General features: G+C 41.1%; 9 protein-coding genes across 16 annotated transcripts; 4 read left to right on the top strand and 5 right to left on the bottom strand.

Moving 5' to 3' along the window:
- Nucleotides 1-21,880: 21,880 nt before the first annotated feature.
- DAPK2 (death associated protein kinase 2) lies at nucleotides 21,881-53,997 on the bottom strand. The gene is made up of 10 exons (XM_058033382.1): nucleotides 53,955-53,997; nucleotides 47,686-47,782; nucleotides 35,814-36,035; nucleotides 32,319-32,457; nucleotides 30,771-30,900; nucleotides 29,602-29,650; nucleotides 28,890-28,916; nucleotides 25,778-25,930; nucleotides 24,335-24,380; nucleotides 21,881-23,429 (listed from the first exon to the last, which is right to left on the bottom strand). The coding sequence occupies exons 2-10, from the start codon at nucleotides 47,745-47,747 to the stop codon at nucleotides 22,794-22,796; spliced, it is 1,464 nt and encodes a 487-aa protein (XP_057889365.1). The 5' UTR covers nucleotides 47,748-47,782; nucleotides 53,955-53,997; the 3' UTR covers nucleotides 21,881-22,793.
- A 3,669-nt stretch (nucleotides 53,998-57,666) lies between these two features.
- Nucleotides 57,667-89,068, bottom strand: TBC1D2B (TBC1 domain family member 2B). 3 transcript variants are annotated; one of them, XM_058033579.1, is made up of 14 exons: nucleotides 88,744-89,068; nucleotides 81,686-81,824; nucleotides 76,819-76,984; nucleotides 73,464-73,621; nucleotides 72,244-72,470; nucleotides 70,512-70,904; nucleotides 69,108-69,218; nucleotides 68,000-68,193; nucleotides 66,615-67,109; nucleotides 65,400-65,517; nucleotides 64,553-64,738; nucleotides 64,080-64,201; nucleotides 61,356-61,591; nucleotides 57,667-60,977 (listed from the first exon to the last, which is right to left on the bottom strand). In XM_058033579.1, the coding sequence occupies exons 1-13, from the start codon at nucleotides 89,065-89,067 to the stop codon at nucleotides 61,396-61,398; spliced, it is 2,829 nt and encodes a 942-aa protein (XP_057889562.1). In that variant the 5' UTR covers nucleotide 89,068; the 3' UTR covers nucleotides 57,667-60,977; nucleotides 61,356-61,395. The 3 variants fall into 3 exon arrangements, with proteins under 3 accessions (XP_057889562.1, XP_057889561.1, XP_057889563.1); XM_058033578.1 differs by having other exon boundaries at nucleotides 57,667-61,591; XM_058033580.1 differs by having other exon boundaries at nucleotides 57,667-61,591; nucleotides 72,244-72,419.
- Nucleotides 89,069-103,265: 14,197 nt separating this feature from the next.
- On the bottom strand, nucleotides 103,266-138,288 carry CIB2 (calcium and integrin binding family member 2). Of its 4 annotated transcripts, XM_058033835.1 has the most exons (8): nucleotides 138,071-138,288; nucleotides 136,843-136,862; nucleotides 132,897-133,048; nucleotides 123,310-123,344; nucleotides 115,668-115,779; nucleotides 108,343-108,490; nucleotides 108,059-108,254; nucleotides 103,266-104,411 (listed from the first exon to the last, which is right to left on the bottom strand). In XM_058033835.1, the coding sequence occupies exons 3-8, from the start codon at nucleotides 132,945-132,947 to the stop codon at nucleotides 104,390-104,392; spliced, it is 564 nt and encodes a 187-aa protein (XP_057889818.1). In that variant the 5' UTR covers nucleotides 132,948-133,048; nucleotides 136,843-136,862; nucleotides 138,071-138,288; the 3' UTR covers nucleotides 103,266-104,389. The 4 variants fall into 4 exon arrangements, with proteins under 4 accessions (XP_057889818.1, XP_057889820.1, XP_057889817.1 ...); XM_058033837.1 differs by lacking the exon at nucleotides 132,897-133,048; XM_058033834.1 differs by lacking the exons at nucleotides 136,843-136,862; nucleotides 138,071-138,288 and having other exon boundaries at nucleotides 132,897-133,269.
- A 371-nt stretch (nucleotides 138,289-138,659) lies between these two features.
- On the top strand, nucleotides 138,660-151,459 carry IDH3A (isocitrate dehydrogenase (NAD(+)) 3 catalytic subunit alpha). Its single transcript, XM_058033830.1, has 11 exons — nucleotides 138,660-138,737; nucleotides 140,856-140,918; nucleotides 142,598-142,681; nucleotides 143,808-143,922; nucleotides 144,464-144,651; nucleotides 145,552-145,685; nucleotides 146,247-146,349; nucleotides 146,433-146,497; nucleotides 148,611-148,695; nucleotides 149,185-149,337; nucleotides 151,221-151,459. The coding sequence occupies exons 1-11, from the start codon at nucleotides 138,711-138,713 to the stop codon at nucleotides 151,302-151,304; spliced, it is 1,101 nt and encodes a 366-aa protein (XP_057889813.1). The 5' UTR covers nucleotides 138,660-138,710; the 3' UTR covers nucleotides 151,305-151,459.
- Nucleotides 151,460-151,659: 200 nt separating this feature from the next.
- Nucleotides 151,660-186,739, bottom strand: ACSBG1 (acyl-CoA synthetase bubblegum family member 1). Of its 3 annotated transcripts, none has more exons than XM_058033825.1 (14): nucleotides 186,574-186,739; nucleotides 177,702-177,784; nucleotides 169,091-169,308; nucleotides 168,465-168,553; nucleotides 167,519-167,639; nucleotides 165,658-165,738; nucleotides 163,068-163,217; nucleotides 160,527-160,703; nucleotides 159,866-160,047; nucleotides 159,021-159,254; nucleotides 158,259-158,476; nucleotides 156,352-156,491; nucleotides 155,104-155,350; nucleotides 151,660-154,024 (listed from the first exon to the last, which is right to left on the bottom strand). In XM_058033825.1, the coding sequence occupies exons 1-14, from the start codon at nucleotides 186,651-186,653 to the stop codon at nucleotides 153,948-153,950; spliced, it is 2,097 nt and encodes a 698-aa protein (XP_057889808.1). In that variant the 5' UTR covers nucleotides 186,654-186,739; the 3' UTR covers nucleotides 151,660-153,947. The 3 variants fall into 3 exon arrangements, with proteins under 3 accessions (XP_057889808.1, XP_057889809.1, XP_057889810.1); XM_058033826.1 differs by having other exon boundaries at nucleotides 159,021-159,251; XM_058033827.1 differs by lacking the exon at nucleotides 177,702-177,784 and having other exon boundaries at nucleotides 186,574-186,653.
- Nucleotides 186,740-193,651: 6,912 nt separating this feature from the next.
- On the top strand, nucleotides 193,652-199,800 carry DNAJA4 (DnaJ heat shock protein family (Hsp40) member A4). Its single transcript, XM_058033828.1, has 8 exons — nucleotides 193,652-193,757; nucleotides 193,838-193,978; nucleotides 195,635-195,815; nucleotides 196,703-196,807; nucleotides 197,543-197,770; nucleotides 197,859-198,089; nucleotides 198,599-198,699; nucleotides 198,781-199,800. Exons 2-8 carry the CDS (start codon nucleotides 193,847-193,849, stop codon nucleotides 198,997-198,999), a joined length of 1,197 nt encoding a protein of 398 aa, XP_057889811.1. The 5' UTR covers nucleotides 193,652-193,757; nucleotides 193,838-193,846; the 3' UTR covers nucleotides 199,000-199,800.
- Nucleotides 199,801-200,233: 433 nt separating this feature from the next.
- Nucleotides 200,234-207,330, bottom strand: SKIC8 (SKI8 subunit of superkiller complex). Its single transcript, XM_058033832.1, has 10 exons — nucleotides 207,243-207,330; nucleotides 207,099-207,126; nucleotides 206,648-206,753; nucleotides 205,710-205,882; nucleotides 204,521-204,669; nucleotides 204,112-204,205; nucleotides 203,261-203,354; nucleotides 202,559-202,651; nucleotides 201,874-201,952; nucleotides 200,234-200,504 (listed from the first exon to the last, which is right to left on the bottom strand). Exons 1-10 carry the CDS (start codon nucleotides 207,252-207,254, stop codon nucleotides 200,415-200,417), a joined length of 918 nt encoding a protein of 305 aa, XP_057889815.1. The 5' UTR covers nucleotides 207,255-207,330; the 3' UTR covers nucleotides 200,234-200,414.
- Nucleotides 207,331-230,407: 23,077 nt separating this feature from the next.
- CRABP1 (cellular retinoic acid binding protein 1) lies at nucleotides 230,408-243,631 on the top strand. Its single transcript, XM_058033838.1, has 4 exons — nucleotides 230,408-230,540; nucleotides 230,963-231,141; nucleotides 233,827-233,940; nucleotides 243,300-243,631. Exons 1-4 carry the CDS (start codon nucleotides 230,471-230,473, stop codon nucleotides 243,348-243,350), a joined length of 414 nt encoding a protein of 137 aa, XP_057889821.1. The 5' UTR covers nucleotides 230,408-230,470; the 3' UTR covers nucleotides 243,351-243,631.
- Nucleotides 243,632-263,766: 20,135 nt separating this feature from the next.
- Nucleotides 263,767-284,304, top strand: IREB2 (iron responsive element binding protein 2). Its single transcript, XM_058033824.1, has 22 exons — nucleotides 263,767-263,843; nucleotides 264,443-264,532; nucleotides 267,505-267,670; nucleotides 268,784-268,921; nucleotides 270,956-271,168; nucleotides 272,745-272,814; nucleotides 273,840-274,023; nucleotides 274,591-274,730; nucleotides 275,103-275,274; nucleotides 276,350-276,450; nucleotides 276,886-277,002; nucleotides 278,137-278,296; nucleotides 279,107-279,242; nucleotides 279,806-279,890; nucleotides 280,487-280,643; nucleotides 280,909-281,033; nucleotides 281,347-281,451; nucleotides 281,710-281,852; nucleotides 282,291-282,438; nucleotides 282,528-282,650; nucleotides 283,171-283,356; nucleotides 283,893-284,304. The coding sequence occupies exons 1-22, from the start codon at nucleotides 263,825-263,827 to the stop codon at nucleotides 284,001-284,003; spliced, it is 2,889 nt and encodes a 962-aa protein (XP_057889807.1). The 5' UTR covers nucleotides 263,767-263,824; the 3' UTR covers nucleotides 284,004-284,304.
- Nucleotides 284,305-288,358: the final 4,054 nt, after the last annotated feature.

The raw sequence follows: 288,358 nt of genomic DNA, 5'->3' as shown, positions 1-288,358 counted from the left end.
AGTAACCACATTTAACTCTTCATCCTCTTCTGATCCAAACATTTCACCAGGGCTATGAGCAATTCCACTCTCACTATTTTTGTAAGACCTTTTTTTATAATGCAGTGCCAGACAAGACCCAATGTCCAGCATGAGGCTGTGCTATTTAACTAGGGCTTCTTCTTAACTATTTTTCCACAATGCAGGATAATTTTAGATCATTACAGAAAATGGGAATTTATATATTAAATACCTCAATTAACTGTGTTTTGATTTTACTGACTTCTCTTTTTCCAGCAGACTTTGCTAACATTGGCATGCCTTGCTGTTGTCATGGCAATGAAAGGAGTCTGTATGGTTTGGGATGTGACTCAGAAAAAAATTTATACAGAAATGGGCCAACAATTACAACAAAGGACATTGAATGTTCCTGTGCCACCAGTTAATAAATGGTCAATGGAAAAAAAAGAAAGATCCCAAATCTGAACAAATGATACTGAACAAAACTCGATTGGATAGAAGACACCAAATTATTACTTGTGACTCTCTCTTGCATTTAGGTCTCCATGTGTAGCTTTATCATCCCCAAGAGTAATTAAAAATCACAGTGATCTGCCTGGGCAGTTATTAACCATAACAGAACCCAGATTTGCCCAAAGTTACATTCTGAGTGTTTAGAAATATGAGGAGTCTTGTATTGTGGACTTACCCAATAAAAAGTTTGGAAGGCATCATCTCTGTGCGGGCTCATTCAAAGGCAAGGCTCCTCTCATGGCTCACAATTCACATGAGGCAAAAGGGAGGCGAGTTTGCCAATTAAAAGATGAGGAGAGGAGCTTGTGGCAGTCACTGAGGAGGTGTGGACAGAGCAGTTGCAAGCACTAAAAAACATGACTAAAGCAACCTACACCAATCTATGAAATGCATGGAGAAATTCTTTCTAGCCAGACATTCACCTATGTGTTCTCTGTGTTACTGGTGACAGCACTGGCTCTTTTCCCATGGATCCAAGGATGTGAGGGGAGCTGTTATTAGATCATTTGCCTGGGCACAGATGCCAAATATGAAGGCACTGAAATAAATGCATCTGTGCCAGCCCTTCATTTCATCTTCTGACTCATGTTCTGGAGTGACAGTTCCTCTGCCTGGCACTTCCTGTTCATATCAAGCTGAGCCATACTAAGTGCTATTTATTCAGAAGCAATCTAAAGCCACATCCACACGGCCAGCTGGCTCCTACCCCAGCACAAATCATCAGTGCCACATAATCAGCAGTTTCAGGGCTCAGGATTGCAGGTAGTCATGTCACTTCTTTTCTTCTACTCTTGGTTCAACTGTGAAATGCAGGGTAGGAACCAGTCTGAAGTAACCTCAAATGTAAGATCTACTTCAATCCATGGCCATCTCTCTCTTTCTTTAGCTAGCTGGCAACTTTTTCAAACTGTTTTGCTCAGCCCAGCTTTGTATCAAGGTTCCACACCTCAGAAATGCCCTTGGCCAAGCCATGACAGGAAACATTCCAGTGAACCACTGGGGAAAAGGCATGGGAATCAAGGGGGGTTTGCACTGGAAGACAATGAATGATAATATACTGGGGAAATTAAAAGGATTATGTGTGAGCAACTAAGTAACAACTGAATTCATACACAGGACTAATTCCAACCTAATCTATGCATGGCTATGAGACATTTTGAGCACATGTGGCAAGCAGGTTACTAGGACTTCAAGAGGATTAGTAATTCTCATCACCTCAATTTGGTAGCATGCAGTGCACAGCTACAGTGCAGCTTAAATATTGTGTCACAATAATACCTATATGCACAAAAATAATGGAGAGTACTAATCAACAAAAGAGAATGGCCAATGGTTAATGTACCATTCATAGGACTGCCATTCCTAGCTGCATTCTTATGGGTTGTTCACAGTTCCTTTGGGGTCTCACAAGTGAATTTTGGTGCTCTGCTTTAAAACCTCTGTTGCACAACCCTGCAGTGTGTCTCCACTTCCCAAGCTTTCAGCAATGCAGTCAGGAAAAGAAAAGTGCCTGTCACACTCGCTTTCCCCTCCCACACACTGTACTCTTTCCTACTCAGTGAGCAAGACCTTTGAATGGAAGCAGGGAAAAAAGGCAGCACAGGGCTCTAAAACCCCTCTGGACCCCTCTGTGCTTCCTACTGGAGATTCCCCGTCCCTCTGCATTTCGAGTGGAGAGGTGACCCAGCTTCCATGGCCCTGGAGCCACAGGAGCACACAGAGCAGCTGCTCTTGGCAGGACACAGGGGATGGATCCAAGCTCTGCCAAATCCAGCATGCAAGAGCTGTGTGCATCCCCAGCAGCCTCAGAGCCCTCCCAAAAGGGAGCACCACAGGGCTGCCCCAGTTAATATCCACAGAGACTTGCATAACATCAAACTGGGCTCAGCAGCACAGGAACACCTGAGCTGTTTCCAGCAAGCACCATTCTGGTTTCTTCAATGGAACCCAAGACAGGTGAAAAGTTTACAAAAGAAAGACTAAAGTTTGTGCAATTCACAAGCACAACATTGATCTACTCCCCATTTCCATAACCAGAAAAAATCCTTTATTTAGAGGGCTTCAGTACAGCAAAAAGCTTCAGTTTTTTCACTGAGGCCATCTGACCCCGACTAAATCCCCTTCCTTTTTATTTCTCTCTGAAGTAAGTTATACATCTAAGCACTGGCACAGACCTGCTCTCAAATTACTCTGATCTTTCTGCACAAATGCAAAAATATTATTATCCTTTCCCACAATTTTCCATGCAATATCCTATACATCATTTCTTTCATCAAGAATTTAATTTCAAAAGTCAGAATAAATAATAATCTCATAAAAGGTAAATATTAAACCTAGGAAAAGCAATTTTTTTATAATTGGGAGTTAGGTTTTCTTTGCAGAATACAAATGCATAAAAAAGATAAGAGCTGTCCTCAAAATTAGTAACATTGCAGACCATGATTACACACAGTACTCAGGTGATTGTGCCACATGAAACCTGAAGGAATGATACTGAAAAACCTTTCATCTGTACAGCATATTCAAATGCACTGTTTGCATTTTTAGAAAGAATTTCTTTTTCCACATTATCTAGATCATTCCTCAGAATAAACCAGATAAAATTAAAACAACAGATTTTCAAAAAAAATCTTTTTAGGGAAAAAAACTCCAAACTTACAACTCTATTTTTGCCCCAGAATTCCTCTTTCTGAACTTGAGCTACAAAAGCAATTGATTTTTCTCTGAGTTTATCCTTCTTTTCAATTCTGACACCTATGTGTCGTCCTTGCTCATTCCATTCCACCACTTTTCCCTCCCTTTTCCTAGCAGTTATTTGTCTGGTCCTCTCACTGCTGGGGTTTTTTACTGACTTTTCTTTGGCTTCTGTCAGTTCATTAACATTTTCTAGTCTTTAACTCAAAGTGAATATTCCAGCTGTTGTCTGAAAGCTGTACAATGAGGAATTATCCTTGTGCTTTCATGAATCAATGACTACTCTGTAAGGCTAAAAGCAGTTTTTCTCTTCCCATTGTTTCCACATCTCCTCTCATCCCATTTGTTCTTGCATTCAATTTTTTTTTCCAGCAAACACCACAAGACAAACAATACCCTCTCACACCTTTCACTTTGAGAGTCACAATATTTTTCAAAAAGAATCCTCTTTCCCTTAGATGAGAGGGGGAAAATGTACAAATAGGATAGAGTTACCTCATCCCAATATGTCTGGCACAGGCTGTGTTTCATTCAGCACGTTACCTGATATTCTCCTTTCACAAGGAAACACCTGCTCAGAGTGCTCTGTGTAGAAGGGACTGGTGAAGTTCCAAACTCCTCCTTGCTGTCCCACACAGCTCCTGGGGCTGCTCCCACCACAGCACCTGGGCAAGGAGCACACCCACTCACCAGGGAGACTCGGAAGCATAAAGGTCACTTCCCAAATGAATGCTGGAAAAAAAAATCTTTCACTTGGAGTACTATCATCATCTTCATTTCAGAGAGGTCAAAACTAAGCCTAGACAGATGGAGCAACTTTTCCAATTGCAGGGTTTAACCCAAAAGCCCAGGGCTCCTTGCACAGGTATTCTGGATTTGTATGTGCCATGAAGTCCTGGATTTGACAGACACAATCACAGAGCATCCAACAGACATTTCCTCTCTGACATAGCTAATTCAGCCCTAAATCACCCAGAAAAGAGATGAGCTAAAACATTTCTATCATGAAACACTAATAAACACTTCAGCTAATTCCATAATGAGAATTATGAAAGCATGTAAGAGCCAATAAAAATGATTCAAAGAAAAAAAAACAAAATAAGGAAGTAAGAAAAGATCAAGGCAAATACTCAACAGACAATTCATTTAAAACCCCATCCTACACCTACTTTTGAATTTTCTCCAAATGCACTATATCAGGCTCTGCGTAGTGTTAAATACATTTAATTACAGAATCACATGGAAAATAACATTTAAGACCTTTCACTCCTCTTCTCAAGAGTGAAACCAAACTACTACCCAACACACCTTAGCAGTTTTCTCTTTTTTGTTTAAAAAAGGCCTGGAATTCCCCTAACAGAAAAAGAAAAACACAAAATAACCCCAAGTTTTGCTTTGAAATGGAAAGCAGTTCCATTATATAGAAATTAATGAAATAGAATATATAGAAATGAATTCTATAGATGAATAGAAAGCTCTGCCCTTGGCACAAAAAGGGCTGCAAAGAGCATCCTGTTTATCCAAGCTGGTGTCCTAAAGAACAGCCCATCAATACATCCTCTGACTAATTTGCATATTTAGGATGGGATGTAAGTTATCTCTATCTGAACTTCATGGATCATTTTTTGAATTAGCTTAGAAATTCTTTCTGTCAGTTTTCTGCTTCCAGCTGAAGCATTCCCCAAGTTCCTACTCTCTGCTGTCACATACAGAGTTTGCCATAGCAATGTACAATTAGATGCCTGCTGTGCCAGCCTTGGAGCAAGGAGAGGCTTGGGGATCCTTTTTGGTCCTGCTCTCACATCTGCATTTCAGTGAGGGGATCCAGTGCTGAATATGGGTGCTAAGAATGAAGTCAAAGCTGTGGAATTAAACCTACTGCTAAGAAGGGTGCCAGAATGGCTAATTTCAGCATGGTGACATGGGAATGAAAATAGGCATCTCTTCTGTTGCTGTGGGGTGTGACAGAACCACAACTCCCTTTCCCACCTCTCCCAGCTTCTCCTCAGGGTCATTTCCCTGCTGCCCTCATTCACTACCCTTTCTCCCCTTTTTAAGAACATTTTCCATTTTGTCTCTCTCATCAACACGTGACCCAGCCCCCTGCACTGCAAGGCCAGCCAGTCTGCAAACACACTTTATTCTAGTTGGCCTGTGCTCAGCACACACAACATGAGCAGAGCAGCAGTGCCACCTCACACTGCCAGGGGATGTGTGCCCTTAGCCTGGCACGGAGCAGCTCCAGGGGAACACTGTGACCTGGTACTTGGGAAGGCAACGTGCCCCACATCAGTGCTCATGCACTTTGCCAGGCTGATGCTGGAGCTATTTATCTACAACAGAGAAGCTGGGGAAGGCACAGGAGTGAGACAGTTTGGTATTTTATTTTGTCTGCAATATTTTCAGTGCTGGGATTCTAAGTGGCCCACCATCATTCACAAGCTTTCTGTTGGATGTATAGCCATATGCAACAGAGAACAAGCTATTTTAATACCTGGAAATGCCACTCCAAGAAACGTCCTTAGCTCTTCTTCCATGTAACGGTGTCTTAAGAAACATACCCCAAAGGAACTAAAACCAAAACCAATGTCATCCTTTCAATGCAGCAGTTGAATAAAACAATACAAATTAATATTATTGTTCATGTGCTGCTGGAAGAACGATGTTTAAAGTTCACAACTGAAGACAAAACAAAAAAAAAAAAAAAGCAGTCATTTACTTTGGCCACAGTTTAGAAGCAATGCAACAGTCATGACCCAGATAAACCAAAAGCAGCAAGGCAGTTGAAGCAACATGGACAACACTTTCTATTACATTGCACATTTCATGTTAGGGTGTCCTCCTTGAATTAAAAGCTGAAATGCTACTGTGAAAACAAGGAATCAACACCACAGGAAGGTAATGCAGAAGTACCATTCACAGCAGCAGCAGGAAAGTAATTTGGGACCTATGGATTGAGAATGCTGAGAGGAAACCCCTGCTCAGGATTTGAAAGAGAAGGTAGCCTGAAGAAATGTTTCTGGGTCTTGCCTCCAGATTTCAAAGGACAAAGTATGAAGCAGAAAACTTTTATAAATACACTGGTACAATCAGTGAAAGAAGAGTGATGGCTTACACCAGGCCTTTGCAAAAGCAGGAGTGTAGCCCTGGTGGCCTGGGCAAACAGGAAGCTCCCTGACACAACACCCATCAGCCCAGGCTACTCTCCCTGCTGGTCATCCATTACTGGCAGCTCTTGGGCAGGAACCTGCGAGGACCTGCAGGGATGCTCTCCAGCACCCCTGCACACCCCAGCCCTCAGGGTTCCTTATGATCCCATGCCCTACCAGGGAATTACGGGGATGAACCTGTCCCAGGGCTGGGCACTGCAGAGGAGATTAGGCTGTCAGGCACATGGAGCAGGAAGACAATTAGGCAGAACAATAGTGAAATAACAGGGAGGGCAGGTATCTGCCTGTCCATCTTTCCACACACTGATGTGAATTTTCAAACCACAGTTCATTCCAGCCCAGGCTGCTCTAACATGCCCCAGGATCCACAGCCATGCCTAAACTGAGGCAGGACAGAGAGAAAGTCTACAGCAATGAAAAGAGCACAGACATGGGCTCTTCCTTTGAAGCAGGACCCTGAGAAGGATTTTCAGGTTTTGCAAAGACAGGAATGCTTAGATCTAAATAGAGAGACAGTGCAGCATAGGTCAGAGCTCCTTCAGAAGAGCATTTGGTAGACATGTGCGACCCTGTCCTTCTGAGAGCTCAGGGTCAGACTTTTATTTCAATTCTAGATGTTCTCCTCTATCTGAAAATAATGTATTTTACAGCATGAGAAATCAGGCTGTGCTGCACAACAGTTTGACACAGGAATGTGACACAGGAGGAGGAGTGCAGGCCAGTACAGCACAGAAACAAAGGAGAGCCATTGGATCCCAGCAGAGCAGCAGGGCACAGCTCAGGCACGCTGAAAGCAATTAGTGCCAGGGAAAGGGGCCAGCCTGGCAGGCCAGAGCCGTCCTGCTCACAGCCACGGGGCATCTGCACTGCAGCCTGGCACAGGGCCAGCCACGGGCACCTCCTCACACACAGAGTCACTCCTCATTCTGGGACGCTGCAACAGAGAACAAAAGAACACACCCAGCAAATGCCCAGCAACTTCTCACTGTAGTGAGTCAGCATTTCTGTACCTTAACTATGAGATGCTTAACTCCCCTTAAGTTACAGTTCACTAAGAAGTTGAGAAGGTTTTAAGCTTATATTTAAAAATAAGCTTGAATCTAGACTTTTCATAAACATGCTCAATTTTTGTGAGCAAGAACCCATGTGACAAGACAAGTCAAGTGAATCAGTGTCTTGCTAAGCCTTAGAGGATATTTCACACCATTCTGAAAGCTGCCCACGACTCGACAGTGCTCAGACACCATGTACAAACATGGGAAGGGATTTAAATAGAGTACTGTAACAAATTTGCTAGTTTCTTTTATGTGTTAATTAGCTATGCCATTTGAAGACCACACACATTTTTATTACAATGTAGGTCATTTCTGCTGATCTTTAGCATTTGGGTCAGAAGAGATCTTGGCTGACGTTTTAGAGCTCTACACAACTTTCTCTGAAGTCACTGCCCTCAAAATCACTGTCCTGTATTTACATTTTTACTGAACAACAATCAAAAGTAAACAGTGTGTCACTTCCAAAGTACTTAAGACTTAACATGTGCTGGGGTGAACACCACCAGTCTGGCATGAACGGCACTGCCTGAGAACAGCTTCACTAACACAGAATTTCAACAGAGCACAGGAAAGCTGCAGTACTCAATAGAAAGAGAAATTGGAGAGAAAATCTTTACTTCATGCAATTAGAATGATACCAGGACATGAACATGACCTTTCTTTGGGCTGGCAACAGCTGTACATAGCTGTTAAGTACAGGAAAAGTTTACTGTAGATAAACATTATGAAAGCTTGATTAAAAGCAGCTGCATAAAATTGATTTGAAAAGTACATAAGATTTTATAACTTTCCATTTTTTTTAATTTAGTGGTTCCAGATTTTTTATTTTTTAACAAAATATCTGTATTATCTTTTGCTCCCTGTTTCTCTAGGGAGTTGTTAAGCAAAGCTGCTACAAGTACAAAAAAGCATAAGAGGCTGGGCAGGGTAAGGGAGACCTGTGTGAAGGAGCATTTAAACATTCTCAGCTTTCCTTTGCTACCAAATAAAATGTCTTAACTTGATAACAAATGAACATTAGTGTTGATTTAATACAGAAAGTAGCTTTTCAATTGATTCTTAAACTCCCATGACCATGTTGGAAGTTCATTTTGCTCAATTTCCCTAGTTTCCACTTCTTCTGAGACAAAGCAATATATTCTGACAGATAGTTGTAGATTTATTTTTTTTTGACTTAAACTAAGCAAGTCACACAGGTTGGTTCCCAAGCACATTTTTCTCGATTTTATTAATTATTTTTCTTAATTACTGCACATCACCTTGCAGGTTTAAGTTTAATTAGTTTCAAAGCAGACTGAGATAGACACTGGTCCTAACCAAAGCCAAGAGAACTAACATTTCAGCTACCTCCTAATAATACCTACTAGACAATGGTTTAATTGAACTCCCTAACAATTTTTTTTATTTTGTCAACTGCTTTTACAGCCTTAAATTCAGGTGCAGAGATTCAATACCCAAAACACCTTGCAGAAGCCACTCTCAGGTCCTGGCACAAGTGCAATGCACAGCACCACAAGCATTGCAGCATTGCCATGTGAGGTGCATTTACCTGAATCACAACCATCTGTGCTGCTCACAAGCAGAGGAGGAAAGTGGAATCAGACTGATTCAGTCATTTAAGGGCATGCATTCTACCAGCTTGCCAGGAAAGCCCCACTGAGCTCATTTGATGCTCTAGCAGGAGATATGAACAAAGATACTAGAACACCTGTTCTGAAAGGTGCCTTTTGGTCCCACAAAACACAACCTTTTCTGGAAGAAAATTAGTTTGCTGCAGTCTTAGAAGAGGGACTTTCACTGATTCTTCCACTAAGGAGTGGAAAATAATCTAATTCTTGTCACAAATGAAAAGTTCTCTGGGTGCAGAGTCAGGAACACAGGCCAAACCATGTGGGGACTGCTTGAAAAGTCTCCTTTAGGCCTTTGGTCACCCTTCTGGGGTCCAAAGGATTCCCCCCACCAGCCCTGTAACCTGGTGGGACTGGGAATCCCACACTCCTGTCAATACCATTTGGAGTGAACAGAGTTTTTATCACTCAGGGTGTTGCTCCCAGGCTACATTTTATGTAAGTGATGACAGAAGGAGAAGGAAATGCTACATCCACCACAGCCTCAGAAGAGTATTTATTTATCTACCACTTGCAGATAAATAACACCTTGCAGATAAGCAGTACCATGTCAGCAGCCTCCCCTTAACCATCCTGTATACTGGGTATCTGTTCAGGGGGCAAAAAAGGTGTCTCCCTAATAGTGACCACTCAAACAAAAAGTGTCAGGCCAGTTCAGCCACGTGCTCTGGGTCACTCACCAGAGATACACAGAGCAGCTCCTGGACAGCAGCAGCAACCCCCAGAATTCAGCCCTCTGATTTTTCAGCACTTTTCCAAGAAGCTCTAATGCTCACAAAAACACTAATAGGGACAGGTGAGTCCTCTTCCTTGCCGAAATTCACATCCTTGGCTGCTGATCTGTGTCTCCAAAATAACACTGCTCTGCCAGAAGTTCCTGCAGATCATGCAGTTTATTAAAGATCAGGCATCCCCTTTCATATGAGCAGTAACAAAAGGAGAGCCAAACACTTCAGAACAGCAGCTAGTGAGTATTTTAATTAATTTCAATTACAGAAATTGCTTGAAGCTAAGGCATGCAAACTGCTAGTGCAGGTTTTGTCATGAAGACCCCGTCCCAAAAGACACTCAAAGTCATGTCCCAGACTTGCAGGCAGCATTGCCATTTTTCTCCCATTCAGGTATTGCTGTGCTTTTATTTTGGTTTAAGACAGAAGAAATTTTTATTGCCCTCTTCTGTTAATAAGAGTTTTGTAGCAGCAGATCCTTTCAGTGGTGTGAGACCCTGCTTGGTCTGCCTTTAAACTAGAGATGAGTTACTTGCACAGACAGTTCCAAAGACACATGGACTTGGTATGACATCCTGTGGTGAAAAAGCCTCTATTTCCCCACATGTAACTGTTACTGATCATGTACCTGAACTTAGCAAAAATGAAACCCCATCTGAAAATTCCATCAAGTTTTACTTTACTCAGTGGAGCCAAAGCCATTAAACAGAATAAAAGTTCATCATCATCAATTGGGAAAATTCTCAGTACCATTTCTAACAGTCCCTAGCCTGTTGATTTTCAAAACAAACAGAATGAACATCTGCAATCCTTCCAGTGACTTTTAAAAGAAATAAACAGTCAGTGCTCCTTGAAATGAAAAATCTGAGTGGAAGTACAGTTTGGGGTGAGGCAAAGAAGGCAAGAAATCTGCATCAAAACCAGTAAGAAAGGAACTCACAAACTCTTCCAAACATACTCCCTTGTTTTTAGAAAGGTGTACTAGCACATTTATCTTCATTCTGCTCTCTGGAGATTTTGTTCAGAGGTCTTTCCCTTACAGGTACTCTCACTCAAGATCACTGCTGTTTCTGAAGTGATTGAAACCCCACCTCCCCTACCTCCCCTGTCACATCTGCCCCAAACCATCCTTTCCTAGATGGAATATATGCATCGAACTTACGTTTTCTGCCTCCTCAGCCCTTATGATGCAAATAGCAAACTTTTCATTTTCATGAAAACTGCATCATTTTTTCCACAGTATTTTATGAAAAGCGAAAGCTGGCAGACTTTCCTTATGCACATATGGATCTCACTGATAAGGCTATCTCAAGCCCTTTGCCTGTGCTATGGTATGCAGGCTGTGCCACCTCAGGTGCACCCCACCCATGTGTGGCAGGCTGCAAGAACTCTTCCACTAAAAACAGCAACTCTGACATGTGCCAATGTTTAAAACCCTTGGTGTGACTCTACAATTATTAATTAGCATACCCAACAAACTGCCTGCCCTCTGAGGCACATTCAATCCCTACAAAAAAGACACTGAAGGGCAGGGACCTACTACACCAGCTTAAAATAAACAACTGCAGGTGCTTTTCCCCACCATTAAAAAAATTTAAAAAGCTTTTCAGCACCTCATCAGAGCCCTCAAATCATTCTACACATAACAGAAAACATTTCCATAATTACTAATGGGCCCTAGATAACTCACAGAATAAAAAAGGCATACCTGAAACTCCTCTTCCGAGGCTTCTTTCCTTCAGTGCTGTACTGGACTGTGGGAGAGTGTCTGCCTCTGGGGGCAGCCCTGACTTGTCACCTGGAACCGGCACCAAGCTCCTCCTGCACGGATGGCCAAGTCCTTCCACACAGCTACCAGAGGTGCTGCAGCTTCTCTCTGGCTCCCTCTGTGCCAGGGAGGCTGCTCAGAGCACAGGGAGCGAGCATTTGTCACTACCCTGGCGTTGAGGGCTCTCGGCTGAGAAGGGGCGAGACCTCTGGTAGCCACAAGGCACACAAGGACAATTTCTGTATTTTAGCTCAAATGCCTTGAGCACACACCGTTGTGTGTGACTAAATGGCCTCAGCTTTCAAAGCAAAACAATGGGAGGACACCGTCGGCTCTGAGCACTGAGACCCAGGAAATCACTTCTGGAATGGAGCTGCTACAGCTAACTATGGAAAGAAACTACAGGAAGGAAACAAGCGGTGGTTCAACCTCACTGTGTGCAACTGAGACATTTCTGTGCCCAGAAAATACAGCTGTCCCTCCTGAAAGCAGCACTACCCAGCTTCCTCTAATAGCAGTCTTCAAAATTCTATATTTACCAACTACAGCAAAAACTGAGGTCCCTGCAGCTCCACATATATGACTATTTTTACCTCTCCATCAGTAGCACCAGGATACACTCCTCAAAAAAATCATAAATTGTCTTACATGCTCTAGAAAGCCCAAAAGTAGAGATCTAAATAATTTTATACTAAATAATTTTATAATTTGCTCTGCTAACTGATCAGCCATCTCATAAGCATGGTTCCATTTACAGTGGCATTCCAGTCTCAGTATAGACTCTGCATTAATAACTTTGTACATTTTACTTTTTCCAGCGTTATGCATGCCAAATGGAATAGCTCTATGAATTTGGTCCTTAGGATTAAAAAAACCCCAAAAACTCTAAATGTAGGTCAGTATTTGCGTAAGAGCACGACCTTGGGCCACAAGTCTGTTAACCAGTTAACCACAGGTCTGTCAGCTTGTGACCCCTGGCATGACAGACCATGTTTGGTGACTGAGCTGCCCCCACCAGCTGGCTTTGGATCTACTTCAGCTACACAGCCTCCTGCTTTGTGCCATTCCAGGTGTCCTACAGAGTCCTGCAGAACTTCTTCCTGGCAGAATAACCAAACTTCAGGAAAGGATCTGGAATCTCTGATTTGCTCATAGGAGCACAAATCCAGGCACAGACACACACTGTGCAGGGAACACTGCATATTTCAGCACTGGCTTGCAGAGCACTCCTGTGCCAGATCAGAAAAGCCATTCTGCCTGCTTTGATCCAGGTGCAGGGAAACAGAGCACTCCAAATGACAGAGCAGCATCACATATTCCCAACTTTTCATCATCATGAGCTTTGAGTCATTCACATTTCAAAATCAGACTTCTCTTGTTGCAGACTTCTGAGGACTTAACTTTATATGCTACAGGTTTTAAAGGCCCAGCATGAACCAAGACAAGATTAAAGGCTCAGCACCAAGACCAAATCTCCATCTTTATGTTGCTTTCTCTTGAATTACATAACTAAGACCAAACCAAAATGTAGCATTTCCCGTCCTTTGCTAGCTGAATGAGAGGCTGTAAGCTAAAAATTAGAAAGGCTTTTCCACACTTCAAAACAGTAAATCTAATTAAATTCAAATTTAATACCTATACATTACAGCATATTTTTCATATATAGAGTAAAAATATTTAAAAGGTAACTGAATTTCCTAAGAGCTTCTTTTTTACCAAATATTTGTTATATTAAGACAGTTCACATGCACACAAGACACTTCATACAATTATATTTAACAAAGCATTGTACATAGCTCAAAAGGTTCATCCTTGGGAAAATATTTTAGGAAATACTGATGTGGCACCATTTTTCTTAGGTTTTCTGTTGAGTGGATACATCCCACCCTAAAAAGGCTGTGACTGAGCACAGTTCCAAGTAGAACAGGAAAATGTCACACCTCTGAGATGTGGCCACAAGTTGTAGCAAACTGCTATAAAAAGCTAATGCTCAGTGATAGTCTCTGTACGTACCCCTCAAAAATAACAGCAAATACACCAGCAATGACACTGTGAGGAGACTCCTGAACAGGCTCTGGCACAAGGAGTTGCAGGTAGAACCCAGATCCATGCTGAGACTTCTGGATCACCCACGTTTCTGATATGGGGTGCACTGTGTACAGGGCATGGCCACAGATCCCTGTGCACACACCAGCCCCAGACCCACAGCCAGATCAGCCATTCCTTCCCATCTCCTCAGACAGCCAAAGCCCATTCTCCACTCCATCAGGGCTCCCCAAGACTTCTCCTTAATCCACCCTTCCCTCTGCAAAGTTACTCACTGTGACAAGGACCATGACTTCTTGTCCATTTGAAACCTTCACGTTCTCAACTCATCAAGAGCTCTGCCTCAGGGCCAAACTTCTGCCCCTGAGCCTCAGAACACAGCAAGGAGGCCACAGTCCGGCCATCCTGCACAAGCTTCCAACCCTTTGTGCCCCAGCTGGATGGAGTTTGCTGCAATATCACTTCATCAGGCTCATGATCACTTACAGGTAATGGTTCCCTGCCAGCCCTGCCTAGTAACAAGGTGTACCTGACCCTCTTTAACTCCTCTCACTGAAATTTGCATGCTGAAAGTCATGTATTAGCTACCATCTGAGCACTAAAGTTGTTGAAGTTTGAAGTTTATGTGAAGTCAGAGTAGACATTTATGTGAGCAATACAGAATGTCAGCCAGTTACAGTGATCGTATAGAAACGAGAGAGGGAAAAGAAATGCCTCTGAGTTCTTTGATTCTCAACTGAACATTGTTAAATATATTCCCTGCACATACAAGTTCCTTGACTTACATACAAGTATAATAGGAACAACAGCTCTTATTACAAGAAAATAGGAGGAAGTGAAAGTAAATGGAGTAAGAGAGCACAGACCAAAGGCGAGGGCAGCAAGAGCAGAGCTGCCGGGCTCAGCAGTCGCTGGGCTTACCTCGCTGTCCAGGGTGCGGGACCCGCTTCGAGCTGTGGAGCCTCGCTCCTGAGGGGGAAGCGCGGTCTGTCGAGCCCATCAAGCCCTCTCGGACCAAAAGGCGAGCCGGTGCCACGGCGGCGGCTCCTCCGCAGCCCCACAGCGGCCCTCCCGCCACCTGCACCCCGATGAGCCCCTCACGCCCAGCGGGCCGTGGCTGCGGGGCAGGGGCGGCACAAACCCGCCCGGAGCCGCCGGCCCCGGCCCGCTCCCTCCCGCTGCCCTGAGGCGCTGCCGCTTCCCGCCCTCCTGGGCTCCGCAGCTGCGGCCGAGGGGCCTCGCCTCAGGCCCTGGTCTCGGGAAACACAGACACACACCCGTCCAGCTTTCCAATATTTTATTAGCAAATTACAAATATCTCTGCTATTTTTGACAGTCTGTACTATTTCCAGGCACAAACAAAAAAATATTAAAAATCAGTGTGTTTCTCCTAATAAAAAATATATGTAGATTAAAAAACATCACTACTAAAATAAGAATAAAACTAGCCAAATAGCCATACTTTAATAAAAATACTCGTGGGCTTTTGTGTTTTTTGGTTTTTTTTTTTTACTGTGCTTTTTCTTTTTTTTCCCAGACATCACTTCATTTCCAGGTTCTCTAATGCAAAACAGAATAATACATAGAAAATAGATTTTTTTTTTTTCTCCCAGCAAAGCAGAAAATTCTTTCAATGTTCCCTTTCCTTCCATGTAGTTCTTTTTTTTTTTTTTTTTTTTTTTTTTTGGCCCTTTACTGAAAGGAACCTGTATGTTGTTGCTCAAAACGCCCTGGTGGTGAATATCAGAAGCAGCCCTGCATGGAGCAGATGTCCTGCCAGGGCTGGAAGCAGCACAATTACACTGTGCCTCCCTGAGCAGGCTGAGATTCACCCCATGGACACACAGAGAACACCACAGCTGGGAAAACACCATAAAGCTCCCTAATGCATCACCAACATTAGTCCCGAGTACAAGAGATTCTACACTCGCAGCATGCTCCTACCTGGAACAGTCAGGGAAGGGTTTGTATGGACACCAGTGCTGTGTGCTGTGGTTTCTGTGCAATGAAGTTGCTTGGGAGCCGTGTGCAGGGACTGAGGGCCAGAGAGAAAGGCCTGGCCTTAGCTCACCTGGGCACAAAAATCACTGAAGACTGTTCAGTGAGCTGTCTGCAATGTCTTTGTTAAAACACCACCTTACATCTTTATAAAGGTAGAATTAATAAGCCAGAGCTTCCTAGAGCCTTGCACTTTGTCTGCCTTTCTGCTGAGTCCCATCTTTCTCAATAGTTGCTAGGATTCTACATGAGAATAACCCCATCTCCATGAAAGCACAATCCTGATCCAACAACCTAACACCTATTTTAACCAGGGCTTAATTTTCAGAAGTGTAATTTACATACACATCCCACAATCTCAAATTTGAAAACCAGAGGTGTTTTCAAAGTCCAAAAATTCAGAAAAATACCACTGGCTTGGAGTCTGTTTGGTTTTCCACATCCTTGGGAAAGCAGAAAGCAAAATTTGGTAGGTAAGCTGGGAGGCTTTTTATCCAAATAGATATTTTTAGTGTTCTGTTTATGAAAGATTCCCTCCAGACACTGCCATGGTTTAACCCCCATTGGCAACTAGACCCCACAGAGCCCCTTGCTCACCTTTCCTTGGCCCTGGTGGGGAGGAGAATTGGAAAGCAAACCTCAAGGTTTACTCTGAGATAAGAACAGTTTTGTAGCTGAACTAAAGAAAAATATTATAATAATAATGAATAATAATGGAAAAGAAAAGAGAGGAATAAACCCCAGGAAAGCCAAGTGATGCACAACACAACTGCTCACCCACAGACCAATGCCCAGCCCATCCCTGAGCAGTGACCTGGCTCCCAGCCAACTCACCCCAGTTCACATGCAGAGCATGACATTCCATGGGCTGGAATATCCCTCTGACCATTTTGGGACAGCTGTTCTTGGCTATGGTCCCTCCCAGCTTTTTGTGCACCTCCTCACCAGCAGAGCATGGAAAACTGAAAAGTCCAGACTCATGGTAACCACTACTTAGCAACAACTAAAACATCAGCATATTATCATCAACATTATTCTCATTCTGAATCTAAAACACAGCACTGTACCAGCTACTAAGGAGAAAATTAACTCTATTCCAGCTGAAATTAGGATACACTGAAACTTCAGGTTTCCCTGTTACTGCTCCCTCTTAATACATACATTACTGTGACACTTTTTGAGGATTCTGTCTCAAGAATTACACAGAAAGTTCAGAAATATACCTTTAAATTGAATATGAAGAGGAGCCCATGCCCTGCACCTCATCCTTTGACCAGCTCATGTCACAGGCTATGGCAGCACAAGATATAAAATAAATAGAAATTAAATAAAAATGTATAGAAATCAGTATAAAAATGCAGTGCCATATTTGCAGAAAGATTTACTCTCCAGCTTCCACAATTCATATATCCACATTCTCTTTCCTTTCCTCCAACTTTCCCAGTCCAGGATCAGCTCCACATCCCTCTCATACTCACTCCTCTCCACTGCTTTTTTCCTCCCACTCGCTCCTTCATTTTATGTTTCTTCCATCAAATCCTACATTCTGCCTCTCCTCCAAAGCTTCTCCTACATTTCCTTCCTTTCACAGAAGTAATTTCTTATCAACTGCATTTTAGTCTCCAACTCAGCAAGGATACAAAGTTACAAATATAAGTAGCATATTTTTATTTCTTTCTTAGAAACTGGAAGCCATCAAAATTAACCTGATACTAGTTTTCAACACCTTCTGCTCTAAAACCTCAGCCTAGAGGTGACAAGTGTAAAGCTAAACTAAATCAGTTTCCTCATCCATCTATAGTTGTTTGTAATAGACTTGCTTTCTGATTTTTAATTCATTAAATCACAAAATAAATAGGAACTTCTAACAGCAAATACATTCAAATGAAAAAAATTCCTAATGTCTATACACATTTTTGGTACCAATTGAACAATACTGGCTTAGAAACTAATATATTTTAAATGATGCAACTTGCCTATGCAAAGATATTACACCAATATCAAAGTGCTTATTTCCTCAATTTTGGATACAACTCCCTGAATAAAATACAGATGTCTGCAGTCTGAGTTACATGTAAACAGCACCTATACAAATAGGTGTTAAAGAGTCTCCAATTTGCTGAAAAGAAATGATATTGACAGCAATAACAAGTCTAATAAAGACTATTTCTTTGCATGTTTTAGGTTTATAAATGTCCTTTTTTTTGGTGAGGCATCCTGTCATCATTCTGTGAAAATGTTGTATTCGGGTGCATGTAAATCACTACAGAATTTTTTTCTTTTTCATCCAAAAATTGCATTGTCCTACTTCAGTGCCACAGTCAGTTGCACTCACACTAACAATGAGAGTTGTGCTAATCCTCAGGCAGAGACCATGGCCAGAGCACAGTTCTTGTTGCATTTCAGAACTAGTTACTGCCAGGTTCACAAAATGAAGGTTATGATATGTAATGACACTGTGATCTTCTTTTCAGTGGCAGCAATAACAGAGTACTGCATACAGCTAACAAAACCTGTCAGATACCTGCCATCAAATATTTATGCTATTAACAATTATAAAAATTGAATTTAAAGAAAACCCTTACAACTCACTAGCAATTCCCTGACTGAAATAATAATGCCCACAGTCTTAACCACTGTGTGGAATGTGAATTACTCTGCAGTAAAGATTGTCAGTAGAAACCCCACACCCTGAGTGCAGTTGACATCATTATCACTGAAGTATCACTGAAACACTCAACATATAAAAGCACTCCAACTGGTGCTTGTGCTGTAGCATTTCCCTGGGAATCTTGATTCCCAATTTTACAAAATGCTTAGTAGGCATTTAAGACCATTGTCCAGTTGTTGGGGTATTTTATAGAAGCAAGAAGCATCATACCAAGGACTCAGACAAGAAGTCCAAGTCTGCTGCCAGGGCTGCTTGCTTCAGCAAGGATGAAAGTTTCCTCTCTCCTGTCCATGGAATTCTCATCCCATTATGATATGCTGCTTCTCCTCTGAGGAGGGGCTTTCCTTTGTGAAAGATCCTCACTGTCACTTTCACAATTTCTCTGAAATAGAAAGGCCAAAAAGACTCATATAAATCAGATACCATGCTCTTAAACATGCTGTTCCAGTATTATCAGTATCATCTACTGAGAAGAGGAGAGCTAATAGAGCCCATAAATTTTCACTTCAGAGGGTCACAGGCAGTGCCAGGGTCCTCCACCCTCCATCACAGAGGTGGGCACAAAGCAGTTGTGCCCCTCCCCTGCAATTGCTTGGCTCTCAGTCACACCCCATGGTCACTGCCTGTGATCCAGACATCATCTGCAGGCTCCTCCTTTACACAATAATGTGCTTAGCCCCTAGAAGGTCCATCATTTCCCTGGCTCTCCCTGCACAAGATTCCTGTCACAGTAACAGAACATACAGCAGCATTAAAGACACAAATGATGCCACGGTCCCCTCTGGTTTCCCACTCCAAGCCACTGCTGTCTTGTTGGGCTGTGCATCCATGAAGGACAGCAAAAATAACTGCACAGTAAGACCAGCTCTTCTCTTCTTCCTGTGTGAGGAATGCACCTACCAAACTCTCCTCTTGTGTCAGGACCTTATTCACCAGCGAGCGCGATAAGCGATTGCACAGTGAAACGACGCGGTACGAGAGCTGTGCAGAGAGGGAGGGAAATCAATGTGATCACACATAGCCAGTGCAGACATATCCAAACACATTTCATTCATTTACTGCCTATTACAATTTTACTTTCAAGCTCTATCTTGCCCTCTGATCCCACCAGGCTTGGGAAGCCACATGTGAGAAGGATTAAAGGCTTGTTGCCGTACCTTCCATCGCCTTCTAGCATATTGCCTTTTGAAGTTTTCCAGGTTAACAACAGATGATTTCCGAACCAAAGCCTGCTGCTTGTCCATGGGCTGGAAGATAAAAGAGCAATTTTATTCTTCAGCTCCCTTTGGTGCATAAAATATGCAAGATACCTCATGTGAACTGGAGCTAGCTGAAAGAAAGCTGGGGAAGCTACAGATTCATACAGGTTTTTTCATACAAAAAGAATTAAATCTAACCCACTCTGGGCCTAGACAGGACCCTTTTGATCACAAATAAAATCCTAAAACTACTGGGTGCTAAGCCTATGCTTTCACTTTGTAAAGTTGCTAAGGTGCTTCTCATGCACACCTGCCCCATCTCCCTTTTCTCTAGATGACATCACCGTAATAAAATGGAACAAAGGTAGCTGTCATGTAGTATTAGTGATAAGGATACATGCTATCTGAGAAAACTGCAGCTTTGCCCTTTAAGCATAGCCAGAGTATGACAGCACAAGGCATTGACACCCAGGCAATAATTGCAATATCCGACGATTGAAAAATAGGAATAAAGAGGAATATAGATCAGAATTCAGACATGTGCCTAGTGCTTTGGATGTCAAGCTGGTGTTAAGGAACAGATGTTCCACAAATCCTGACACAATGAAGGACATTTCAATCCCTAAAGTACCTCAAAATTTGCATAAACCTTAAAACCAAATCTGAGAAATTGCAAGAAAGAAATGGTTCAAAACCAGATCAGACAAGAGTGAAAAGAGAAAGGCCAGGAATCAGCCCTTCGAAGAGTATGGAGTGAGAACCATTCCAGCTGCTCTGATCTGCATATGTAGGAGGTGGATAACACAGAAATATTTGTACTGAACTGGACTGGAATGCAGCCAAGCCATGCACCTGAAACAGCAAGAGTACCAAAGGAGAATCGAAAACACATCAGTGAGGATTTAAACATCTTTTTCAGCAAAATAATTTAAAACGTTTGAGACAACAAATTCACTCTTCTTACCAAATGCTGTAAGTTTAGCATTTTTGCAGGTATCTCAGCAGCACTTCAAGGAGCCAAGCTATCGGCTGGGTCCCCTTCTCATTTAGATGTACACACCATTTGCATTCAACAGAACTGGGACAATTAAGCTTTAAATATAATTTCCTCACGCTGCAAACAGCCAGCTTGGTGCAACAAGCGAGCAGAAATCAATTTGAAGTGGAAAAAACGTCACTGGCTAAATGTCAGCTGTACAATCATTATGAAAAATTTCCCAGTGCCCTTTCAGAACCACCACTGACTCTAAACAACTCACTTTACTGCAGAGTGCTAATAACCACCTCTTCATTTTAGGTACCCTGCAACTCAGTGACCTTGTCATTCTCTCAAATCATCAGGATCTCTTCTCAAAAGCAGAGTGTGAGTAGCCTCAAGGACAGAGTCACAACAACACTGCCCTCACCCAAACATGCTCAGGAACAAGGTGGCCTCATTTAATGCTCCTTCTCATCATGCCAGTGCATTTGTTCATAAAGAAAATCAATATCAACAAAGAATATGAGATCATGGCTGAGGGGAGGCAGACTGTCTTTCTTGAGAGTGTTTTCTGCAAATTCTAACTCCCACTAGGCTTTAAGTTACATTTTAGGAATTAAGTCTCTCTCCTCCTGACAATAAAATCCTGTGTTCCAGTTCTCCTGGACAGTTTTTAGAATGGGTTTTCCAGCTCAAAGAAACCTGCAGAAGCATTCTGAAACAATAAAAATGGACACATGCAAAATGCTCAATCCTATTTGTCACAGTAGAGCCCAATTGTCCCCAGCCATCAATGCCAGCTTGCCAGGGTCACATCTTGGCTATCTACACTATAGAAGCTTTTGAAAATTTCACATATTGTGCCAAGAACAATGACACAGAGAGCACATCCAGTCTCCATCCTCCTTCCAGATGGGAGCAACAATATCCCAAGTGAATAACTATTTTCACAATTCTGAATTTGCATCAGCCTCTGCACATCTTTGTGAGGACACAGCAGTAAATGGGTCCACTGTACTCTGCAAAAAATTAGATGAGAGTATGCTTTTATCTTTTTATCTCAAATTAGGAAACATTATTCTTAATCATGTTAGGAAGAACAACAATTCAGTTTATTTAGGTCATTAACTTCTCTGCAAAAGGAGGAGGGGCAGTGAAAGATATACTCTAATACATAGATGTAAATATTCACTCTAGCTGGACTAGAGCTATTATCTCACTGATTCTTGTAGTTGCACAACAGTCACCATGCAGCAAATGCCCACAGAAATTTGGTGTCTTTTTCAGTCACTAACCATCAGGGAACAACTGCATCCTGCATAAATAACTATTTATTGTGTTCAAAAATGAGATTGGTACATCTTTGCATATTACTACAGTATAATCAAATGACTTCTTTGAAATACAAGACAGTAGGGCATGATTCAAGGCTGGGTTTTCTTTTACTTTATAAAACCTAAGGAAAACAAATCTTTATAGCAAGAACACTTGCCTCAATGCCACACCATAGATTTAGTTGTAGCTTTGTAATATTCTTCACTGTAGAAAACAAACCAGATGCCTATATTATCACTTAGTCTAAAATTGACATTTGCACGGCAAAATTGCACAGTCATTTGATCATTATAAGTCCCCAATGGTGTCTTTTGAATAAAATTTCTTTGGTACAGGACAGGAAACTCAGCTGTCGATTAATCCTTCAGTTTAAAATTCACCTTACTTTTGATGGTAAAAGAGTTCACCCTGCACAATTGGCCTAAACACTAATCCTAAAATTCTTCATTGACATAATTTCACAGCAAATTTCCACAGTATTAGCTAAATTGCTACACCATTTGCTTTAATTTACAGATTTAACCTTTACAAATATTTGTATCATAAGGTGTATAGAACTGTCTGCAGCAGGGCTATCCAACTGTTTCCTTCAGCCAACCAAAGATGCTATAAGAGGATTTTTTTATCAGTTTCCAGGCACTCAGTTTCTAGTAAGTACAGACTGACTTATTCTTTATTCCACATTAATTACCTAGTAATCTTTAGGAACTGTAATACATTATGCAGAGTAAAATATAGGCAATACCAAAGGTTTTGGTGTTAGATGTGTCCATACCACCGTGATAATCTTGTTCCTGCAAGTTCAGACACTGAACACAAGAAAAAAACAAAACTTCAACACTACAAACCACTGGGAGATTATGGCCTTGGTCAGCAGCTTGTGCAATACATCAGAACTTCTACTTCAAGTCTAGGTCACGTTTTTGTGTAGAATCTATGCACCAGAACCTTTCTAAACTGATGTACATTGAAACAAGCAACAAACCCTACACTTAGCCTGATCTCAGTGTTACTGATGGGATTCTGTCACATCAAGATTCAACCCTGCAAGGAATTCTTCACAGCAAGATCTATTTAACAGCTCCATTAGTGATTCATTAATATCTCTGCTGAAAACAGAGTGAAAGTTTCCATTCACACAGGCTTCATTTTCCAGTTGAAAACTGCTCATTAAATCCTGTATCCACTTGATTTCCTCAGAAAGTTCCTGCCTGAGGGATTCGTAGTGGCTCTGCAGCTCAGCATATTTCCCACACACGCCGGTGAGACTGGCACTGACAGCCTCAGTGTCCTCGTGCAAGTGCCTTTTCAGGGACTCCACCTTCCGGTACTCGTACTTCAGCTGGGACAGCGCGTGCCTCACGCTTTCGCTCTCTTCTTTGTACCAAGCTTCCTTCTCATTATAAATGGAGAGCAGAGCATCCATGTCCTCCTGCAAGGAGTCGTGGGATGCAGCCAGGGTGCTGAAACCCTGCTCTACATGGGAAATGTCCTCCACAATGCGGGCAAAGCGCTCAAAGTTGATGTAGGTGTTGTTGGGGGGCATGCTCGAGTGGCACTTTATGGTGTACTCCCTCAGGCGCTTCGTCTTCAGCTGCGCGTTCCCCACCTTCTTGTTTTCCTGGACTTTGGTTTCATCTTTCAGCTGGTGAGTCGTCAGACAGAGGAACCAATATTACTGAACATTTACAAGACTGCAGCGATTCAAAAACTCTACACAAAGGATGCAGGGACAAAGGGCTTCCACAATGCTGGGAGATTCTTTGCTAACAAAGATTTTCCTTCGTGCATTTGATTAAAAGAAACAAACATCAAACACATAAGCCCAGACCTGAATGTGACAAATGCTTTCATTCCAATGTGATGAGTGCAAACAACATGGCTGCAATTTATTTTCATGCTAATTTTTAGCAATTAACAGTGTCAAAGCTATCAATATTTGTAGGAGAAAAACCAACAACTCTAATACCACTCCAACTAATGTTTTGTGCAATGCAAAGCAAAAACTGAATTTCAAAAATCCTCATTAGTCATGCTGAGACTAAATGTATTTTCAGTAAGAGACTTATCCACATAAGCAAGCAATGTTTATGATGAAAAAATACATACCAACACACAAATGTAAGCAAACCAGAACACAGGGTACACAGCAGTTCTCTCTCCAGAGAAATCGTATTTTCTATATTGATTGCAGTCAACTCTCAATTCCAGAAAACACGAAAACCAACACACAGTATGTGCCCATGCAAACAGAGAGGAATGGAAAAATGCAAACCCTAGTCCAATATGGGTACTGTAATGTGCAATAAACATCAGATCTTTGTTACTCTCTTTTTGAATGTTATCATAATAAAGGAAGTAATTTGCAGAAATCCAAGGATTTGGTCAGACCCAAGTAATTTTCTCCTTGTACATCTCTTTGAGTCACCCAGCATCAATCACAAAGTACTTAGAGGGCAGTTTTCCATTTAACACATCAGTTAGAGTGAGAATATGATCTCTGGTTTGCTCATGGAAAAAAACAAGATCTTTTTCTTTATTCAGTCTTACCGTTATCCATGGATGAGATAGAGCTTCCTGAATCGTGAGCCGCTTCCTAAAAAACAACAACACAAAAAAATCCCAAAGATTTGAATGATAAATACTTGGTACAGAAGTCCATTGACCCAAACTCTTCCTGGGCTTCCTATGAAGCCTTTATCAGGATCATTCCAGGAAAAGCCCTCAATTTCAAGTTTATGTTTCTCCCTGAGGCACACTGCTTGTGTGCAGTTTAGTTACTGTTCTAAACTTCAGCAGGTAACTGTCCTTACTCCACACAACTTTAATTCTTATTTCATCAAAATCTACTTGTACTTTTGTGCACCCTTCCATAAAAAGTTATACAACATTCCTTTGTTTTGTTCATCCAAGGTGCTTAGAAAATACATTCTTGCTATACACCTTTGATACATCTGTGTCTGAATCAACAGTAATTATACCAAAGCTGTCCTCTGGAACACAGTATTACAGCACTGCAGGAGCTGTTGCTTCCTGAAAGCAACATTTCTGAGAGGAATACAGCAAACCTAATCAAAGTGGATCAAACCTAACTTCCTTCTGCATTGTAGCAGTTTGGTGAAGAGCATGTTAAGAGCACTGAGAATCAAAGACAGAAACACAGCATTGCACAGGCACCATGTCTGCACAGGAGACAAATACCAACAGCACTGACTTCTCCTTGGAGCTGCTAGACCTGTGCAAAACTCTCATCAAACACTACTCTACCCCACACTGAGGCCTGATGATTTGCAGAAATCTTCATTGAACAGCTCCTTCTCTCTCATAGCTATTTTCTCCCCTAATGAAGCCATTAGAAAGAATCACAATGGTCTGACTTTCCTCCAGGACAAAGACAGTTACAGGGAAGGAGCTGCTACCTTGGTGTGCACTTTATTAAAAGCAAGTAAAACAAAACAAAACAAAAACAAAAACAAACAAACAAACACAAACCCAAAAATGGTGGTTCCTGTAACCTGGGAAGAAAGATCTCCATAGCTGTCACACAAACCCTAGGTGACTGCCACAGATACAGAGACTTAGACCAACTCCATATCAGCACATGTACTGATTTTTCTGGCATTGCACCACTGGGGGCATATTCTGGGATGGTATCACCTCCTTGGTAGAGTAGTTCATAAGGAACTGAAACAGTGGAGTGGTGGTTACCCTGAACTCAAGATTGTGCACATCATTTTCAGCCCTTCAGCTATACCCCATTGTGCCAGCTTGACTCAGGTGAGAATTCAGTCCTGAACATGGCATTTAGCTGAGGAGATTTGGTTCCTCTCCTCAGGGTTTCTGGATGCAGTGATTAACAAGGGTCACAGCAGCATCCACCTGTCTTGCTCTTGACTGGCAATACACACTGCAAGAAAAGCTTTTTCACTTGTCAAGCCACATTTCACCAGGTTTATTTTAGAGATAAATGGGTCTCTCTGAATATTTGCTTACCGTGTATCTTTCACCAGTAGTTTCTGAATAAAGTCTTTTGCCAGGTCACTAGTATTGCTGAAAAATTCCTCATCAAAATCGTAATTCACAGCTGTGATGTTGGCAAGTGTTTCTTGTTTAGTTTCTCCAAGGAAAGGTGATGCACCACTAAGCCTGGATAAGCCAGAAAGAGGAATCAGTTGGTAAAATAAACAGTGGAAGTCCCCTAATGAAATTACAGTGACTGTGGAATATACTCTTAGGACATTTGTGGCTCTTTTGTTGAAGCACCTCTGCCATGTAGGAAAAACTTTTGCAAGTCAGCATCTCTTTGTGTTGGAGAAGGAGCCTGGAGATGCTGACTTGCAAAAGTCTGGTTTATGGGAAATGGTATTTATACCAAGGAGATTGATCTCACCCCTTTTCTTATCATCTTCTGGACTATTATTGTGCTTATCTATTATGTCCAGCTTTGATAACAGTTTCAGGATGCAGCAGGCTCAAAACAGGACTGCAGCAAACTCCAGGGAACTAAACTGAGGTTTTGAATACTAAACCATTTGCTTACAAGATCCCACTCTCAACAAACCTTGTCTGTATTGCCACCACCAGGTTGGCTGGGAATACTGGGGAATAATGGGACAAATGCTTTCAGTTAGATGGGACCACCCAAGCTTTCAGCCCAATTCCCAGCTACCATATGTGATCTTATCCACAGAATAAACACTCAAGTGCATAAACTGCTTCCTCCCCCCTCTACAATCACACAACACCACCAAAGCATCTGAAACAGGCAGGAGAGCATGAGTGAGGTCCTCCAGTTGTCTTTGATGCACTAAATTTCATCTCATAAACCACAGTCAGTCTCAATTCTTCAGGGGTTTTACATACTTTCTCTTAAGCCTTGGTTCCTTTCCTGCTGGCTACAAGTAGGCACCTGTCCACAGACCATGAGCTTTGCTCCAAAACTGCAACTTGGAAACCTGCCCTAGGGCCTTGGCTTCTCTTCCCCTTCCCCAAATTATGCCATGAAGCAGCTGTAATTCCACCTTCTGACCCTTTATTGGAAGCCAAAATCAACAGTCTGCTATTCTCTGATTTTTTCTTTTTTTCTCTTTGGGGCTCAGTTTTGAAATCTGTGTAATGGGAGGATTCTCAAATCCTAATATCCAGTGCAACTGGCCTTTGTCATATCCTGACTCAGTGCCTGTAAATATGTTCCAGCAGACCTCAGTAATAAAGGCTTTGCCTTATAACCCACTGAATCACTGCAGAGTTACTGAATCACTGCAGAATTACTGAATTGAGGACTTAGATGCATTTTGAACTCTACACCTGATGATGGCATCCATTTGATTGCTGCCACGTTTGCTAAAGTAGGTGGCATCATAGACACACCCCAATTATTCAGAACACTTCTGAGCAAAAGGCTTTAAAATTAGGAGGCAATATGATTTGAAGGCATGCAAATTTCTCATCCACAGCCTATCCTGCAAGCTGATCCCTCCCACTGTAAAAAGTGTGCTCTTTTTTCCTGATCATTTGTGTGGAGACATTTTTCTACCTTAATGACCACAACAATCCTTAGTAGCCAAGCAGGTAAAACAGCTCTCCTGTGTTGGATGCAGTACAGGAACCACTCCCTTACTCTGTTCCCTCAGTATAACAGGAAGATCTGAGGAGCAGCTGGCTCTGTGCATCACTAATCACAGGCTAAGTATTCCCATCTGCTGCTTGACCTCAACTCTTAAGTTTTCCTCTCATCAAATAGGAACACCATTTTACAAAATCATTAAGTTTAATGTCCTGGCAAGTACAGGTGTGTCAGTGCAGACCAGAGTGCTGACAAAAAGCAAGGGTCTGGACAGTATTTTAAATCCCTTTACCTGAGCTTGGGCTCAACCAATACCCCAAACTTTTCTTTGCACTGCAGAAAAGAAGGGAATTTGTTGCACTGAATCTGATTCCTCAGATCCTATCTCTCTTCTACAGCTTTTGGGGTCTAACCCTGATGCATAGACCAAGATTTATTTTCCACACTGAAAAGACAATCCTTCTCTTTCAAGCCTCTGTACTTGTCCTGATGCCTGAAATGTGTAGAGCAAATCCATCTCATACAGGAGTCCACCTTCTTGAAGACTTATTCCTCTGAGTATCACAAGGATCAGCCAAAGCCATGGGTGCAAATTCCCAGCAAGCAGTGTCAGCTCCCTGCTCCCCAGGAGTCACAGGATTTCCATGGAAGTAGTTGGGATCAAGGATCACTGTCCACTGCTGCAATTCTCATGTCAAAGGAGAGGAAAAGCAAGGAGTGCTGTTCCTCTGTTATATGCATTCATTTTCACACAAGTAGTTTCCCAAGTTATCAAGCTCCATCTTAAAACTCTCAACTACTTGTCCTCAGATGCCCACAGAAACTCATTTCTTTGAGAGCTTGAGCACCTCATAATTCCCTCTTTTTACTTATTCACAAGTGACACACTTTTCTTCTAAAGAGAATCTGTATCTAAAAAGTATTCTGTGAACTATTTTTCCTTTATGCCTACTGACTATGATGGTCTCTCCAACCAACCTTTGCTTTACTAGCTTTAACAAACCCTTTTTTTTCTCCTATAAGTTGAATTATCAGTTTCCAGGGTCAACTTCTCTGCTCCTCTTTCAGCTTAAATTCACCTTTTTGAAATGAGTGACCTTACTTATGCATAATAATCTAGACTGCTACCTTTACAAGCAAATAAAAACTTCACTGTTTCCTCCTGAAATAATCCAACTTGTAAATGGGACTGTTACACTTTCTGTTTCTATGCTCTCAGGCTGGTAACTGACAGTCATTCCAGGAGCTATTCATCCTCTTGGCTTTTCCATCCTCTATCATTTGGAACTGATGAGATCCCATAAAATGCAGAAAAGCCTAGTGATGCTGGGGACATTTGTTTTCCTTCTGCTCAGAATGCCCCATATCCTTTACTCCTTATTTTAAATGGAAAAGGCTGTGGGATAACCCCCGTCTTTTAGACAAAGCCCTGCCCACCACACATGTGCAGGTCCCTAAATGGCTGAAGGGAAGAGCTGTTCTGTACCAGTGCCACAGAGCTTTAGGAACACTTCTACAGGAGGGATTTGCTGTACTCACAGTATGTAGGTGATGACTCCTATGCTCCTAAAAAACAAAGGACATTAATTGCAGGGGTTCTACATGACCAGTACTCTTCCTAATGTGCAGAATACACAACAGTCAATAGTAGCTGCAATAGAGGCAGGAGAGCCATTGTGACTTTAGATAACTGCTAACATCTCTCACAAAACAGGGTTTTGAGGAAAAAAATAAATTTTTCATATAACATCAAGTAATGTGGATATTGGAAGTCTGTGTATTTCTACTCAGTGGGTACTTACTACAGTGCACACATGAAACACAGAGGAGCAGAAACAGGATGTTTGACTTGGGGTGACCTCTTTTGCCTGCCTTCCCATTACATTAGTACACAGGTCTCCTCTGCATGAAGGGCTCTTACAAATAAAGCTGTCACAAGCTCTGCAGGAACATGTTTCCTTCTCAGAGTGCTCCTCTGCATGGACAGTGGCAAACAGTTAACTCTGAAACTGCCACCACTCCAGCTTTTCAATGTAACTTTGCAGAAATTAAATGTTTATCTTTTAATTTAAAATAATGTATAAAAATAGAATGACAGAACAAAGACTCATTAACTGTATTTAAGTTATTGTTTGCTTGGTTTTTTTTTTTTAATTTGTTGTGGTGCAATGGATTCTATTAAGAGCAAAATAGGAAAAAGTAATTGTACAGTAACCAGGAAAAGAAAGCACAAACACATTATAAAACTTACCACATGTCTGCAGCTAGCCCAAGGGGTTCATAGTTTACGATTTCTGGAGCTGTAAGAAACATTTAATCAAACAGCAGCAACTTAGGGAACAAATTTTTACCAGGCTAGAGTAGCAGGCCAAGAATTACCAAGAGGGAGAAGGGGAAGAGGGAAAAGTTGGTTAGGGAATACATTGTTTATAATTTTACAGCCCAAATACAACTGTTCAGAAGAGATTACGTAGCTTAATTTGGAGCATAATGCAACTCAAGAATAAGGGTAAAACAGACATTATATAGTAATTATCCTGCAAATTACAACAAATAACAAATTATTTCACCTCCCAAGAATGCTGCTGCCCCTAAGCATGAGCTTTTGTTTTGTTTTTTAACTGGTGCCATTATAGCAACTTCATAAATGCCAGTCAGAAAGAGCCCTTGAGCAAGAGATTGAAATAACTTGCCAGACTACACTGCTGTCCATGTCAAACTCTATTATCTTTATAAGAAACATTTCCTCATTGGAAAACATCCCCATATAAGACTGCATGCAAGAGAAAAGAGCAAGGGTGAAATAAGTTGAAAAAAAATAATCTGTAACAGCTGTGTTTAACTGGAATATTAATTACAATTCTCTACCCAGCCCCCAAACAAACCCCAAAATAGAAACTAGTAGAAAGGAGCATAACTTAAGTAGAAAGGAGAATAACTTAAAATCCAGGCAAGTCACATCAGAATTATGGCCAGGGAGGAACAAAAAGAGAACCACATGGAAAAATGTAAGGGGACATGAGGATACTCAGCAGGTGTACAGAGTGAGGTGGTTTTATTTACAAAGCAATGACAGACACCCATGTAACTGTGTACTCATGTACCACAATACAGAGATCTACTTATCCCAGGCAACAAGTAAAAAGATTATAATTTGAATATGCAGAGCTTCACAATCCCAATCCTGAATTTACATCTCTAAATATTTATTTGGCAGCAGCCTAATCTCACAAGAGTAATACTTCTGGTTTACAGAAAGCACCCTTGCTTATTCCAGAAAAATAATGTAAACCTCTAGATTTAAGTAGCCTTGACAGAAATAAGATCAAAACTACTTCTATTCCTCAATTTTTAACTTTGACAAGATGTCTCAACTTCCTCTGAAATTTGCAAAGTAAGACAAAGGAACACGTCACTCACCTACAAATTCTGGAGTTCCAAATATATTTTTAAATTCAACTCCATCTTCTATTTTGTGAGCCAGGCCAAAGTCGATGAGTTTGATGTGTGGAATAGGGATATTCTTGTCTAGAAGCATAATGTTTTCAGGCTAAAAATGACAAAAGATAGACCTATGTTATTAAAATATTCATTTCTTGGAAAGTAACAGAGCTTTCAAGTGCTTTTATTCCTTTGCATATACATCATCATAGAACAAGAAAAACACCCCTGTGCTTAACCATTTACAGTTCTTTAGATTGAGGTAGCAGGCAGCTGAAGCAGTGCAGGTGTCTGCAGACAAAATGCTACTGCCCAGCCCTGAGTGACAGCTGCACAGCACAATATTTTGCTGACAGCAATTTTACTGATCTGTTCTTGGAATTTACACTTCACAATATTTGCCCAGTTGACCCTATACTGTATTGTAAGCCAATGGAAAATGTTTTGGTAAATGCTGAACCTATTCAGGGAAGGAAAAAACAATTTCCCTATGAGATTAAATTCACAGCTGCAACAAAGCCAAGAAAAGATTCCGGATTTACCAGCTGAACAGTCCAGAAGATGCAAACAGTTGGGGTCAGAGGTCCTAGATCATACCAAGCTATTAAAAGAACATGTGGCATTCTCACAGCATTGTAAGAAAAAGCTGAAGCTTGAACTGTGAAATCAAAACTAACATGTTTAACCACAGACTCTACTTTTTTACCAGATCCAACATATTTCATAAAGTCCTTTCTTCAACTAAATTTCTCATCCTTAGCTACTCCCTAGCATGGCCCGAATTCACAGGTTTCAGAGTAACTGTGGGTTCAATTTATCTCCCATGATGAGCTTCAATGCATTCATCTCTCATAACTTAATCATAACTTCAAGGGCAGGAGCAAGAGAGTCTGATTCCCTGCTGGCAGCTGCCTGGCTTTTCCAGAGCAGAATCTAACGTGGAAGTTGCTCCTGCTAACACATTCTCTCAGTCAGAGCTGCACTGGGAAACAGAGCACATGAATAATTTATTCTCACAGTCATTGGACCAACCATGTGTTAGCCTCAGGGTAACAAGCCTGGCTTCTTTCATGGATCCAGGGCATATATGTTCATCACAGACACATAAGGTAAGCTTCTTTAGAACAGACAGATACAGAAAAGGTCACTGTCACTACCTCATGGAGGACTGTTTTATCCCTTAGGTGGTATAAACCATTAGAGCTCCACTGCAGGCAACAGAGCCCTGTCAAATGATGAGATAATGATGAACTATCCTCTATCTGATCAGATCACTGCTTAAAAATGCTTCTCTAATTTAACACTTGCTAAACTCCACACCCAGTCCTTTAAAACCCAGGAGATTTATTAAGTGAATATATAATATGTCATTTGATAGTCACTGTCAGTTTAATGATTCTTTACTTATGCTTTCTGATTTCTACCTTGCAATTCTTGCAACATCCTCAGTTACCACCTGACCTTACCCATATAAAATACCAAAATTAGCAGCTACAGATCAGCCAAAGACTAAATCAACATCTTTACCTTTAGATCAAAGTGAGCAATTTTCTTAGAGTGAAGGTAATTCACACCATCCAAAATCTGCTTGATGAACCTGGTTGCTTCCTCTTCACTCAAAGACTCCTTCTGTGCCAGGAAGTCAAAAAGTTCTCCTCCAGAAACCCTGCAAAACACACCAGAAAACATCCTGCTATCTCCTGCACTGTAATCCATAACATAAATGCAAGCAAAGAAAAGTAAAGCAGCAAAGAACCTCAATACAGTCAGAAAAAGTCTGCTCATGCAGACAACCACGAGTTTTGTGTTCTGGTCCAGGTGTGCCCAAACCTCCTTTTGGCTTCAGCTCTCTTCCCTGTAAATTAAGGACAGGCTTTTCCACTGATGCTGCAAGGATCACAAAGGTCTGGAGTTACATTGTTTGCTGAATCCCCAGACATGCACCTATTCAAAAGGTCAACTTAACCACTACAACTGTGATTTTTTAACATTTTGTATGAACAAGTCGTAAGAGTCAATAACTGCTGAAGAATTAATTTTCTTAGCAGTTCCCATGAGAACCTGAGATAGTAAAATGTGCCAACAGAAACTTTTCTTTACAGAACAGCCATTACCCTGTTCTACTACAGATTCTTGCCTGACATAACTAACAGGAAAGGATTTCTTTGGTGCTGAATTTTTTAAGAAGAAAGCAGATTGCAACAGGCTGGAAGGTACCAAAACCAGTTTTCCCAAATCATGGAAGTGCTTTAAGTTACTATGAGTTTTCACATCAAAACTGAAATTCATTCCACCCTTATTAGTATATAAGTTTTATTTTCATTTCTGTGCCTTCTACAGAGAGTTCCAGCACTATGTTTCTGTTTATCTGAAACAAGATCACCTAAATATTGAATTAGGCATTGTTTGCAGCTATTATTCATATTTATGTTTACATTTACTGTTGCCAGTTCACATTGTCATTAATATTACAGTTTTATTCTCTTCAGATTCAGTTTTGGGGGCACCCACAAACAGTTGTTACTCTTGGGTGCTGCTGCACCACCACCTGTGCTCAGAGTGCAAGCCAAGGGCCTGAGAGACTCTACAGTCATTTTGGAAAACAAGCTCTTGGCCTGTCAAAGCACTGGCAGGTCAAAATGCTTTGAGTTCCTCAGGTGCTGGAGTCACAGACAAGTCAGATCACAACTGGTGCTCCAGAGGTTTTTAGGGAATCACTGCTCTGACCCCAGGCTCCCACACAACACTGCTGGTGACAACATAGTGATTCCCTACTCTGCCTCTTCCAGAGGAAGCCACTGTCAACAGCTGCACAACCTGCAAGGACAAGTCACTGCAAGCAAGAGCAGCATGTCCAAAGCCACAAAGACATTTGGTTTGTGTCTTAGCTTCCTCTGCTGCTCCTGCTGGTGACAAGGTGCCTTGTTGCTCCAGAGACTTACACTGGGCATAGTGACTTGCCCATTGATTACCAGATTTTTTTTTCTCACCTCTCACATGATCAGAAACTTCTCTAATCCATGTGAGGCAGGACTCTTCACCTTGGCAGAAGTTACCTCCCTTCACCTGGGCAGAAGTCACTTGATGCTTTAATTGCTACAACTAAATACCTGGCAAACAAAATAAGCTCATATGACCCGGAAATATGTTGCAACTACTGTCTTTAGCTGCCACCTTCTCCTTTCTATTAATCTCAGTTTTTCAACTTGTGAGACTGTTACTTCATCTCTTGATTTTCCTTTCTAGGTGACACCTGCCAAGGGTCTCAGCACTACCATCAGCCTTTCTGGACAGGTTTTGTTGTAGAGAACACTGGGGAGGAGAGAACCTGTAGAGGAGACACTGGTTTATCAATCCAACCTGCCTTCAGGCTGCTTCTGCTTGGGCAAAGCAGGCTCCAGGCAGGGCCCAGGACACAGAGAACAGCAGCCCCACAGAAAGCTGGGGCAAGTCCCTGGACAATGTGCAGAAGGAAAGAGAAGCCCTGTGCCTGCCAAACTGCATTTCACAGCAATGGACCTGGCACTCCTCTTGAACAGGAGAACCAGCACCTGCAGAACTGACCTCTCTGAAAAGAGGAGATGGTTTTGCCAGCACTGTGAGTATGGGAGAGGGTCAACATTTCAGACAAATCCTCTTTCAAACACCAGGGCAGCTTCTTCAATTACCCAGCAATACTGGGGCCATTCCTTTGAAGCTGAAGTTCACTGTAGGTTACCATATGTGCTTGGCCAGGTGCTGCTACACTTACTTTGATAAACAGCAGGGAATATGAGACTCTGAGAGCAGGGTGTCAGAGGGGAAGAGATTTTCTGTTTACAGAGAGAATTTAATTATCTTTATTAGCAATTATCATCATCCTCAATTTGTATACAGCAGCTGAATGCAGAAGCCTTTATCAGGTCAAATTTCTGTTGCATGCAGATTTTTACAAACTGCAATATGTTACAGTCTGACAAAAGAACACACAAAATATGTCAGGCCACATGAGGACAGGGAAAAGCAGAAGGTAATGAAACAGGAGGTTGCTTTAGCTCAAGGTAGTCACCAGTGAGAAAGAGCAAGCTCCTTCCCTGTCTTTCAGAGCTTGGCTGCAGAGACCAACATTTGGCCAGACATACACTTCAAAGTTAACATGTGCTCATCATCACTCATATGCCATCTTCCAGCAGTCACACTAATCTCCAGGAATGCTCCCTGACCTAAATGTTGGCTCCCCTAGAGAGCTCCCTCAGAGATAAAAGCCTTATTGCCTGGATTCCATACACAAGGTCCTGGTGTCCTAGGGAATATATGGTCTACCTAACTTCAAGCATGGTGACTGTATTTCCTGCCCCATAGACAATGAAAAATTGCATCATTTTACATGTAGGGGTGAGGAGGTCCACTTGTCAGCAGGACCTAAATGACAGTGGTTTTCTCCCCTCCTATGGTGGCACAAGAGTAAACAGATTTTCATCATTCCCATCCTGCTGCTATTCATCCTCAACAGTCAATGCCAAGGGGTTAAAAAACCTTCTTCCCTTGCCTTCCTCCCCTTTTCTCCTCTAGCTGATCTAAATGAGGAAAATATGGAAGAAGTGAGAATGGCTGAGAATTTTGGAAAAGGCTTGATGGCCTCACATGTATTGAAAGAGATGAAAGCAGGAAGAAAAATAAAATGAGCATTCAGCGGTCACTTGCACTTCCTCCAAGGTTTGTGTCAGGGCAGCCCTAGGCAGACATGAGGTAATCTAATTCCTCCCTTAGTAAACTGTTTGCAAGTTGACAAGATTCCCTGGCCCAGTATCAAATGACCTCAGCTGATGTTCGGGTGCACCTGTATCCCCAGGGCACAGGGATGAGCTGGGGAAGCTGTTTACCACCAACCTCACTCAGTGCTCCTGCCGAGATTTGTGAAGCCTGAGAACGCAACAGGAGAACACAACAGCTCCATTTATCAGAGCCCCTGTGCTCTGGCAGCCCCTGCAGTGCTCTCAGGTTTCTATTCACCTCAGCCACGTGTGCAGGGCCCTTACTCACAGCTCCAGGATGAGGACCACGTCTGTCTTGTTCTCAAAGATGTCGTGCAGCTTGACGATGTTGGCGTGCAGGATCTGCTGCAGAATGCTGACCTCGCGCTCGATCTCCTCGCGGCTCACCCCGCGCCGGCTGGCCCGGCTCTGGCGCTTCTTGATGAACTTGGCAGCAAATTCCAGCCCTGTGCTTCTCTCTCGACACTTCTTCACTATAGCAAACTGGCCACTGCCAGGACAAGGAGACAACAGAAATGCTCTTAAGGCTTTTACATGACAGCTTCCCACATAAGCCAGCCCCATACAAAGGCTGATCCTGTAAGCCCCAAGCAGCACTGCTGAGCACCACTGAGCTTGTTCTTGGTACGAGAGTGAGGACTGTCAGGACTCTGCAGTCAAAGGCAGTACAGCATAACAACGTAACATCCTACTGTGTCTGAAATTGAGCAAAACCAAACAATGACTGACAAAAAGAGTTTAAACCTCTAAAAACAGTTCATGTTTAAATGAGTAAGATATGCCTCAAAAGGTTCAAGTTACCACTACTTCACTTAAGACCCTCAAGTCTGCAACACACCACTGGGTCTTCTGAAAGAACACACACATACACACACTAAAATATTTGTCTTTAAGAATAGTCCCTAGAGAAGAACTCAAATGAATCATAACTCTTTGGAAATGCAAAACTGGCCTCCAGTAACCAATCTCCAAATTAAAAAAAAAAAAAAAAGTTTATTTGTATTTATGCATTCACTTGATAATTTGATTGTAAATATAACTAGAGTAAGTGCAGGTTTCTCACTGCACCTCAAGGACAAAGAATTTCCCACTGTACCAAATAGTACAGTGGCTGCATTAAGGTTAAAAGGCATGTTCTTGCAATTTGCTAGTAAAACTTTCCTCACTGTGGCTCCTAATGCACTCCAAGTGCAAAATTCCTGCCTTATCTCCTAGGAATTGGTAGATCTCCAGTCCCAGAATACACATTTAGTATTACATACTTCCTTGTAGGACATTATATCCAAAATTGGAAGGAAAAGGCTCATCTTTCAGGTACCATAACCTTTAGCTACTGTGATTTTATCAGATAGGACCTCTTTATAAGAATCATAAACAAACTCATTAAGTGCATCCTCCCATGACTACACTGTATAAGCACTGAGCTGTTGTTTTCAATATTATTATATCATTCACTGGCTTGGTAAATGAGGAATCCAAGTACAGTTGGTATTTAAATTATGCAGCATACACAGCAATTATATTCAGCACCTCATTAGATGCTGTACTTAGTGCTTCATCAACACAGACATCTGAATGGAGTCTGTCTTAAAAATACAAAGGAGTAGAAATTCAAAATTAAGGCTGTCACTTGGTGCTCAATTGCTCTCAAAGGCTCCCCCCCTATGGCAGATGCAGCCTCTCATTTCAGAGTTCAAACAAATGCCAGGCAGCCTGACATACTTCTTTTAGTCTTTCATTTTCATAATACATCCTGAACCCTTCCCAGGAGGGAGGCAGGAACAGATGGGACAAGAGTACTTATCCCTTTGGGAATAATCATTCACAAATGGAATTGAGACTGTGGCCGTTTGTCACATGCTTTAATTCATTCATATTTCTCCTGCTTTTATCATTACCTGCAAACCCTAGAGAAATTCCCACTACAAAATTCCCAAACTTGCCTTAAACATTCTACTAAAAGAGTTTGCTTTGTAGTGCTGAGAGCTGCTTGTGTAAAACATCATGATTTTCATGTTTTTCATGTTTGCTGGATCATATTTTGCAAGACATGCATCTTGCATGGTTCAGACTTTCTGAAGAAACATGGTATCAATGTTCCTGTGCTTGTTTCCTTGAATTCTCTCTAGGGACAAATTTTGTCAAAGTTCAGGAGAAAATATTTTTTTATGAGTGCTGATTATGGGAACAAACACAATCACTTCTGCATTTAGAAATTCCAGTGATACTGTGGATTTTGTACATTTCTGTTGATGCAAAAGCTTACAAAAGTCATAATGACACAGCATAGGAATTTCTGTCTTCTCCTTTGACATAAATAATTGTCCCAGACTATAACTATTGCAGTACCAATTCTCTTGTAATCTACTATTGCTCCCCTGCATGTGTGGTCACCAACACACACTGTTGCTGCTCCTGTCCCAGCATTCATGCCACTTCCCATATCCCTTTAAAAAAGGCTTTTGCAGACAACTCTTCAGTGGGAGAGTTTGGGACTGAGGAGAAGAAGGTACAAGTGACAGGGAAGGACACCAATGCTCAATTTCTTATCCTGTGACATTTAAGACAGTTACAATGCAATTACTAATGAAGAGCTCCTGCAGGTCCATTCAGCTATGAAACAAGAGGATGCCTCACAGGCATTTTACAGTCACAGTCAGACATTTTGGATTCCTTGTCAGCTACAGAGATTGTAAGGCCAGGAGCAAGACGGCAGTGGTTTTGTGCCCTCTCATGCATCTGCCTTCAGACTATAAGAATCAAACTCTGTCAGCTTCCAAAACTTTTGACCTAGGCTAGGAAAAAAACAGAAGAAAGGAAAGTATGTCCTCCTGACACGTAAGTTGACAGAACTGAGAAATTAAGCCATTTAGATAATTTCACATGTGGCATTTGTACCTGATTTTAAACTTGAAACTGAATTTCACAGCTCAGATATCCAAATTTCAGCCAAAAGACCTTGCCAGAATTCATGGGTTTTAGTACAGTGCTGAAACAAAGATGACTTGGATCATGAACAGAAGTATTTCCAACACATGCAGGATAAGCTCAGGGGCTGACACTTCTGGATGGAGCCTACCTGGACCTCAGTAAAGCCTTTGGCACTGTCCCCCACAGCATTCTCGGAGAAACTGGATGCGCCTGGCTTTGACACCGGTCTTTGAAATCTTTTCCAAACTTAATGACACTACTATTTCTAATTTCTAAAATGTTTTTTTTCCAAGAAGTTACATTTGTTCCCTTCCAGAAATATTGTGGACAGCTGTGCAACAGCCTTGTCACACACTAAGCATCCTTAATTGTGGAAACAGCTGAAGAGTATGAACAATAGCAGCTGCATCGTGTCAGTTATAATATAATTAGGTACAACATCAAATCTGTCCATCAGTAACGATGGAATTTATCCCAGCAATGAAGACAACCCATCATCTGCATTGCTACTATCATGTAGGAGGTTTGTCACTGAATAAGAGCACAAAGACAATATTACTGGGTGGTTTTGGAGTCTATTTTCAGAAGCATGCTTTAAAAGAGCACAAGTTCAGCTCATTTAATCATGATGCACTTCAGGAGAGGATGTGGGAAGAGCGAAGCTGGACAATCCAGAATAACAGGACAACTTCTTGCTCTTTGTCAAAGTTTCCTTCTAATACTGGTTCTGGAGGGTAATGCCCTGGGGCAGAATGTCATCTGAGAGCAAGAGCAGTGCAGATGCCAGTCTGAAATGCCCCAGTGCCCAGCAGAGCTGCTGCCCCACAGCTTTAGAATAAAGAGAGCCGTTAAGCAACTGCTTGCACAAGTACAGGTTTATTCCAGTCTTCCTCTGATGTTCCTGGAACACTGCATGGCTCAGGAGCTCTTCTCAAAACACTGCAAATATGTAAGAAAAGTACTGAGATGACAGTACAAGTTACCTGACTCCAGTCAGGCTTTCTGAGGCCTGAGTGGGGAGAAGTCAGGAAGCTGATTCTGTCTATCATTTCAGAATAGCAAACCATTTCTTCCCCAAATACCAAATGTGTTCCCTTTCTTTGTGTTCAGTCTATTTCTTTATGTCTTGTTCATATTCAACCTAATTTCATTAAAGAATTCTAAAAGATATGATGACGATGCCTTAGTTGTTAAAATTTGAAATTCCCATAAAAGACATGATATATGAGAACACATTGACAGATGCACTTTAGACTGAAATATGTTTTCAACAAGTTCATCGAAAAGTAAATGAATCTGGGCAAAGGACAGTGCTCTGGCATTCTGCCAGTCAAGAGGTGACACAACTCCCTACATGAGCCAGGGCAATTTACTTAGGAACAGATTTGCAAGGGATTTTAGGCAGCCTCCCGCTGACTTTAACAGTAATTAGGTTTCTACACACTTGATGGAAAGTAACACCTTTGTCCTTCTGTACCTAATTTCCCCAAGTCTGTAAAATACAGGTAATACTACTGGAAAATGAAATAACATTATATGGGGTAAGGATACAAATTCATTTCATGTCACTAGGTATCACTAGAAGTGCAATTATAATAATTCATATTTTATTCACTAGGTGTTCCTGCACAAGAATACATGACCTGAAAAGAGGCTAAAATAAAAGTGAACAGCACCTAGACCAGTTTTTAACTGCTTAAATTCACAGGCAGTACTGTGACTGCATAAGAGTTTAAAGGTACTAAAAATACCTTATGAAATCATCCTGTGTACATGCATGAGTCAATAGACATAAACATAACCACAATAATAGCACTTAGCCAACCTGAACACAGGGCTTCTCTGCCTTCAAGGCTGGTGTGTTCAGTTCAGCAGAGAATAATTCATTCTCATTTACATCCATTGTTATAATGTCAACAGTTTTGTTCATCATGCCTTTTTGCCACTATTAAATTTGACTGGTTTTAACTGGTCATCTCAAGCTTAGAAAAAGTCTGCACCTTATTACATTTCCATCTTTTTCATTCCTATTTACTTTTCTTGGAAAAATATATGAGTAATTTTATCCATTTATGGTTGGGTTTTTTGCTAACTTTCAAAGCAAAGCCCTGGAGAATTCTTGCTGAATTCGAGGAAAACATATTTTTCACTCTTTTTTTTTTCTAAGTGATCAGAGCAATTGCTCAACCATAGTTTTATTAAACTAAATACTCTCCCCCCTCTTTGCTTACACTTCAGAGATGACTTCTGCTATTTGCAACTGCACTGAGTGCTCTTCCCAGCAGAGAGGACAGGAGTCTGCTTGGAACAACAGTGAGAATCTATTTTTATGCTTTCTGTTCATTTATGAAACACAGATCAACCAAAGACCATGCTAAGTTCACAAAATATATGCATAAAAGCACATATATATATGGAGGGGTTTTGCAGGAATTCTGTAATCACAGCTATAAAGATGTAAAAGCCTTCTGTAAATGACAATAATTTGCAGTGCATTTTATTTTTTATAGACTTTTTGTTTTAGACTAAACCAGGATTTTGGTACAGCAAAATTTAATCTACACAGTAAATAAATAGGAAGTCAAATAGCACAGCATTTATAAAGAAATTAGAGTAGGATAGTTGAAACAGTAAATCAGAAATTCTACGGCAAGGTCACCAAAGGGAAAGTATCTCACTGCTTCCGTGAGGCTTTATGGAATAAAACTAAAAAAACCCCAAAACCTTCTTCTGTTAAATACTCTGATGGCATCTCTTGTAACTTCAAAAATAGTTTTAAAAATAAGCTGTCACAAATGTCACCACTGTTTAAGCTGATAAAACTGAGTTTTGGTTTTCTTGTTTGTTTTTCTTCCCCCCCCAACAAAATGCAAAGGAAGTGATTACCTCTCCTAAAGCAACTACACAGAACTTAAACTACCAGATGCCAGACTATAACAGAATGATTCAAAACCTTTTTAAATAGGGCATTTCACAGGAATTTCACCAGACTACTAAAAAGTAGTAGAAAGAAAAAAAAAATCAGCTGCAGCTTTTAAACACAGTGTGAGTTTTTGCTCACAACTCACCTTTTACTGATTGTGTAATGTTCTAGAGCAAAGTGACTTTGGGGGATAAATTTCAATATTCCTGAAGGGAAGTGCTGAGCACCTTTGGACATATTCTGTCTTTGATAAAGTCACTGACACCTTTCATCTCCATCTCTCTGAACTCACACAAGGGTAACCTACACACCCTGACCCAAAGGTGATCTCTGTGTCCAGGGCCAGAAAAGAGTCAGAAAAGAAGAATATTGACACTTAACAGAAGGGTCTGGTTTACTAGAATAAGTAGAGAGCAGCTCATTTGAAATTCAAAGAGAGTTTGATAAATCTAATGTTTCTGAACAGTGCTAGGAATTATTACAAGCTTTCAGTACAATAGCACAATTAATACCTTAGCCATGAGTCACAAGAAATTGTGCTACCTCCTGAATCGTCAACAGCATCTCCTGAAACTGCTCAATGCTTTTGGAAACTTCCCAATCCTGCAGTGCCCATCCATGTGGCCCTTATCAGCTCCTCCTGAGACTGGAGATGCAGAGTCAGCAGTGAGAGAGATGAGCCCAGCAGCTCTGACAGGTTCCCAACAGCCTGGCAAGCTCTCTGTGTAATCTGAAGCTCAAGAATAAAATGCATATGATGAAAAATCCTCCCTGCTTATCAGCCTTAGCTTTTGGATTGAGTATCAGTGCTCAGAGTGGCAATGAGCAGAGTGCAGAGAGCCAGGGAAGGTCAGAGCTGACTCATGCTCAGCAGGAATAGCTGATCTGATAAGCTGTCCCTCTCACCATGTGGAACAACAGCAGGACAGACGTAATGTGTGTAAGAAAGGTTAGCACATTGCACCTGGGTGAGTAAAGGTCCAAACACACCCAGATATGGACTGAGAGTAACAGGCCCAGGAGCACATGAATTGTAAGAAAGAGGGGAGAAGTATTACAGTCAAATAGTTAAATGACTTTTCTCCTTCCCCACGTATCAAACAGATGGAAACTATGCTGACATTTCATTCAAGACTTTAGGAAATTATCTGTAAGGCCAAAACTGCAAAGAGTTGCTGAAATTCCCATTTCACTGCTCAGCTATTACAACAGGTCTTCACTCTGGTTCAAACTGGTGTAGAGTGATAACAAGGATTAACAGATGTCACCTGAGACCTTGACCATCAGACCTGTGAGCTCTATTCTGCATCAATGTTAACAATTTGCCCAGTGCAGTTAGAATTAGAGTTCCACTATGTTTATTTCATGTGCATTTTTACTCATAAGTAATATTTTTCATTTTTAAAGTATGGAATTAATACTATACACAGTATATTTTCTCAGCTGTTGAAATTTCCATCTGCTTTCTATTCCATGCAAAATGGAAAAAATAGTTTTATTTTTACAGAAATGGCAAAACAAAGATTGGGATTAATATTTAATGTCTTTTTCTGGAAATAATATTCTGCTTATTATTCAGTGGTGAAATAAATTACAAAATTTGAGCTTTGTGAGAACTACCACATCATCAGGTCATCATCTCTAATTATACTCTCAAAGCCAGACATGGACTGAGGAGATCCACCTTGATGATGGAAATGATCTCAGTGTATGCTGATGATAAGGAATGCATGACTTTGTTACAAATTAGGCCAAGGCCAACTCTTCTCTCTTACTGTAGATAGAGCAACTTTGTTATTAGGAAAAACCCAAAACCTTTCATTTTCTCTGCACTTTCTGTAACAAATGTTTTCTTTTGGAAACAGTTAAGGTAGCATTGAAAACTAATACTGAAACCTGCTAGAAGGACTAAAAAGAAAAAAAATCAAGAACAGTGACTGCATCAGACAGCTGATAACAATCACAGTGATTGTGACCAAGTTCCAGATGCCAAAACTGTTTCAGCAGAAGATTCACATACATGAAACATGACTTACAGGATCTGTAACAAGAAACATTACAGAAGTGCTGGCTAGTCCTCAGGAACTAAATTAACATTTTGCATCAAACACAAAGGCCTGCTTTGTGTGTGTTGTAAGAGAAAATAATCCAGAGTTATTCTTCAAAATTTAAAGAACTAATTTAAAGTGCAAACTAATCAAAGAACAGAGTTAAAGTTCATGTCTGAGAAAGCACAGTACTGAGCAATTTCTACAGTTAGAAAAAACCATTCCTGGTATGAAGATACTGTGTGGTGTGAGTGAAGGGTAACTTTACCAACTGCAACCACAGCTCTGTTTAGCAGGGAGAGTCCAGCTAGCTGGGGGCCAGGACTTTTCATTGCAGATTTCCAGGTTCCTGCCCTGCAAAGAGCACCTGGGTTATCTCTGCTTTTTGTTTTCACTGCATAAATAAATACTTAGTTACACTGTCAGAACAGTGACTCGTGCCAGACTCCAAGGTCCTATTACCACTGGTAAAATGCTGCATTTGCTGTCCTTAAAACTTCACCCAGAAAATGGGGTATCTCCTCTCTCAGAGAGCACAGTTAATCCTCCCCACACAAGCACAGAGGAAGCAGGCACTTGTAGCTGGAGATGGGGAACTACAGGAGACATAACAAGCCACTGATGAAAGATGGAGCTTGGCTTTAAACATGAAACCACAGCCCAGGTCAGTAGGGGCTGAGAAACTGGAGGCTCAGTTATGTCCAAACTGATCAACAGAAATCACAGTGGGTATTTTCTGCATGAAGGCATTGACTGGCCCAGGAGATGAGGAATGAGCATAGCTGCCAGTTACTGATACAGGCAAGAAACTGCAGTGACAGGGGGTTAGGCTGGCCCACACTGTGGAGGAAGGCAGAGCCCCTTCCCTCCAGTGAAAGGACAACAGTGAAGGAAAGGGGGAGACTTCCATGCTCAGAAGTATCACTCCAAGGTTTGTTTGTTTTCCTCTGTTAAGTGTGAGTCCTTGCAGGCTGCAGAGCTGAGCTGCAGGAGCAGGACACTGGCCCAGGACAGCAGTGCCAGGCCCACACAGCCCTGAAGGAGCACACTTTCTCAATGGGCACGGGTAAAAACACTTTGGGAAAAGCTCCATGACACTTCCTACCCTCAGCCCCAACTTGGCATGTAACAGTGACACTGCCCAGAAGGCACAAATGTCAACTGCTCTCACAGCCTCACTGGCACCACATTTAGGTAATAGATTAATGACTCTATGATACATCCCTTTATAAATCACACTGTGCGTCTCAAATTCCAGTACCTACCAGCACCATCAGTGTTTGACAGTACAGCTGGAAAGGGCTCCTGGATGTTTGTACAACACTTTATCTGTTGTAAAAAGCCACAACTACCCAGCCAAAACAGAACAACTGAAACATTACATCAAAGGCTTTCCAGTGAGCTTTACTGCTGCCACTTTCCTGGAAACCATAGCCCTAGCTCAGCAGGGCAGTTCTTCTTTCTCTGGGCCTACCGTGCCCTTGATTTGAGACTTTCCATTCTTGGTTGTCTCCAGCTGTCACCTCCCTTGCCACAAGAAGCAGCAGTTATTTGACCTGCTGCATATTCCCAGGAAGACAAGTTAGTCTTCACTTCTTCACATTTTTCAAGGAGTATTTCCACTGATTTGTCATGCTTTTAACATCCCTGCAAATGGATTAGGCCAGGATCCTCCTCAAAACAGTACAAATTGTTAAAGTCTTTAACAATTTCTTTATCATGTTGAAATTTGCTAAATTCACTTTAGAGTCCTCTTTTTAAACTTCCTTTCAGCTATGGTTAGAGAACCTCAGTGCCCACAGAGCTGAAAGTGACTGATACTATCTTGAGGGAAGCAACACAATTATACATGTATATTTGAAGTATTGCACACATTGAGCACAGGCCATGCTAAGCTTCCCAAATGGAGCTGCTATAACAAACAAGGCCATCAGCAAGTTGTCTCTAAGGCCACATGCCTGATAGATTGCTCCCTGTGTGTACCTTTGGAGAAGTTGAGCAACAGAGGTTGGTATAAGATTAATATTTGAATGACTGAGGGAATGTTGGAGCTAAGCAGCTGGTCAGAGCACACAGCTGCAGCCATGGAAAACCTGCTCCCTTCTCTGCAAACTGCCTTCTCTCACCCCCCTGCCTTGGCCCAGCACTGACAGCTCTCTCTGAGCTGCTTCCAGCCCCACAGGGACCCCGAGGATGACCTGGCTGGGCAGTGCCTGCCCACATTCTCTGTGTGCAGGGGAGCTTTGCTGTGGTCACCCTCAATGCTGCACAATGACAGGAAGGGCCTCCTTTCATCACCAGAGCAGAGCTCAGGCTTTGCAGTCTGTGGTGGATCAACCTTTCCTGAGTGCTGTGCAAAGACTTTCAGATAAACAGGGGCTGGCTCTGTCAGTGAGATACTCTGTTTTATCTGATGGCTGAATCCCTGCTAGAACAAGCACTAGGCCCATGTTAACAACTAGTTCTGTTCTCAAGAAGTGACAAACTCAGTGAGGAGGACAAGAACAGGACAGACTCTTCACAGATGTTGCTTGAAAACATTTTTGTGACTTCTGCCACCAGAATGACAATAAATGAATCCTCTACCTGTGAGTAACTAACAGCTTGTTGCAAACTGAACTAATAGAAGGCATCTACAGGTTCTAAGGGCATCAGTCAGCATTGGAAAAGATCAGTCACTGCAATCTGTCCAGCATGTTAACTTCCTTCTAGCAAAGCAAAATACCATTTGTCACTGGCCCTCAAAACCTGAAAGTGAAAATACACTGACAAAGACAGTGTGACATTGTACATGCAGCCTGAAGAGGAGGAGGGCTGCTGTGACCACACAAACCCTGACCAGCCTCTCTGGCTGATTGAAGAAGCAATGGCAAGCCTTCACCAGATTGTTTCAGCTACACTTCTCCATTGAAAATCCCCAATATCCATCAGCTTGGTGAATTATGTTCACCATCTCAAAAGATTCCCAAAACTAATTCAGAAATCAAAATAAAAATAAATTACTCAGTCTCCAGTTTCTCATTTTAGTAGTTTGACTGTTTAACCTAGGACCTCATTGATAAAAACCACACCTCTTACACCCTCCATTCAGCACACACTGAACTTCTTTATTGCTCACTGTTGTGAGGTTTTCACTGTCAGACTGACACTCTCAGTACTAAGCAGTTAAAAGCAAAGTAAGTAAAAAGTAAGCAGTTAAAAGTAAGCAGTTCCAGGAAACTTAATAGTTATGGCCTTCCTGAGAAGGAAGGGAATGGAAAACAAATTAACAAACAAACCTCAACCCCTCTCCCATTAAAAGGAGTCTTCTCACTAACTCTAAAAATTAAATAGCTGAGAGTGAAAAAAAAATTCCAAACATCATCAGCTGAGGTGTTTTAATGGAGCTCATGACTGGCCCTTGAGAAAGGGTGATGGCACATACACAGTCATGTATGGAAACCAACTGCCACACATTGGGAAAGAAGCCAACCTGTGCACAGCCCTAATTTAGCTATTTGCATATTAAAACAAAAACCATTAGAGGGTTGGACACTGAATGGGAAGCAGCCATCCTCACCCAGAGCACTGGATGTTGCTGAGAGACTGAGTACCCAGTACCCTGGGTATCCAGTTCACAACCCCAGCAATGTTTCATGGTTAAACATGGTTACAGTTGGTAATTACACCTGTAATTAATACCTGCAGATAAGCCTTTATACATTAAAGAATATCTACCAGCATTAACCAGTCCAACTGAAGATCTGAGAGGTAAAAAGCCTTTCAGGAATACGTGATCCTTTCTTTGTAGGCACATATGAGCAAGTGATGTCAGTGCTTGGAGTCAGCTGAAAACAACAGTGCTATGGGGAGTGCTGCTCAAAACAACAGGACAAGTGGAATTGCTGTGTCTGTGGCAGCACCACAGGCTCCTGTTCCCAGCTGGCTCTGAGAATGGGCATGTGAACTCAAATCTAAAGCACGGACACAGGAGACACCTATCTACAAAAGACAATGCAAACATACCTTTTGTTGTCCTAGTTGCAAGAAAAGAAACAGAAAAAACAGTTAGCACATTTAATCTAAAGAAAAAACCCAAAAAAAACTACAAAAATCCTATCCAAAGTGCAGTCTTTGTCAAGGTGTGTGTTGCTATTGCAGTATATTGTAACTGATCCAGGCTATCACAGGCAGAAGGAAGCAGCAAATATCCCCAGTGTCAGCTTTTAGAATCACTGGTGTCATCAGTGTGACCTTACCTTCCCAGCTCTTCCCCAATTTCATAAATGTCCTCCACCTTCTGTTGCTTGAAGAAAGCCATACTTGGTCTCTCATTGATACTCAAGGATGATGCAACTAGAATATGAATGAAGAATGACATTCATTACATCCTGCAAGAGGCTGAGTCTCAGTAACAAACATTTGTGGTACAGGCACTTTGAATCCATTGCAGCTCATTCATGACCAAAGTTACCACTGATCAGTCAAAATAACTAACTCAGCCAAATAGTGAGGGCTCAAATCTGGAAAGAGATGAGCACCTTAAGTGAAGGAGATTCTTGGCCACCACTGATGTACCCAAGAACACAACTAACTGGAGGGACGGAACATACCAAGAAACACAAACGTGATAAAAGGAAAATGAATTAATTATTTACAAAGTTCTGGACAATAAAGCCTCCACACTACACCAAAGAGAGTGAGCACAAAAAGTAGCATTACAGATTCCCTCAGCCAGATCCTCAGCCAGGGAGACCAGGAGGCAGAGCTGCCTTTTCCTCAGGTCAGGCAGTGCTCCTGAAGCACACAGGCAGGACAGCACACAGACATTTGAACCTCTGCTGGAAAAAAAGTGCCCATTCCCTCTCCAGAGCTTTCAGCACATCTTCCATCATGCACAGTAGGTGTTTCAAATGAGAAGAACACCAGCAGCATCTGCTACAGGTGTCACTCTGTGTAACTGTGCAGTTTGTGTCCTGAACACAATCTTTTAAACTGATATCTCTGTGACAAGCTCCACACTGGTGCACTGGAGCATCTGTGCATTACACTGGGCTGCTTCTGGAAGAGGAGCAGATGAGAACTCACAGAATTCCTTGGGATACACCTCCACAGCAATGGATGTTATGGGAACAGCATAGATTTGAACAGAGTAATTGGCCAGTCAGGTCATGAACAATTTGCTATTTCCTGTGGAGATGAACATTGGCACTATGCCCAACTACTAAATATCTACTGTTTAGATCAGAACATGTAAAATAGCTGTAAGGCTTCTAGTAGCACAATAAAATCTAATTGCATTGAGACACATAGTTATTCTCACACATCTCTACACTCAACAGTGTATCTTGTCAATGTAATGGGTTTTGTTTGCTTTATGAATCCCAGATGCTGCTTCCTTCAGATGTACTGGGGACTTCCAAGTTCCTTATCTCTATACAGCTGCTGCAGATTTTTAAATTGCAGTCATTGGCAACTGACTGGTGCATATTGTGAAGCATATTTCACAAGCAAATAAAGCTCCATTTTGATCCTTTAGAAATAAGTTCAATTCAGTGTTGCAAGATTCAGCAGACCTATAAAACAGAACTAAGTATCAAAGAGCAATTGCAATATTCCTGACAAACAGAAAGGCATACAAATTGAAGATTTTTCTCAAAAAAAGCAGGTATTGTGAGCAGAAAATACATTGTAAAAATCTAACAATTCCTCAATACACACCCAAGCTGTCATCATTCACTCACCTCAGAAAAAATGATTGGTTGCTTTGTTTGCCCCAGCCCTTTTTACAAAGCACTGGCTTCTAATACATGGGTGGCATGTTGAGTATCAATTCCTTTCCAAACATGCTCTTTCTGTTACTTCAAAGGAACAGAAAGTCTCCTAGTGCTTCTACATAAATATATATTTTATTTGATGTTAGCAAAACCTACACATTAGGAGAAGAATTCTTTGATTGCTCTATGTCAAGCAGAAGGGCCACTACATCAATCCTGACAGGCACAGATGCTGTCAGATGATGAGGAGTATCTCAGTTACACATCAGAACTGCAACCTGTGCTCTCTGCAGGTGTGTGTGTGCACACCTCTGGGGTGACACAGCTGACTGCAGCTGGCCCATGGCCCAAGCACACCCATTCCTGCCATTCCTGCCATCCCATGGCACACTCACAGGTGCCCCTGCAGAGGAGAGGGAGATGCATGGTATTCCTCACAGGCTCTCCAGGACAGCACTGCTGGAGGCCTGCACTGCACAGGGAACAGCTCCAGGGCTCTGAGGCTGCTGCATTCCTATTAAAACACCTGCTCAAACCCCAGTTTCAAAGCTCTTTAAAGGAGACAAATGCACCTCCCTTGCCCTCCTGTGTAACAGTGTTTCAGCAATGATCTCTCTTTTTGGGCTACCCAAGGCAAGCAAGAGACACCACACAGGATGTGACACTGAAGCCCAGGGTAACCACCACATTAGTAAAATACATTGTAGAAACCAACACTTGCATTGGTGAGCATGATGCACTGCAATGTGTGTTATTATTTTTCCATATTCTACCCTGGTTTTGTTGATATTTTCATCATTTTTCAAGGTGAAGCCAGGTGAACTGTTCCGTTAACTCTGTTGCTCAATAATTTCCTTCCTAAAATCATGCTCATGCTTGGGATAAAAATGTCTATTTTACTTTCCAACTCAAATTTCACTTTGTAAGCAAATTACAAAGTGATTTACGCAAAGTGAAAAATACTTGATGTATTCTTCAAGTAACCTTTCATCATCTCACCAAAAGATCATCAACCACTATTGCTCAGATCATGAAACTACAGGCAATAAATCCTTCAGTCATATTTACAAGAATGAAGACATCTCTGAGCTATTTGATTCTTACTAAGTTTATATATTATTGCTTGCTATTGTTCAAAGCAGAATTTTTTAAGTGTTGGCTGCGTTCAACCTTTACAGAGTTCAAAAAAGCAAGCAAAGGACAAAGCCAAGCCTTGCTGAAAACCCAAACCTTTCGCTCACCCTGAATTGCAAAGTTACATTCTGAGCACACGAGTGCAGGAAAATGCCCAGGTAAAAAGAGATGCTGCTGAGACTTGCCCAAAGACTGTAAATCCCTCAAGCTGACTACTCCCTTCGTCAGAATCCAAGGTGCATGCTTATAAACAACATAAAACCAAATACACCTAAGAAGTCATTGTTTTAAGAAAGAGTTCATTGCCATTCAGAAGAGCAAGTTAAACAGATTGCTTTGAGAGGGGGGAACCCCCCCAAAGTGCCTCTGTGAGCACAATCACTTCATGTTTGATTGACAAGTTCACTCATTTCTCAGCATGCTCCAAAGAACACAGCTGATTCTGTGGGTGAGCAGAATCCATGCAAAAATAACCAGGAAATTCTCATCCCTTCTGCTGATCTCTTACACCCATTTCTGCAGAGATCAAAGCCCTAGAGATAAATCTCCCACAAAGAACCCATTCAAGCCCAGAGTCCTGTTTCTGAAGGCTGAAGACAAACCTGTTGCACAATGTTCAGACCCCCAGTGGCACCTCTGATTGCTGGTGTTTCCCATGTCCATCACTTCATGTTATCCTGTCCTGCCTTCCACAGATTTCCCTCCCTGGCTCCCACCCAACAGTCACACTCAGCAAATGCCCAAAATAGATCATGCACTTGATGATCCAAAGCAACTGTCATTAGCACAGCACTAGAGGGTAAGCCAAGGAAATATAACCTTCACACACTCAAAATTCATCTGAAATAGAAGTGCCACTCACAAGCATGAATGTTACCCTTCTCTCACCTTAGGAAACGAAGGTGATTTCACTTTCAAAGATTTCTTACACTCTAAGGTTTTTGTTGGACACCATTACAAATACAGAGCACAAGTACATCCAAGCAGGAATGAGAGCCTTATTTATTTTTTTTTAGTCAGGTGGTGCTTTTTCTATGGTGGCCAGTGAAGGCAGATGGACAGACATTCCATTAGAGATGGACAGACATTCTTCTTGGACTCAAGACAAAAAAGTTGTTCAGGATCTGAGGAAAAAGCAACAGCCAACTTTTTTTCCTGCTACACACCTTATGCTAACACTTAGGGGCATGTGCCCAAACAATACCACAACCCAGTGAGTCAGGGCCATTCCCATCACTGAGCTGCACCAGAATTCATTAAACCCAGGGTGATGAAGGCATCTGCTTCAGTGAGTTCTGAATCAGACAGAGCTTAATTGCTCCAAGGCAACCTCAGCAGAGGAGATGAGCTTCTGTGTCATTTCACAGAACATGCCACATCTATTCCCTAACCATCCCACACCGGGCCCACCTCTCCTCTCCTCATCTCTTTGCTCTGGGATTCCTCACAGTTCCTCTCAAGAGGAGCAGAAGAAAGCAATTTCTAGTTTTCTTCTCTAATGAAGTTTTCCCTGCACAAGTTAAGTTATTAGCCCATCATTACCAAATTATGTGACAACCAGTGACTGGTCTATACACACCAAACCCACGTTAAATGTCCACCCATCAGTAAACAAGAGCAGAATACAGAAATCAGAGGTGAGAACAAAACTGCTGGAGCACTTCTCTTGCCAACAGCCTGGCTTTTTTTTACCTAGGGTTTCTTCTGTCCTAAGGAAACCAGTTTCAAGTGACTGAGGTAACAGCTGAATAATCTGACTTTCTCAAGTACACCTGACATGAGCTGAATCATTAAACCCTTTGCCAAACTCAGAAGCATTCCCCTGACATGCTTTTATATTACAAAACATTAGTTACACTAAACCAAAAGCCCAAACCCGTTAGAACAGACCAAAGTAAAAACCTCTCATATGAACTGTTTTATAATACTGAAAAATGACCAAAACCAAATTAGAATCAAAACCAGACTGTTTTAAATTAATGATCTGGGAAATGAAGGGAAAAAAAACAAACAGAAAAGAAGAAAAAAACCCCCACCAAAATAAAACCAAAAAACCAAACCCATTAAACAAATTGAAGTTATATTGTCTTCTAGTTTTGTTGTTTTATGCTAAAAGTAAAGAGATTTTTATAAGCGTTACAGTATTTTCTTCTTTCACTTTCATTCCTTTTTCCATCTTTCTTTCTCTTTTATCCCACAAAAGACTAAGCAATTCCAACAGAAAAAAAAAAACCCAAACAACCCAAGAGGGTTTTACCTTCTACTTCCAATTAAGCGTAGCACAGTTAAAAGTTCTATCAGTTCCAGCAAACCCTTATTTTCATTGAAACACTTTCCTGTCAGAAAACAAAAGTAGCCTAAAAATCCTTCTGCCAGGAAATTAAGGCAACTATTACTCCTGTGTGTCTATAAAGAACAAAAAACACACCGACCACCTGAGCATTCAATCCCAGTTATATGGAATCACTGCTCCTGCCACTAACTCGCAAGGGCTCCCTTTCTGACCCCCCAGATTTACCCTGCAGTAATTACATGTGCGGCGAATGACCCAAGGCTATTTCCAAGGCTCCCCTTCAAGCACATGTACAAACCACCTTGGCTCTGCAGCTGATTCCAGCTGCCAGCCAGGGGCAGGGATCCCAAAGCCCGGCGTGCCTGGGCGATGAGCGGGGTGGGAGCGCAGCCTGGACGGGCGCTCAGGGCGCAGGGGAAGCCCGCAAGGCCAGGCACGCTGGCTTGGCACGGGCAGAGCCTGTCCCCGTCCCTGAGGCGCCTTCCAGGATTACTGCTGCACATCATTCACAGCACTGCCCCAAAGTCAAGGGAAAGCTCCCTCTGCGATCTGTGTTTCTTGCACAAAGAAAGGCACGGGAAAGTCTGAAACCAGCTGATGTTTCACAAAAGGGCCTGAGATGAGCTTTTACCTCACGCATTAAGCAAGTGAGCACTGTGACTTTGGTCCTTTTGCAGCTGGTGACTGATCAGTCAAAGCAGGAGCAATTGCCACAAATTTTCACCCTCTAACTCACATCTTCCTTCTGGACTGTCCCCTACACGCATGCAGGCCAGCCAAACCAGGCCCCTCCACCGTGCTGTGCTGCTTCAGGACCCCCGGCTCACTGGCCAGAGGAACAGGTGTAGAGAAACACAAGTGAAGCTGCTTGAGAGAAAAGGCAGGAAGAAACTTGCGGATAAACGATGAAAGTTGAGCACAGCATTCGCTGAATGTCCCCGATGGCCTCGGACGGCAGCCCCGCCAGACCGAGCGGCTTGTAACACCAACAGGGGCACTGGTGGAACCTGCAGGGGACAGCTGCTCGTGGCGGGGATGCAGCGGGGAGCTGCCTTTGCCCCGGCTGGCGGCTGCGGGCACACACAGAGCCAGCGCAGACGCCCTGAGGAGGCCGAGGGTCCGCACGCCCCCAGCCCCGCGGGAGGGACCCGCCGGCGGCCCCGGAGCTGCCCGGCCAGAGGGGCTGCACAGCCGCGACCCCTCACAGGCGGGACACGGAGCGGGAGCGCCCTGAGGGCGGCTCAGCCTAAGGGACAGACCCAGAGGAAGACGGAGAAGGGAACCTGCGGAGGCGCCGTCAGCTGAGGGGGCAGCTCCCACTTACCGCGTCCGTCGGGCTCCCGGAGCGCGCAGGGTCGGGCCGTGCCGTGCCGGGTGGAGGAGCCGCAGGGCCCCGCCCGCCGCGGGCCCTGAGGGACGGGCTCGGCTCCGCGCCCCGCCCAGGGCAGCCCCGTGAGGAGAGGGCGGGCGGGGACGGGCCGGGCTGGCTGCAGGGGCAGCGGGACCATCGCTCCGGCCGCAGCGATGCTGTCTGAGGGCAGTGTGGGGTAATGCAGCCTGCGGGGCACCCAGCACCACCCCGACCGTGCCACACCTGCACCGCCCCTGATGGGATGCAGACACCTCAAGCTGGGCCGGTCCAAAGCCTTCCAGTCCAACGCAGCTCACCCAGGCTCACCGGGGAACATCTCAGATGTAGAATCCCATTTCCTTGCTTTAGTACATACAGGATATGTGAAAGCAGTACTAAGAAAATAAGGCTGAGGAGGCAAATCCAATGGAGAGGCACTTAAGTTGTATAAGCCTTCTTTCTGTATTCTCCACAAGCTGAAACACAAGCCTAGATTTGGTTCCTGCATGGTCTGAAACTCACCATTACCCAGTGAAATTGCCCGTTGTTTCAAGAGACTGCTGTGACAAAGAACAGCACAGGCTCTCAGCTCAAGCTGCATTACTGTAACAAACCTCTGCCATCCTGCTGCCCAGGCTGCCCTAGTGCTAGTGTTGCCTTCCAACAATGACATCCTTCATCTGTGAACTCTACTATCATAAAGACATCCCCAAAAACTGTAAAACTAGATTTTCTTCGGCCTTATTTGACACACAGTTAACACTCTTAGGTCTCCTTACATTTCTTCTGGGCAAGTTATTATCCATCATTTGCCAATGAATAAAAAAGTGGGATTGTTCACATGTTCAAAATAAATTACAAGCACCAGATTGCCTTCTCTTCCAATCCTCTGTGTGATTAAGGTAACACAATGGTAATGTCAAATTATCACACATAAATAAGCAGGATGTTTTCCTTTGCAGTACGGTGTGAAGATAGCTAAATTTAAGAGTGATTTATCCTAGGCAAGTACCTAAAGGCAGTGGTTTTCCTTTTCACAGTTAAAAAGAAACTTGGCTTGTCCCAAGTCAAGAGGATGAACTGTGCCCCTGATTGCCTGCCCTGGGAGTGGTGTTCACAGCCCACACGTTCCACCCAGCTCTTCCAACTCCAAAAGGAAAGTGGCTGCATCTGATACTACACAGGGTGGAACAGGAAATGGGAGCAATAGTAAATGTTTCAAAGGGCAGTGGAAGCATTCAGAACTCTCTCAACGTGAAATAAAGATATTTAATTTCTCATCTTTAGTTCTACAACAGGATATGATCACGTGGAAGTCACAGCAATCATACTACAAAATTCTCAGAGCAAAAGGGCACTGGGAAAGCCACCACTTTTGTTTGCTCCTAGTTGCAAGGAAGGGAACAAAACACCCTGAGAGGCTACAGCTGCTTTTCAAATTGCAACAAGCTCTCCCTAGACCAAGAATAACCTCACTTAGAATAAAAGTTTCCAAGAGCAGTGAAGGTAGATTGAATCCCACCCCTGCTGCCATGTCCATAGGGTTTGTAAGCCCAAATACAAATTCTGCCTAAGAAGGATGTTGCACTTTCATGCTTCTGTTATCCACCCTTAAAACATTAACTCAAGACTTCTTTGTACCATCTTTGGATGAAGGTTAAAGCCTTTATGTGCATACAGGGAAAGAAAGACAACTCAAACCTGAGCAGTGTTTCAAGCAGAGAGCACCAGCAAACACTGCAGCCACACATTTGCCAGCCTCCTTTAGAAGTGACAAAGTAGGAAACCCACATCTTATGGGTTCCAAACATGTTCCAAGGGGGGAGTTCTAGGATTAAAAACCAGAAGAACACCACCTGCACTTTTTAAAACAGGCAAATAGCAAAATTCCACAGTTTAATCACCAATCACAGTGCCTGAAGACATCACTGATTCCATTCATGAGCTCAAACCTGACATCTTAGGGGCAACTCACTGCACAACTTAGCTGGTTTGTACATACCAAAGGGACATTGCATTTGAGAAAGGCAGATTGCAGCTGCTGAAGACCAGGGGAATCTTAGTTGGCCAAAGTCATCGTCATTTACCAGTCATATTCTAATACTGAATGTCATAATTACTGGAGAGATATATTTTTAATAACTGTGTTTTTAAAAATCACATTCAGTATATAGTCCTGAGTTTTGCTTTCTAGTCTCATGGTCTGAAAAGCTGGCACTGCAGGTGGGCATCCTTGAACTGAAGACAAATGTGGCTTTTACAGCTGATAATCATAGTGAAAACACTACTCTGCTAACTTCTGATGGAACCTTTTACCTTGTTATCCAGGGGGGAAGTTTCCAAAGCAGAGCACACCCTTCCTTTGCATTATCTGAGGCAACATACTTCATGTGTGGGAATTCTTAAAGCTTCAGTACTACATCGATTCTGCTTTCTGTTGAGGTCAAGGAGCTGCAGATAAGAAAGCTATGTTTAGCACTTCTGAAAATCCCAGAGAAGGAACACCTGATACCTTGTAATACCAGCAGATTCAGAGTGTTCTCTGTGTCCCTAAGGCAGCCAGAGCAGTGAGACTCTGCAGGTATTTGGTCTCAGTTCAGAGTAGGCCAGCTGTGTTTATACTGAGTTATGCATTTTTTAGGAACCAGGTTTTTAACATTCATCAGCCACACTCACATCCTTACTGCAATCCCACTGAAAGCAGATGCTTCAAATCTAGTTCTAAGGAGCAAATGGGAGTCTCAGCTGTTCTTTGCAGGCCCCAGCAGCTGCTCAGGGCAACACAACCTACTCAAGCTAAACATGCCAAGTATCCATGGGAGGACATTGCTCCCCAAGCACTCTGTTCCCAGAATTTTCTGTTTATTTCTCTGGCTTAAAATTTTCAGCCTACAGCACACAAGGTCTTTAGGCCATAGCTGTGCTCTGCCTCAATTGCTGATCTCTATTCTGTTTTGCAATCCCTTTGAACAGATTTCCAGCTGTGCCAATATCTACTCCTATAACAGCTTGCCATTCTGTAGCAGAGCCAGAGGACAAGAACTGTGCACTATTCACCTCTGATACCAAAGACAGGCTTGGAAATGCAATTACAGTCATGTCCCAACTCTTCTTCCTTCCTCCCTTACACTTAGCTATGAAGTAACATGAAGTAGCTGAGGTATTCCCTCTTTAAGGGACTCAAGCAATTCCAAAGTGCAAAATCCATATCTGAAAGACAGATATTGAGACTTGATTTCCAAATTAATGGAGTACTTGGTGAAATTTTCAAAACAGCTGAAATTATTTATTTGACTACAAAAGACTGTGTCAGAACATCAGTACCAAGCCTCCTAAAAAAGCTTTTGGGGTGCCATGAGATATTATACAAATGTTTCCCAGAAAGTGTGTCAATTCAGAAAATTCCTGTGAACACTTATGCAAATTTTGTCTCCCCTCCTCTCTTCTCCCAAGAAATGAAGGACACCAATGACAAGTTTACCAGTTAGCATCACCTGCATGCAACATGTCTATGGTTCACATCTTCATGCTTCAAAGCCCAATTTAAATGTATGTTCCTTTATAGAGATTCTCTCACACCTCATTATCAGACAAAAATGCAAGCTCTATCACTGGTTTATTCTGATGACACCTGCAGATATTTCCATCTGTATAGGAAAAAAAGAAGAAGAACCAGAGCAATCTATAAAGTAATAAACAATTTATTTTTTCTTTACATCAATCTTCTTGAAGATAACATCACTTATGTTTGTGATTCAAATTTCTTGTACCGCATATTGCTGATGTTTAACATGGCACTTAAGGGAACAGTCACTTAAACAGCTACACAATTCCATTAAATTAATCAATTTGCCATTTCTCAGTTACGTGTCTGAACATCCAACTCTGTCATATTTAAGACCATTCATTCATTTCTGATGTTTTATAACTAAGAAAAGAAATCTTTCCCTTTCTGCTGAAATATCTTACCATCTTTACAAACATTGAAAGGAAGGGGAGACTCTCTCACAGAAGACACCAAAAGGGCAACAGAAAAATCCTTTTTATTGATTACATAGCAGGTAAAAAGAAGACCACCAAACAATGGGATAATACTGAATGATAACACTACCTGTAAACATGTACAGGTCAAGCTGAAACACTGTGCAGTTCCAATAACTAGAGGTGTAGTGCACCAATTTTTTGCCTATTTGACAGAAGATGATAGACCCTTTTAAAAATAATGAAAAGTTTCCCCAGGAAGCCATGCACACATGAATAGAGATGAAGGAATATTCTGCACAATGCAACTCAGTGGTTTGGGTTACATCACATATTCTGGGAACCACACATGAGGAACTCTTTGCACATTATGTGCAAGGCCTTGAAGTTAAAATATTTTTTGGCAGTTCTTATGTGCATGAACAGGTCACTTGCCTGCTGTCTGGCTGGCATGAATGGTAAACCTCATGCACCACCTCAGAAGTTCACACACAAGCACAAACTCTTGGGCTCTGTGCAGTTCAGCTTTGGCAGGCCACTGAGGCACGGTATTTTGGCCTGGTTTCATCAGGTTTAAATATTGCCTGTGTATCCTGCATGTGCCTAATGAGTTACTACTCTCCAAGGGAACCAGATTTAAGCACCACTAGAAAACTAAGTCACACAATGACATTTGCAAGAGCAAGCAAGGCAAGCTCCCCTGATGTTAGTTCCTGCTATATATCTCATTTTGGTTCGGCAGAGACTTCTAGTGGCCAGAGGTGAGAAGCCTCTGCAATTTTTTGACCTTTTAGCTCATCACTAAATCAGTAACAAGGCTTAACAAAATGAAGCCAACAGCTTGCTGGGGACTTGAGCATAACAGCATCGACTCATTTCTTACCTGCAAGCTGACAGAATACCCAGAGACAACACAATTTCCACAGGATTCCTGACATTCAGGGGTAACAGTCACTCCATGGCAGAAGAAACAGAGCTACTTAGCTTTACTGTACAACTGGAAACAACTTAATGGAATGAAACACAGCAACACATGTACACACTGAACCATCAGCACAACTCTAACAGAAATGGTCCTGTCATATTGCAGGTCATGTTTTGTCAGTGAAAGAACTTCCTGAACCGTTGCCTCAAGCTTAGCCTTATCTTCACAACCCAAACTCTCCAATGGAATAGTCTGAAAACATCTCCTCAAGTCATAGGACTAGTTCATAGTGAAGACTCAAAGCCAAAGAAAAATGGATTGTAGGAATAGGGTAAGTACATGTATCTAAATTCTTTACCTTAATATTTCACTTGTGGTCACTGAAAGGAAGATCTTCACCTTAAAAAAAATTCATTTAGCATTTGACAACATCATTAAAACAAACATACAAACAAAAAGCCTGCATTACATATTGATTTAGAGACCAGCTCTTTCAAAACCAAGACAGCATAACTAGAAAATTAGAAAACCTGGTCCCATTTTTGTATTCAAATACTGATTGTAAGTAGAAAAAGAATACAGTACATGCAATAATATCAAAACCCTGCCCTCCAGTACATAACCAAAAGTAACTAGGGAATTAGAAAAAAATCCCTAGCTACTGCCTACCACAGACAACATAGGGGACATCTCAGAAGACTAGTAACATACAAATCCAGATGATCACATCATCTGTTCCTTATTGGCAAGGATTTGCTGGCTAGGTAAAAAATTATGTGTCATACAGGAAGCATAGATTTTTATATCAAAAGTAGTCCTCTAAGTTACAATTTCACCTCTGATTAAATAGTTCCCTTCCATATAAACTAACTTATAATATGATTACTTGGAGAAGGCTACAACTACTTATCTAAAATAAATTTTTTTTAAAAGTGCTGTGAAACAGAAGCAGGATTTCTCTCTGCCCCCACTTAAGTTGACTAAAACAGTTACATGATTATACCAAATAAAGTACTACTACTTCTAGAAAAACAAACTAAAGGACAAATACAAGCTTGATGCACTTCACTCTTCCCAATTATTAGTTTTCTTTTTTGCAAATAAATCACTTCCCCAGAGTTTGGTGATTTGCTGCCTAGTATTTGAATCCTAGTTTTATCATGACACACTGTAGTCAATACAACATTCTGAAAATCCAACAGTTCAAGAAAAAACATTGCAAAAGTCCAGAGAATACCCAGCAAGAAAGAAACCCTCCTTCTCCAGAGAACCACTTATGAATACTGCTATAGTCACCAAAGGAGAGAAAATGGTCCCAAGTAACATTTCCACAGCAGAATCACTATAGCTCAACAGCCCAGGTGTTGCTTCTTTCAGCTGTCTTGCAGGAAGTGCATCCAACACACAGTAAAGCTGAGTACATTAGGAGAATATTGCATTTTTCTGTTGAAAAAGGATCTTCAGTTCCCATGTGCATGTTGTGATCTTTAGGTTTCTTTTGACTGATTGATAAATATTTTATGAACCCAGTCACTACCACTATTGTACAATAGCTCTACAATCACTCAGAAAGAATGCTGTGTTTCTTCTTAAAGAGCAAGAAGCATTAAAAGAAAAGGGGGAAAGAAACCAACAAAAAAAACCTCATAGAAACAAAAAGCCATAACAAAACAACCCTCCAACAAATATGCAAAAAATTAGCTCCTAAAGCATGGCACTCCTGTGACAAGCTCCATTCTTCCATAATATCTGGAGATTGGTTGTGGCCTTTTTAAACCATTGAAATCAAAACAGTGAATACAAATAAAATTGATTAAAGAGAGTTTGATCTGTAAACCCCTTTCCATTAATGAGAATCTTTATCAACACAGCTGCTCTGAAAAGTAGAAATGATGTTTGCTACCACTGTTTCAGTACACACTCGACAGGCAGTGACAGAAATAGGTACTTCTTTTACCTTTACTTTAGAGTACAAATATTCAAGGGTTCTGTTTGGTGATCCATTGCATGACACTTCAGGGAAAGACAAAGGAATCTTCATCCCATGGTTTTCTGGTTAGCTACCTCAAGAAAGGCTGGATGGAGTCAACCTGAATCCAAGAAATATGGATGTCCTCTCACATTGAGCCTGTACTATGAAAAACATGATTACACCAAAAAACCCCTAAACTCAGAATGACAATGAATGTAACAGAGCATGGACCTTTCTTATTGTTTCACATCCAGGCATTAATGGTGCACTGTGGGTAAACAACTGTCAATTCAGCTGATTGACTAAACTGAGACAGATATTAAGTGCTCTACAACTGATTCCAGGAACATAAATGTAAACAGAAGTGTTTGGCCTCCATACTAAGTGGTATTTCTGAAAGTGCTGGGATTTGGAAATCTGTCCCGCATATTTCCAAAAGCAAGGAGTTTACATTCTGTTTCACAGGATTAATAAAGTGTTTTGGAGGTGAACTCACTTTGGTCATGATCCCAAAGGACAGTTTATATTAAGCAGTTTCAGCTATCCTCCTCATCATCACTAATAAGGTCTCTCTTTTCTGCACAGGTCTCTCTCTCTCGCAGGAAGTCCTCGCGGATGGCTTCCAGCTCCGTGAGCTCCAGGCGCACCTTGTCCAGGTGATAGGCCCTGCGGTTCCTGATCTGGCGTAAGGGAAAAGGGTTCAGGTCTCCAAAAGCAATAGCAGTCAGTTTCCTGCAAGATTACACAACAGTAGAAGACAATCATTCATATTTGGTGGGGTTTTAAACTTCATCCATATCAACTTTTATCATACGTGACATATCTCCAGTCTCTTTCACACTCAATAGGTCTCAGATGTTATCAATATTTCAAGAAATTTCTATAAAGCATTCAGCCTTAAGGTTATTTCAAGAGATAGAATGTAATCAAACACTCAGGAGTTCTCCAAGCCACATGCAAACTCTGCTACAAAGATCACAGCCTTGAAATGCCGAGCAGAAGACATAAGCTTGGGTCATCAGAGCTTCCCTGGCTACACTTGGATACTCGTTACATCCAGCTACCCACACAGATTGGATCATTTCCTCCACAGAACCCACAGCAGCTCCTTCAATCCCAAACCACTCAGCTCTCCAGCTAACCAAGATAACCTGACAATCAGGAGACCAGATGAAGCCAGGGACAACACACACAAGAATGAGGATAATACAGAACATGGACAAGCCAAGGCTTCCAACACAGTGAGAATGCTCTGGGGGTTCTGCTGGCTGGAGCACAGAGATCTTTGGACCAGTGTCAAGTCAAACTTGTCAGGGCACAATGCAAAGCACCACAGAGGATCCAGCCCCCTTCCAGAGTCACACTGCACCATACCATCCTGCAGCCCCAGCAAACCCAGCAACTGCTCAGTCTAATCAGTCCAAAGAGACTGCATCCAACTACATCATTAATGCTGATCTACACCCAAACCCATCTTTGTTTTCTAAGGAAAAAAGGGGAACTGGAGTATTTAATTTATTCTACTTGAATTATCAGAAATAAATACTAAGAAAATGTCTTTGGACAGTTTATTTAATGGTAGGTTTGTATTTTTGAGTGACCAAGGAATGATTTCCTGCTATTTCTACACAGAAGATATTCCAGCAGCTTCTCTACCTGTGCACAACATGCCATGGCTCTGCACAAAAACCAGCTATGACATCCTGTAACTAGAATATAATTATGCACGTGTCTGTAGAGATCTTTCTCTTACTACAGTGTTTGAACTTAGAAACTCTGTGCAGAATGATTTTAACCATTCAGAACATCCATGAATTCTATACAAATAAATATTTTTGAATTTTTCCTCTACAACAGGATCATTTTTTGTCCATAACAAGAAAGGCCTCATTCTATGTGCTCCTGTACTGCTCAAATGTTGATGATGTAAAACTTGTACAAACATGGCAGAATAAGAAAACAGGCAGTTTGAATTCTGTCTTGTCAGTCCTAACAGGCAAATCCATATTCCCCAGGTGGCACTGCACTGCTTCCACTCTTAAAACCCCAAAAGGCAGAGCCTTACAGATCAGCACAGAGCATATTTGTATTCCAAACATCTTTGATGTACTGAATTCTGTCCTTCTGTCCTCGCTTGAACTCCCCATCCCTCAACGATCCCTAATTAGTTCATTTTGTTAACACCAAACTCAGCAATTTTAGAAATCTTTAAAATAGGTTATTTCAGCACCAGAAAGTTTAGACAGGAGAATCAAGACGTCATTTACGCAAGTGGAAAAAGAATGGAAAGCCAAAACTTCAACTCTGATTAAATATCAAAATTTTGTTTGGATTAGGTAAGAACAAAAAAATTTTTTTTTTCTCTCTCTGCGTCAATCCCAGCAATCTCTTTCAAGCACAAACTTATTTAGCTTTAACTTCTCTCCAGGCAAAACTCAAATACAAGAAGTAAAAATAATAGTGCTCTTGCAGCAGGAGTCAAAGTGTAAGCCTCAATTTTTGTGAAATTCATCACATTAAAAAAAAGTCTCAGATTTCAATATACAGTTTTTCTCTAAATTGAAAATTAGTGAGCTTCAAAAGATGTGCAAAACATTTTCAGACATTAAACCAATCCCAATATGACTTCTTTTTAAGATTAACGTGCTGCTCTACAGTCTTGAAACCAGGAATCTAAAAACACTAGACCCTAATTTATAAACTCTAAGTCCTATGCAAGGATTGAAGACAAGAAAAGTATCTTATTTGTATTTATTCTCTGCTTCCAAGTATATCTTAAAACCAGTTGGAACTATGTGGCAAGAGCCTGTCCATTAACCATATGTAAGAGATTTAAGCTGTGGGGGACAGGGCTCACATCTTTCATGCTTGAGCCAGGATGTATTTTTATTTATCATAAAACATTTTAGTAACACGTTACATCTGCAATGTAGAGGGAAACTTCATCTGTGGTTGAAATTCTGACCTGTTGCTACCATGATATAACACCTAAACGAGGCAATTTCCTCCACAAGCAAAAATTACTGTTTAAGCCTACATCACTTCTGATTTGTCTCTGCTAGATAAAAGTGCTCATGACAAATCCTAGCAGTTGGTTGCATCTCTAGTTGCTTTATATAAGAATCAGGATCTGGATGAAAACTACACCAAAGCCACAAGACAGACATCTCCCATGGACCACTACAAGTCCCTCAGAGGCACCCCAGTGTGAGTTACCCACCTGGCATCAAGGATGGTGCGTGTGAAATAGCGAAGGTACTTGAAAATAGACATTGAATCTTGCAGCTTTAAGATTTCCTCTTCTTTGTACTTGAACAGTGCCAGGGCAAATCGGAATATTACCTGATAAGAGTACATACAATATTTGGTACTTTGTAAGTACAGAATACACTGAGTCTCATGACCATCTTTATAAACCCCCAACAAGAGTTCCTCATGCACAGGAGGAACAGGCTGCACTTAAGCCCTTCAGTCACATCTCTCTCTATCTCCTTTCCCTGCCCCAGCCCCTATTTCCAAAAGCTGGAAAATGTTTTGAATGGTTTTGCATAGTTCCTCCCTTGTTTTTTTCCAAGATGTCATTTTAACTAACAGGAGTTTTGCAAAGCAACCCTCATTTAGCCCTGCACTCAGTAACACCACAGTGCTTTGTTATCAGGTAACAAATGAACAAACTCAGCCCAGTAAGTTCACCTTTGGTCCCTCATAGAGGAAGGAGTCCCAGATTTTGAAAAGGATGTCACTAACCACGCTGTCAACAAAAACCACAAGAAACCAGTTGAAAGTGATGAGAGTATAATCAACTTTATATTGTTCAAAATGAGAGTGTAGTCGTGGAAGCTTCTCACTCAATAAATCCTTAAATACTCGCTGATCAACCTAAAGAGATGACAAATAAGAGTGTTACTGTTCCAATTGTACAGCACTCATTCAGAACAAGGCCGTTACAAATCTGTAAGTGCAAGTTTTTCCAGAGCTAACCAGGAAACCCAGGACTGTCTACCTCACACTTCCAAGCTAGATCCACTCAAAGCACAGACAGCTACCCCACTGCAGATTGCCCTTGTCTGCTTCTCAACCCAGCCCCAGTCTCACAAGGCTCCTCCCACACAGGTGGGGTGTTCCTAGTACTAGTCACCAGTGCTGCAGGAGCACAGGAGCAGAGAGAATGCTGGGCAAACACTTGGCTGGAGAAGGCAGCCTGGACCTGGAAGCAGGAATGCTACAGTGGCTACTGCCCACAGCACTGCAAATGCATTCTCACCCTGCCCTCCCCCAGAGCACTGCACCACCATTCCCCCAAATGTGAGGAAAGGAACGATAACACAGCTCAGGGTTGTGAAGCTATCAATGAGAAGGGGAGTTAAGGACTCCAAGGAGGACACTGAACAACTATTTCCCTGAGTCCTTATCCAAACAAGGGTCCTTGTGTTTGGAACCCACCCTGGTGAACTCCATTCCCATCCCCTTCCAAAGAGGCCTATCAGACAGCTGCAGAGGAAAGCTGCTGACTGGCTGCAGTTTACAGCAGAGCACATACCTGGGATCCCAGCAGTGTCTTGGTATAATAATCACGAGGCATGAAAACTTCCACTATTGTTACCAGACACCAAAAAGCATCTTCCTGTTCCAAGTACAGAAGTGCAATTGCTACCAACCTGAAAACAGGGTTTATTTGGAGGAGAAGGTTATTAAAGATACAAACTATAGTAAGAACCATTACAGTATTTTTTCTGTTCAGCAGAGATAAATGTATTAACAGCAGAGCACTGAACAGCAAAACCTGATGAAGTTTAAGACGGGGCAAAGCCATGCCTTCTCAGCCACATCAAGGATTTGTATTCAGCTAAATAAGAAAACGGAAAAATGCAAAAATTTGATCTAAGAATTTCTTGAAGTGTTGGTGTTGCCAATTTTAAGAGCCCTCTAAACACAGAGTCTAGTTTAGAAAGGAGATATTTATCCTAAGGGTGTTAGGTGGAGGTTTCCACATTACTACAACTGCTACCACCACTGCCTCACCACCTCTATTACACGACTCACTGCTTCTATTCTACTACTTCTTCAGTGCTCTTTCAAAAGACAAAGCTGCTCTAAGTTCAAAAGCTTATGCTAGTACATAAAATAGTGCACAAGTGGACATCTATAATACTACATCATGGGGATGAGACAGGGTGTTAGACCAACACACCTGCTTCAAGTAGCACCTTCGTTTACTACACATCTCCAAGTAGCAAAGTTATTCTGGCAAAGGCAACTGCACTGAATCAGAATTTTTCTTAGCATTGTAACACAAGAATCACCTTTAAATTCTGCAATTCTGATTGAAGACATCGGTGGAAAATGCTGAAATGTGTTGTTTTCACAATATGAAAAAAGCTTTCAAGCATTTTTTTTCTGCTTGCTTTAGAAGAAGAAAAATCTAACAAATTCTCACACAAAAAAGCAACACAATCCCCTACAAAGGACATGAAGTCAGTGTAAAACTACATTTGAGTAGCTCATTTCTAAGCTCAATTAGCTCTAAGAGCTAATTCAGTTTTGATGCCAAGTTGATTTTACAAAATTTATTATGCAGGTCAACTGCTTTTTTCATTGGTTTAAAAAATGTGATAGTTATTTGTTTATTTTAAATTATGGGCATATAATCCATAAGGCAAACTGTTGTTCAAAACCACGTTGCTATACATGAGATATGAAAGGTTCATTAAGTGTTTCACTGCATAGTTATTAAGCAAGATAAGCAAAACCTTACCTGTTGAGCCCTTGGCAGTATCCTATATCAGGATTTCTCCAGGAAAATGCCAGCAGCACATTTCGCAGCTTCTGGATCCCTTCAGACGTGGGGGAGGAGTAATGTTTGTTGTTTGGCAAAGTCCTCAACAGATCCAACTCAATCTGTTTGGATGCGGGATTTGGTTTTTCCAGAGCTTTTTGAAGCAAGATTTGGAAGTAGCCAGGTACTGCACTGTCCTTGAACTTTTTAACATGGAGATTGACACACCATTTCCACATCTTGGAGCGGTGCTCATGTGGGATTCCAGAGCGAATGAGGTTCTTCAGTTCCACACAGCGCATCATCTCTCTATTCATTGTGCTAGCAAGATAGTTCTCCCATTTCACTCCTGTGGAGATCTCTCGATTTTCACTGAGTGAAAGTGATCTCAAGTCCAGAGCTCGTGATTTTGCTACTAGTTTCTCCTCATCATCATCCTCTGGGATAGTCTGAAAACCATATATATCATATTCACTGTAATGGAGAGGAAGAAAAAAGGTTTTAAAAATATGTTCAGTAGCCCAGAAGCTCTCAAGTTCCCACCACAAAGTTATTTCAAAGCCACTCTCCATAGCTCTCAAGTTCTTCATATTAAACATTTTTCTGAAGTATATTCTTTATTTAACAATTACTTGTACAATTCCATATACAAAAGACTTGGTGCCCATGTTCCTGTATATATTGCTACACAAATTAAGCAATTTATTTAACAACATGGTTGAGTTGGAATGTACCCATCTCCTCAGCAGCTCACGTTCAGCAGCTGTAGGGCAATATTTTTGTCTAAGTTTGATATTGCATCTCAAATAATGAATTGCCAGTGAAACTTCCCAGTGGGACCATTTCTGACTCCCTGGCAGAGACTGTCACTGCCAAAGCCCCGACAGTCCCTGCTCAGCTCCTGCTCACCCCACACTCACAGCCAGGCCAGCTTTCCTCACAGCTTCCACCCCTCAGCAGAGTCTCAGGCTCCATAGAACACTATATTCAAGGCACACAGACACAGCCTGGGCTGTGCCACGGTGCCAATCCCAGGGCTTTAACCCTTGCCAGTCCAAGTCTTCACAGCCCTCCTCCTCCTCCCGAGTCCTCACTGTGTCTCCCAGTGTCCCTTACCTGGTGCCACCAGGCTTGTGGCTCCATCTTCCAGATTAGACCACCCACACCTCAATCTGCATCTCGACCTGCACCAGATCCTCCCCAAGACAATGTTTTTATACAGCTAAAAGGATTTCAAGACTATTCCATGATTAATGAAGAGAAATGCAATAAATAACCCAAACCTGCAAATACATTATCACTGTGTTTTCCAGTGTTATAACAGAGCCCACTGGCCAAGACACACACACATTTAATTTAACTACCTGACCAGGTGGGGTTTGAAAAATGCTTGTTCTGGTTGTTCATTAGGTTCTGCTTTCAAGGCATCTTCCAGTAACTGTGTGATAACCTCACTAGCAGGACTTTGATCCTCAGAGCAAACAGGAGTTTTCATTTCTTGAAGCAAGATCAAGTATTTACTTTCAATCTGGCAGAGTTTGGCTTCTAAGCTGGTATACTGCAGAAAACAATACATGATACAAATCTTCAGACACTTTGTACTACACCTCTTTTAAAACCTGCCTCAATGCTATTCTCTTGGTTTATGCTGCTTAGAAACATCTAAGTCAAGAACAGCCAGTTTAACTTTCCCATTTTTGTAACATAGGGCAGCATAGTAAACCAGATATTTTCCACCACACCTATTTTTGCATATGGAAATTCTGAGCAAACCTTAATTATCACTGCATTGTATGAAATACTTTAAAGGAACAAATTGGTTGCATTTTAGCAGCTTTAGTCTGTGCATGTTTGAACAAGGACAACTCAAGTGGCATAAGAGTTAGGTAATAGCATGTAAGAACTATAAGCACACACCTCTATGCCAAAAATACATTTAAGCCTGGCCACGGAGTGCATGGCTTCCAAACAACTAAAAGCAAAGCCTACTGAACCAGCTACAGGTATCTAACCTTAGTTACAGATGAGTGCATCTTCCCTAACCCAAGCACTGGAAATCTTTATTATTTACCTGCAACATCTCTACACTCACATTCATGCAGACAGAAATGACATTCACCATACCACAGTCATCCTTCGTGCTCAGGAGAAAGCTTGATAGTAACCTACCACATCCTGTCACTGACCTTTAAAAAAAATCACTACAGCCTTTATTCTGAGAAAACAATGTTTTCAGACATGTACATGCCTTTGTTCATAAGTTATCAAAATGATCCACTGGGTCACACAATTTTAAAAACAATTACTTCCTTCAAGAGCCCATTCAGAAATATTGGTCTGTAAGGACTGAAAGGCTTTTTTTTTTTTTAAGCTATCATATTTAATACATTTAAATGGCTCCATTTCCTGGGGAGATTTATGGATAAAGTATGGAAAACTGCTTTAGACATTGCCAAGTGAGAACATGCTGACCTTTGCCTGCCATTCTCTCTCTCTTGCTTCTGCATTTCTTCGTAGAGTAGAAAGTTCTAAAATCTCCTTATTTAAAAATTTATTCTGGGTCTTATAACCCTGAAGATTGTCCTGTTGATAAAAAAAACAAAGTGGATTATGCTTGTCAGATAAAGATCACCTTAGAGCATAGAAACAGCAGCTACTAATAGGATTTTAATTAAAAATATCAGGCACAAATCAAATATTATTTTCGGACTTCATGAAAACAAAACGCGCATGCCAAATATGAGCACAGGGTGGTGCTGTGCCCCACCTGCTTCCCTCCCAGTGCTCCACTGCCTGCAGAAGGCAGCTGGCTGCTGTCAGGGGACAGGCAGGGAGAGCAGGCACACGCAGGCTGAGCCCATCCCAGAGGCCACAGCAACGCAAAAAAAGGGATGAACGTCCCTTGGGTTTTCACCACCCTCAGCAGCCCTCATTAACAGAAAAAGTTTCATGTCTGCCTCCTAGAAAGATAAATCCTTAACAATGACTTTCCCTGCCTAATCCACTCAGATCCTGGCTGCAAACACTGCCTCTGAAAGCTAAACCTGTGGGATGAGGCTGGTACCTCCCACAGCCATAGACTCACACTCGCCAGCATCCACGAGCCCTGACTGCTTTCTGCCAAGACCACTGACTTCTAGCTTCATTTACTAAAACTTACCAGGCTTACATAATAAGAAAGAAAACTATATATGTTTAAGTATATTTTAAGCAACTTCTTTATATTCCAAATGCTTTGGAACATTAATCAATTTGAAATACAAATTTACGCAAAGGCAAGAAAGCCTTTTTAGAGCAAAGGGGATAACTTCAGTAACTCCATTAAGAACTTGTGGCACATTCTGAGAGATATGTTACAGAATAAAAATAAAGCATTAGTAGGAGCTGTAGCAGCTTTAGAAAAACAGGTTCTTATACTCCTCCCTCTTTTTTTGGCTCCTCAGAGCTTCCCGTTGCTTTTCCACATGCTCTTTGTTGCCCACTAGCTGCAAACTAGCTCACACCAAAGCCTCAGTCGGTTAGGGTTATATTTAAAATAAAAAAACCAAAGCAAGCTTTCTTTTTGTTTGTATTTTCCATGCTTGTATTTTCCTTTTACCCTTAATCCTTCCTGCTCCTTTCATTATTTCTTACATTTCTTCTGCTCCACACCAATGATTAATTTACTGAAAGTATAGCCCTGCACTAGAGATGGCCCAAAGGAAGTAAGTTCTGGTTAGATTGTCACATAACAGCTCCAAGTGAGGTTCCAAGCTGAGAAAGCCTCCATTAAGGAGTGTCCTAGGGAGCTGCTGCAGTGATCTCAAACAGTACAGCAGACTGAAAAGTGCTTTTACAGACAGAAGAAATGCATCAAGACAGAGACAGTGCTCTTACTTTTAGTCTGTCCAGTTCCTGTAGCTCCTTATTAGAACAGATGGCCGTGGGGGAATTTATTGCTCCACTTTGAGAGGATGTGCTGTCCTCACATTCGCTGAGTTGACGAGAGAGCTTCATGATGACTTCATCTTTAGCTTGAATAGTTTCCATCAACATTCCCAGCCGTTCATTGAGTTCTCCAACTTTACACTTCAAATTCTTGACTTCCTGCTGGAGACTATCTTTTTCCAGATTTAGCTTTTCAAGTTGATTATTGAGGCCCAAAATCTGGTCATCTTTTTGGTGCAACAGCTCTAATGTATCTTTGGGAACCCCCTCACAAAGGCGGCTTGCAAAGTATTTGTCATACTGGGAAGATCGGACTGTTTGCTGCAGAAGTCGAACAAGTTCCTGAGAATTACAAAACAACAGCAAAAAAACCTGGTGACATTTTAAGTTTCTAAATTTTATAGCTTAGAAATCTAAGGTCAAACAAAATAAAGTTTCTGCAATGGGTTAAGACCTCATGCTGGTGTTTTAAAGAGAAGAAGAAACACTTTACAACATGATTTCTAGCAGGCTAACACCTTACAATGACTGGCCTACAGAGATGGCTTCAGCGTCCTTCACTGAGCTAAGGATCCTGCCTGAAATAGCTGCAACAGGTTAAGGAAAAGGAGTGAACAGCTGAGGCCCAGCAGCTGTTGGAAGCTGAAAAAAGCCTTGCTTGCAAGAGAGGTATCCTGTTGTAGGGTGAACAGGAAGAGGCTCAAGCCCAAAAAGTTAACAGGAAATCGTTACAGAATGGAAAAAGCAAAGGTAACTAAGAGCTCTCTTCTCTAACGGATGTGGAGAAAATAAAAAGAGGTAAAAAACAAACTCTGCTTTGTCAAAAAGGAAGTCTGTGAAAGGCTGTTTAGAAAATCTTGCCACAGAAATGACCACCTAAGACACCGTTTTTCTTCTTATTAAAACAGAAGCAGCTGTGAATGAAGTGTTGCACTAGACCGGTGAGATTTCCCACAGCAGCAGGCTCAGAAGCTCAAATGTACTCCTAGGAAAGATGAGTACAAATATGGGGCTCAGACTCCTTCTCTGGCTTCCCTTTGATCACCTCACACATAGGAAAATACAAATAGCAGAAGCAGCAGCTCCACATTAGATCTAAAATATTTTTCTTCTTAAAATGAGTAGAAGTTCTTTCAGATAAAAGCAAGGTACTGAATAAATTGGAGTTCTGAGGGCACACAAGCATGGCCATCATGTGAGTGCAGTCTATATACACACATTATGGTTAGATCTATCTTACAAAACCCCTCCTGAGGAGAGAAAGAAGACAGGTTTATTTCCTGCCCACTGCACTAGCACTGAAAGAATCAAAAGACAAACAAAGAGAATCTGAAAGGAGAAGTTCCCAAGATATTTTATGTACATACAGAAAAAGAAGCTATGACTATCAGTCGGGATCCTGGCAGACACCAAACAAGTTAACTTCAGAGAACAAGGAAGACAGATAAACCAATTAATGAACAGTGTGCAAAGGAAGTTTTATTCAGGGATCTTATCTTCAACAGAAGTAAAAGATGGTCCTTCTTGTTTCAAGACTTTTTGCACATAAAAGTTTGTTTAGAACCATCATTTTATAACAACCAACCAGTTCTTAACATAGTGAGACTGCCAGAAAGGTTAAACTTCCAATCACCTGCCAGACCCATTTGCTTTTGTGCACTTTGCCTGAAGGTTTAATTACCTTTTGGCTCAAAAGATCTTTCTTCAGCTTCTCCAACTCTTCCTGCTGGCTTTGATACTTCAGCTGCAGTTCAGAGAGCAGTCTGTTCCCATTGCCAGAGCAGCACTCTGTTGGGGAGGAGTCGCTGCTGGTGCGGTTTTTGCTTGATCCAATCATATCCTTCAAGGGGCGCCTTGCTTTGTGTGGAATGCGGCCAAAATCAAATGGAAAAGCTGAACTAGTCAGTCCTGCATAAAACAATTTCTTCTAGTTCGGTTCACTTAGTAAAAAAGCATTTCAAAGCATTCAGATTTCCTTAAAAAATATATTCATTAACATCAGACTTTAAGCAGCTTTCAAACCACTCAATACAATAGTGTTAAACATGCCTCATTTTCCAAGTTGCATCTTTTGGTGGGGAAAAAAAAAGCACAAAAATATTCTCCCCTCCCAGATAAATTAAATAAATTTGGCTCATAAATAATAAATAAATAAATGGCTCATAAATTAACACTTTTCATATAAATCATGAAGAGAATTTTACAATTCATTACAGAAAATAAAAGGTATCCATAACTATGGCAAAGTAAACTTTACTTCAAATAATCAGAGCAAAACCATCTCTGATATCACAGCCTACTGCTCCTGTAAGAGGATTCAATGTAAGGTTCCACCTCCACATACAGGATATTTTCTAACAGATTAAATCACTTGGATATCACCTAAGGTGCTCTTAAAAGAGATGTAAAAATATCTTGACAAGGTTATTCCAGACACTGGTCAAATCTGAGAACCAGTTACAATACACAGATGAGCTGCTGCCTCATGTCCATCCCTACTTGTGCCCCATTTCAGAAGCAAGCCAAGGTAACAAGTACATACACAGAGTCTAAAGGCAACTCTGCTTCAGTGGGTGACACTCAAGGGAGCAATTACAGCCACCAGCACTTCCCTTTGCCTGGTTACTTTGCAAGTCACGTGACAAAACAAACCAGCAGCATGCTCAGGAAACCCACACCAGTGGATAACAAGGCTTTGTTTTTATTCTCTTGTATTTGAGTGGCAGAGGACCCCAAACACATCCTAAGAAATAGATTTTTAAAAAAATAGTTTACAGAGCTCTGGATGTGGTTTGTGAAGAAAAAGAAAAGCTTCCACTCATCTCCTAGAGACAGCCATAACAAGGTACTCTCTGCTAGACAAGGTAAGGCATATGATCCCCTTGCTTCCTCCACTTCTACCTTTACTTCCTTCTGCCAGGTGTTTCCTTTTTTCTTCCAGTGCCATTGAGTCCTCCAAGTCTTTTGGGGTTGGATCCAGCAATTCCCACTCCTCAGTGGTGTAAAATATACTCCTGCGATTGTCGTTACTTCCTTTTCTTAAGGAGGACATGGAATTTCTGTGAAAAGGCAGCAGGAAAATGTGACAAATATTTCTCCATTTTGCATTATTTTTATAAGGGGCTTTTCACAGTTCAAACAGTGCAAACTAAAAATAAGCTACAAACACAGACAAAATCAATACCAAATAAAAGCTCAAAGAAAACAAAACATACACTACCAAATAGCACTTGCAATCAACAGCTAAATTCCAAGAACAGAAGAATTATTTTACTTTAATGTTATGGTCTTTTGCATCCCCCTGTTTTAGCTTTGTTTTTGCAGGGGGCAAGTACAAAACAAAGTTAGGATTTACAAGCAGCATCTCTTTATTGATCAGCTGTAGTTTAGAATTTTAGGGTAACTGCCAAGCATTAAACTGAACAGCATGCAGTCAAAACACAAGTATGTTATAGTTCCATACTGGGGATTAAGGCAAAACTTGGGATCATCCAAGAGACCTGCTGCAGCTGAACTGCTGATGACAAGACTCCTTTACAGTTTTTCTTTTCTACGGTGGAACATGGCCAATTATCTGCAAGAACATTTCAGGGGCAGCCTCTGAATTCCAGCCAGGTAATTCTATAGGAGAACAATACATTTCCCAGCAGGATGAGATTACCTGACCCAGCTCCCCACAACCATCATGCACTCAGGAAATGTCCACTCTTACATCCATGAGTATTAATATAGCTCAGTGTTGCAAAGTCTTTGTTCAACTACATAAGAACATTCCAAATCAAACCATATGAACCAGTTTAATATTTTTGGCATAGAACTGGAAATATATTGAGTATCTCAGCATTTTCCACAGAGTCTGTGCAGGCTCACTAAGATGCTTTCACTCAATCATCCACATTCTCTCTCCAAAACTTAAGCAGAAAATAACCCATATTACACTTTCAAGATCATTTGATGATCCAAGCCAGTCTTTCAGCTTCACAAGAGATTTAACATCTCATCAACATGAACTCTAAGCCAATCATTAAGTAGTGCACAACTTTTATAATCTGATTACCTGATAAATATTTACAATTTAAAAATAATCCTAATGGTTATTAATAAAACTATTTCAGCAATCAATTTACAAGCTTGGCAAAGACTCATTTTCGCTACAGATTTCATTTTCTTCCAGAAAGAATCCTAATTCCTGTTGGGAGCAAGAAGCCTAATTTCTTTGTTCAGACATTCCACACAAATTATGTAGATCAAATTGGGCAATGACAGATTGGACACCCAATAGCAGTGAGGGTCTCAGGAGGTGCTCCCTGGCATCTCTACACCTCTTCTCCAAATGGTGGCTGATCTCTTACCAGGCAAAACTCCACATTCTCCCTTCTGTTCTCTGTGCCTGTTCTGCACTCACTCAGCCTTAACATTTAAAAGCCTGAACACCACCTTCTAAAGCTTGAAAAAACCACAAAGAACAAGTCAAGTGACTTCCAGAACAGCTTCTTTAAAGAACTGCTGTTAGGCCCATGAAAAATCATAGCTGATGCTGAGTTTTGTGAAGCTTTTGCACAAGTTTGTTCAGGGCATTCAAGCAGCAGTCCTCCAAAGCTTTCTATTAGATTAAAATATTACAAAAGAATAAATAGATAAATTTGAAAACAGCATTTATTTCCCTAACTACAATCGGGCAACTTACACAAGAGCCAATCATATGATCTAATGAGTCTCTATTTTTAAATGTTTTGGGTTTAAGTCTTGTTTTTATGGTTATATAACTGGAGGTTACAGTAATTCAGTATGCTTCCAAATCTATATTCTGCGTAAATAAGTAGGTGAGAGCAAGAAAATGAAAAAAAAAAAAAAATCAAGCCTAAATGTCTGTATACATCAAAGTGTATTTTTAAAAGTAGAGAAGCGCATTTCAACTTTAATTATTGTAAATATATACACTGCTTAACTCCAAGACATATTTTTCTTCCCCTCTCCCCCCCATTATTACATCACTACTGCTACCTACCTAGGATGCAAATACAGCTATTATAGCAATATCTTCTCTGTCAGACAGCATCACACTAAATGGGTGTAAATGTATTCAGGAGGGAGGGCAAAGGCTTTTACTGAGACATCTACACACCTTAATAGAAATTCATAAATATAAATCAAAAACATGCTCACAGCAAGAGAGGAAGCTCTCTGCAGTTTTAGACACACTTTAATCCATCCTCTAACACTGGGGCTGTAACTGATCACAACCCAGTAAGACACTGCATAGAGCACACATATTCCAAAGGCTGCCACATCTTCCCCCATCCCAAATGGTACAGAACTGCTGGAGAAGGGAGGAAAACAACCAACCACAACACGAGGAAAAAAAACCAAAACAACCCACAGCCAAAACCAGCACCATCTGGTAACCTCTCAGATCTCTAAACCAGAAAGCTTTAAAGGGGATCTGTTTAACTTTGCACTGCTGATGAAAATGAACATTCTCCTCCCAGCTCAAGAAGGACATGCTTTACATGCTGTAGTTTTTTTAACCAAAGCTACAGCTCTGCTTTGTGAGCTGCCCTGCATTAGCACTGTAACATGCTTTAAGCAGAAGTAGAAAATCCATCTATGTGGGCCAAGAAAACCACAAAATTCTTTAGAAAGAAACCCAGCAGGAGAGCTGAAAACCAATGGGACTGCTTTCCTTAAAGCAATTAATACTAGAGAGTAAATCATTGTGAGGGGTTTTGATGTTGTAGAGAAGGGGTCTGCCACATTTTTGGTCAAGAATTTGAACTACATCCACTTCAAATCTGTGTCCACTTCAAATGTGTTTTCATTTCTTTTAAGAAGAAAACAAAACCCAAAGATTTATATTGGTTTGATTTTCATCACCAAAAATAGTTCCTATGCACTGAGTACTAGGACTAATACAATGCTGGGAATTGACTGCTCCATGAAAAAGCAGCAGTAGCTGAGAATACAACTCAGCCTTAACAACCTCTGGGGTTCAGAGTGCAAAGCCATCACTGGAAGTGCTGTACAAGACTTTTCAGCTATCAGTGATGCTACACAATAATAAACAATACTGCTCCCTTAAACCTTCAAACAGTAAATAGAGTAAAGAGTCTGTTTACTTGAAGAGATACAACAAACAAACCCAACCCATCACCTCCCATCATTCTAAGTTCCATTGACCACACAGCAATGTAGGAAATAGTCTTGGTCAGGAACTACCAATCCCATGGGAACTCTTTGTCCCAGGTTCACAACTTACTTGATCTCAGTACTCCATTGTTTAAGTGAGAAATTGATGGCACTTCCTTGGACTGGTGCAGGCTGGGAAGCTGCTTGTTCCCCCACCAGGTCTGTAGGAGAAGTCTCCACAGCTAGAATATTTCTAGCTCTCTCTGCTGAAGCATTTTGATTTAGGATACTTATATCTACATTAAAAGGAAAAAAAAAGAGAGAGAGAGAAAAAATAAACATAATCTTCAAAAAGTAAAAGAATATTGACTCTGTAAAGTCATAGACTGCTAAGCCTGCTAGTGACATTGTTCAGGGCTTACTTGAAATTGCTAAAAACAAAAAACTTTAGAAAACATTCAGTTCTAATGAATCTTATAAATCACAAACTTCTCAGTCAGATCTCACTGTGGCCACATACTTTTGATAACAGACAGGACCTGTGTGATGCTTACAAAGCATTATTTCATGAGTCAGCGACAAAACAGGCAATCAGAACCAAGTCCAGAACAGTGTCACAAAAACACTGACCCAGCTCTCATCCTGTAAGTTATTCATCCCAAAAGTGACTCTGCTGCTGCAAGTCAGTGACCTTCACAGCCCTGAGGCAGAGCTGTGCAAGGCCAGGCTGGGCACTGCCAGAACCAAGAATGCTGGCACAGCTCTGCAGGACATCAGACACCTCCTGCACCAGGGAGGGCTCCTGAATGCAGCTCCTCCTCAAGCCAGCCCAGGCAAATCTCCTGTGCACTGCAGCAAGTGGGGCCCCATGGTCAGGCCCTGCAGAGCTGCAGAACAGCTCTGACTGTGCAACTGCACAGGCTGACCCAACCAGCACACCAGGGCTCCAACACATCACCCTGACAAACACAGCCTGCACAACCTGCAGTGCCTGTGCTACCTCTGTGCTTCCATTAGTCTGGAGAGCTGCTGTCTCCCTCCAGGAGAGGGAGTAAAAAAATACAGAATATACTATGAGTAGCAAAAAGCATTAGAGAGAAGCATAAAGTGGTTTACAATCTTCTACAAACCCTCTGAAAAGGCAAGTTAAACAAACTCAATTGCAATTTTCAGTCTTGATATAATTCATAAAGTACTGAAGTGGATTAAAGATTTTTTTGACAACACTCTCAGACTTGATTCAGCATTTATATTAGCAAGTAACACATTGGATGGGCTCTGACTTAAAACCCTAGGAAATTATGATACCCTCTTTTATCCCTGGTGAGTCTTTCAGCCTTTGCTCTGACAATTGCTTGGCACCAGCAGAGACCATCTTTAAGCAAACCCTACCCTTCAATTACCCAGGGGGTTACTTTTACCAAGTATCAAAGATTAGAAGTAGAAAGAACATTCTGTGATAAAGAAAATGAAATATTAAAGATCTCTGACACTAGGAATGTCTCAAACCCTTGAAAAATGGTATCTGACACAGAAATGTATCATATCATGTTTCAAATAGAGGTACAAGTTACACTGCCTTGATTTTTATAAACAGATACTTCAGGGCCTTATCAGCCAAAGGGAATTCCAAGTTCTTTTGCACTGTGGCTGTTCTAACTAAGCACAGTTCAGCTAAAATAGCTTAGATAAAACTAAACATGGGATTATATTTACTGTCTAATGAAGAGGAAAGAGAATAAGTAGGTTTTAACTACAAAATAATAATTAAAAACAAAACCAAACCCAACCCTCTCCCTTCCCCCCAGAAAACCCAAACTTCCAAAAGTGGGAAAAAACCCAACCCAAGCCACAATGCAGAGACAAAAATTTCATGGACACTCAAAGCCAAGGTGGAACACTAACATTCTGCCTTTACACTTACAGCTTGTTTCATCTTCTACCTGTGTGATTCTGCTAAGTCCTTTTAGAGGATGGTCCAGGTAAAGGAACTGCTCAAGAGCTGAATTCCCAACAAATGCATTTCCCCTCCCAGACATGCCAATTGTCTGGATGTGGCACCCTGAGGTTGCTCACTGGACATCATTCCCTGCCCACACCAGCCAGGAGCTTTGTTAGAGGCATGGACTGCACAGCACACAAAGCACAGCAAATTATAGTGGCTGCTTGTGCAACCTCCAAGTAAAAAAAAAATCTTTTTTTGGAACTTATTTCAAAACACAACAATCTTATAAATACGTGGCATTGCACATTTTATTAACACAAATTAAGAACTGAAATAATCAAAACTACATTAACATTTTAGATTTCAAGAAAAAAGAATAATGCCACATGGTATAAAGAATAAATAATTTATTTGACTTCCATGGTAGGAAGGCATCTCCACGACAAATCCTACAGTGTAATTACTGTTAATATTCAATTTCCCACATCCCACTTTGATAAAAACTTTGAAGTATTTTTCACTATGTTGAATGTTCTTAAAAACCTTTCAAGGCTGATCCACAAAGCTGTATCTAGCTCCATGCATGCCCCAGTTAGTCCAGGTTTCTGAACAGGGAGGGGAGAGGACAGGGGAGGACAGACAGGCAAGGCTGCAGTAAGCAGTTCTGGGTTTGGACAGAAGGCAGACTACTTCCCCATTTAAAACATTTGTGATAGCATCTGTACTTGAGCACCAGCAAAACAAACCAATTTCTATGCTCTGGTATAAAGCACAACACTGCATGCACATTCAATTCTTAAAAAAAAAAAAAAAAAAAAAAAAAAAAAAGAAGAAAAAAGCCACAAGACACATATCTTGGTCATCAACATGAAACCAGAGCCTTAGAGAATCCCGTAACTCTAGAAGAAACTCCTGGAGTACTTGATTAAAAAGAAGGAAAGAACAAGAATCAATCATTCTGGGTATCTGCATTTTCCCCAAAAGGAATCCCTACTTAAACACTTCAGCTGATGATAAGAGTTATCACTGGGATTTGTCCTAGAAAATGAGAGACTCTAGATGCAGCTCCACATTCTACATCATGCAGTTTAACTGCAGGCTACCCCTGAAAGGGATGGGCCTACTCAGCCCGTGCATGTTATGCTGACATTCCTAGTCCTGGATATAACAACAATAGTAATTTAAATTAAAAAAAAAAAAAACCAAAAAAAACAAAAAAAAAAAAAAAAAAAAAAAACAAAAAAAAAAAAACACATGAAGAGGTTCAGCTGGCTTTTCCAGAAAGCCCCTAATGACTTACAGAAAAAACCAGATCAGTGATGAAACAACTGGATGTGATGCAAACAGGTGCTGCAGTCACAGAGGCTTGTTTCACATTGTACCCAAGCTCTGAGGGAAGTAGCACAAAAAAGAACAGATTCTGTGGCCAAGTTACACATTACAGTTGATGTGATCCAACACCCTGCTGCCAAGAGGGCAGGCCTGTCTGCTGCCTTACTCTGCCTTCCTGTATTTGGTTGCTGTGCCTTGTTCCCTCCTGTCCACCAGCTGTGCAATCACCTGATTGCACACTGAACATATTCCACTCATCAATCTAGCAGAAATGAAAAAAAGTGCTCCTTTCTGGCTAATATATGACCTCAACCTACTCAGCACAGGGTCAGTTAAACACAACAAAAAAGGGAGCCTGTGCAGCAGAGAACAAGAGGCTGAAGGCAGAAAAACAAAGGGCTGAAAGAGCCAAAGCCTGTTCCCTTTTGCAACACTTAGATTTTTGTCCACCAATACATGTGCTCTGCATCTGCATGGCTTGACAAGCTGCTACCCAGACTGGATACTGCCAAAAAAAGGGGTCTCAAACCATCCCACGTGGCATTCCCAACAATTCTCTTGGGCTAATCCTGCCATTCACCTGTCCCTACAGCAAACCACTTCTGGAAACTACACTGGCCAAAAAACTCATCTGGAGAAGAGGCTGACTGCTGCTGCCTGCAGACCCTGCACTAGCACATGGCAGGGCCAGCCTGCAGCAGCTCAGGGGCTGGGCTCTGCTCTCTGCAGGAGCTGCTGCAGTGCCTGCCAGGCCCAGCTGAGCCCCAGCAAACACATGTGAGGCTGGCTGTGCTGAGCAAGCAGCCACAAGCAGCACATTCTCTCAAAGGAGAGAATGGGTTAGAGGACAACACTAAAACGGGACCTGAAACTCAGGAGGGGACAAGGTGTGACAACAACAGCTCAGCACTGCTGGGTTTACAGGGGAGCAAAGTGACATCAACCAAATGTGACACCTGTTGATGAAATATGCCAACCACAAGACTGCTTAAACCCAGGAGAGCCTTACTAATGCCTAACTTGGCACAGAATTGGATTTTACTCAATCTTATTTATGGACAACAGAAATCAGCAAGGAATCCATTTCTGTAGGGATTGAGGAATAAAACAATTCACAAGTGCTTGTGCAATGTAGTAAAAAATGCAGAGTAACTCTGTATAATGTTGATAACTCTGACACTAGTGTAGAATTATGTTTTCCTTGCCTAAAGGTATTTCACAGACTGAACTTCACTTATGTAACATCAGTGCAGACTGTCTTTCAGTTTTGAAGGCACTGCATTTTTATCAAAGTCAGACAGATCCACCACACCATACCTTTTCAGGAACAAAGCATGGTCATCCAGAAAGCAAAATATACCTGTTCCCATTAAAAACTGAAGTCTACATCTCAGGATATTTACCATACTAACTTTTTAAGATGTTGCAACCACTAAAAGACAACTTACCTAAGCTTAATGAAACCCAGCTGTAAGACTACTCAATTTTATTTCACTTGTAAAAATCTGTTTTTCAAGAAATCAACAGATTTTGTAAAGGATATAAAATCACATTTATGTTAAATATTGTAGCATATGCAAAGTTTACATAGAGTTACTTGATGAAAAGATGTGAAAAGGCTTTCTTAAGGCAGTTCTGTACCCCAGTGCAACTCGTGGTGTTGATGAACTGACACTGAGGAGAGCTGTGCCCTCTGTTGTCACTCAGGTTCCCAACGTACCAGGGTTGTCTTTGGCAACGAGCCCTTTGGAGAAGTCACTGGGCGTGGGGGAGGTGCGGCTGTCCAGGTTGTGGCAGTACTCCCACCTCTTCTGCTGCAGCTCCTGGAGCCAGTAGGTCGTGTCCTGCCGAGTCGCAGCCTGCAGGACACGGGAGCAGAGAGCTGTGAGACCCCTGCACGCCCTTGGAATGAACACAGTCATTCCAAGTGCAATGATAAACTCACACCTGTGTGCCCTTGTAATGAACACAGTCATTCCAAGTGCAATGATAAACTCACACCTGTGTGCCCTTGGAATGAACACAGTCATTCCAAGTGCAATGATAAACTCACACCTGTATGCCCTTGTACATGAACACAGTCATTCCAAGTGCAATGATAAACTCACACCTGTATGCCCTTGTACATGAACACAGTCATTCCAAGTGCAATGATAAACTCACACCTGTGTGCCCTTGTAATGAACACAGTCATTCCAAGTGCAATAATAAACCCCACACAGATCAGCAGCAGATCACCAAGGTACCATCACTCAAAATCAGTATGATTTTAAAGGAATAACCACAATGGACCAGGTGCACCTTGTGGTCACATGCACATCCATGATTTTCACACCAGAATTTTTCATTAGAAGTAGTCTTGTGCATTCCTTTTCTTCAGTTTTACACTCAAACTTTAGAAAATGCAGTAGCATCTTATATTTTACACACCAAGTACTGTTTGAACATATAACTACAAATGTATATTATTGGAAGAAATCCCATACACATTCCAGAAGATTCCCATTTTCTTTTAACTTGTTTTCTTACCAGCAGAAACCAAAGATGAATAATGCATTGCAATGCCTCTTACTTTAATGACTAAATCTGCATACCGTATTTCCTGATGATACCATGAGGTAACCACCTTCTACAGAAAAATCATATTCAAAACAAAAAAAACCCCATAACCCAACATTAATGCCTAATCTACAAGACTCCAGTCAAAAATATGAATGGGCAGTAAGTGAGGAAGAATTCAAACATACCTTGAATCAGAGCTCTAAGTCATTTCAAAGCACGTGAAATGACAATATACAAATACCAAGAAGAGACAAGTGAAAGTATCTGACACTGCAGGTGCTCTCATGGAAAAGTAATTGTTATTTCAACATACCTCTCCAGCTGCCAGTCTAGGACAAGCACCTGACCTGGTAACATGGATTGTTTAGGAACAAAAAAATTAGCACTGATGAGAAGACACTCCCCTAACTCCTCTGGCTTGTTAGCACATGGAGTGCTTATCTTTTAGCTGGCCTTTCTCCTACCTCCTCCCAAAGTGCATGAGGGCATTATCAGTGGAAAAGAGGACTATGTTTACTCCTTAAAGACAACCTAATTTCAAACAGTTTTTTGTTCTATTCCTCAGAAATTCAGAGGGCACCTGTGCAAGGTACAGCTGCAAAAGAATGGAGAGCAACAAACAACACATATTTACATATAAAGGCATACAGAAAGTGCTGCACAAAGCACAGCAATGGCACAGAATTGTCTACATTTCTCACATAAGTACACTTCTGGTCTAGTAAAACTGAAGATTCATTGGCCACTATATTTTGGCCCCAAGAGCAGCTAATGACAACACAAAGCATAAACAGCACAACAAACAAAAACTGATGCTTCCCCAGGGTGCTCTCTCTGATTCAGCAATTTGTAATCTCCGTTTAATCATGAGAGAGATGAATTTTTATTTTACCTTTTGGCTCTTTGTACCCCTACGAGCTTTAACACCCATGATACCCTACAGCAAATGGCTCCAAAGGACCATTCAAGGAGATTAAGCAGAAAACCTCAGTTATTCCTGAAGCTGCTGCCCCAGCTCCTTTCAGTACATTATGCACATGGCAGGATACAAGATATATAAATCAAATAAACATTCATAAATCAAGAAGTGAAACAAACAAGTGACACATGAGAACACTGCAGAGCCAGTTAGTAAGAAAGATATGTAACCAAGATACTTCTAATCTGAAATGGAAATCACCTTCATGTATTATTTTTTGCTTACTCACAGGAAACCAGAGAAAACCATTTCCCTCACAAAAAAATACATAGGGTAAAGAATAGTTCAGAAGGGCAAAGAACTGGACTCTGGGCAATGCCAATCCCCACAGCCACCTCTGGCAGTTTGGGAATGACCACCACAGGAGCAGGATTTTAAGTCTACAGACTACAGTCACTTCTTGTCAGGAGTAAACATCTCCCCTTCTACTCCTAGCACTGAAGTATTTCCTTTGGAGCTTTAACCAGTGGGAAAACTTCAGTCCTGGCAAATATGAGAGCTTATACTTCCTTTAGAGACACCTGCTCACAGGCCATGTAAAGCAATGTTTTACTGTGCCCCAGCAAAAACCACCAAGAATTCAAACAGCTTCCACTAACACAGGATGCAGTGCTTACGTGGTTCTCTGCTACCACAACACAGCTAATGAGGCAACCCACCTGCAGTCAGTCTAAGTCATACCTACAATTACCTTCTGCCCATGACTTCTTGAACCTCATGACCTCTCTCACAACTTGTCCCGCTCCCATCTCTCCAATCACCCTCAGAGAGCAGTGAATCAGGGTTCCTGGAGTTGCTCCTTGCTGCTTTCCAATTCCCAGCTGCATGAGGCACACTCAGCTGCCAGGGGAGGCTGTTACACACAGGGCCAGGCAGCCGTGCCCACCCTCCAGTACAAAGTGCCAAGGCAGAGCAGCACAGGCTTCTCAGGCCCCTGCTTTAAGTGATTTCCCCAAGAATTACTCCGTGCCCTCCTGCTGCTCCCAGCCTGTTACCTTGCCTTTTTTTCCCTCCCGTACACAGTCCTCCTCTTCTGAAGTCTTCCTCTCCCTTTGAACAGTTTTGGCTGACTTTATTACAGGCATCTCAGTTATTTACAACTAAAAGAATATCCTAAAAAATCTCTGTTAAAATTAGTTTTGTTTAAATAAAATTAATCATTTAAGCTGTTGTTTGAAATAGACTGTTTAAAAAAATCAAAACAAAATAAAACCAAGAACCACACATAGAATATTTAAGTCTTCATCTTCCCCTAATCATAAAGAGTACAAATTTTGAAACATATTTTTAAATTCACTTTATTTGTCAAAGAAAGGAACACTCCTATGCTTGCCTGTTTCTCATGACTTTTATTAGTATTTGGCTACTGCCCACCATGAGAGCCAAAACATTTAATTAAGCAGAGTAGCAATCAATTTCACAAAAGAATCCTTATAGCTACTAAGGTATTGCTAAGGTGCTTTCTTACTGCAGAGCCATGCAGTCACATTTTAATGGATGCACTTCTGTGAGGAGAAGAAAAACTACCATGGATGTCCCCTGAACTGGTGTGAAATAAGGAATTACTGTAAGTGTACTGCTGCAAACTTACAGGCAACACTAGGAGTAAAAGATGCTCTTAAGTGAAGAGCCATACAGCACCATGTAATTCTCAACTTAAGCAATGGAAAATTACTGCAATTTAATTTAAAATATTCCCCTAAATTCTTCCACAAAGAATGATGTAAAATTGTCACCTTCTGATCCAGACATGACAGAGAAGAATTATTTGAGGAAAACAGCCATGGACTGCCACTGGACACACTGGTGGAACACATATGCCAACATTAAATACTTTAAAGGAAGAGTCCAAAGAAATGCAAGAAGCAGACCTCACATTTTGAGAAATCCCATGAAAATTCTTGCTACATTTCTGAACACAGACAAACTCTCCCTCAAGCTATTCTGTAAAAAGGGAACATCACCAGAAAGTTTGCATTTCTTAAGATTTACTATTCCTGCTATGCTCAAACAGCAAATCTGGAGCCAGATGGCTTCTTCTGGAGGGCAGCCCAACTTTTAATTAAAGCACTGCAACCACTAACCAGCAAAGTTTTGAGCAAGAAGCATCAGCTCAAACAAACCACCCTCGGTGCTGAGCTCCCTCCTCTGCTGTGTCAGGCCCTGCAGCAAAACTGTTCAAGCTCAACATCACTGATCACTGACAAATTACAGCATCCACCCCTAAGCCACTCTCAGCTCAGCAAGTTTGGGGTCCAATACTTTGAAGCATCAGGGCCCTGAAATCTCTGAAATGTTTACACTTGGCCAATAGCCCAGAGAATTTTTCTTCTTTCACAACTCTGTGCAATTTCTGTTCCACTCCCAATTCACCACTATTCACAGAGAAGTGACCAGACACACAGTCCAGCATCACTGGCCAGAGTTCCTTTGGTTCTGAAGCAAGCAAAACATACCACCACAAGACACTGCTTTAAAAATAAATGAGAAATGCTGCCTTTGTTCATGTTTATGTATTCGTAATGTTAATTATTTCCCCCCTTAATACAAGGCCTTGCTGTGCAAACACAGCCAAATGTTCATTTGATAGTATTTACAGCATCCTAGTGTTACAGGACATATTTGCAGGATCAGTATTTGCATGCCTTTCCATGAAAATATTCTCAAACATAATTTATCCATATTCATAAAGTACACAATTTTCTGTGCTCCTTTACCTAAATGGATGGTATCTGTTATATATTTAAATGGAAAAGATTTTTACACACATTTAGCTTCTTCTGCACCTGTTGGAAATGTACAGAAAAAAACACAATCATACAAGTGGCAGGCTGGTTACCTACAGCTCTAAAATATGAACATTTTGCTTTATTTGCTGTAAAGGCTGCAGTATATTTTTTCCAAAATTCTTATCTGGGCAAAAAAGCTAGAGTACACCATAGAGTTCTCAGCTCCCAATACCTGACAAAAGGCTGAGCAATCAAGATGATGGAATCATTACACGAACACGAAACTGAGGCATGATAAGAAATAATGCATTCCTCAATAGCATCATCATTTCAATCTGGAATTCCAGCAGCTTGTTTTTTATTGGCCTTCTTAGTCTGTAACACTGAATGGGAAAGGCCAGATCACAAGATGTGGAAATTTTGAACAAACAGCAAATTGAGGAAAACAAAGCATGTGAATTACAGGCTGAAGAATACATTTCACTTGACTTTATTCCTCGTGCCCTGTGTGTAATGTTTTCTTGACAGAAAATCACATTTGCTTTTAACAGGGGCTGGATTGGAGGGGGAGGGAGAGGGGTTGGGGTGTATGGGTTTTTTCATTTACCATCTTGAATTAATTTGCAATTCTACCTAAGTTAGCTGAGGATGCTTTTAAAGGCCTTAAAGAGTTATCATGCTGGACTGAAGAAAATTAATTTCAGCTTCAAAACCAGCCACAAAATGCCAGATGGTCCTGCAATATCCCTTAAGATTTTCATTAACTCTTTCTTTACTATATAAACACCTACAACACAACATCATCTTTATGTACAATTATGTGGCTGCTTCAGGGCATCACAACACAAAATTATCTTTTTCTGCTAATCGCAGAAATTAATTTGACTTTCTTGACTGGCACCATTTCTCAATCCCCATAAGGGAAACATGAACAAAGTTCCCAATCTGTGCATGTTCTTTCCTCGAGAGCACTGGAAAAAAATTAACACATAAAATATGGGCAGAGTAGCAACATCACAGGCCAAAATCTACAAAATAAGAAAAAATGAAAAAGAAACCTTCCATGTCTTACATTTGTATATCAGTGTTGAGGATGATTTGTGTCTTCATGACTGCAGAAGACATCCAAGGCTGCTGCCAAAGTACTGTCTGACAGACAGTCAAACATGGCACATAACATTTCACACTGCAATCTTTATCACAAATCCTGTGTTTCTCAACAAAACCCCTCCTGTTCAAAAGGCACCCCCAACACAAAACTTTTCTGAAGATCTCCATGTAAAATCACAAAATCACTAGATGCTAATTAAAACAAAGAAAACTCCTCAAACTATTGAAAGTAAAGCTTAAACCAAGTGTGCAGTTTTAATGCTCATAACACAAACACTTGGGCTATAAAGGCAGAGTCATTGAAAGTAGTAAAATCTTTTACAACTATACAAAGGTAGTTTTTATGTGCAACTGACTACACTGCTTTTACCTAAGCAAATACTGTTAAAATTATTATTGTATTAGTTTCCTAGGTAAATAAATTTCCTATTCTCCAGTAAAGCATGTTAATGAGTCAGTATTTTGACATTTATACTCATCAAAACAGAATGCTGAAAGCTTGACACAATCATGCTCCACAGCCCCAGCAGGTATCATGACTGCTCAAATCTCCACTGTTAAATAAGTATGTAAGAGGTATTTTCCAGGATTCAATAGGAAGTTCTACTGCTTAACACTTAACGGATTATGTTCTAATACTGTTTCTCAGAAAGTACACAGTTCATGTGAAAAGTTACATTCTATACAGAAGAACACTCTTTGAAGGACACGTATCTGCCTTAACAGAATTCAAAAACAATGGATGCTCAGAATAATTTATTTCTTCTTTACTGAGTCAAAATGGTTTCCCTGTTGGCTTTTTTTCCTAAGCATGACAATAGAGGAAAGATATCTTAAATAATCCAAACATTTACCTCTTGTCCTACGAAAATGTGAGTCCTTGAACAGACAAGGCGATAAGCAGCTCTGCTACTATGAGGAAACAATTCTCCCTCCTCTTCCTTCCTCCCAAAGCAGCCTAGACGCAGACTCCTGCCACGCATCATCTTTTCAACATAAACACTCCAAAACTGAAACCCGACCACTCCCTCCAAACTTCCAAAACCTCAACCCGTCAGATTTCCTCGGAATTTTTTTTTCCTGCCCAGACGATTCCAGAGAAGCCACTCAGCCCATGCTCAGTAGAAGCATTTCCTCCTCAGAGGAGGAGCACGGTAAACACGAAATCGTAAAGGAGAAATTCGCAACTAACAGGCAGCTGGGGCCAGCCCGGTACTGCCGATCTCCGCGGCGTTTGCGAAACAGCACCTTCCTTCCTACAGCAGCCGCACGGAGCGGCGGAGGGGCCCCGCCGGCCGGGGCGGTGCCGCGGGCTGAGGGCGCGGGCGGCACCGGGGAGGGGGCCGGGGCCGGGGCCGGGGCAGGAGCGGCGATGGGTCCCGCCCGCCCCGGGCCTACCTTGAGAACGGTGACGGCCCCGCCGGGGCTGTGCACCTCGAAGGCGGTGAGCTCGTCCCCCGAAGCGGCCGCGCCGGCCTCGGGCTGGTGGTAGCTGAAGCAGGAGGAGGCGATGTCCAGGTGCCCGAGGGGCAGCGGCTCCTGCGGCCCCTTGAAGTAGTAGAGGTAGCAGCGGCGGGGGTCGAACACGAACCAGCGGCTGCGGAAGCCGCGCAGGGGCCCCTTGCCCGACAGCTTCTGCAGGTACCCGCAGAGCTTGGGGGTGCCGGGGCCGGGCTGCTCCCCGGCCAGACCCTCCTCCCCCTCCGAGCCCGCCGCCGGCATCGCCTCGCCCGCCGCGGACGCAGCCCCGGGGCCGCGCAGGGAGCGGGGACGGCCCGACCCGCGCCCGCCGCCTCTCGGGACTTGTAGTGCGGTGCGGGCCCGCCCCGCCGGCCCCGGCAGCGCCGGCACCGCGCCCGCCCCGGCCGAGCGCGACTCCCGAGCGCGGCCCCGCCGCCGCCGCCGCCCCGGCCCCGAGCCCCGGCTCGGCCCTGCCCCAGGAAATCGGCCGCTGCTGACGTGGGACGGCGCTCCCCGCTCCGCACGCACCGTGCCGGGCTCCCGTGCTGCCGGGCTCCGGCACTTTTCTGACCGAATCAAACACAGTTTTCCAAATCATACCTTGGCCTATGATCAGATTAAAACCCTTCTCTTGTAGTCTCGTGTAGTCTCCTATTCTGAATCTTATCCTTGCCCGGCATCGCAGCAGCAGACAAAGGAGCGCCAAAAATATACGGAAAATGAAGGCGCATCACTGGGTAAAAAGCTGTATTTTACAGGGATTAGGCTTGTGAATGACTACAGACCAAACTCTTTTTTTTTTTTTTTTCTTTTTTTTTTCCCCACTGAAACGCCTAGCACGTTTTGGGCTCTAGGGAACTTCTGGTGTTAATAATAAGGAACTTCTAACTGGAAATTTGGCTGTGAAGACACCAGGCTACCACAGGGAGGTACACGTAACTTCATTTCTCTGAGTGTTCGGAGCACAGTATATGCGTGTTTCCTTTAAACATGCCTAATGCTCTGATACTAATACAGAAAACAGTCTGGTGTGGCATAATCATCCAAAAATGGGAGGAGATTGTTCCATGTTTAATGACATACAGCTTTTCATTCTCACCCCTAAATACAGCAAGGAAGGTTTGCTGTCAAAATAGTTGTTGAAGCTAATATGTGCTATGGTGTTTTTATCAGTACAATGCTATTTATGAAATAGCATCTGGCTGAATTTTTACAGTTTGGAGGTTCCAGTTACCCAGAAATCCTAAATGCTCCAGAGCTTCTCACTCTGTCCTCATTTTTAAATGCCTTAATTTCTCATTAAAAAGTAACTGTCTCATCAGAAAATATTTTCATTCTGTGGTAAAGCATATAAAGGATATAAAGCACCTGAGTATTTTTATGATTGCTGCAGCATTCCTAAAGTCCTCCCCTGTGGCTGCCACCTCCCGACCAGAAATGTGCCAAGTGAGGAGACAGCCAGTGTTCTGCTGGCAGGAAAACATGAGTGATTTGTTACAGAAAATGAGGTGTGGAAATTCCCTCCCCAGTCAACTCACATGACGTAAGCGGGATCTACTGAAAGATTGCAAATTAAGGCTAGACATTTTTCTTTTGGGATTCTTTTAGTAAATGTGGACAGTAAGAAGGGTTGATCCTACTTTAATAACAGGTCAATAATGTTTCTTCCACACGTACTGCTCAGTCTCTTCTTCCCCAAATACAAAGTATTCATCATGCTCTTTGTTGCCAAGTGTCATTTGCCAGAGCATGAGTTACACAGGGGAAACACTGATTCCCTTTGGAAGCTGCCGCTCCCTTATCTCAGCCATTTAGACAAGTTGAAGTGCCCCAGCACTTGTCCCTGATCTGTTACATTATCTCATCAGTGTACTGAAGTGTGGCCTTGTTCTCTGTGAGCTGAGCACCCATGACTCCTGCTGGCTATCAGTGATTACATCCTGCAGCAAACCAAAGAATCACAGGATCCCAAATCCTCAAAACTTTTGCTGTCAGTACTTCTCTTTCTAAATTTTCTGTTTAGCTTCCTTACTACTCTCATAGCAGGAGAATCCCCTAATTTCACAGCTGATTCATATAAGCATACAGTTCCCCTTGTTGGGAAATAAGTTCCTTATTTCATGTATGCACTTTTTCACAAACAGATCCAGATGTGGACTGGCAAATAACAGCAACTTATCTCTAAGTTGTTTTGGTGAATTAAATGAAAACAATACATTTACCTGCTTTTTCCTTTCATGTCCAGGATGCATAGATGACATTCTGTTGCTAACAAATATCTAGAAAACAACTAAAAATAGCACATCACGAGGCAAGATTTCCCTCCTGGCCAGAGGCCAGGGTCAATGAAGCTTTTGGTGTGCACAGAACTCCTAAGCATAATGCAACAGCCAAGCCAATGTTACACACAGTGAGACAGTCATTATACTCCTAAAAGGACCACAAAGCTTGTCAAACATGAAAATACTGAAATTCCCTTTTATTCTGCTGTGGTTTTCTCTCCTAAAAGTTAACTAGTATTTTAGTTATAGCACTTTTGGCATACAAGGCAAAAAACTCCACATAAAAAATAAAAATGTTTTTACTCTCAAAAAGTTGAGACTGGTCTAACTTGTAATAAATGTGACTTTATCTTATATTGAATATGAGCATTCATGGTTCCTGAGTAAGTCCACATTTATTCTTGACAAAAGGTAAACATGCAAGAAAAAGGAAGTCTGTCATCAACATGGAGGCAGAGATGATACAGCTTGTGTCTGTGCCAGGCTCATGCTGTCATGTTTACAGAAAAATAAATAAAACAGCATATCTGTACTGTGCTTTTGATTAAAGTGAGATCATAGCTCCAAAATTAGAGTGGCTGAGAGCATACACTGCTTCTTTCCACAATGCCTATATAACTTAGATCAAAGTTAAAGATGCTTATATAGCTTGAGTTATATTGATATAACCTATTTATATAACCTGATATCAATATAACCTAAATCATTACTTTTTATATGTCTATATAACCTGAATCATAGCTTTTTATACCTGTATAACCTCAATCATAAATTGTGCACCTATATAACCTGATATAAATAACTTCCTATACAATGCAATGGTTAGTATAAAATTAACTAGTAGCTTAATGCTGAATAGAAAAAAAAAAGAAGAAAAAACTTACCAGGTGGACAACTTTAGAGATAGATATGTATAGTACTAGTGAGAAATTGGCAACTGTAAAGCCAATTAGCTACAAAACAAAGAATTTAGGCCTGTTAAGACCAGACAGACCAAGGTACACAGTAACTGTGCATGCTCTGCAGACAAAGTAGAGAAGTTCAGATGGGAAGAAGACCTTGGAAGCATTCATCAAAGACCCCTGACCCCCAAACTGGGGAGGAGCAAGCACAGTGCAAAATCTAATAACCATGAGATCATACTATATAAATTAGCTCCTGTGTGTACGTGATGAAGTGATTTGGCAAGGGTAGGTGAGTTAGGTGGAACTATCCTCCTCACCACCAGCACTGCAGTAAACAAATACCTGCTCTATAGACAGTGGTCTATGGGGATTTAATTCCAGCCTGTCTTTTGGGCATCACAGAAAGCAAAAATTACTGTCTCTTGTCTGGTATCTTCTGACAAATAGGGATTCCATCAGAGATGAAACCCAGAGTTTTTCAGAGCTCACACAGAACATCCATTGGTCTTTTCTTTCCAGAGCAATGGAGCTACAGACAACTGCCCCTCTCCATTCCTGTCCCACACAGCATCAGCCCAAACCTGCATGCTGAGATGTGGGCTAAACTGTTACTTTTACTCCATTTTAACAAACATTTTGCAGGTTCCTGCAAAATGTAATCTATGACTGTCACTGCCAAGGTCAGTACTGTCACCCTGCTATAGCCTATGTACAGTACTTGCATATTCTATCACATATTATTTTGAAGGCTGAATGGTTTTGGCCTACTATTATTTAAATTATTTGGAGGTGGAGAATGAGAAAAACTTTCCTAAGGTTTTTCTTTAACCAATAAAAAGGCAAAGTATTTTTTCAAATGACTGTTTCTGATGCAGTCTGACATGTCATTCTACATCCCCCTGCCTCTCAGTCACCACACAGTCCTGAAGAACATCACAGTATTACATTTGCAGAGTACACTCTCTCTTTCTATGCAAACAAGTCAGCCAAACAATTACATGGGCTGTTGTAAGTGCTAGCAATATCTCATTTTCCAGCATTATTCTTTAAGCACTAGATGGTGCTCCATTCCTCTTGCACATTCACCATTTGTGTTCCCCTCTCAAAATGGAAAAGGATACAAGCTGTGGATAAGCTGGGAAGCTTAGCTGCACTTTCTGATTCAGTAGGAAAGATCTTATTTAACTTCACTTAACTGTCTCATCTAACACCAGTTGACTACATGACAACATTAATACATGAGTTTACTTTTTTTTTTTTTTTGCTGTTATTGCACTGCATTTTAGCAAGAACTCTTCACTGTGAAAAAGCAACAATATACAATTCAGTGAATGGCAGTGTTGATTTCTAGCTGGAAATCTGTAATCTGACTTGTGAAGATATCCAGGCAAGTTGGTAGTTGTGTAGAAGATAAAGAGTCAAACTAGACCCTTATGAATAGAAAAGGAGGAATTACTTAACTGTGGCAAGAAGCTGAGCAATCCATATGCACCCAGTCCTTGGCCTGTCAGCATCCATGTGGATCCCATGGAGAACTGGGAGCTGCAGAACTGCTACAGGCCTTGGCAGGTATGCTGAAGAGGAAAAGCAGAATTTTGAGTACTGTTGTAGAGATTAAATGATTAATGGATAAGAGATATAACCAAAGCTAATGACACAATTAATAAAACACAATTATTTCAGCTGCATACAATGTAACTTACTTCCATTTATATAGATATTTTCTTTATATTATTACATAAATAATATGTATTCATATTATTCCATGTCATACTTCATTCCTTTGGAGAACCAAATATAAACATACAATGGGGACTTACAGAAGTGTCCAGTAAAAAGAAAGATTCTGTGATCACCTAAATTAACTAGGTGATGCTAAATAGCAGTTATACAGCCCATTAGTGTCTTAAGTTGTGTTTACTTTCAGCACAACATTTCAGAGGCCCAGCCAGTTTTCTCACCTGTCAATCACACTGTGGCCTTTTTCCTGACTTTCTAACTCATTTCCTGGGACACAATAGCCTGGCTTACATCTTTCCATTGTATTAACTGCAACCATGAAACTGCATATCTTCAGTAGCTCCTAAACTTCCTTCTTTCCATGTACAGTAGTCGTGGACCACTTCCCTCCCTCCATTTGCACTGTAATAGAAACCTCTTCAAAGAGAGAGCAGCTCATAGCTGAAGCTTAGTGCTGATGTCAGATAATTGCAGTCATGGGAATATTGAGAAACTTTCACTGTCTTGTTCCAGCTGTTTTTCCCAGGAATTGCAGGTAGGAACAAGCCCAGACAATGTGTGTGCCTCAGTGAATGGTTCTGTACTTACAGCTACAGTTTACACACAACCCCCAGTGCCACCAGCACCCACTGTTTTAATTCTTATCCAAACATGCTCTTCTTATTTCTCACCATTTTATCTTTAGTTTGAATGTCCATCTCTCTGAAAGCTGATTCCTCTCCCCAGTCTTTAGATATTTTACTGAGGCCTAATGCTGCAGTGGCAAGTTCTGTATAATCCACAGATGGAATGTATATTGCAAGTGAGAAATCCATTCCCTCCAGTTTCCATCTAGTGTCAATGGGAAAGCAGCAGATGATGGAGAGCAAATCATTGCAGTGTTTGAACTTCAATGGAATGAATTCCAGCCTAAATTCTTTGGACAGGAACTTTTCTTTTGGGGTAGACCATGAACTGCTTAACATACTTAGAGGTGTTAGCTAAAAGTTACAGCAAACAGTTGCACCAGCTCTTTGCAAATAAGCTTTCTTCAAATCCTTCTAATTCTTGAATTCTTAACTGTATAACAAGTCTATTCATCACTTTTCAATAAATGAACCAAATATTCTAGTAAAGAGTAATTGTATTTGTCAAAGATGAATGGGATTAAAAAACCCTGCAGATGGTTAATTGAAATGTATTTTTAAAAATTGAAAAAGCTATAACAGATATAATCTGAACTAAAAATAGAGAGATTCAGCCAGACTATTTGGTCTAGAATCCAGGCTACATTTGTCACATGAAAATTATTTTGCAGGAAATTTCTATTGCTATTTGTTTCCGTTCAAGACAAACATTACCAGAGCAGCTTTTCCTGTGGTTTTCTGTTTTGGAACTCCTGGTGTTGGCTTTGTAGAAAGACAGGAAGCACAGGGACAACTGAGGAAATACAGATTCAAGAGTAAGTCACAACATTTAAATCTGGAGCCAAACTCATCCAAGTTCTGCCCCACTGAGGCAGATACTGACTAGCAGTGTTATCTAAGAAAAGGTGAGGAGAAAATTATGCCCACATATCTAGAGAATTCTCTCCTGTATCCAATGTTACCAGAATCATATATGCCAAATTTGCAATAGTACTTGTCTGAAAACACTGTCCATGTGTGCTCAGTCTGAGGAGTGTCAGTTTATACCACAGCACTGCATTCTGTTGCCTTTTGGGGTACTGAGGAAGGTTTCACAAATGTGGGGGAATGGATACTGACCACATTCAAAGCAATTAACATCTCTAGCAATCACTTTTGTTTGGAATCTTTGGAGGCCTTCACCAAGTTAACCTCAAGCATTTACCAGAACAGCTCCCCAGTCACAAGACTGCTGTGTACTGACATAACCCAGTTATTTCCTGCGCACAACCTCTACACACAGAAGCAGAGCCTTTGGTGAGAAAAGGAGTAACTCAAGTATTGTATTCTGCCAAGAAAGCAGAAAGGAGAGAGGGCTGACAGAAGGGTGTTGGGAGAAGGCTCTTGGAAGAAATGAAAGTAAGGAGTAATGAGGACAACAAAGATGGCTTATTTACTGTCAGTGCACTGAGGGTCAACCCAGACTCTTCAGTCCCAAATGAGACACAATTCCTAAAGGAGTGATAAATTTACCTGAGGAAAAAGGGTAGGATATGGGCAGTCCTAGTGGAGAGCTCTAATACCAAGTGGATCAAGAGACAAGAAACATCTGTTAAGAATAAAACTAAGGGATTCACTGAACAATACAGCCTGACCTGGAAGCAGAACCAGCTCTGGCCTGGTAGTTCTGGTACAATGTTTTGGCAGGGAAATTGTACCTAATTGTACAGGTACACAGTTTGTACCTTGTACCTAAGGCTTTCTGGTAGTATTTTACAGCAAGGTATGACTTGATAGTTGTTATTTCTCTGTTCAGACCTCGAGGTACTGTTAGACACTTGTGGTTACAGCTGAATAAACAAGCTCCCATAAAAGAACAGAAATAACATCCCAAAATGACCATTTTTGGGGACAAACTTAATTACACTTTACTACACTTAATTACACTAATCTTAAAGCAGACAAAATAATCGTACTTAAAGTGGAATAACTTTTTAACTAAGAAAATACTCTTTCTCATAGTGTCTAGATATTCTCCTGTGCTTTTTGGCAGACTTTGGATACAAACTATACATCTTGTTCTAGTTCAGTGATGGACAAAATACAACTCTTCAGAATAAAAACACCTGCAATCATGCACCCATAATAAAAAATAGTGGGTAACACAGCAGTTTGGGCTTGTCTTCCATAATCTATCTAATATTTTCACAAAAATATCTTGTATCTTCCTGTGAACTTTCAGAAAAGCTCTATTTAAAAAAACTACTAGTACTCTGCACTTTTGCTTTTCAACTGGATTAAAGACAGAAATGCAATGAAGAGGAATTTCTATCCTCCAGATCCCAAAGCAATGTGAGTATTCCAGAAGCACATGTAGCTATTTCCATTCTCTTTATTTGCTTTCACTGACCATGTGCATTCAAAGAAGCATCAGGCCAAAATTCCATTCTCAGTGGAGCTAGCATTTGAATACTTTTTTTTTTGTTTAAACAAGCTATTTTTATCAGCTCATTATGCCCACAGATAAAAGATGCAAAACAAACAAATCATAAGGCCTGCTATGCATCACAGACAATTGTAAATCACAGCTGACAACAACCCCCCAAACTTCTGTTGTGAGCTAACAAAAACCATTAAAGAAAGGATATAAATTGTTTCATGAGTTCAAAAAAGAAATAAAAAGATAATGTAGGCAGCCAGCAACACTACTCCAGTGTCACTGTTAGTAGAAAAACATAAAAGAAGGATGGTCTTAAATAGAAAGGAAATCTCATTCACAAAAATGAAATCACCTGTGAACTTGATTTAAATTTATTGCCAGGATTTTCTTTTCTTCCTGACCCCATAATGGCCTTCTAAGATAAAAAAGTTTAAAATCAGCTACGTCAGCAGTGGAGGTGATTGAAGATTGTGCCTGGGGGCAGAATAAATCATTAGATGTCCAGGGAAATGCCCTTGACTCTCTTTTCTTTGGCAAGCCTTCATTTCCTCCCCTTTTAATGAGATATAAAAAGAATTAAAGGCCACAAAGAATCACATTCGTAGATTATTGGATCAGACATCAATTAATTAATTCCACCTGCTTTATATCTTAGATAAATAGGACAAGGAAAGGTAGAAGGTTTTGTAGGGTTCCAAATTCAGGTCACTGGATCAAGCATCAGCATTCATAACCCCCTCAGCTTCATTTTACTAAGCCAAGGTTTTTGCTGGGCTCTTCTCAGATAACAGGCTCCATTTTCCCTGCATTGTTATTCTCCACACTACAACAGAGGAGCTGCAGAAACTGTGGGTGTTCTACCCCATCTCTGCTGAAGATATGACTAAGAGTGGATCTTCAAAGGACACACTGATATTTTCAAAAGGATATAACAAATATCAGGTTTCTTCCCAGAAAGAATTTGGGAAGAAATATGAAGATACTGTTCAAAGTATTTCCTCTGGCTTTACCAGAACTTATTCAGTGAAATGCTTACTCATAATGCCAAGTGCAGTGGCATTAGTAGGAAGTCTGCAGCCTCTTTGTGTACAGAATGTCCTCATTTCAAGGAAGCAAATGAGAGGGAATGATAGCTGAGTTCTGTACAATTTTAAAGGAAATAAAAATAGAGTGAGAACTCTAATGCCTGTGTTCTTTATGAGAACTCCAATGTTCTTTGTTTAGTGTAGTAAAGCCTAGACTTTCAAACAAAATGTGTCAGACACAGATGAAATGGCTAAGCAAGTTTTTTTTTTTTTTTTGCATTTTTCAGTACTCTCAGATTAGCTATTCAATTTTTAATAAGCTCTTCAAAATCAAAGGGACTAAAGATAATTACAATTCCTCTTCACTTATCTGTCATACAAAGTTTTAATGTTTTCTTCCATTTTACATACTGTCTCATAGAGAATGAGACAGTAAAAATACTTGCAGTAAATCTGTTTTCCATCTCTGCCTGCATATTAGCATTTCTACAGAAACAGAACAATTTATTATCTGCAGGTTTTCATTTTTTTAATGCATTCCATGCTTGAATAAAGCAAATTATTATTTAAGGACCTGCTGCCTACTGAAGTGAGTAGGAGTCCTGTGGAGATCTGGCTCCCAAGGATATCTGCCTACTACAGAATTATCACAGTGAGAAAAAAACTGCTCTAAACCAATCTGGCAGAGTGTGGGGCATTAATAACCCACTGTTTCACTTGGTGAGTTCCTTGGAATGAAAATACCTCAAAACACATTAATGTCTCTGGATACCAATTATTGCCTCTGCTTTTTCAGTGAGAGGAGATAACTGGAAATGAAAAAAATACTGAGAATTAGTCATGTGGGACTGAGTCATTTCACTAGGAATATTTACAAATAAATTCTGCGGAAAGCCCAATTTTAAAGAGGTGTAGTAAGAGGGATTAGTGAATGCAAATTCTAATACTACTGTCATTATGAGGATGGGTGAAATTACAATAGGGAATTTTTATATACTTCTTTATCATGTTTGGTTCTAACATTAGAAGAACAATAGTCATTAAAATGGCCATACAAGAGATGAAAATCTGTTAACATATGAAAGGCCTCACTGAATTTCCTGGAATTGAACTTATTTCTGTGAACATATACATCAATTAACTTATTTGCTTAGGCAGAACAGTAACAGTCTTTCAGTTTCAAACTTCTTCTAGAGGGAATTCTCTCCGAATCTACAGCTTTTTGTATGCAGAACTTTTTTATCTGTATGAAGAAAAAAAAAGCATCAGCATTTTCAGGAAACCCAAAATACCACTTTGGTTAAAATATCAATATTCTTTTTCCTCTCAGGGCCTACTAGTCTGCAATGACAGTGGCCACAGCACCAAACCAGACAAAGTTGAAGAGTCTGTAACACACTCTCATGCACCTGGAGTGATATTTAGGGTGTCCTGTGCAGGGCCAGGAGCTGGATTCAATGATCCTGATGGGTCAAATCAGCATCTTCTGTGATCCTCTGATCCTGTAAGCAGATGTCTAAGTAAGAGATCATTTCCTTTCCTCTGGGATGGGGGAAATCTGGTGAATATCAATTTATTTTTAAGTGCCATTGAAGTAACCCTGAATATTAGATTGCTAATAAAAGGTTACTAATGATCCACATGAATTCACTATCTGTGAAGTGCTGCCTTCAGAGTGATGTGAGAAACAGCCCATAAACATAACACCCATAACCAAGGGGATTGGACACCTACAAAAAAGCCGGGTCTGACTTCTGGACAGATGAATATTTTATCAGACTGAAGTGTAAACAATTTCCACCAAGTAAACAGAGTTCTACATGAGAGACCAGACCAAATCTTCAATTACCACCCCTTCAACCAGCAGCTACCAATTCCCAGAGCCTGTCAGTGTGCAGAGCACAGGGCAAGCCTGATCCCTGTTGAATTGCCCAAGCTGTGATTAAGCCCACAGCAACGAGTTGCCTTGCTCCTGGCAGGCTGCCACATCCACTGATTTCAGTGAAGAAAAGTTACAGTTCGAAAAGGAGGAGGCTGGCCTGGTGCCCACAACCCTCTTCAGCAGAGTTAAACCACTCTGGCCTGCATTTGCAGGCACATGTGGCCCCAAGCTGCCTGAGCAGGAACTGGAGAGCAGGGTACAGATGGTGCCTTGTGCTGCAGGGCTCGTAAGCACGCACCCAACAGCCACGGAGCCTGGAGCTGCAGAATGGCACAGGGCAGGCAGGGCTCTGTGCATGAAAATCTCTGCCTCTGAGCAGCTCCTGACTGGGAAAGAGCTGAGGCAAGGACTCATCTACTTTGCAACTGCAGAGCACCCAGGGCTGGCACACCTGGGCTCCTCACTGCCCTTGCCAACATCAGGCAGCCAAAAGGAAAAGACAGTGGGGAATTTCACTTGAAGTTCAGATTGGAAAATGTCTTACAGACAAGGATGGCAGAACTTAGAGTTAAATAAAGACACTGTTATCTTAAATGCTGATGCTCTTTGAATTCTACCAAAAAGAGTCTCCTCTTTCTCCCCACCAAAGAGAATGTGATAGTCACTCAGTGTCACTAACATCTCTACAAGACACCCAAAACTGCAAAATTATACAGACAAAAGAGGAGAACATCCGTTCATGGGTTCTGTACTTCTTTCTCAGACATAGATCTTCCTAAGGACATGAACAATGATAATTTTATTATCTTTAATGTCTTCCTCATCAAATTTCAATCCATTGTCTGTCCCAGACAAGGTGTATTAGGCAACAACATTATAAACTCTTCTTAATCTTGATGTTATTTCAGCCCAAATTGATTTCCTGGGGATTCTGAGCTCACAACCATAATATTTCCCATCAGCAACAAAAACTCTACTTAATATTCTGTTATTTTAGAATATAATCTTAACCAATTCAAGTTTCTAGAATATGAGTTGTTTACAGTTTCAGCAAGAAAATCCCTCTTTAATTTTTAACGTACATTTCAATTTTTAGGGACTTTATTAAAACATATTTTTACTGATATGCTGTTGAGAAACACAAAACTTTCTCTGTAATTATGTACAGTTTTTAAATCAGTAATTAATCACAGTTTCATATTTTTGTTTGTGGCATCATAGATTCTATAGAGTATCCTCATTTGAGGACATTTAAATTGTTAAATGAAGTTATGACTCGTTATGGTGGTGTGGTGCCACCTTGTGAGGTTTCATTGTAAGTGCCTCTAACATGCACAAGGAGATAAAATTAGTCCTAGGGAGAAAAGGAAAGGAGACTGTTCCTCTGTGACTGCAATAAATTGCAAGAGATTCCAACAGCGAGCCTGTTGACAAAGAAGAGCATGTGGTTATTGGTTAAGAAAAGAGCACTCAGCATATTAAGATTACATTAAAGGGCATGAGAGGGCACAAAGAACTGCAGCAAAACCTCAAGTACTTTCCCCAACAGAGATCCAATTACAGACATGAGTTAATTCCACTGAAGTCAGCAGTTACTGGAGATTAATGTGGAAGTAATGCAAATCAGATTTTGGCCGGCAGGCTGTTGCAAATCTTGGCTTACAGTATTTCCTTAAAACAACCATCACTTAAAATAACCAAGTTATTTCTTACTTTTTGATACTGTTTTATTTACTTTCATAACTCTTTTTTTGTCCCCAAGATGCTTTAACTGTATATAAATGAGAGATCACACACACAGCTGTTTTGATTGAGGCTTTAGGTAATGGTTTTCATTTTTCTTTGTCCAAAAAAATGAAATGGTTTTCTTTTCTTTTCTTTTTTCTTTTTTTTTTTTTTTTTTTGTAAATATAGCAATGTCTGTTTATATTTAACACTTTTCTGCAATTCAAAATGTATGTCCTCTTACTTTTGGGCCAAATCCAAAACTGTTTTAATCTAAACCTCTTTTACTGTTCCAGTTTCTTTCCATGTGGCCTGATAGCTCTTTTAGAGTAAGGCTGGTTGAAGAAACACTTGCTAGAGAATCTGCTAGATTGTGCCAGCAGCCAAAGTCCAGCAGGTTTGGTACCTTTTGACAGGATTAAATTTGCATCCCACTGAACTACTCACTTAACAATCTTGCTGTAAGAAAACTGCTAGTCACAAGACAACCAGCTACAGTCAACTGTGAAAGCACCAATACAAAGCTCTTCAGAAATCTATCCCTCACCTTTGCCATCAGGTGCTGGAAATAATCACCCACCACTAGGCAGTGCTGGAGGATTGAGTGCACAGACGTCTCTCAAACGCCAGGGACACACAATGCTGCTCTGGTTTTTGTTACAGGACATGAATGTAAGTCAAAAAAATAAAGGCAGTTAGGACAGCTGCACACATTTGTATCTGCAGCATTTTGCTGGAACACATCTCTATGAACAGGAATATTTCTCCACAATGTGCTCCTAATTTATTTTTCTCTTTGTTTCCCATCTCAGGTGGATGACTCCAAGGTTAAATGTCTGTCTGCAAGCTCCCATGTCTCCTAAGGGCTTTCTGACATCTAGGTCAGAGAGGACCCAGGGAAACAAGACACTGAGCACTTCCAGCACATCCTTTAAGAGCAGAGTATGGTATAACCCAAGAATGACACACAGTGTCAGGAAAACAGGAATTTTAGCTAATAACAATCATAACACACAGAGGAATGTTGATGCCAAAAGGAACTGACCTATGTCTCAGCACCAGATCCTTTTTATCTGGATAATCTGATCCCAAATCTTTTAACCTAGTATTTTACAAATACATCCTAATCATATCTTCCTATACACCTCACAAGGTTTCCACGATTAAATGTCTGTCTTGAAAGAAATTTTTATAAAATTAGGCTGATCCTTCAATTAAGAGGAAGTAACTTTAACATAATCTATCTTAATGCCAATGTCTTGCAAATATTTTGAATCAGCTAATAGATCTAACTTAATCTGCTCAAAATGAAAAACAGGCTTGAATCTCTTTTTACTCAATCAGAACTTAATATGAGGATTGATTTCTGTTAATTTTAACTTGGGTAGGGGAATTCAGGTTTTAATTTCTTTATCTAAACAGAAATCAGTAGGAGGAAGCATTAAAATGCTATAAACATGAATGAACATGATAGCTCTACAAATAAATGTAAAAATTACTGTCATTTTCACTGTGAAATCTTAGACATGTCTGTCCTGTATACTTTGAATATCCAAAATTTCCATTGAAACTTTTAATGTACGCACATGCTGCTAGGTAAATATTTCTTCTTTATTCATAGTGTGTAAATCTGAACAGCAAGCTACCCTGCAAGCTCACCACACAGAAGAGTTTCTGAGGTAGACAGGCATCACCATCCCTACAGAAATGATAAACAGGTTAGGTTCTCTACTTTAACAGTTTTCTACATAACACATTTCATTCTTTGAAAGATTTAACTTTATAGTAATTGGAATAATGATCAGAAAGGAAATTAGTATGTGGTCAGCCTAAAAATTCTCAAAGCACAACAGAATGCTTCAAAAGTTTTAATTGTGATGACCTTGATACAGAAGCCATGTAAGTGACAGAGCCCTTCTATTGACTGTTAGAACAATAATTATTACACATATGATTGTCTTCAGGTCCCAGTACCTAAACAATACTGGAAGTAAAATTTAAAAAAAAAATTAAAAAACCCAAAACAACAACAACAACAAAACCCAACAAAAAGATCTAGCTGATTTCCAGCTGGAGAGGAAAGGAAAAGATAGAACTGCATTCATGCATTTTATGGGATAGATTGCATAGCTTGTTTCAAAAGAAAATATCTTTTCATGTCCTTAATAGTAGTTCTGTGCTTCTTCAACTTCTTCATGAGTTACAGATGACCATGTTCCTCCATTCAAGAACATTATCAGCCCATAGAATGAGTAAAATGCAGGAGCCCCTTTGAGAATAAGGACACAGTTTTAACATTTATCTTGGGAAGGAATTAATCACGTACACAATTATCATATACAAAAGGCAAATATTTCAAGTTTTATAAGGACACAACAATCCATAAAATATTGGTTGAAGGTAAGCACCAAACCCAGCAGTTGCCATTTTAGTGGCTGAAAGGCAAACCTGGGCTGTGGCTGTCTTCAACACTGGGAGCTTGATCTTGACTGCAGTTCTGTCACCTCAGGTATTTTCCATGCAAGATCCCAGCTGTACAACACAGTGATAGAGGCATCTCATTATTTAAGGCCCATGCTTTCTTTCAAATACTCTTGGAAAACACACCAAAGTTAATCTCTCAGGGTTTTGGGGGTTTTTTTTTGGGTTTTTTTCACCATTAAGAGCAGTATTAAATATTCATAAATATAAAAACTCTGTGGAAATACTTTTAATAATATTCTGATTCTGACTGTTAAAAAAAGAGGGGAAAAAAAGAAATACCACAATCCAACAACCAATCTTCGCCAGAGTGCTTGGCCAGCAGAGAAGATAAAAATGTGTCTGTTCCAAATATCCTGTAGATCATATGATGCTTCTGTCTCTTTGTGGACCAGAATTCTTTCAGTACTTTCTGCTGAGTTCTAGGAAGCCCTCACTAGAGGACAAAAATCCCTGGAGTGCCTGAGATTCAGAAAAGCTGGACTGGCAGAAACATCTTCAGATTCTTATGTGGAAAGTACTGCAAAAGAAAGAAAAAGATTAAGGCACACAAACACATTTGTCACTATGCCCACAACAGTTTCAGAAATCCTGCATTTCCAATGTTTAATGTGTTGTTTCCCTGTCTGGTTCTGGCAGTTCCTAGGTATTACTAATGCCATACTCCTCTCAAACCCCATTACCTATTGTTACAGCAGGCTTCACCCTCAGGCATTCAAATAAGCTGAAACTTCCAGGATGATTTATAAAACAATTTCCTGTGGAAAACGTAACCAGTCTTGTAGAACAGAACACTTAACTAGTGCCAGCTCAATCTGCCAATGCTTCCATTAAACTACAAGCGGCTTCTTAATGATAACAATTTTTAGTGAAATAAAACTATTGGGATCCAATTTTCTCAACTAGTAACTGTCATTATCATTTACAGCTTAGTTCAGCTTCTGGGATAACAGCCAACTGCATAGATGTTCCCTGGTTAATGATTAACAGTGTTTTCTTCTGGTCTGGAAAAAATTCCTCAACGACAGCAGTGCAAATCAAGCAACAGACTTTACTGCATCTTCATTTGCCTGACAGCAGCACAAAGCTGGCAAAGGCTCTCTGTAGGAGATTAAACCTACACAGGGTCATTAAATAAAGGTTTGAGAAAGGAGTGATGAGATAAGGAAAATAAGTCAACCTAGAGTGGATGAACTTCAGCTCACAGCAGGTCAAAGCCTGGATCATGGTGTCAAAGCTAATGCCTGCTGTATAAGTTAAGTAGGCGTGATAGTGTGACAGCTTAAAAACACCCCAACATGTGCTTCATAACCTGAGTGCATATTGCTATTAGAATCTGGCCTTCAAAGGTTTTCCACAGAGTAAAGAAGATATTTCTCCTCGGTAATTTCAAATCTCATGCTGCTGATGATGATCATTTGCAGCTGAATGAAAGTTCTCAATGTTTGTCACAAGTCAGGTGAGCACTGGTCCCACATAAGAGAGCAGAGAGAAAAAAGTGTTCTGTGGCTTTGTACAGATCAGCTGCTCAAGCAATGGCAGAGCCAGGGATAAAACCTAACTGCCTGGAATCCTACACTCCCCCTTTTATGATATGAAGAGGTGGGGACAAAAGGAAAAGAACAGAGTAAATCCTTTACTACAGATAAAAATCATCTGGGGCCTTGCAAGTTATTCAGCATTTTCAGAAGGCTCCCATAGCACATTGCCAGGATGGTATTCTGGGATCAGATGCCCAGAATTACTGATGGCCCATGGCTTCACAGCAAAATCCCTACAAACTGCAGTTACCCAGCATCTGCATTTGCTCACTGGCAATCATTTTCAATGTGGCTATTGCTTTGATTCCTAGGTGTTCCATTTTCACAGTTGCTGAGCAGCTGGAAGTGTAAATCATTAGACTCTTGGGCTTCCTTGAATTTAAATTCTGAAATGCATTCAACTGGGCACAAAAAGTGGAGATAAGCAAAAGCAAATGAAATTGTGACTGCCTCTGGACATTGTTGGTTGGTATTTCTTCCCCACATCTGCTTTAGATTTCGAATGGCCAATTTATTTTAGATGAAAGCATGTTTTTAGATCTTTTTGTAATAGTAAGAAGCTAGTTCAGTTTTCCACTGGCATAGAGCATTGGTCATCTGCTATTCAGACACCTCCTGTGCTTTGCATGCTCTGTAGTAGATTACCCAGTGAAGCTGCACAGCCCTGCCTGCCCTGTGGCTGCACACAGCCCAAGGCTATCATTTAAGACAACCATTACAGCTGAAAACTCAAAAAGAAAATGAGAGGCTAGAGACAGAGCTGGAGATTAATTCACAAAGATGTAAGAAAGCATTGTTTCAGTAAATGAATAGGTAACCTTTCCAAGACTTATGGCACAAAGAACTGGGCTTTTTGTGGTGAGAGATCAGCTACAGGAATTGCATTCTTGTCCTGTGTCACAAAGTCTGTCACATGCTGGCAGGCACTGGCTCCTGCCAGAGCGTGCTTGCTTAGGTTCAATCCCAGTCAGACTTTGGTGAACCTATTGTGGCATTAAACTGCAATGAATTCCATTCCAAAAGTCAAATCTCTTTTTAGAATGCAGTATTTACCCAGTATTTTAAAAATTAGAATAAGTTCCTCAGAACAGGAAGTTCAGTATTAACAAGTATGCCAGTCTGTGATGCAGTGCACACAGCAAAAATAGAACTAAAAATGTCCTAAAAAATAAAATACCTTTACAGACAAAATGAACAGTAAACAACACTAAGGCAGAGGTATCAAATCTTGCATGTAAATTGGTTTGGATAAAAGTAGTCCTATGACCCTGTCACTTTCTTTTCCTGCAGCTGTTAGCTCTTAAAATTAAAACAGAAACCAAACTAGAGAACCTACACATTCTCAACTCTGAGGCTTTTTTCCATTACATTCTCATTTTCCAATATAGCTTCAAAGACACATGTTGCTGAACCATAAGAAACATCAGATTCTTCAGAGGATTCTAATATTTTATTTACATATATTTCCAGCTAAGAAATTGTTTTCTTTGTACTGTTATCCCCACAGAAACTGCTTTTATATAGAAACTGCCTGCTCAGAGACTCTAAAACAGTGTTTTGGTTAGGAGGTGGAAGGAGACCCTTCTATATATCACCAGGAGCTCTTAGGCTTGAGGATTTCAGAGATAAATCCCATGACCCAGCTAAACTTTCTCAGGAAATGACTGGACTGCACAGCATCCTCAGCTTGGAATTCTCAGTCAGCAGTTTGCAAGCCTCTACAACACAGCAGTAAAATCAGTCATGGCACAGGAAACTTCTGAAACTGCAGTTTCTACTGAATCTTCAGATCTGCCTTCAATTCTTCCCATTTGATCACTGTTCTCTACCAGATTTGTAGGAGTAGCACAGCCTTTTGATTGATTAAAGGAAACCCTACCTGATCCCAGCAGCATAAAGAAGCATATTTTCTTAGCTGGAAATAACTGTAAACAAAATACTAGAATACCTACTGAGCTGAGCCTCACCATAATGATGATACATGTCTTGTTCTAAAGGGGTTTCTGTTGATACACTTGACTAGTCAAGGAATACCTGAAATGTATAAAAGACATTCACATTGAATGTCTCCTCTCCAGAAGCTGATGTTTCTCAAGGTTCACTGGAATCATGTCCTCCTACTTTATTGTTGAATGGCTTTTAACCTCTTTCCTCAGAAGTTTCATTTGTGAAAGAAATACTATTCTGTGTTCTGCAGGACACTCCACAGTTCTTCAAAAAACACTTTCACAGCAAAGAGATCAATGCCTTTCTATGTGTACTTGCAACATGTATGCAATATTTACACACATTCCTATGCAGACAGCTGGGATCCTTGCTCTAGGCTTAATCCTTGCTATAGGCTGAATTTGAGCTCATAATGGATCAAAATATTTTCCTGAACTGCACCAAGATGAGTGGAGGAGCAGGAAAGGTGATAATTAAAAGTCATTGAGTTCTTAGTCTTAAATTAGGAGAGAACTGGAATATGCCCAGGAAAAGTAAACTGAGTTAGGTAAGAAGTCATCCCCCAGTGAGTTCTCTAGTAAAATACTTACATCTGACACTTCTTGTATTGGACTGCACAGTGATATCCTAAAACATACCTGCAAGTATGCAAGGAACTCTGTTTTTCTTAAAGTAATACCTGAGAAAGTCTGGTGCCTTGGAAATCATGTTTTCAAAATCTGCAAATCCTAATTTCCCATCACCATCCATGTCAGCTTCTTCTATAACTTTCTCACAAACCAGAGTGATCTCCTCCGCTGTCAGCTCTTCCCGGGTCAGCTTATTGAGGGTTTTTTCCAAGTCTGCTTTACAAATGAAGTTATCTGTGTTAAAATCTAAACAATAGAAGAACCAAAGATCACCAAGTGTACCACTCATTTACTCCAAACACCAAAAGCACACCAGAGTCCCTCCACACAGTACCATAAATCTTAAAGGCATAGATTGCTTTCAGCTCTCGGGGAGCCATTTCACTGAGCACGGAGAACATATCCACAAAGTCATTGAAGCTCAGGCTCCCCTCTCCATCTTCTGAGAAAGATGACACAATCCTTTCTTTGAAGGGATTCTCCTGTGAAAGACACACATAGACTGGTATTTGGAAGATGAAAAAATCTGCAGACTACTTGATAATGAATATTTAATTGCATAGTTGGCTCTTTAAAGACATCATATTCTCCCCAAAAATCCATCAAAAAACTTACATTTGTATGCTTTAGCAGGAAGTTTCAGCAGTCCTTGCTGCTGCATAGTACCATTTCTGGCCTTTTACTTTCACTGACACATGTCAATGTCCAACCTGTGGTTGGATTGACTATAAATTCCAGAAATTTAAATGAAATATAGTCACCAATGGAGATGATCCCGAAATCATTTCTAGCACCTTAGAATATGACAATATTCTAAAACCATAAACACACAAAACAAATGTTTTTACAGTAAAAACCCATTGTCTTTCTCAGAGCTGTACGAAACCCCAACACTAATCTGTAGATGTATCAATAAAACTTGGAAAATCAATTCAATTTAGTTGAATATGAACAGAACACAAACATCACTTGGGCTGTGAGCAGCATCTCATTAAATCTGTGATACAGATCTCATCTGAAGCCAAGACACTTATTAACATACTGATCCATGCATATGTGCAGCTGTGGTGGTGGCATATCAGGTTCACTACTTTTAATATGCATGCAGCATTTTGTTTGGCTTTTAAAGGAGCAGTACTGTGAAAGCTCAAAAGCTCAATCATATCTCCTTTTAATTTCTTTTATTTCCCTGTAAATTTAATTACCTAACAGGTATTCATAAACCATCCTATTATTTTAAATGAAATTTCAAAAACTAGCTATATTTGAGAGACAAATGACCAGAAAATGTTGTTTTTCAGTTTACTTGAATTCTTTCTTGATAATTCACACATAGAACACAAGCATCTATAGAAGGCATTTTTGGCATAACTGTGGTGACTAAAAAAGTAATGACCAGGAACAAGGCTGTTTTTATGGACAGGTGAAGTAGGGACCACAGAGCCTTAGGTTCAAATGCCAGCCCAATAAAGAAGTCAATACTAAATACAAATTCTCCTGCAGGGTTGGATGACTGAAGGAATCCACAACTGGGAACAGGCCTACAGATTTCAAAGGACAGGAGATTAATGAGCTCACTGTTCAGATGAAGACAAAACCAGGGCAGATAAAACCAAATTAAATAGAATAGAAAAGAGGGATTCCTGAAAATAAAAAGCAGCCTCAAAAGCAAAAGGGTCACATCTCTCCAGAGCATGAGAATGAAAAATAACACCCCAGAGCCAGGCAGATGGCTGAGAGAAGCTCACTGTAAAAGGATATGCAGTGATCACTCATGTCTTGTGAATGATGTGTAGGTACAGCAGGTGTGCATCTGTGGGTACTGCTCAAGTTAAAGTATCTCACTTAAATGCCTGGAAAAGTCCCTGGAGATATTCATGGAATACACATTTACCTGTTTGTGGGATTTACCTGTGGTTATACACATACACCTGTTTGTGGGATATGCACACACAGACATGCAAGGAGGAACAATTGGTTCTATTGTTCAAACTGCCAGTTTATAAATAAGCCAAAGTAAGATTCATTTGGGCTGAAATACATGAAAAGGCCCACTTTCTTCCTAAAAGCACACCAAAAAATAATGTGTTTAATAACTCAGTTTAATAACTGAGAATGCCAAACATCAGAATGGGCATCAAAACATGTTAGAAATTTATTTTTCATTTCTAAAATGCTGTATAGCTTTCTTTGGAACAAACCTGAAGAGAAGTGTCATGGTAACAGTAGTAAAACTGACATCTTAGAGGCAGCATTGGGTAACAAACCAGGAGCAGACAGATGCAAATATCCCTATCAGCAGTGAATATCAAGCCCAGGACTTTGTGCTTTAGAAAGGCTGGGGCAGGATCTCACTGACTCAATAAGCATTTTGCAGTTGCATAAGATGAGTTATTTATTTGGCATGTCAGAGGTCTTGAAAATACAGATCAATTAAGAATTAATTAAATGAACCTAAGCATACTTCTTAAGTAACTCTTTGCCAAATGGATCGCTAAAACCAAAATGAAAAATAAAATCTTTCCTCATATTGATTTCTTTCCTTTAACTTTCTCATATTATGTGTCTTCAGGCAGTATATCTGTGGCTTACACAATGGAAAGTATTAGCTTACCTTCACAGATACTTTTCACATCCTTTCTGTAATTTCATTACCTCTACTCTAAAGAGCACAGATTAGGGTTCCATCATATTTAAAGGAAGAGCCATGGGGGAAGGGAGTAAAGGGGAAAATTATATTGTTTTTTCCTAGATTGCTTTCCCATAAGCACTAATTGTTGAAAAAAATATTCCTTTTAAAACTAGAAACTTACACTTGTCTTAAAAAGCTTTTTCTGCAGTCTCATGATAAAAATGAGAGGGGAGACAGAAACAATAAAGAATCACTACAACCAAGAACCAGCTCTGCTGTTTTGCAGATTGATGGTGTTGCTGTAGTGGCTCGAGACAATCCTAAATGTGCAATCCATCTTTGCAAGGAATGCTTCTTTTACTCAGATAATTGTGTTTCTATGCATTTAAAATCTTACACAGCATCTATTCCAACATTCAGACCTTTAACAGCTTACAATAAAACACAGCCATTAGTTTTCTAACAAACTGTTGGAGGGTTTTCTCCTGCCATTGCAGCTAAGTCACCTGTTATATTCTTCTGTCCTCTAGTTTCCATCCCAGACTCTAGGAAAGTACTCTGGTGGCCTTTTGCCTTATCTGCTTTGTAGTTTGAAGAATTAATTTCAAGCATCCAATCCTATTCCCACAGGCTGACTGCATTTTGGAGATAAGAGGTTGCAAGTGAAGTTCAAAGATAGGTCAAGTTAATTAAGTAGGAGATACAGGAGAGTCATTACAAAATGCTGCTTAATTTTTATATCCACAGAAACACAATGATGACTTTCCCTTTTGTATTTGAACATAAGTCCCCACTGACTTTAGAGAATATATTTAAAAGCACAAAGCAGTCTATTTTGCAGACTATTGCAAGTCAGAATCCTTTTGGATGCTTTAATCAGGACTTTTTTAGCAATGGGAAAAACTAGCCTTTCTCAAATTTCAGGATTATTCCAAAACAGAGGGGGAAAAATTGCTATCAGACAAACATTAATATAAAAGTAGCTAAATTGTTAATTATAAAAGCTCCATAGGAAAGACTGGTGCTTCAAAATGGAAGCATAATAAGTGCAACAGCAAATTGTCCCTGGAGCAGAAAAGAGCAAGTTTCTTTGCAGGGTTTTTTTCTTCATTTTCTTCTTCCTCAAAATCAATAACCTGGGTTTTATGTTTCTATGATTATATTAATGTCATCAAACTTCTCTGTAGTGCCTGCAGAGTACTATTTAAGAAATTCCTGCAGAAACCAAGCCTAAGACAGAGCTAAATTAGTACATTTATGTCTTAATGAAAAAGACCATTTTGTTCTGTCAGAAAGCAGAAGCATATTAAGTTCAACAATGACTCTTTACTGAAGTCACAATGACCAAAAATCCAAAGATTTAAGCTGTATACAGAATTGCTTAAACATTACAGAACTTACCAGCACCTCATGGGAAGATAAGGCATTGTGACAACAACTGATTCCTAAATCTGACAGGGAAGTGTACAGACAAGGCTGCAGGGGAGGTGCAGGCCTGGGGTTTGATGCAGAGACAACAGCCCTTGCCTACACCACTTGATAAAGAGACTTCAGAGAAGCAATGAGAGTGGTTGGAGTAAAGTTTTGCTTCTCCAAAGGGAGTAAAACATCCCATCAAAACTAGGAACAACTAACAGAATGCAGCAAGGATGTTGAGATGAGCTGGAGGCAAAACCCGGCCAGAGCAGGGCTGGGGCTTGGGGAGATCACCCTGCCCTGGCATTACCCACTGCCCTTTACACAGAAGGCCCAGGTGTCATTGCCCAATGCACAGAAAGCTCTGAACCTGAAAACTCACTGAAATCACATCTAAAACCTCCCCAGTGCAGCTTACAACAAACCTGCAAGGATCAGTGAAGTTCCTGTGTGAGTCAAAAGGCAGGAAGCAACAGACTGTAAAGTGAGCGAAACAAAACTGGTTCCCCTCCAGCAGCCCTCTGCTGCCCAGCCCTGGAGGGAAGGATTGCTCTGCACTGCAGTGCCCCCAGAGAGCTCACAATCTAGGAAAGAGGCAATCTGGGATGTGGGTATGGACACCCACCACTGCTACCCACCACAGGGGGCTCTGACACCAGGTTACACTTCCCCCTGCAGGTCTGTGGCAATGACAGTGATAATGTGACCGAAATCAGTTTTAATTTGAAAAAATATCACTTTTGCTTTCTCCCTGGTCCCACACTGAGCAGTCCATATCATGGCTACAGTCTTGCTATATTAATTACTGCCATCTCACAGGTGTCCAGATGCCCCAAAGTTAATTTATTAGACTGGTGCCTGTGTAACCAAGATGGCAAAAATTAGAGAACAGAGACTGCAATGGAACTGATGGAGTAAAGTAGCTCTGTTAACTTCACTGTAATGGTAGACCTAATCAACTGAAAGTACCTTCCCCTTCTTTATTTATTTATTTCTTGTCCCAACTTTCAACTTTTCAGAATCAGGAGTTAGTGAATAATTCATTATCAATTAAAGAGAATGACCATCAGCATTTTTTTTCCCTTGAAACACAAAACACCTGGCTCAAAGCTTTAATGCAGGAGGTAAAGATCTTTCTTTATATTAGCAGAATCTAATTTAGAAAAGTGCATTATTGATTCTATCCGTTTGTCAGAACCTGCAGTGGCATTGAGCTCAACATTGCCAGTAACTAGAAATGTAATGTGTATATGAAAAAAGCCAGGTGCATTGAAATTAGCACTAATTTTATTAGAATTCAATAGACATTTAGGTCATTTATTTCTATTTTAAGAAGTAAATGTTGTCTTTCTCTTCACCTTGATGAAAATTTACCAAAGAAAACACCATTATGATTTGTTAGGCAGTCTGATCAAGTTGCAAAGGTCAAGGATTTTTTTTCTTAGTGTATGAGCTGAAGTTAGTACCTAGATTGCTTCAAAAACAAAATCTTGAGGAAAGCCTCTCTCCCCCTCACTCCTGTCTGCACAGGTGCCCACAAGATGTTTCATGAGCAAGATGGACCCCAGTTTATAACAAAGATCCCAGGCATTTTAACATCTTTTAGTGTCAATGCTTTGAAAGAGTTCTGGAATATCACTTAGTCTCCTCCTGCTGGGATTTTACTGGAAACAAGCTCAGTAGCTATTGAAAGCACTTTTCTCTGTAAGCTCCCAGAATTCCTGAAATAAAATGAGTGGTTTGCAATCAATATTTGTAAGGTTCTTCCACAGACTTATGAGACCTGAGAGAGAATTTGTATAAAATTCAATACTGAGTTTGTCCTATTACTTTCATAAAGTCAAGTTCCATTATCTTCTAAAGCAGGGTGAGAAAGCCTCACAGACTTGTGGTGCCAGTAGATAGATTATGATCCATATATGATCCATACATGATTATGATCCATACATGGAAGCCTCTTAGGAAGTCTGCCATTACCACCTAAGTTTGCTAAGCTAGCATGATATGCTCCTGTATCTCAATCTAAATAGGATCCTGTATAAAATTTTTGGTTTGTATGTCAGCTTCAGTACCAGGCCTTCCATCTCCAAAGTTCTCATATGAGCTGTCCCTTAAGTGTTCAATCCTCTGTCACTGAAGCCAAAAAGACTCTGTGTGATCATAATTTCTCACTTCCTTTTCTAAGCTTAGCCTTGATTTGTCACAAAGCTGTCTGGCAGTTAAAGTCTGAGGAGTCAAAGAACTGTGCCAAAGGATTCATGTTGTGCTATCAAGATCTCAGAGGTGATAACATAAACCCTAAGGAATACCAATGCCATTGGAAAAAACATAAATATATTTTGCTGAAGAAGCCCATGCTTACTGTGAAAAAGAATTCTAAATTATTTCTGAGCTTCTTCAGAAACCCAAGCTGTCCATAGGCATCTGCTAAATCAGAGTCTAAAAAATAATTGAAGGATAAAAATTTTCCCAAGGTTTTCTATTGAATTAAATGCTTGCATGTGTTTAATGTTTCCATTTATATATTAAATGCTGGTCAAATACTTTTTAACACCTTTAACAAAACATGGTTCTTGTTCAATAAATTATATTATCCCAGAATCAAACATACAGCAAGTGTGGTATTAAAGGAACAAAGACTTCTGTAACCTTCAACTTGAAATCTAATTCAAATGTTTTTCCCTTCATGTTGACTTAGCGTTCTCTACAAGTGAATGTCTAAAGCATGGCTTCTGCTTGTAAAATAGCAGATACTTGAAAAAAAATACAATGCTAAGGAAGAATTTCTAGATCATTAAAATTAAGTGGAAAGCCATCAATTACAAGGTTTTTATAGCATTGTTCCTAAAAAGCTTAATAATGCTTCATGCAACTATCAGATTGAGCACATAATTGTTTCCACATTATAGTAATTTATAGACATCAGTTGACTAGCAGACATGAAAAATAGACTGTGTGACAAAACACAACATAATTCAATGAACTGTTTAAAAATAAATGCTAAGTCCACATTTGTCCCATTAAAACCATAAATTCTTGAATTGTTGAACTGAGAATAAAAACAAATAGTGTCTCAATTTTTTGCACTTATTGCCTTATACCTACTGCTTCTCTCATTTGCAGTTACATGGACTGTTTCTCCACTTCCTACCATGTAGTGTCCCCATGAAAACTCCTGATAATTAAGAAAAATAATATTTATTGTGCTTAAGTAGCTGAGAAAAAAAGGGAAAACCTTTACTTTTTATTAGCAATATTCTGCACATTGATAGCAAGATTCCTACAGACTGAGATAAGAACTTCAGATTTCCAACCAGCTCTTCATACAGAGATTCTTGTGGATACACGACTTCTGCAGGGCATATACACAAAAAGCAAAGATTGCTAAATTTATTTCCTATTCGTTTCCTTTAACATCTACCCTAACTATCTCTGCAAGAAAGACATTCACCTGAATATTTTTCAGTTTCTGGGGCTGGTTTTGCCCTTGAACAATAACAGGAAGGGGAAGACAGCATGCCACAGCGTTTCTGGATATCAGTTTTGGAAAAAGGTCTAGCAGATGAGCTAGAGAAGTTAAGACAGAGTTTGCAAGCAGTCAAAAGTGATACCTTCAGCTCAGGCATGTTTATTATAAGCTGCATAGGTAGTTTAACATCTGGGTCCTTTGTATAGTCCATGGGCACAACGTTTGGTGCCATTTCATAGTATCGGCCGTGCAACCTGTAAACAAGCAGAAACAAACAGCCAATAATCAATTGTAAATAACCAATTCTATTCAGATAGCAATCACCTACAAATTTGTCTTGCAGCTCTAATCATTGGTTTTAGTGCACAAGTCTGAGCCCACCAAATTGCCATCTTTCTGAAAGAAAGAGAGCTTTGATGCAGCATTCAGCAGCCACGTGTTTCTGTAACTGAGCAGTTTCACACTGTGTGTATGTAACATTTAGGCACTGCCAGGTATGTGCACAGAAGGCTGAACCAAGGCATGTACTGCAAAATGTAATTCTTATTATATGTGGAAGTTAAGTCTTACACCTAATTCATAAACTGCTTAGGACAGCAAGTGCCCCTTTGTCATGTCCTATGTACTAACACAGTGTATTCTGATCTCTCACTAGGGCATATGTACTACTTGTATACATTATAAAGCTATATCTTGTGACTTTCCTTTTAACAAAAAATCCTGCTTGCTCACTAGGCAAACTAACAATTACATCTAGACATTACTGTGTTTTAACAGCAGAATATAAACAAAACAGTAATACAGGAAGAAATGCCTCAGCAACCCCTTAATTTCTCCAGCTTTACCTGCAGCAGATCCGTACCCAACTGAACTACTTCAGGTTCCTGTGTGTAAATAAACTCAAAAACTAGGGTAAAATAATCTACAGGCATCTGTTTTCTCATTATTATGATGTGCCACAAAGAACACATAAAATGAAACACAGAAACACATTTTTTCTGCATTGTAGGAAACTGATGTCCTTATCCTGCACAGCAATACCTTGTGCCTTACCAGAAATTGGATATCCACTATCTCAGCACATTTCAGCTGCTTACCACAGCTCACCCTGACATTTCATAAATACTGTGTAATTCAAGATGCAATAGCCATTTCCCTCTCTAGCAATTGATTTCTCTGTTGTAAACAGCAGCTAAAAAGATGCTTCTAAATACAACAGGAAAAGCAACTTAAAAGCACTTGAAAAACTTAAAAGAAAACAAAACTTTCAAGTCCAATGTCCATCTATGGGTTACCTACTTTTTTAAAAGCTAGAATACTGAAATGGTGTTCTAGTCTTGAAGAAAATTAAGCACTCCTTATTGGCAAAACTTGACCGTTGTGGACAACATTCAGAAAATATGGAGCTGATGATTCCTGCTTATTTTAACTGTCAAGATTTCCTTCTTTACTTTATCTAATATTAGACTTGTCTCTTTAAAACATGCAATATCAATGCAAAGTAAACTTGCTGCATCTTGCTGACAGAATTCACTATCCTGTCCACAGAAATTGCAATCTATTTATACTGAAGTTCAGCCATACCTTTTGGCAGCTGAAAGAAGGCTACTGCTCACAACTTTAGATTGACAGAAATGTCTGGAAGGCAGGTGCTGGACACAGAACCATGCAGGTAACTAACTGCAGATTTGAGGGTAGCTCTCATATCCTGTTTTCCTCCCAGCTAACTCTGCTGTTAATTCACCAAATCAGTCAAAGATCTGTGGATGTAAGAGCTTTCTATCTGAGTGGATTTCACACTAAAGCATCCAAATGAGTTTGTAGGAAGTGGCTCTGATCTAACTCCTGCAAACAGCTGCCCATCAACCAATGAAAACCAAAAGTGCTGTGTTCAGAAAAAAGCCCACAACACAGTTTTGTCCCCACAGCCTACTTTTGATTGATGATAACTTTCATTTTACTACTTTGGGTCTTTTACATGGCAAAAGGTAGGTCAGAGTCTGTTCCCACTTCTCAAGGGTGAAGCATCCTAGAGTCAGCAAGGATGATGCTGTGCGAATTTGCTGGATATAGTTTGGGATATCTCTTACAACAGAGCCTCCTGCTCTACCTGAATAGATTGAAAAAAATAGATTTCTAAGCTTACACCCTTCAGCAACCATTTAAATTCACTATTGAATTTGGGAGGGAGTCAGACTGTAGCCAAGGTCACCAGTGGGTGTGTTAAAACACAGAGCAGCCCTTCCTTGGCCTGGTGTACATTCATCTCCAGCATTAAATGTAGTGACAACACATTACAGCTGGCTGAGCTGTCCTTTTAACAGGAACTCTGCACTGAAGGAGTGCTGAAGACAAAGGATAAAAGCTTGCAATGGCTCATTGATTAGAAATAAGGACAGGCTTTAAAGTGGCCTTTAGAAATGAATAAACATCTTCCTGGTTTGGGTCCCACAGCAACACTCACCTGATTTATGCTGTAAGGGGGAAACATTTTTATTCAGCAATATATATCCTATTTATTCCTGAGTAAAAGGGATGCATTCAAAGTCTTGTGCATTGCACTCAATACCATCTCAAGGAGTAAATTCTAGATTGCTCGGCATTGTTCTGCACTGTCAGAAAAAAAATAGCAAATGGCTTAACTAGAGCAATGAAAGCAGGCAGTGAGTGCTGATGTCCCACCATGGGTTCCAAGGAGCCATGGCATGACCTGACTGTACACTTGTACAGGATGGAACAACGTGTGCCTGCAGCAAGACCACAAGTGCACACTGCTGTTCAGTTGTACTTTTGGTTATTCACCACAATCAGAGCTATAGGCTCCTGTCCAGATGCCAGAGCTGAATGGAACAGCTGGAGAAGGGCTTTGTGTAATACACAGAGAATTCACCACTCCAGAGACCAGCAGGAGAATTGACAAGTCAACATAAAGCCCTGGAAAGAGGCAGGTCTCATCAATCAGCCCTTCCAAGCACCTGAGATGGCTAGAAGTAAAAGAAGCAGCAGCACTGAAGATGAGACTGCACAGAATGCAGGACAGAATGCACTGATGGGAACTGATTTACAGCCCTTGCTACAGAGGCTGCAGCCCTGTACTGATGCAAATCAGTGAACTGCACATGCTCTCTTGTCCTGCAGTCCTTTAATGGACAGCTGGGGAACAGAGCCAGACAGACCAAAACCTACAGGTCTGCCACACAGGGAGAAAAAGTTGCTACAGCTCAAAAAGAAGGAGGTTCTTTAATCTGGGGCCTCTGTGGTAACTGATATAGCACTTGGAGGGTCTCAGATTTATGCCATACTTGCACAAACTGTTTTTGCAACAATAAATGTTAAATGTTACACATGGTAATGGAGGCATAAATCCCTGTGCTGCACCAATTCCTCAGTGAATTATTGCTTCCAAAGAATGCAAGAGGTTAGAACAGTCTATTAGAGAACGTGGTCTACCATGTAAAGCTGAAACCAAAATGACAGGAAACATGATACAAGGAAATTCAGTCAGAAACTGAAACCACAACTCACTGAATTGCCACAGTTTGACAAACAGGTAAAGAACAAAGGACAGTGAGAAACACAAGCAGAAAGAGTTGAAAGTTGAAGGAATTCTGTTACTGATATGCCTTTGCCCTTTTATGATTTCCAGTTGAAGTTATTTTCATTGTATCAATAAAATACAATAACTGGGCACTGAAATAATTTATAAAAAGGCAGCATAATAAGATGAGAAAAAGTGGATAGATGAGTCTTCTGCTAGTTTTAAGTTAGCAAGTATTTATTCGTTTTTGCAATGCAAAATGAAGCAGCACAAATTCATTTAAGAGAATACTACAAAAATATCCTCCCGAGTAATCTACAGTAAAATTACAAAGAAATTGTGAGAAATGTTTTTGGCAGACAATCTATAATACATTTATTCTAAATCTAGTTATAGTTATGAAAACTCTGACTTCCAATATATGTACCCTACTGTTCCCAGACCTACATGATGCATAGTGAGTATAGATAAGAACACTTCATAATGTTTTTCCTTCGTTGAATTGGCACTCAAACCCCTGCTCACAGGCATCTTTCTGCTGGTGGTTCCAAGAATCACAGAGTGACTGAGATTGCCAGCAACTCCTGAGATGAACTGGTGCAACCTCCTGCCCAGCAAGGGCAGCTGGAGCAGGCTGCCACACTCAGATGGCTTTTGAGTATCTGCAAGGCTGGAGATTCCAAACCTTGGCTGGGCAGCCTGTTCCAGGTCACCCTCACAGTGCTTTCCTGTGCTCAGGCAGAACCTCCTGTGTTTCTGTCTGTAGCCAGTGCCCCTTTTCCTGGCATGGGCCTCTGTCTCCTTTGTAGCCTCCAGATCTCAGCTCTCTCAGCCTTTCCTCACAGGAGAGTCCTCAGTTCCCTATCCATCTCAATGGCCCTTTGCCAGATGCTGCAGCAGCTGTACTGGGGAGCCCAGAACTGGAACATATCTGATCCATGCAGATCAACACTGACAGGGATTCTCTCCTCTCAATCTGGCTTAAACATAATACAGGAAAAGTTTATGGCACGGAAATACAGCGACTGCCTAAAATCCTTTTTTTTTTTTTCTTTTTCATTCATAGAGTATTCAGAAACATTTTTAACAACAAGAATGGTAACATAATTATCAAGAAGATCAACAGTAGCCTCAGGATATATGTTCTTTGTGTGTATAGTTTCTTGCCTATAACTCAGGAAGATTCCTAAGGGTATAGAGCTACTAATTTCATTCTTTTGGCTGATGTTTTTTCCTCCAAAGCTGACAATAGGGCAATTCCCCTTTCTACATACAAAATTTCAAACTCTTTAAAAGAAAAACAGGAGTTGTTTTCTAACTCCTCCCTCCTTTGTGTAGCAACTTGCTCCACAGCAAGCTGCCTCCCAAGCAGTTTGCTGCATTTGCTCCCTTATAAGGAAGCTTTCCAGACACTTGAAGGAGCCACTGCTTAATTCTCTAGCAGATTGCAGATTTAAAATCCAACATTCAGCTGGATTGGCTAGTAGGGTCCTGTCACCTCCCGTTTCACCCATCAAGAACGTACCATGAAACAGGCAGAGAAGGCAACAGAAGAACTATTTTTCTTCTACCAAAAGTTTCAAAGGTTTGCTGATATCCCAAATGGTGCCCAGCTTGGTCATTTAGTGCCATATTCCCCTGGCAGTCTAACTAGGTTGAATTGCTCTCAGGTAATACAATTTGAATTGACAACTTTTGTGCTTTTTGGCTAGGAGAGACATCCAAAACCACCTGCATCTGAGTGCTTGTTTGGGTGCCAAACTGTACCAGTCTACAGGGGGAAGCAGAAACAGATGGGCTGATGAACAGTTAAGCATTATTGATAGAGTGAAAGCTTGTCTGCCAGAAAATCAGATTTGTAAAAGTGACTAAGAGAAATAATGCCTTATGAGAGACAACTCAACCATTTGTTCCCATTTACAATCACAAGAGAGGCACATTATACAGATTCATTGCTGTAACTACAGTGGTTTTTCCTACTTTTCTTCACATAATTTTTTTCTTTTTATGCCTGTTCCTCTCTACAGGATGTTTTCCAGGATAACAAATCTTTTTTAAATTGTGATGCCCAAAACTGGACAGTCTATTCCTGCTGAGGTCACAGTACTGCTAACTGGAATTCTCCATTTTATAAACACTGCTGAGGCTAATGCATTTTAGAAATGCATTTCTCTTTTTTGCAAGAGTATTGTGGGGCTGGTGTTGTTAAAATGCTGCTCACTTTGCTCAGATCACTAACCCCCCAGCCCATTATTTTGATACACTCCATTCTGCACTTCCAGTTTTTTTCTCAGTTCTTAGAACCTGAGTGTGAGAATTTTCTTTTGCTCACTTTGACTCCAGTAATTTCTCTAACACACTCAGTACTGTTGAAAAAGCTCATCTCAATCTTCATAGCATCTGCAACTCACTTCACCTCAATGTTTCTTACCATTCTCACCAATTTTCTATGTTCAGGAGTATTTTGACCAAGAGTTCAGTGCACTTACACAAGTAGAAAGGACCTACTACAAACTGGAATATGTAGAATTCTTTACCAAAAGAAAGACACATTGCAACTTCTCCTTTTCTCTGACTTACAAAAGCAGATACTCACAGAAAGATTTGCTTTTAACAAATCCACAGTGGCTGCCTCTGAGCATGTATTAAGTTCTAGGCACTTACAGATTGATTGTCTACCAGTGTGTTCTGGCATCTCTCCATGCAGAAAAGTTGTGTCCTGAAGCTACACACATTGGTCTGAATTTCCACATTCTCCATAAGAAAACTGGGGGATGTTTTCAAAGCCCTAACACCACCAAAGCAACCAGTAAAAGCTCTAAAAATTTGTCAGCTGTCCTATTAATATTTTAGATAATGTTTTGAGTCAGTGATAACATAAATATGTCTACAATAACCAACATTCTTTAATATGTTCTTGCCCTGGGCCCATGACTGAATGCTCATAGCTGTGATCAACACTTCCAAAATTAACCATCTTTTACCAAGACTTAGGAGTGTATTTAGGTTTTCTGGTGATAAACAGCTATCAAACACCAATAGTGAGCTATGGTTTCTATTTTTCTCTTTCACCAGACACACTTGCCTCTGCTGCAGTCTTACTTTATATTTTTTTCCTATATTCATTTTCAGCATTTTGTGTTAAACTTTTCTTCACTTATTAATTTAAATTTTTCTATTTTTCTAATAATTTGCACATTATTCACACTCAGATTACTAATCAAAAAATGTGTCTTCAACCCCTCTGACCACAGCCTGTATTTATGTTGACTTGAGCTGCTGTTGACACCAAAGCCTTGCACTCTAAAGTCAGTATGCAAGTCAATCTAACAGCTTACTGGTAGGGAAATGCTCTCTTCATTCTCAGTTGCATTTGCCTGCTGTGGCTCTCATGCCAGCTTTGGCACTCATCTGATCCTTCAGAGAGCTGATTCAGCTTATTAAACCAGCAGAAAATAGATTTACTGTTGTTTGGGGTTTTGATGGGCTACTTTCCCTGTAGGGACAGATAAAAACACTTAGCCCATTTCACCTAATTGCACTCTCACGCTGGTTTACATCAGTTTATAGCAACCTAAATTGAAGGTGCCACATTCATTCCTTCATCCCCACCTACACAACAGTCATTAACAGCCATGGAAATGGATGGTGAGACAGACAGGGCTTTCTTTTTTTATCTTTTTGTAAGGTTGCTCCTTGTTGGATCATCTCGCTGAAGTTGGCAGCTGCACAAGAAATTCAGTTCAGCCTCAAGAGGACTCACCCTGCATTTCCTCCATATCAGCCTGTGAGCATCCTGTGAGCAGGGTAAATGAGTGCCCAGCAGTACCTGGCTGCTCCTTCACTAAGACAGGGAGATGCTAAATCAGTAAGTGCTAATCAACCAGGGAGTTATAACCCATTTTATTCCTGCTCATTAAAACTTCACTTCATAAATGTAGAAACACCTCTGGATTCTACACTGACTGCAGGATGTGTCCTCACTGGTATCACTGAGCAGAAAAGCAGCAAATCCCTTTCCTACAAGTCACTGGCTCAACCTAAAATAGTCTATGATACACTTTAAGCTAATCACCACCTTATGACAATTATACATTATAAGTGCACCATAAATCCAATCCTACTCTATTCTTTACAATTAATTCCTGCAGAATAACAGGCTTTATCTGGTTTCCTCACAAGTCAGATAAAAAGATTCAGCCCCTTCCACATGGCTCACAAAGGAGAAATTTAAGAGTTTACTTACCGAAGGATTTCCTTCCGAGTGAAGAACGTGCAGTCCTGTTAAAGAAACAAAATATGTCATTGTGCTACAGAAATATTGAAAACAACTGCAAAGAGTTATTTCTCAACCTTTTGGAAGGAAACTCAGATCTGACAGGGAAACATTAAAGATGCCATTTGGGTGCCATCTACATTTGATTCAGAAAGCAATATACACTATAAAATAGCAGAAATAATTCAAGGATAGGCCTATCAGTAAAGATATTGATAATGTGATAGTTCAGGAAGAAAAACCAGTTTGTGAGATACTTCTCCAATGTGGAATGACCAGACCAGAAACAAAATTAAATCTAAAATAGAAGGTATATGCCAAAAGTATTAATTAAAAGAATATGGAAAACTACAAACAACAATCTGTTGTGGATGACAAAAACTGTCTTCTTACTTTAAGTATCCCCCTGCTGGAGACAACTGGAGACAATTATTTATTTTAATAATAAAATGATGTGGTTATTTATTAGTTATTAACTCTTTTTCCTAACAATCAGTTTGCACTGTGGTCACTTTGCTGAAGGCTGCAAACTCCTCTCTTTTAGGAGCATGGATAAATGGATAGCCCTTGCCCTGAACAGTAGCAAACCATTCAGCTCTCCCTGTGCTATCACAGAACTAGAAATAACTAACATGCAAAAGTAGAGCTTGCTGGACTTGAGAGAAGAGCATACAAACATTCACTTACTTTCTAAATGGCTCTGTGATGTGACTAAATTGACATTGGCTTAATTAACTTAATGAACATCTCTTTTATACTAGAATTCAAACACTTCACCAAAGAACCAGAATATGAGCAGTGGCAGAGTTTGCATTTCATGCCTTTCTACTTCAGTCACAAAAAACCCCATATAATTTCAGGTGCTGTGAGAAAACAGTAATCAGTCCCATCCCATTCAAAAACAATCCCTTAATCTCCACTCTTTTCTAGTATGTATTTAATGGAAATTCTGCCCTGCATCCAAGACTAGTAACACTAGTAGTAATGAAATATTTGATAATCAGTTGAGAACATCATTCATCGATTTAGAGAATATGTAACTTGATCTTCAAGCCAGCTCCTGAGGGTGTATATATGGGGGGCAGCCACCAACACAGAAAATTCTTCCTGATTACTCACCTCTCTCACAGGCCCATGTGATGTGGCAGGGCCTTTGCCTAACCATTCAGATCTTTGTAATTGCCCCTCTTTAATGGAAAGATATTTAGAATATATCATCATTTAAAATCAGCTTGTGTCAAGACAACACTATCAGACTTGGTAAGTCATCCTTAAAGGGTACATACAAGTACTTTGCCTCTACAAGTCCTGCTCTTCAGTCAACCAGTGAAAAAGTATTTCTTTCTCAAGATGAGACTCACTGGGGCTAAATGCCTGCTTCTTCCAAGGACGGGAGAAGCAAAGGATCCCTGGCTGGCAGAAGCGAAGAGCCCGTCTCGGGTGTCCAGGAACGCGATCGGCCCGCAGGTATCAATTATTGAGCTGCCTTCCTCTCCTCCATGCAAAGTGCCCAGAGCAGCAGCTCTTCCTTCAGTGGATTGAGCAGCTACAAAGCCCAGGAGGAAGCACCTTGGGAGCTGCTGATACTGATGTCACATTGTCTGCAACTGCACAAAGTGACATTGGAGCCAGCTGGTCAAGTCTTCCTTAATTCCACACAATCAACTCAGTCAAACTGTCACTTACAGGTGCTTCATTTACTAAGAAAGGGCAGGTGTAATCTCACAAATAACTGCAATGCCCTCAGCAGCACTCATCTGTAATTATACAGGCTGGGGAAAACAGCAGCCACTTAACTAGAGAGCTGACAGGAAAGCAATATACAAATGGAGACAAAGATTAAAAGGAAAAGTTATCTTTACCTTGCAAAAGTCCTGCAAAAACACTATTGGAAGACAAACTAGGTCAGATAATGAACCATTTTTGCTGCCAGTCCATACATTTTTTATATTTTATTCTGAGTTTCATCATGATGCTGACAATAAACACTGCTGCCTGCCTGGTTTTTGATCAACAAGTTTTTTACTAATGTAACCTAAACCTAAATCCCCAGAGGTTTTGCTACTGAAAACCTCTATAGCAGAAGCAGTTGCAACTATCTATCTGACCACTGTTACTGACAGCTCTATTTCAATTACACCTGCCAATTGCATGGAATTGTCAGGGATGAAGGTTGCCAAAAAATTTTAAGAATGGTCTCACTCTTAAGAGAGATCTTAAAACTACAAACTCACTGTGACCTGGCCTAAACTCTTGATCCAGCCAGATGATAGCAGCTATGAAACAGTTCACCATAAAAAAGCCTGGCTGGTGTCAAACGGCAAGTGCAAAACCACAGCTCTGATAGGGAAGTCCAGCCATCCCTCTTGCTTCCCCCACCATTTATTTCTGCCTGTTCCTTTATGCAGACTTCACCTTGATGAACAGAATAACTGCATCAGAGAACTCTGAAGGAAGGAACTAATGTGTTTGTAAATGAACCTAGCAATAATGGACACACTTTCAGCTTGGACAATTTCCTTTTAGTGACTTAGAATGTAGCGTTGGCAGTGCTGGTACAAGAGACAAAGGTGAAACAAGTATCTATTGATGGTAGGAAAGGGGTGCAGGACTGAGTTAATTTTCCTCTTTTTTTGAAATCACAGCCCTCAGTTGGATTAAAATCATGATGGAAAAAAGGTCTAAATAACATAATTACATTTTATAGTTGCTGGAACTTCAGCAATTTAATTCCAATTTAATTAAAGACTTTTGGCCAAAGAAACATGGAGGTGAATCATCCAATTTTCTTTGGCTACTTCATTCATACAGAAAAATACATAATGAAGGACAAGAAATAGTAAATTAACATGTTAAATTCACTCTCTCATAAGGAAAGGTGAAGTTGGCTCTGGAAAGCATTTGTCATTTATGCACATGATAACTTTGATTTTCCTGCAAGCCAGAGATATCACAGAACACATTTGCTATTTTGTGGATTGTATTTGAGTTTACCAAGAGCACAAAAAGCAACCTGTCTGTTCTGTCTGGACACTAAGATGTCTGGGAGTCCTGCTAGAAAAGCAGGAACTGAATACAAAAATATTACCAGAGTTTTCATAATTCTTATCAGTTCAGCATTATGGCAAGAATTGATCCTGGGAATTATTGCCTTTATTTCTAGTGCTATACAATGGCCTGAAAAACTTCTGCTAACAGGCTCTCAGGGGCTTTAGCTTCTTGAGAACAGAGGCTGTGCCTTGACAGCTCACTTATTGCAGCCCCTGAGAACAAACATGCACCTTTTCCAAGATCAACTCTCCTGCTCAGTCTGTCCTCATGCCCTTAATAATCCATTAAATTACAAGTCCAACATGGGATCACTGATGGTTGTTTGGAGGTAAGATACCACTAAAACAAATCTGCAATTATCTACATAACATTTTGTAACAATGTGAATAAAATCAAGCAAACAGAAAAGACATTTCCCATTGATTTCCAGGAGATCATGATCTTGTATAATGGGACTTGATTCTCAAATTTAGCATTTAGATGGCTTAACTACTTCTTAAAATACTTTGCAGATAGAAGGGGCAGACAGCTGGTGCATTTTGGTTCCATGGGTAGCTTGGCTCATGGCTGGTAATTGGACTTTCTGCAAGTCACTCAGCATTGCTTGTTCACAGAATATCACAGAATATCACAGAATATCACAGAATATCCCAGAATTTCTAGGTTGGAAGAGACCTTTAAGGTCATCGAGTCCAACCCATGTTCTAACACCTCGACTAGATCATGGCACCAAGTGCCACATCCAGTCTTTTGTTAAGTGCAGTTAACAGTCTCTGCTCTTAAAACTTAATTTTTATAGCAGAGCAGCATGCATATGCTGTTAGTTTAATTCCTTTATTTCCTATGTCAGATGAATGCAGATTTATGACAGAACAGCCTGAAATATGGGGGTCCACCACCTAGTCCAGTCATCTGCAGGATTTGACTGCAAACTCCTTGGTTGGTTCTGCTTTGTACTGAGTTCTACAGTGATTTGAACAAAGCAAAAAAGGAGAGAGAAATGCTCTGACAATGCTGCTGCTGAACTGTCTGCAGAGTGTCCATCCAGCACAGCAGGAGGTGTGGCTCCACTCAGCCCATGCCAGTTCCTGAGAGCAGCACCCAGCTTGTGAATGGCAACAGAGCCCAGTGAAAGGCAGGTTACCAATCACCACTCCCAGAAACAAGCACTGTGCATAAAGTACAGCTCTGGAACAAAGCTAACTTCATGGCAGTATGCAAAACATCCCTCTACAGAACGAAAACTGGAGAAATGAACAACAGAATGGAAGAATAGACATACACAAATATGCTGTGAAACAGTATTTCTGAAAGTCATTAAATGCATATTTCTCTTCTAAGAAAACACATATATATTCTGCTTTGTATATGTATAGTTTCATAAGGTCAGGTTTACTTTGATCCTGGAACACCTTAATTGGAAACTTTTATAAATACAAAAATAATATTAATCAGTCTTATAAAATCACTGCAAATTAAAAAAACCAGCTTCAAAGATAATGCAGATACTGTAAACCATAGCTATCTGAGAGAGCAGCTCTTAAAAAATGCTAGCTATTAGATGCTGCAGCACCTTAAAGGGTAATAGTTCAAGCAAATTACTTCAGAGGTTTCATTTTTAAAATTGCAAATGATATTTTGTACTGTGCCAAAGTACAAAATGTGTGTAAGAGCATTTAATCAAAACACCATCAAAATATCATCCTGTGAAGCAACCAATCAAGAATCTGGTACCAGACAGGAGCAAATGAACTCTTATGTAAGATCTATTATTAACTCTGTTCTAGCAATGTTTTACAAATGCAATACTTTTGTTCTACATTCCACATGACTAAGACTGTCTTGGAGTTGTGCAAGACTGAGTCTGCCACATATTTATGTATTTTCATCACTGTTAGTCTATAAAGAGTTAACAGAGCCAATGAGTTAAAAATGCTGTTTGCATCAGAGCACCAATGAAGATTTTACCACACAGCTCATCCTTACTTGTCATTATATATATTCACAATTACACTCAAACCAACCCAAACACCCACTGAGTTTCAGAAGGAAAAAATCTGCATCTGTAAGAACCTGTTTATATATTCATATGGCAACAGGAGAGTAAAAACAAGTCAGACATTAGCAAGGACTGAAAAAAAGCAAACTGCCAACAAAAGTAATTTTGCTCAATCTACAGATGCACCAAATGGTAACATGAAACAAGAACCTAACAAAAGATATTTTCACAGAAAACTTTATGCTACTTTTACTTGCACAATAACAGCAATACTGTATCAAATGAAAAATACTTTTTACAGAAGATCCTGGGGAACCTATGAATGCACTTCTTGTATTCTTGTAAAGGATTAAATTTCCAAGACCCTGGATGAAGTCTGGATGGCTTTTTAAAAGACAGCTTGATGAACCTGTTTTACTTTACAAATGGTGTTTCTTGACAGATCATAACATAACTTGTTTAATCTGGTTTTGATTAATGCTCATGAAATATAGTTGAATTGCACTTTGACATCAATTTTGATAAAAGGACAAAGTGAGCTCTGTAATAGAGAAATTCTTGTGTAAAAGAAGAAAGTCATTACTTCATTGTACTATATTGTATTGCAGTATTGCCTATAAGACTGCCAGGGTAAACATCAGTTTGTTTTGAGACTGCATTAAATAATGCAGAGTAAACAATACCATTAATGAACAAATACAAATGGCTTGCAATAAAACCAGTAATATGCTTTATAATCTCTAGGTTCTAGAAGGGAAATAAAACAAACAAAAGGATCACTGAAGTTGTACTGAATTCAGATCTCTTGTTTCAAGTAATGCCAGAAAAGGAAATGAGATTGACTGAACAGTGCAGGAGTTTGTCCACAACCCAAGTACAGTTTCTCTGCATTTCCTACCCAATACAATTGTTTTACAGTTAGAAATGCTGTGCATTGAGGTGAATAAATGGCTCTGAATGAATCAGTAAGTTGCTTTACAGCATACTTGTATTTTCCATTGCTTCAAGCATCTGTACACACTCAAAACACCCTAAAAATTCAGTTAATTTTCTTTTCTCAATATGAGACTTGACCTCCAAAATCTGTAGGCAGCTTTTAAAATCTTAATTTTTAAATGTTCTTTTATTGCAATGAAACCCATCTTTCTTGCCTATCAATACTTACCTTCTCCCTCATGAGACCTTGGTTAGATTTCACATTTTCTGTATTAAAAAAGGGCATAAGAATCATAAATGCCCAGTAAAATTCCTTTTCTTAGAAGGCCAGTATTTTAAATGATGTGAATCTCTATGAGCAACCCAGGGCTACCAAAAGCCTAATTTGCAAAACATTTCACCAATCTTCTGAAAATGTAAAGAGCTGCCAACAAGAACACTCATAATAACAGGTGATATGATCTTAATAGCAGGTGTTAGGACAAGGTGTTAGCCTGGAAAGCTGAAAATTTATTTTCTTTACTTTGCCTCTACCTACTTGAATTTAAAAAACAAACAAATCTGAATGGTTTAGTATTAGCAAGTTCTATCACAGGTCTCTTGTACAAAGAGTTTCAGCTGGCTACCAAACTTAATGAAGAGCATTTAAAAGTTGTCCATTGAAAACACTGAGGTGTTTTCAATCCTGTGGGTGACCACATATACAATTCTTTAATTAAAGTCAAAAGTTCTGGCTTTTCAATATGACAATTTACATGCAAAAAAAGGTGCATATATAGGCTTTTCAGAAAGTTTTAGATAAATCAAACTATTTGATTTCTTTTATTTCATTAATATCACACTAATGACCTGAGATTTAGGTATGCCAGCTTTTCAAGCAGGTGCTTTTTCTGCAGCTTAATCTTCAGTCTCTAAAGCCAAAGCCACTTGTGCAGGTTTTACCATACTTCAGGCACAGAAACTTCTCACTTTTTCACCTCATAGCATATTTTATAGAACAAGCACATAAAACACAATCTTTTTTTTTTTTTTTAATTATAAAAATTTTCCACCTGAAACAATATTAGGTGCTATAAGCTCAAAGCAATTTGTACAAAAGACAGAAATAATAGAAGGGACAACCAGATAATACAATGTCCAGAAACAGATTTCAATAAGGAAATTATAAGGCTAACCATGAGGTGAGTGAGGTTTTGAGCAGTCTACCAATAGGAACTGTGAGGAAGTAAAAAAAAAGAACAACCAAGATAAATTTTACAAAAAAGATTGACACTTTTGCTTCTGAATGCTGATACTATGAACACTGTACTACTGTTCATAGTATCACTGGACCACTGTTGTAAGGAGTACAGAACTAACTCACAGACACATAAATTCACAAGAAACTGCTTTAGAGGGAAAAAAAAGACTCAATGATCAATTTATAAAAGCAATTTATATGTAGATGCCTTCCTGGTCACTGGGGTACAGATGTGCACAACAGACTGTTGCAAAGTGGACTGTGGTACACAGTGTTTTACTTTGGCCCATGGTTTAGAGGCCCTGGTAACTCAGCTGCTGGCTCAAGACATGAAAAACCTGCACTAAAAAAATTATGGAAACATGGCCCCCTTCTTCCTTTTTCTATTCTGAAGAAATTCCACAAATGAGAAGATGGCAGGTAAGATGGCAAATTCCAAGCCAAACAGCTCCAGGTACAAAGTGCTGTCTCCCCCAGGATGGTGTGGAGAGGCAAGAGCTCTCTGTGTGGGTGGCTCCAGCAGTCAACCCAGGATCTTTTTGTTTAAAAGATGAGAAAGAGATGCAAAACTAATAAATCAGAGGCAAATCACCATCAAAATTATGTCTTTATCTGATTCTTCACAGCATGAAGCTAACACTCCTTCCTGACAAATTCTGCAGGCCAGTTATTGTCCTGAAACCTGTTATTTTATGGTACTTGCCAAACATAGTCAAAAACTGTCTAGCTCTACACTAATGAACTGCAAGTCTGCCTGTAACAGAGAAATCCCAAAGGCGACTCAATCCACTGGGCCAAACTCCTGCCAGGCTTTGAGATCAATTACCCAGCATTATGAAAGGCAGGGGCTGCAAAAGCCATTAGAGAGAGGCAATTTCTACATGAAGAGCACTGAATTAGGGATGACATTTCAGCTCTTGCATTTGCCAGTTTATGTCAAGAGGATAACATTAATTACATTTGGATTTTGTTTTGTTTCACTGCAGTTGTGCTCTGCTTTGTGTTCACTTCTATTGTTAGTAGGGAGACTGGTGCTTCACAGATCTTTGATTTCTCTCTCCCCTCTCCAGCAGGGATGCGAAAAAGCTTTTTTGGATCTTGGACTGTTAAGACTAAGATCATTAATTTAGATTAATGCATTACAGTCTGCTGGTGAGAAGTGTAACAAAGTGGAAATAAAGAAGGCCCACTGTCACATTTCCTACAATGACAAAAAACCCCACTAGGTATTTATAAAAGCATTTAGTTTATGCCTTACTTTCAGTGTGGGATAACAGTTGTAACCATTTTATCAAATACACCTGGCCTCACCCCGTGGCTCAGTATTTACACCTCTGACAAGTCCACATAGTTTTGGCAACGAATTGAAATAAAATTAGTAACTAAAATAATAGATTCTACTTCAATAGTTTTAATCAAAGATCACAAAGGTAAAATGTTATTAAGTTACTCAGTCCCTTAAGGGTCTATCTTTAGTTTATCACAAGATAAACTAAATCTTGATTTCCTGTGCTGCTAATGCAATGTTTATCACTTCATGTAGAAGAAAAGGGCAATGCAGCCAGCCCTGGTTGCCTCTCTTAATAAGTAGTTAGCTGCCTCCTTCTTGAGCACACTTCTACTCAATGCTTTGCTTCACTGTATTTTCAGAAACTTGTTCAAGATGCCCACTGGGCAGACAGCTTCCTGAAATTCATTTCAGTGAGATTTGCAGCATGCTGAAACATGACTAAAAATATGTTTTAGGAGGAGATCCTTTTTTTTTTTTTCTTTTTACCTATTTAAAAGCAGTTTATACAATGTTAAGTAAATAAAGAAGTACCAAATTACCCCTGACATGAAATGCCCACTTACTTTCGATGAGGTAAGAAACTGTTTTCCAGGAGAAATTTTTCAATTTCCAGAATATGACAACACCTATTCTGGAATTACACTAAGCATATTTCTCTGACTCATCCTTAGAAGAAGTGAATTTAGACAAGACCTATTTTATTCCTTTCTGCTCTATTGTCAGCAAAAGGCATCGGGTGGAGAAGGTGCTACACTTTTGTCCAGCTAGTCACAATCTTTATTCTGCTTCCTAGTTCAGACACTGAGGATGTGACCATTCTCCCTCTATACAGAGAGGGAATTAAATTAATATATTCAATAACCCAGCCTTAGAATATTATTACAGCTGCTGGAAGGAACAGTAGAATATATACATGCAGGTTAGAAAGAAAGTCTTCAATTATATTGGAAAAAACACTCCCCACACCAAACAAAAACCCAAATCATAAACATACGTAGATTACTCCCTTTCATCCCCGAATGCAAACCAAGATATCTTACCTGGTAGGCATCTAGCTGTTCATCAGTAAATATTGTTTGCTTATTGCCCATCTTAGATGAGGAATTCTTCCTCTCGGCAAATGCATCCCATTAGAAGTAGCTGGATTCCTCTGTATTGTAGGCATTTAGAGCACGTATACTCCGTGAGTGTGCTGAAAAAATCCCAGAGCCTGCATTGAACTGGTTTGGATTGCACCTGCCCAGTGAGGAAGGACACAGTCTGGGAAATCTTTCCAAAGGCTTGACTGGAGTGTGCCAGAAAGGAAAGTGTTAAAATCACAGGCAGGTGTCGTGCAAAACCAGGGATACCAATCTGCCCCTTTTCAGATGCTTTTCTAAGATGCATACGGAGCTTTTATAACCCAAACCCCGAGCAGCAGCTCCCAGCCGAACGCAGCTCTCTCCTCTCGGGGTCTCACTCAGGGCGCTCCTCACGGCACCTCCAGGTTTTGGAGCAGCTCTGCGTCAGCCGGTGGCGCTGCCCAGCGCAGCCGTATTGCCGGGCACCCCAGCCAGCCTGGGCACAGGGGAGCGCACGGGGAGACAGAGCTCCGGCGGCTCCGAGAGCTGCCCTGCCTGCCCCGGGCTGCCCGGGGAGCGCGGCTGGGCGCAGCCCCACCGTGTCCTACATCAGCCCCACCGAGCCTAACATCAGCCCCACCGAGCCTAACATCAGCCCCACCGTGTCCTACATCAGCCCCACTCACTCATCAGCCCCACTCACTCATCAGCCCCACTCCCGCGGGAAACACTCGTGTCTGCACCGTGCCTAGCGAGGATGCGAGTTCACCCCCAAAGGTACCAAACTGCCGCTTACAGCACTGAACACAAGGACTCCTTCGCACATGAACTAAATTTTTAAAAGTCAGCAAGATTAAAGTAGTTAGACGCTATCCTCCCTCCTTCGGCTCAAGCAAGCACAGCTGGGAAGGAAAAAACTCTAGCACAGCCTAAAGCAAAGGCAGAAAGTGCCAGTAGAGGGCTCACGGTGAGATTTAGCGCAACACAACCCTACTGACGGGAAAGTAAAAAAAATAAAAGAGTATCTATGAGAAGCAGACAGACAAAATCATATTATCCGACATCTGCAGAATGATAAGCTCTTATAACAAAAGCAGGAAGAAGTCTGAGTGAGAAAGGATGAAGGACCCATTATAAGCTCACTTTTCATTCAGGCACATTGGAACAGAACGGGGTAAAATTTCCAACTTGTTTCTTTGTAGTCTGCCAATGGTCAATATTTCCTCATCAAGATAGCAAGTTTAATAAAAACACTTGGAGAATTATCGCGTGCTTTTCCCTACAGCTCCTAATGATCCTGGCCTGATAGCAGGATTGGATAATAGGAGTTCACTTCACCTTGGCATGTAACAACAAGCATTTAAAAGTAATAGCGAAAGCAAATATATTGTATACATAGTAAAAACATCCTATGAAGTGTGTTGGATGTGTAGTAAAAACATTCTAAAAAGTGCTGAACCACAGACTGTTGTAAGAGATGGCTTATTCAAATTATAAGATTTAGAAATGCAGGTTTGATTAGCTGCAAACCAGCACTGCCCTGAGCTACAAAAATTACAAGGTATAACCCATATACAAAATAAATGCCTTGGGATGAGGATGTAGGCAATAAGACTTATTAGCAATAAGCAAACATCAGAATTGTAACATCAAAGAATGCATTCTAGCCATACAGCATATTGCAGCAGAGTTTCAAAATAAGAGGGAAGAAGCTAGAGTAGTAAGGAAAATACAAACAGAATGATTTACCATCAGACCAACACAGCAGCAAGCACCTGTTCAAATACCATACAGTTGTAGTGACTGTCACATGGCAAAACCCATCTCTGTTTCCCCAGCCACTGGTGCTTTTTTTCTCCTTTTCACTGGTGTGTAGCATTGGATTCCTACTAGGTTCCAAAAAGTTCTCCACAGGTAAGTCAGAACATTAAAAATAATTTTTAAAAATCTGCAAAATACAGTATTTCAATTTTTTTTAATCAAAACAACCAACAATCTATAAGGGCCCCTTGAAACTAAGAACTTGTACTGTTCTGAAAGTTCTTACCTGTCCTCAACTCTGAATGAGCTCCATCATTGGCTTTAGTGGTTATACATATAATTAAGCATGCTTAATATCTCTGATCTGGGGCTACTCAAATGCAAGAGATAACAGCTGCTCTCAATCAGACCAGACCAATATTTAGGCAAGTGATTTGCATGAAATGGCATTCCATTCACAGCCACCTACTTCAAGCTGCCCATCTATGCAAATCAGATTAAGTATAAATGGCCAAATTAGCTCTAATGTCATTATACACAAGTTAATCATCAGCAGGGGTGGATATGGCTCAGTATCTTTTAATCTTGTGATTCTGCACGCTTAACAACACTCCTACAGTGAAAAGCTGACATCCCATCTCTTGGCTTTTCACCTGCTTTTATATCCCTGGCTGCTTCCCCTGTACCCTAGATGCCAAACTCACCAGAAAGTCTCTGTCTTTTGAATCAAAATAACAGCAGTAAAATAGCAGCAGAGCTTAATGGAAAGCATTAACCAGGTAAGGCTTACTTGTGGTTACAATGTAGGCCAGAGGATTCAGACAGAAGTGTTAACCAGCTGCCTCTTCTCAAGCATATCACAGTGGTAACTACAGCTCCATGCACAATTACCTTGCTGTGCCAATTGGGTCAAATTTAAAGACAGTAGAATACACAAAGTCTTTTTCACTCCTATTTGTTTGTACACGTCAAAGTTCAGATGATCTTTCAGTTTACTCTTCTGGACTTCTATCTGTTCCTGTTTATCAAAGATTACCTTGTTTGCCAGTTGGGTGTTAAGCAAACTTACTGCTAGCATGTTGCAACAAATCCATAGTTTTCAATGTGCACAGCAAGAACTGACCTTAAATACTACCAGTAGCACTACATTTCACTATACTTCAGTTTTTAAAAACTGTTTGCCACATTGAGTGGTTTTAAGCTATTAGAAATTACAAACATCTTGCAATGGGTTGCATTTGTAAGGGGGACAGTATATCTAGAATAGTCTTACCATTTCACTGCCCATTGTACCAGAGACAATGGTTAAACAGCCCCTGCTCATTTGCTTTGGAAGTGTAAATCCCAGAGCAGGAAACACACTGTTACTCACCCCCCAGAGTAGTATTGGACAGCAGGATGTGTGTTACTGTCAGTGTGGCATTGTCAGCTGCCATGGCCTCAGCTGGGCACAGCTCAGGCAGGGGGACGTGCCAGGCTGGCTGCTCCACACAGCCTTTGGTGCAAATCTCTCTGCTCTGAAGTGTTGCAAGCCCTGGCTGCCACAACAGGAGATTGATCTGATTTATTAGGAGAGGTGTAAGCTTAATGGCCTCCAACAGACAGGTCAGAGTACCTTAAGTTGCCTCTGTGAATCACGCAGTGAGAATGGGAGGGTGGTTTAAGCATAAACTCCAATCCCTCACCAAAGGAGGCTCAAGCTGCTCTGAACAGACCACTTCACCACAAGAGGATCCACACAGAGTTTTAGCAATCACCTTGCACATCTGCTGCTTTCACATATTGGTTTGCTACAGCTTTTAGTAGGGGAGAAAGGAACCCAAGAAATTTCATGCCCATTACACCAAGTATTCCAACAACTTCCCTCTCACACAGATGTTTCCTTGCACAATAACTGTTCATAAAGAACAGTTACTCTGTTAGCAAAACCAACAGTTTTGATTCAGAGGGGCTGCCTGAACATGTATTTTGTTGTTACCTTGCACAAGTCCCTGGGGCCCAAAATGCAGGTGTGAGTAACTGTGATCACTATATGGAATGTGAGAAGTTCTATCCTCCATTGATGCTGTAAAAATCCCCCCTGAGATTTTGGGATTTGTTTTATTACTGGAAAGCTATTCAAAATTCTGTTTGCATAAAATAAAGAAAAAGTAATAACACTCACCTTATACAGCTGCTGTGGAGCTAAAAAAAAAAAAAAGTTCCTTAAAGATGCTACAGAGCTAGAAAACAATACAATTGCATGAACTGTAAATACACAGTTACGAAAATTTAAAATATGCAAAAAATTACAGTTTTTGCTACTGCAATGGGTTAAAAAGTTGCTTTTCCAGCACATGGTGGATGGGAGGATGCTCTGAGCTCTGAGGAATGAATGAACAGCTTGAGAAACATGCAAAACTCATGTCTCTCAAACCAGGGAAAGCTGCCGACTTCGCTATGAGGAGCAGGAACTTTCTAGGGAGTTTTAATGCTAAAGAAAATAAACAAAAAGGAAAACCTTGTGTGAAAATGTGTTGGTTTTATGATCTTATCTATCTAGCTTAAAAATACCCCACGTTAGAAAAGGGAGGTTTCTGAGTGCATTCTGTTAAGCCTAATTTATCCACAATAAATAGACATTACCTTTTTTTTTTTTTTCTTAAGGTATTTTACACAAGACAGTATCTTGCCTCAGGGACAAAATAATAATACATGTAATAGTTGCCTTAGCAGGCTAAATGTAATATAATGAATTTCCCCATAGGGAGTGACAATATAGTGATCACTAGGGGAAAGACAGTATTACTGTCTCCTCACAGGCATTATTTTCTTAAGCAAAATAACTACTCATGGGTTTACTATCGTCTTGTGCAGCCCTTCTCGGAACAGATCCAAACCAGCCACTGTTAACGCCTTATTACTGTAGCATTATTATGGTAACACCCACAAGACATAGAGAAATGGGTGTTGAAAATGTGTAAAAGAATTCTCCACAATATCTCCCCTTCCCCCACTTTTCAATCCAAGTGCAACCTAACAATGAAGATGCAGATACAGTCACAAACACAAGAAAGCAACATGAATATATCAGTTCGCTATGTATATAGTTACCAACAATGAGCTAAGGAACTGGAAAGGCTGCTAATCTTCTAATTCTATTACCAAAAACTGGTACGAAATTAATCTGGGACAAACCTCAAATTTTAATGTTGCCAAGTGTAAAAAAGGTAGTTTTTAAAAGCGGCCATTCCCAGAGGTACGAGTTCAAGCTGCCTCACAGTGTCTGTCCCCGGCCGGGCCGCGGAGCTGCCGGGGACGGACCCGGCGCCCTCAGGGTCCCCCGGCCGCACCTCCGACTGACACAGAATCAGCTTTTAAAAATAACGAGACAAGCTGTTATTATTACTAACCTCAGAAATGAGGGCAAAAAGAAGTCTTAAATTGTCCCGATTTCAACAGCTTTGTTTTAAACACTTTACATGGGCTTAGGAGGCTTCTGAAAAATCTGGCGTCTTTCTTAGCAACTATTTTTTTTTTTTCCCATAAACGACCCCGCATCCTCGGGCGGCACTAGGCCGTCCGTCCGCCTCGGCGCCTCCCGCACCGGCAGCGGGAGCTCCCCGGCAGCACCTCCATCGGGCCGCGGGATAAGGGCCGGGGAGGCGCCTCGGACCGCCTCAGGCGGCGGCGGGCGGGAGTTGAGGGGCCGCGGAGGCGGCTCGGATCGCCTCAGGCGGCGGCGGGCGGGAGCTGAGGGGCCGCGGAGGAGGCTCGGACCGCCTCAGGCGGCGGCGGGCGGGAGCTGAGGGGCGTCGGAGGAGGCTCGGACCGCCTCAGGCGGCGGCGGGCGGGAGCTGAGGGGCCGCGGAGGAGGCTCGGACCGCCTCAGGCGGCGGCGGGCGGGAGCTGAGGGGCCGCGTGGATGCCGCAGCGGCGGTCCCGGGGCGGGGCTTCGCGGGGCGGGGCGGGGCCGCTCCCCGCGCGCCGGTTCCGGTTTAGCGGCGGGCGCGGAGCTCTCGGGCCTTGGCAGCCGCGTTGCCCGGGAGCGTCATGGCCGCGGCCGCGTGGATGCCCACGGTAGGCAGGGGGACGGGCCGGACCCTATCTCCGCGGCGCCCGGGACGCGCCCGGAGCTTGGTGGCGCCTGAGGCGCGGCCGCCGGCCGCAAGGTCGCAGTGCCGCCGGGCCCTGGCAGCGCTCCGAGGGGGAATGGCCGCGGGGCTCGGCCCGAATGGCGGCCCCGCGGCTCTCGCGGGTTCTCTCCTTCCTCCTTCCTCCTCCCCGGGCCGGCGGCGGGAAGGGGCCGTTATTCGAGCGGGCCCGGCCGGGGGGGCGCCGCGCCATCCCTCGGAGCGGCCTGCGGAGAGGTCGCGCCGTAGAGGTCACAGCAGCGGCGGGACCACCGCGGCCGCGGGCAGCTCCCGGTGCGCACGGGGCAGCCAGCACAGCCCGGAACGCCATTGCCGCAAAGAGCCCGCGGGACCGGGCACTGCAGAGCCGGCGGGGCAGAGCTGCTGCCGGGCTCTGGCTGGCCACCTTCTGGTCCCCAACCTGTCCTCTGGGATTTGCAGCTGTGAACCATTCTGAAACGCAGGCCTTATCCTGGGGATGTCACGGAAATACAGGTTTTTGCCTTGAGTAAATGAAATTTGGTTTGTATCTTTAAATGACAGCCTGCTTAAGGCAAAGTCATTGGGGCCGCCCCATTTAACCTTATGTGCTAAAGTAAGGAAGAACTGACAAGAGCTAATCGTGACACGTGACTTTAAGGTCAGAATGGATCAGTTTTCCTTGGGTGGATTCTTTATTGGTGTTACCAATGTTGAACTTCAAAATAATGTACTAGGCCCGTGATTTCTGACAAGACAGACTGTGCCCTTCCCAGGGCTACTCTGGAATGTGAATCCTGATTCTATGTGCAGGAGCTGTACCATGAGAACACCCTGTACAGTCAACCTCACATTTTCATTTGATTGCTCTGCCTTCATCCTCAACCATAGGGCCTGCTTTGGTAAACTCTGCTTGCCTGTTGCAGTGACCTTGTAAATCTCATGTGGGGCTACAAGTAAAAATAGATCTAGCTTAGATTACTTCTCCCCCAGTGTTCATTACAATACGATAATTATATTATTTTATAATTTGTTAATTTATTATCATTACAATATGAGAATTGTATTATTTCTAGTTGTTTCTGTTGGTGCCAACATAGTTTGTTCCTTTTGCTACACACCATTCTGTCAGTAAAGAAATAACAAATGCAGGTGGGACAGGAGAGGAATACGAATTGTCAAAGTCATTTCTAGCCTGATAGCTGCAGACAGCTTGCATATGTGAGTATGGCAGAATGGAAGTAGTGTGAGCAGTTAGAAGTCTTCTGGCTCTTAAGTCCCAGAGGCATCAATAGTCCTAGAGAGGTTAAGATTGGGAGGCTGTGATTTTTCTGCAGAGTAAGGATTTTGTCCATGGAGCTCAGCTGGGCAAGAGCCCAAGCTTAGATACCATCCCAGTTTTGAAGCTTAATGCCAGTTCAGAATACTCAGAAGATGTAATTCTTTGACTGTGATGTGTAGACTTGTTGGTATGGTGAATTTTGTCTTCGATGTGCATTTCAGTTCCACTTTTAAAAAACCATCAGGCATGCAGAAGGCAGTACTACAACACCTACAGGTATAAAAGGTAGAAGAACAAAATTCACCACAGTTTGAATGGAAGAAGTAACACTAAAATGCAAAGTAGTTTTGGAAACATCACCTGAAATGTGTAAAGATACTGTCCACCCAACTGCTCCCAGTGAAGTGTTTGATTTTTCACTTTGCTTTCTGCATGTCTTTGTCCTTAGCATATGATGTATTTGGTTAGAGTTCCTGCTTTCCTGCATGTTTGCTTCCAACATCATTTCTGAGAGGACTCCAGTGGGGTGCAGGGCCCCCAGGCAGGACAGAGCATGGGGCAGAGCACAGCTGTCCTGGGCTCACCTTGTGCTAAGAATACTCACAAGGAGTTGCTGCTCTGAGTGTTCGACTGCAACTTGGCAAAGCACTGCGTACTCTGGTTTCATTTGGATTTTTATACTAGTTTGAGTTAGGAGATTTAAAGCAATATCACTTTAAAAATAAGATTTGCTGCAATATTGTTAAACTTGTAAAATCCTGTTTGTGCAGTAAAAGAGCATCTTTTTGGTTTGGATTTTTGCAGGTTTCTCGATTGCTAGGTGCTTTCAAAAGCCAAAAAAAGGTGACCAGAAGTTTTGGTAATGCTGTGAGTATAATAGTCCCATTTTTTTCTTTTAAGAAGTTTCTCAATAAGTGGGTTTGGAAATTCATAAGATCATTGTTGTTATTCTTATGTTCCCAAAAAATAAGGGCCAAACAAGTGAACATGCGTGCTCTTAATGTGCTCTTAATCACTGTCATTGGCAATTGCACATCACTGTGAGAATATAAAAGGCTCTAGCAAAACATAGAAGTGGTGTGGAAAGTTTTCACAAAATACAGACATAAGCCAGTCTTCTGGAATTCATCTGGGAATGAGCAAATATATATTGGGCAAAGTAGAAAGATTGTTGAGAAGCTTCTCATTTTCTTTCTTTTGCAGACTTCCCTCTAGGCACTAGATTTACTTTACTGCAGCTTTTAGAACTCCTTGCATCTAAAATTCTGTCTTTTCAAGGTCCTCTTTAAACTATCTTAGACGTTGTGTATTTCCCTGTAGATGTTTTACCTTCTTCTTTGTGTATGTGTTTGAAGTGCCCATGGGCCTTCTTTTTGGTGAAGACAGGAGCAGGGCTCAGCACTCTTAAGCAGGACTTAATCTTCAAGAGGAACTGTGACTTTTAGAGGAACTTATCTAGCATGATAAGTTTTGTAGATCAGCAGGTACAAAGTTAGAAAAGAAACTGAAAGGTCACTTATACAGTATAAGAATCACAAGGTGAGGCACCCCTGGTTCTAGTGAACACACAACAGTTTCAGGCTCAGGTGGAGCCCTGCAGTGCTGACAGACAGCTCTATACTGTTCTCAAGGCATTTCATCAGTGACAGCTTGCTCAGCAGCAGTGTTCTTTTATTTGAAACTCTGTTTTTTTGTTGTGCACAGTGAATTTCTTTGGCTCAAAAGTTAAAAAATCAGTCAATATATATCGAAGTTCTGGCTTGTGAGTTGATTCTGCTAGGGGTTTTTCAAATAATGTATGTGAGCTGCCTTTTCTGTAGGCAGCTTTCCATAAAAGCTGTTGGATCTCTTTAAATAAAACAAAATGAGCTGGAGCATGTACCCTTAGAACAGTGATCATAATTTATCTTTTTCTTCAAAGAAGAATACATTCTTGCCCTGCTATTTGTTGAGCCTTGGCTGTGCATTTGTTTGATAATGATAAAAAAGAAACAAAACTGAGAACATTATGAGAGGGAAATAAGTTGGTATTGTTTAAAATGGGTCTGAGATTTTTAGGAGGTCACTTGAGAAGCTCAGCTTGGCATGACCTTTTTTTAAGGTGAATGTATCTTTTCATACATGTAATCATTTCTAGCATGTGTCAGTACCATGCAGCATGTTGATAATATTGTAGATATACGTGGAACAGAGCCATAACTAGGTAATACAACTTGCTCTCCAGATTTCCAGAGGAAAGCATGCTACCTTAATTAATTTCAAGTAGTACTGAGTAGGAATCTGCCTTTCACATTCAGCTTCTGTTGTGAAACAGGAATAGGTAGTAGGTGAATTTTTAAACATTTCTCTCAAAATATTTGTACATTCCCTTGGAAAGCAAGCCAGTCCTTCTCCTGTCCAGGACTGCTGTTCTTCATAGTGAATATTTGGTAAAGGAAAATTTATTTTGTTTTCTAATAGTTACTTGGTTCCTACAACACATGAAGATGTTTTCTATGTAGAAAACAAACATTCATTTGTTGTACTACTGATATTTCTTTACCTAGGTACAAACAGTAACTTTAATCCCAGGAGATGGCATAGGACCCGAGATTTCTGCTGCTGTCATGAAGATCTTTGATGCTGCCAAAGTAAGTCATATTTGTCTTGCTATAAGCATTGCAAATTGAACTACAGCATATTTAACTAGGCATATTTTAAAAAGCTTAAAATCTCTTTTAAGAGATTAAGTCGTATTTAAGCTATTAAAACTTCTTTCCAATAGAAAAACTTTGAAGCTTCAGCTAATAAATTATAGGAATGTAATAGCAAGGCATGCCTTGAAACTGACAGAGGTGACAGAGGAGTAAAGACTTGAGAGCAAATGCTGTGTTTGATTTTTGGAAATACGAACTCAGTGTCATGTGAAATCACTCTGATGTAGTAATCCTGAGTAACTGACAGAGGATGTTCTTTCATTTATTAGGACTTCAAGTGCAGGTCAAAAGTGTGTGTGAAAGGATTGGCTCATTTTAGCAATCCAATTGCTGTGCTGCCAATCACATTAACTTCAGTGAGATGAAAACTTACTGTATCCAAGAACTTTCCCTTACCTATCTGAGAAACTTCACTAGAGCTTGTCAAGTTTCCTTGAAAGGAAATACAGCTCTTCAGTGCCTGTTAAATTGTTCCACATTAGTAACAGTACCCAGCATATTCCCTTTGTATTACAACTATCCAACATGGATTTGAAAACATGAAGTTTCTTTAATGATGTATCTTGTCTTTTGTGGTCATTCCTGATGAAATGAATGTGTGGCATCCTGTCTCCACTTAGAGTCCTGTGGTTAATGCAAATTCAGAAAGCATTGTGGAGCATGTGCAGATTTTCAATGAGATAACAGATACACATCTATGTCATACACAGTCTTCCAGTCAGTGGGGATGATGAGTCCTCAATGAATTCAGCTTTAAAATGTTGTCCCTTGTATACAAGGAACTCAATAGCTCTAAAACCTTTAAAGAAATAGCACTTGTGTATATGACATCTAGGGTGCCATTGTGATATTCACATTTATGACGATTTGCTGCTCACACTATTTAATTTCCACTTACTTAACTACATTTTTCAAAAATTACTTCAGTTCAAACCCTCACTCACCAGAGAAAATACTATTTAGAAAGGCCTGGACAAAATTCCTTACATACCTTCTTGTGATAGTTAAAACTTGAAGCAAAGTCATGACATGAAAGTTAACATAGATTGTGTGTATTTAGGCACCTATTCAGTGGGAAGAGAGGAATGTTACGGCTATCCAAGGACCAGGAGGAAAGTGGATGATACCCCCAGAAGCCAAAGAATCCATGGATAAAAACAAAATGGGATTAAAAGGTATTTTAGGGGTTAATACACAGATATTAAATACTATTGTGTTTCTCATGAGTTTGATGTAAAGCCGGAGTTCTTCCTCTGTAGCACAATAAAATAGGGGACAGCCTGGCAGGTAGTTGTCTGTAATCTTGGAACAGTCCTCACAGGAAAGGTTAATGCAATTTCCAAGCAGTAAGTTTGATAGTTATTGTAGTTGAAATTGCTTACATAACAACCTTTGGACTCTGTGCAGAAGGCATTCCTAAGATACACAACAGTATGCAATAACTAGGTTCCTAATGAGCAGCATCTTTGTATGTTTTAATGAATACATTTTGTAAAATCTGTTCCATGTAAGGCTTGCAGTTTGGCCTTTACCCACTGATGAATATGCCTATGCAGTAGTTGACAGAACAGAGAATTCCCATGGCATTCCAGCATGAGGGTTAAACAGGAATTTGGAGATCCTCTGGAGGAGTCCAACTTTACCTATAGTTTCTGCTCTCAGATCCATGGAGGAGTTTATTTTCTTGTTCATCCTTGTGTACCTTTTTTCCTGTAGGGCCTCTGAAGACCCCAATCGCTGCAGGGCACCCATCCATGAATCTGCTGCTGCGTAAAACCTTCGACCTCTACGCCAACGTGCGTCCGTGCGTGTCCATCGAGGGCTACAAGACGCCCTACACGGACGTGAACATCGTCACCATCCGCGAGAACACCGAGGGCGAGTACAGCGGCATCGAGCACGTGGTGGGTGCTGCCTCTGCTGCTGCCTCTGCTGCTGCCTTTCTGCCATGGCTGCTGCCTCTGCTGCCTTTCTGCCATGGCTGCTGCCTCTGCTCCCTTTCTGCTGCAGCACTCTCAGGGCCTTTCTGGGTCACTGCGACCCTGAGATTGTTAAAAAGTCTCTTTTCCCAGCCTGGGTGCTTGAAGAATGAGCTGGAGCTCTTCATTTCTCGGTCTTAAGGTTGTTTATTGTGTCTTATCTATAAAAAATTTTCTCCTGCCCTGCCGAGGTCCAGCAGGACAGTTCCAGGCACTCTGCCTGCCCCCAGGGCAGTGTTATGTCTTCATACTAAAAACTACATATACAATGTTTACAATTACTTTCTAATACCCATCACCCATGTTAGACAGTGAGCTTCTACTCTAAACCAGTCTGTAAGTGCCAACATCACAGCAGAAGATGGAGGCCAAGAAGAAGGAGAAAGGCTGGACACACCCAGTTCCCTCCATCTTGCCTCCTGAACCCCGATACCAAAAACCCTAAAATCTACTTTTTCCACCCCATGATAACTTTACTAATATTCTGCTTAAACTGTTGTGGCTTGCTGACCTTCATACAAGGTTGGTAACTTGCTCCACAGGTCATAATCAAGCCCACAGGTGTTTTGGGCTCTGTGCCAGGGCTTGTGAGCCCCCTGGCAGAGGTCTTGGCCATCCTGGACAGCCAGAAGGATGCCCTGGGTTCCCACACAGCACTGCTGACTTTGCCCATCTCACTGGGGTTCAGTTGGATTTTTTTAATATCTGACACCCATAAAAAGGTTTCTCCATTGTGAAATGCATTCTGCCTCACTCAGAATTCTGCTGCTTGGTTCCACATGGGAAGAATGAACTTGCACTGCTGATGCACTTCCTGTCTTTCAGATTGTTGATGGGGTTGTGCAGAGCATCAAGCTGATCACAGAGGAAGCCAGCAAGCGCATTGCAGAGTTTGCTTTTGAGTATGCCAGAAACAATCAGAGAAGCCACGTGACTGCTGTGCACAAGGCAAATATCATGTATGTTGACACTTCTTTTGAGAAAAACAAAAAAAATATCCCCAAAAATTTCATCATAAATAACTGCCTAAGTCTTATTCAAATGTGAAACTTCTGTTGTTGGCACTCAGAGTCAGTAAAATGGGAAAATTTCAAGTAAATGCCTCCTAAGAAAAATGGGCAATACTGATACTTTGGTAATTGTGTGACAATGTTCTTATTAGCAAGTTTGTAGTAGTCCTTCCTCCCAAACCTCTTATTTTAGAAACTTTTAAACAATGAAAATTAATTTTAAAACTGAGGATGAAAGTGGGTGGTATCTTTAAAACTGAACTGAGTTATAACACATGTGATATTATGTGGCATCACCTTCACAAAATCACTAAGCCTTTCATAAATGAATGTAAGTCATTCTGATAATTAATATATGCTGTTTAAACTACTGATACAGAAATATTTTAGGAGGGATAATAGTCACAAGTCAAGTCTCTGAATGCTAATTAAACCCCTGTTGCATGCAGTTCATCTCCAGTAATGCTTCCTTACAATAACTGCAATATTCTCTTGCTTGTCTAATTGCAGGAGAATGTCTGATGGGCTTTTCTTGAGAAAATGCAGGGAGGCAGCAGAAAACTGTAAAGATATTAAATTTAATGAAATGTATCTGGATACTGTATGTCTGAATGTGAGTATTTATGTTTTAGTTGGGGTTATTTTCTTTTTTTTAGTTTAAATTCTTAACCTGAATGAAAATATCCTTCCTTCTAGATGGTTCAAGATCCATCTCAATTTGATGTGCTTGTTATGCCAAACTTGTACGGTGACATCCTCAGGTATGGAGATTTTCATTGAACTCCCAACATGTAAAATACTGATACTTTCCCTACAATCATTGAGGTCACATGCAAGCCAGATCATCTTATGCACTCACACTTCTTAACAGACATTAACTGCTTCAATTATTAATATACTAATGGGTGGGGCTGTATGATAAGAATGTACTTTTTATTTTAAAAAATCTGTTTCTGCTTATGGAGGCTATGAATATTGTTCAGATGGTACAGAGAGAAATTTCTCCAAATGTGGGAAGAATATAATGGCTTACATTGAAATAGAGAATTGAATGCCTGGTTAGATATTGGAGAAAAACTTTCTCATCCTCAGCACTAAAACAGATTGTGTAGGGTTCTGTGGGACTGTGATGTACAGAGGGGGCTCATCATACATTTAAATCAGTCTGCATAGTCACTGAAGAACTAAATGTGTGGCCTCTTAATATTCTTCCAGCTCTTAGTTTATGTATTACTTTTCCTTACTGTCAAATTAAATTTTATATTTGAATAACATTAATACTAGGGGTTCTTTGTGTCTTGAAGGCAAAACCTATCAGCACACATTCTCCATCTGTAAAATTATTTGGTTAAGTGTAAATTCCATGAAACACCTGTAAAATGAAATGGTTTAATCTGGACTATTAAGTGTATTATGTAAAATAGTTTCTTCTCACACCTCTAAGGAGAGATTGAGGAAAGATCCTGAACTGGAATTTTTATTTACAAGTTTGACTATTCACATGTTAGAATCCATCTCTTGGTTTTGTACAGATAATAAATTTAAAGGTAACTTAAGTATAAGAAAAAATGGTTCTTAAGCTTCTCTTAAAACAGCACTCTCTCTGTGATAAGGCTGTGCACACTAAGAAAAACCAGATTTCTAACCAATGCCTCTGGTTTAAAGAATTGGTGAAGGTGTGCACAGGGCCCTCACAGCAGCTCTTACTGCGTGAGTATTAACTAAGAGAGATCAAATCAGAGGAGTGGCATCATCAATACCATTTCAGAGAGTTCATTATCAACCATTTTAAAGTTCTCATGGAAATTCCATAAAAAATTCCATCATTCTAAAAGTTTTCAATAAATTTGAGTCTGTTCTTGAAGAGGACACTGTCACCACTGGGTGAGGTCTCACCTGCTGCTCTAAAAGTATGAACAAAATGCCAGGTAGATTCCTTAGACTGAATAGCTCTGAATAGGTAGAAGACAATCTCTTCTCTTTAAGCATTAAATACTTAGAGTGACAAGTGCAGACTGTATTTTCCCCCAGGCCATTTGTAATTTAAGTGGCTTATTTTTAGCTTAAAATATTGTTCTGCAAAGTCATCCAAACTTTTCTCCTTGTTAGTCCTAAGCTAAGGACTAACTTAGCTTAGTTTGTAGGCAATAATTATGTATGGATGTGAAACAGAGTTTTAAGAGCTTTGTTTATCAGTGTGTTCAGCTCGGGACTTACAGTGTGATGACAACAGGCACAGTTGGTTTGTTGCTCCCCATGGTAATTCTGCTGGAAACCAAATGCAGATTGCTTATATCTGATGATCTGCTAATGTCAGACTTGTGACCTGCAGGCTGTTGAGTAAAGAGGGGAAAAGCTAGTCTGGTGTCACTTGGAAAACGTTCCTTAGGCTGCACACAGTACATCACAAAACCACCAGTAATTCACCTACCTGAGCAAAATTCCTCCACATTTTTAGAAGGAATTTACATATGAAAAGTAGTTGTGGGCCCCTTCAGAGGAAGTAAGATTTTTGTATAGTTGAAGGGAATTGTACATAATTAGTTTTTGAGACTTCTATACATATGCTGTGCTTCTAGTACTTCTTGTTTTGCCTGTGTCTTATCAGCTTTATTCTAGTATTTGGAATTTCCTTTTAGTTTTCCTTTATTACATTATATTCTGCTAAGTTCTAAGAATTTTCCAATGTTCTGATGGGGTACAGGTGGCTAACAGCGTCTGTTCGTTTTCCATATTATTCTCAGACTGTACAGGTGTATAAATTAAGTTATAGTTGCAGTTAATTGATAAACAAAAATGTTTTAATACCTTGCAGAGAAGAAAATATATGGGAAAACTCATGGGTTCTTTAATTTGGTGGTTGGTTTTTTTCAGTGACTTGTGTGCTGGACTCATTGGGGGTCTTGGAGTAACACCCAGCGGAAACATTGGTGCCAACGGCGTGGCCATTTTTGAATCCGTAAGTCTTGTTACACACAAAGGGAGATCAGTGATAACTTTGTCTCAGCTTGAGAATCTAAACTTTCCATGCCATACAATGTGGCTGACATTTATCTAACGAAGATTCTTCTAGAACTCTCTTTTACTGTGAAGATACTCAAGCTTTACCCTGAGAGACTGGTTAAAGTAAATATTCCATGTATGTTTTTTGCATATCCATTTTTTGGCCAATACTTTATTTTCCCCTTTCTCATATGATAAATACCCTCTAAGAAATAGAACCTGATGGGCTCAACTTAAAGGTATTAGCTGACCTAGTTTTCCCTTTCTGACGTCTTTGAACTGAATTGTTTTGATCCTTGGTATCTCCTTTCCACTGACTGTATCACAGCATAGTAAGTCCTGTTTTAACATGAAGACCTGTGGCTCAGGTTGCTTGCACAATTGCCTAGGAGAACATTTTAATCAGCCCTAATGACATAACAGATAGCTTTACTCTCATTTCTAGGTCCATGGAACGGCACCAGACATTGCAGGAAAAGACATGGCAAATCCAACTGCCCTCCTTCTGAGTGCTGTGATGATGCTGCGCCACATGGGAATGCACAAACATGCCTCCAAGATTGAGTCAGCTTGCTTCGATACAATTAAAGATGGAAAGGTAACTTGGGTGGGCAAATAAATGCACTGAATTAAAATCATATCTTACCAAAGCAAGAATTAACATGGAAGATTCACACCAGGGTGGGGGATGGCCTGCTGAGCTAGCCCGTTGCATGAGCAGTGCCACTGTTCTCTGACAGTAATTCTGTTATCTTTGGTGATATTAAATATGCCCTGCAGTAATAAGGGGACAGGCTGTAGCATTCCTTTTGTCTCAGCAATGCTCATCTTAGATTTCCACAGCTTTATCAACTCCAGAATAGGGAACTGGACGGCTGTTTTTCAAGAAGGGGATCAGAGTTTGAAGTAACTCTTAGCATTTCACTTATAAAGTTTATGAAACCTACAAAGCATATATATTGAAATCTAGATCCTGATTTGAAGGACACTCATTTGCCTTTCCCAGGCTTCATCATCTACTTTGTGTATAGCATTTCAGTACTGACTGTAATACTTCTGTTTTTTCAGCTTAATTATTTTCTTTTTTCATTCTTACCGCTTTCACTCATTTTAGACTAGAAAAGAACAGTTTTTATCCAGTATTAACTTTTTTCTCTGAGGATTGTATATGTTTATCTTTGGAAGAGAGTGTCTTCAGATTAATGACTCAGATGGGATATTGGAGGGAGAGGGGACTTATGCTCTAAAACATGACAAATTTGTGATCTTACCATTATTGGTTCACTCTTCTAAATTCATGTCCATCTCTTGAAAACATAGTTGTCAAGATTTTGAAGATTGTAGTTAAAGAGGATTAGCTAGTCATGCTGGTTCATTTATTTTAGGCAGGACCATGAGAAGCTGCTTTGTAATTAAAAGTAACAAGAATGCTGAAACCAAAAGTTGTCATCATTTTGTAAGTTTGCAGCTATCTTGCTGTATGTAGGAGCCAGTTAACAAAAAATCTAAACTTACAACTGAATAAAGAGGTGCTCCTGTAAAGTTGCCATTCACTGCTCTGGAAATGATATCCTCCATCAGCAGGTCAGTAATTCCATGGAAGATAACAGTGCAAGATCCTGACACGGCTACTTACAATGTTACAATTATATGCTCACAATGGAGACAATCTTTTTAATTGAAAAGCCCCATAATGCAATTTAAATTACAACATCCTAAAATAGTAACCATGATTGCTTCTCTTGCTTGTTATTCCTCCCTTCCCCTCAACAAATTAATTAAGATTTGTGTGTATGGGAGGGAAACTGATAATTTTAATTATCTCCTAAAGTATTTTAATCTAGCTAGGTTGGACAAGTAATGTTGCCCACTTTTTTATTTTTATTTTACTGTCTTCATGATGCCAGACAGGAGTTGTACTTAATGAAGGAGATTTTGAACTCTATATTTCCTCTCTCTTAAATAAACAAAGCAAATTTTGAGAATTGTTAACATGCAGCATTAAGAGTTATGTGTGCTTGTTCTGCATGGGTTTCATTTTAAAAAAGACCCAATATTTCTGAATTACTCTCAATTAGTTGTCCTTGTGCTGAGCCTTTGTATATGAATTTTACTTCCGAAGGACAAACTTCTTACTGAAGATGTAAATACTTAATCATTAATTACACCATTAAAGCACTTTGTTGAGCTTTGACCACACACACACATTATTCCTGTAGTTAAGATAAAATCATGTTAAAATCACATTGAAATCTGATAACATTATAAGTACTTCATGGATACTCAGGTTTTCTCTCCCTGCACAGTCCTTTTTTACAAAGTCTCTATGGGATGCAGAACTCAAACTTGATGTATTTCTGCTCACCTTATTAACCATCCATAGAGAACACATCATAAGAATATCCAGAATTGTTCAGAGACAAGACTGGCCCCATAATACATTTCAGTAACATTATTTTTTTCTTTCTTTCTTTCTTTCAGGTCTTGACAAAAGACTTGGGAGGCAATGCCAAGTGCTCGGAATTCACAGATGAGATCTGCCGCCGAGTACAGGACAAAGACTAAACCTCCTGCTGCTGCTGAGGACTCTGGAAGGACATGTCACAGAGTACAAATATATGTAACCTGATATCCACATGCATAGAGTTTGCTTATCTCTTGAGAGCAAACTTTTTAGCTGAGGCCTCTCCATTAATAAATCTAGTCCAAATGGCTACAAATGATGCTTGTGCCTGCTTTCGGTGGACTTTTCCAAGTGCTTTGTTTTATTTATTTTTTTCTATCTGGTGAACATTTTTATGTAAGTGAATTCCTTTATTGGCACTGTAACTGTCTAATATTTCAATTAGAGAGTTTTACTTTCCACATAGAAAAATTATGCAAACAAACCAGTGACAGATTAGTGAAATATAAATGCACCTTAATGTTTAAAACCTACTTTATTGATCTTGTTGAAATTAAAAACATAGGTTTTCAGCTTAAGAGTAGCACAAGATGATCTTCATGCACAGAAACGGGTATGAAATAACTTAAAATAGCAATTTTGTGTTAGAAGCAACAAGAAAACCACTTTAATACTCTGGTGACTAATGAAATACAGCCCTGCCCACAAAAGGCATGAATTAAGAAATACTAAATTCTAGAGACTTAATCTATTTCTGTATTTTAAACAAATTTACAACCATTACCAAGGGGTGAAAATTAATGCTGAAGTTATTTTTCAAATCTATATACCAAAATAATTCTTACAAGTTTTCCTCTCTGAAACACACTTTACAGTAGAGTTCTAATGAAAGCAAACAGTACAAAATTACTTCCACCATATATTGTGAGAGGAAAGTATTAACTTTGCAAATTTACACTAAATATTTCATGACTTCGGCTAGAATGCTTTTTGTGTTGTAGTTTCTGCACAGTCTGTTCAGTGTGTCGTGCTGTATTGACCAGTAATTTTATTCTAGAAACTCTGAATGTAAGAGACAAGTCCTAAATGGATTAAGACAGATCAGCGGTTTGGCTCTGGTGCCTATGTTCCAGAAATACATTTCATCCCTATTCAAGGGGATCTGAATCTATTTTTTCCTTGCTTACTAAGCTTAATGGGTGCAAAAGCAACTCATTGCCCTCCCTTCCCCTCCCCATCAGATGCAGATTGTCACTTGAGTCATTCTGATCTGTAACTATCAAGGTATTGCTTCCATTCCTGCACCTGACAAGTAAATATGTATTTTCATACTTGTTAGTATAGCACAGGATTACCCCTCCTGCCAGAAGCAGGCTTCTTACAGCTTCATTTTATTAATAGAAAGTAACTAAGTGCAGTAATATCTAGTATGACTGTTTACGGCTGGTTGTTTCAGAAGTAAAACAATTTAGGAGTAACATCCCAGCTTTTTTATACAGTCTAACAACATGCTGGAGGAGATTTATTCCTCCCACACTCAGCTTTTTGTGAATAGGGCAACATTTCTTTCTGTGTTTTCCCAGCTGCTGCTTCCTTGTTTCCTTCAGATTAATATTGTTAAAGAAATTCTGAATTACCATTGCGCACAAGATGGGGAAGAATAAACTTTTCAAAGTCCTATTGCTCGCTTTGTTTTTATAATCCTAGGGTGCTGTTTTGTCTTATATATTGAGTTGATTATTGGTACTTGCAACAAATCTTAGATCTGTAAGATGTGTGAGGTTGGTAATGGAACTTTTATGGAAACCTTATCCTGTTCTGCATCATTTCTTTGTCTCAATAACGGGCTGTGGTCTGCCCTGCCTGTGTGAGCTACTAGAGCTGTCTGCCAGAGATCACTTTCAGCACACCCTTTAGAGAACTTCGTGCCAAGCATTCCCCTCTCATAATAGGATTTATTTTGCTTATGGGTAAGAAGAAATGTAGCCCACATTTGTCAGAATTAGTGCAATGTGAATACTGAAACATGCAGCTACACATTTGACAAACACTGCTCAAAGAATAGCACTGTAAACAATTTTAAAGAAGTTTCTGTAATAGCATTTTAATGTGAGAGCTCCTGTAGTTATTCCTTTGTGCCTTTCAGTCTTAGGAAACTATTGCCCTACTTCTGATTATTTCTTTTTATGAGAAATAGCAATACTTATTCCAACATGGACTTAAGAAGCGAACTGCTATGTTCACAGAAGTCTGAATTCTAGGCATTACAGAAACAAGAATGTCTTCAGGTTCTGAAATATGTTAGTGAACAAGAAAGTGTTCTCTGGGAAGGGAAAAAAATCCCAGCCCTTTTGATTTTTTAATTTTTTTTTTAATAATTATCACTAGAGTGGTATGACAGTTTCATTAAGCAGTACTGCTATCTAGCAAAATATATCATGAGCTGCAGGAAACATCCTGTGGAACAAAAGAAAAAAAAAAGAAAAATGGAAGACTATATAAAAACTTGTTATGTTTCAATCTAGAAGAGTTAGTCATATCTGCTTTATACAACAGAAAGATGTTTTAGTCATTAAGGTCATAAAGTAAAAGCAGTATTGGAGAATGGACACACTGCAGAAAAATGCTTCTGTAAAAAGAGGACAAATGATCAGGTGAGTATCAGGAACAATTAAATCAGCAGCTTTCTAGTGGTTTGGTTCAACAGACTACAAACTTAAAGCATAAATCTTTGTTAATACTTTTGATGAGAAAATACTTCCTTTTGTTCACAGATCTTTCTTAATGCTTGGAGGAAACACTTTTTATTCTTTATAGAAGGAGTCTACTTCATTTCGGTATTTCTCGAGCACAGCAAGACGCTTCAGCTTCATTGTGGGACCTTAAAAGAGGGAGAATCAATTCCAGAAATAGGAACAAAAATTCCTACTCAGTTTGTGCTTCAGTGCCTGAGTATTTTATTGAAGAGCCTGTTGGGAAGAACACGCTCCCCTCTCAGCACAGATAAATGCTAAAAGTGAGAAGTAAGTGTGAAATGTGAGGTGGCCTCCACATAAGCATGAGGACTTAAAGGGAGCTGCAGATAAAGTGGTAACTGGCTACTATTTTTTTGCTAAAAATACATTTTTAGAAGCTTTTAAATGATTCCCAGTTTATTCAAAGAGCCTGGTAATATGCTTTGGGCTCCATTATCAGGCTTCCACTATCTTGCTGCTTTTTTTTGTTTTCTTTTAAAGAGAAACTTATGATGCCTTAAGTTTTAGCTTTTATGTTTTCCAGATTAGGACTGCTTTAGTGTATAGCTCTCAAACTCCATAGCCTGTCAGCTACTGTTCCCCCACTTTATTCAGAAAAAAAAGTTTCTCTCTAGGCCTGAAACCCAAGGTTACCTTATTTTCACAGGCCCCAAAAAATGTAAACTACAGTGAAGGGGGTGGGGGGGGCAAACTAGGGGAATGAGATTCCACTGTCTGAAGCTGTAACTGGACATTAACCTCCAATATGCAAATAGACCAAACTTAGATCTGTCCAATCAACATGTGATGGTTGTCCATCTTGGGTGTGACACTCTGTGACACTCCTGCACTTTTATTGAAAGGCCTTCACAAGGTGTACCTTGTGAGGGCCTTTCAATAAAAACCTATCCTTTCTCTTTTAACTCTGTCCAGCCTCTGTTCTAGGTAGCCATTCCAGGCATCACTTTCACTATTGTTACAGGAAGTTATTAATACTTTAATGCACATGGAATTTACCAAAATTGTTTAATTACCCAAAACAATCAGACATTTAAGAGCTCTACATGCAAATGAGCATAGATTCATAAATGTGTGCGCAACAAAAACTCCAATTTTTGTATTTGTTACCACACACTGCGTAACCATTTTTTCCTCCTGTACTGAATATTCTTAGATTAGCAGCCTCCTAACTTTGTGTACCTCAAGATAAAACAGTAAGTCTTACCTAGTTCTCCCCCAGAAATGGAAAAATCTCTTGGCAGGACGATCCATTTCTGAATGCAGTGAACCCTGTTGGTAGCAGTGCTGTTGACTCTGTCGATTCCCTCCTGGATGGCTCTGTAGATCGCCTCGTCTCTTGTGGCTACAATCTCGGACACTTTGGTGGCTTTACTGCCACTCCTCTGGCAGAAGTCTCTGGCTTGCTCTGTGAGAATGTCAGTAGGATCAGATGTATCTGGGTCCAGCACACTCTAAAATACCAAATGAAGTGAATCATTAAACATTCACTCTTAAAAGGCATTAACAGAATCTCCTACCAGGCCCTCCCCCTTGGGAAGAAGGCTCAGGATAAACACCCAAACATTCTGTAAGCCTTAAAAAGCAGAAACACCTACAGATCATAAAGGGCTTTACTTTCCACTTGGCTACCAAATGTAAATATTTTCGGCTTATATGCAGATGTCATGAACAGACTTAAAACGTGGGAATGAATTAGGCCACAGAGTCCATCTCTGACCTTGAATTTCTGCCATATTTTCCAAATGACTCCATTGTTGCAGGGAAACATTTAGCTCATGTTCAATGGAATTATTATGGTGTAATGTAAACAGCTTGAGATAGAAGTGTTCCTAGACTTCTTAAATTAGTATTTCTATTGTACCTGAAGATAGAGAGTATCAGTCATAGAGGTAAACAACTTCAAAACACCTAAATGGCATTCACTAGGTATGTTCACAGAACTGAAGTGCAAATGTTTCAGGAGAACAGTAATTTCTCTATTGAAGCTTATACCACAGCAAGGCTATTAATTATTTTGTTCCATGGTCATCATTCTTGTGCTATAAAAATAACAAATTGTAGAGAAATGTTTCTGTTGGAAGGTTTCTGAGTTTGCCCGTAACAGAAACATTTCTTGGTTTTGCTCATGTGTAAGCATAAAAACTATTGTTGTGTTCTGTTACAAAGGCTTTTCAATCTTCCAGCATTTCTTATATAAAAATTTGCATTTAAATAGAAAATAGCTCTTATTGTACATGTAGGGGAAACAGCAGTAAATATGTGGATGTTTAGCAGAGCAGGTAACCCTAGGTTTACACCCAGCAGGATTTGTCTGTAGTTGATACATATTTTTTCCCCCTGCTAATATCTTCCTATCTAATTTTAGGTCTTTTAACAAATGGTTCAAAATTATTATTCTTTTGTTAGGTGCAGGTGTATAACTTCACTGAAGGCAACATTAAAACTGGTTTACCTTTAGGGTCAGGAACATAGACAAAAACTTCTTCTTATCTCCAATCACCATAGCATTACTAACAATTGGAAGTTCTTTTTTAACAGCATCTTCAATTGGAATTGGAGGCACGTTTTCACCTCCAGCTGTAATAATTAAATCTAGGTAAAAAAAGAAAGGCTATTAGTTGCATTCAAATAAATTCCAGAGATCAGGCTGATGTCTGGCTCAACCTGCTCTTCTTATTCTGACATAAAAAATACGAGATCTTTTTTCCAAGACAATATTCTTCAAATACCACAAATCCTATTAATTAGCTTCAAAACAAAAATGCTACTATTTTTCAAATGTGTGCTAAAGTTCTCAGCTGTCCCTCAGTATATTTGCTCCAGATATTTTTTACATTATCCAGTAACAGCTTATTCTCAAGGGACTGTTACATAACTGGAATTTTTCTTTGAGAGATCATCTCTTCCAAATTAGCATAAGATTCACCCACTATTCTATTATTGCTAATAACTTGCCAAAAAGCAAGTTCATTGTTATCATGATTAAAACCAATTCTTGAATCCACCAAGAGGGGTCAGACAAAAATAAGTTACTACTGGAGGAAGGTTTGATAAAAGCAACATTTGTTCTAAAGTGTAATATATATATTCCATGAAATTATTACAAACTTGAGTATTCTCTAAGTAAATAGCAATTCTTTGCTTTTGTTATATTGGTGACTTCCAATTGTGCTCAAATAATTGTTTTTGCAGCAGTTCAGAACATGCTTCAACAAATAACAGAGACACACTTTTATAAGTCTAATTTTTCCTTTCATTCCACCCTCCTTTTGTAATAGCCTTGTCTTTGTCTCAGATCCTCTACCAATCTCTCTGGCCCTTAGTTTTTTATTGTCCTTATTTGGACTTGGATTTAAAACTTCAATGAAACTGGACATACAGTTATTTTATCTCAGATTGTCTACCTATCCTGTCATTTAGAGTAACTGCTATTAGTTCAGCAATCCAGACAGATATAAGAGAAACACAAATGTTATGAATTGAGACAAGGGGTTGTGACTGCTGTGCTAAAGGAAAATTAGTCAGACAAGAAAAGTTAAAATCAAGACAGCTGCATTTGGTGCAGGCTATTAATGCTACCAACTTCAGTCCTGATTCCTAGCAGGACATGATGGCACCTGTGACAAATTCACTCAACTGTTTTATCTCCCTAGTGGTTCATCTGAAGTTCTGAGATGATATTTACTCAATTCTTAAATCCTCCTCAGTTACATCTTGCCTGTGACCCATCCCACTGTCTGAATAGGTGTTATGGAGAAAGCCTCCAAGTCAGCAGTGACTAGTCCCAGTCTCATGAGCCTTCAGCCAGTGTCTGTAGTAACCCTGTAGTAACACCTCAGTGCATGGCTTCAGCTGGAGCTTTCCCTTCTGCTCTCCAGCTTCAGCTCTGGTCTCTGCAAACACTTAACCTAAGACCCCAGAGGAACCAACCTCTGACCTACAGCACCAATTTCTCTGTAGCAGAGGGTGCCTCTCCTTCCCCCTAAACATTCTAATGTGCAATTAAGACACTGGCAAGATTCAGAGGGAGACTGGACAGCTTAATGATATCATTCAAATCAAACACAACACATTAAAACTGTGTTAGTAGTTTATCTTGCTAATTGGAATTAATATTGAGTAAAGGAGTGGGAGATGAAAAGCCTGGTTGTAGGAACTGAATCATCTCCACCTACTACAGACTAGAGGGAACCTTCCCTGAACACAGAGCACATTGTGGTTTTCTCATAGGAAAGTTTATTTTACCTTCCTGTTAGGGCAGTGCTGCTGGTATTAGAGGAAAGACACTTCATGAGATGGACTACAACTGAATAGTGCTGAACATTTACCATAAACAGAGAGCAAGATTTTGCCTATTACCTTTAATTCTTCCAGTGACATAGAGAAAGCCATCCTTGTCTAGCTTTCCTAAATCTCCAGAATGCAGCCACCCCTCCTCATCAAAGGCTTCTTTTGTTCTGTCTTCCATATTTAAATAACCCATGAAAACAGTCCTTCCCCAGAAACAGATTTCTCCATTGCCTTCTGAATCTTTGTCCACCAGTTTCACTCTGCATCCAGGTGCTGGTTTACCACAGCTACCAGAGAAGAGCAGAAAAACCCCACAAGGATCACAGAAACATCAAACATAATACTGATAAGCTGGCCTGAAACTGCCAAAGTATCTGTGACTGCAATTATCACCATGCTGTAACTGTCCAACAGCCAGGGAATACTCCTTCATTAGGGCAGATTTGTCAGGGTGTCTGAGCACTTTCTGGCAGTCTGTCTTGGCCTGTGCTTGCTGCTTTTCCCCCCTGTATCTGCAGGCATAAAAGCACTTTTGGTTTTGAGGTCTTGCATTTCTCCCTTGGGCAAGGGCTAGGGTTTATGTCAGATGTAGTCACTGTGTTTGGCTATAATGCTGCAACTCAGTTTCAGTGCTCCTGGCACTGTGCTATGGAGTCAACCTGCTCAAATTCTCACCTGGAAATTATTCTGACTCCCAAAGTCACAACAGAGTGGCAATGCCCTTGGAAAATAAAATAAGCTGCAGTATCTTTGCTGACCTTAATAAATATTTTTTCATAGATAAAATGAAACAGATAATATTTAAAAAGAAAATAATAAAAGCAAAATTACCTGTGCTGCCTGTAAATGTAAGGCCCAGACAGGCAATGTGGGCCTGTGGTCTCACTCATCCCATAGGCCTCATACAGGGTGATGTTCAGACCCAAGAAGAAATACAGTGTTTCTGTATTGAGAGGAGCAGCACCAGAAAAGTGCTTCTGACAGGAGGAGAGCCCCAGTGCACTGCGGATTTTTGCAAGCACTAAGTAGTCTGCTAATCTTGTCCAGAGCTGCTTTAGATCACTGCTGAGTACAAAATACACAAGTCAGAGAACCTAGGAAGTTTTCAAAACACAATCAGGCATAGATTTTGTTTGGACATGTATTTGTCATTTGATTTTGGGTGTTGACAGAAGTTGGAACATAAGTAAAGTGACACATTCATCCTCCTTTCATTTATTTGGTGTTTCTCCTACCTTTGGAGCTTTCCTACCTCCAACTCTTTAGGTATCTGAATTCAACAAATACATAAAGAATCTGTAAAAACGTATTTTATACAACAGAGCTCTTGTATACGTGTTTTTTCATCAGTTAAATGTGTCTCTGACAACCTACACCATTGAAATCTGAAATTTGCAAGATCTATCTGAGAAACTGAATGATAAGACGAGCAAAGGAATATCATGGAATGATATTTTGGAATACCATTCTGCATAAGAAATTTCCCCCACTTCATTGTAAAACAATTCATATCAATAACAATTGATAACTACACCCTCCCCCCTGCACCATATTTGCTGTGTTGCCAAGCCAGACTTTACCCACTTATACAAAGAGTCTCACTGAGGCTTCATGGTTTATAACAAGCAAATTGCTACTTTCAGGTTGCTGGAAATCTCACTCATTGTACTACACACCTGTTTGAGCCATTCAGGTTCCTCTCCAAGCTAAGTGACATAGCCCAGGAAAGCATTTTCTTCTTCAGAAATCCTGACTGAGCAGAAGCATCCTTTAACTTCTCCATGATTTTCTCCCATACTCGGGGAACTCCCATGTGAGATGTTGGCTGCACTTCTTTTAGTGTATTGATCAAGCTGCCCTGTTATAATAATGAAATAATTTCAACAAAAGGCACACAGCACAGAGAAGGAGTTTTGGTGAAGTAAAACCTGAATGTTTCATTTTGTAGAACATCACTAAATATGTAGAACATAAAAAAGGGCTGGCTGAGCTCCCTTCAGTCACCCATATGCACTGATATGTTTCTGACACACTGGGGGAGGTACATACACAAGGAGAAAACCACACATGGTGAGTTCCTCCAGCATCCCTTTTCTCCAAAAACTGCTTATACTTCTTTTGCCTTAAAAGAACCTGATGAATATGAACTATATATTTTAATTAGAATCTAGAGCACTGGGTCACAAATACAATAAGCTTTATTGTTTCATAACTTTTACAATAATGGACTCTCAATCTTTATCCTCTACAACTTTTCAAATATCATATTCTCTCCTTGGGATGTTTTCTAAGAGAAAGAAGTGCAATCTAAATTAGATGTAATGTAAGACAAGGTACCTTTAGAGCATCTGGCTCAGCAAAGTAAACTTGCTCTCCCCATTTGATTCCAGTCCACAGGTCATAGATCTGTGCAGCTATGTGGCTGAGTGGGAGATAACTGACTATAGACTCCTGCTGGACCTCTGCAGGTTGCATACCTCCTGCTTTGCTGCAATGGGCTGATGTCCAAGTTATCTGTTTAAATAAATAATACAACACATCAGGTATGGTCAGGATTTTGGTTTGGGTTTTTCTCCTTTCTTCCTCTTAACACGAACTTGTTATCCTCTTGCTATGCTAATGAAACTGAAAAATCTGTGCTCACAGAAAGACATTGCAGTATTGACCACACACCAGTCTGTCAGTTCCCTGGGGACACTGCCAAAAGCCAGATTACCTTTGCAGCAATACAGAGAGCAGATAACATAAGTAAACACAGCATTTGTGCTGCCTGACTGGGCTGTGAACACTAGCAGCTCCCCATGCCCTAGTGACACATTCAGCCAGGCAGCCATGGGCTGGATGGAGGAGAAACAAATTGACCTGTCCCTTTCCACCTCTCCATCTTTGCAGGTTTTCTATTAAACTGGCACCTTCCACCAGTGCTGTATCTGCAAGTTAGAAAAGGAACAATAAATACTCAGTGATCAGTGAGCTCAAAGGACAATTCAGAATCAGCCACAAGATCATTGCCTGGTACTGATCATGCCCTGGCTAAGCACTCAGGAGGAAGAGAGCAGCTGTACTCTATTCCTCTGGAAGCCTCTGGGATTTTCACTGCAGTGGTTCCCAAGTGACACATACACACCCACCCCTCTCATGAGAGGCAGCACATACATGAACAGTTTTGAAGTTGTGTTGCTTGACTTAGTGAAGCTGGATGATGTTTCCCCCCCCTTCCTCCTATTTCCCACTTTATCTCAGAAGATGCAGTTCAAGGATGCTAAATATGCATATCTTCATCATCAGAACATAGGATATGGAAGACAAATATATGTGACGGTGTGAGAGACAATGGAGAAGATATATGTGCACAAAAATAACAACCAAAATAAACAACACCCCCAAAAAAAACCAAAAAAGCAAACGAGAAAATGCCAAGCAACAAAAAGAAACAGCTCTTTCTCAGACAAGTCTGTAATCTAAACTGGGTAGTGCAGGATACAGAAATGAGAACATTCAAGATGGCAGAGCACAGACATAAACAACATATATTCCTGTTATCATAGCACATTCCTTTGTAAAAAATTAGAAGGTACAAATGTAGGCTTGGCCTAAGGAAATAGAGATTCTCAAGAGAGGGTTTTAAGGAGCAGTGTGCTGCCAGGCCAGGCCATCCAAGTTTAGGTGGCAGCACTGGACAAGCAGCTATGGGAGACTCACACAGTAGGAAGAACAGGATGTCTTTAAGATGTGTCTGTTTTCATTGCTTCTACTTCAAGCTTCACAGTACCCAGGCACACTCACAGCAGATCTGTGAGGGTCATGCAGGACTGATTCAGCACTGCTTTTGCACATGAACGGTGGCAAACATCTCTGACTAAAGAAGGCAGCAGCAAAGCTACAGGCATGGCATGCCTTCCACTGTTTGTCAACATAAAAATAGCCTGTTTGTGATCAGCAGCCAAGAATAGTTTGGCAGCTGGCATGGAAATGACACCAGACTCCTTTGATATAAAAGAGCATAGATTTGTAACATCAAATCAGTCTTTTTGTGTCCCAAGTTCATTATGTTCTGCTTCCAGGTACTAGTGCACTAACTGGCTACATTTGGGTGAATTGCTGTTTCCACATTGTGCATGTCTGCAACAATTTCTGCTTTAAGGGGTGAGGCCTCAACTTAGACCATCCCTTTGCACAGATTCTTTATGTATTCAGAAAGGCTTCCTACCACCTTCCACTCCTGCTCAGACACCAAACACGTATCTTTCCAAGCAAACCTCTGTGGAAAGTCCTTTTAGCAAACAACTTTGCTTTTGTCTATAACTGGAAATTTTCTGTTTGCAACAACACAGGTAGGGTTACTGTCAGCACCAGCACTGAGCACTGAAGCTGTATTATCCTCCAGTGACAGACATAGAAACCTGCACACAAGTCCAGGACAAAAATCACCAAAGTAATAAATTCACACATCCATCCCCAGTTTTAATAAAATCTGCAAAAGCAGTCCACCAGGCTGTTTTGATAGTAGCTGGCTGATGTGTATGATTTGCTCATTTCATGGTGACCTATGACATTCACTTGAGAGACTTTATGGCAATCTGTGAACTATATTTATGAATTCATGCATTAGATCTTACAAGAAATACAGTGAATAAAAACTTCATATTCATAAAGAACTGTTCAACTTTGTGAAGGGCTGTTGGAATGGAGTTTCTTTCTTTACCTTGTTTGTACTTTACCAGAAACAGCTGACTGCCCTTTGCTTGGCAGTGCCCTATCCACGCTGTAAAAGCAAAAGCATTTCAGGGCTCTAGGATGTACCAGGCATCTCAAACCACAGGAATAAATATCCCCACACTTTGCTGTTCCTCTGCTACAGGAGCCTAAAGTACCCACGTTGTCATGGCTCAGCATGGCTCCTTTTGGCTTCCCCGTTGTTCCGGAGGTGTAGATCAGAACACAGCACTGATTGGGCTTTTGGGAGTTAATAATGTCATCCAAAGTACTGTCAGAGACATCACCTCCCAGCTCCAGAAACTCTTCCATCTAGAACACGGAACAGAAAATACAGGATACCAAATGACTTCCTACAAACTGACACGGTACTACTGCATCTTTCCTGTCTCAAAAATGTTAGAACATTTCAGTGCCTTGTTGTGCACACATGTCCAAGGCAAGTTTCCCCAGACCTTGGCTATGGAAGAAATATGGTGAGTCTGTCTTAGAGCTTAATGTGTGAATTACAAACAGACTATTGTGCTGTCATGAATCTTTTAATGTCTAAGAAGGAATAGTAATACTGTTACTCCTCCAACGTGGATACTATGGATAAGTCACAGAGGCTAAAACTCCATTACATTCTCACACTATAAGAATGATTTTGAGTATTATTTAAAGGAATCTGGATGCATCATTTCTAAGAGAACACTTGTGACAGCCCATCTATCACTCATTGTAAACTACATAAATATAAATATAAAACAATTGAACAAAAGCTTCTTTGCAAAAGCATCATGATCTAGATGTTTGCCCAAATTATGTGCTCTTTTATAGGAAACAGCACATGATGATGCTGGTCACAACTTCCATTCAAATTCGACTCATTCTAAGAGTAAGATAAAACTTTTATGACACTGGACTTTTGTACCACACAAATTGGCCTAGAAGAATCCTGAACCTGCTCCTCTGTATTATATGGGTTGCTCCCCAATACTTCTGTGGCACACCCCAATGTGCTGTTGAGTGTAACATTGCGTGCAATGCTAATTGGAAACTAGAGTATCACAGAATTTTTAAAGAAAATTGATAACCAAATGGTCAGTTTCCCATGGCAATCATGTGATTCATACTGTGCTACAGAAGTGTAATAGTTAAATGCAATTTAAATGCAATCATTTTTCAGCAATTTCTTGGAGCTATATCTAGGACCACAAAGCAGTAATGGGGATGATGAGAAAACAGAGGTAAAAAAGGAGAGCCTCTGCTTGAGGGTAGTTAATTTCTTCTTTCAGACATCTGGCATTGCCCTGGGCTACTAAGATTACAATAGTCAGCATCTGTGGCACCTTAACTGCCTTTTCTTGGGTGGCAAGGCTGTCCCAAGAATTATTCATCAGTTTTATACTTCCTTCCAACAAACCACATCTCTGAAAAGAGAGGCACTGCACAGCTCTGTAGCAAGTCAGGGATTTGTCACATTCTATTGCTTCCCCACAGAATGTGGCTGCATCAATTTCACAAGCTCCTGGAAAGCCTGGTGGTGTGAAGGACGTAATTGTTTGTATGTCACTGAGCAGTTTTTCCTGCTCTCCTGAGCATACTGTATTCTCACAGTGGAATGCACTGATCACTGAGAATCTGTTGCACAGGCTTTGTTTACTGAGCAGCACCTGCAACAGATGGTGTTGGCATTCCAGCATGTGTGGAAGGTACAGAAACAGTCACAGCACACTCCTGACTCTGCATTTGCCTTCTGGAAACACTCACTGCTCAGCCAGCTCTGCCCCTGCCACCGCTCATCACACGGCACAAATCCCTGTCATCAAACACCGCGTGGGCTGGGGGTTTGCTCTGCATCACGCCTCAGCAACAATCACTCTGCCTCTGCTGATCTGAGCTCTCATCTTTCCTTTAGATGCCATAAACTCTGGCACCTGTCAGACACTCACAGCTGCCCTGCTCTTCTGAGAAAATGTCCAACATGACACCTGAACACTGAACCGGTGTTTAAAAATACAGCAATTCTCAAACATTTAGATTTCAGTAAGTGCAAGTTGTTCAAGAATTAAATGCTAGCACTAAGTCTTTTTAAATAGTAAGATCATCTTTGTATTAACATTTTTATTGTACAAGACGCAAGGCATGCTCTATATCAGTATGGATAGTATTGGAACAATAACAGTTTATTATTAAGTTATATGCATGACATTAAAAAAAGCACAGAAAACTTTTTTCTTATTTGATTATCAAAACTGCAAGTATTTTAAAATATTTCTATGCTGTTCACTGTTCATTATATTTTTATATACTGAATACATTATATTTCTCTTCAATATATTTTTTCAACAGCTGAAGTTTTTCAGCCTAAAATCTGATCTGTAGTCCAGTTAAAACACTGGATTTTTAAAAAAATTACTGAATTCACAGGCACCAGGGGGCAACTTTTTTTTTAACCATTTGAGAGTACACATTCCCACCTAAAACCTACAGGTGTTTTAATAACTCAGTCAAGTTAAAAATTAGGAAGACACAAGACAGACAGTAAAGTAAGGTAGAGCTTTTCTTAAATGTGAAGTATCAAAGGTAAATTGAACAGAAAAAGCAGATAAAGCTTTTGAATGTTTTTGCTGCAGCACAGCAATGCCTTCTAAACAGCAGATAATCACAGTAAAAATGTATCAAATAAATAACAGCCAGGTATTAACTGTAACACATGGGTGTAACCCCATGCATTATTTGGTTGTGCCTCTGTTCTAGTTTCACTCACCGTGTACAAATTTGGGCGTCTCTCTGCAATGGAGTCCTTATAAAGCACCACGGCCTTCAAGTGGGGCAACCGATTCCAGATCTGTTGCATTTTTTAAAACAAAGTCATTTATTACTCATATCTTGTGTGGGCTTTTATCCACTCTAATGTTACCAAAACTGTAATGGGTTGACAGCACAAAAACCTCCCATTTCCCTTCACCTCCAAATATTCTCCCCTAAACTCATCACCAACCAGCTCAACTAGAGGTGGGAGGAAGGGAACTACCTAGTCTACACAGACTACACATCTGCTTCAGGAAATCTAGTTCCAGTCAAAAGGTTTAAAAAATGAAAAATAGACCAGAAATAGCTCCTCAGCACTCTTTCTCATAATGCAGAAAAGGGAACAAAAAGGAACAGTGCAGGCCAAGCTAGAAGCTGACCCAAGCATGTGATTACCAATAAAGTCCCACAGCAAAAAGTGATGTTCATGTGCTAAAAAAAAGTTCTACTTCCTTAAGGAAAAAAAAAAAAATCAAAGGAAGCTGTATGCACATTGTAAGGATAAATAAAAATATAAAGCTGCAGGCTTACAGGCAGCCAGCAGTGGCTGCTGCTTTCAGCAGCTCTTTATGTGCTTTACATGGACTGGAAGCATTGATTTCACTGAATTCTGTGAGCCCCCATGCCTCATAGACACCTTTCAATAAATCACATTTTGAACTGAATGTTGCCAATACAAAAGCAGTGGCTTGATGATAGCCAGTATGTACATATTATTAGAAAGATAGCAGTTGAGATGTTCTTCTTTCAGTCTTGGGTTCCAGAAAAAAAGTTTCAAAAAAACCCTCTGCTGGATAAACCAGTGCTGGCCAGAGCTCTCTTTTTCTATATAATGTGTATGAACCAAATCCCTTGAGTTGTTCCATTTGGATTCCTCTCCCAAAGTTCACAACAGCATAGCCTGGTATTGTATCAATGACACTGCAAGAAGGCTTATCTGACTGTGTATTTTTATAGAATACTTACAAAAATCTCTCTTCCTCCATATTGCATATAAAACACAACTACAAAATACAAGGTAATTAATGAACAACTTATATTAAATACATTTGAAAAAAAACCTGCATATTTTCTCTCTTGTAGGTATGTAGTCTTAGCAGAAAGCTCCATCATGGAGGGCCCTCCTGCTTCAGCAAACGGTGGCATTTGGTGCAAGTTTGATCAATCCACAGGCTTCCCTCAACATCTGACAGACAGACAAACCCTTCTCAAGAGCTTCCTGTGCTCCTCTCCCAAGTCTCCTTGCAATCAGATTGGTCTTTCTGTCTGGCACTGCTGCTGAAAGGCAGGCCCAGCTGCCCAAGAGTTCTGTCAAAGTTGAGACTGTTCACTTAAGGAGGATCCTGCTTTCTCACTAAGCTCTGTCTCATGTTAAACAAAGTGCAGTAAACTCAAGTGGCTGATATTACAAGCAGGAGAAGATGATACCTTGGAAAGAGAAAATCCTGAACACTGACATTCTTAATATTTAAACGACAGACCTTTACAAACCCGCATCAGCATAATCTCTTCCATTCAGGTTGACTGTGTTTTTCCAAAGAGAATCAGGTGGTGACAGTAAAAATATGGGATCAATGGGTTTTTCCAGGTAAACCTGCAGTGAACCATCCAGTGAGTTCTCTGCTGGAGCCACAGACACTGCAGAGGGTCAGAGCCACCCACGAGCTCTGACACCAGATACCAGATCTCTGAGTAGCAACACACACTTCACAAAGAAAGGTTTCATGATACAGAGAGTGTACATGGTATTTGGGACCAACACAGCATTGAGAAATGAAAAATTGTGGCTTTTCAGTAATCATTCAGCCACCTTGTACCTGCATTATCTTGTCCAGCTGTTTCTGATTTTCCACAACCATGATATCAGTTTTGCTGTCATGGGCAATGTAGTGACAGGCCTCTGGAGAATTGGTTGTATATATCCCTGTGACAATTCCTCTGCATTAAAAATATATATATATATAAATATAGATTTATGTAAATATAAATATATATGTATAAGAACATACATTTATATGCATACACACACATACACATGCACATTGTATCAAAAGAGAATAATAATCAAAGATCAGATAAAACCTGAAGGGGTATGAAGATGTGGAAGCAAACAGCAGGACAGCTCTAATGTTTGTTTCACATATTCAGACATACACGAATCTCTGATTTATGCTCATTGCAAAAAGTAATTAGTAAACAATTCAGCAGAAGATGCTGGGACTCAGTGTTTTAACTCACTTAAGGTTACACAGGAGTTAGCTCAGGAAGTGGTAAAAAAATCCTCACTTATGTCCTCTTTGTTCAAGCTGTGCACAGATACCAATTTGGATTTCATTGGTACAGAACAGCTTAAGAAGTAAAATTCAAATTAACAGGTATCAGAACAGATTAAATCAGGGTAGTTAATATTCATATGTTACTTCATCTGTTTGAATATATCTTACTGTAGATATCATTAATATTGTATAATTATCATTAATATAAAACTGGGTTTCTCATCTATTTCCCACACCTTCCATTGATAAGATCCTGTACAACACCTTCTGTGTGACTGTCATGCTTAAGCCCATGGCAAACAGGATCCATTTATGAGTGTCTGAACTATTTGGGATGTAAGGCTCCAGCAAGTTGCTGAAAGTGTCAATCAGTAGCAACACAACTTCCAAGATATGATACAAAATACTGACTTGATACATTCCCAGACCAGCAAAATAGAAATCCCCAAATCCCCCTCAAAAATTAACTCCCCCCAAAAAATCTTACCCAGCAAAAACAGCTCCAACAGCTGAGATGAACCATTCTGGAGAATTAAATCCAAGGATTGCTACGCTATGGAATCGTTCAAGACCAAGCTTAAAAATAATATACAGGAGATTATATAATATAGGCCCACTGGAGAGAAACATACACACAACTATGAACCATGAACACTTTTGATTTATTATCACAGTACTGACAAGGCATGTGAAGGCATGTTTTGGTATCCATAGCAAATCTGGCATTTATAAGCAATTAACAGGATGTGAATTTTCCACTGCCTTCTCCTGTCTGCATGAACTCTGCTGCCCAGAAAGTCTCAAGACCCAGAATATTTCAATATGAACAAGAGCATAATGAGTACTGATATTACCCTATATTTAGAATGTTTTAAAGATAGTCTTTATCTCCTCACTTGCAGTCAAGGCTCCCTGACAGCAGTGTTACCTCTGACCAAAAGTCATTTTCATCATTATAATTTCAATAAAGAATATTGAATACTGATCTTCAAGTAATGCAAAAACTTTCTTATATATTGTGGAGTTTGGGATTGGGTTTTTTTATTAATTGTTTTTTGCATTTTTAAAGGAGACAGAAGGATTAAAGGCATTGGTTTTGTTTCCTGCACCTACCTTCAAGAAGCTCTTGGCTGCTTTCCTAGAGAGGCAGTAATATTCTGAAAAAGTTATTTTCTCCCATTTTCCATTCTTTTTGCTGGCCAAAGCATTAAGGGATCCATATTTTTCCAGGCTCTCCTTGAACATCTGATGAACTGTTATGGGAGTCTGTGGGCATGAGTTATCTATTCTCAGTCTGACTCTGCCATCAGCAAAAGAAGTCCACAGAGACTCTGGAAGGTAAAGCACCATTGTCAAGGTCATCTGCAATTGAAAAATACCATGTGACTGTGTACCAGAAAACAAGAGGATTGAATAAAGACCCCAGGACTAAGCACAACTCTGGCACTTCCCAGCTCTTGAGAGAAGGGTTTTCCAATTTTCTCATTATCAAATATACCAAGTAGAAAGAGAAATCTTTATTTCTTGTACTTCATTCTGCATCTTGATTGAAAGTGCCATACAGAATTATGTTGATGATGTGTGTTTCAGGTACACCCCCAGATCCAGCTGAATCTGTTTGCCTGTGCTCAGTTCTGCACTCCCCCTTGTGCCAATGGAGCAGCTGGTGAATCAGAAGGCTGAAGAGATCCAAAAGATACAAAACCTCCGCCCCTGTTCAGTATCCAAGCTCCTTTTGTGTGTTCTACCTCTTCCCTCCCTCCTGCCCCTCCAGCTCTTCTCCCTCATCCTGTTCCTGCTCCTCACTATTTCCCACATTTTCTCCCTTGGTCATTTGTCCCATGTTCCAATGTGTCCATTCCACTCACTCCTGTCTTGCCCTGCTTCCATGGTTCCATTTTTTATCTTCTGTTCTTGTCTTCCTCACCCTGTCTTTATACCATCCACTTTTTTCTCCCTGTGTTTTTTTTCTCCCCTTCTTTGACAGGACAAAGATGCAGAGCACCAACAAATGTCACTTGGCTCTCACCACTGGTGCCAAGGGCTGGGACAGTCCCTGGCACTCACAAGAAATGTCTGCCTCAAAGACTGTCCTTGGCTCTTGCAAACCCTGCAAGAGGCTGAGTATGAATACACTCCTTAGAGGATCTAGGGGTTATAAGCTGGCAAAATTCAGGTGAATTCTCACATGGAAAGCACAAATCCTCCCACGACTCCTCCATCAAACAGTTCCCATACTTATGAATAAACAGTACAAGAACATTTTTAAGAATTTTTTTTCCTTAGACGTACTTTCATAAACAAAGCAATCTTTTTAGCACAGGCATAAAAATGGATATATTCTACAGTGAGCTGGTGAAAAAAATTTCAGACCAAAGTGCTTGGGTTTATAAGAATTAAGAGTAACAGAAAACAGTTCTTTTTGTAATTCGTAATACAAGTTAATAAGCATAATTGTATTTCACTGTGCCTATGGAAAGCAAAATCTGCAAAGCAAGCTCAGTTAGTATCTCTGCTGTTCCTGCTACCTCAGTGGCTGAAAAAGAGCAGTTTTGGAGTGTTCAAAAGTACAACATGCATCACAACCCCTCTCCAATGCTATTCTAGGTGCTTCAGAGGTCTGGGAACTGCCTCTCTGAGCACTTGTGGCAATACAGAAACACATCAGCCACAGCTGGATCCACACCAGTGCTTTAGAACACACTCGCACCCTGCACCAAGAGCAAACTACTGTAAACTCACAAACATTTCATTCCATTCCTGCTCCTGGCTGGCAGATTTGCATTCTTCTCCTGACAAACAGAAGGTGCTAATGACAACAATAAGTACAAATTAAGCTGCTTCATCTCCATGCACCTTCATTTTCTCATGTGTCAATGGCACATAATGATTTTCAAAACATAGGGGTGGAGTTGTGCTTAGGTCACTGGAGAAAGGGCATCATAAATCCAGACCCTTTAGAAACAAATAGCTGTGAAGGAGTTTAGGTAATAGACAGACTTTATCAAAGTGTAAGCAGTAGCACCCAATAAATATTTTATGAGTTGAGAAGGCAAAGCAGCTGTTTCTGCACTTAACCCCAAAGCAGGTGTGAAAAGGATGAGAGGTAAGACCTGTAAGAGAATTGTTAATCCAAATGTTTATTGGATGCAGTGACACACCAAAGCCCAGATGAAAAATTATATATATAGATGTTCTGGTTTCCAAAACAAAGGTATCAAGGTATCAGGGATTGCAGGTGTGCTTGAACACAAATAGGTGACTGCTCTGTTCAAAACAAAATCATAGCATACAGATCTAAAATACAACTTTCTGTTCCATATATTAAAAACGTTCCTGAATAAAGATGTTCCTCTCTTGAAGGAAACAGAAAATATTAGCAACATTACTACAATAACATTAGAGAAGTTGCATTAATAGTGTCTTTTCACTTCACATGTGAGCAAATAACAGCACTGTTCCCAGAGAACAATGAAAACCAATCAAATCCCTGAAATACCTATACATAGAAACCAAAAAATGTACTTGAAAACTGGGTTTCCTTTTGTTTTCATTATGCAGGTTTTTCTACTGTTAAAAAGGCATCTTTGATTCATATCAAAGACAAGGAACAGAATCACTTTCAGAGACTCTGTGCATCACCTTAATAATACTCAAGATACAGTGCAAACAAATACAAACCCGAATGCCCATTCAGTGTTTGCTTTTGCATGTATTTGCAGGTAGAACTTAAACCTCAAAACAGTTCTGAAATCTCAATAAGCCAAATAATTCTAAAAATCTAATTTGTCTGTCCCCAGAGTTAGTAGAAAATCCCAGAACATGAACAATATATTCCTCTGTCAGTTTGCACAGGGATTTTGAGCAGAGGGCTCATTCTTCATAGAAAGTGCCTGGTAAGGAATGCCTGGCTAAATACTAAATGCATCAATTATAAATGTTGGGAGAAGCAAAACAGGTGTTCTGCCTCAGCATCTGAAAGTTAAGCTGCAATTCTAGGCTGGAAATCAACTCAGTATCTCCTGAAACCAAGTGGAGATCAGAATAAAACCCCTCAATATACACTCTTAGCACTGGTACCTTATACAATTGTAGCTTCACAGAGTGACAGGAAAAAACCCAGCACTGCAGCTCAAAGCACTTGATGCCACTGAAAGTTTTGTGTATGCAAGCAAAGAGTAGTTGTTCCTTTCTTCTTTCTTCCACTAACTCCTGCTACCTGCATTATACTTCATACACAAAATGCTTTTTCATTCACTACTTTGTGACCTTGGCTCATGTCCTTCATATGAATCCTGAAGGTCAGAGATGGTGCAAGAAGATTTCTGCTTAAAGAAGGCTATATTGGCAGATAAGAACAGAGATTTTATTCAGGTGATAAAATATGGACTGTCACTGTTTGAGGCTCTGGAAGGACATTTTTTTCCCTATGTCATTCTCCTCCAAGGCCAAAAACTCCATGATCAGACTTCATTTTCTGTGTTTCACTGCCTTCCCTGCTGAAGGAATGGCTCAGGGTAGTCTCATTCATTAGTTATAACAGGATCACTGTACTGCAACCTCTCTTGGGAACTGTTCTAAGAAAAGCTGATCTAAATACCTGGGATTTCAGATGGGCAGTTTTCCCACCAAGATGGGAACTAAAGTGTACATTTTCAACAAGAAACTTAACAGGAGGAAAAGTAGTTAAGACCCCCTTAGAAGACACACTTGCAGTTTTCAACTGATCTTTTACAATACAATCCCAAACTTATGAACTGTTTACATGTGAATACTGTGTACAAAGTACCTTTGTTATTCAAATATTTTACACCAAGTTTGAAATTACACACAACATAGAACACGTTACACATTTTGTGGTTTTTAACAGCCAGTTTCTTCCTTCCACCATGTAAAATGGGAAGTTCTGACATGGTACAAGCCCAGATATGAAAAATTACTTCAAACAGACAAACAAATAATTTTTTTTTTTTTCCCGTGTATAATCAGTCTGACTGAAACTGCTGGACCTCTGGGATATATGAAGGATCAAGAGGAATCAAGAGAAATACACTAATCCTACAGCTTAAAGCTAATATCATTAGTGAAACCTTCTCTCTGTTCACTACCTGACCTGCAAGTATTCTGGTGACTGCCAGAAAAGATTTGAGAATGTAAATGAATTCAGGTGTTTATGGAAGAACAGCTCTGAGAGTCATATAAAATGCAAAAGATCCAAGGTCACCTTTCAGACAGACAAACAGCCTGATTGTGGAATGGCCCTGCTGCATGATCTGAGCAACTCCAAGTGATATTCCACAGATATGCCCTGCCAAGCAAGAAGTAAACCAGTAATTTAACTTCTGCCTGAAAATTAATCAGAACTAACTCACAAAACAGGGTCTTGATTATATGCCAGGTGCTGCAAAACATCACTCTGCCCTAATGACAAGAGAAGGAATTCAGCTCTCTGCTGGAGGCATTCCTGTCAGTCACCATCCAAGATTCCACAGCTATGACGCCATCACATTCTGCTGAAAACAGAAATACACCATTCCTCCTCTCACCCACTACTTTTCACTTTTCTTCAAGATGTCTATGACCCTGAGAGATTAACTTCATTTTAGTAAGAGCTGGAGCTGAATAAACACTGTTTAGAGTCTGCAAGCTTGGCATTTGTGTCAAAGTTCTCCTTGTGCCAATAAACAGATTAAACAAAGGTACAGAACTTTGGAATTTCAAGAGAACCTGAAAGTCTCAGCCAGCCCAAACACAGTGTGATTCTTCTAATAAAACACACAAACTGTGTGTGGTTGTGTGTTCCTGTGGCTTGTCTTGCCACAGCTGGGGGAAGAAAAGGGTTTTCTGTTATATTACCCGTTTTCCACAATAAACAAATAATTTTACCCTCTCTAACAGAAACGACAAATAGAGGAAATATTTTTAAATTAACCAAAACACACAAAAATATTTCAATTAATGGAAACTACTACTTTTTCCACTGCAGGAAAAGGGAACAATTATTAATTACAATAAAACATTCTCCTCCTCACATCAGTAAACCCCTACATTGTGGACCAGAGAAATGAGATATCCTCCAAAGAATGCCTCCACGAGCTGACGTGGAGGGAGTGGTGCACCAGGACAAGTGCAAAACAAGCTTCATAACAATACTGACGCCTCTAAAAGTGATTACGGTGCACCAAAATGAAAGCGTGTGGAGGGTGTAATCAGGAGGAAACATCACTACAGAAACATTGCCCAGGCATGCAGGAATGGAAAGTCAAAACTCAGAACTGAAATTGGTGAGTAATGTGAAAAGTCACAAGAAGGGCATTTACAGGTACAGTGGCAACCAGAGGGAGAACCAGTGATACTGTGGGCAACTCACTGACACAAGACATGCAAAGGGCTGATGCTCTCAGTGCCTTCTTCACCTCAAGGTCAGGCTTCCTGAGCTTCCAATCCTACTGGAAGGTGAGCTGTTCTACCTACAGCAGCAGAACATCAAAGTAGGGACCACTTACACAAACTGCACGCATACAAGAGTTGATGGGATCAGATGGGTTCCTTCAGAGTGGACACTGAGAACCCAGGTCAAAGCCATCCCAAGGTTGCTCTCTGTCATCTTTGAGAAAGCACAGCAATCTGGTAAGGTCCCCATCACAAGGAAAAAGGTAAATGCCACACCTGTCTTCAAAAGCAGAAGAAAGAGGATGCAGAAAACTAAGGGTCAATCAGCCTTACCTCAGTCCATGGAAATGCTATAGAACAAACTTTCCTAGAAATCATTTTGAGCTATAAAATGGTGACTGAAACCAGCTAGAATGGCCACCCTTAACTTGGTCCAGAAAATATAACCCACCTGCCTTCCAAGATGAGTTGACTAGCTCTGAAGGTGAGAGCAGCAGCACATTGCTTACTCTACCTTTAACAAAGTCTTTGACAACTTCTGCCTAGCTCAGCATCCTTGGAAGGTTTGAACCAGCTGCAATTGGAGGAACAGGTATATAAAATATTGACTGGACAAGTAGTCTTTAGGAACAGTGGTCAGCAATTCTAAGTCTTGTTAGCAGTCAATTCCAAGTGACATTCTTCAGGGGTTACTTGTGAGAAATACACTGTACAATGATGGCTCTCTTGTCCTGGACAACAGAATGCACCCTCACCAGCTTCAGTGAGCAAACTTGAGGAAGTGATGGACAGGACAAAAGGCAGGGAGGCCATCTGGATGGACATCAGCATACTGGAAGAATGGGCTGACACAACCTGAAAGCTTGAAAAGGGTGAAGCCAGGTCTTGCACTCTGGGAAGGACAGCCCCATGGCACAGCATGGGCTGGATGCCAGCTGGCTCAGCAGGAAAACCCCCATGGCTCTGCTGAACAGGTTGGCTGTGAGTCAGATGCGTGCCCCGATGGAGATGAAGGCTGACTACACCCCTGGCTGCACTGGCAAGATTAAGCCAGCAGACCAAGGAAAGGGATTATTTCCCCCTACTCAGTGCCCCTAAGGCTGCCCCTGAGACAGTGTGCAAGAGAGAGATCCTGACAAGCAAACTGGCACAAGCCAAAAAAGTGATACCAGGGCACTCAGGGGTCTGGAGCACACCACGTACAAGAATCCCTGCAGGAACTGTGTTTCTCCAGTCTGGAGAAGATAAAAAATGAATCTACCTGCAGTTTGTCAAAGACTGAAGCAGGTACTATGAGGAAAACAGATTTTTCTCAGAGGCACACAGCAGAAGGACAAGAGGCAATTGACATGAGCGGCAGCAAGGAGAATTCTTGCTGGATCAAGAATTTCACAGTGTAGGTGACTCAGCCTAAGAAGAGGTACTGAGAAGCTGTACAATTTCCCTGGAGGTTTTCAAAACTCAGCTGAACAAAGCCACAAGGCTTCCTATGAGCAAAAAGATGTCCTAGTTGCCCTCCAGTGCTCTTTTCTGACATAAATTATTTTGCTGATTCCATCAGTATAAAACCAGCATGGATGAGCTCTCTTCTAACTTCACACTGGTTTTAAGTCAATGTAATGCGTGCTGCCAACATTAAAGGTACTCTGGATTCACATATGCATTAGAAAACCCCCAAATCCTGCTTCCACAGGAATGAGCTTCTATACATTGGTAGAAAGGAATGGGGAAAAATTATAGAACAACCTGTGGTCCTTATTAGATAAATTTACTCCTGAGGTTGCAGAATGTATCAATGATAAAATGAGGAAGTCAGTTCTGAACAACTAGAAGATATCAGAATCTCCTCCTTTTCTCTTTACATATAATGTAGAACTCCTGCAACCAGTCACTGAACTTCCTTCTCATGAAAGATCTTTTGGGAGGAGTTTTTGAAATTCAGTCCTCACCTCACCACTCAGCATCTGTATAGCAGTATGATGTTTCCATGTTAAAGCCTGCTTCCCATTTAAATGGATAACAAGTAGAGCCACAAATTCCCAAGGTCAAATAGAAGAAAGACAAAGTCTAACAAATTGTAAGCTCCTGATTCATCAACTAGAAACATATCTAAACACCAATAAGGGAACTGCTTAATTAAAATGGATAAGGTGGGACCTGTGTTTGCAGGAAAATTATGATGGAACAGCTGGAATGGCCTCTATCCTTAGCTGTTCTCCTCACCTTTGAGGCAGAGGCTGTGGTCAGCCCTGCAGGAGTGGCTGAGTGACATGTGCATTCCCGCTGGAGCTCTGCTTTACAGCCCAGCTTACTTCTGTAAACTGCAGCAACCTCTGGGAGAGAAGCAGGTAGGAAGCTGGCAGCATTAACCACTGTCCCAGATAAATGCTTAGGAAAATAGGTCAGAGCCTTCACAAGCACTCTGCAGAATCAGTCTCAGTGACAATCTACATAGAGAACATGTAGCTCAAACAGTACAATAAGATACCCTGTGAATTTGAAAACAGGAGTTTGTTATGCCTTTATTCATCCACATTTATTTCCTGCTCACTGAAAGCATATACCTAGCAGTTCACTTCTTGGAAAGAACCCTACTGTGTATCAAAGACCTGCCTATTGAAAAGTAACTATATATCCAGACAGATAAATATTTATACACACTATACAGCCTGCATGCAAGATTCCTACATAGATCAGATAGCTATGTGCTCACTGCTTCAGTTTTCTCCAAGAACAAACGTTTTGTTGTAATGAGCACATTTAGATACCAGTAGCAGCCTCTCCAAGGCAACAGGGAACTCTCTTAGGGCTGCAAACCTTCCAAAGTTTTGCTAGCAAACCTCCTTTAAGCCACATGGCAGCACGCTCAGGCAAGCCATTCAGCACTGCAGCTGGATTCAATGACACCAGTGTGCACATGCTCTGATGCAACACACAATTGACCAAAGCACAGATATTCCTTTAAAGCCTCCAGTTACTACACTGCACACCAAATCCTCCCCAGGTGACAGCTGGTGAGTAGGCTGTGATGCCAAAGGTAACACAACAATTTGCATGATTCTCAATAGGATCAAGCTATTTTTAATTTTTATCCAGTCATCATTTCAAATACAGACAAACACTGGCAGAAACACATGCAAATTTTCAGGCAGCTCCTGAAGAATTTTCAGCTGCCCTGACTCACTTCAGTTTTAATCTTGTCTTTCATTAACTGGGCCTTGAGAAATTGTCAGTCAAAACCTGCTAGAATAGACATAAAAAATACATTTAAAAAGAAAAAACAAACCTAAGAAGAGCTCAAATTTCCAAGGATCATCTTTAACATATTTACCTGCTGGCTCTATGCCTTCACCCTGGGTCTCCTCCAAATGAGGCAGCAGATCCCTGCAGACAGTCTCTGCATCTGTAAAGGTTCTAAAAGCAAATAGAACTATTCAGATGTTATCCAGGAGCACTAGCAGGATCTACTACAATCAGCGTACAAATATGCAAAATAGATATCAAAAGGTAAAAAAAACCACAGCTTGCAAGCACCTTGAAATACAAGCAGGTGGAATTAGAAAGTTCAGAGCTATCAAATACTTTTCACTCTTGCACACTCCACTGTGACCTAGTGCAATGGAAATGCCTTGCCCTAAGAATGACTTTCTTTATTTCACACTTTTGGTTAAAACATCATGGAATATACCAGATGAAGACACTAACTTTGAAATTCCACAAAGAGGCCATGAACCATACAAGTATGAAGAATGAGTTACCAATCTTAACCCTGATCATAGTGACACTGCTACAACAACACCACCTTGTCAATTGTCACTGTTGATACCTTGATGAAGCTCTGAAGTCAGGGCTTTTTTTTTTTTTTAGGCCAGGAAGAGAAGGCAATTTTAAAAATAATAATACTAATAATTATAATAATAAAGTTTCTCAACAATGTCACCAACACAACAAATTATCATTAACACATGAATGAAATTAACTTTTCCTAAAAGTAAACAGACCAAGTTTAAAGTACAAATACAAACTCTAACCCAAAAAGTCTGTAAGGTGACAGACTGCTAAGAATTCCATGTGCAAAATACCTAAACAATAAGCATTCAGAAATTATCAAATATAGCAATGCACTACAGATTATGCAAGAATAGCATCATAAAGATTTTTTAATTTAGCTAATTTCATTTCATAGAACAAATGGTGGGAATCAGAAGCTTTAGAGGCTAAGAAGAAGCTAGAACTTCCTTCATTCTTTCCCCATACGTACAACAGAAGAGTCCTGAGTGAAGCTCAGGAAATCCTTCCCCTCACAGTGTAATAAATTAACTCAAAATGTAGAAAAAGAAAGTTGAAACAATACCCTTCACAGCTTTCAAATAAATACAACCTCAAAAGCAGTTTTTACACAGTGAGGACAGGGAGCAAACAGCAGGACCAAACACTACATCAGGCACTATTTCCCATTTCATATTAACAACCACACTTGTAAAATACCTATATATGTGGGACACTCCTAGAATTTATTATTGTCACAAAAGCCTTAAGCAAGCTGTGTCTCCCTTACAATAACTCAGCAGACTGTGTAACTCTTCACCCCTCAGAAGTAACAACCACAGTTCTTTTCCCTCCTCACTCTTCCCCACAGGTACCCTCAGGGCAGGGCACAGGTCACAAAAGCAGCTGAAGGAAAACAAGGAGTCATCACTAAGCTTGCCTGTGAGGATATTTCCTCTCTTGTTAATGGCATAATGGCATGAAACATGAAAGGGCTTGTCTGATAAGCAAAATGAGGATCTGAAAATAGTCACTGGCTTGGTGAAGGCAGATGCTGGGGAGAAACTGAGTAATTTAAATACAGAAGGGGATTATCCCACATTTTGAAAGGTAAGCCTGTGTTTGATATGTGGAAGAAATGGTGACTTAATGAAGTGGGATTGCAAAGACAGAATGAAAGATGAGGAAGATCTGTTTGGGAATAAAACAAAAAATCCCCATCAGAAATAACTTAAGAACATATGATTGTCTGCTGTCTCAAAACACTTGATACAATTCTTGATTCTTTTCCTATTTTAAAGAAAAACTATATTTGATGTTTAACAATCCAGTGGAACCTTTTGCTTTAAATATCTTGCGAATAAAAAAGCTTTTTATTTTACAAAACAAATAACCTGAAGTCTTGGTCCAAAGATAACCAAAACGTTTTTGATGAAAACAAACAGCAGAAAAGCCTTCTGAATAAAACAACTCTGATTAGTAATGTACCAGAAAAGCCTCATCTGATGATACTCAAAACCTTAATAAACATAATGACTTTTTCCAGATTAATATCTCTTAAGATTGCTTTATTCTTATCTATTACAGGACACTGGTTCAGTTTACATTATATTCTCTTTATAGAAAAACAGCAACCAACATTTGAACTTCTGGACTTCCTCTGGTAATGTTTCAATGTGCAAAACTCCCATGGGGTCCCTACACATTCAGTATCTTTGTGAGTGTTAAAGTTGGTAGCACTCCATGCTACACAGTTCCTACCTGTCCCCAGGAATCAGGCAGCTCATTTGCCAGTGAGGCTTTTTGCCCTGAAAGTACAATTAAGAAATTTTCTCTTCCAACAACAACTTCTGTGTGTATTCAGAACCATTGCTTCTGAGTGAAAGAATGTGGCTTTGATGACTCTACTTTAACCTTTTATTAAGAGTTATTTCTTTAAAAATTAAGTAAATATCCAAGAATGGTTATGGTATCTGGAACTGTTCAAGACTGAACTGAGCAGAAATTGGTGGGGCTGCCTGATCAAGAGCTTACTGAGCATAAACTGCAGCAAGGAGAAAAGGCACTGCAGAACCATGGCATGATGCCAAGATGCCCCAGCAAAACCAAAATGCTTCAGAGATCTGGACTTTGGCTCTTAAATTTTTTATTAAGACTGTGGTTCTGCATAAATTATTCAGTGTTATTAGTGCAGGGCCAGCATCTTCCAAAATCCAACTACCAGTTTAAAGGTGGACTTTCTGCAAGTTTACAATTCCAAAGATAATAAGCAAAAACCTCTACAAATCACACAGAGCTTGAATTCAACAGTGGGGGTCATTTGAACAAGTCAATTAGGACAAACTGAGACAGAGTTCCAAGACACTGACCAACTGGAACTAACCAAAGCATATTTCTGTAGAACTCCATTAGCATGGGTGTTTTTTGAATGACAGTATTTCCTGATGTAATTTGGGCTTTATTGTCAAGGTATTGCTCTAGCAAACATGACCTCATCTGCTGCCTGAATTCAACACACTGCTCTCACCTGAGACAGCTCAGGCTGGCTGGTTTATCCAGAGCTCTGGGGCAAAGCCCAGCACTGCCCACCCCACCCACAGCTCCCACCACTCCCCTGTGCCCCCTGGATGCTGTTCCACACTGAAGCTGCTCTCACACACCAGGCCAACCTGAAAAGCAAGATTCTGAACATTCTCTATTAACAAAGGGATTAACAAAGGGACAGCTTCCTTTCCCTCTGTTTCCATGACTGTAACAGCTCTAGTGAGATTTATCTTTGCAACCCAGGAAGCAATGTGTGTGTGAGGTAAAATAATGACTGATGTAACTGATAGCCCTTCCTGCTGGGTGTGAGTCACCAGAGGAGAAGCATCCAATCTGGATTTGCTGTCATAGCAATTACTGGTTTTATCTGAGTGTATTTGATAGCAACCACTGAATACAGTATCACTTCTTATTGTAACTACAGAAACTAAATGCCACAGCTAAATCTCTCTGCTTTTATCATTACAAAATGAGTGGATGAGTGGTTTTTTGCTAATTGCACGCTAGAAAAACTGTTTGCTCTGTTCCCATAATGATGCTTAGTGATTAATGGCACTGCTTACCGTGATACCAATTTCCATATTTTTTTTATTGTTGTTTTAAAGGACTTTGGAATTAGTCTTTCCCTTCCACAGGCTCTGTTTCCTGTTCTGGGAATGAGAATTTCTGCTTAAACCTCACACTCTAGGCCAGAAACAGATATTTGCTGTCATCTAAATTGTTTCCTCATAGAAAATCTGATGAAAATACAAACAATAAAACTGAAGAGAATCTACTAAGTCAGTCTTTAATATGATAATAAACCATTTTCCTCTTTGGAAGAAACATTTTACAGAAACTCACACTTGAATAAGCCTTACAGAGTACACTGAGTGTCCTGTAAAATTACGTTGTAGCTTTTCTCTCAAATTTAAAAACTATGAAATTTATGTTCTAGGATACATTTTGGCCTGGTTTTTGCAGACTGATTTCTACTACCACAAACTGCACCAAGAGAATATGAACACTGTTATGCAGCCATGATATTATTATGAAATTTAAGGGGAACCTATTCATTAAACAGATTACATATGGGAGCAAATAAAAAGACATCTCATTCTTTTGGTATTCCCATTCCCTATCCTATTCGTGTTCAACTCCTGTAATCTTGTCAATGTCAAGTTTTTACCAGGCAGCTCTCTACAGGAATTATCAAAAATTTAAAAGATCAGCCTTTCTAGAGAGAGAGAGAGAGAGAGGCTTTCTATAAAGTTGCAAAAATAAGCTGTTGAACAAATAATTACATTAATAAATTGTTAATACATTATTCAGGACAAGGTATTCATTTAGACATCAGAATATTTACTCATAACCCCCTATGCACATATAGCAAGCCAAAGTACTTCTGCATTTGGAAATCACATTAACAACTGCTCACAAAGAAGACTCAAACATTTTTTTGTCATAAAACCAGTGGGTAGTTCAGACCACACATTCACTCAGAGCCACATCCTGAGCTTCCAGACCTGTGCTGTCAGATTCACAATGGAGATACCATCTCCTCCTCCCTTTCTTGGTATCCCTGTTGCAGAGGCTTCTTCATTACACAGCTTTTCCACTCCCACCCTGCTCCTGGGTCCTGTTGTACCACATGTCAGATCATCATGAAGCAAAATATTTTTATTAACTAATTATTCTTATTCTGGTTTAATGGATGAGACATAGTCACTGTTGAAGATGCTGCGTTCATTATCAGATAAGCTGAGGTTGTGATCTGGCTGTGGTCAACTATGTTACTGCAGTTCAGGTCCACTTAACTTTCAAAGCTTTTATTATAAAACTTGCAGATTGCAAGATTTTTCTGCTTTTGCCCTCTCGAAAGAAATTATCCTGCAGACTGTCTGCAACAGAGAACACAGCCAATAGGGAGGGAAAGCTCAGTTACAGTGTCTGCAGAGTGCATACAATTTCTCTGTCCCTTACATGATTTTTTCCAAAAAGCAATCCTGTTCAGCTTCTCCTGGGGATGCTCTGACAGCACTGCTTCCAGACTCAGTGGCTCTCAGGAAGGCTCAGTGCTGCTCTGCTCTCACTGTGATGATCCAAAGCAGGGCAGCTCCTTCCTCTGCCTGGCTGCTCCTCCGGGCATATCACCTACAAGCTCACCAGAGACTGCATTCACATGGCAGTGGGCATGTTACTTCATACTTCTTACAACAAAGTCCCACCTTTTAATTAAACTCCTTTCTTTGCTTGCCTTGCCCAAAGAAATATTTTGTAAGACACAGGTGTTTATCTTAAGGAGCAATGTGTGCAGATCCCCATTTGCACAAGCATTTTTTTCTCAAATACTTCTTTATTGAACTGGCTTTCCTAACTATTAAATATTAATCCTATTTAATAAACACAAAAAAAATAGGCTGAAGTGGAAAATATGCCTTTTTCCAAGACAGAACTACTCCATAAATTTTCATTTTATCTTTTACTACTTGCTTCTCTTGAGGACAACTCAGTGAATTCCTTCTCTGAACTCCTGCAGCTTGTTGGCTTGATTATTTAAAGAATCCACTATAAAGTGGATGACAAAACATCCTTCTTCTAATCAAGTGTCCATCTTGTGCTGTTTCAGTCTTGGTGACAAGTGTCCCAAATATGGATCTCTGTTCCAACACTGAGGAATTCCCCCCTCCAAGCTCTTGCTGCATGTTCTCCAGGCCATCCCAGCTATACACATTCCACCAGCCTTACTCTGCATTAGAGTTGCTTTGGGGAGTGCTTTGGGTCTACATCTGCACATTCATAAAAATTTTTCATTGGGTGTTAGACATTTTCAACAGCTCATTGGGACATTGAATTCAAGAGGGAATCATTAAGTATTCATCTGCCAACTCTTCTGGCAGCAAAAAGTAATGGTTTAAATTACCTATGGGTAACCTCTGAAAACTGTAATGACTCTGGTATTTTGCCTAGAGACTTCAGAAACTAAATATCTTCATCTGGATCCCATTCATGAGAAATCCTTTCCCAAATCCCCATGTATCCTATAAGAGACCAAAATACCAAATCCAGTATTTTATAACAGAACTCTAGGGACAGAATGTAGAAATGAGCACATTTCTACAATGTGACAAAGACAATAAATTCAGAATCACAGATCTGACCTAGAGTTCTAGACAAAGACAATAAAGTCACTCTGACTCAAATCAACATAGCGCCACAGCTTTGATAGACTGGCAGCTAAAGAGACTGGCATAGAATATTTTCTTGGCTGTTTCTATCTCCAGACTCTGAGGTGCTACCAACTGTTACCCAAGATGTTCTGAAGATGTTTTCTCATTTTTTATGACATAAGGTAAAAAAACCCCACAGTAATGACACACCACATTAGTTCTTTAAACCCCCATTTTCTGTAATGTAGTATTTTTCCTGTAATGAGTAGAGAGTCACAGGAAGTCCCCATGGCCCTTTACAGGACACTGCTGTCTATTATGACTGGTCATCTTATTTACTAATTACTCCTCTATTCAAATGAGGGCAATATTATAATACATTCCTTATTAATTCTATTTAAAAGTTCCCCTTTGCCCTTGAAGAACAGGTTAGATTTAGCTGTTAATTGGTTTCCATGCCCTCATGAGATTTAAAAACAGGGCCATAGATCAGCCCAGATATGTTCCTATTCTTGCAAAAAGGCTCAGCTGATTCAACAATAACTTTGATTTTCCCAGGGCACAAGAAACCAGTCTTTGTCAAATTACTCACACAACTTCTCTCACAAAGATATAGTTAAAAGCTAAACAAATGCTGAATAAAGAACAAAATACTAGTGATAAACAGCTGAGATCTATTTTACCATATAACAGTTGGCACACACCTTCTAGTAAAACCTATTTCTTTAGTTGCAAAAAACAGAACTGAAGCATTTTATTCTTGTTGAGAATAAATATCCTCAAAAATCAGGTCAAGTATTTTGGTGAGCAGAGCAGTTTTAGGGATAGCTGAGAACTTCATGGCTGAATGGGAAGAAATAAACAATGTAACGAGCCTTTTTTATTCTCCCCCAAAAAGGCTCTATTCAGCAACTGGGAGCATACTACAACCCTGCCCTGACCTTGGTACAGATTTTCTGGCTCTGTCCTCCCCTGCACAGCAAAAACCCAGACCTGAAGCAGAAATCTCCCAGTATCTGTCTCTGCATGGCTATTTGCAGGGAATGTAGCAAAGTTAGGTCACACAGAACTCATTATTTCATCTCTGCCTCATTGAATGAATCAGGTCATACCGATTCAATTTCAGCCTTATAAAAGATCTTCCTATTTCCATTTGATACAATTTTATTTTCTTTGTCTAGTCCTTTCTACTTGGAATCCTACTTCCAGCATACTAAAAAAAGGACAGAATTTTGCTACCTAACTTCAAACCACACCAGGTAAACAACAGCATTTAATGCAACAGCATGAACATGGCAACATGCACTGGCATCTTCAAAAACAAACAAACATAGATGTTTATGCCAAAGACTTTGAATGCATCACAAGTATTTTGAGTTCTAGGGTCTGATATTCTTCCATCAGAAATTCAGGAAAAACCCAAATGCTAAACATATATCTAACACAGGAACCTTAAGCTTCCTGTTTGCAGTGGATGCAAACCATTGTACTTTTAAATTCTCCTTTAACTTTTTTTCCTTAACAAAGTAAACTCAGATTTTAGGTTTTTTTATTAAGTATGTCACAAATAGAAGCATGCCTGAACTAAAATAGAGGCATTATTACTGACTTAGCAAAATCCTCCCTTTCATGAGTCAGAGTGTACATATACCTATACAGATCACAAGTCAAATAATGGTTTATGATCTTTGGACAGGTTAAACCAAAAACTTGCAATTCTACTACTTAACTACATTGGGATTCCAGAAGCAACAACAATACATTCAAAGGTTTTCAAACATCTCTTGAACTTCTTCCTGTTCTGAAAACATGAAGTCTTTGGATTGCTCCTCATGATTCTTACCCAGGATTACAAAGCCCAGAACAGAAGGAACCATTATGGCAGAAATTATCCCAACAATCCTTTACCTGAAAGGATCAAACAAATCTTCCAAGAGACATAACATGCAAGTTATTCCCTAAATAAATGTGAACTTAGATATAACTTAAGACTAAATTAAGTCTCTGGAAATGGATATTAATCCTTAGCAACATTGACAAACTTCTAACAATCAGAAGCTAAAATATTTCCCATGAGATCTCTTGTTCTAATCTTAAGTACTTCCAAAAACTCCAGAGATGGGGAGATTCTCTCCATCTCTAGAGAGATACCATTCCAGTGCTAGATCAACAGGTAGAAGAAACAACATGTTCTTTTTGTGCTGCCTAGGACAGAAAGGAGGAGACAGCACCCACCAGGATTGTTTTTGTAAAAGGTAACACAAACATCAAAATGCACTCCTCTAAAAGTCACTTCCCCACTCCCACCTCTAAGAGATGGGTTACCTGGTGAAGTTCTGCTGCCTTTGACAGGAAGAAGATGGTCTGTCACAAAGATCAATTATTACCTGATGATTACCCCCCCAAATCCAGAAGAGAAGAGGCTAAATAGCCTCTGTGCTATAAAATAAACATTATACAGGTGTATCCTATATGCCAATAAGATACAAGCAACATATTACCTACCCAATGATGCCAGTAGATTTAAAGTCAAAGTAGGATTTAGCAAAGGAGAATAAACCTATTTATAATCTTCATTAACAATTTTCTCTTATTCTAGCCTCAAAAGATACACCTTATTCTTCATTAGATAGTAGAGATACCAGGAAAATTCTTGTGCATCTTCACAGTAGTACAAGAGAAACTTAAGCTGGGAAAAGTTGGTGTATGAGTTTGTTAAAATAAATGCTCAAGCTACTTTACCCATTTTCACAGCTTCCTGAAACATTCCTTGCATTTTCAGTCTGCAGTTGTGTTGTGAGGATCTCTCCACTGTTAAGCATGCTGACAAACCCTGCAAAGCTGGTCACAAATATGCTGAAAAGCTGTGCAGATCAGGCATAAATGAGCTACTTGGAGAACCAAAGAAACCAACAGTAACTGGTTATTTGTTGGAAAAAACAACACGTAATACAAGAGGAGGAGTCTACTGCTACAAAAGCTATTTCTTTCTGATTTTAACATGCTTGAAATGTCGCAGTGCCTGTGAGCTGCTTACTGTTAAACTTTCTTTTTAATTCACTTTTCTTTAATTATCCATGAGAAGAATTTTAATGAGTTCACAATGCTTTAAGATGCAAATCTTTGCTTTTGCCAAGATTTCCACAAATTCATTCACACAAGTTGAAGCAATTCTAATTTTACTAAGTCTAGTTTTGAAAAAGAACATTCAATGAAGCTATTTGCTTAAAGAAAACACAGATTTATTAGGAAATGCCTTAAAGTCAACTCAATCTATGAAACCCAGCACTGCAACAGCAAAGCACCTCCTCCAGCCCCACAACTACAGCAGCACTTCCTGCACCTCACCAGAGCAGGCCTATGGTTTAACATGGAGGTTTCTACACATGACTGAACAAATTACTTCCCAGGATGTAAGAGAGACCAGTTCAGATGTTTAGGCTACTTCTATACTGGTAAACTAAACAAAATCCAGAGAATGGCTCAAGCCACCCACTGTGAGCACCTTCCCTGGCATGGCTCTGTAGGAACTGGCACTTGCCTGGACAATGCAGGGCAGAGGCTGTCACTGGAGATGATATTAATGACCACCCTGTCTGGAGGAGGAAGAGAGATGCAAGCCATGCTGTGCCATGGCCTTCAGAGCCAGAGAACATCATTGAAAATGTTTGACTTAATGGTACAAAGAGAGCCATAGTGACTAGGAGTACCTAAGACAGCAAATATTAACTTTGTAGAAAGTGTGGATTTTATTCCAGAGTGCCTTGCACCACATCCAAACACATAATTGTAGACAATGCAACTTGAAATGAAAGAAAACTCTGAAGGGAGATTCTAAGGGATCTATTCTCAACACCAGAAACTTGATTTGAAAATATCTGAACTCAAAAGGGGGGTATTTCAATGGTAAAAATTTGTCAACATATGAAGCAAAACTCTATTTGTCAGGATTGATTTAGCTCTTTCATTTTGGGATAATTCTCTGAACCCTTTGTTCCAACAATTCTCTGCAGAAAGCCACAAGGTCTCTTCCTTGCAACCAACTTTCCAGTAACATAATAAAAACTCTGCTGCAAGAAAACCCTTCTTTTTCTTCTTCAGGTCATCTAAAGTGTTTTAGATGCTATATGAAGGAAACCAATTAGAGAGCTGCTAATTACCTTGGTTGAGTTGCATCTTGTGTGTTTAGTGGCTGGGTAACAGGCTGGTCTCCTGGAAGGAAATGGCTGCTCATTCTCTAAGTCTTGTACTTTCAGTGAATAAACAGATAACCTCAATTTAGGTGTCCTCTGTATACACTGTGTTTATGAAAGATTTTTTTTGTTTGTTTTTCCTATAATTTTCCTTAAACTTGCTGATGGTTAGCAAATTATTTTGACACAATCAAGCATTATCCAGTGACAGATCACTCCTCCAGTAACAAGGGCAGCTTGTTACTGCCAGAAGGGAAGCCAGACTGTGAAGTAAGGGGAATTTATCAGTGGGAATTGGTGGAGAAGAGTTGCTTTGGACTCTCTATTGTGTGACTGTAACAGAAAACTCACATTATTGTGATAAAATGTGTTCCCTGCAACTGTCAGCTACCGTCTTGTCACTTAAACAACAGGCTCATGAATGTCAAGCTGCAACAGTTTGACACAGAACCTGCCTTTGCAGTTCTGGTACATTTCTAGGTTGACTTCAAGTTTCAAGAAACAAATCCTAACAAATGAGGCCAGCAACTTACATGGAGCTCAGCACAAAAAACCTTCATCTTGAAATGGTTTTTACATGTTGCACCTCACAAGATGGTATGATCCTTTTCTTTTATGCCTAAATCTACCTGCATACAAGTTGCACAAGCCTGCACTAGACCCAGCAGAATATTTGTGCTGGGATGGGCTGCTTTCTGCAGCTACAGGATAAGATTTCTGGGCGTTGACAGGTTCACTAAGCAATAAAGGAATATAAAAGCCAAATAAAGCTCACATACTGTTCACATCCTTTGCTCTGCAATTAGGACTGGTATCTTTCAGAAATTTGCATCCTCAAAGTTGAAGACACTGTCCCTACAATTTGCACAGTCACAAGATCCCAAACAGAAATACCAGAGAGGCCAAACCAAAGCCATGTTGTTACTAAGGTCCAGCAGTGACCAACAGCACTGCAAGGCAAAGCAGCCTGGGTGTGGATGGAGCATGCTTGGGACAGGATGTTTCAGGTTTAATTCACAGTAAGGCTATGGAAATGTGAAACTACCCAGGGCTGAGTACTCCCCCATCTATTTACTTGTAAGGCAAGAAAGTGAATGTTTCACCATAAAATCTGTATTTACTTAAATGAACAGAGGGGTGGACTAACTCTGGATGCTCCTTGCTAGTCATCCCAGTTAGTTTAAGCAACTGTATGACAGGGCCCCTTTTTTTAGTCATATAACTGGTAAGAAATAGTGCCAAACAATACTTTTTGATGCAAACATTCAACTGGTAGTCCTATTGTTCCTCCCATCTTCCAGCACTGAATCCAAATCAAATAAAAAGAAAGGCCTTACCTCACAACCACTACCAGCAGAACATCTCATAACCTTTATTCAAAATTGTTTCAAAGGGTTTGTTACATTTCTTTACATAAATTGCACCACTTCTAATATTTTTTAATATTTCATATCAGTTTTCTTAGGGCTTGTCAGCTTTTCAACTTGCTACTAACTGCAGCCCTCTGCCTGCTATGTTCTGTTAACTACATTTACTGTGATTATCTACAGATCTTTTTCCTACAGTCTCATAAAATTAAAAATTTCATTCAGTGTCTAAAACATTTCAGCTAAAGTAAAAAAAAAATTAAACTCCACAGATCCACTAAATGAGAGTAGTTTTCGGGGTTTATGCAAAATGCTAAATCCAAACATGTCTTCAAATATTACAGTGCCAAAGCCTCCATTAAATCTTACTAAACAAGTCAGTCTAAACACACACCTTAAGGATCAACCAATTTATGCTACCTTGGGCCAAGGAGATGATGCTGAGGGCAGATTCCAGAATGAAAAGCTTCAGGCAAGCAACAGCTTTTTAAACTCACATATGCTTTTTATACTAATTTATTTCTAATGCAGGAATTCAGATTAGACAAACCTGTGACTGCTAGTTACTCACTACACACTACCCTACAATAGCTCCAAAGAAATGCCATTATTTACATTTTTCCTGGAGATACCCATCTTTTACTTTCCATCTATAGCAAAAAGATTTTTCTAACAGTTTGTTTCTATAGAAAACATCCTTTTCATATCATAATTACATGCTCAGGGCCATTCAAGGTTCATTAAATGAAATTGTCACACTTTATTGTTTAACATACATTTTGAATAAGACTAAAAATCATAGCTTAAAAATATTACTTGAAGGATATTTCCCTAAAAAGTTTGTAGAAATTGTGCTAACTTTTGACATCTGGATGCTTGAAAGAATCCAGCTGAGCACAAAGGAAAGTCTGCTGTGATTCTAGTTTCACCTTATAGAGGAAACACTGAAGCTCTTTAAGCAGATTTAGTGTGACTGAAAAGAGACAATCCCTCAATTTCCGACTTTTTTTCCCAGTGTTTTAATAAAAGGGTTTTTTAATACTTTACAAAAATCAAGGGTCTGCAAGAAGCTGCAGCTGCAGTTCAGCAGATTGTTCTCTTACCTGTGTCTCCAGGATCCTGCTTTCAACAAGAATGAGAAATAGCAATACAGCCAGATAAAAAAAAATGCAAACAAGCAGATTCAAGCAGTGATTTATATAATGGGATTAAAAGATAAATGCATAATTCTTGTAGGATACAAAGGTGCTGCATGGTCCCAAGGTCAGGGGGGAAGCAGTTTTAACTCCTGTTTTGTGCTAAGCTGTTTCAGAACCAGAGTCCTCTGGTGGTTAAATGCACCAGGCTCCAGATCCAATTACTGCCCATCCCCAGTCCATTCCTGCCTCCCTGCAGAGAACAGAAACTCTCTGCTTGTTTTCCTGTTGACATCCACATGCAAATCTGACACTGGGCAAGTAAAAAGCAACAAGGTGATTCATGTTACATGTGCCAGGAGGGAAGAAAGAAAGAACAGTAAAAGAAATTAGTTGTTCATGCGAAAAATGGGTTAGCAACAAGCACAAACTTTAGGAGGCAAGGTGTGCACCACAAGAAACAGAGTTGGGCACATACACCCTTCATCACCAGGCTGGTTGAGTACAGGAACCACGACTGCAATTGCTGAGAAACATGTCTGCATGTGTAAAGGCTGTATCACGTTTATTACTGGTCATGACAAAGCCATCTGCTGAGGATTCTAACTCTGTTCCATAAATAAAGTATTGATAAATAGGAAGTGTCTTGCTTCAGACAGCTGTAGGACTGTGTTCTCCTCAGGTATCAGAATGACTGCATCTCTCAGACAAGAGCACATGATGATGCACAGAATATCCACTGAGTGGTATCTCCTGTTTTTATAATCTCAAACACCAACCCTTACTACTTTTCCCACTAATTATTTGAATAAATAATGATTTGATAGCACCAACTGGAACCAAAGATGGAGAAAACAAATGCTGCATATGAAGGTAAACTTAACCTGATAGGTGTCCCTAATAAAATGAAAGTAAATGACATAGGAGGCTCAATCCTCTTAAGCAAAGATCCAAACCAGCCAAGTTTTTGGCTGTTATTACAAGTAACAAATGTTAACAGTAAGAAACCAGCCACCAGTGTGAGTTCTTATATTTACCAGTATCTACACACACCTACAGGAGGATTTCTATTCACAGAAATTATATACTCTTTTTATCACATACTAAAGATGGAGCTCTAAAATTCATTATGTGCTTTGAAAGCTTCTCATCTACTAAAGCATTCAGCTACTACCAAGCTATAAACTGATTTATTGTTTTTTCTTAAAAACAAATATTATGTTCATAACAACAGATTCTAGCTAATTTATCTTTAAGGTAGAGACCATTATGAGAATGAACCTTTTCTTTGCCTAAAAAAGAAGATATTTAGTTCTTGGCCTACAAGTTTACAGAGTAACTTACCATAAATATTTCTAGAGAAGAGTTCCTGCATTTACTTGTCAATATAATTTCACAATTGCAAAACATAGATTTACATGTTCAGCTGCTGATAATTATGCTTGGAGAAAATAATAGTTATCAACACTGATTTCTTTCTTGTGGTTTTGAACTGTTCCTTTCATTGATATTTTCTGTTGATTTCCTGTAATTAGCTCCCCCTTCTTCAGCAAATTTACATGCTGAATATAAGTAGATTGTATTAACTCAATCTTCTAATAGTATTTACTTGAAATACATTAGGAAGTTCATTGTAATGGCAGCAGAGCTCTAAATGATGACGAGTTTTCATTCAGATCCATCCCTCTTTTTATTTTTCCCCATTTCCCACTGTTAGACAACACAACAGGGCCCTCTCCTTCAGTCATCCTGACTCTTTACCTGTGCTGTGCTTGGCAGGGCAGGGCACTGGAACCTTTGGGCTATCATAACCACAGGAGATGCTCTGCTTTCATAAAACTCTTCCCAGGAATAAGGAACTGTTTCCTGGAATAAAAGAGCAGCTTGTAAACATTCCTATTCAACTCAAGCTTGAGCAAAATCTGTTCTCAGTTCATGCAGCTTTTCTGTATTTTTCACTTGAGATTTTTCAGTGTTAAGTTGCCCTCTTCTAGGAAAATATGCTATTGCTCAGATCCACACAAGTACCAGTTATCGCATTTCCCCTGAGCAGTAAATAATTATATGAGGACCTTTGGTCACCTGGAGAAAGATGGAAACCATCCCAGCTTCCAAGTCTGCTCCAGGCAGGCCGGCTTGAGGAAAAGGCAAATAACAGATACAGAGCAGGGGTACAACATTAGCCAAATTAATTAAAAATTGAAAAAATACTGAGGAACAAGGCATCAGGAAAGCCTTCTATTAATTAACCAGAAGAAGATCTAACACACAGCGTGGGGCAGGTTGTAGCAGGGTGCTCACCAGCCTCTCACAGGGCAGGGACAGACACAGGTGCCAACTGAGGCAGCCGCCATGAGGGGCCCCTCAGAAGGGACCCTCACCCCTGCCAGGCCCGTGGCGCCTTAGGTTTGTCTAAAGGGTATTTTAGGTGTGCCTATAGTTGACACAGGTAGAAGCTTTCTAAATTAAACTCAACAGACTGTGTCTAAAATACAAAGATATAAATTTTAGATAGTTTTTTACTGAGGTGGCTGCCATGAAGAGCCCCTCAGGACGCACCCCTCACCGCTGCTAGGCCCACAGTCCTTTAGGTTTGTCTAAAGCTGACATAGGTAGGAGCTTTCTAAATTAGACTAAACAGACTGTGTTTACAATACAAAGATATAAAACTTTGGCTAGTTTTTAATATATTTTTAGCTCCATGAAATAGTCACATTTTAACTAATGGAAAGTACATCTAAAGCTTCCATATAAAAAAAATAGTATTTTGGAACTATTATTGAAAAATAGTATGACATATAAATCTAAAAGCGATAAAGAAGAGGAAAGAATAGACTCGCGTTACCACATTAGTATAGATAATAATTTACAGCTCCCATGCAATGCTAACTGCTCGGTACCCCATCGCCCGAGTTCAGTTTGTGTGAGCTGTACTCAGGGCATTCCAGGCACAGCTCCGGGGGAGCCTCAGCCGCACAGCCCGAGCGGCCGCAAATTAAATACGGAGCGCCAGACCCGGGCCCGGCCCGAGGCTCCTCCCCCCGCGCGCCCCGCCGGTGACGTCACGCGCAGCCGTTCTAGACCGTTCCAGCCCCGTGACGTCACGCGCGGCGTCATTCCAGAAGATTCGGCCGGGGCTCCTATAAAGGCTGCGGAAGAGGCGGAGCTGCCGGGATCGGAGAGCGGGTGGTGGCAGTGGCGGCGTTTTGTGCAGCGGAATACCTGCAGCGGTGAGCGCGGGCTCTCGGTGGGGCGCTGGGCGGGATAAGCCGAGGGTAACCCCAGGGTAACGTGCCGCGTCCTCCCACAGGCACCCACCATGGTGAAGGAGACGGAGTACTACGACATCCTGCAGGTGAAGCCCAATGCCTCCTCCGAGGAGATCAAGCGCGCCTACCGCAAGCTGGCGCTGAAGTACCACCCCGACAAGAACCCCAGTGAGGGCGAGCGGGTACGTGGGGTCGGGGCCGGGGCCGGGGCTGGGCCGAGGCCTGTGGGCCACCCACCTACCCACCGTGAGGCAGCGGCGCTCCAGGCAGCACCTATGGCCCATGCACGGGGTGGGCCCCGTCCGGCTCTCGGGCGGGCCGGGGCCGAGCCGGGCTCACCGCAGGCCCCGTCCGGCTCTCGGGCGGGCCGGGGCCGAGCCGGGCTCATCACTGGCGCCGCCAGGCCGCGCAATGGGCAGCCCTGCCCGGAGAACCGGACGCTGGTGCAGGGCTGCCCGCGGAAGCACCGCGGGTCCCCCACAGCCAGGCCGTTGTTACAGCCAGTGTGCACTAAGTCCCAGCTCAAATTCTGCTTTGCTCTTTCTGGAGCGTATTGCCGGTGCGTGAAGGCTTCCCTACTTCCACGTCTCTGTTTAGACCTGTGAGCCTGGCAGCAGGCCTGTGGCAAAGGGGATGCAGCATTTCCTTTTTTTTTTTTTTTTTTTGATGTGGCGCATACTAATTTCCCTGTAGTTACGGTGGAAGATCGTCCTTAGAGGAGCTGGTTAAAACAGGCAAAGCTGGAAGGATTTTCAGTGTGCCAGTGGCCACTGTGCTGTCAGACGTTTAAAAGGCTGGTAGTGGATCCAGCTGCCAGCACTGTTGTGCTGGATGGGTTTGTGCTGCTGAACAGCATGGGTTGTCTTCAGAGAAAAATGCTGATGTAGATGTCCAAGGTAACTATACCCGGGAAATCACTGGGCTGTACGTGGGTGGGCTCCTTACAAGGGAATTATTTTACATGCTATCAGCACAGACCTGCACAGCTGCCTGTGTTGACTTGGATGATAAACGAGCACCACAATTGGAGAACTAAGGAAAACATGAATGATGGGATTGTTTATCTAAAAGCTGGCTTACTAATACATTAATATAGGAATAGTAGGTCCTTATGTTAGCCTCTAGAATACTAATTTATAGAACTCAAACAGTAGCATAGTCAAAGGCAACCTTTTCTGCTTTTATTTTGGGCCTGCTTTTTTTGCTTACACCACTTTACATGGCCATGAGTAAATGAAATTTTAAAATTGAAGTGGTCATTCTTTTTAAAAATTCAGTTGGTGATCTTAGTAATAGGAAATTCTTCATAGCTATTTAAGAAAAATCCTTAGTTGTTTTGATTTGTATCTAAGTCCTTGTGTTTGTGATGAGTAAGCAACACCCGTGTCTGGTCACATAAATCTCTGCTGTAGCTGGATGTACCAGCTCAGCAGGCATGGAGAATCCCTGTGTAGCTCTAGGCTGACTGGCACTGCTGTGGCCATGAGCAGTTGGGCACCTGCAGGACTTCAGGGATAGCACCATATTCCTTTCCAAATGGATTTGTCAGAGGTTACAATGGTTGTTGCAACTACCACAATAAGCAAAATGCAGTTGGTGTATACTTGTGAGGTGGATGTGACTGAATTAAGCCCACTTAAAACATGGGAGGAGGGGGGAGAGGGAGGAAAGGGGTGGTTTTCCTGCACAAAAGTGTGCCTGTTTCCCAGGGAGTTTCCTTTTGGCAACAAATGCTACAAGAGGGTGTTGTAGTGGCTCGATCTGTAGATGGAGTTGAATATGAGAGGGCTACTTTTCCTTTTGGTCATAGTTGTTCAGAGCTTCTTTTTTCTTTTTAGTTTAAACTTATATCCCAGGCATATGAAGTTCTGTCGGACCCAAAGAAAAGGGACCTCTATGACCAGGGTGGGGAGCAGGCTATTAAAGAAGGAGGCCTGAGTGGCGGCAGCTTCTCTTCACCCATGGACATCTTTGACATGTTCTTTGGTGGTGGAGGCCGAATGAATAGAGAGAGAAGAGGTACACAGTTCTAAACAAGTTCTAGAAACTCTAACCATGCACTTAAGAATAAAACACCTGTGCTATGGTACTGCTGTTTTGCTGAGTGCACATAGTGTGGATATTACTTGTTGCAACAATAGAATAAGTAAACTATGATTTTTCTAGTTATTCTAGCATTAAGAGTCTAATAAAGTAGATAATGTGGCTTAGCCATAGCCATCTTTTTGCTAAGTTCTGTTTATTTTTTGTTGAAGGGGGAATGGGTAGTCTGTAGGGGAGGGGGAAACATCAGTAAGTCAGCAGGTTTAGACCTGTTTAAGTTCCTTTTTTCCAAATCTGTGCCTCACTTGCTCATAGTTTTTGGGCAATTTGCTTCAAAGGACACCATCAACTTAAACTTCAGTAATTTTAAATCCCATTAAAATATTTGGGAGAAATTACATGAAACTGAGTACAGTGTGCTACCAAAAGCATGATATGATTTTTGTCTTTTCCAGGCCCAATGCCTGTTAAAGTAGCAAGTAGTAACTTGCTGTAAAATCACTGAAATTAAGCTATGAAGTGGCATGGAAATGCATAGGCAGGCATAAATAGCAACTTCTAAATTGACAGATCTGAAGCTGGTAGTGTCCTTGCATCTTGCTGTTTCAGTTAAGCTTATAAAATTAGGAGTAGGGATAGGGTGGCTTTGATGATGCTTTGCTTTAATTACAGCTCAACCTTTATGTTTGGAAATAAATGGGTGGAGCTTAGCCGAAGCTGATGGAATTGCACATGCTTTTAAGGGGGCTGAGTTGTGTTCAAAGTTTGGAATGAGCTCTGCATTTCTTCAGTAAGACTGTGCATGAACATTTATCTTCACAAAAGCTGAACAAGTATTAATATTTTCCTTTTTTTCTCTGAAGGCAAAAATGTGGTGCACCAGTTAGGTGTATCTCTTGAAGACCTCTATAATGGCATTACAAGGAAACTGGCACTGCAAAAGAATGTTATTTGTGCAAAATGTGAAGGTAAAAAAACACAAGTAGTGGTTTCAAATCCTTCTTCAAGTTGTTTGTATGGCTTGTCTGAGGCTGAGAAGAAAGTCTGAAGGCTTTCTTACTTTTCTGTGTCTTCATTCTTTGCCTGATCCCTGAAAGTCTGTCAGGGTATTTAATTCTTACTTACATTTATCCAAAAGTAAGTCTCTCAACAGTGTTACAAAGTGATTGTTCTAATGGCAAACTAAAACTCACTGTGAGTTGCAGCTAGGGGTACCTAAATTAAAATTATCTTCACCCAGAACTTGGATGTAAATGTTTACTCTGTAAAACTTCTTTAATTGCTGTGGGTAGAAGACTAGCTTGTGTTATGCTACTAATTTTACAGTTACTAAGTACTCCCTAGACTGGTCCTCTTTGAGGTAAATTTTAATAAGGTCTTATATCTTAGTACTCTGTTAAATATTTCATAAGCAGATTCTTTTCCAAGTATTAATGGAATGTTTATGTCTTGCATTTGGTATGCTGACAGTTCCTTGGAAACCAGGAGTTACTGGGGGGTGGGGCAGAGGCTAATACAATAAGCTGTATAAACATTTTGTTTGTAGAAACCTCCAGCTTGTGGGCTATGTTTTGTGATGGCAGCTAAATTCCATTACTGAACTACTCTTAAGTTACCCTAACCATGCTCTTGAAGTCAGTGAATTCCAGCCTGACTACTGTAGTTTTTTGAGACTGAGATGGAATTTAATTCTTTTGTCAAAGGTTATGGCGGAAAGAGAGGGGCAGTAGAAAAATGTCCTGTGTGTAAAGGAAGAGGGATGCAAGTTATAGTTCAGCAGATTGGACCTGGCATGGTGCAGCAAATCCAAACTGTGTGCCCAGAATGCAAAGGCCAAGGTGAAAGAATAAATCCAAAAGACAGATGTGACAACTGCAATGGCTGTAAGGTTGTAAGAGAGAAAAAGATCATAGAAGTTCATGTTGATAAAGGTAAGATCTGTGTATTTGTATTGGTTCCCAAATAATAGTCAATAATAGTCTATAGTTCTGCAGAGAATAAATGGGTTTCTTTTTTCAGGTATGAAAGATGGTCAGAAGATAGTATTTCATGGAGAAGGTGACCAGGAGCCTGATTTGGAGCCTGGTGATGTTATAATTGTGCTTGACCAAAAGGATCACAGTGTCTTTCAGAGACGAGGGCATGACTTAATCACAAAAATGAAAATTCAACTCTCAGAGGCTTTGTGTGGTTTCAGAAAGACAATTGAAACTCTGGACAACAGAGTTCTTGTCATATCTACTAGGCCAGGTAGGTTGTTAAGAGTACTAATACTATGTAAACTAATTGGTTTAATTATACCTGGACTGGAGTTTTGGTGGAGATTGTTCTGTTTGGGTTGGTTTTTTTTCTAACCAGATGATGCAACAGGTTCATGAGGCAGTCACTTAACCTACTTGGTTCTTTGTTGTTGTTACTCTTTCTAAAACATGCAGAGTTATACCTGAAGCTGTCAAATGCCTCTTAATGAACCTCAACCCCAGCTGGTGGATAACCAGAATTAAAGAGGAAAGAATCTTAATTCTACTAAATTATCTGTTGATTCAGCCTGAAGGCTGTGCCAAGAAAAGCTGGCTTCTCTTATAGCAGGGGAAATAGTCTGAATGGGCTTAGTTGTGTACAGCTTGGGTTTAGGTCTTTGCTGTGAAGTGATTACAATCTCCCTGAGGTGCCATGAGAACAGTGTCCAGCCCTGCCTTGTGTGGCTGTGAAATGCCCATCCCTTCACAGCAGCCCACTTACAGCTCTTGCCTCCATAGGTGAAGTGATAAAACATGGTGACCTAAAATGTATCTACAACGAAGGGATGCCTGTCTACAAATCTCCAATGGACAAAGGCAGCCTGATCATACAGTTTTTGGTAAGCTGCATGCTTTTCTGTAGCCAATATACTCATGTTTGCACATGAATAAATACTCATTTTAAATATGTAAAATTGTAGGTCCAGTTTCCAGAGCACTACTGGCTCCCAAGGGAGAAACTGTCTCTGCTGGAGGCTCTGCTTCCTTCCCGAGAAGATGTTATGGTTACAGATGAGATGGATCAGGTAGACCTTGAAGATTTTGATCCAAATGAGCAAACCTACCGTAACAGTGCAGGAGAAGCATATGAAGAAGATGAGGAGGGTCCAAGAACAGGAGTACAATGTCAGGCATCTTAAAGCAAGGTGGAGCAGATGTCATCTAAGATGTAAATTTTCACAATGAAAACTGCATGGCTGTAATAGCCACTGCTTGTGGTTTTTGTGTTCAGCAAATTGAGTTGCTGCGCTGTCAGTATCACCTTTTTGTAACTAATTTATATTGTGTTCTTGTAGTCTTTCTATATAAAGCAAATGTCATACAGCTGAGAACCAAGTTGGTATGAATTTTCCTTGCTGTGAAGGTTCTCAATTTATTCACCTGTGCTCTTTCTATAAGACTTTGGCAATATCAATAGAGGCTAAGTGGAGTGTCTTATGTAAATACTTTCATACTGGAAAATTAATTTCATAGAATAAAACATAGCAGAATAACTTCTAATAAATAGTACTTCACCTTTTCTCGTGCTTCTCTTATACTTTCTAAGCCATTCTGGAACCCCCTTTATTTAAGCAAGTTCTTCTAAGCTCAGACTCCTGTCATCCAGTCTAGATTATTTGTGTTAGCTGTACCACTCATACCTTGTCTCATTTTGTATTTCAGAAGCATTTTGTGCATGCCCTCCTCTCTGCCTCTTAGCCTTCCTCCTGTGTTTTGTGGGTTTACAGTAGCATTCCTTCAGCTGCTTCTGTGTGTGACCCAAGGTTACAAGCTGTCCTCTAATGTGTTACATACAAGCAAATACTTGCAAATAAAAGTTTGACCTTTCAGAAGCTCAAGCTTTGTATTTCAGCCTTCCTAGAAAGGGTTTTTACTTCCTCCTAGGCATTGTATACTTGTGCCTTAACTAAAATGAATAAACCAAAACCACTTGCACTGGGTATACTGCTGCTGTTTTGTAACATACATGCTACCACAGTACAGCGATCCCATTAAAGCTTTTTTCCATTTTACCTATTTGCTGGTAGTGTTTGTATTAAGTCAGGGTTAGAAACAAGTGCTCCCCTTTAGTGGAATGAAACCATGATGAATGATCTGTGTCCATGTACCACACAATTGTTGAAACAGGTGTTCAGCTTAAGTGATCCTCTTGCACTCACTAGCAGCAGGACAAGCTGGGCTGTCATTTCCCATATCTATAACACAGCCTCAGTCATTCTCCTTCTGCTAAAATAAGCTGCTGTAACACTTAGGCCATGCTTTCCAGCTCTGGTCTATTTATGTTTAAAGGCAGGGGTGATTAACTGAGCAGTACTTCACCCATGACTACCTATTTCCAAAAATACTTTTTCCCCAAGAATTGGACACAAGGACTTGGAGCTGTAGCTTTTATTTTAAAAAAGTAAGACTTTCTCTTGTGCTAAGCAAAATCAAAATTAGATCTGGTTTTGCAGATCAGTATGAATGCTTTTATCATAGTAAAAAATTACATACAACAGTAGCAGTCCCTTGAAACTGCTACAGGAGATTTATTGAAGCATCTGAGTCAAGACATTTACACTGGACAGTCATAAATATGAATTTCTTGGTCATCACCAACAGACACAATTTTGGACCCACTTCCGTTGTATTTCACTCCCCAAACCTGTAAATAAGACATATGCAAATTTATCCAGAGAGCACAAAGAAAAAGAATCTTTGCAGCAGTAATATTTATTACAAGCAGTAGAGGAAAGATTATTGAAAAGTCACCTAATTAGAACTGGTGTAGTTGTGGCTTCTGCTTCACCAGCAGCTGAGGCCGCCGAAGCAGAGCAGGACACTGCCCTCTAGGAGCCTGCCGAGCTCCTACACCACTGACTGTGCCTCACCCAGCCAGAGATCCTCGGGCAGGGCTGAAAAGTGCTCACCCCAGTTTGCATAAATAACCCAAGCATTCTCACTCCTGCCCATCCTGCACCCCTTGCTGAAAAGAGTACAGTGCAGGAAAGGAAGAGAGGAAGTATTTGCCATGCAGACTGAGACCATGACAGACTGAAGAACAACTGGGTTTATGCTTGAGCTCTTTCAGAGAACCATTTACCTACCAGTACAAAACTTAGAAAAATTCAGGTCACTCTGATCTAAGACAGTTACACAAGCTCTGACCTGACACCCATCTCCATCAGAATGACATCAGGAAGGGTGAAGGCTCCCCAGCACGTTCATGTGAAATGCAGAGTGGGTGTGTTGACAACTGTATGGTTTGGGTAATCTTGGACACTATTTTGCATTAGTACCCAAACCCAGCATTCCCAGTAACTAACACATCTCTGTCTGCCACAGACTGAATGAGATCATACACAATAGCTAAACAACAGGGGAAAGAAACCCCCACAACTACAGGTAACTGAAAAGAAGGTTATCAGCAAGAAAGTACTACAGAAGAAAGCATTCAAATAAAATCTGAAAGAAGATCCTTTGTTTCTTTTTCAGTGGTCCATTAAAATAAAACACTTGTTCTGTTTATCACCTAACATTTGGCCAAAGAGTAAATGGGTAGAAACCTAACTCCTTCTCTCACAGGTAGCTGTCACTGAACAATAAAGTAAAAACCCCCAGTATTACAGACACTGAAGGAGGAAAAACTCCCAAGTTGCCAGGCTGCTTTCAAGCATCTGTTTAAGTAATTCCATCCTTTTAAATAAGTACTTCCACCCTTACACATGCTGTGTTAGTCCAGAAATAAGTAAAACCAGAGACAAAGGTAACAGAGTCTGGTGAGACTTAGGCCACTCAGGATTGCCCTTTTTGGGCCTGAAAAATATTAATGACTTGGAAGAGATCAGCATATACACCTGGGAGTACTAGTTCAATATTAAGTGCTAAATAACCACAACTTCTAAATTTTCATTATAGCAGGCTGAAGCTGCATTAGTGCAAGCCTGGAGCTGCAGCACCAAGGTGAAGCACAAATGTGCTCAACTACACAAGCTCTCCTGGGAACGTGGTGACTCAGGGAATAGCAGCCATACCTGATCTTGGTGGTCAAAAAAAGTATGGACACAGGTCCTTGTTCCAGCATCCCAAACCTTCACACTTTTATCAGATGAACTGAAAGAAAAATAACACTGATTAATGTTTAAATTAATATATTAACTAAAGTTTAATGCAAACATTAAAGGTTCTCATATGGCAGACATAAGAAACCCTTTTTCACCCATCAAATACTGGGATGAAGTAGCAAATTACTGCATCTTCTGCTAGGTTCCACTACCTTTAAAATAAATTTACTGTTCCAACATCTGCAATGTGAAAATTAAGACTCCCATTTTGGCCAAAAAATTCTTTGAGGCAAGTTCTCTGGATAAGGAAATTCTTGTTACATATACTTGGCTCCCCAGCTGCCTCAGCTGTTTTAAGAATTAATACTAAAATTCAAGTAGATTAATGCATTACTACTTTCGGTTGTAATTCTTGATTCAAGAGCAAATTTTCAGCTATTCAGAATCAAACTGCTGTTCTCTTAGGTGTTTTTCACTTGTCAGGAACTACACTGCAATGGGAAGACTTACTCTGTAAAATGCTCTCACTACAGCTGCTATCACATCACAGATTGGCTCGAGCCTTTAAATTTTATGTTACTTCATTACAGATCCCACTGCAATTTGTACACTTCTTTTTTTCCAGTAATCAAAAACAATTAAAAATCCTCAGTACCTGGAAACAAAATGGGTATCATCGGGACAAAATGCTACATTTAAAACCCAGGATCCGTGACCACTTAATGTGCCAGCCAAGTTTGCATGTTGCCTGTGGAAAGAACACATTAGCATTTGCTTTGTGAATTCCAGGGAAAAAGCAACAGGAATATACCCTAGCTAGTGCAATCAAGAATGGTTCAATGGAAGGCGACTTCTGGACATTTGTTCATCCAAGCTGAACTGGTGCTACAGCAGATTCTGTTTTTCCATTTCAAATAGTTAACATAAAAAGAAGTCGCTCAGAAGATGGACTGGAGGACAAAGAGTTTCACCAAAGCCAAAGCAATGCAGGTTTAGAAGGTGAAGACCACTGAAGCAGGGCCATTTCCTCCCCAGGGTCTTCCAAGGTATTGCAAGATGCAACAGAAATAGGTCATAAATATAATTTCCTGTGCACAGAACAGATGTTTAAGAGAGGTGAACACAAGCTCACAGGACAGATACACAGAAGAATTAGCTTACTGCCTACAGGCAAATACGAGGAAAGTAATTTGTTTTCAATTTACAGCTTTCTTCTACCTCTACACTTTCAAAAACTATCTAAGGATGTAGTATTTTACGATTTAAGATTATTTATTACATAAAAAGTCACCAAAAGCTGAAAGGAATTCTGGAGAGCAGAGGGTTAGCTCTATGTTTCACAGCATCAGCCACTCACACATCGTAGATTTTGATGTATCCATCATCGGAGGCAGTGACGAGCAGCTGGGAGTCAGGGGAGAAGGTCAGCGAGCGGATGGGCATGGCATGGCCTGCAGGGACAGGGACACAGGGCAGGGCTGGCACTCCTCCCACTGACACAGCGCCCAGCAAGCTACAACAGCTCTGCCTGCTCAGACACAGCAGCCTCTGAAGCCTCCTTCTCTCCAGAGGCTTCTTCACACAAGGGAAATGAAACAGCAATTCTCAACTGTGAATGTTAATGCATGTCTGCAACACAAAGACTATCTAATTTCTTTCAACTGTGCATCTCTATTAGAAATCATGTCATATTTTATAGTATGATTGCATATTTAAGGGGTTGGAGTTTTGGTTACAACTGGGCAGAAACTGCATGAACATTAAAAGCCCATTTATCTGTTAGAAAAAAAATGCATGTGTTCTACAACATAAAATGTTCAGTTACTATTTAGACCAGCAAAAAATTGCTTTAGAACAAATAACGCGAGAAAAAGAAAAATCATGTGCAGGGCAGCACACATTTGGCTTGGCTTCATTCCCTTGTACTTTTCTGCAATACAAGGAGCTCCAATTTAAGAATTTAGTTAAGCATTACTGACTGTATCTTTTAAAAAAGGCATTTATGATGCAAGCGTGAGTTTACAGCCTGCCTCTAATATTTTAAGTGGTTTAGGTTAGAACACACTAAATAAGTAAATACTGTCTAATGGACAAATATGTCAACTCATTTTTGCCATGGTTGTTGTAGCTTATTCTGACTTGCATTATATCCTTTAATTTTGTCAGAAATTATGTCAGAATTAGGTACTGCAAATAACCAAACCATACCTTCTAGCGTATGCAGAAGTTTTCCAGTTGCAATATCAAAAATATTGATAATGCCATCTATTGCTCCACTGGCCAAGTATTTTCCATCTGGACTCTGTAATAAAACACAAAAAGTGTGATTCAACATCTGTGTGTATTTATGCTGTGTAAGCCCTGACATTCCCTTGGCAACTTTTCACAAATAGTAATCTATGCAAGATACCTGGGCTCCAAAAATCCTGAAGGCTATAAACAAGATCCAAATATATTTTCCAGATGTGCAGGGGGAAATGTCAAACAATTTGTATTTGGAACTATGGCTGTCACCTAATATTATTGCAGAGATAAACTGATAGATGGAAACAAAAACACCTATTTACAACATATTACAGCAATAGCAATTTCTCATAAGGAATTATGTGCTTCTTACATATGCAATGCTAAGGATGAACTTTCCTCTGGTGTCTAGAGAATATTCTTTCTTTCCAGTTTCAACACCGAAAATATTTACTTTCCCCACGTGACTTCCTGTTGCAAGGTACTGGGAATCAGGTGAAAAAGCCAGGGACCAAGCATCAACTGTATTAAAAAATAAAAACCAGTTAGCTGGATCCTGTTCTTGTTCTTATTCAACAGTGTCAGAGTCCTGTATGCATCTGTTTAGATGTGTAACCCCCTAAGAATGTATAAGCTCATCAAGTCACCCCTTCTATGTAACTAGTGGAGCATATCTTGAGCTATTTACTTACATTTAGTAAAATATTACATTTCTAGTAAGACCCTGACCTTATGAGACCCTCATGTAATGTTAAATTTAGAATTTAAGACTGCATCAGTTAAGTGGAAATTCTTACTTTTTTTCCAGAGCCAAAAGACTGACACTACTGGAAAAAGCAACACAGTATGTAGCAAAGCACAGAAGATGAAAGTACAGGAGAAATGCAGACAAATGTAAGACAGATAACATTCCTGCAATTGAATGTAAAAACCCATCATTTTTCATAGTAGTGCAATGTATTTATCTGGGACAATGTAATTTACAGGGTTTTTTTTCCAGAAGTTAAATATTAATTGCCTAAAACACTTCAAGATTATTCTTAAATTCGTGAGTCCCAGTGGACTCATGAAATACTTGGAATAAGACCTTGGGCCCTGAATTCCAGCTTGGAGAACATCAGCATTGTTACCATTGATAGCTGTTTTGGCTTGCTTGCTCAGGAGTGGACATGCTGGATAAAAAAGGATGAGATGCAAGGCTCAAATTCACTACAGTGTTATGAAGAACATTCAAATCCATCTGAATAAGCACTTGATTATTTCTTCCAAATATCCCTTTACCAATGCATGTGTAAGAGAAGCTTCTGCTTTATGCATGCAGCAAAATGCCTACTATGTGTACCTGAGAAAGCACAAGTAGTGTGTAAAAATAAAATTGTAAAATTGTAAAATTGTCTGATGCTGCTTTGTGTGGAGCTCATAAAACCTTAAAGACTCTGCAAATACAGGAAAGATTAAACCCCCCAAAGACCTTAATGCCCTCAGGTACCCCAGTCCCTCAGCATCTGCCAGGAAGAGTCACAGTGTTCCCCTGCAGAGCCAGCTCAGCACTGGTGTCTTACCAGGACCAGCATCTATGGACTTGATCTGCTTGCCAGTCTCCAAGTCCCAGAGGCGAATGTGGGCGTCCAGGGAGCTGGAGGCTGCGATGGCACCCGTGTGGCTGATGTCCACTGACACCACCCCCAGCTGGTGCCCCTCCAGAGTCCACTGCAGATCCAGCTTTTCATCGTTCCTGCCGTGCAGGGAAAGAAAAGCCTCGTTGGGAACAGCTGGGGGGGGGCTGAACATGCCCAGTCTCACACAAAACAAACAATCCAATTCCTCCCTGAAGGGCTGCGCACAAACTCTCTGTACTTAAAGAACTGACAAATCAATAATTTACCACATTCCTGCCAAGCAGGTACTTCATCCTAAGTTTGGAAGCCATCCCACCAAAAAATGTCCATCACACCCCAGTCTGTGGGTGCTCACAGGACTGGCCTGTGAGCTCAGCACAAAGTACCACGACTGACATCTTCACAGTCACCCCACCCAAGCTAAACCTACCACTGAAGTGAAGCAAATCCTTCACACTGCTTTGCCTAAGAGACAATAACTCCTTTGCAAAAGCACACTTCCATTAGGATTATCAGGATCTTTCTTTCAATAAAAAAGGAAGATGTCATTTCCTCTTTCTCACTATTCCCATTATTTCCTTCACAATACACATCTCCAAATGCACTGTCTCATCAAAAGATGCATTTCTCATTCTTTGGTTTAGAAGTTCATTAAGTATTCTCTGAAATGCATTTTCAAAAGGATTCTCTTTTTTTTTTTTTAATGAAAGCACACCAGAATGCCACCACTCCAAGAGAAGGCACACACCAATGGAGATAAACTTGCTCAAAGAAGCAGCTCTGTGTCCATTCTTCTAACATCGCTAGAGATTGTGGAAATTCAAGGCTGCTCCATACGGACCATTTCTAAGGCCTAACACAGATTAATATGGGGCACTTACCACTTCCAGACCTTTACCAGATCATCCAGAGAGCCAGAGATCACTGTTTCAGAACCATCATTTTTATTTTTGCCCCATGCAACTGACCAAATGGCATCATCATGAGCTAAAAGAGAATATAAGCACATTAATTAAAAAATAAGTATTTTCTTTTGATAGAAGATCACAACTGGTTTTGGCAATGCTGAACTGGCTAGCTGCAATGCTGGCAATAGACCGTGCCCTGCTCCTCAGGTCTACTGAGCGCTCTGAGAGCCTCGTCACTGTCTTCTTTCTTCCAAAATATGTGAGCAGCGTCAATGCCGAAAAAGCAGCACAGCTACCTCTGAGTTACTCAGATTTATGCCCAATACACACAAAACCAGGTCTCCTCACACGGATACCTGCCATTATCTACTTTACATCATCCCAGAACACCAACACTGCTCAATACCCGTTAGCGTTTGCTCACCTTGCTCTTGCTTGAAGAGAATACCGTACTAGAAAGAAAAAATAATTAATATTACACATGAGCAGCCTATACACATATATATACATACACATACACACACCTCAAGCCAGCAATTAGCTCAGCTAACGCTGTGTTTTTAATTACCTGTGTGGTCATGTCTTTCTGAAAACAATTCCGAGGGGAGCGCGCCCACAGCAGCCGGACACAGCTCCCGCCGCCGTCGCGCCGTGATGACCTCGGTACCACCGAGAGCGCCGCTCCCCGCGCCCTCCGGCCCCGCGCCTCTGCCGCCGCCCTGTGGCCGGGAGGGACAGCCGGACACATCCCGCCGGTGGAAACGGCCCCTAGTCCTACCCGGCAGCGCCCTCAGGGAGAGGGGCACCCAGCCCTGGCCCCGCGTCCTGCCCGTCAGCGCCCTCGGGGACAGCGGCATTGAGCCCCGGCCCCGCGTCCTGCCCGTCAGCGTCCTCAGGGAGAGGGGGACCGAGCCCCGGCTCTGTGTCCTGCCCGTCAGCGCCCTCGGGGACAGCGGCACCGAGCCCCCGGTCCCGCGTCCCGCACTGGCGTCCCACAGTTGACATCTTCATGGCCGCCTCTCACTCATCCCCTCCCGCTCACCCACAGGCCCGGCGGGCGCGGGGCCGGCGCCATCGCTGTGGGCAGCCCTCAGATGCTGGGTGTGTGGTAGCGGTGGCAGCGGTGCCCTGCGGTGCTGCCATGGCAGTGCTGGTGTGAGCTGTGGGGTGCGGCCAGGGCCGCCGGCCCAGCCGTGTAGAAGCTCCTGAGGGAAGGCTGGGCCGGCTGCCGCTTGTCTGAGGTGTGCAGGAGGTGAGGGGCAGCCCGAGCACGGCACTGCCCGACCCCGCGCTCCTTGGGCTGCAGCACTGCCCAAGGCTCTTATCACGGCACAGAAGGCTTTAACTTCACAGAATCACAGAATCACGGAGTCATTAAGGTTGGAAGGGGCCTGCAAGATGATCAAATCCAGCCTAAGTTGACCACCTTGTCAATCAGGCCAGAGCACGAAGGGCCACAGCTGATCACTGCTTGAACACTTCAGGGATGGTGATTCCACCACCTCCCTGGGCAGCTCATTTCAATGCCTGACCACCTTTTCTGTGAAGAAATTCTTCCTGATGTCCAGCCTGAACCTCCTTTGACACAACTTGTGGCTGTCTCCTCTGGTCATGTCACTTGTTTCCTGGGAGAAGAGCCTGATCCCCACCTGGCTACGCCTTGTCAGGGAGTTACAGAGAGCAAGAAGGTCCCCCCGAGCCTCCTCCGGGCTGAGCCCGCACAGGGCCCTCAGCCACTCCTTGTGCTCCAGAAAGGAAGTTTCCCTGCTAATCATCTGTGTCAGATCCAAAAAAAAAAAAGGTATGACTTTTCTTTTGGAAGCTGAAGTTTCTCAAGTTGCTGTCTCTGCTTGAGTTAAAAGTGCAAAAATGTCACAATTTAAGTTCAGGAGAATTAATCAGATTCCCTGAGGTTTAAAACTAAAGACAAAGGATCAGTGGTCTTTCACAGCTCTTAATCAGTTTTCATACGTACACAAAGCTCTTTGAGATCAATGGAACTTGTCTGAGTAAGCAGAGTAACAACTGAAACAGGAATTCTGAATGTGTCTTAACACAGTTCTGCAGTCAAGAATGAAAATCTGGGTAAAACTCTTACACATAATTACAGACTTTTACATATAATTACAGGATCCTTAGTTCTCTGATTAGGTTGAGCTTTGAGAAGATTTTCAGGCATACAGCTTTAATGTCTTGAATTTCAGAAATCCTCATTTACTCGTTTGTAATGACGCAATGGTAAACATTCTCCAAAAGTAAAAGAAGTTATTCTATTTCTTGCCAGGGTTCTTCTAAGAATTCTTTCATTTAAATGTGCACTTAAAATATACTACTTTCACCTTATGTTCAAATAATCAAGCTTGGTCTTGCAGTTGTGTATAGAGTACTGCAGGACTGTAACATAATCTTTGACAGACAAAGTGTTTCTAATCCCCCCAGAGGTTTCAAAGTTCTCTCTGTGCGCTGGTATTTGCTCTGTACAGTGAACACCTTAGGCCTTCATGGGAAAAGATTGTTCCTGTTCTCCTGTGAGAGGGCAGAGTGAGATTGTGGGTTATGTCCTACATCACTTATGACACAAATCTGTATTTGATAGAGTGAAAGCTGATTAGATGCTGCTTTGGTGCATCAAGAGCATAATCTGAAGCAAAGTGTGCCACATGTTTGATTTACAGATAAATTGCCTCTGTGGAACAGTAACTGAGAGCAGGTTTCTGTATGTCTGTCCTTGTTGGGGAGCACTGTGTCAGCATGGGTATTTCAGCCCTAATCACAGCAATGCCTTGGGAGTGCCTCTGGGTTCAAATTACAGCTTTTAAAACAGTGGTACAGGGAAGAAACCTGCCATATTAAAATGATCATTATGATCACCCTCACATTGTGCTTACACGTAGAAGTGAATTAGGTCATGACTGGATGCCACATGAAGATTGCAAAAGGCACTTCCTAGCCCAAAGTTCAGCTGCAGAGAACACCTTGGGAGCAGGACAATTTAAGAACACGGGCTGAGTGCCATTGTAGTCTGGTACTACCGCCCCAGCTCAGGTCAGCATTCACAGTTCAACACCAGCCTCACACACAAGAGGAATGCCAGGTAAGCCTTGATTCATTAAGGTCTTGAAGACACATGAACTTCCATAAAACAGGAAGGCTAGATAATTAACTGGGAGCTCCAGCTCTGCAGGTACATGAGCACTGCAGCATTCAAGTACCAGACGTGTCAGCTTCTCTCCCTGCTCCACACTAAATAATTCATTTGCTAGTGGGTTTGAGGAAGATGAGAATGGTATTTAAGTTATGTGGTGGTGTTTGCCAAAGTGAGTAATACAGGAATATGCATTTTTGTGGTTACTAATGTCAGGCCATGTCAGTTTAGGAAAGTGACTGTGTATTACAACTGTGCCTGCAGAGAGCTGGATTCAATTCCAGGCTTCTTTCAGGACTGAGCCATCAGTTTTGGGTTTGTTTTTCCATCTTAGGGTTCAGTGTAGGATTGGTCACCCACAGGTGCTGCAGGAACAAAGGGCGACTTGTGACAGAGTGTGGAGCCCGTGTGCAGATTTATATTTATATATTTTATATATATATATGTGCATATGTATACCATCTCCCTGTTGTGGGGCAGCAGCAGCAAGAGCATCTCCATCCTCTTTCCAGGAGGTTGGCATTCACAGTGAAACATTAATCATTTCACATCCTTCTGTGTTCTGAGGACTCTGAACAGTTGTGGCAGGAGCAAAGAATCCTCTGCTTGTGGGTGCTGTGTCCCCAGGAAACCATCAAGGGACTGTGCTCCTGGGAGTGAATTGCAATGGCATTTGCACTGTTTGCTCATTCATTTCAGATCTCTGACTGCTCCACCAAGTCACCCAGAGTATCTACAGCTTTTTGTATAGCATGTGTCAGCATTGCAGTGCATTGGCATGGGGGCAGTTGAGGCAAAAGACAAGAGCCACAGAAAATTGATTCTTAATACAGCCTTCAGTTCCACTTTTGAAACAAGTCCAGTTCCTTGCATGCAGATTTGATGAACTTTCAGCTTTTGTTGGTTTTCCTCTGCTCACTTATTTCTTTGTTATATCTTTTTGTCAGCTGCTGTCCCCTTTCTTTCCTTTTCTTGCAACTCCATATACTTTTTCACTGATAGGTTTCTTTTTGATGGTCCCAAGCAGCTGAATTGGGATCTGGAGTCAAGTATAAACTTTCCTGAAGTTTGAAGAGTTTCAAACAAAAGCTTTGCTTTGAAAAAACTCTTGTCTTATTTCGAAAAGCATTCACTGTAAGGGCACTGCATGTTGCAAGTGGTGGCACCAAACCCAGCCTTCATACCTTATAGGATATAGAGTTGGAACTGTAGTCACAACTGTAGTCCAAGGGCTGGCCAAAACAGGGAAATGATATAATGGAAAAGCTCTTCTTCAAGAATCTGAAACCAAGACCAAATATTAATGACATTCTTGCCCTATGAGTTAAGGAAGGATCATTATCCCATTTCACAGATGGGTGAAATCTGAAGCAAGGTGACGAATTTAGTCAGTGGTAGATCGAGGAATGGAACTGTTTCTCAGCCTCTTGGTATGTGCTCTAGCTCAGTGTGTATCTGCACACTGACACTGCTTTAAGTTTGCATTTCAATACTACATTGCTTTGCTAATGAGAAAGGAAGTATTTCAATGTATTTATTCAACAAGCAAGGAAAAGTACTTGGGACAGACAAAAATGAAGAGGAGACCTGGCCTAACAGGAATTAAAATAGTCCTTAGCACTTGCAGGAACAAATCTTTCTCTGGCTGGCACTGTGCAGTTCCAGCCCAAGTGTCCTGGTCACCTTCTGGTCAGGGGAAGCTTAGCCTGGAAAGTGCTTTCCTTCAGAATGGATCAGGTTCCTTTGGAGTGGGTAAGGTGAACAGTGAGAGTAGAGTGAATGAGCAGCTGCTTTTAGGAAGAAAAGAAGAAAATAAAACAGTTAATTAAACAAATAAATCCTAAAAACTGGACTCTCTTCCCCATGGATGGAGCCTCATCCCCACTGTCATCTGCAGAGAAGCCAGAATGGTCAGCTGTAATTACAGGCCTTTTAACCTCCTGCTCATGGTATGTGTAGGTCAAAGAGAACCTTTCAGAATACAGTTGTTTTGAAAGGAATAATGAAATAAGCAAAAAAAAAGAGCAGAAGTAATTGTTCTTCATGAGAGATTTTCTAATGAAAAATTGGTCTGTGCTGGATGATAACTGAACCCAGTGAGAAGACTTCAGTTCTTCATTCATTTATTTACTTTATCAGAATTATAATATGTTATTCTTTATTTTATTCTCTCACACAATTTTCTTTTTTTAAGGAGCAAGAGGTGGATCAGAGAGAGTTTCTCAGACCTTAACATGAGCCTCACATGTTGGATATATAGAATATATAGTTGCATATAGAATGCAACTAAGATAAAAGAAACATCTGGTGCTCATTTGTCAGGATTGAAATAAGGCCCTTTAAAACATCATGCATGTAGCTGGGACTGACTTACAGAAGGCACAAAGTTTCAACCCATACATCAAGTCTAGCAGTAAAACTTTTTTCTCCAGGATGATGAATTTCACATGTTTTACCAAAATTAATGCATGTCCCTTGCTATTGTGGCTTCAGATATATATGACAGCTGGGCATGACCTGATGACCTTATGCACCAAAACTGAACCACTTGAGCTCTAGGAAAACACTTTTGGCTGTCCATTAATAATTGGCTGTTTAGTTGTGAGCTACTAAGTATTGACCACATAATCTAAGGCTCTCTTCTAAGCCTGGCTGTGTCCTTTTTACTTTGGTGTCCATACATGATGTGTGATGGAAGGCTCTTCTGTGCCATCCTCAGGCAAATGCTGTTCACCCCCAAGTGCCAGGGAATGTCTGCAGTCACTGCCTGTGTGAATGAGATGCTGCTCTCACAAAGCAGCAGGAGGAAGGCATGGGGGATGCTCTGCACTTCTCTACCCAGAATGCTGCCTCTACTTGCATCTGGGTCACTTAAGCTTACTATGAGTGGTAGTAAAGACAAGAGAAAGCATCCTTTTTTTTTGTCTTTTTCTGATCCATACAGATAAAGGTTGAATAGGCTGATGGACTGGGAGACAGAGAGGAGGGAAGGGTTTTCCTTCATCTGCTGTGTAACATTCTCTGCCTGACCAAGCTGTTTACAATTCACTAAGGATGAAATGAAGGCACCATGGATCCAGTCTCTGGATATGTTATTTGCTCCACTATAAAATGCTATTAACTTTATTCTTCTTAGAGACTCTCTTTAGAAATTGATAATCCACTTAGCTGCTAAAATTGGCTTCTAGAGGAGTGGGGATTCAGAAACTGGCCTGGCAATGTGGCTCCTTTGTTACATCAAGAGTATTTTTTATATGATAAACTTTTACAGGATCAAATGTTGAGGACACAACTCTGGCTTTTTAGAACAATTAGTAAGAAAAACCAGGAAGAAAATCATTCATTTGTTGGCAGTAGATGCTAAGACTGTTCATAATAATTACCTCCAATACTCTCAAAAACTTTTAGTTGTGTTTCCTAATTATTTGTTCCTACGTATTTTTGTGTCACCATTTGGAATATATTTACATAAATAGGTACTTGGATCTTCAGTGCTTGGTGTCCATTTGCATGGGTTGCTGGCAGATGGACTGTATGGATACACTTGGCTCAACCAGACAATTACTTTGCCACTTATCTTCATGTCACTGCCCTGCTTTGTTATTGCAGCCTTCAATGCCACTTCTGTCTTCATCAACACTGTCTCATTCATGCTGTTTGCTTTGATGACTTTGCTGGGCAACCTCTTTCGTGTCCTTGTCTCCTTGTGAGAGAGGCTTTTTCTTCTTCAGTTTGCCTGCCTGGCTCACAAACCCCTGTGAATCAAACTGACAATATTAACCTTACACAGAGGAGTTGTGCTGCAGGATAAATGGCAGTGCTCTGCAAGCTCTGGCTCCATGGAATTCAGAGGGAGAAGGGCTAAGTATGGCACATCATAAAGCATTATGATTATGTTCAGCTACCTCTGGATGAGATGCTTGACTCAAACCATACCAGTTGGTTAAATCACTGTGTTGTTGCTGGCTGTGAGAGCCCATTTTGCAGTGGTGATTCAACATTCTGCTCCTGCACAGCAAGACCATGTGTTCATGTCTCATGGATTTTACTGGGTCCTGAACACATGTTCAAATCTCTTCTGAATCAGTTCCATAAATACCTCATATAAAATGCTAGAGATTTTTGTGACTTCCCATCATAAGTACTTCATTCACATTTGACATTGTATCAGTGATGGGTGTTTCATATAATGAAAAAAATTTCAGACGTAGTGAGGTGATTGTCTGACTGCTTTGGTCCGCCTATGTTTAGTGATGTGTTACTGACATTAGCAGAAACATGGCACGAGGAAAGAAGAGATTTTGTATGTAAGGTAATTGTCTTCTGGGCTTCAGGCTTTCTAAGTCAGACATAGAACCAAAAAAAAAAAAAAAAAAAAAGAGAGGAAAAACAAGTCCGGATTTCTGTGAACTTCAGATCAATTGTGTGACTGGAGGATTGTTGCTGAGATCACATAACATTGTTCTGAAATTTGGATGCTGTGATACTGGGAAATCTTCAGTTCTTTGTGTTTTCTGGGGCAAGAAAACCTTCCCTTTTACACTTCTGATATCTGAGTTAATTTATGAAGTGGCACCTGGAACCCTGTGCTTTTTGATTTTTCAGGTTTGGTGGTTTGGAAATGCTGTCTAAAATGCAAGTGTCCCTTCAAAACTGAGGCTGCAAATTCTCAAAAACCATGTTGGGAAACTGCTGAGGAAAGGTTTGCTTGCAGAGATTGATGCATTGAAAATACTGAGAGTGCAACTTTCCCTGTGGTGTCTTGGCCCTTGAGGGCAGACTCAGAGGTACTGAGGGTGAGGAACCCCTAAATGTGTTCATCATATGACATTTGACAATGCTCGTGAAGTGGCTTTTTCGGTGCACAGGAGTCAGTGCTTTCCATGCTCAGCTGAAAGAGAACAACGAATTTAAGCAGCTGCACTGAGCTCTGTTAGCATCTGTGACCCACTTAGCTGCAGCTCTTGGTGCTGCTAATGGAGGGAAGTCATGCACATCTCAGTAATGACACCTAGGCCAGAGCTGATCCTGCATGAAAACAATTACACACTGACCCCTACAGTTCTGAGGTCAGGAAGGGAGTGATCTTTTAGGCCATCAGATTCCATAAAGTGCAGTCAGGAGCTCTCATTTATTAGTCTTAGTTAGTGTGTTGTTTAAAGGCAGAGATTTAGCAGGTTATTGTTTGAAGTGCTGCAGTCATCATAGGAATTACTGGGATATTTTGAATTTGAGTGCCACCACTGGATGTTCCTGTGACATGCAGTGATCACAGCAGGGGTGTGTGGGACTTGTACAAGCCCCTAACTGGCAGCAGAAGCTCTGTCATAGGGGTTTGAACACCAAGAAAGGTGGTAGCAAAAATATGTGAGTGTTGGCCAGCATAGCATTGACTAGTCTAGTGCAAACAGACAGCACAAACACAGTGCTAGAAAGCAGAGAACCAGAGTTTTGGCCCACACAAGGGACAGCAGTGGTCCTGTCTGGACTGACATTATAAACAGGGATTTTATGAGAGTGCTCAGAAAGTGGAGGGGTTTGTCTGGGTCTTTTGCAGTGCTGAACTGGGTACACACAAATGTGCTCCAGCCCTGATCCAGCACAGTATTTAAGCATACACTAAGTGTTTTAGCATTGAAATACAAATATTTGGAATCATGGTGTTTAAGTATTTTGCTGGTTCTCAGTCTTAATTACAGGAGATGAAGATAATAAAAGCCTTCTCCCCTCTCCTCAGTGAAGCTTGTCTTAGTGAAAGTTGTTGCACAAGTCATGAGGAATTTGTTTTAGGGAGATATTTTAGACTGATGTTTTGCCTAGGTCAGATTTGTCAGTTCCTGAGAGGGGATTACTCCTAGTAGACTCTCCATACATTTTGATAAAAGATGTGTGTGCTATGGGGCCCTCTCTGAGAAGAGTCATTTTTCAATATAAAAGGTGCTCTATCAAACATCAGAAGAGAAAATGGAAAATACAGCTTCACAGCTGGTGGTCTAAATATTGGCACATGATCCTCTGCAGCAGTTTTAGATTTTGAAAAGCAGCTTTTCCAGCACGTGTTTAGAATTGGAATAATTTACAATGTGAAGAAAAAACAAATTACAGATTTCTAGTGTAAGTATGAAGGACCAGTCGTGTCTTGTTTCCATATACTGCTTCCTGTGCCAGGTTTTGTTTTCTGAGAGACCAAGCAAGGCTCAGGAAGAGGCTTCATCTGGGAGAGAAATGCACAAAAGCTAAAGGACACTCAGTAATGTGAGCTGGACTCTGACACCCTTTGGAGCCCCAAGCTCTGCTTAGGCAAAGTCTGCTCATCCTCTTGAGTGGCAGGGTGGTAAACCTGGCTGGCTGTTTGTCCCCAGAGCCATGGCAGCTGTTGGCCAGTGATGCTGCATTGTGTATTCACCTCTTCTGAGCAAGTCACAGCAAGAACAGCCTCTTTTCCAGAGATGGGAGGTTCTTGGGTTTATTGCATGTGGTAATAAAAATATATTGTAGTAACTGCTGATAAGGTGCTGATTTAAAGACATGCAGACTGTATGTCATGGTCTCAGTGCACAGTTTTACCCTAGAGAGACTGAACAAAAGCAAAAGTGTTTCTGATTGCCTTGAGTAATAACCATCTTGAATTTGAGAGCTAGATTTCTGCCAAATGCAAATGGACAAATCCAGTTTTCAGCAGTGAGCTTGCCTTTGAGGATTTACATTGTCTAGCTCCTTCAAGAAAGTATCAGCTTGCTAAGTAAACACAATCCCCTTTGCTTTGCCATCTCTGCATTGCTGTCTGCACAAATTCATTTTGTTATTGCTAGTCTGTTGGAGTTTTTCTTTTTGTATGAATCAGGTCACTTTCCAATCTCCTTGCATTAGAGCATGGTAACAATATCCAATGTGACAGTTCCCCAAATGTTTCAGTGGTTTCAAGAGGGAGGTGTGAGGCAGCAAAGGAAGGCTCTGCCTCTGAAGGAGTTTAATCTATTGGAAAACAGAGACTCGAGTCCTTCCAGGCTCTTCTTTGCCTCAGTTTTCAGCAAGCTGCTGAAAACTTAATTGGACTATGTTTTGATTGGCAAAGAGATGTGGGAGGCAGTGCATAAGCAAAGGGGAAATGAGCAGGGATACCTGAGATACACAGCAAGTTATTGTGGAAAAGACCATCCAGCTACAAACGCTGGCCCTTTCATCATCTGGCACTCAGTACAATGGGTTCTGCAATAATCCTGTAACAATGGGCTGGAGTCTGCTTCTCTTTTCACATGCAAGAGTACATTACTCCTGAAGCAGCCTCTTTGGTTTCACTGGGCACACTTGAGAGATTGCAGACAGCCCAGCCTGAGTCTGTCGGGTAGGAAGATCTGCTCTGAATTATTATTATTATATAATAAATAATCTCCAGATGAAATAATTGGATCCATGTCAAACTCAGTATCCTTTGAAACAGTCAAGTAACAAGAACAGATGTATCAGCATGTTAGCATGCATTAGAAATGAAGTAAATAGATGCCTGTGCATGAATGCCCCAACTGTTGTAACATCCATCAGCCCATGGTTTGTAACAACCAGGGTAAGAAAACTGTGAATAATTAGCATAATTAAATAAACTCAAATGCCATCAGAACTATAATACTGCACCATTAGCAAGTTTAGAAAGTTTTCAGAGATAGTTACTGACAGATTTAAAAGTGCCTTGCTCAGCCAATAAGATGATTTATTACTCTTTGATCTTTCAGTGCCCAGGGCTACCCTCTTTGCAGTTAATAGCAATCATTCTGGGTAATGATGAAACTGTTTTAGAATAGGCATTAATGGAGACTTAATTAAATATCATTAAATATACTAGAAATATCTCTTGTGGTCACAGAGAAACATGCAGTCACAGAGAGATGATTTGATTTAACAGTTTCAGTAAACAAAACAGCTCCTTTCAAGTCCAAGATTTAGAGTCTCCTAGAATAGCAGCTGAGATTCATTGCCATGATGAAGAATAGTACTTCTCTGTTTTGTTTGTCTGTTTGTCTAGTGTGTCTTTCCAAAGAGGTCTTTCTCTGTGTGTGTTATGCTTTATCAGAAAGTTAGCACTTGACTGCTTTGGAGTGGATAATAACTAAAAACTTGGAGATTAATATAGTTTGTTTTTAAAATGTTGTAGGGTGAAAAACATGTTTTATGTAGACTCTGATGTAAAAAAGTATGTCTAAAACTTTGAAAGTGGCATAAATAAGTAGTTTCCTACTTTTCCTTATCTTTCCCTAGGAGCAGATTCCCCCATTTTCAATTGCTTTAGGAGTGTATTCATACCAATGTGCCTTTCCAAGCTTTTTGGAAAATATTCTTTGTGTATGAATGTGACATGCATTTAATGGAAGTGCTAGCAAATGGCTGAATTTTCATAATGTTCCAGATAAAACAGTGCTTTTTCTTAAAAGCTTGTGTGACAGTGAAGTCACCAGTTCACAGAATAGGTAAGGTTGGAAAGCACCACAGTGGGTCCGCTCCAACTTCCCTGCTCAGGCAGGGTCATTCTAGAGAATATTGTACAGGATAGCATTCAGATGGATTTTTAATATCTCCTGTGAGGAACATCAATCAGTCTCATAGATAAACTTTTATTATTCTATTGCGCACTGTTCTGTGTGTTAGGGAGAAATGGTGAGGAGGTGCTGTTTACAGAAGTGTATATATGTGAAAGACATAAATTTGGGGTTTTGTCAGATGAAGTTCTCAGATATCAGTACAGTGACAGCCATTCTGGTATGAGTTCATCTTCATAGAACTGATCCAAGTAGAGGAATAATGATTTCCTAAAGCAGCAGATCATATTAGCATCTGCAGGGAAAGTCTGTGTTTCTGCCACATTCTTCATGCAGAGCTTTATGCCGCAGGGGTTCCTCTACAAGTGTGAAGTGCAGTAGTCTCATCTTTATTTCCTATTTTTGCCTGACCCAGAGGCTTATTCTGACATTGTGCTTTCATGTGAAGATGGGGATATAACAAGGAGTTTTAAATTTTAATTTCCATGTTTTTTTCCTTACTAAATCCAACTCTGATATCTCACTTAAAAGTGTGAGCTTGCTTTCATGCTATTGCTGAAAATAGGCACCCTAGTGAGATATAGCTGGCAGAAAACCAAATCAATTTAAAGCAATGAGTTTAAAACTGAAGTAGGTGCAGCAGGGAGTCCTCCTGCAAGTCTGTGGCTTTGTTACTACTTCTCTTATTTTTTTTAAATGTTTTTCTCTGTACTGTTTATTTGGTAAAGATATAAAAGGGGATGTGGAACACCTGAATGCTGTGACACTGCTCCTGCATGCTCATGGGTGACCACAGTGAACATGCATAGTCCTGGCTGAGATTTTCCCTCCCATCTCCAAACTGAACTAACCCTACAGGGCTGAGCTGCCTCCAGAGAGGATTTGAGCAAAGCATCAGAATTTGCTGGAGCCAACAGTTCACAGAGTAAATGAGTTGTAAAGAATATCAGAATAATGCTCTCTCTGCTTCTCTACATTTACAGGAATTTGCAAGAAAATCACAGACAGGTATGATTTGCTTTCTTAGTTTGTGGCACCTCTAAATTGCATCAGCTTTATGCAAGCAGAATACTCAGATAGGCAGTAATAAAGCATTTGATTCCTACAGATTCTTTTAAGTTGCAGATAAAGGGATGTGATTTTTCTTCATAATCTTCTGATAAGATTCCAAATATCAGTTATTTCTTTTTGTCCCACAAGTGGAACAATTAGCCTGGGGGAGATGCCAAGAACTTAAAAACTATTTCAGTGTGTTGGTTTGTATGCCTGAGGGCTTTGTGAAGTAAATGTTTCTAATACTCCCATCATCTTTCTACACATGCACATGGTGTTCTCCTCAGATTCTCATCCACTACAACATTACATGGTGTCCAGAGATCACAGAGTCAGTCCATCACAGCTACTCCAAAACAAGCAGTGTTATCATGAGTAAATGACCTTCTTTTTTTATTGTTGTCAGTGCCCAAGGCCAGGAAATGAAAGGTTTTAATTCATTCTGAATCGAGGGTTGCTGATGTGCTGCTACTGGGCTGTGACAAGCAGGAATAAACAGGCTTCTGGATATAATAGTCAGGACTGTCATGCACTTAATTAGTGCTATATGAGCTCTAGCTGGCCTTACACACTATTTACATTGCATTTAGAATCAGTACACCATTCTGTAGATCTTTTTTTCCAGTTTACTGGTGGTTTTTTTCTGAAGAGCTAAAATCTGTGCCCAAAAATAAAAAAAATTAAAAAATCAAGTTTTACAGATCCTGCAAGGTACTGAGGGCTTTTAGTTCTTGCCTCAGAAGGGATACATTGGGTACAACTTCAATTAGAATCCCACAGAGGTAGTCAGCTGTCAGTCTGTCTTTTTGGTCTATCACTTATCCTTCCTGCTCCCATCTCACTTTCCATGGCTATTGTGAGTCTGTTTGTATTTAACATGGTGACCTACCTACTCTTCTTGTCACATGTCATTAGTGTCACAGCATCCACAGGAATGACATTTTGGAGCTGACTGCACAGACTGCTTCCCTCATCAAGATCATACAATATTACTGGTCAAATACTTCACCTGTTTCTTGCCTGCCCTTTTCCAAGGTTGGGGACTCCGTGTGAAAGGTGAACTGGGCACAGAGGTCATTTCAGATGTGGCAGAGAATGGTTTAAGCCATTAATACATTACATGTATTTGTGGGGATTCTTTCTCCCCAGAGTGACACATGGTGGGGCATGCTGTGTATAGCCAGTGTCACACCCCTCTCTGCATGTGACCATGGTATAACCAAGCCTTCAGAACTGTCAGATAAAACAGAATTTGAAACCTTTAGCCAGCAGCAAACTATGCTTTCACAGTCTAAAAACCATGAGAAGCACATTAGAGATTGTTGTGAAAATATATTCTGTCTAATCACAGCTACAGGCAGTGTCTTTCTGAAGCAAGAAATAAATCATCAGAATGAAGGTCCTATTTATCAGCAGAAAGTCAGGAGTTTATATGGTGTTTACCTTCAAAGGAATGGTACAATTTTTTTTTCCCATTCTTATAATATTTTAATGAGTGAAGAGTTTCATTATTAAGTCCATGATGTTTATCCCACATCCTAAAGGCAAATACTGCTTCTAGAACTGGGACATCTCAAAATCATAAGCAGCAAGGTACTGTTCTTATGCAGGGAGGTTTGTTTTGTTTGAAAAGACCAACAAACCTGTCATGTATATAACACTGGACAAAGATAACTGTAGCTGGTGTCACAATCTGTCCTTGTGTGCTGGTCTGGAGGGTGTGAGTCCATTGTGACTGGAACAAGGTGCTGAATCCTATCCAGTTCTTAGTTCCCTCCTTTGATCAAGGCTTCTGCTCCTCAGTTTCTTGCCTTGCAGGTACAGCTTCCATAGGTGGCACTTGGAAGCAGAGGTGTTTGTTATCCCATAGGCTGCTTAGGCATTGTGCCACCTGTGCCACACCTGTGCTACACCTGAAATCTGTAATTGACAAGTCCTTACTGGACAGTGAGTTCTCATTCCTGGAGCACAAGAAGCTCCTGAATACAGTTTAACTGCCGTGATATTATTCACTTCTCTTGCTGTTTTAGATCACAGACAGCCCTCCCAGTAAGCTTGCTTCTGATACTGGAACATCTCTTTGTTCACAGAAGTAGCCTCCATTACACTTTAAGTTGGTTGGTCTGTATTCATTACTGCAATTTCAGAAACAAATCCAAAAAACATTAGAGAGACCCCATTCAAAGTCAGTGACATTATGAGCAGAACCCCTCCTGTTCCAGAAAGGAAGATGCATTCATCTTAGTGGCTTTCTGTCATAGCTCATTAAGCAAAATCAAAATTAATCAATACACCACAATTTTTTCATTTCCAGCTGTGATAATCTAAAGTTGTGTCTCTGACATATGGGCTCCATTTTTCTTTAGAGATTCTACTTAGGCTTGTAGCCTTCATTTTAATAGAGATTTAACAGCTTGGGTCCCAGATATGCACATTGATTTGTTTCTACCAAGAAAATAGCATTCACCATTGTTTATGAATGGAAAGAATGTAGGCAGAATCACATCTATAGCATATGACATAATGGGGACTTTAATCTTGGGAGGGCCTCTTAAATGCAACATTAGAGAACAGTGCATAGTTGAAAAAGATGAGTGTTCTCTGTGGTCATCAGCCCTTTTATGAGTTAGGTCTTGTTGTTTACATGGAACTATTAAATTTTTTTCTTTAGTTGTAGACTATTGCTTCAAAAATGTGCATGTAATGACATTTCTGCTTTTATAAACTATCTGCCCAGTCACAAACACTCTAAATGTTATAAAAACCAAAGCCTTTCTTTTTGTCTTTTCTTAAGGGAGAATCTCTTGTATGGCTGGAAAGCCATAGCCATCCCAACAGTCTGGTGGCAGAAATTGAGTTCAGATGAGGAGCGTGCTCTTTCGTCAGTGACCCACAGTAATTAATGGCACAAAGGAAGTGTTTAACTTTTTGCTCTAGAAATTTGTGCTTGGGGATTGCTGTTTAGGTTTTCTGGCATGGAAAGATGTTGCTGTTCTTTGCAAAATAAACCAATACTACATTAAAATACAAATTTTAATATCCCTGCAGTTTCACTGTGGTTCCTTTTTCTGTCAGCTCTTCTGCAAAGTAAAGAGATTGCATCGGCACAACCACGTGTAAAGTTTAGCGATTCCCTTTTAACAGTCTTCCTTATGTAATGAACTTTCTATTTGTCAGCTTTTCTAAAAATACCCCCCTGGAATTCAACTGTAGTATTTGACCTGGCCTTACTTTGAGAGCTGATGTCTCGAAATGACTTGCCATAACATCCTGTCCCCGTGCCTTGTGTTTGCTGCTCACATTATTGATGGGAGATGCTCGTAGGAAGGCGCTCCAGGCTGAGCGCATCTGGGATGCAGATGGCGGGGCAGGGACACGGAGCGCGCTCTGCGCTAGGTGGTGCTGCTGGCAGGAGCTGCAGCCCCGCCGGGAACCAGCGCGCTCACTGCCACCACCTTGGAAATAAGGGGGGTTCAAACAGCTTTTAAAATGTACAGAATTGATTTCCTAGATTATCCGCTTTTTAATGGCCTCTTGTGAGGGAGGGGCTCTTGGGAAAAGTGAGACAAATGCTGTAGAAAGTGACTTATTTGTACTAATGGGTTGCATGAATATGGTCTGCTGTTGCTGAGAGGCTGAAGCTCATACTAATATGCCCCTGTGTCTTGGCTAGAATTTCTGTTTTTCGAGGATGTATTATAGAAGGATGTCCTGGATCCTAAATCCTAAACTTAGAAGCCTAATTACAGCATCTTTTGAGAAATTTGTTCACACTTTCCAAATTTGATTGCTTTTGACTATTCATCGAAGTATATAGCGAGGGACATAAGTAAAAATACTGCAAAAAATAGGAATGCTGAGTACCCTCTCTTTTGACTGACATTAGTTCAAATTATTTTTCATTCTGAAGACTGAGGTTCTTTTATTTAGGTGCCTCATGATATAGTTTGCTACAAATTTCATCATCCAAGTTTGAAAACTGTGGCCATAATCACTTAGGTCCCAAGAGATGACCCCTCTAATTTTAATAGGCGAGGAAGTGGCTTGAGTTATCTTGATGCTTTCCAGATAATGTTTAGACAAAGAATGTCTGCATTATTCTTTTTCAGTCTGAAATCTGCAGATCTAGTACTGGGGAGGAAGCCTGGAAAACAATGACCTCCTTGTCAGGGACTCTGGTTTCGGTTGGGAACGGTCACTTGGCCTGTTCAGTTAATAAGCCCCAGAAACCTTCTGAATTAGAAAGAGCAAAGGATGTTAGTTTAGAAGGTCAGAGGGTTAACAATAGAAAGAGCAGTTGTACTCAAGGTCATTTTCTGAGCAAAGTTTAGCAGGACAAAACAAAGCTGGGAGAAGAATTGATAGGAGTTAGAACACCTACATCTTTCATATTTCTGGACCTCATCTTCTCATAGTATAAATTGTCGTGTCTTCCTTGAAACGAGTACAGTTATAGCTGTTTGTATTGGTAAGAACTAGCTCAAATGCTTAGACTTATTTTTGCTTCAAAATAAGCTGATGAAAAGACTTTCAAAGACATTTGGAATTTTAAATTCAATTAATGGATACGATCCTTATTTCCTGGTTCTAATTTATGTGGAATGCTAAATACTCTGTTTTGCTAGGAAAGGGAAAATGAAGTTTCTTCATCTTCTTTTTGTCTGCCAGATGTAGTGGAAAGCTTTTGAATTTAGCACATACACAAAGGTCAGGGCACCAGAGTAAAACCTCCGGTTGTGCAAATGGCATGGCCTCTATAGCTTCAGGACATGGCCCTGTTGGGAGTTCAGTCCAGACCTAAATGAGAATATATTCCTTTGAATTCACTCACTCATTCTTCTTCTGGACATTTGGAAAAAATACCATGGTCCTCTCTCCCTGGAGACGAAGGTCCTTTAAGAATCTCTAATGACCACACATCAGCTCGGTCCATCTGCCTGACTAAGTCAGTCTTAATAGACCTGCATTGTCTTCAGAGAGCTGCCACAGTTTGATTACTTTTCTATTGACAGCTATGGCTTTATTAATGCCTTTTGTTCAAGAAAAGGAGACTTGCTGGGTTCCTGAAAGCCTCTATGAAAATCCCTGGTTTCAAATGTCGTGGTAACCCCTTTATGAAAAAGAAACAAATCTTCTGCATTAGTAATTATAGGGAACATTTCCAATTTAACAACTTCAGCAATGTCATGGGCTGAAATAGCAAAGCAAGGCTGTGACACCCAGAGCACTGCTCTCACTTCTCTAGCATTGTTCAGATTTTTGTAGTCACCACATGGGGAAACTACCAGACATAGCTCAAAGGAAAGGTTGGGTTTTAAAAGCTGCTTTATCACCTCTACCCTTTGCCTGACTGAAGTGCACATTTGGAGACATCAAATAAATACATCCTATGAGCTATTTCCTTAAAAGCCTCTGATAGGGGAACAGGAACTATGCTCCTGAGTGTTGGACATACCTATGAAGGACTCTTTGGCTTGGAGCCACTTGATTTTATCTCCTAGAGATTGATGTAGACCAATGTATCCCAATGTCCCTGCCTGCGATCCTCTACTCGCCTGCCTTAGTCCTTGTCTTAGGTTGCCTGTGAGCAGGTGCAGTAACTCCACTGCTTAAAGAGATGTTTGTTATCTTGTCTGAAGTGAAAGTATTGTGCTGAAGTATTGTGCCAAAATTAGTCAAATCAGTCTGAATAGCTTCCTTCAGCTAAAAAAAAGGAAAGTTGAGGAAAAAGAAAAGAACGCTAATGTCTTATTTAATAGTTTGTGAAAAAACCTATTGGGACTTTCCACGACCTTCTTCATTCAGAGGGCCATTCTTGACTAAGAGTTCCACAAAAAAATCCATTTAAACATGTGTAATGCACTCACAGAGGATGACTTTCACCTCAGGCCATAGATTCTGAAATCAATAAATCCTTGGTTTAGTTTTTTCTTTCTGAATAACATTGTTTGCCCAATGAAACAGAAAGCTCTGTTTAGTCATGTGAATAGATTTTTTTCCTTCCTGTTCATACAATACTGTATTTTAAAATTGGCAGATTGTTAATGTTGCTTCTAAGCTGTCACTTTCTGCCATGTTGCTTTGTCTAAACCAGAGGGGCTTGGGGATTGATGACTCCCTTTCAGCTGCCAAGCCACAGGCAGAATCTGACTTTCAGGAAGCAGGAATTGTTCAAGGCAGCTGGTGGTAGCTGGGCAGTTTGGACAGAAGGTAATGTCACTAGCATTCCTCACACTTGGTCAGTGGTCAAATTTGATATGTTACAATGCTCAAATGTATGTTAAAAGGTCCAGCTACTGAAAACCTGTATTGGATGTTGGTTATTCAGTATGGCCCTTCTACAAAATTATTTAACACTTTGTAAGTCATTTTCCAAACAAATTTCCAAAAATTCTAAACTAGTTTATATTACAGACAGAACAATAGTCTGAGATGGAGTGATCTTGATTTTCCTGTTTCCTGATATTTGTGGCTTTATTCTGGTGCTTGCCCAGGAAAACACACTCATGAGCACCTTTAAGGCACAGTTCGTGGTGATTGAGTTACTACATTGCTACTACACTTTGCTGGATCAGGATCAAGTTGCTCAGCAGTCTGCAGAATTAATGCCCAAGTGAAACCACAGTCAAACTCCCTTTGTTTTCAGAGTCAGAGAAGCAAATTTTACATTGGTTAAGGAAACAATTCTCAATTTTATTGTATCCTTGTAGCACATCAGAAGATAGAGCAGGTGGCCAGCTTAAACCCTGGCTGTGGGAAAGAACAGAGATCAACTAGTTCCCCATGAAAGGGAATATTACAGGGAAGGAATTAAGATAATCATATCTGTTTTTCTTACTGAACATAAAACTGGCAAAAACTTTACTGTTTGGCCCTAACAATGCAAGAATTAATTTACTTTCCTATGACTTAGGTCTCAAAAGTGAAAAGGATAGCTTGGCATTGGAAGTCCCTCTAGCATTTCAGTTTGGGAATAATCAGTATTCTTTCAACTTAATAAGAATGCAGTAGAATATACGGTGCAACACTGCAGAAATGCTGTTGATGTTGCACACATCATATTACATTTCATCTATTGTCATGCTAGAGGCCCATTGTAAATTAATTTGGCAGATAAATTTACGATGGCAATTTGCCTTCCAGTTGTACAATTTATTCATGTCAGAAATAATTTATTATATTGTCCCTTAAACCAATATTTTCTTTTTTTTTTTTTTCTTCCTAGGGTATCACCTTAGTAAATAAAATCTATTGTTTACACTGAGCCTTGTGTGACTTCACAGTGGTCAGTCAATAACCTCAAGGGGATAGTTTTGGTCACATTACTGGTCACTTATTTGTATAGATGATGGAGTACCCTGGTCCCATCTGTACATATATTACTTCCCTTTGTCTTAGAGGCGCTGCTGGAAAGATTAATTAGGTCCATCTGTAGGAAAGGATCAGCCTTAAGGGATTCAGGTAAATAAAATAAATGCCAAGGGGAAAAAGTGCTGAGAGGCATGTTTTGAAAATCAAACTGGTTTTCATAACATTAATGGGGAAATTACATACAGAAGGAGATTGAAAGAAAAGTAAAACTGTCATTTAGTCTGGGTTATTTCAGCATGACCTGATAAACATCTCCTATTGCTGCTGTGGTAGGAAAAAGGATCTATGAAGTGGGCTAAATTAAAAGTCCATGGGCAACATTCTCAGCTAGTATAAATCAGTATAACTTTCTGATCTTCACTTTACAACAGTAGAGACTTGAGTCATGTCTGCCAGAGTGATGTTATTCCTGTCCTTCATTTGAGTGATCCAATATGCAGTAAACTGATCCTAATTCACATTCTTAACTTTTTTTATTACAGCAGTGCTATATACCTTGTGCGTCTTACATCACACCTCTGTTTTCCTTTCCTTTAAGCTTCTTTCCATATTTTCTTCCTTGTCTTTCCTTCCCTCTCCTTCAAACAGTTCAGCATGCAAATGAGTCTCAGAGCATTGAGCTAACTGATATGATCACAGCTTGTAAAATAGAAACTCAGCTCTTACTGATTTCATATCATTTATTAGTTTATATATAATAAATTGGTGGAACTAGTGTATAAATTGTGTGAAATTTGTTGCCATTTAAGTTACACCTCACTCTGTTGCCTTATCAGCCTAAGTGGGGATTTGTGTTCCACCAGGCAATGGGATTGTTATGCAATGTTTTCATGAAACACCACATGGAAAAACAGAAAGATCATTTTTCTCACTGAGCTTTAGCTGTCTTAAGGGACATAAATTCTAGAGATGTTTTGCTTTAAAACTTTTGTTGGAGGAAAGTTAGGTTCCTTTTTACTTTGGAGTTTAACTCATCGTGACTTCTAAATTAATTAGTAAAGCCAGAGAAACATGAAGGCTTATTTTTGAGAACAAGAGGAAAACCATAAATTATTTAAAAGAAAAGAGAAGCAGCATGCAGAAAGGATACAAAAAGAAGTGAAACTCAAAGATTAAGGGGGGAACAACTGTTGGTGATCAGTTCAACTACCGTGTGTACTTGAAGAACTATGGGTGAGAGGGAAGTCATTGGCTCTGGAAATGCACATGCTTGTCTCCTGCCTGTGCTGGCAAGAGGGGACCCTCACTCTCAGAGGGGAGCAACTTCTTCTGGAGCTGAACTTTGAACTCTAATTCTGAATGGTTGCTAAGCCTGCATTACGCAGTGCTGGAAGGAAACTGCCTCTCTGTATGAATAAGGTCTGAATGTGTGCACATTGCCGCAGAGAGGCAGTTACACACTCTAGAGTGTAACTGAGCTTTTGTTTTAGAAACTGTATTGTGTAGGTAGAACAGTGCCTCATGGTATTTAGGTAAGATTATAAGGTAAATAAAAATGTAATTTAATATCTCTATGTTTAGGATAAATAGCTCAATGTGCTGCCATTGCAGAATAGAGCCTTTATTGACTGAAGGCATTTCTTCCCTCCAGCCTGACCCACTTGCTAGGTGAAGGGTATTTTGAAGGCTCCCTCTTGGTCCTAATGGAACAGGTCAATGGCCACAGTGCAACACCTGGAACGTGTGTCCTGCATCTTAGAGACACTCTCTCAGGTCACATCTGCTGCAATAGTTCCTGTTTGTATCAGCAGGTCAGCAAACAAAAGAGCTTAAGTGGTCCTTTAAACAAGACATTGTCCTTCCTTAAAATCTTCTTCTTTGTTTATTTTCTCATGTAGAGACCGGAGTTCCCATCTGGTTTATGCTGCTCATACTCATTGTCATAGGTAGCTGAGGACTTTGTCCTGCAAAGAGTGAGCCATAACACTTCCACTGGGCTCCAGGTATTCTGGAAGCAGGATTCTGGAAGCAAAGCATGTAGCATGTTTTCAGTGTGCAGTTGGGAAGTTGAAACTGAGGGTCTGAGCAGGGTTCTTCTTCAGTGTTTCATGCAATATAAAGGCTTGGTATGGTATGTGTTTGTTGGGCCTGCAGCCTTACATTTGAAAAGCTTAAACCTACTTGCAATAGGAAATTGTTTGTGTGTCTGTCTTTTTTTTTCAGAAGTGTTTTTCTCTGAGGGGATTTGAAATTTTAAAGTATTTCAGATGGAGATGAATTTATTGTCATTTACTAAAACAACTGAAGGATGCTTTGTGCTCTGTTTTTTTTTGTTTTGGGTTTGTATTGCTCTGTTTCTCTTTTTAGACAAACCCTGTTATTGAAAACATATATTCCTCTCTGAAATGTTCATTTCCTGGAAAAAACCCAGATTTTTCATCAAAATATTTCCGTTAAAGAGCTATGCCAGGTCTCCAGGGTGTTCTTCTGGAAAGGCAGAAACAAAAGTCAGTAGAAAAAGAGTGACAATCAACAGACAAGTACTTGGTTCTGCTCTATGGTTCTTACTCAGGTGAAGTTCTTCCTGGAATAAAAAATGAGAGCAAATTTCAGCATATATAAAACCCTGCCTAACATACTAAAGTAACTCCCAGAACTATTCATTTTCCAGGAGTAAACACATTTTATGCATAACTCAAGTAACCTACGAGTTCATTTTACAGAATCTAACAAGTGAAGAATGATTGTGAATGTACCATGAAGTTTGTTCAGCAAAGGTTTTCCTATAATTAAAATACATCTGGCTCTGTTCTGTCTGGGAAATCACAGACCTCTGAATGTTTTGACTATTTCCTTATGCACAATAGCAGCAGAAAAACTCCATACGCCTTAACCTGTCAAATTCTGCTCCATTTTATCATGTGGATAAATCAGCTTTGATAAGGAACTTTAATCTAGCATCTTTGACCTGAAACTGAGGGATTCAAAGCAAACACAATGGAAAGGCTCAGAACAGCATTCTAATCTTCAGCACACTGGTGCTGATTTAAGGAAGTGGGGGAATGCTTTAGGCGCTTTGTATCTCTTTGTCCTTCACCCTTCTCGAAGGGGAGACTCGGCTCAGGGTGGTGACAGCTTCCTTACAGCAGTTCCCTGTCCTGGAAAGGGTTCAGCTCCCTGCCACCCCTCGGCGCTGCTGGCTGTGCCAGTGAGCAGCGCTGCGGGCAGGCTGGCAGCGGGAAGGCCCGAGCATGCAGGGCTCGGGTGAGGTGCGATGGCTGCTGTGCCTCGGCCCTGCCGTGCTGGGGTCAGCCCAGCGTGAGCCTGGTGGGATAGCCCTCTGCCTTCTCTGCCTGCTTCTGGGGCTTTTCATCACGTCCTCACTGTCCGCCTCATCTGTCGCACAAGTGGCGATCGGGCTCTCGTTCTTGGGCAGCCCCAGGAGGGGCAGCTGTGGAGCCTGCGAGGCAGGCGGCAGGCGGGGATGGAGGATGGATGGATGGATGGATGGATGGATGGATGGATGGATGGATGGATGGATGGATGGATGGATGGATGGATGGATGGCCATGACAGGGAGGGGGCCGGCTGTCTGGCGGTGTGATGCTGGCCCGAGGGAAGGGGTGGGGGGCCGGGTGGGTGTGCCCGGCTCTCCCTGCCGCTGCCGCCGCGGTCCGCCCCACTCACAAGGTGCCTGAGCCGGAGAGCGAGCAGCAGCGCCGCGTCCCCGCCGCCCTCCGCAGCGCCCGACCCGCCATGCCCAACTTCGCCGGCACTTGGAAGATGAAGAGCAGCGAGAATTTCGACGAGCTGCTCAAGGCGCTGGGTGAGTGGCGGGGGAGCCGGGCTGTGTCCGCGGGAGGGGACGCGGGGCGGCAGCCGCAGCCGCGCTCCGGTGCCCGGTGTCTCCGGGAGAGCTCCGCGCCTCGGCCGCGGGCAGGAGAGGCTCCCGCCGGTGCGGAGCGTGGCTCGGCGCGGTCGAGGCACGGCACGGCGCGGTCCCCGCCTCACCGGCGGTCCTGCCCGAGGTGCCGGGCTGCCGCTGGCCCGGCGTTCTGCCGCGGGGATCGCTGCCGGAGCCCGCGTGTGCCGCCGGCCGTGCGGAGCCTGCCCGAGCGCCGCCGCTGTGCCGGGGGCTACGCGCGGTGCCCCGGCTCTCGCCCCGCTCCCTGCTCTGTGTGATGCTGGGCGAGGTCAGCCCAGGGCGCCGCTGGCCACTTCAAGCTGTTTCCTCCCCGCTTCGCCCAGGTGTCAATGCCATGCTCAGGAAAGTGGCGGTGGCAGCCGCCTCCAAACCCCATGTGGAGATCCGCCAGGACGGGGACCAGTTCTACATCAAAACTTCCACTACTGTCCGCACCACTGAGATCAACTTCAAAATCGGGGAGAGCTTTGAGGAGGAGACGGTGGATGGACGGAAGTGCAGGGTAGGAGGAGAGCTGGGGCATGTGCATATGTGTGGGGGGTGTGTGTGTTACCAAGTTCTTTTTAGATGGGACAAACACATCTGCCGCTCTTTAGATGGGACAAACACATCTCCCCAGACAGTGTCATTGCTGCCCTCCACCCTCTTCTTGAAGCATTCTTGGAGGTTCTTGATGGTCACCACTTCCCTTGTCCCTCTTTTGGGATAAAACTGAAATCTCAAGGCAGCAGGACATGAAAGGTCCTGAAAGCAGAGTTCAGGTATCTGGTTTCCAGCTTGGCAGAGTTTAGTTCTCTTTTTGCTTTCCTCTCCCCTGAAGACCTCAGCTGCAGTGAAATCTCTCCCCAGCTTCTGTCCCTGACACGAACATGGGAAGTGGTGGAGCAAGAGAGACCTCAAGAGTCAGGATTTATTGCACAAATCTGACATAGCTTTTGTCTTAGATTGAATCAGATGAGTTCTCAAGCAGGACTACAGACTGTTGGTTGGGGCTGAAATCCTCTTTCACACTCTTGCCACGTGCATATATCCAGTTTACTGATAGATAGCTCTTTAACAGTGTAAGACAGGCTTTCAGCAGGTGTTACACCAGACACAGTTACACCATCTCCTTGAGCAGAAGTGCATTAGATGCATTCCCTGGAATTTTTGGGGCTTGATTCTGTGTGTGAGACGCTGCTCTTCTACCTCTGTAACCACTTTTGTGGCTCTGGAGGGGGATTTAAGTCGGCAGCATCTGACACCAGGTTCTTGCTGGTGTAGATATGTGGGATCTGAGATTTGGGGAGTTGGGCTGTGGTCACTGCTGCCCTTTGAAAACCATTATTGAAGGCATGGGTTAGTTATGCCTTCGTCAGAAAGTTTACTCTGATAATAATAAAGGAGTATGTATAAGTGTACATAAAACTCTTATAAAAGAAGTACAAATAAAGATTATCAGAAGATAGTCTCAAATGAGGATCCAGTTTTAAAAGTATCCAGTGTTGGTAAAAAAATGTACTTTCCAAAATATGATCTCTCCTAATTCTTGGGTCAGCTTTTGAGACCATCTTTATCAATAAAAATTCAGAACTTACTGCTTTCAGTGCAATTGGTGTCAACAGAAACTTATGAAACAAGAAGCAGATTCTGGCAATCAGTGAATATTTAGAACATCCACTTGCTCTCTAGGATGAGTTATCATATATTTAACAGTTTGTCCAGGAAATGTTGCAGGCTTTGTTAATTTATCTTGTTCAACAAAAGTGTCTTCATACATAATGTATATACAATAAACGTGACCCGCTTTCTAGAGAAGGATTTATTGCTGAAGATGGAAAAACAATAATTAGGCTGTAAGCTATGAAAGTTGGAAAAACCTGAAAGAAATGGGTTTTGTGAAGAAGTAAATTTTTTCCATGTGTTGTGAAATTATTTATAGTCCACTCTCAGCAATAAGTTGTACTGCTGTGTGTATATAACCAAGATGTGGCCACAGAGCAGAAACTGACAGATAATAAAATTATACTCCAGAATGTAGTTTGCAGTATCTGGCAAAACTGCTGACTGGTGATAGATTTTGATATACTTTATGGGGTGGAGGGTTTTGTGCTGCCAACTAACTTGATCCATTGTTTGTGCAGACAAAGACGGCATCATATATGCTTGTACTTCAAGGCACAGCTTCTATAACTGCCATTTGAGATGGCTTGTTAGTTTATAAAATCTATTGTTTTGAAAAATATTTAAAAAGTAAACAGCTAATTTTTAATCAAAGTAAAGGGGTTTTCCCTTGGAAAGTCTGTGAAGTGTTAACTTGAATTTAGGCATACATATGCACATGCACACGTGTACATGTATATAATCATAGGCTAATAAATGTCTGCCCTGTGTAGTTATAAAGTGATTACTTGAACATTCATTACAGGGCATCCTTCTGCACAGCTGTTCCATTGCACTGTGGAGTTCAGTGCTCAAGTGAAAAGCAACAGTCAGGGCTTGCCTGTTTGTGAAAGTTTAACAAAATCATGTCATTTCGGGGTCTTTTATTTTTCAGTGGTTTCATAGTTGTTATTCAAATGCTTTGAAAAATGCCCAAGGGTATTTCAATCCTCAGACTCACAACCTTATAAAAGTAATGTCACAAACACTTGAATTCTGACATTTTTTAAAATTTAGCTGTGATTTATTCTAGTTTGTTAGCTCAATATGTTTAATACACAGTTAACTTGGCACAGTGCCATAGAGCAGGAAATATTGTAAGTGACAAATACTGCATTATTTATGACTACAACTTGATATATACAATTGTTTATGCTTTTACTCTTAGGGGACTCTGTAGTGATAAATAACATGTCAGATCAAATCATCTTTACAAAGATGATTGGGAATGTAGACGCTACATTTGCATGTTCCTAAATTACACTTTCCAACATCAAGCATTTGATGGAAACTGAGTGTCTTCACACTGAAAAGACACATTTGCAATTACTTTGTTACTAATATATTCCTCTTTCCAAAATGCCCCTTCATACCTTAATTTTTATTTCACCACTTTCCACTGATTACTTTTTTTCCTCTGCCTTTGACTATCTATGTGTTGCTCCTTTATTGGAGCGATTATTCTCACTACTGCTCATTGTTGTTTCTGTCTCATGCTGCTGGGGAATATAATTAATGTATTTCCTAATGGTTTTCTTGCCTGCAGAGTTTGGCCACTTGGGAGAATGAAAACAAGATGTACTGCAAACAAACTCTTATTGAGGGAGAAGGTCCCAAAACATACTGGACTAGAGAATTAGCTAATGATGAACTGATTTTGGTAAGAACCTTGAATTCCCTCAATACATGCACCGTATTATCAGGGTTTTTTTGTTACCACATAGTATGAGTTATTATTTTTCTTTACCTAAATCCATCTGGAAGACTACCATTGTTATAATCCTCTACTTTACAATTAATGCATTGCTTTTTTCCCCTTTCTTTTCTATTTTTTTTTAAGCAAATGGATATATATGCATGTTCTGACTTGAATTTGATTGTTAAAACTTTCACCATGCTAGTACTGGTAGAATAATCACAAGTTGGCCACTTCTGCTCTGTAAATTCACAACATCATCGAAGAATTTGCTTGATTTATTGCAGATTTTCTCTGGTGAAAGTGAGATCAAGGCATTTGACCTCATTTCTGGAGAATCTTCTTTTTAGGCATGTGCATAATACTTTTTATCCATGGTCACATGGCATATAGCAAGAAAGATATGCATGTTGTTAGTATGCTGTAATCCCTGCTGTTCATGAAAAAAATGTCATTGCCTGCCATATCTCTGCCACCTTCCCCACTTCCCTGATCACCTCCAAGTCAGATTGAGAATTGCCTTCATGAGTTTCTTAGAAATACAGAGATTTGCACATTTGCTGTCAGCCAGTGTCCCCCCAGTGGTGTGTAAGCTTCCACCTGGCAGCAGGGTGACCGTGGGCATTGTGAGCAGCACCTCTGCAACCGCCTGGCCGTGCCCACCCTCAGTCACACACGGTTTGTTTATTCAGATTGTGCTTTGTTAATTTAATTAATACTCTAACTTCTGTTAGAGTTCTCTTTGCTGCACCTTTCCTCAGTAGTCACTCCAGATTAATTTACCAGTATCTGCATCTGAGTAAAGACACGGCAGCACAGTTCAGCTCGAGTTCAGAATCATTTTATTGCACATGTTCTAACTAGTGAATTCTGGATAAATAGTTGATTAGACTGTTATGCCTCATCAGTTTGGACATGGAAGACAGGCTCCTGGAGTGGTGGGTAAGAAAACATCAAAGCAGGGAGGTTTTATTTTTTAACTATCACACTAACTGAACCTCTGCACTTTAAAAAACAAACAGCCTCCCAAGTGTTTCTCTAAAGCAGATGGAATTCTGTTTTTAAGATTGTATCTGAAACAAAAACAGGGCCCAAACCTAACCAGGTATAAACAAAAAGCTTCTAAGGTGTTAATATTATTCCAGACATCTTGGAACTGTTCACCCACATGAGGACATGTGCTGTTAGTGAAATCACACTGGTTTCTAATGAATGAATAGTCCAATGCTGCATAATTTCTTTTGACTCAACCACTGGAATGCTTTATATTATCACAAAACTTTAGGAGGCAAAGTACTTTGATCTCTTCTTTGGATCTTTAGATGAAATGCAGTGGACAAAATATATTCTCTAACTAAAAGTTATTCCTATAACTTTTCCAGCTTTCTAACAATACATTTCTGTAGTTTAGTATTTAAGCAACAAGCTGAAGAGGCAGCTGTTAAATAAAGTGCACTGCTCCGAGCAAAGCAAGAAAGCCGCTCATAATACAATTGCCTCCTGCTAGCAGCAATGTGAACTTACCCTGCTGGGGAGGAACAATGAACCTGGATAAGAAACTAGAGGGATTCAAAGATTTAAAGCCAACTAACCTTTTTTCTTGTTTAATACAGTCTGTTGAGCTTTTGTGAATTAATTATTTTTCCAATTAGGAGACAAATTAGAACAACTTGCTTCTTAGTAAAATATTTTCTTTTATAGGAACTGAGAACTTTCAGTAAGTTGGTTTCCTGGTTAATTTCCTTGCCATTAGAATATACATATTTCTTTCAATCTGTGTATGTGTAGATTCAACTTCCAGTCATTACATATTGTGTATAAAAGAACCTAAATAATATGCCTAGAATTTGTTATTGCAAATACTTCTCTTAACACCACCAATCAAGCCACCTCTGAGAAGAACTTTGTGTTTGTGAAGCTAAACCACTGGAAGACCTCGAGTCTTTCAATGTAAAGAAAGCTCTCACTGAATCATTATTTGAGTGCTTTTTAAGCCTGTCAATTTGCAAATTTCCCTCCTAAACTAAGAAAACCCGAATGGCATGTACTGTTTTGCTAGCAATCTAACACCTGATGGTACAGTGATTTCCTCTCCCTACTCCTATCTAAAATGATCCTGATTTATTTGCAAGGGCTTCGTTAACTCTTTTCTGGTTTCCATTTCCCCAGACTGATCCCCTTCCTGTCTCAGGCAAGCTGGAATTACATTCATTGCTTGTAATGTGTGATTTTACTGTGACCATTATGAAAATTTGGTATTTGTTTCCAAGTGATCCAGATCATTCTCTCTTCACTTTTACTATTCAATAAGATATACAGTTTCTCCTACCTCCTTTGCTTTATAAAGTATTATGACAATAATTCATCCTCAGGACAAGCATTTTCAAGCCCTCGTGGCATTTGATGGGACTGAATGTACAGATCTTTTAAATATGTGGGTTAACATTCGAGATCTGACAGCCGAAAACTCAGTAATGAGGTGGTTTTGAGAGTAATGGTGGTGTGAGACCTCTGGTCCTTTGCAGAAGCTGAAATGGCCCTTCTGGAAAAAAAAAAAAAAAAAAAAAAAAAAAGGAAAAACAAAATCTGAAAATTAAATCTTATGGGAGGCAACGAAAGGTTCTACTGGTTGGAGAGAGACAGAAGAGGAGAAGCTACATTTTCTTATCTGTGGTCCCTCATTTTAAAGCCCCAGAACATTCCTTCAGAGAATTGGGCTTTAGAAGCTAAACTATTTGAAGGGATTGGCTGAGGTGTGTTCAGCAGCTGTAAAAGGGAACAAGGTAGGAATAAGAGCCCTTAGTGAAAAGACTCTGTTGATCTCATGCCCATCCACAATGTTTGGGGTTTTCATCACTCCAGTGAACAAAGATTCGACATTAGATTATTTTATTTTATGCTTGGCGAATTTCCTTGGATCTGAATCTGCAAACCCCCACTTATATCTTACTTCAAAACCAAGATTGCAATGAGAAGAAGAGATCTCTGTATTCTGCTTTTAAAGCCCTTTGTCAGTCATCAACCACTTTAAAATATTTGGGTGTTACAGATGAAACTTAAATTGATTTCTTTCTTCTCCCACCCCCACAGCTTTCTTAGGGGTCTTTAGGACCTGAGATTAATTCTCATTCACTCTTGCTGTCCATATTGCTTCAAATATTTAACAATTCCCATCTTCACACTTCTCAAATCTCCCTGCTTACCTAACAAATGTTATCTGTTCCTTTGCTCTCTCTGATGTGCTTCAGTAAGGCACTGCTTCTGTTTCTCCATCCAAAAAATTCTTTCAAGAAGTCTTGAGACTCCTTATTCGCTATTAGATGCAGTTGCAGAAGAAATCAAGAAAAGTCATGCCCAGTTTGAAAGAAGTTGCAAGAAAGAATGTAAACTGTGTTAGACTTAAGCATGAATTGAAGAAAGGCTTGGGGTGACAGGCAGGGGGTAAGAAATTAGTTTTACTGTGTTAGTATTGACTCCATAAATGTTGGATCTTTGCCACATAATTTTGATCTGAAATGCTGCATTGCTTAGGGGATCCATTTGATTATAGTATTTTCCTAGTGTAAGACTATATTTTTCTCTCCAACACAGCATTATTAAATAAAATGCATTTATTAGCCTATATAACAATAAAAAAAAATAATCAGTGTTTAATTGCCATGACTACCACAGAGCTACAATAGAAACCATATTACTCTATAGTTATCAATCTTTCTTGCATCCTGGCAGAAGAATTCCTTGTTCTTCAAAGATATTTCTGTGGAGTAAAATGATGGTCTTGGAAGTGACATCATGTTCTCTGGTACACAGATGCTGAGCACACACTATTTAGTTAGCAAAGGTTTTCTTTACCTTCAGTTGCCTTCAGTTCTCCTTAACTCCTTGCCGCATGGAGAATAAAATTGCTCTTATTAGTAGATAAATAATATTTGCCTCATACAATGACAGATGTAGGCCTGAAGTCCTGTTAGAAAAAGAATTCTTTCAGCCAAGGAAGGGGAGGATCGAGTTCTGCATTATAAAAAGATGGTCTGAAAACTAGAACATTGATCTAAGACTAGAACATTGCAACATCTTTTATCAGAGCTGTTTATTCTAATCTCATCTGATGCACTCGCTGGGATTTCAGCGCTGCACTTTTAAAGTTACTGAATAATGTAGATAAGAATTACATGGAATGTGCAAGCAAGGGAGGGTGGAAAGGGTAGTTCCCCACTGAAGTTGACATTTATTTGTCTTGACTGCATCTTTATATTGTATTGTGCTTTAGGATTGTAATGCATACATGGAGTCAGGATATCTGTATTTACAACTCTGCATTCATAAACTACACTTGGATTAGCATTTGAGCAATCAAGATCAGAATATAACACAAAAAATATATATTTCTTTTATTTGTTTGAAAATTATGACCTGGAATTAAGTGCCTTTTCTTCCCTTTATTATGCTCACAATGTTTTTGTTGTGGCTGTGTGTTTTTGTCAGGGACATTAATGAGCTATCAATCACTTATGTAAGTCAGCAGAACAAAAGATCTGCTCTTTGCAAAGTTGAAGGATACTGCTTACAAATATCAGCTATTCAAATGAGATGCATTTATATTCAAATCTTAGGTGCATTGCTGCTTTCACAGCTGCTCATGCCTCTATCGATTTAAGTTTAATTTGTAACACACAAACGTTTTAAAGTGGATGGTTACTGAAGAGGGGCTTTAAGAACAGCCTCTGAGCACATTTTACACAGTTCACCTATCACACAGGGGTTCTCAGAATCAATTGTAGCAAGGGTCAAAGATCAGAACATTGGTGGGGGTTCAAGCATGGTTTCTAGTCTACATTCCCTCTCAGAAAAATCAAGATTAAAACTAGTGAGCTGTGGAGCCTAGATGAGCGAGTGAACATTTTTTAAATTATTTTGCTGACTTCTGAAATTAAATGTAGTATGTGAGCAGGGTCAATGCAGATTTGGAATGAGATTTTACAGCGGAATGCTGGAATGTGTGATGCGCCTAAGCCTTGTATCAAACTGTGTCAAACTACCTAAGTGTTTAACTTTTCTATAAGTTTTAGAGAGTGATCTTATAGAAAATCAATTCTCAAAAGAAGGGTCTAGCCATATCAAGCTCAGAATGAGGGGGTGGCTGCTCTTCCATTAGAGCAGCCTTGACAGAAGTTCAGAAGCCTGTAATAATGCATGCATGTGTGTTGCATGGGCCTAATGCTTTAATTTACTCTTTGCCATGAGCAGATTTACAAGGGGGCTTAGGGATCTATAGCCCCTGCTCATTACTGCAGCCTTGTCTGGATCACATCCCAAACAAAAAAAGAAGCCAAAGCCCTTTGCATTTTGGCTGCACCCGATCCTGAATGCAGCCTTTTGTAATATCACTTGTAGCTTAGATGTTCTCTGTGCCCTGGCTTTCATCTCTACCTGGGAGATATCATTGTCTCAGATCTGTGTCCTTCATTTGCTGCATAACTTTGAAGAAACTGTATAATACAGCAGTGCTCAAACACAAATACTGACATTTAGGCCCCTTGAGAAACTGCCTCATTTTTCATGGTGCTATCAATTGATGTCCTGAGGAACATGAGGTTTTGAATTGGGTGATTTGCTATTAATAGACAAGTTTGAAAGTGGGGGCTGCACATTCAGTGACTATGGCCTTGTAAGGATCAACCTCTTTCTTAAAATTTTGTAGGAGTCAGGAGGAGAATGGAAACAGGCAACATGCCTTTGTTGTGAAGATTTATATCTTTATTCTAGATAACATGGAAGTGTGCACATGGACAAAGCCTTTTCTGAGGACTCATTTAAGTAATACCTTCTTTTCTCCATCATTTTGCTGATGGATTCTGTCTTCCTTTTGTAAGTTGCCTCTGCATTTTGATCAGTCATGAGCAGATAAAGGGATTTTTGCAAACAGTGGCAGAAGTGATCTTTCCCAGGTGATAGTTTCAATGACACTCTTCCTTATACTGTGTCACCACTTACCACAAAGCCTCCTCAGTAAATATTTATAAAGAAGGCCTTCAAAAAGGAGATTTGCTCCTACAGAAATATATTACTGCCCCGTAATTCTCTTTTAATCTCTCATGATGTCAGTGGTCATCAGATTTTGAGTGAACTGAGAGAGGTCAATTTATTGGATTATCCCCTGTGCAGGGCTTTGTTTGCAGTGTGCTTTTGGACTCTTAGCTACAGATTATGACAAGCTAAGTGAAGAAAACAATTCTGTAATTTGCAGTCATTGCACATTTAAAATCCCATTTTAGATTTAGATAGAAGCCTTGCCTTGTAGCATTTTATGAGATAAGTGGGACCTTTCCAAGCCAATGAGAAGGTGGTGTTTGAAAATCCTGGATCTTCCTGTTACAGCTGAATTACAATTTGGTACCATTGCACTTTTTTCAGTTGCTCTGATGAAACTACAACACCAAATAGCCAGGACTGCTCATTCTCTTTTCATTTGGAAGTTCTGCTGCTTTGGGTCATGGAAATCTTTAAAGTCTGCCTATTGGGTCAGAAACTATCACTTCTTTTGAGTCTAGAATTAAAACCACTAAACTGCTTTATCCTACCATTGAGTACAAGGATTTAAATGTGAAGAACAGAGGAATAGCACCCTTTGGATTTGGATCCTCCCCTGACCTTGGGCCCCGCTGTACATTAGACATTTCTGCATTTCTGTGAGTTACCACAAGAAAAAGAATGCAGCAAGTTTGAACATATTCCTCCTTGCTTGCTTTAGTAACACTGAGTGGAGTTTTATGAACAAATGATAGTGAGTCATGATAAGATAGGAAAACACTTTTGTGAAAGTCCACATTGAAACCTGTACATTACTGTGACAATAAAGCCCTTTATGTGTTTCAATTATGTTGTTAATAATCTAAATGTGTATAAGGTATGAAATCCAAGTGATAAAAAATGCAGTTTATTCCTAAAACAGGTCAGAGGCCACATAACCTAAGCTGGATCTTCAAGCAAAGGATGTCTTGGTTGTTTGAGAAGTGCACAGTGGTTACATGTTGTAATTGTGCTTTGCATTATTTCTATCTCTTTGCAATCCAGATTTAAAGACATTATTGTGTTAAATTATAGTGGTTTTAGTTTTACAGACTCTGAGAATGGTGTGTTGTGGAGTCCTTGTGTGTAGCAACTGATTTTTTAAAATTTGGATTCCCTGAAAATGTCCATATTTTCTGCACTTCATTTTTGTCCACAGTAATTTGAATGTAGTCCTTTGCCTGCAATTTTCGGAAGTCCAGAAGTCTAGCTGGAGCTGGATGCTGGAAGTACAAAGTGAGGAGTCTGTGTCCTGTGTCACAAACATGCTGAGCTGTGACTCTCTGTGATGCTGCTACTCACCCATACTACTGAGCTTTTCCAGAAAGTCCTATGTCTTTTTTCTTCCTCTACAAATTTTAGTCTTTATTTCCACACTCCGTCCTGTAAATCTCCCGAGGAAGCTGCCAGTCAGACTGCACTGATGTCTTAGGAGCAAGCTCTGCCCAGGAGCACATTCTTAGAACTGGGCACTGCAATTTCAGAAGCTCAGATCCACAGTGGCTTCCTTGCAGTATGAATCACATCTATTTCCATCTACTCCTCCCTGCAGTGCTCCTTCTTAATAGAACTGCTGAGCTGTTCTGAGAATAACTGCTGTTGCTTAGCTTTAGGGGAAGGAGTTTCTCCCTTAACTTGCCTGGAAGAATGGACATAAATTTGTCAGGGAGGTTAGATGAGTTTTGGCTGCAGCCTTTCTCATTAAATTGACTGATGTGACATCCATCCCCACCCACCCATGGCTGCATGGCTGTGCAGCTCCAGCTCTCACACTGGGGCTGTGCCAGCTCTGGGAGAACACTACACAGGAATTGTTTTACTACTGTTTATGATTTGTGTTGAAGTAGCAGCAGGGGACCCAAGGCTCCCTGTGCTTAGCAGTGCCTGAGTGTGAAAGACAATCACTATTGCAGGGATCTTGCAGTCTCCACAGAAAACCTCGAGCCCTGGATGGTCTTGACTCTTACTTCATCTCTCTGGCAAAACTCCTGCTTAAATAATTTTGCCTTTGTGGATAATTTGGAAATGTTGAAGGAAGCCATAATAAGGGTATTTGCAGCTGGTGTTGTGAACATTAGAGAACTACCCACATCTTTTAATGTTTATTTTCAGGTGTATTAATGTAAAATCTAAAAATATATATTAAGCACTGATATGATATTGATATGCATAAAAACAAAGTCTGTATCTCCAAAATACTAACAGACTTGTGTCCCCAACAAAGTGAACAAAGTATAAGCCAGAGTCAGTTTTAAAGCCAAGTCTTTTCAAATTATTGGCCAGAACAGGTGTAGAAAGCATTAAGACAAATAGCCCAGTTGAATTTTCATAATGCACTGGGGTAGTTCCTAATGTATACTTTTCAGTGAGACCTTGGCAGTGACCACAGCCAGACATCCCAACTCAGACCTTGTTAGTGCTGAGCTCAAAACCTTCTGTCTGCATAGCTGAATGTGAAGAAGCTTTTTGCAGTCTCTATTTCCTCACTCTTGCCCCTATTGTCTCCTTCATGCTTCATTGCTCAAATTTTAGCCTGCCAGACCCGAAATTACATACAAACACTTTGGGATTCAGGTGGCTTTCTCAGACAGCCCCACAATCACTGTCCTGCCTACATGTTCTGATAATCTGTAGGGTTTTCCAGATCCTTCTCATGGCTAACAAACTCACTGGGTAAGGGCACAGTGTCTGAAGGAAGGTTATCATTGACACTGCCCACACTCCAGCCTGGAAGAGAGGTTGGTATCCCAGGAGGAGCCGTCAGCTGCTTGCAGCAGCACTGTGTTTACAGGTGTACATTCTCCTGGTCTTCATCTTTCCTCCACTGACTTCATTTGCCTGCTTGGATTTATATCTGCAAATATCAAAGAATACCTTTGGAACATGCCATCTGAATTCCCCCTCAGCATTTCTAGTTCAAAGTGCCGCAACTGTTTCTAAATATAACAACAGTACATTCCGAATTCACTTTATTTTCTCATGTTTATTTATCAATTCATGCCAAGAAACTACAGAAAAAGAGAATTTATGCATCATTTATCATTCTGACAAAATCCACCCTGCCTTGAAAAACAGGTCATTTACATTGCATTCCTCTTTCAAAATGATTTCTGTCTTTACTCTCATCTGTCAAAAGACATAAGAAAAAGTATTTCTGCTGTAGAACTAGTTACTTTAGTAAAAATAACACTTTGAAATGGTGTTAAATATTTGCTGGTTCAATCTCTTTTGATTGATTTTTATTTCTTTTCCAGACCTTTGGTGCTGATGATGTTGTGTGCACAAGAATTTATGTAAGAGAATAAAAGCATCAATTTACTTGTCATCTGGGATGAAGTGGAGAACTGTGAAAACCCCCAGTACAACGAGTATCTGTGTGTGCTGTTACTAAGGCAGTGTTGTATGTGACCGTGTGTGCTAGATCTGAACCCAGATCCTCTGTTAAGTGTATTTTGTTTTCAGTTTTCATTTCAGACACTATCCCTCTCCACTTTTATGCCATCAATTTTCATGTCTGCTTTGTATTTTGTAGTTGTCACTTGCTATGGTTTCCTCGGTTATTAAACGTATTGGGCATAACTCACAACTGGTTGGGGGTGTTTTTAATTGAAAACCCAGCAGTGCTTTGGTTAGGACTGATGCACTTTTTACCCTCTGCTGAAGTCAGTGTGGAGTTCCCCTGCTGGTGGCAGGTCCTGTGCAGTCAGGGAGCACCTCCTAGGGCAACACCAAGGGATGGAGAGCAAGTGGATGGCAAGGCCTTTCAAAGAGCTGCAGGCTGCTCTCTTGAACCCAGAGCTCTGCTTCTTTCCTTCTTTCTGTCCTCTCTCCTTCTTCCTCCTCTCTCTCTCATGTCCTCTCTTCCTCCCTTTTGAGGAATAATTCATGTATGCTGTGATTGCTGGGACTGCTGGTTAAGCTGAACCAGACAAGACAAGGTGAGATCTCTCCCCGTTCCTGCTACAGGACAAATAACACCGTGATCATGACTAATACTCATTGTCATCACACCCAAGCACCTCAGGCCTGATCAGAGAGCCAGAAGAATCTGACAGACTTTACTTGTTTTGGCCATATAAAATTAAAGCTGAGGAATGCTGCTTTTCTCCTACCTTCTCTCCTGTGACAAAGAGAATTTCCAATGGCTTCAGTCCCCCTCCATGTTACAACTCTCACTTCTGGTGATTCAACCTTCAATTCTTTGAGCAACTAAGTGTTTCACAAAGCAGGGCCATAGTTCAAGAATTAAAAAAAACCCCCATTTAATGTATTTATTCTGGCTCAGAGTTCTGGCCACAGCACTATCAAGTATTAGATTCAAACTGAGCAGACATTCCACTAATGAACCAGATAATCTTCAGTTCTTCAGCCTTGGAAATGTCTGGAGATTGAGACTAGGAGCACTTATTCCACTGCAATATCCAATATTATCTGACCAGCTTTTATCTTTACAAGAGTAATTTTTCTGCTCCATGTTGCACAGTAACATAAGATTTTTAAGAGGTTCAATGTTAGCAGAATATATGTCCTATGTTAGCAGAATATATGTCCTGTTCACTGGATTCTGCTCACTACTCACAACAGGAACATAGGACCAAAACTTACTCATCTTGAGCATTCATGAAAAATGACTCTCTCTCTTCATCCCTCACATAGCTATGCAGAGAAATCCCCTTTGATAGGATTGCTGAACTGCCATGAAGAAATCAGCCAGCTGTTGTGTTTATTGCAATGTGGCCTACAGAAGCACAACAGGAGAGAAACATGCAGTGTTTTCTGTCTCCTCTGCTCTGACAGGTCATGCTTGCTTTCTCTGCCATCAGCACTCAAGATACCACATTGCAGCTGAAAGGAGCAATCTGAAAGGAGGGTTGTTTTCTTCCACACTCTAACCTTAAGCCAAATCCTGTTTCTGAGACCTTGGTTCTATTGGTATCAATTAAATAGAGTGCATGCTGGCCAACACTGAGGCAGGGGCTGAAATTAGTTCATTGAGTTTGGAAGAAGACAGAAAAGAAAGATAGATCCCTGTCTTCCTCCCTCTTGTTTTCGTTCTTATGCTACCCTCCTGTAAGAACAAAACCAAGAGAGAGGAAGACAGAGATCTATCTTAATTTTCTATCATCTTTTAAGATTCAAATTAAACTACTTGGGTGTTTTGTTATAAACAAGTTCCACTTCAGGAGTATCTGGATCTGCTTGTGCAATCAGCTGTGCCAAAGGGACTCCACAAAAAAGTGCCAGGCTTTCAGCTCTCTCAAAGCTGCTCAGGGATGCAGACAAGACTGTCTTGCCACATCAAGGCTGAGCAGTCAATAACAGTGTGTTGCAGGACATATTGGCACAAGTCATATCCCAGAGCACCAGGAGCCCACCAACACCACAAAGGCTTTGCCTCCACCACTAAGAAGTTGTGTGGTGGATGTAGAGGATGGTACAAGCTGAAGAGGCAAGTAGTAGAGACAAAGCCAGTGAGTAGCAGGGCTGTTTTGCCATTCCAAGAAAAATTGCCACTCTTAGCAATTACCTTTTCCACCTGTGTCTAAAACAGCCCTAATGCCCAGTTTGTGAGGGTTAGCAGGGCATTGGCATGGGCCTCAAACTGTCTAAAGCCAGTGAGTGCCTTTAACGGAAGTAGCGATTTCTGTGTTTCTCTTCTAGGAAGGCTCAAGCTAAGCTGTTGTGCTGCTCAAGCAAATGTCCTTCAGAAAACTTTCCCAAAGTTTCCCAAAAACTGGAAAATCCCAAGTCAGGTTTCCATCCAGTTGGCAACTACTATCCAAGTAGTAAAGCATGAGCTATGTAACGAGCTTGTAGGAGTTATGATTAAAAACAGGCTCTGGAGACGTGAGCAGCCCTGAATAACTGGGAACTTTCTTCTTACAGGCTTGAAGCTGTTCTCCTAAGCTTCATTTGCAGTCTGGCATGACAGAAGTTCCTTTCTTTAATAATTTCAGTGTGGAAGCTTTACCACTTGACTTTTGCGAAGTTATAATAAACTTACTGGTGCATGGGTAAATTCCTATGAACAGAGACTAGAACTGGTCCAGGGTGTTAGTTTTATGGCTCATTGTTGAAAGTGCAAAGGCCAAATTGCATTTTGTGAGTCCTCTTGGATTTAAAAGCCTTCAAATCTAGGCAGTAAAGGATTTGGAGTGAATTTATTGGCAAAAAGCCTTGGAGTTGTCTCCTGCTTTTTTTTTTTTCATTGCTGAGATTAAGCTCCTTTGGGAACATGGATGTTGAATAATGCCATGGCAGCCAACAGTGTTATCCAATTTTTGTGTAAAAAGTAATGAATTCACATGCACACACACACTCCTAGATGAGGTGATGGAAGCAGAGTAGAGTTACTGTATTGTGTTGCATCCACAAAAATTAAGTTTCGTGATGTCTGAGTGTTAAATGGTTCCTTAGCAGAATTGGGGTCCTGAAAGCTTCAGGTGGCTGCTCTCTGCACACAGGAGGGAGGGACTTCTATAGGCAAAGGTGCCTAAAAAACCAAAGGACAACGGAGCACCTGAGGGTTACATAAGTGGTTTGTTGATTAGTTGATAGCATATGGATGTCTGAAAAAGGCCCCAGGGATTTCACAGATATTGTCTTCCCAATTCAAGTCAAAGTGACACTATCTGTGGCTCAGTTCAGTTGCTCAAGCAGGGACAGAGCCTGGCTCACAGTTACCTGTATCAGTGGGCAAGCAGAAACTTCCCCTCACTCTTCTGTGTTCTAAGCAACACTTTTGTCACTTGGGCTGGAAACCCTCTGTGGTTCTAAGCACTGACTGGTGACAAACATGGCCCACCTCCATCTGGATGGCTGCTGACTGACCACTGGATGCATAAGCACCAACCCCCATCTGCTGTCTTGCACATCCCTGTGCTCTACAAACTCCTGAGCTCTGCAGGATGATGGTGATGGCCAAAGGACTTCTGACCGTAGAAATGAATGCATGAGGGAACTTTCCTTGTGAGTGTACTGCATCCTGCTGTTTATGTTTGAGAGCATTTCTCCACACAAAGGCAGCACAATACAGCCAGCTAAGAAGGTGAAAAGTCTTCCTCCTTGAGAGCTTTGCCTTGCCATTGTCTGAACAGTCCTTGAATGGATACAGTACAAGTGAGTATTCAGTATTATGCCTAAACATAACTTTCCACAGCTGTTTTAGATATCCTCTGTATCCAAGACATCTGCACAAAGCAGGCTCTTCAGGGGAGCTGTACCTTTCTTTGGAAGGACAGCAGGAGACCAGGGACAAAGCCTGAGGACATCACAACTGGGGTGGCTGTGACTGGCAAGTGACTGCCAGCCCCTGTCCCTGCAGGCTTGGGACTGAGCACTGCCCAGGCTATGCAGATAAGCAACTGCTACAGGGAGACAAAGAAAGGGTTCTAGGGGTATCTGCAGCAACGTGGCACATGGGGAACATCTTTCAACAACGAGTGGTACACTAGGATCCAGTGGCCATGTTCTCTGCCCTAAGGCAAGAAGAGTTCAATTCAGGATTTTCCTTTGATTTTCTATACTTTATTCTTAAGCTGCTTTCATAAAACACTTATTGTTTTTCTTCAGGAAAAATAAACATTCTAACCAGTAAACAGATCAGACAGTGAAGCTGGAATCAAAATAATCCATAGTGGGAGACTCAAAATACGAAAAAAATTCTCAGCAGGAATGTGACACTGCATTGAATAGTTCAGTTCACAGATATCTGTCTCACCAGCTCTTTTTGTGTGGATCAGAGCTATCCCACTGCGTGCTGTATGCTCTGAAGACCTAGTGCTGCTTTAGCTCAAGTGATCATTTCTTGCACACTTGAGTGCAAAGGGAACATTTCTGCTAACAGGAAGCCCCAAATCCCACATGGCTACAGAATCCACAGTCTTTGAATATTTTTAAAATACATGCTCTCTGAGCACTGCCATGTCAGAATTGGGACAATCTGATGCTCTGCCGATGTGATTTGTGACAAGCACACAGTTCTTTGGCCATGGTCTCAGAACAAAGAGGAACAAGGCAGTTAAACTCTTACAATCTTGAGTAAGATTTGCCATTAGAATTTGCTGTACAGTCACACACTGCAACCAGAAAAGGAGATGGTGAGGCTTGAAATGGTTTCTGCAGCAGACAATACCACAGTCTTCTGCCAGATACTGCTCTCTCCTGCAAAAACCAGTGGCTCACGAGGAGAGGCAGTTCAGTTACTCCAGCAGAAAGGATGACAGCCTAGGTGACTGTCTGAACTACAGATTTCTTAAAAGCCCTGCAGATAATTATCTCAACGTTAATCTTCACAGGATGTTCGTGTGGAGCTGGAGGACTGATTTCATCATAAGTCTGATGAGTTCACAGAAAGTTTTCGAGGTGCTGAAACTTTTGTGTCTAAGTAGCTGCTGGTGGTGGGAGATAAAGATGCAATTGGAGCTGTAGTGTTCTTACAGAATTGCAGATAGGAACAGCTGTAGTGGGGCAGTGTAAAGGTCCTCTCTCCTCCAGAATTCAGTGCCTAAGACTCTTCCCTGAGGCTTCTGGGAGCCTGCATATCAAAGCTACTCAGAAAGATCTTTTGAGCACTAATACATAGTCCATGTCAGTGCTGAGATTCTGCTGCTTTTAAGATGCTGATGATTGCTGAAGCTATTGCTTTCCATTTCTCTTGCTGTAGCTGGGAGATTTTTTAATTGCTCCATATGTGGAAGTTTGTGTAGACCTGACACTATGCCATAATGATGTGTAGTGAGTCTGGAACATCTAAATAATGATATTAATTTGCATGATCCTCCGTAGGGTGTGCCAGGACATCAGCAATGACTGCAGTGAGAAAGCCTGTCTCTGAAGGAAGCACCTAATAACTCTTTTTGCAGGAGATTTTAACACTGAGCTTAGGCATGTGGCAAGGCTAGAGACTGGGAACATATTGCAGTTATTACAGAGCTTGAAGTCCAAGTTCCTTTTAAGACACGTCACTAGTAATGTGTTTTAATCAGAAGTATTTTAGTGAAGTAAATTGGAAGCATCTGGACCTGACTGGTATCCTGTTCTTTCAAGTGTGATTTACTCCATAATTCTTTTAATGAACTGGATATCAATACTATCTGATGAACAGGAAGAAGAAACAGCAAGGATCTGTAATGTTTTCCATTACAGGTTATACATTTCCAGTACAGGCTATACAGAAATGTTGCTGTTGTTGATTTTGTTGCAGCAACAAAAGAAATCTTTAATACAGGTCACAGGGCAGCTATGGGAATGGTCAGAGTGCTGTAAAAGGATCTTTTTCATGGATAGAGCTTTCTTCCTTGCCATTGTTTAAGTAACAGGAGAATTAGTTAATCCACTGGTTTGCTGCCAATGTTTCATTCTGCTGGAACCTAAGAATATACTCCAGGGCCTGGGATGGGGGACACCTTGCAATGTTTCTCCTGATCTCATAGTCAGGGTCCCAGGTGGTATGGGCACAAAACTGTGTTTTCAAGAAAGGGAAGGAGGAGGCAAGAGAGGTGTAGTGTGTGTTTGTCTGTGTGAATTAGCCATCATGCCACAGGACCTGATTTTCACACAGCTCTAGTAGCCCTAGCTAACGATGAACCTAGTGCTTGCTTGCTTTTCTTTCAGTTCATTGGAAAGTGACCCATTTTGTTCAAAAGTTACTCACTTCTCCCTGACTGAAAGATAGAGAGATGGCATGACTGAAAGGCCTCCTCCCAGTCTTGAGAAAGCGGGCTGAAATACAATGAGACATGTACAGGTGACACAGTTTTAGTGACAGAAGGAACACTGGACACTCCTGCAGGTAGGGTGAATGGTGCTATAAAATGAATCATTCCATTATTCTCCCAAAGCTTTTTGATTTTGCTGCAGGGGTTGACACTGTGGCACACGAGATTTTCCATGTGAACACAAATAGCTCTTTCCCCTCTCACCAGAGCTAGCACTTAGTGTGTTAGTATGTCAGTGGGGAACACTCTGCACTGTATATCACAGTCTAATAAATCTCAAATATAATACTTGGAACCATAGAAGGATCTCAGCATAAAGCCCTGTGTCTGTTCCAAGACAGGGAGGAGGAGGAGAGAAAGGGAATTTATAACTTTTTCTATAACTTTTTTCCTTCTTGATTTTGGCTGAGAAACAAAATTTAAGAAAGAGTTTGGATACTTTGCCATAATTAAAAGCCTGGGAAGAGCTTCTTTGTAGGCTTTTTAACTTACAAGCATTTGAACAAATTGCTGTATAGCTCCCTAAACTGTTTGACATTTGCTTTTGTTAGGGCAAATTATGGCTACATCTACTTCTGACCCGGATATTTTTTGAAAGAGTAAGTTGCTTTCTACTAAGTTTAAACAATTGGATGTGCTAAATGCTTGTAATAAGTTCAGTGGCCTGTTAAATTAAGCCTGAATTTATTCAGAATATGTTAATTTTATGAATACTTTTGAATAAGTAATTATCATTTTGCCTGAAGCCTGTCATTTGGATGCTGCAGTAATTAGGGTGCCCATTAGCTGGATTTCATCATTTAATAACACAAAGTAAATACAGAGGGAAATTGAGGAGAGAAAGTTGGTATGTTGAAGAAGAAGGTATTGGGATAAGAATTTAAAATTCATTTCTCTATAAACAAGACAGGAGTTAACTATTCAGTTTCTGGAGCCGATTCAAGAGAGCCGCAGTGGCAGCGTTCCTGTGGCAGGCAGCAGCGTCACAGCTGGGTGGCTGGAGGCAGGGGCAGCCCCTGGGGATGGCAGGGGGCCACCACTCTTTGTCCTGGGCACAGCACCAGCCTCTAATGGCAGCCCCATAACAGCCAGCTGGTGAAGAGAACAGTTCTCCTAGCTGGTCCTAAACAGGAGATCAAGGAAAAGATAAGAATCTACAAACACCACGGTGCTCAGCAGCTGGGAACAGTGGGAATCTCCCCCTCACTCAGCAGTCCTGGAGGCACATAATCACCCTGTTGTACTGCACTCTGGGCAGCAATTTTAAACTTATTCCTATGAAGTTGCATTGTTGCTTTGCAAGAATTTTATTACCATAGTTACCCACATATATGTAAAGGTGCTTTTTAAAATGAAGTTTTCTCTCTGTAGTTTGGACAGAGGTTCCCAGTGGAATCCACTGAGTTTCTGCACTGTCCAGAGTTAAACAGAAGATGGAAGGAGCTAGCTGGCTTTGGAGGGTTATCCATGGCAACAAAATGTGAGAAGGGCTCATGGAGCAACAGGGATGCAATATACAGAGCCAGTGCCTTTCAGCAGCCCAAAACTTGCTTTTGGTCAAGGAAGCAGCTCTTGCTCCTCCTCTGCCCCTGCCTGATCAGAGTCAAGATATGTCTTTCTGCCTGAGTGGAGGAATGAGGCTCAGGAATGGAGGAGATGAGAGGAAGGTGCATGGTCAGGAATTGCAGCCATGAACAGAGGGTGTTTGTGTGGAATACACTTTTAACCCTTCAAAATAGATGCAAGGGTGTCCTTACATTTAAGGACATCTTACACAGCTTTTTCACTGCACCTAGCTGAGGTTTCAGTCCTGCAAGTTGTGTTCAGTGCTGCTCACCTGACAGGAAGATGGTTCCTTGCTCAAAGCTGCCCAGCACACACACTTCAGCACTAGGAGATCTCAGTGCAAGGCTGCTCAGGGAAACCATGGGTGTAGGCATAAAGGATTTCTTTCAAAGTCCATTTGGAGAGTGCCAGCTGCATTTCTAACTCTAAAAATAGCAACAGTGCTTTGTCTTATATGTGACTTTTAGGGCATAATTTGTCCTATATTGGTATAACTACTGTCTTCTCATGCATAGTGTTGCAAGAATAGCCAGAAAGCATTCAGCCTGCATGAGCCTTCACCAGAGATGTTTTCTCCACAACACATGGCAAAGTCCTCTATTGTTTCTGGGAATCTTTGTAGCTTGAATGCATTATTCTGCTGTCTTGTCTTCCATGTGCATGATAAACTGGGCATTATTGTCTATTGTTTTATGAAACTGTGGCTAAGAAAATGAAATGGCCTTGCATTTTATTTAGGCAGCAAAGTGATTTATGAAAAAACACATCCACTTCCCTGATGGAAAGTCCATGTGTGCTTTAAGCCCCCAAATGGACTGGGCTGAGGCCATGCCTTTGCCATAGTTGTTACCATTGGTATTACTGAGTGCACAGGAGGACAGAGCCCCTCCACTGCCCCCAACTCCACTGTGCTGTATGCTGAACAAAGATGGTTTGAGGCCCTCCTAAGCTTCAGCCTTTGTAAACACTCTGGGACAATAGTCCTGGGGACAGAAAGACACACTCCTCTTCCCCATGGGGTTCAAATGACCCACACGGAGGTTGTCATCTGTTGAATTTCAGTGGTGAGCTGGAGGGAAAGGAGGGGGATTTAAGCAGCACAGAAAAATCATTCACACAGCCTTGCTTCAGTGCCTCCCCCCTCAGCTCTCCCCAGAGCAAGGCCTCTCCAGAGCCACACCATTTTCACTTCACCAGGTTTTTGGCCTCAGTCTGTGTCTGGGAAACATTGTCCCATCTGTTGGGGTGTGTGTGTCTCAGGCAACTCTCACTTGCATGAAATGAAGCTGTGCTCAGCTTTATCTGCAGTTACAGCTGGGTGCACCCACCTCAGTTGAGCAGCCATTGGCTGAGGTTGGCTGAGCCTCTTGGCTTCATCTGGTGAAAGGTAAATGACTGAAAGGATGAAATCAGGGTTTTTAATTGCCAAGCCACTTGAATCAATAGGGAACTCTGCCTGCTACTACGAGTGGTCTCCATGGACCCCACATGAAAGATGAAGGCAGCTGTGACTGTGCTTCATCACCCTTGCCTCAATCAATAGCTACCAGCTTTTGAGGTCCCAAAAGGTGTGAGTAAATCTCTGCTGCACAAAGTTAGCATTTCCTAGCATATAGCCCATTGTCCTGACTGAAAGGATCTAAAAGCCCTTATTCTGTGAGGGTTAATGACCAGATGTCCCTGCAAGGAACCCCATCAGCCCTGGGCCTCAGTGCCAGAAATTACTACAGCTGATTTCATTTCCCTGTGCATCCATGTTGCAGCTTCGGTGGCAGCATGAAGCATTTCATTGTGGGTGCAGGGATAATCCCAGTGATGTCCTGGGAGAAGACTGGAAAGAGGCTGGTGTTATTCTATTATGTTGCTCAGTCTATGAGAGGATGCTTGAGGGATGTAAACTCACATCCTTCCACAGCTGAGGGTGTGGTAGTGCATGGTTCAAATCCATAAGTGTGACACTTTCTCTGCAGCAGTCCCTCTTATGGAGTGAGTGCTTGTGTAAATGTGACAGTGCCAGCAAAGTCTAAATCAGACTGTCCCCTTGTAATAGCAAGGCTTTAATAATGCCTGAACAGGACAATTGCACTGTCTGTGTAAAAACAATAAGGACAAGTTCATGGACTGCTGCAGTAGATGCTTCAGCACCTTTAACAGGAAGGGAATGGGCACTGTAGTTTGGAGAAATAAATAAAGAAAAAGTTGCCTCATAGGGTGTAGGTATATGACACATTTAGGAGACTAATATTGATCCATTGTTCTCAAAGGGCCATTTCAATGTCACCATTGTCACCCAGAAATCTAAGAGTACATTCTTTAACTTAAAAGAGCTCCCTGAGTAGGTGCCTTTCTTGTACTTTTCTTTCACTCTGTCTCATTGTTGATCCCAGAGCTCTGGAGGCTGTGAGGATGCTTCACTTCAAGGAAAACATTGACACTGGTATCCTGCTCTCCACATGATGTATTATTGACAGTACAACTGCATAGGGAATTTAGTTAGCACAGTATAACCAGGGTATGTGGTAATTACTGGAGCATCATTATTAGTCTTATGGCATGTTTTTAAAGTTATTAATTAAAGCTTTTATCTTCCTTTGCACATTTAGAATTTTGAAAAAAGATTTGATACCATTAATAAATCTTTAGTCCTTGTAGCCAGCAGCAGCTTAGCTTTTGGAGAAAGAAAAGCCCTGGAAGTTCCTTCCAGGCAGTTGTGCCTTGCAGGTGAGCCTGTGTGCAAGCACAGATCATTAAGGATTTGCTGCTCTGGGATGGAGGCAGAAATAAACTTACATATGCACCGAATATGGAGCACAGATCAATCCAGCCATGATTCAGTCTGAGTGCAAGATTAGTTTCTTTTGAAATGCCATCAGAAAGCATTTGCTCAAAATGTAGGTCACAGCAACAAAGGCTGTGGGAGGGATTGACTGAAGGCAAAAGGAGTGAAGCTGAAATTGCCTATGTTCAACAGCTGTCTAAGTCTAAGCCAGATGTTTGCAGCATTAAATATTCTGTGGCAACAGAGGTTTGTAGCAATGTAGACCCTATAGTGGGGAAAAATTGAATTGTGCATTTCTGTAAGTCCACACAGTGACTTCATAACTCTCTTACTTGTGCTAAAAGTCTCTGCTTCTCTTCATGCTAAAAGTGTGCCAAACACTCATTTTCACAGCTAGCTCACATTAAGTTTTTTTCTAGTGCCTCCTTCCTTACTCTGAATAAAACAATTGCTCTTTGAGCTCAGTACCTGAACCAAACATTGAAAGAGATTAAGATGACCAGCAGATGATGGGAAACAGAAAATGCAGCTAGACTCACTCCACATAAACAAATATTTTGAGGTGCACTGCTCAGGCAAACTGATTAGTTTGCCAGCTGTAGGTAGAGCTACAGAGGAAATTAAAAATGTGGAGTATGCTGAAAACTGCAGAGGGAAAGAAACTGCAGCAGGGTACACTGATTCATAATGCAGCAGGGAAAGAATGAGGTTTAGACATGAATCTGCTGGGTTTTAGGATTCTTGCTTCTTTGAGAGACAGTCTGTCTGTGAGACACTTTCTATACTGTCACGCCAGCAGTGGAGCGGAAACTTCTTTTTTTAACAGGCAGGAGGAGGGGGGAAAGCCCTGCATAAAGCCCAAGCTCCCATAAGTGGAAAATATCATATGTACCTTTTTTAAATCCTTCAGGATGCAGCTGCAGATAATGAAGACAAATGATTCCTTCAAAATAAAGATAATAATGGAAACAGGCTCTGCCTAGAATTCACCTCAGCTTTAGATTCTGATGGCAACAAAGGTAAGAGTATAAAGGAGCCTATTGATACAGTAAGAGCCAGAAATAGACAAAAACTGCAAGGATGAAGGCTTACTTAAAATCTCCAAGAGATATATACACAAGAGTCTGAGGCAGGAAATCATCACTGAGATCATGAAAGCATGAGCAGTCATGATGAATATCAGAAATACTTTATGACCTACCTTTATTTGCAGATAGAAGGAGTAGCATCTCTGGTGCCCTCTGCAAAATGAGATATTTCAGCAAACAGCATTAAGTGGAAAACAGTAAGAATGTTTTCAGAAACACATTTCTCTTTGTCAAGAAACATCAGTCAGGCCCCAAACTTCTCCTATCAGCAAGGAAGATTTACTATGAAAACTCAGTAGGTTTAGGGTAATATTTCTACTGAAAAAGCAGCCAATTACAGAAAACATCCCAGTAATTTTGGCACTCAACAGTATTACAACAGACACAGAAAAGTTTGTTCCAAGTTCTCTTCCTGTTTAGATGATGCCATGAGCTTCAGTCAGATGATACAGAAAATGCCTGCTTTTGATAAGAGCTTTTTGGCAGCCTGGAGATTCTCCTAATCCCTGAAAGTGATGAAAATGTCTGAGAGAAAGAAATCTAAACTAAATGCACTTCTAAAACAGAATACTAGTCACCTTATCAGTTCACACTTAATGCTATCTGATAACACAGCAAGGCTGGAGTGTCTTTTTGTGTTACTTCCTCTGAGTTTTAAGAAAATTTGGGACATAATTTAAATTAAACTAAATAGAAAAAAAAAAAAAAAACCACATTTTGAGCCAAGAAGGGAACTGAGAAAATTCAAGGATGGAGTGAACCATCTGGGGAAGTAGGAAGCCTGGTTCATTTCTGTGGAACTCCTCACAGCATTCCTGGATGATAAGGCAGGAACTGAGCCCTGGTGAACCCTGAGCTGCAGGGCAGGCCTGCTCTATGTACAAAACATACCAAGCTGTCACTAAGGTCTGGTATAACAAGGCTCTAGGTGTAAGGGACACGCACCATTGGGATAGCTGTACTTAGAGATCAGTGCTGAAGAGCAGCTGGCAGCTTGTATTAATAAGGTTTAATCTGTTATCCAAGGAGAATGTACATATATCACAGGAGCCTGTGACCTCCCAGAGGGAGACCGAGCGCCAACTTCACTAGGATAGTTAGAAATTAGGCCCTTCAAGGCCTCTCCTCTACTGATTAATCATTTTAATCATTTACTTTTGAGAATCTATTTCACACTTGACCTTCAAACCTCAGCCTGCTCCTTTTTAAATTTGCCCTGTTAGCTCTCTTAGACTTTCACACATTTGCAAAGACCCCCAGAGCCACAGTATCACCCATCTTTAGAAAACCTGCCTGTACCAAGCAGTCTCTGACACACAGGGCAGTGCTGTGGAGGCAGAAGGGCTCCTGATGGTCACTGGTACTCTGAGCTCCCTGCCAGGTATCAGATGCTGAGGCCATTCCAGCAGGAGCAGTCTCTGTTCCATGTGCACAGTCCATATTGCAGTGGGCTCTGGGACTGGAGGCAGCAGTACATTTCTGCTAAACAGAAAAATAGTGCTTAGTAGAGAACAAAGACTTTCAACTGTGATTAAGATTTTATTGCCTGGGCGGTGGGTATCAAAGGGCTTTTTGGCTCTTCTGGAGCCACTTCAGCCCAGTTGGATTAAAATCAGCACAGCTGTTCCCCAACTGACTTTAAAAATGCTTCCAGTAAATGCCACTTCCTGCTGTTGCTGTCCCTCCTTCTGGAAGCTGCATCATCCTGCTTAGCTTAGCTCAAATGCCTGCTCTTCTACTCCCTCCTCCCCCTCCTCTTCCTCCTCTTTCCCTGTGTGTTTGCTTTGGACCCAACAGTCTCCATCCCTATACCCCCTGCACTTCCCAGCAACAATCTTCAGTACAATGATGAGTGGGATGGTGGGGGTTACTAATAAGGAAATGGAATTGCTCACAAGAACAAGGGGGCTGTGAGTGTGAGAGATGCCAGGTTACTTCTGCTCTGCTCTCCCCTCTACACTGGGCTTGGGCACCAGGACTGGATGCTCTCGTTGGCTCTGCCTGCACTGATAGACAGGTGAACTCTGCTGGAGCCAGCAAACCCCCTGTGTGCCAGGGAGCTGCTCAGCAGAGAAAGGACAGCTATTTCCTTGGACATGCCATGTGGAGGGGAAACTTTCAGACAGTGAGGAGAGTAAAACCAGCAATAACAGGTGTTCCTGCCTCTGCTGTGGACAAAGGGGTGCAGAAATCTCTGGCAGCAAAGTAGGGATGAAGAGGGGCAGGAAGACTCTAACTGCACTTGGAAGAGAGTGTAAATTTAAAAGAAAATAGTTCAGAGTGTCTGTGCAGAAGAAGCCAGGCCAGCAGAATTGGAGCAGCTCCTCTTCTGCTAAAGAACTGCAGATGGGTGATCCCAGTGGGATGCTGAACAACAGAGTGACAAAAGTAGGGTTCAGAGTTGTCTAAGCTCCTTTGATATCTCTCTAATGTGCTGCCGTGCTCCAGCCTAGATTTCACTCCATCCCTAGGATGCAGATGCCATCTGCAGGAGCCACTGGATCCAGCCTCCTACAAGCTCCAATAGCTGTGAAGGGAAGGTCTAATTCTAACAGTCTAGTCTAGGTCTAATAGTCAAAGAGATGACAGAAGAGACACTCCACCTGCCTCCCTGCCTGCACCCAGGAAGGAAGCACAGCCCCTTTTTGTGAAGAGAACTGCCATGGTGGGTGGCATGAAAACTGCCTCTCTCAGCCAGGGTCCAGGGGTGGGGGAGGTTAGTTTGCTCAGGCACCCTGCCTATTTTAAGTGTAAGTTGAAAGTCTCTCCTTGTACAGCTGAGGGCTTCCCACCTCCAGTAAAAGTGTGTTTGACAGTATTTAGGCAGAAAGGTTGGGGTTGTCTGCTCCCACAGCAGATTTCTCTCCCAGTATGCCTCATAGGTCTGTGGGACTCTTACACAGTGTGGACTTGAGGACCATTTTCTTAGACAGAGGATACAATACCTGGCTCACACTGTTGGCAGTTTGTAGGAAGGAGGGGTATGGTTTTGAGTGGTCATTAGCTTCAGGAGTTGGGGATTATCTTGCTAAAAGCCTCAAACACTTCACTATATTAAGAAGTCCTGAGTACACCTCCAACACCTCTCTATCCTTTGGGTCACAACAACTGAGCTCAAAGCACAACTTGCTGCAAGCCACATTCCAGGTCTCCAGAAAACAACCACAGGAAGTGGCTTGTCCTGCTGTGGAGGTTTCCATGGATGACTGAGGACTGTCAGGTGTGGATGAGCTGTTATCATATTAGAAGCAGTTATTAGCAATCAGGAGTTAAAAGGAGTTTTAACACCATCTATACTTCCCTTGTGCACTAGGGAATTGCAGTGCCTGGTGCTGAAGGGTGTTACTTAATTATTGTTCTTGCCAGCTGTCACTAAATGCCCCAAATTTCTTTCTTGTGGATGAATGCAGTGTGCTCCCTGCTGCCATCCCTCCATGAGGGGATGGAGCTCATGGCCTCTGCAGCTGGGATACACCCAACAGTGGTGCCCAGCATTCCACCTCTACTCCAAACCTCGGCTCCGTGTCACCTTCTTCCCTGCAGGTGTGAGAAAAGCCCTAGTGGTACTTGCCTAATGGAGCTTTCTCCTGCAGTGAGTGAGGAAAGAAAGCAATTTGGCTCCCCAGGGCATGTCTGAGCACATGGCAGGTGACCACTACCTTCCTGAGAACGAAAACAATTGCTCCCAGAGGTCAGCAATGCCTGAGCTTGCAAAAAATCCTGAAGTAAGAAAGCTGAACTGTGCCTCCCATCTCCCTTTCCAGCAGCGTTGGGGAAAGAAGGCAACAGATGCCATCCATTTAAAACAAGCATGTCAGTAACAACCACAGCCTGAACCAAACCAGATGTGATCTCTAGGGCTGTTAAGCCTGATACTGCACAGACTGCTCTAAGAGCTGGGCAGTGTAGCTTGAGGCTCCCCAGTTGCTTGTTGCACTTCCTGAAATGAAGACCTCAGGCTCTCAACTCAGAGTTCAATTGATCTGCCATCAGCACAAAAGAGTCCTTCTTCTTCCTGACATCTCTGGGAAAAGACTTTGCACTCACTTAGACTCTGTTGAGTAACTAGAAAAGGCAAATTTTCAAGCTCCCTAATGACACAGGAGGCCCAACAGTGCTGCAACCTGAAAATAGGTGCCTGGTTTCAGATTAGCAAAGGTTCAGCAAACTATTCCTCTATTCCATGATGTAATTGGAAGTAAGCACATTTACTGAATTTCACTTTTGGTCCTAATGAACTCTTCACAGCAAGGCTGTTCCCCCAAACACAGTTTCTTCAGGATCCTGTACACAAGCACTTCTCTCACATGTGAAAATCATCTAGAATACCTTTCCTCCACCTGGAGAATAAAATGTACTGAGCTCAAGTAATAAATTTTGAAAAGCAGCTTCCATGATACTTGAACCTGTTCATACATCCAACTTAAGAACAGTTCATGTGCTATCTCTAGATATTCACGAGACAGCATCATCATCTGATTTACTAAGAGTCTGCTGAATGCTAGGGAGGGACTTTTAGAGGGGTGTTAGAGTTGTGTACTTCTGTTTAAATGGCAGCTCTAGTAAGAAAAGACTGATTTTTTAATTTGTGTCAGCATTTTAGTTGAAAAATTATGACAACAACTTGAATTGCCAGCAGTGAATCAATTAGTAAACACCAGTGTGAGATAACAAATAGTCCAGGTATGAGAAATCTAGGTAGTTTTATTTCTTAGTGGAACCTTAGCATGAGTAAGGAACCTGACTTTTAGTGTCTTTCATGACACGGGCTCAGACAGCACAGACTTGTTGCCATACCCTTGTGTCAAGAAGAAATGCTTTTTCCTCTGGCAAATATGAATCTACTTACTTTGACATAAGGGACAAAAAAGCAAAGCTTACATTCATATTCTTGAAGATAACATGGTAGCACTGAGGATACTGTATTCAAAAAAATTAATTTACAGAAACAAAGATTATATCTCAGACCATGTGGTGTCAAAACTAAATATTCAGTCATGTTCCTACTGAAGTATCCAGTCTGCCATGTTCTCAGTTTACAGCCTAATTCCTGTGGCTTTGCTGCTGTGGCACAAGACACAGGAGAATGTGACCATTTGATTTTCTTCTTACAAATTGTGCAATCTGAATTTTACAAACCCTTTCTTTCAGTTTGTTACTGAAATATGACAAAGTCAAAATATCTTTGTGATCTTTTTAATCAGCTGCCCCAACTTTGATTATGCATAGATTGCTGTGTGTCTTACCCGCTCTGTACCTTCACCTGTGGATTTTAGACTCAACTGATTGGACTGACCTAAATTTCTTAAGTAAATATTCTAAAGAGGTTTCCCAAATTTTCTTTCTAAACCTCATGTATTCATTCAGTTGGAATAAAACCAGGCTGCTGTGTTATTTTTTCCATCGATGGGTAGTTAGGAACAGTTTTACTCCTTCCTTCTGAAGATCTCTCACTGCCTCACAAGAACAGTGTAAGATTTAGTGCAGCTGAGCTTCAAGTACAGCAGTCATATGGAAGCCAGGATTAGAAGCGATTTTATTCAAAGGGCTGTTTTTCAAACTCCTGAATCAACCTGCTTCTCCTGCAGAGGAATGGATGCTGTGGATGCTGTCTGGTTGTCACTGCTATTGCCTTTCATCTGTCTTTATGGGGAAAACAGAGGAAGACAAAAGAAGGACACAACTAGAAAAGTGTCTTGCACTGCACTGTGTTCTCTCTGGCTTGCTGTGGAACACAGACCTGAGAGCAATATTTGGCTCAGCTTTTTCCACAGCAAAACTGCTTTCTCTGTTTGAAGCCTGAAATATGGTGAACAGCAGTATTGAAATTCTCTCTATGGAGGGACTGCCTTTCACACAAGTAGCACAACATAATTCCCTCTACTTGCGTTCTCTTCTTCACTAAGACTCTGCTTAGCCTGCTTCTGTCAGCTCTAATTACAAACCAGCAATACCCATCCCTGCTTTCTTCTGGATAAGCTCTCCCTTGAATTTGACTTATTTCAGGATGTTGGATGCCAGCTGGGAAATGGAAAATACATTCTGGAAACTGCAAAATCATCTTTCTTCCTAGACAGTTACACATTTCCTTAAGGGACTTAATTCTAGGAGAATCACATAAAAAAATAGTAAGCGGAACAGTGCAGTAGCCCAGGTGGTAATAAGTAAAAAGAAAGAAAATGTTCAGTATAAATTGAAAGCCAAACATTGTGTTAAAACGAAATATATATGCAATTTGCTTTCCAAGAATCTGTCTGGTGTGTAGGAAGGACACAAACCTCTAAATATTTGGGGTTAAAGGATTTTACATGTGAGCAAGAAATACTCCATGCTCCCTAAAATTCCTTTCCCTGGATGTACCTGACACACTGAAGTCAGCCTTCAGCCAGCAAAGGGAGATAACCACCAGCTGTTTATTCACTGGCATCCTGAGGACTGAGCCCTGCAAGACTGGGGTATCTTTGGCAAAGGAAAACGGCCAGTGAGTGATGGTGCAGCATATCCCTGGAGATGCTTCTTAGTGGAATTTGTCAAGAGACAGAGCTCCAGCATTTGTCTGCCAACACTTCATTTGCTTGTCACCACAGCTGCCAGCACCAGCCCCAGCCACTCCTGCCCGGTTCCCATGGAGCTCTCGTGTGGCCAGCATGAGAGGCAGCCTCGTGTGCTGGGGTCTGGGCTGGGTTCTGTCATGGAAAGGGCTGCACTGATACAGCCAGGGTAAGCTACCTCTGAGATGTCACACATGAGTGATCTCTTCAAAGACATTCAGCTTTGGGTACCCTGAACGTGCTTTACACAGCAGAATTTGGGGAGCCCCTCTAGACACATCTTGGCCACATTCTGCACCACCTTCCCACCCATCCCATCTTCCTGCAGTCTGTCAGAGATAGGTCAGGCATCATTGCAACATGGAACAGGAAAAAAGTGGCTAGAGTTAGGGTTGCTCATGTAGTTTTGAGCATAACTATTGCAATCAGTGTGTCAAGTCCCTCTGTCACTATTCAGGAAGGCAGTGGCAGTTTAGGTCAAAAGAGACACAGGCATAAAGGAAAATTGATTGATTAGAGGCTGAGATGGGGACATCTTTTTTGTAATCTTCTTTTCTGCCTGAGCCTGGTGATGAGTTCTGGCTGCATTAGTGTCTAAACCCCAGGTATTATCTATGTCTTACAGCCTGGAGAAATGACTATTGCTTGACTCATTCACCACTGGGAGTGTGGCCTCATGTACTACTGCTGCTGCGCTAAAGATGAAGGCAAAAATAAAATTCCACCATCCAGAAAAGAAAAAACCCTTTTATTTAAGAGAAAGAAAAGAAGAAAGATCACAAAGGAAAAATTATTGTGAAGGAATCTAGCATCAGAGACTAAAAGCAAGAGCCAGGTCAGGCTCAGCTGTAGAAGCCTGAGCACACGTTCCTGCCCTCCAGCTCATGGAGACTTCGGCGTGCCCTGGGACAGCTGTGCTAGCACGAGTTTATTTCCTTAAGGACAACCCTTTGCCTTCGGTGCAGGGCGAGGCAGGAGTGCCATGAGCTGTGCCGTATTCCGGGCGCTGCTGCTGGGCCTGCAGGGCTCTGCTGGGCGATGCCCACAGCCCTGGCTGCCCTGCCCTCAGTGCCCGCTGCCCACAGCCCCGGCTGCCCTGCCCTCAGTGCCCGCTGCCCTGCCCTCAGTGCCCGCTGCCCACAGCCCCGGCTGCCCTGCCCTCGGTGCCGCTGCTGGTGGAGCAGCTGCGGAGGCGCCACGGGGGCTGCGAAAGCCGCGGCCCGGGAAAGATAAGGTTGTGTGACAGCCTGCGACGCGTTCCAGGACCTGAAAGGGCCCTACAGGGAAGATGGGCAGGAACTATGGTGACGGGACAACGGGGAATGGGTACAAATTGAAAGGGGGAAATTTAGATGAGATATTAGGAAAACATTCTTCACTGTGAGGGTGGTGAGGCACTGGAACAGGCTGTCTGTCCAGTGTATGCCTCATCCCTGAAAGCGTTCAACGTCAGCTCAGATGGAGCTTAAAAAGGGAGCGTATGATCTTTAGCGCCCATTGCACCCCTCAGCCTCTCACGCTGCGCTGGGCTGCGGAGCCCCTGCACTGGGGGACCGCGCCCGGGGAAGGTTCAGGCCCGGGGAGGGGTCAGGCCCGGCCCCGGGGGTGCCGCCCGGGCCCGGGACCAAGCCGCGCCACCAGGCGGCGCCACCGCGCGGGCCTGCGGCCCCGCCCCCAGCATAGCCCCGCCCTCAGAATGACCCCGCCCCTTACAGCGCCGGCCCACCATAGCCCCGCCCCCATTCCGACCTCGCCCTCAGAGTGGCCACGCCCCGTCGTGGTCCCGCCCCCGGCGCGTCCTGACCGGCAGCTCCGCCCGCGCGCCCGTCATTGCTATCGCGAGAGCAGAGGCTGCCCGCTCCTGGCTACTTCCGCCCTCTCCGCCAAGCCTCGCGCGATCTCGTGCCCTTTCCTCCCGGGCAGCGTCCTCACAGTCTCGCGAGAGCCGCGCGGGGGCGGGGCGCGGTGCAGTCTCGCGAGAGCCGCGCGGGGGCGGGGCGCGGTGCAGTCTCGCGAGAGCCGCGGGCCCGCCGGCGCTCCCCGGCCCGCTCCCTCACGCTGACATGGTCGCCGGCGATGGACCCTCCCAGGACAGGTCGGTCACTGCGGGGACGGGGCCGCCCCGCCCGCCGGGACACCGCGGCCCGGACACCGCCGAGCCCTGTTCGCCGCCGAACGGCACCGTCCCGGGCCGCGGGAGTCCCTCCGGGAGAGAGCGGCCCCGTCCCCGCCCCGCTGTCCGCTCCCTGCCGGGGGTTATTTATTCCGAGCGCCCGATGGTTGCTACGAGCTTTATTTGAGTGTCTTGTTCCCTTGGCGTTGGCTTGGCAGTCAATGCTTTGTGCTTCCTGCTGTATTTAAAGCCGTGTCTCTTATCTGCGCTGGTGTCTTATCCTGTGTGTAGATGGCAGACTGAGACAACAAAGGTCAGGTGTGTTCGGGCTGTGCTGGCGACCTGCATTGACCTACTTGTATTTACTATTAGCGATGCTTTTAAAGTTCACCTTAGTCACACATCTGCATCACAAGATGTCTCAATCCATTTAGAAACCTTTCCGTGTTGCATCTAATTACAATCTAGAGGAACGTTATTTCTGGCGGAATCAGAAGTAAAATCTCGTTTTGTGAGTCCTCGGTCAGTGCTGGAAGGAGCCGTTGTTTTGTGGCTGTAACTTTGTTTGTTTCATCCCGCAGGAAGCCCTTACCAGCCCGCCATTGAAGCTTTGGAAAGCCACCCAGAGAAAAAGTTTTACAATGTGTCGAAGCTCGGAGGCGCCAAGTATGGTACGATGCTCTCCGGGGGTGGTCGGGGCGGTGCCCGCAGCCGCTGCACCTGCGGAGCCGGGAGATGCAGTTGGGAATTTCTAATGGATGTGTTGGGAGGCTGATGAGATCCCAATTCCTTAGTGCTTTATGGAGTTTGCAGGGGTAATACTTGTAAGCTTTTTTTACTAAGGGAGAAAGTACAGGTGTTTCTGTAGTTTTCAACAGTGTTCCAAATCAGAAGAATTACTCACTTTTGGAAAAAAAAAAATGAAGTGACAAAGAACTCCTATTTAATGCTTCAAAAATAAATACAGCTTTCCCTGTATTTCTGTGCAGTTTCATGGTGTTGTAGCTTCCCCTCCCCAGCAGCCTGACACCGTGGGTGACTGTTTGCCAGAACATGGCTCCTGCTGCAGGCTGAGTGTTTGTGGTGCTCAGGCTGTTGCTTAATCTCAGCCTGTCATTAGTATGCGGTGGCTGTCTGTGCCAGGGGACCTTCCTTGGGGCTGTGTCCAAGTGCCTTTCACAACTGGCACGTGTGGTGGGAGGGGAGTGCACGCAGGGGAGGGAGCTTTGCTGCTGCCAGCTGGAACAGCCTTCAGTCTTGCAGGTAATCAAAGCATGCTGGCATTGTTCTCTCCCTTTGTCTTCATGTTCATCTGGAATACTTACATGGGCTACCAAGTAGCCTTGCTTAGTTATGCCTTCCTTAGTAAAAGATTTGGGCTATTTTTTTCAGTTTTGCAAGGTCTGAATTCTTCTATATTCACAGAATTTGTAGTATGCTTCTTGAATAAAAAAAATCGGTGGATATCTCACTTTAAACCCATATTTGACCACAATTATTAACTTCATGTTGTTTAAAGAGAAGAGAGAGAGGGGCACAGTGTGTGCTGAAACTGTGCAACGGCTGTGTGCTCTTGCAAATTTCCCTTGCTTATAGTAACAAAGTCAGTTTTTCAGATAAGCACACAAGGAGGAAACAATGCTTCTGCTGGTGGGTTGGTCCAGGGAGGAGCAGTGCCCTGCTAGTAACAAGACCAGGCAGTTCTACAGCAGTTTTGTGAAAAGCCTTATGACAGGAGTGGAAATAAAACAACAATATATAACTTTCTGCTAAAATGTGCCACAAAGCTTGCAGCAGCAGTGATTTCCTGAACATATTCTCAGGAGTCTAAACAGGCTGCACTAAGAGGGCCTTTGTCTTGCAATAGAAAGTTCTGTGCAGAGGCTGGAAGCCTCATGTCAACTTCAAGGTAGAAAAATGCTAAATAACATCTAGACACAGTCTGGGACAGCACTGGTAGCAAATTGAGCATCTGGAATTGCTCACTGCATTTGTTGCTAGAACAGTTTGAGTTTTACCTGTCTGGCTGTAATTTGATATTAACTGCCAGCTGATATTAATCAGATTACTAATGTAAATGTTCATTGGTTTAGATATCAGTTTTCTAGTGTTTTACTGGGGAAATGAGAAGAGTTCAGAAGGATTTAGGGCAGACTCTAATGTGGAGATTCAGACCAGGCTCTTGCTGGGGCTGGAGCTCATGTGGGGAAACTTCCATGGTGAAGCTGTGGTGGTGTGGGAGGACAGAGATGGCACTGCCTGCCATGATGCTGTGCTTACCCTGAGAGCTGCTTTTCCCTTGTGCCCAGCCCCGTGTCCCTTCCTGCAGCCTGGGGCATTGCTGAGCCTGGGCTGCAGTGCCCAGGAGGTGCCAGCCCAGCCCTGCCCACAGCCCCTGAGGCTCAGGCAGTGCCAGGGGGCCCTGTAGTCTCATTGCTGGAGCTGTCCTGCTCCCTGGAAGCCCCAAACTGCACATGGGAGCTGCTGGTGCCTCATGGAGAGAAGCTGGTGCAAAGCAGCCCCTGGGGCAGTGAGATTTGTAACCCACAAAGCAAACAAGTTCTTCTCTGGGAATCTGGCTTTTAAATCAAGGGAGTGGTGGCATGAAGGGTCATGAGACCTTTTGGATGACATCTTTATACTCAAATAGTTTATTAAGTTTATTCAAATCTTAAAATAGTGACTTGTCTAATTAGACAACAGTGGATATTATATCAGAAAGACAGTGAGAACAGAGTCAGCAAGTTCTATATTAGTAGTTTCTGAACAAACCACTGGATTTGGTTGAGACAACCATTTTTTTTTTAGTAAAGCTTGAACTTAATTCTTTCACCTTCCTCCAGCTAACTTTTTTTAGGATTTCTCACTGTTCTTACAAAGCTAGCTGCCTGCTTGAATTATGCTGAAAATAGTGGGAATTGAGGGAGAAATGTCAATCAGTTTTGATTTTTTTTTTCTTTAGGGGTTATTTTGTTTTGTTTGCAGTTGGGGAGATTTTTCTCTTCCCTCTTATTTAATTCTCATTTCCATTTCCCCTTTTTTTCTATGAAGGAAACTGCTGTTTGTCTGTACCTTGATTCATATCAGTAGCAAATTGACTCAAGCTGTATTTAATGAAATGTTCTTTATATTTTAGGGAGTGTGTTAATTTTAATTGGGGTGCATGGCAGAATAGTTTCTGGTCTTTGTATCAGTGTTTATTGATAATAATATTCTGGCATTGGTTGCTTTGGCTCGATAGCTTTAGTTATGGAATGGCAAAATTTGCAGTTAAAATGGTTTTCAGTATTCCAGGAGCTGTTGCTTTTGTCCTGCTCTCATCAATAATCCCAGGTCTGTATTCCTGGCATCTCTCCCCTGCCAGGCTCACATCCCTGACTGTCACTGAGCAGTGTACCCAGGCCACTGCCATTTCCCATTAGAATCCCATAGCACAACACACCAATCTGTACATTTTGCAACTCTCTGTTCCATATTGTGTAGGGAAGATCAAACCCAAAGGCAACTGGAAAACAGGCTCCTGAACCTCTCATCCTTCCAAAGCCTAGAAAAGTGGAATTCCTCAAAAAAGTGAGATTGTAATTTTAAATCTGTGTGAGCTGCAAGTGCTGCCCTCACGGTGTCTGTCCCTTGCCTCCCGCAGATACCCTGCCTTACTCCATCCGCGTGTTGTTCGAGTCCAGCGTCCGCAACTGCGATGGCTTCTTGGTGAAGGAGACGGATGCTATGAACATCTTGGACTGGAAAACAAAACAGAACCATGTTGAAGTGCCCTTCTGTCCTGCCAGAGTTGTTCTTCAAGACTTCACGTGAGTGTGTGGGTGTGTGCAAACCCCCAGAGGAACCCGTGCAAACTCACTGAGTTTGTGTTGAATTCTTTGGTGTGAGAATAAATCACACTTCTCCTCTTGATACCCAGGTAGAAACCTCTGCACTGCCTCTGCTGTGCAGTGGATTTCTCATGATAATTCTGCATGATGTGAGGGTAGGAGTTGTTCCCTAGGGTGCTCTGGCTTCGGGACAGGTTGGCGAGGCTGAAGCTGCTGGCCTGCAAGGAGCACCTTACAGGATAAGAGCCAGAATACAAAGGGAAGTGGTGATGTTTTGGCTGTAGCCACATGGTTGACAGTTCACACTGTCACTGACAGTTCTTCCTTGAGATAATTGAAGATTAGATATTGCTTAGTCCACAATGACTAATCCAGTCGAATCCATGAATGATACTTATGTAGAAAAAGCAGCTCTTTGGATGTTAGCTTTCTTAGTGATTTGACTATGGCATAGCTAAAAGGGCAGTCCTTCATCAATCTGCAAATACTCAATCTGTCTTGCTGACTCTGTATATTTGTTGAGATAATTAAGAAAGGAATTATGATGATAATAAAAATGAGGTAACATTTACTTAGCAGGCAAAGCCAATAAGATTTATGTGCTACTGTGTTCTATAAACATTGCCTCTGTTTTGTACAGCAGTATGAATATTGTGAAGTGCTGCAAGCTTCAGAAATAGCTCTGTCAGACAAATGATACAGGCTGAGGTGTTAAATGTATAGCATGAGCTTTGATTGCATAGCAAGGTTCTGTTGTAAAGGTAAGGAGTACCTAAAGATCACTTCTGTACTGAAGTACCATCACACCTGAAAAGCAAAGCAAGGCACAAGACAAGTGTGGTTATCTTTGAGAGGTCCCATGTTCTTCTTTGGTACATTGCCTTCAGACATGCTGTTGCTCCTTGAGAGGGTATACCAACTCCAGTGGCTTCAAAACTGGTTCAAGTCCTTTAAACTTGAGAGAATAACAGGTATATTTTCTGAAATAGGATATAGCTGCTTCTAGACTTGGATAAAATGAAAAAGAAGTTTTTGCCTCTCAGTGAGTTAATGTCTCATGATGTTTTACTGTTTTGTTTTTCTGTCCATCAGTGGAATTCCAGCAATGGTGGATTTTGCTGCCATGAGGGAAGCTGTGAGAAATGCTGGAGGAGATCCAGTGAAGGTCAATCCTGCCTGCCCAACTGATCTCACTGTTGACCATTCTCTGCAGATTGATTTCAGCAAATGGTAATGTACTTTTTTTTTTAATTTTACAAGCCTTACATTTCTGTCTGGCACTGAAGTGTGGATTTGTTCAAGTGTTGTTACTATCCAATCAAATCATTTGCCATATGTGGATCCCTAAAACAGGATGTGGTGGTATATGAAAATGGGCTGGATAAAAATGGATAAGCACTCTTGGGGGAGAGAAAGAATGTTTGTGAGGCCTTAAGGGTGAAGCTGACTGATAATCCAAATTCTGGGCAAGATTTTGCTGAAATAACAGGATCTGGCATGGTTTCCAGAAAATAGCATGTATCAAAAGAATGAGGCAGAGGGCGTTTGTTGTTTTGCTTTGCTTTGCTCTGATTTCATTGTTCAAGTTAAACAGAACTTTGTTTCCAAACGTGGCTGCCTTGTCACAGCTCCAGAGAAGGGGCCTGCAATTCTCCTGGGCATTTTGAAAGACTGTCATTGCACCCCATGGCTTGTGACTGGTCTGGATTTTTATGGGCTTTGCTTTAACACCAGATAAATGAGGCTGTGGATATTTTCAGAGAGAGAAGTATACTTGGAGAGGTCTGGAAAAGTAAGGGGACTGGAAAGCTACCAGCATGGTTTTCTTTGTCTGACAAGCAGTGATGTGATGAATACAGCCTGGGGCTGCCTTTGCTAGAAACATAAATACTGCACAAGAGGAAAAACTTGGAGCTTTTGTTTAGTGTTTGCTGAAGTAAATACTAAATAATGCAGCCTCCCTTCACCTTCTCCCTTGCCTCTCAATTGTGGAACCTTCCAAAACCCATGCAGAATTGCTTAAACTGTTCAGGCTCTTTGGAAATTTTAAAAGTTCATGGAGAAAAAGCCTGTGGTCAAAGGATATGGATGTGTGAGTCATTTCTGTCAGCCTTCCAAATACTCACAGGGTTTCAGTTTGCTGAGTGTCAGAAGAGCAAGAAACTGCAGCTGATGTGTTGTGCTGCATATGTGTTGTGTCAGTTCTGTGCTCTGTCCATTCTGTGTCCAGAGGGACAGCTGATTCCTTTGCAATTAGGCCAGCCTAAAATTATCAGGCAGACCAAGTGCTGGCAAGAGGTCTCTGTGTGCTGCTTTGTAATGATAAATCGGCCTCTGGAGCGTCCCTTTGGAGAGCTGTGGGGGCTCAGCAGCTGCTGGCTGTGATAAGGAGCCCTTGGCTGCAGGGTGGTTTGTGCTGCTTTTGTAGAGAGCTCCCATCTGTGGGTTACAGCCTGGCAGGCTGCCCTGGGATTTAGACAAGGTATCTGCTCAGGCCAGGCAATACCCTGCCCTTGGGATAGCTGAGGATCTGGCTGTGCTACTGAGGCAGAAGAAAGCAGTGGCTTTAATTGCAATTTTGTGATTTAATAATTAGAGAGGTGAAAGTCATTCGTTTTTCACAATAAGCTTTCTTTGCTCTCCTGCAGAGACCCAATGTTGTACAAATAGAAGTTAGTGTGCTGTGTGGATTTTATTTTTTAAAAAACCCTGGCTTTTCTCTCTTACTTCTGACTGGCTTGAATAGTGTATACAATTTATCTGTGCCTACAAGAATTTGTAAAAGAAACCTAATTATGATCAGGTTATGTTTATTCCTTGAGAAAGCTTTGCCTGCAATCATTCCTCTGTGGTTTTAATAGAACATGTACAGCACTGTCTTAAAAAAAAGGAAGTAAATTCAGTCTACCATTTGGATGAGGCTGTCCCACAACTTCCAAGTGTAAAACTCAGAGTTCAGCCTTTACAATTCTGTTTAGAAAGATTTCTGGCCTGTTGCAAACAAAGGGAAGGAGTTGTTTGGTGTTAATCTTTCAGACAATCCAGTTCTGTTCAGTACTTACCATACCACACTACATTACTTAACTAAGTTTATCCAGCGACAGTTTACTTTGCAGCAAGGTTGTAATAAACGAATTCTCTTTTTTCAGATGCTATTTTATAATCTGTTGAAGGGGTTGCAGAAAGCACAAGTGGGGGGTGCGGGGTGTGTGCACAAGGCACAGTTGGGCAGTGTCTCAGTGGGTGCCGTGTTTGATGTTGCAGTGCAATCCAGAACGCTCCCAACCCCGGCGGGGGCGAGCAGAAGCCGCTGGCCCGGCTGTCCCCGCTGAAGCCGCCGCTGCGGAAGCCGCCCCCGTGCCGGGGCCACAGCGGCTGCCGGGGCCCGTGCGAGGCCGGCCGCAGCCCAGGGCCCTTCCCTGCGCAGATCGAGAACACGCCCATCCTCTGCCCCTTCCACCTGCAGCCTGTGCCTGAGTAAGGAAGCGCCTTTGCTGAATTGCCTTGTGCCTTTGTGTTGTGGAACGCTGCCTGTGACAGCGCAGGGAAATGGGATTTTTATTTAATAAGCATCCTTCTGTAGTTTTCACCCATGCCATGGATAAATTGTTTCAGTATCTAGAACGAGGTCAGATGCAGCAGATAAAATTAGTCTACAAATTTTGCTTTTTACACTGTGCAGATGGCCACCTATTGACTCGTGGCTGTGACTTTTAAATTAAATATTGCAACTTCTCTCATTTCTTTACAACAACAACTAAGCATAGGAGTAATTCTCAGTCAGTTGCAAAGCAAGCCTGATTGAGTAACTCAATGAAGCATTAATTAGTGTCTAAAAGTAATTAATAGATTTTTGTAATAACTTTTCAGAAGTCTCTTTCTCTTAAAGAACTAACCTGGACATCATCCCCCAGCCTGTACAGGATCTGACTGTCAATCTGTCAGTGATTTGAAATTCAGTAAATATCCTGCCTGTGTGGTAGCCCAGGGGAGCCTCATGTCTGTGCCTCTCCCAGATTTCTGTGTTACTAACACAGGTCGTTGTGCACTGTTCCACCGGTGCCAATTAGGTGTAATTGCCCTCCTGATTCAGCTGCTGCCTCTTTGTCTGCTGGGCTGTTGAGATCCCTATCTGCCTGTGCTGGACAGGTGGACAATTAAAGAGCTGATCAGATCTGTATGCCACAGGGATATTGTGTGAATGCTGTGGTATTGTTATGGATGTGGAATGTTCCTGCTCAGCACAGGTGTGGGAGTGCAGGAGCAGTGATGTTTCCAGCAGCATTGGTGTTTGACAGCACACCAGCAGTGGAATTTATGAAGCTGCAGGTGAACACTGACTGTCCCTTGGGGCTTGGTGAAGCAGGAGAGCTGCTGACCTGCTGCAGAGAAGAAAGGGAAGGGTCATGACTTCCAAGTGAAATACACTTCTAGGAATTGAGGCCTCCCTTCCTGGTACAAAGCAAGTGTGTTCCCTTCCTTGTTAAGCTGCTCAAAGCAGAGGTTATTCCTCTTAAGTTATGGATTACTCTGTTACAACAAGTATCACTATCTTAATAAATAACACATGCAAAGAAAAGATAGTTCATTTTATGAGACTGAACTGATGAGTACTGGTGAAGAAAAACTTGTGGCTTGGAGGGAAATACAAAAATGGAGGATAGTTACAATTGAACTAGTGAACATCTTGGTTCTTTAATGTATGGAGTTTGGAGATGTGCAGCCTGTGAGTTAACTGCTAGGGAGCAAAACTTCTGTGTGCTGTAGTACATGCTTGGAATAGATCTCTCCAAGTACTTTTGAGATCACACACTTCAGATGAACCATACCTAGAATAAACAGGTTCTCAGACACAGCACATATGAAATCAGCTGTATCTCATTGTTTACAGAAAGCTTGCTGCAGGGAAGCAATTGTCTTTGTTCTAATAAACCTCTTCAAAGAGTTCTGCAGGCTTAAATAAGTCTTTCATCAAACAAACTAAAACTACAACTTGTTCTTCAGTAATTTGAAATAAATTATAACAGTACTTGTAAACTTGTTTTCCTTCTAGGCCTGAGACAGTATTAAAAAATCAAGAGATGGAATTTGGCAGAAATAGAGAGAGGCTTCAATTTTTTAAGGTATGTCTGTGTACCCACAGGTTTTGTGGTTTGAGCTTTTTTAAGAGTCATTTGTATGTATTCAGGTTTTAGATGATAAATTAAATGTAATCATTTGGAAATGTCAGGTTTTCAAATCTGAAATTAAACAAAAAAAGAAAATTTGCTTTCTAACTTGAAAAAGTTTACTCTGATTTGGTTCTTGTCAGTGGGGATTTATGAAGCACTGGTGTTTTTAATGCCTTTCATGAGCTCAGTGCCTTAGGTCACAGTGAGTTTCTGGCTGAAAGGGTCATTTATCCATAACTGTGTTAACAAAAGTTGCTGAAGTTGGAAGTGTTGAGTGGAGACCAGTGTTCAGCCATGGCTGCTCCCTGACTGGGCAGCAGAAGTCCTGTGGTGAACATCAGCTTCTGTGCTGCTGGGCAGGGCTCTGCCACATTCCTGTTTGATCCTTATCCTCTGTTTTGGTTTTGGAATTCACTTCAATGATCTAGAACTCTTTTCATGCATATGGACTAGAGGTTTCTTTCTGAAAGTTGCAAATTAGCTTTTACATTATTAAAGAAGGAAATGGCCAGGCTGAACCTTGTTAGAAGTTTCTGTGTCAACTCTATTAAATGTACCATCCCGAGTTTGCAAGTGGTTTCACCCTGGAGTGTCAAACCTAAACTCAGTTGTGCTATAAATATAAATTCTGCTATAGATACAAGTGCTTAGATTTTGTTGTCTGAATATCAGTCTTAGGTGGGCTTGTAATCAGTTGTGTGAACTGGAAGGTAAGAGATTTCTGCAGCCGTGCTTTTGAAAGGAGCATGAATTACTGATTTCAGTCTCCAGAGGATTTCAGTGAAAGTTTTTGTTGATGACTAAGAATGTGTCCAAGGAGATGACACATCCCTGTTTGACAAAGGGACAAAAGCCACTTGGGTAAATAGCAAGGACTCTTTTATTGTGTCTTCATTTTGTCTTTTTAGTTATGTTCTAAGAATTGAATATAGCTTTGAAAAAATGCAACTTTTATTCTCCTTTTGGAAAAATTACAGTGGAGTTCAAAAGTTTTTGAGAATGTTTCCATAATTCCACCTGAGACTGGAACAGCACATCAAGTGAACTTGGAATATTTGTCCCGAGTGGTTTTTGATGTGAAGGATTTCCTGCACCCTGATAGCGTGGTTGGCACAGACTCGCACACAACCATGGTAAATGGCTTGGGTATCTTGGGCTGGGGTAAGTATGCTCACAACTTCATTGCTCTTGGAAAGGCAACTAAAGCTTCACTAAAAAATATTTCTTCCTACTGGGTGTTTGTATCTCAAGCATAACAGACTGTCTTTAATTATTCTTCTGAATCTTTTTTGTCTACAAGTAATCTTGAATAACATTTCTTTCCATTGAGAATTGTAATTAATCCCTCATAATTTAAAGAGAAACAATAAAACAGCTGATATTCAAATAGGTGCTGTTTGTACAGCTGAAATTTATGTGAAGGTTTCTTTTCTCACAGAAGATTAGTTTTAAATATGAAATATTTTCTGGTTGACTGTGATGTTTAACTTGAGCAATATTTTGCTTGATTATATTTTTGATGTGCAAATGTTTAATGGAACTTGTAAATTTCTCACTGTGTCCTTGTTGGAAATGGAGCACTGCCCTTCATTTGGGAGAGAAAAGCAGCAATATGTTTATTGTCATGAGTCTTTAGGCTTTGTGTGAAGGGGTTTATTATGTTTTGGGACCTGAGCACACGGAGTGAGGCTGTGAAGGTGTGACAGGCGTGTCCCCCTGTCCCTGCAGGCGTCGGGGGCATCGAGGCGGAAGCGGTGATGCTGGGAATGCCGCTGACGCTGCCCCTGCCGGAGGTGGTGGGCTGTGAGCTCACAGGCACCGTCAGCCCCTTTGCCACTTCCATAGACATCGTTCTCAGCATCACCAAGGTAAGAGTCCAGTGCCTTTCCAAACAAAAGAGGAGAGATTAATGCAAGTGCTACCAGTGTTGCTTGAGAAATGAATTAAATGAGGGGAGTGTTTTTAGTATACCTTTATTTGTACCTTTCTGCACTGCCACAATTAATCTCTAACTATTTTTATTTGCTAGTCCTTTGAAGTGTTTTTTTTTTCTTTCCCCTCTATAATGGTTTGCTTATAGACCCTCTTTAACTAAAAATAATTCATAATAATTTTTTTTTTCCAAACATAGGCATTAGGGTTTCAACTTTGTTTCAAATGCTCATGACTTGTGAATTATGACAAACACAGCTTGCAATGTACATCTTCATATACCAGGTATTGTGTGTTCTTTCCAACAGCATCTTAGACAAGCTGATGTCGCTGGAAAATTTGTTGAGTTTTTTGGGAGTGGTGTTTCCCAACTGTCCGTAGCAGACCGAACCACAATAGCAAATATGTGTCCTGAATATGGTGCTATTCTGAGTTTTTTCCCTGTTGATAATGTGACATTGAAGCACTTAAAGCATGCAGGTAAATATTAAACTAAAGCAAGGATTTGTTGTAATTGTGGTTTTCAGTTGTGGTAGTATATGATTTTTACTCTGCAGAAAAGCCCAGTGCAAGAACTACTGAGTTTTTGCTTAAAGCTCCTTAATTCTTACCTGGTGCTTTTCTGCAGAGTTCTGATGTGGATTTAACATGTAATTAGACTTGTGCTTGAGGTTTGTGTCCAGTCTGGGCCATTTGTCTAATGCCTCATTTACCAACATGATACTGCTTTTCAGCATCCAGAGTCTGGTTTTTGGAAGCATATGTAAGCCTATAAAATACTAAGGAAGTTTTCATTTATTTTGAAATATGTATGGAATATAACTCTTCTTGATTTGAAATGAATCCCATAACCACCTGGAGATTCTCTACAAAATCAAAACTAGAAATAAGTGAAACTGCAGAACAAATCTGAACATGTCTCTGATTTTTCCCAGTGTTTATGTTTACCTTTGAAGTGCATGATTTCACTGGCATCTCAAGCTAAGCAAGGAGATGTCAGTTCCTTATCAACCTACTGCAAACAGGAAACCACAGGGTGACAGATGCCAAAAAAAGCTCATTCATGAGTGAGACTTTCTGAGGCTGAAACCTGTCACTTTCAAATAAGAGTTAAATGCTTTCAATAGCAAATGTTTTTGTCTGATCAGTGCAGAGCAGATGAATGGGTTTGGAGGAGTAGCCAGCAGTACTGCCTATTGTCAGCTAAGCACAGGGTCTGTATTACACAAGGAACCCTAACACAGAAAAGCCTTATGGACTTCAGGGACACAACTGTCAATTTAGTAAGTTACCACTGCTAGAGTTGAAATAGCTTATTTTATTCCTTGACATAAGAAGACAAGTTAAGATAATTTAGGAAAAAATGTAATGATTTATAAATGTTTTAATTAGTGTGTCATTCCTGAATAGAAGTTGGGATATGGAAGTGGTGTACTTGAAAAAAAAGTACTTTGGATATTACACTTAAAACAATCTGAGTGTCTGTGAGTTGTGTGATTTATTTTATTTATGTCTTTAATGTGACTCCTCTCATGTTTGACATGACTTTCCTTAGGTTTTGATAAGGCCAAGCTTGAAGTCACAGAAGCATATCTTAAAGCTGTGAAGTTATTTAGAAATTATGAGAGTTCTTCCAGAGAGCCTGAGTATTCCCAGGTATGCTTGAAAGGAGTTGTTTGATTCTCATAAATAACTGCTGATGATTTCACAGTCTTATCTCCCACTGTAGCTTTCATTGCTTTCAGCAAAGTTGTTTTTATTAATTCAGAGTTTCGAGAAAGCAGAGTTTGTAAAACATAGAGGGGGTGGGATAAGAAGGGAAGCACAGGAACATTATGTCAGTACAGATACTGAATTCCAGTCATCCCAAGGACTGTGAATGGTAGAAAAGTTGTGGATTATGTTAAAACATTTAGAATAAGAGGAATGGCCTCTTGAGTGAGTGGTGTTGAAAATGGAATCCCAGAGTTCTAGATGTCTGAGAGTATTCAAATTTGGAGCAAGAGTTCCTGGGTGTCTTGGGAATAAATTCCATGCACTGCTGGGCTGGGGTTGGTAATGCCTGCACTTTTTGTTTCTTGGTTTCTTTAGGTAGTGCAAGTTAGTCTAAGTTCTATAATTCCATATGTCAGTGGCCCCAAGAGATCCCAAGATAGAGTGGCTGTTAATAACATGAAAAGTGACTTCCAAGCCTGCTTAAATGAAAAGGTTGGTATTGCTGATGCTTGCTGTCATTCACATGAATAAATATTGTGTTACCTATTCCTTGTGTACCTACTGAGCCTCCTTATTGCTACACAGCTGCTTATCCAGGGTATTCTGGGCTTGCTTGACAGACATCCCAAGAGTAAATCATATGTGTGTTTGGCAGGAGCATGAGCTTCCCAAAGTCCTTGATTTCACAGTTTAGATTGCTAGGGAGAAGGAACTTTAGGTAATCCATAGTGTGAGCTTAGCAAACATTTTCACTTTTTCAGGGGTTTTTTAAACAGTTTTATATTACTTTATTTCTGAAACAGAATTTATCCTAGGAAAACTCATCACTCCTTAAGGGAGATGCAGAAAGACTGCCAAGATTTGTAGCTGAGTGTTCTGAGTTCTTACATTAGCAAATGATTTTTCCTTACGGCTTAATTTGTCTTCACAGAGTGAATGTTTTTACTCTGAAGGTTCTGGTTTTGGTTAGGGATATCCATGGGTATCTGAAGAGTGCAGCTAATATAGAAATGTACCTTCATTTTCATTTCATTTATCATCAATGTTCAAGACTTACAGCAGTATTCGAAACAGCTTCTAATGAGGCCTGTGGTACCCTGTGTTCAGTCTCATCTGTGGTACTGTGGTTCACTTGTGCTGGAGGGAGATCATAGCTGATGGTGGAAGAGAAAGGGTGAGGTTGAAAAGGACCTCTGGAGGATGTTTGAGTGCTGAAGAGCACTCAGGTGAATGGGGAAACTGCTAATGGACCTACTCTGGTTTAGTTACCACGCTCTTGCAGTTAAAGTCTTGGACATGCTTCTAATTCAGGGACAAGTATTGTGTAGACTAGACATGTATGCTTAAGGAGATGTTCTTCCATATATACAAGGAAGTGAGCTGTGCAACAGCCACACACAGACTGACCTTTGTTCACAACTGCTGCAGAGTTAAAGCAGTTGTGAAGGAAGAAGGCTGAGACCCATGTACAGACAAGGACATGAACTGAGTGCTGCTTTTAAAATCATGTAAGAGTTCCTAGTGGCACAGCTGAGTATTATTTCAAAACCAGTGTTCACTTGGTCTTGTTGTAATGTCATCCTTTCTGTACTGTAACAACTGCTAACATGAATTTTTGTCATCCAGTCTGGTGTTAAAGGGTTTCAGATTGCAGCTGAGAAGCAGAATGACATTGTGCCTGTTCAGTATGAAGGAAATGAATACAAGCTGTCCCACGGCTGCGTTGTCATTGCTGCAGTCATCAGCTGTACAAACAATTGCAATCCATCTGTCATGCTTGCTGCAGGTATGTTGGGACCACACAGCTCAGCACCTTAATGGTGCTCCCATGCTTCACAGCCCTCACCTTCACTTTTGTAGGCTCTCCTTACAGGTTTGAAACTGCAGACTTGTAGCCTTAGCTTGTAGGTTCTGGCTAGGTTATGTAGGGAAAGTTGCTTTTCCATAATACAATTTGAGTTTGTCCCCTAAAGCAGTATTAAGGAGAGCAATTATAAAATCTTTACACTTGGTAGTATGACAGCAAGTAGCCAGTTCTAGGGCTCCTGTCAGTGCACAGTGCCATAGCTGCTGCAGGAGATGGGCTTTAGCTTCAGGCCTGGCCTGGATGATGAGCTGTCATCCCCAGCCAGCACAGGAACTCTGTATTGCTGAGCAGTCCTTCTGTCATTGCTTGGGGGTATCTGCCACACCTTTGCCAGCTGCAGATGGCTTTGCTGGAACAGCTCATCTGTCAGACCTTGCTCTCCTCTTTTTAAGATCCTCTGTGGCCAAGGTGAGCATCCTCTTAGGGCTGTGTGGCCTGTCTGTGGAGGCTGAATGGATTGGCACTGTGAGCTAGAACATGGTAAAGAGATTTGTCTTAGAGAAAGTAAAATGGGTGTCTACCTGCCAGGAATGGGAATAAAATAATGGTATTGTTATGCATTAGAAACTTTATTTAGGCCAGTGATTGCTTGAATAGTTTAATAAACTGAAAATTGTCTAATCCTCTGGGCGTTTTTATGCTTAATTTAACTAGGTAGAACCATACAGATGTCCTATGAAGGGATATACAAATCATAATCTGTGTCCTTTTTTCCTTTTTGTTTGGTAGGACTGCTGGCCAAAAAAGCTGTTGAGGCTGGCCTCGAGGTGAAGCCCTACATCAGAACAAGTTTATCCCCTGGCAGTGGCATGGTCACACATTACCTCAGTTCCAGTGGAGTATTGCCATACCTCAGCAAGCTTGGGTGAGTCTGGGCAGGTGCTGCATACAGGGGTTGTGTGGGCTGATCAATAGGATTGCTGTTCATTTGGGGCTGGCTAGTTCCTAACTTCATAGATTGCTGGTTTGCTTCCTTGCTGACTTAAAATTATTCTGCTTCATTGTATTCCCACTTCAGAATTTATTACATGTAGCTCTAATACATCAGAGCTGTTTTTCCAGTCACAAATTACTTCATTTTAAGTGATTTACAGGACAGGATGTACTTGATGTATTCTGAAAGTGGAAGCTGGATGCAAATTTGTCAGGACAGTCTGTATTTGTCTTCTGTTATCATTGCTGCTGTCAGGGGTTGTTTAGTTAATGGTTTTGGTTGCTCTGTAGCAGTGACAGAATATGTTCAATATTCTGTAACAGTGCCCAGATGTGGTTTGCATCAGTGACATGTAGTGCCTGTTGTTCATTTTCTAAGAAGTCTTAACTATCAAGGGACGAAAAAATTCTTGGAGAGTGTTAATAAAAGGAAAAGCAGTTATGTTAACAGATTCCCCATGACCATGTGTGACTTGATTGGTTTTTCCCATGCAGGTTTGAGGTTGTTGGTTATGGGTGTTCCACCTGTGTTGGGAACACGGCCCCTTTGCCAGAAGCCATCAGGAATGCAATAAAACAGGTAAAGTTCTGGCTGGCTTGTTGAACACAGAAATGTATTTCTCACCCAGTTAAGCAATCAAGAAATACAGCAATCCATGCAAAGTACACTTCAATTTTGGTTTGGGCTTAACATGATTGTGTTGGTGTATTTGCTTGTTAGAGGGAGACCATGACAATTCATTGCTGTGTAAAATAAATGTAATAAGTGGTATTTCTAAAATACAGTTTTATAAATTACAAGATAAGTTCATATGATCTAATCTTGCAGAAGATGCATTGTGTAGATTTTGTATCATAAGTGGAGGGTTTTAGAGACCTATTTGCTTGAATAATTTTAACCAGCACTTTCTAAACAGCTACAGCTTTTTCTCTTCTGAAGCAGAAAGAAAAGAAATAAATGGCAGGAGAGGAGTTGAATGAAGTGACAGGAGAGCATGAGAAGGCAAAAGAAAATGAGAAGGGTAGTGAGAGAGAGGAAAATGCCTTTCAGTTGTTGTGTCAGAGTAAATATTTGAAGTGCAGTGCTAAAAGCACATCTGACCTAGTCAGTAGAAATAGCATAAGCTGTTGAAGCACTCCAAGCTCTGGAGCAGTGTGTGTGGGTCTGCCTTTCAGGGAGATCTCGTTGCCTGTGGGGTGTTGTCTGGCACCAAGAACTTTGAGGGCCGCCTGTGTGACTGTGTCCGTGCCAACTACCTGGCGTCCCCGCCGCTGGTCGTGGCCTACGCCATCGCGGGCACCGTGCACATCGACTTCGACACGGAGCCCTTGGGTGAGTGTTCTCCCACAGCTCCTGCTTCTGCAGCTGCTGCACATGGGCACACATTTCTGCACATGATTCCAGCACCCAGAGCCAATACATTTGAAGAGAAAGCACAGCCATGTTTGGTTTGCTCATGGCTAAAGCAAAGCATTCACTTAACCGATCAAATTCTTTGCCTATCTGGTACCATCTCTGCAGGCCTGAATATATACACATCTATATTCTAATACAAATCTCAAGTCTAATAGCTTATTGTGTTTAAAATCTTACTCAGGCACTGGCTTTAATGGCAAAAGTATTTACTTACGAGATATTTGGCCCACAAGACAAGAACTTCACACAGTGGAGGAAGAGCGTGTGATATCATCCATGTTTAAGGAATTGAAAGAAAAGATGGAGGTAAGGGTGGTCTGTTCTACATAATTTAAATGTTGCATTTCATTGTAGCTGTAATATCTTGCAGTTGAATGTGATTGGTTTGCCATTTATTTGTTATAGTAATGGAGGACTTAACTGAAATGGGTACTTGTATTTAAAAGGAATTCCTAAGTAATACCAGTGATATATTATGTAATATGTAATACAAAATTATCTACTAAATTATTTACTAAATAATAGTAATTAATAAAATCACCAGTATGTCTTTAGTTTTTGACTGTAAAAATACAATAAACTAACTTCTGTTCTTCTTTATTAATTTGCTTTCTTGTAGAAAGGAAACAAACGATGGAATTTACTGGAAGCACCAGAGTCGACTTTATTTCCCTGGGATTTAAAATCTACTTATATTAGATGTCCTTCCTTTTTTGATAAACTTGTAAGTTGAGTGGATCTATCCACTAGATTGTATGCATTGCATTTAAGTAAAGGAATAGCTATTACATCAAAGCTTCAATGTTCAACTAACAAATTTAATTATTGCTCATATTTCTCAGTCTTTTGAATATTTGTGTCTCTGGAATGAGTGGGGCCTGTCCATCCAGGGGCCTTCCTATACTGCAGATATGTTTTATGTCTGTAGTTCCTGGAAGAAACTGTTTAATGTTCCTTTTGTTGTTCCCTCCCACCCTGCCAGGCCAAAGAAGCAGCTCCCCCGCGGGCGGTTGAGAACGCGCACGTGCTGCTGTTCCTGGGGGACTCTGTCACCACGGATCACATTTCCCCTGCTGGGAGCATTGCCAGGAGCAGTGCTGCTGCCAAGTACCTGACCAGCAAAGGGTGAGCCCTGCTGAATAATTGACCAGCATTGCCATCTTCTCTAGAAAGGCCTGTCTGCAGAAAGGGGAGACTGCACGTGGAAAAGCAAAATACTTAATCAATGTTAATAAATATGCTAGTAATGGTAAGAGGATTAGTAAAGTGGGTTGTTTCCTACAGCAGTCTCCCAATTATTCTTCTGTAAATACCACACTGCTTGCAGCACTTCATAAAAAATAGTAGAAAATTAATTAAAAATTGTGGCTTTCCTCGTGAATAACCTAGCAGTGATTTGCACATCATTCATGATTTATGATAATTACATTTGTTGGACGTCCAGTTCTTTACATCTTCCACTGAAGACTTTGATATGCTGCAATAATTATAAGAAAAAATCATAATATCCTTTTAAATCAGTTCATCTTTAACTGATTTCTTTCAATTTTCTTTTTATTTCAGACTCACACCTCGTGAATTCAACTCTTATGGGGCTCGAAGAGGTAATGATGCTGTGATGACAAGAGGTACCTTTGCAAATATCAAGCTTCTCAATAAGTTCATAGGAAAACCAGCTCCTAAAACAATTCACTTCCCATCAGGACAAACGGTAGGAATATATTTGTTTGCACAGCTATTCTTGAATGGGGAGTGCAGGTTTAGAACTCACTCAAAATGTGTCATTTTATCATTCCACAGCTAGATGTGTTTGAAGCAGCAGAGCTGTACCAGAAGGAAGGCATTCCTGTCATTATTCTAGCAGGAAAGAAGTATGGACTGGGTAGCTCAAGAGACTGGGCTGCAAAAGGACCTTTTCTACTGGTACTGCTGGTTTGTTTGGGTTTGGGGGTGGTTTTGTTTTTTCTGGAAATACCTAAAAATACATTGTATGATTTCTTTGTTGGAATCTTAATGGGACAGAATCACTAGTCAGGATAGGTCAGAATTTCCTCATTATGTAATTTACTGTCTTGGATACCAGACTTTGAGACAAATCAGGCATTTGTCTATGCTGACCTACCTCTGTTGGGCCTCAAAGGGGTGTTCAGTATCTCATTGTTGGAGGCTAATTTCCACTAATACTGAGAATATATTCCAAGTCAGCCTCTGATTCATGTCCCCTTAACCCCAGCATGGTCACTGTAACAAACTCCATTTCACACTGCATGGGCCTGCTCTGGCTTGTTTGCTTCCATCTAGCTGGGAAACTCCTAAATGATGTTACCAAGGTACTTAAAGGACTCAGGGCAAAGCACTCTCTCTTGAGTTTGAATTGTGAGATGTTGGACATATCTGTGTTGGAAGGTTCCTGCTGTGTTTCACTGTGTTTGTATTCTTGCAGGGTGTTAAAGCTGTCCTAGCAGAGAGCTATGAGAAGGTTCACAGGAGTCAGCTGATTGGAATTGGCATTGCTCCACTTCAGTTTCGTCCTGGGGAAAATCCAAGTACTCTGGGACTCACTGGCAGAGAGCAATTTTCTATATTGTTCCCTCCAGACTTGTTGCCCAGAATGACGTTGGATGTTAAGGTATCTTTGCAATGTTTTAAATTTCTCTGTTGAATGTTCTGATGCAGAGAAAAAAACTTTAATTCTGATGATAGAAAGCACAGCGAGAAAGGACAGAACTAAATTCTCTTGGAAGGTAAGCTTATAGTCCTGCCTGAAGTTTGTCGTGGCTGTTGGAGTTTCCCAAAGTAGATAGACACGTGTTCTTTGTACACAACTTTGTATGCAGCCTGATATTCTTGATCATTCTGAGTGGTATTTTGCCCCTCATGGGCTTGGTCTTAGGGTAGAATTGAGTTTGTCTCTCATAAGTGTGATGATTTGAGAGAGGCTTCAGCTCTCCATGCTCTGTAAACAAGCCCATAACACAATTTGTGCCGTGCTCCCAGCTGCACCACAACAAGCCTGCCTTCCATCTCAGCAGGCTTGGGGCACATCAGAGGGCTGAATTTGCTTGTGTTCAACACAACTTGGGGTTAGAATGTTGACTGAGAAATAAGCAAGGGGAAGTGAAAGCAAAGCTTAATTGGTTTCTCTTTTTTGCTTTTCTTTTGAAGACAAGCACTGGAAAAGTATTCAGCGTGATTGCCTTGTTTGAAAACAGTATGGAGATAACTTTATACAAGAATGGTGGAAGTCTGAACTTTGTGGCTCGAAGATTCTTATAGTAGCTACTGACTCTCTGGGTACCCTACATAACTGGTAACTCAGCAAAGGCCTTGTGTGAACCCAGGAATCTGTACTGTGGAACTGCAAACAGTCCTAGTGTGCTCAAAGTTACTTCGTCCATGGATGTAAAAGATTGTGAATCATTGTAACTGCAACGAGATCCTTTCTGATTTTAAATAATATTCTAATGGTGCTATTAAACATTGCTAAAATCAACATGTGTATTGTGACAAGAGAGCTGTAAGTATGGAGGGGATGTTTTATCAGACCATTTTGTAAATAAACTATGCGAAATTGAAACTGATTGTGCTGAAGATTATTATGTAAGAAGATTTTCTGCAGTTGTTTCCACTCATTTTTTGCACCTGTAAATCTGTGTACTGCTGTTTGTTGGTTTAAGAGTAGCAGATGGCATAGAATTTTAAAGGCCAAACAGATTTTTTATTTTCCTCAACCAGAGCTTAAAAAAGATACCGAGTTTTCAATTTCTTGAGGTTATGGACTGAACAAAAAGCAGTCCACATGAGGCCCATGGTATCCTGTATCACAGATGTTGACTTCCTTACCTTTATGGGATTATATTTCCTCTGGATCCAGATTTAAACTGCTGAAGCTATGAAATATGTGAAATTCTGTGTGCTTAGAAATATGGGCAACATTTCTGCATTTAAAGACAAATCTCCCAGTTGTTTCATTCATGCAGGTTAAGCTATGTTTCTTCATGCCCTTCAATTGAAGTTTGTCACATCTGCTTCAAGGGATGCACTTGTCATTTGTGACATCTGTTTTTATTGTGCTCTCTGCAATATCATCAGAGTACCTCCTTGTAATGTTTTAACCTTTAAAGCCTTTTAAAACATTTGCTAGGGCTGTTTAAATTCCTCTGCTTTAAATACAACCTGTCTAATACATGACACGTGTCAGATGGCCACGCTGCCTTTGAGTGCTTTCTCCTGTGCTGGCAGCTCCCAGCTCTCACAGAGCATCCCCTCCTGAGGAGGAGCCTGGAGCACTGAACAAACCTGGCTCTCCTGGCACTGCAGTAGCTGTGGCTGGGATTGTCAGCCCCTGTTCATGGCCCTTATTGGAGGAGCTGCAGCATGGCTTGTGCTCCCACTTCCCAGAGCTTTGGTGCTGTCTGAGCTGTGCAGTGAGTGCAGCTCCAGCAGGCTCTTCCTGTGCTCCCGTCCTGAAAAGCTTCATAACTCCACTTACAGTTTGTGTAGAGTTTAATTTCTGCTGGAGAACAAAACTGCAATACTTGCCTATAAATTGTCAAGATTTTGCTTTAAGGATTTTTGTTGTTGATAAATATTGTCTTAAATATCAAAACATTCAAGAGGACTATATTAGCTTTATTTACATGTGCTTTTAATTTATAACCAGATACTGAAATAGTTGACTTGTGAACTAACAGATGAACTGTTCAAATCTTTAAATAGTATGTTTGACATTCCTTTAAAATAAGCCCTGAACCCAAAATACCCCAAACCTCTTGCATAATTATATCAATACAGTGTATTAATTTTTTGACATTTCAAAAGCCAAACTAATTTGATTGACATAAATTTAATACCTATTTTTCTGTTTTGTTAGACTAAGTTCACTAAAGTTTGAAGTTCTGTTTAATCTGTTTTTATATTTCACTAGATTGATGTGATTTTCTTTTAGGTAAGATGAGAACCATTCCGGTGACTCCTACCAGTCCTAAGGGGGGATAAATCAATGAATATTCTATTCAACTGAATGCTGAACGAGTTCCTGTTCTGTGGTACACTTCCATTGATTCTATCCAGAGTGACTGGGCAGATCCTACTTCTTGTACAACAGTGTCTAATGCTATTTTATTCCAGCTCAAAGGTATATTCTTGATTTAGTTTAAGGAAATGTTACTGGGGAGAAAATGGAAATTTAGTGCTGGTACATAATGGTGCCTCATGCAGATAATACAACTGCAACTCCATGCCTATTTACTAATGCTTGAAGGAAACATAGCCCCCTGCCCTTTCTCCATGCTTCAGGAGACAGGAATCCAAGCCATGTCAAGGCAGATTGATGAGGTGAAATACAACTTCAGGGCACGTGACTTACCTGCAAGTTGTCACCAGTAAAGCAGGTCAGTTCCTTTTAGAGAAATGGGGCTTCATTACCTTAGCAGCTGCTCTGATTCTGCTGCACTGATGTCTTGTAGTTCTTGAGAGAGAAGTTCTGAGCTGTGCCTGGGCACAGGGGCTGCCCAGCTGGAGGCTCCTGTTGTAGCTGCAGCAGGTGCAGCTCTCCATAAGCCCAAGTCTGGCTTCTCTGAGGTGTGCAGGCTGGCTCCTACCCTTGGGCCCGTTCCCTGTGGGGTGGGGGGGCTCTGTGGGACAGCTCTGCCCGTGCCCCATCTGCTGTGAGCCGTGGGAACAGCCCTGCTCCCTGTCCCTGTGCAGAGTGCAGCTCAGGGGGCCAGCAGCCAACGAGGACATTTAACTCTGGACACATTGCTGGGACCCTGAGGGCCAGGGCTGGGCAGGAGCCCTCTGGCAGGGCCTGGGACAGTCAGGATTGCTGTGCTCACACACCAAACGTTCACTTAGACCTCTCTTTAGTATCCTGAAGTGTAGGAGGACGTGTACCTGTTTGAGAAGTGACTCAGTGTGTTAGATGTATTTAACCTAGACCTCTCTCCATTTGGATTTGGGGGAGAATCTTGTTGAAATTTTTGTAAATGTTTTCTCTTCTTGCTTCCCTCTTCCTCCCCATCCCAGACTACAAAGCTTTGGGATAGTGTTGATGTTTATACATTTTACACCTAAGTATAAGGACAAGAAGCTATGTATATTAATCCTATTTAAGCAACTGCAAATCATTGTCTGCTGTTTAAAGCCAACAGAACAGTCTGTTTTAAGTTCAGTAAGTATTGCATAGATATATCTTAAGTTTAATTGATGAAAATTGTGCATACAATGTTACCAATGTTGTAAATTATTTTTAATAAATAAAATTATATGACAGTTGTTGTATGTTACTGTCTATTTTGAATAGATAGTAAGAAATACACTTAAAAGGGTACTGTATGTGAAGGGGCAGGGTGAATAAAAGAGGGATAATATTGTGTGTTATATCATGATGCATGTTCCATTTACTTGTTAGGAGTGAGTGTGGGCTCACAAGCACAAAGCATGCTTAGCTGCTGTAGGAGGATGTTCTCTGGCTTAGCTGTGCTCTGGACACCCCTCTGGATGTTATATCAAATGCTTTTTAAATAAATTTTTGTAGGGGGATACAGTATGGGTAAATGAAGGTGTGAATGTAATCTTGTCCCCTAAAGAGTTGTAGCTGAGCTAATTACCAAAGATTAGGAGCAGCCTGATGTTAACAGGCCACAGCTGTAGCCAATAAGAGCAGTGGTATAAAAGAGTGGGTTGGTGGCATCTGCAGTCAGGTGGCTGCTGTGAGGACAGGAACAGTCACTGCTTAGAGGAGATGACTATGAGGAACATCGAGGAGGTATGAAACTGGTGATATGGAATCCTTGCACCATAATGATAATAGACCTCTTGCTATATAAGACAACTTTTCCTTTCCCTTCTGAAAAATGTCTCATTTAGAATCTAGATGAAATTCTGTATTAAAGCAAGCTGTTGGCCAAGGTTGCAACTCTGATAAGATCCTCACAAGCGATTTGGGGATGTCCACCACTAACCTACTTCAACCCTCACTTTCAGCACAGGCATTAGGCTGTGGAGTTCAACTCATGGATGCTAAATTATTCTTTCTTCAGATAATAAGACAGGCCAAAGTACAACCTTCAAACCCTGCCTTGCCTCACAACCACAGTGAGCTCCCCCAGAGTACCAGGCAGGCAGGAGAAGCACAGAAGTTTATGGGTCTTTGCTTTTGCAGTTTAGGCTGGCAACTGAAGCAAGAGTCAGGAGTACAGCTCTGCAAAGTACATTGTAATCTTGTTTGCAGAGCTCAGGAGTGCATTTCTGTAACCAGCTATGTTAAACACAGCAAGAATGCTTTCCTGCTGTATGGATTTTACTCCAATGAACTAAAGCTTCAGGGCCTCAGATATCAGGAGAGGGAACCTTAAATGTTTTACAGAGCTCTATTCTTTGTGGAAAAAAACCCTTAATTTTGTGATCTCTGGTGAGAAGGGTTGGTCAATTACTTTTAACATCTGTTCTGAAATTGCAGAGAAAAAAAATTGTTTCTTGGGAAAATAGTTTCTGTTTTCTAAATTCCTTATTTGATTAAAATAAGCATTTGATGAAGATAATGTTTTCAATTGGGGGTCCCTGATATTACAAACAATACTGAAATTTTGTGATAGAGGATTTTTAACTGATTTACCTAAGATGCTTTA

This window comes from Melospiza georgiana, chromosome 13, assembly GCF_028018845.1.
Source record: "Melospiza georgiana isolate bMelGeo1 chromosome 13, bMelGeo1.pri, whole genome shotgun sequence".
Lineage (NCBI taxonomy): Eukaryota > Metazoa > Chordata > Aves > Passeriformes > Passerellidae > Melospiza > Melospiza georgiana.
Note: the sequence above shows the minus strand (reverse complement) of the source record. Positions and strands in the feature narration are given on the sequence as shown.

Excerpts from the sequence above, each read along its gene's own strand:
- CIB2 (XM_058033835.1), bottom strand. The coding sequence starts at position 132,947 with ATGGGCAATAAGCAAACAATATTTACTGATGAACAGCTAGATGCCTAC. Across the intron at positions 123,345-132,896 it reads AACAGCTAGATGCCTACCAG|GACTGCACGTTCTTCACTCG; the intron begins GTAAGATATCTT and ends TTTCTTTAACAG. Across the intron at positions 104,412-108,058 it reads AAGGCACCAGACTTTCTCAG|TACTTTCCACATAAGAATCT; the intron begins GTATTACTTTAA and ends TTTCTTTTGCAG.
- DAPK2 (XM_058033382.1), bottom strand. The coding sequence starts at position 47,747 with ATGGCTTTCTTCAAGCAACAGAAGGTGGAGGACATTTATGAAATTGGG. Across the intron at positions 36,036-47,685 it reads ATTGGGGAAGAGCTGGGAAG|TGGCCAGTTTGCTATAGTGA; the intron begins GTAAGGTCACAC and ends TTGTCCTGGCAG. Across the intron at positions 23,430-24,334 it reads TATCTCATCCATGGATAACG|CTGAAAGATGAAACCAAAGT; the intron begins GTAAGACTGAAT and ends ACGACTCACCAG.
- IDH3A (XM_058033830.1), top strand. The coding sequence starts at position 138,711 with ATGGCCGCGGCCGCGTGGATGCCCACG. Across the intron at positions 138,738-140,855 it reads CGGCCGCGTGGATGCCCACG|GTTTCTCGATTGCTAGGTGC; the intron begins GTAGGCAGGGGG and ends GGATTTTTGCAG. Across the intron at positions 145,686-146,246 it reads GTGCACAAGGCAAATATCAT|GAGAATGTCTGATGGGCTTT; the intron begins GTATGTTGACAC and ends GTCTAATTGCAG.
- CRABP1 (XM_058033838.1), top strand. The coding sequence starts at position 230,471 with ATGCCCAACTTCGCCGGCACTTGGAAGATGAAGAGCAGCGAGAATTTC. Across the intron at positions 231,142-233,826 it reads TGGATGGACGGAAGTGCAGG|AGTTTGGCCACTTGGGAGAA; the intron begins GTAGGAGGAGAG and ends TCTTGCCTGCAG. Across the intron at positions 233,941-243,299 it reads CTAATGATGAACTGATTTTG|ACCTTTGGTGCTGATGATGT; the intron begins GTAAGAACCTTG and ends TTTCTTTTCCAG.
- TBC1D2B (XM_058033578.1), bottom strand. The coding sequence starts at position 89,067 with ATGCCGGCGGCGGGCTCGGAGGGGGAGGAGGGTCTGGCCGGGGAGCAG. Across the intron at positions 72,471-73,463 it reads CCTGGCAGAAGGAAGTAAAG|GACTGACTAGTTCAGCTTTT; the intron begins GTAGAAGTGGAG and ends TGTTTTATGCAG. Across the intron at positions 67,110-67,999 it reads TTCAAACCCCACCTGGTCAG|TGAATATGATATATATGGTT; the intron begins GTAGTTAAATTA and ends TCTCCATTACAG.
- DNAJA4 (XM_058033828.1), top strand. The coding sequence starts at position 193,847 with ATGGTGAAGGAGACGGAGTACTACGACATCCTGCAGGTGAAGCCCAAT. Across the intron at positions 197,771-197,858 it reads AGAAGTTCATGTTGATAAAG|GTATGAAAGATGGTCAGAAG; the intron begins GTAAGATCTGTG and ends TTCTTTTTTCAG. Across the intron at positions 198,090-198,598 it reads TGTCATATCTACTAGGCCAG|GTGAAGTGATAAAACATGGT; the intron begins GTAGGTTGTTAA and ends TTGCCTCCATAG.
- SKIC8 (XM_058033832.1), bottom strand. Across the intron at positions 204,206-204,520 it reads TCATCCTTAGCATTGCATAT|AGTCCAGATGGAAAATACTT; the intron begins GTAAGAAGCACA and ends GTTTTATTACAG. Across the intron at positions 203,355-204,111 it reads ACTTCTGCATACGCTAGAAG|GCCATGCCATGCCCATCCGC; the intron begins GTATGGTTTGGT and ends CTGTCCCTGCAG.
- ACSBG1 (XM_058033825.1), bottom strand. The coding sequence starts at position 186,653 with ATGCTTAACAGTGGAGAGATCCTCACAACACAACTGCAGACTGAAAAT. Across the intron at positions 159,255-159,865 it reads AACCTGAATGGCTCAAACAG|CAGTGATCTAAAGCAGCTCT; the intron begins GTGTGTAGTACA and ends TTTTGTACTCAG. Across the intron at positions 155,351-156,351 it reads CTATGTTCCTGACCCTAAAG|AGTGTGCTGGACCCAGATAC; the intron begins GTAAACCAGTTT and ends TTGGTATTTTAG.
- IREB2 (XM_058033824.1), top strand. Across the intron at positions 274,731-275,102 it reads TCGTTCTCAGCATCACCAAG|CATCTTAGACAAGCTGATGT; the intron begins GTAAGAGTCCAG and ends TCTTTCCAACAG. Across the intron at positions 283,357-283,892 it reads GAATGACGTTGGATGTTAAG|ACAAGCACTGGAAAAGTATT; the intron begins GTATCTTTGCAA and ends TTTCTTTTGAAG.